Source organism: Pinus tabuliformis, chromosome 2_1 (assembly GCF_031772625.1).
Source record: "Pinus tabuliformis cultivar Carrire ecotype Pingquan chromosome 2_1, CPIR1, whole genome shotgun sequence".
Classification (NCBI taxonomy): domain Eukaryota; kingdom Viridiplantae; phylum Streptophyta; class Pinopsida; order Pinales; family Pinaceae; genus Pinus; species Pinus tabuliformis.
In genome coordinates, this window is record NC_142299.1 from 736,995,409 (window position 1) to 737,247,679 (window position 252,271).

At 39.1% G+C, this 252,271-nt stretch overlaps 1 protein-coding gene and 1 non-coding gene across 6 annotated transcripts; one reads left to right on the forward strand and one right to left on the reverse strand.

Annotated features, from left to right (window-relative positions):
* Positions 1-44,280: 44,280 nt before the first annotated feature.
* Positions 44,281-243,536, reverse strand: LOC149202693 (uncharacterized). 5 transcript variants are annotated; one of them, XM_089403208.1, is made up of 8 exons: positions 243,232-243,511; positions 242,808-242,859; positions 242,465-242,623; positions 242,300-242,386; positions 153,917-155,346; positions 61,117-61,230; positions 60,258-60,407; positions 44,281-44,716 (listed from the first exon to the last, which is right to left on the reverse strand). In XM_089403208.1, exons 4-8 carry the CDS (start codon positions 242,328-242,330, stop codon positions 44,549-44,551), a joined length of 1,893 nt encoding a protein of 630 aa, XP_089259334.1. In that variant the 5' UTR covers positions 242,331-242,386; positions 242,465-242,623; positions 242,808-242,859; positions 243,232-243,511; the 3' UTR covers positions 44,281-44,548. The 5 variants fall into 5 exon arrangements, with proteins under 5 accessions (XP_089259334.1, XP_089259331.1, XP_089259333.1 ...); XM_089403205.1 differs by having other exon boundaries at positions 242,491-242,623; positions 243,232-243,510; XM_089403207.1 differs by having other exon boundaries at positions 242,491-242,623; positions 242,789-242,859; positions 243,232-243,510.
* On the forward strand, positions 107,982-108,089 carry LOC149202694 (U6 spliceosomal RNA). The gene has a single exon (XR_016254048.1). It is a non-coding gene; the product is annotated as a U6 spliceosomal RNA (small nuclear RNA).
* Positions 243,537-252,271: the final 8,735 nt, after the last annotated feature.

The following is a 252,271-nucleotide window of genomic DNA, read 5'->3' on the forward strand; positions in this document are numbered from 1 at the left end:
TTCATCAATGGTGCATATCTCTCCAACAAGTATCTGAATGGGAAAAACATGTGAGTGAGCTCCTTTGTATTGTGATTTCAAGTAGGGTTTGTACTCTTCTAGGTATAGGTTCATGCCTTTGAACCAGTTTTCACCATGGTTTGGTATACTTGTAGCTTGAGAGATGGAATCCACTGAAAACATGAAATTAGTCCCTGCAATGGTGATCTTGTCTTCCTTCAAGGTGAGGGAAAATGTACCTGTGAGATGCTCATGGTAACCTACTTCCTGCACTCTTTGACAAAACCATAAACAATTGACATCTTCAAAGCATTTCATGACAAATGGGGAGGAGGTGATTTCATTGCAATTAGAGGGCTCAAGCCTCAGTATCTTCCCCCCTCAGTATCTTTAGACCAAAATAATTGATGCTATTATAGCTAGGTGCCTTTGGGCTAGGCCTAAATCCACAAATAAGATACTTTTGGTCTATTTAGAGGTGCTTGCGAGACATGAGAAGGATTGAGGGTGGGGTATAAAGGACACATAATGTTTTAGTAAGGATTTAATTGTCAAGAAATTATGGAAAAATTTCCAGGGCAAAGGTATTTGGTAATAAAGAGAAATATCTAAGAAATAGACAGCTTAAGGAATGGATTAAAGAGGCGGCTCCAAAGAAGAAGGTGTCATCTTATATATGGAGAAGCATGATGAGAAACAAATATTGGCTACTGCGAAATCTAAGATGGGAGGTTGGAAGGGGGAATAGGATAGAAATAGGACTAGATGATATCAAAGGAGTGGAGGGAATACATACTCTTTCTATTCGCATCCTTGAGCATTTACATAAGAAAAGGCTTTACTTTATGAACTAAATCTCTTGTGATTGAGGATCTTCTTCTGTTACAAGTTATTGGCTTAATGCATTTGAACTTGGATTTCCAGAGGATCTATTTGTGGAATGGGCACGTTTCACAACACAATTAAGTCTAACAGGTTTAAAACTCACTGAGAAGAAAGAAAAGCTAAAATGGGAAGGTGTTATGTATAATGAGAAGATCTCAGTTAAAGAGATTTATAAACATATTTCTCATGGATGTGGCTTGAATGATAATTATTTTTGGTTTCATAACATGTGGAGATGAGATATACCTCTCAAATTAAAATGTTTTATGTGGTTGGTGGTCCACAATAATATTTTAACTTGGGATAATATCCATAAAAGGGGCTTTCAGGATCTTGGAAGATGCTCTTTATGCAAAGAAGATTTAGAAGACGTGGAACATCTATTTCTAACATGTCCTTTTGCGATCTCGGTATGGAGTGGGGTTCTTCAAACACTTAAAATACATGTAATCTAGAACATGGTTTCCATTTAGAGATGTCTCACTCAATGGTTTGAAGGTTTCAAGACATATCATTCCATGCCTTTCTATATTTTGTGGGGCAATGGAGAAGCAGGAATGAGAAGATTTTTTAACAAACGGAACCAGATACTAGAGACGCTATTTAAAGATCTTTGCATATTTTATGGAGATATGGCTAATGAAGGAGGAACAACCTAGAAGACATTTTCGACTCATGGAGCTATGGTCATACTTATTTTTTTATTTTTTATTTTTTATGTAGCATCCACCAACAGGGTTTGTGGAAGTGGGACACATTTGGTTTTGAATCCAGACAACACCTTCCATTTCAGTTGGTATAGTGGCACAGGGTCAAATAATAGAGTTGAGCTAATCATACTCTGGGGGCTCTTTTATGTGCTAACTGGCTTGCAATTGAATATTTACCTGTGTTTGGAGATTCCAAGATGATCCTAGATTGGGTACAATTGAGAACAAAATTTGGACCACCTTCCCTTACTTTTTGGATGCAATGCATAAGATATTTGATGAATACCTTTCAAAGACTAGCCTCTAATAATGTCTATAGAGAGTAGAATCAAGTGGCAGATCTCCTATCAAAGAAGGGATGCAACTGTGTGCCAAGGAGGATTTTCTACTCAGTTTTCGACAAAGGAATCCTTTTGCAACTCAGGGAGTTTTAACTTATAAAGGGATGCCCTTGAAATTTTTTCCTTCATCTCATTTATTTGTCATCTGTCCATGAAAATTTTCATAGATCATGATATGTTTTTGTCATGTTTGAATCATATATGTTATATTTGTCATCATAAAAAACTTTAAGCTTTTTTTTGTGAAAATTGATATAGTAGACAATTTTCAGAAATAAAAGAACTATAATTTAGAGTAATAAGATACTTAGAAATTTAACCATTTTATTTTAAAATCTAATATATGGCATGCAAAAACATTAACAATGAATTACCAAATTATATATCTACTTTTTATTAATGAAAATCAATAATTTTCTCCTTATTAAAAATAAAAAGAAATTTAACCTATCTAAATTCTTGAATACTTGATTAATCCAAATCTAAAATAAATCTAATAACAATGTTGAATTCCAATTCCAAGTCTACTCGACTAGTGCACAGTACCTCATTCAATAGCGTTGTGAACCATTACATGTAGTTACATAAAACAGTCCCGCCCAATTTTAAAATTAGCTTCATAAAAAACTCTAACTTCAATCCAAACCAGCACAGGGATCCAGTCAAACTTTTCGTAGCTTGGTTAATTAAGACACCAAACATCCAATGCTACTGTGTACCACACTGTCAAAATCGTTAACGGCTGCAATCTGAACTTCATCGTAACTGATAGCCATGTAAGTTAAGAGCCGACATCATCACTTGCATCAAACTCCCATATATTGGATTAGTTAACCACAATGATTTTTCCCTGTTCTAATCCCTCAAGGAGATTTTTGTTTTGATTTGGAATCTCAGTTGCGAGCAACCCAACTTCTTATTATTGGACTTCCAACATCAATCATCAATTTTCTGTATTCACACTTTGGGTTCTGAATACCTGATTTTGTACCCCCACAATAGACATATATATATATATATATATATATATATATATATATATATATATATATATATATATACATATACATATACATATACACATACATATACATATACATATACATATACATATACATATACATATACATATATACATATACATATACATATAGCAGATTAGAGATCTTATTCGATGGAATTTTATGTAATGGGGGTTGATTATGAATCTTTGACAAACACAACTTCAGGATCCATAGCAAGGCTCATCAACACTACCATATTGTATCCCTTAGATACATGTAAGACCAAGTAATAGGCGAAGGTTTTTGTCGAGGGTCGATAGAAATACAGTCCTGTAGCTCCAGCACATATTTTCCTTAGAATTAAACCGAGTTGTTTCTTTTTTTTTGGAATGGGTTTTGCTGAATTCAGTATCTGACACATGTATTTCCTTAGAAATCATCTGGGTTGAGTATTTTGAAATGGGTTTTGTATCTGGTTTCAATTTGGGTCACCAGATCCTTGGGTTAGTGTGCTTAAATTTGGTGGGGTTGATCCTCCTTAGCACACTTGGAACTTGATAACACTCCTATCACACACTCTTATTCATTCATTTCCATGCAATTGAAACTAGTGCTCCCTTGTGTTTCCCTAGCACTCCCTAACATGTGTTGGTGCCACACCCTAGAACCTGGCACATCTTGGCATGTCTTGGCATGCCTAACATGTCTTGGAACTGTCTCACATGTGTTAGCACTTCTTGTCATTCCCTAGCACACCTTGGCACTCCCTAGTTATCATGCCCTTATAGATAGCCTTACTTTTTTGCAATTTGGGAACCCAACCAAGTCATTGAAAAAATAGTGTTGTGCATAGCCCAAAGTCTCCCTTTATCTGAAACTACTTTTTCCCAACCCCTTATTGGAATCGTAGGCTTGCCTCTTGCAAGTCCTATTTTTTCCCAACCTCTTTGAAAGGTCTTTCATTTTCCTTTTCCTTTTCCCTTTTTAATATTTTGTCGTGATTTTTGTTGTTCGTTAAGAAGGTGATATTTTCAACCTGCTGCATTTGAGATTTGTGGTTCTGAAGCTAATCCTCCTTTCGATAAACATTCTTCCATTAGTCTAACCTTAGGCTTGAGAGTGCTGGGGAAATTTGAATGTTTAGGCTTATTCACTACAATTTGAACCTCTTTAGGGAGGCTTGACAATTCAAGGTCAAAGGGGGGGGGGATACGATTAGGAATAGAAGGGGCAAGGACAAGAGAGGGAAGATGGAGAGGAGAATGCAAAATAATAGGGAAATCCATCAAAGTAAAAGAATTTATATGAAGAGATAAAACCAAAGAAGAATATGAAGGGGAATTAATCTTAGCAGAAGGAGGCGTAATGTTTACTTGAACTTCTCGCTAAACCTTAAGGATAGGTTCCAACCTGACATGAACTTTTTGATTATTTGAAAATGTAGGTTTTGGTTCAAACTTGCTTCTAACTTGCTTCCAAATTCTCTTTTTCCTCAAAATGGGAGCCTTCAACTCTAACCATTGGGTCTGAACATGTCCAACTTTGTAATGATTGAAACAATGAAATGAGATTTTCCAATAATCAATCTTATGGGTCTAGAATTTTTCCTTGTAAACTAATTCAATGGCCTTGAATAAACACTCTTTGATATCTACTTTGACTAGAATCCAAACCTAATGCCTATTAATCGAAACATACCAATTAGGGTCCACAGAAATAAATCTACCAAGCTTCTTGCCAATAGTGTGAAGGGCCTCCTCTGTCTAGAAGACAAGGGGAGGGCTCGACAATATAGCCCAAAGTTGTTGCATCAAGATATGTTTGTGAGCGAGATCAAAATCCACCAACCATGTTTCTAGGACTAGGCTTGATGGCCCCCAATCCCATTCTGTCTCCTTCATCTTATTATAGTCCACCCTCAACCAAAATTGAAAGCCTATCCAACTGCGAACAAATCCATGGAAAACTGACATATAACCTAGGGTTGACATCCAATTGTCCAAAACCCATGCCGTGAGAGATTCCTTTTGCACTGTCTTACCATAAAATCTTCCTACCAAAGTAGTTTCTAACAAGTTTGGGATATCCTCGAACCTGATATCCTTACCAATGACCATTGAAAACTTATCTTGTTTCACTCTAACATAGAGCTTTGGCTTAGACAAAGCTCTGGAACCATGGGGGACCAAAAGAGGCTTAAAAAGCTTAAATGAAAGGGAGTTTGGCTGAGACTTAGGGATAGTTACTACCTCAAAGCTAGAATGAGAGCTTAGCTCTTTTGCACTACTATTTTTGCTCAAAATGAAAACAACATTGGACAACTCATGCTCAAATTAAATATCTACCTTGGAACACCATCCATCTTGGAAACACCTCATGATTTGGTTGGAGAGGATTTGTTAAGACAATGAAGTGTCACCTGTAAATTCATACTAGAATTTGAATGCCTCATGTGGACATGATTGGGCTCACAATTAACAATATCAACTTCCATTCGAAACTGTGGCGGGACATAATTAATTATTGACAAGACCCATTGTCCGACAACCAAGATAGTAAAGAGAGTACACACACTTTACTTGTTGTCGGAGAAAAGTGCCTTCAACTCTAACCACTAGGTCTGAACATGTCCAACTTTGTAACAATTGAAATAATGAAATGAGATTTTCCAATAATCAATGTTATGGGTCTAGAATTTTTCCTCGTAAACCAATTCAATGGCCTTGAATAAAATATCTTTGATATCTACTTTGACTAGAATCCAAGCACACCTTGGCACACCTTGGCACTCCCTAATTGTCATTCCCTCATAGATAGCTTTAATATTTTTGCGACTTGGGAACCCAACCAAGTCATTGGCAAAACAGTGTTGTGCCCAACCCAAAGTCTCCCTTTGTCTAAAATTGGTTTGACCAACCCCTTATAATTGTAATCATATGCTTGCCTCCTACAATTCCTATTTTGACCTTATCCTAACACACTTTGTCCTTGATACACTTGGAATTCATTGACACTCCTTGGCACACACACTTATTTGTTCATTTCCATGTATTTTGACCTAGTTCTCCCTTGTGATGCCCTAACACTCCTTAACATTCCTCAACATGCATTGGCAATGTTCTATGTTGAAAATAGCAACAAGAAATGATAAAAAATGAATCCATAAATTCCAATTTAATTTTTCCTTGACTTAAATTGTGAATTAAAATCAAATTTAGTCTTAACAGCTACTTGGAAATAATTAATTAAGTTATTTTGACTTAATTAGTTGGATAAATTCAATTTAGAAGTATTTCTGAAGTCATGCAAGAGTTATCCTTTAAATTAAGGAGATTAGCCTTAAATTAAGGAGATAAGATTGAGTTATATTTGAGTTGTAATTAGTTAACTTAGTTTAATGAGTTAAGTCCAATTAAATTAGTTCCAAATTGTTTGAGGAACTAATAGAGAGTTGATAGTCAGTTGATGCACAAATGCACTCAACTAGTGCACTCCAATTAACTGAAGATTCCCTCATCAGAAAACTCATGCATGCAGAAGGAAAATTCCTGGAGGATTGTGCAGTTCTAATAGTGTGTGAGAGCAGTGTTCCACTTGGTGAGGTGAGAATCATCCACTAGGAACAACGCAAGGAAATCAGAGCTTGGAGGGCAGAGAGGAAGGCTTGTGAGAAGCCAGTATTACCTGTGAGCATCTGTGAGGATTGTACTGAGAGCTGGCTAGATGTGAGAGCTAAGGCTTTGTAAAATCTCTATGTATTTCCACCTTGTATGATAATACAGAAAGTGGGGTTTTTAGCTGACGCTTTCCCCAACGTATTTTCATGTGTATTGTGCATTGATTCTTCTTCTTCTGGTTATATGTGTTTAGCTGGATCTTTAAGCTTCCACAAAGCAAAATTTGATAGTAGAAGTAGGTTATAGTATTTTTCTTTGATGTATATTGCATTATCGAGTTAACCTACAGTCAGATTTTCTACATGGTCTTAGAGTGAGATTTGTAGAGAATTTGCAAAATTTCTACATGGTATCAGAGCCAAGTTTATTGGAGCTGTGAACAATATACTGAGAAGATAATTTTAAGTTTGAAGTTCGGGGTTGCAGGTGCAAATCAAATCCTTATCATACTTCAAGGTTGGCCAATGGCGTTCTATGGCTTGAGACTTGAGTATGCCTTGGAAGGTAGCTTGAATTACATAGCATGGAAATATATAATGGAGGCTGTATTAGAAGAAAATGGCTTGAAGGAATTCATTGATCAAGAAATCCAAAAGCCAACTTCAACTAATGCACAAGATTTGGCTGAGTGGAAGAAGTGTGTGGCGAAGGCAAGACGGATCATCCTTGAGGGATTTCTAGACCATATTGTCTCGAGTCTCCATGGGAAGGATACTCCATTTTCAATGTGGAAGACATTGAAGGACCTCTACCAAAACAATAGAGACCAAAGGAAGTTGGCGCTCAAGGATAAGCTTTGAAGAATCAAGATAGAGAAGGGCGATACTATTTCCACATATCTGAACAAGCTCACCACCTGTAGATATGAGCTTGGCACTGTGGGAATAACTACTTGTCGATGATGATATGGTGAGACTCGCTCTCCGTGTTCTTCCAAATAGTTGGAATAACTACTAGGACTCTATGAATGGAAGGGATAAACTGCCGGATTGGGAACGATTTTGGTCGGATCTAATGTAGGAGGAGATCAGGAGGAGCACACAAGATGGTCCTTCATCAAAGAATGATGATGAAGAAAATTTGGCCTTAGCAAGTAAGGCAAGGAAGGGGAAGGCTTCCCATTCCAAATCAAATTCTTCTCATGGAGGGAAGAAGGGTGACAAGTCTAAAGTGAGATGCTTTAATTGTCACGAGATGGGACATTATGTGACTAATTGCGCATCGAAGAAGTCCAAGAAGGGATCCTTGGAAGGATTAGAAGGTGACGCATTAGCCTCTCAGTTCGAAATGGACTTTACCCTCATCGCATGCATGGTGTCATTGATGATGGGTTGTGTTTGGTATATTGATAGTGGAGCCTCATTCCACATGACCGATTATAAAAGTTTATGTAGTGCCTTGGAGGAGAAAGACCTCAAGATGCGCATAGAGATGGGTGACAATGGAAAGTATAGTGTTTCAAGAGTGGGCATGGTTGATTTTCAGAGGGAGCTTGAACCTCCTCTCACCTTGACAGATGTGAAGTATGTGCCTGGACTGAAGAAGAACTTGGTATTGGTCACGATGTTGGAGGACAAAGGCTACGATGTTGTCTTCAGTAAAGGAAATGTGTTCCTTAGACACATCACCACAAGATAGGTGAAACAGATCGATTCACGAAGTTAAGAACTTGTATTCTCTTGAGGTTCAAGATGCATGCAAAGCCTTGAGGAGCAAGGCAAATGTTAGAGACTTGGTGGTTGAGAGGGAGAGTAAATTACCTCTCAACATGCAGCCCCAGAAGAAGTCTCAGACAATTGTGGAGGAGCCACAATTGGAGAAGCAGAGAGGAGACCGAGTGAAGAGATACACTCATGCAGATACCTCCATTAAGGGGGAATTTCGATCCAAGTGGGCAGAGGGATCACATGCAGCCATACCTCCAGGTGTGAGGTGGGGCGATGTGAAGTGATAGTCCCAAGAAGGCTGAAATTGGGCAGGGTCCATTGAGAGGTTTTATCTCATGGATTGTACCTTGCTACGGGAGCCCAAAGTACATAGTAGCAGGAGGAATCAGTGGGATTGATGCAGTCAGAGATCAAAGTGACAGAGGCTAGAGCAGTCAGATACTGAAGAGCACAGAGAAGGATTGATAATAGTGCAGAAAGGTAGAGTCAGCAGAAGCACAAAGTTTTCAGTTGACAAAGGAAATAGTAGTCAGAGACTTTGATGACAAATATATCATACTGATTCAGGTTGGATGTTTTTTTTTTTTTGTTTCTGGAGTTGCTGGAGCAACAACACTAGCGATAAGTGTTTCATGCATAAAATTCCAAAGGTTCATGATCGGGATCGAGTTGAATTCCTTTCTTGTTGAGAGGGAGTGTTGAAAATAGCAACAAGAAATGATAAAAATAGAATCCAGAAATTCCAATTTAATTTGTCCTTGAATTAAATTGTGAATTAAAATTGAATTTAGTCTTAACAGCTACTTGGAAATAATTAATTAAGTTATTTTGAATTAATTAGTTGGAGAAATTCAAGTTAGAAGTCTTTCTGAAGTCATCCAAGAGTTATCCCTTAAATTAAGGAGATAAGATTGAGTTATATTTGAGTTGTAATTATTTAACTTAGTTTACTTAGTTAAGTCCAATTAAATTAGTTCCAAACTCTTTGAGGAACTAATAGAGAGTTGACTATAAGTTGATGCATGCATGCACTCAACTAGTGTACTCCAGTTAACTGAAGATTCCCTCATCAGAAACTCATGCATGTCTATTCTGAGAAAGACCTAGTGAAGATTAAAGACAAGGACAATGTACTATCAGTTGCATGTGTTTTATTCTTCTTCTGGAGGGCAGAGAGGAAGGCTTGTGAGAAGCCAAGATTTCCTATGAGAATCTGTGAGGATTGTACTGAGAGATGGCTAGCTATGAGAGCTAAGGCTTTGTATAATCTCTATGTATTTCCACCTTGTATGTTAATACAGATAGTGGGGTTTTTAGCTGAGGCTTTCCCCAAAGAATTTTCATGTGTATTGTGCATTGATTTTTCTTCTTCTGGTTATATGTGTTCAACTCGATCTTTAAGCTTCCGCAAAGCAAACTTTGATAGTAGAAATATGTTATAGTATTTTTCTTTGATGTATATTGCATTATCGGGTTAACCTACAGTCAGATTTTCTACATGGTCTTAGAGTGAGATTTGTAGAGAATTTGCAGAATTTCTACATTCTACATGTGTTAGCATGCCTTTTCATTCCTTGGCACGCCCTGACACTCCTTATCTATAATGCCCTCACAACTACCATTACTTTTTTTGGGACTTAGGAACCCAACCAAGTCTTACCTCGACTACAACAACTTGACCAAGTTACAGTTACTACAACTAGACTATGCCTTGTTCACCTGAGAACTGAATATAACTCATCTTAGGCTACTCATGTATAATTTCAACTTATCCAACTTAACAAGCTACAAGTTACCATGTCAGGGCTCACATCCAACTGTAGCCATAAAAAAACTGAGCAACATAGTTTACATCTTGACATGCCATAGAACCTAACACATCTAACAATCCCTTGGCACTATGTGGCATGTGTTAGCACCCTCTACATTCCTTGGTATGCTTTGGCACTCCCTAGCACTCCTTAGCACTCCTTGACATGCCCTGGAAATCTAGCTTGCCTTGGCACTGCCTAGCATATAACCTTGCCACTCCCTCCTTAACATACCTAAAACTCACTAACACTCCCTATCACACATTCTTATTCGTTCATTTCCATGCATTTTGAGCTAGTTCTCCCTTGTGTTTCCATGGCACTCCCTAACATTCCCTGACACTTGGCACATCTTGGCATGTCACCCTTGCACTCTAGCATTCCTTGGCACTACCTAGCATAACTTGTCACTCACTCCTTAACACACCTAGAACTCACTGACACTCCCTGTCACATACTCTTATTCATTCATTTCCATGCATTTTAAACTAGCGCTGCACTCCCTAACACTCCCTGGCATGCATTGGCACACGTCCCTAGGACTTGGCACATCTTAGCATATCGTTTCCCTGGCCTCTAGCATGCCTTAGCACTCTAAAGAATATCTTGTCACTCCCTCAACACTTTCCATGGCACTGTGTAACACTTCCTAGCACGTGTTGGCACACCCTGGCACCTGTCACATCTTGGTTGGATGCTGCCCTCACACTCTAACATGCCTTAACATTGTCTATCGTACCATGTCACTCCCTCTTTAACACACCTAGAACTCGCTACACTCCCTATCACACACTCTTATTCATTCATTTCCATGCATTTTGACCTAGTGTTCCCTTGTGTTAACCTAGCACTCATTAACACTCCTTAGCACACATTGGCACACCTCAGAACTTCGTACATCTTGGTATGCTTCCTTAGCAGTGTAGCATGCCTTGGCACTGTCTAACATACCTTGTGACTCCCTCCTTAGCACACTTAGAACTTGCTAACACTCCCTATCACACACTCTTATTCATTCATTTCCATGAAATTGAAACTAGTGTTCCCTTATATTTCCTGGCACTCCCTAACACTCCCTAGCATGTGTTGGCGCCACACCCTAACACTTGGTGCATCTTGGCATGACTTAGCACTTGGCATATGTTGGCATGGAAATGGGAATAGGGAAGAGAACTTTGGTTCAAGCACAAGGGGTCAACAAGGCTCTATTGTAGTCTAGAACAATGCCGACATTTTCACCTTACTCGGAGAGGGTAAGGACTCTTACTCGAGGTGTGTCATGAATAAAGTGTGAGAGGGTAGAATGAGGCACCAAGTGAACCACAACCCGCAACCGATATTAACTCATAACAATCAAGCACCTACTGTAATTCAACCATACTATTATACTCACATTACCTTAGGAAACCATACAACATATAGGCAAATATTTTAAAATTTTAAAGACCCAGTATAGAACTCAAGAATACATCATAAGTGGAATCTGCCTCTTTCATTATGCTTCATAGGAAGAAATACATAAATAAGTACATAAGGCTCGAAGCTTGATCATCAACAACAAGAATGTCCCAATCCACAGGTTTATCTAGTATAGGAACCCCCCCTTCAAGATGTGGAATCTGATTATCAAATTATTGAAATGATTTTGCATTTATGAATATATCCAAGCGATCAAGTTGCCGCTCAACAACATTGTCAGTTTTGGATGTTTCAAGAAATATTACATCTCTAAATACAACAAAGTTTTTATCGACTTCATCATAGAGACGGTATGCTTTGGAGGTGTTTGAATACCCCAGGAAGATACACTTACGACTTCTTACACCAAGTTTGTTTCTACATACCTTTGGTATCAAGGCATACGAGGGGGAACCAAAGACCCTGAGATGCTTTACCGAAGGAATGTGCCCATACCACATTTCATAGGGAGTCTTGTTTCTGATAGCATTAGATGGAAATCTATTCTTTATATATACAACACATAGAATTACATCAGCTCAAAACATCAATTTTATATTTTTGAAAAACATCATGGAGTGCACCATATTTAAGATTGTCCTATTCATTCTTTCAGCTACACCGTTTTGTTGGGGATTATAAGGCATAGTTGTTTGATGTTTGATCCCATGTTGGCGAAGATAGTTTTCAAATTCATTTGAAGTGTATTATTTTCCATTATCAATGCAAATAGAGCCAATATGAGTTTTTGCATCATTTTCAATCCATGTATGAAAATTATTGAATGTTTGAAAAGCATCAGATTTGTTCTTCAATAAATAAACCCAACACATTCTGGTGTAGTCATAAATAAATGTCATCATATATTTATTTCCATTTGCAGAAGGAACAAGCATTGGACCACATAAATCTGAATGAATGAGTTCAAGTTTTCTATGTGCTCTTGAATGTGAATCATGAAAATATTGTTTGCTATGCTTTCCTAGAATATAAGCATCACATTGCTTAAGTTTCCTAGGAATTGTAGGCAAACTAGTAACACCATTTTTCTTCAATAAGCGGAGGCTATCATAGTTCAGATGTCCAAATCTAGCATGCCATAATAAACTTGATGGAAGTGTACCTTCTTCATAATGAGAATTGTATGAGAAATTTTGTGCACGAGCAGAGGTACCATGCAACTTGAGAAGCCTTTCTTCTTCTATCCCCCTCATGACAAGTGAGTGGTCAGATGCTTTTCTCACCTCAAGCTTGCCATCAAACATATGAATGGAGTGACCTTGCTGGCGGATGTGGACCAAGGACATCAATTTTCTCTTCAACTGTAGGAGATATAGAACATGATGCAGAAGGAAGTCTGGAAGACCAAGAAATTTAAGCCTGATTGTGCCAAGCCCTGATGGCTTGAGTTTTGATTGGTCTGCAAAGTATACTCCTCCATCAACATTGTCAGTAAATTCTTCAAAAAAATCTTTTCTATGAGTCATGTGGCAAGTTGCTCCTGAATCAAGTAACCAATCATTTTTCGAAGAAGCAAGTGAAGCATTAAATAAGTCTTCATTTACTCCAATATTACATTGTGCCACAACATAATGAGCAGATTCAGGTGCTTTACCTTTGTCTGTGTCATTAGTTTTACCTTTGGGTTGGTTTCTTTGCTGCTCAATTTTGTCCCAAGGTAACTTGCATGTGGAGGCATCATGTGATCCATTTCTTTTGTAGTGTGTGCAGTGCAAATTTGACTTTTCTCCTTGAGAGTGTCTGCCCCCCCTGCCTCTGAAATATCTTCCTCTTCCTCTTCGACCACCTCTTCCTCTGGAAGAATCTTGGGCAAGATTCTTTTCTTTATGAGCAAGGCACATAACTTCTTTAGAAGATTCAGGGGCTATCTTCTTTCCAAAAGCTTTTTCTCTTTCAGCAAATCTTTTCACAAGAGAGTCAAAGGTAATATCTTTGAGATTTCCATTTGCTTGTAATGACTCAAGGTAATTGGAGTAAGTAGGATAAAGTGCCTTGAGAAAAGCGATAAGAGGAATATCCAATTCAACCTTAGTGGCTTTGATATCATGCATTATAGATTTTACTTTGGATGCAAGAGCAAGATGATTATTATTTTGTAATTCAAGAGTGAAGAGTTTAATCATGAGTTGAACAACTTCAAGTGTAGAGTGTGAGTCATAGAGTTCTTTCAGCTTTTGCAAGGCTTCGAAAGCATTTGAAAATGGCGAAATATGGCGACTCACCTCTTCACTTACAGATGCTGCAATTAATGCATAGGCTTTGCTGTTCTTATTTTCCCAAATGACAAACTCCTTGTCTGAGGTAGGCTCTTCTGGCTCTTTGTCTCCGTCTCCAACACACACTCCTTTCCACCACTCATTGAAAATGAGGGTGTATTTTATCTTTGGGGACCACTTAGGATAGTTCTCCTTGCCAGTGAGAATTACTCCCACAATAGATATGATTGAATGCATTGTAAAATTTGAGTGTTGCAAAAATACTTCTGCTAATAAAAGTTTAATCCTAAAAAATATTTGATTCTTATATATGGAGACAGAGGTATCACTGTACAAAATGTAATATCATACACTGCAATATCATTCAGCGTAACAACATTCACCATTCACCGACTCTAACATTCAATGCCATACACATATACAATGCAACATCAACACAACATTGCAGCAACAACGATATATCCCACAACGATATATCAATCTTCCCTTATTTTGAACCAAAAATACCATGCGAGAAGGACAATTAAAACGAGAAACTGTGTATTACGAGTAGTAGCCAACCTGATATTCCATATGCCAAGGTTATGACCGTTCCCTCTTCGCGCAGTTTCCGACAGCTATTGGTCTCAGAGTTTCGGAAACCAAGCAACTGTAAGAAGCGGATCAGTAGTCCTGAACTAGATTTTCCGCCATGAATTAGAAGCAGAACAAATCTTGAGAGCTGGAAAATGACTGACTTCTGCTAAATAAAACCAAGGTAAGTCTTGGGAAACCTTATTAAACTACCGGAGGAACCTTAGGAATTTTCAAATTGCAGCACTAGACATCTCTGGTGATAATATTGGACGAGTTTCCATGCTACAGGAAGCAAGGGCGTAAAGGGTTTGTAGAGCCGCCCTCACCAGTGAGTAAGGTAGCAAATGACAGTGCATATGGTGTGAGTGTTGAGAGCAGATAGCAGTGTGTATGGTGTGGAGTATGGAGCGTATTCGAGACTGGATACCAGTGTGTATGGTGTGAGTGTTGAGCGGTATTCGAGTCAAGCATTCCACACAGAAAAAACGGTGATACCACACAAAAAAAATGCAACGTTTATGTAAAGCAGAGAAAAACGCTGGGCAGCAGTAGGAGGAGAAATGCTTTTATGAAAACGCATATGATACCATGTCAGACATAGAAAACGCATATGAAAGTATACTAACAAAGACAAAGGTGTGAGTTTTACAAAATAGGTAGAACATAGGCAGAATAGGGAGTTACAAAGCAGAGGGAAGCCAAAAATGGCGTTGGCTCTGATACCATGTCAGACCAGGAGGTAACTCCTCAAAACAATTCATGATATTCATTCAGGTTGGTCTTTATTATATACATGAGGGAGAGACTGTTCATTTCATCTCTCGGTGACTCTTCATATTTTCTATTATTTATTTACATCAGTTACAATTATTCACCCAATCCTGATTAGGTGTCAACAGAGTTAATGTTTTCCATAATACGGGAGCTACTTGGACTAGAGATATTATGCTATATCATTAGCATTTTTATGGGAATTTATTAGTTATAAAATTTATATCATGATGGTATCATATTTTATTGATGTTATAACAATTAACATGGAGTTTAGATGCATTTCATTGAGTGGAAAACAATTATTTTTTATCATGTATTGATTGGCTTGGTGAGAAATTGCGTTTGTCTAGGCTAATCTCAATTCAGAGGTGTTGGATTTTCAAATTATACAATCCACAATTTTGTTGATATCAAAATTCCTTGTATTGTTGTGTTTTTTGTTTTGAGATGATGTTTGTAGCCAACATTTGGGCTTTGTTGTGACAATTTTTGTGTATAATTTGATATAAGGGTATGCCTTTAAAGTTTAAACTCATTACCTTTGTTGCATTGATTAAAAGAGAAGAATCTGCCTAACCTAAAAATGAACTGTAGTGACATTGAAGTTAAATGTGAAGTTCTGCATGCATTTATTCGTTAACTTGTTAATGTTAGTTTCTACTGTAGGGAATCACTTTGATGTTGGGTTGTTTTGTTATAATTACCATTTCAATGGCTAGAAATGTGTCTTGAATTCATGTAAGTGTTTCCTTGGGGTGTGTTGAAAATCCTTGGAAATAGGCACATGGGGGAGCAGGTAAATGCAGATTTGATCAAGCTTATTCTTAAAGGAATAGAAAGGGATATGGTGAGAAACTAGAGGCCAATCATTTTACTTAATGTTTTGTACAATGTCAAGGTTTGAGAAGGTTTGATCTATCATCATGTTCAAGGTTTGTTCTCAATGTCTATTCTACCCTTATGTGCTATGATGTTGGTCACTTCACTAACACTGTTATTTAGTCTTGCCATAGTCTTCAAGACACCCTTTTATTCACTATTGATATGGACATGTGGATGCTTCTTACAAAAATATTGTTATGAATTGCGATGTTCTCATGTCGATATGGTCTTCAAAATTATCAATAGTCACTAGTGGTTATGACTTATCAAATTATCAGTTATAATACATGGATGGTTGATAGTAACATGCATTAGAATTTTATTTTTTGGTTTTGGTTATAAACTTGTAGTTTTACTCTTGTCATTCCTAAATAGTTTTGATTATTCACTGTTTTTTAAAATTCTCTCTCTTTATATATATTACAAAATAATTTTGTACTTTCTATTTTCCTACTATATCTGGATCATCACTTTTAAATTTTTTGGCAAATTTGTGTCCATATCCCTATTTGTATCCTGCTGAACTTATATTGTAATTTATTTTTACATCATGCCACCATCTTGCCATGCATTCCCAAGCAACTTCCTCCATTTGTTATCAATGGTGGGCTAAGAACTAAGGGTGTTGTTGCATGTTGGATACAAAGATTGAGTCAACTCTTTTCCTATTAGGATTGTGTTCTTTGTGCCATAATCACCCTCATGTTTTGGATGGATTGGGATTCTAAAGGTATCCCTAGTAGGATGAGTAGTGGAGTCTTCAGAACTATGGTTTTCATTATCATGTTCACTTCCATTTCTTCCTATTTCTTCTTGCATATATTTTGCCTTGTGCTATAGCTTTCAATTGCAGCTTGCATGTTAGATTATAATTTGGCTGAGCTTTTAGATAAATATTGAATTTTCCCTAGTATATTTTCTAGGTGTTGTTTCAACTCTTAGTCTATGTATAACCACCACCCCACCAATTTCCATGGGACAATAGTTGCATACCATTTCATCTCCAACTATTTGGCAATGGTTCCATGTAGGATCCTTTTTATGTTTGGGAGCCATTGCATTTTTTCTACCACAAATAATTTGCAAATAAAGCCTTACATTTAATTTCTAGATTTTTTTAACAAACTATCTTAAGAGAAATAGGGTTTGAAGAATATTTGTAAATACCTTTACAAGTTCCAAGTCTTCACTCTGAATTAGTTCCAGGAGCAGATCTAAATCAATTGCAGGAACAAATTGAATCAACATCTGGAATCGGCAAAAGAGTAACCCCAAAAGCCAGTGTTGCAAACATTGTGCCTAGAACGATATTATTTCTGATAAACTGTGCAGTGTTTTCATTCTCGAAAATAACATGACAATATTGTAAATATCTTGATATTATCATGTGATGCATGAAATTATTTTCCCTACTCATCGATGGAGGGGGATAAAGTCAATTATTTGTGTCTTTGAATAATTTTGTATTTTTTAAATTTGCCTATATTTTGTGATATTTTCCTAATGTTGTCAATATTTTCCTTTCTTGATTCTTAGTGATATTTTTGTTGACATGATGTTTACAACATTACCAAAAACACAAGAAGCACCCCAATCAAATCTTCAAATCAATACTCCAAGTCTTAATCCAAATCAGGTTTAGTAATAGATCCAAGAAACTCCCCAATCAAATCTTGAGTGCTCCAAATCATTGGATGAAACTCTCTGAATCAGACTGAATATTGTTGAATCAACGCTCTTTGCTGCTCAAATGATCAATGAGAAGGTTGTGAAGCAAATATAGGGGGAATGATTAAATAGATGGGAAATGAGGTTTATGGCAGTTTTAGGATTTTTTGTAGGTTTATTTTTTCCTTTTTCTGGGGTTGGGGTTGCAATGGTACAAAATTGATCGTTTTTTTCCTTAACTATAAGTTTTGGGAAAAACCGATCAATTCTAGTTTCATGGGTGGGTTCTGACTGGAAATGCTCAAAGCAGTACTAGAATTAGTTGCTTCTAGTTTGGATTGTCCATTTTCAAATTTCAGCAACACTGAGCTGAACATGGATCTAAAGATGTTTACTACAAGTTGATGATAAAATGGTTGACATTATCCTTTTCTATTCTTGCGCCCCCTGCAAAAAAAAAAGAAAAAGAAAATATCATACCCACTGTTCTGGTTTTTTGGGGAGTAAGGAAATGTCCCTTTGTGCGATGGATTTCATTGGGGATGAAGGGACTTGTTGGCCATACTCGAGACATGCCTAGAAAATTTTAGGGATGTTCTTGTATATAATTTCTCTTATATAGGGTAGGTCTTGTATATAATTGCTCTTATCAATTTTTTTTTGCTGCATGCGGAGGAATCTGTACATGTTGTGCAAATTTCTGACTTTTTAGCATATGATTGTTATCCTAGTTTAGTATGTTGCTTCTCACAAATAGTTTGTATTGCCTCGTGAAAATCCTTCTGCTTTCTGAATGAACTTGTGCCTCCTATTTCCAAATATATGAGTCAAAGATGATCATTCTATCATATTTTAGTATGTTATTCCTTGCAATTAGTTTATGGTGCCTTGTCATGATATATGCAAAGAATCCTTATTTTCCACATGCTAAGCATCCCTATTTTCCTTATTTTATTAGCTTGCTTCTTAGTGACTGAAGATACTTTTTTATAAAAAACATCACTATCAATATCGTCTATCCTTTTGGAGCATACCTGTATTTACCATTTAGCCACCTATTCATGAATTTATTTGAGTTGAGTCTCACAACAGTTCAAAATCCGATCAAAAAATCATTAAGGAAATAACCTATAAGACATATAGAAAAGAAGCATGTAATTGTTTTTTCATTCCCTAAGGAGACTTTGTTGTTCCCTTTTTTAAAGTTGAATTTTTGCTTGGACAGTGAAACCCTCATAGCTGAGAGTTGCCACTTGCCAGCATATCCAAAGAGGTTTTCAATACCTTTGGAGATCAAATAGGGCATGTTTATATCACCATATATAAAATTCTATAAAATTTATAGAATTTTATATATGGTGATCTAGACATGCCCTATTTGATCTGCAAAGGTATTGAAAACCTCTTTGCATATTGCATAAAGACAAAAAATTACAAATGGTTGAAACAATTGAGACTAGATGGAGGTTAGAACATAGGAAAACTAGAAGTAGACCATAACCAAGACGAGAAAGTGAGCATATTTTTCATATGACTAACTAGACTAACCGACACAACATATGAAATATCACAGTTAAGAAGATTCTATTTTAATCATTCAACAGAATTTGATGGTCCTCTAACCCACATGTCCCATGGTCAGTAAACCACACTTTAGTCAATAGTTAGGTTTAATGTTTTGAATTTTCAACAAATGAGCTTCCTTCAATGTTGTGGGCCTTGTGACTGAGGCTACATTTGTTACCTATGCAAGGTAGCAACCAATTTCAAATGTATTTACATGGACTTAATCAAAGAACTTCACTGTAAGAGTTTCTCATTGGGATACATTTTGCAATCACTTGCATGATTTGGTGTCTTCAAAACTTGTTCTTGTGTGCATGTGTGTATTATGTTTTTTAAAAATTGCCAGTTCTCTGTTAGTAGTATTTGCTTCTCACATATGTAATAAAATGGTACCACAAAGTATTCCATCTATATCGATAATTATGTTGGTATATGAACATATTTCTACAACTACATTCCTATTGGGTTTGAATGAAAAGTGCATGCGGTAGCCACCACAAAGTGGATACCTCGTGATATCCAAATGAAAAGTAATTGATATTAATGATTGTGCATGTGTTGATTTTATTGAAATATATAATTGTTCTAGTTTTTAAATGGGATCCAACCGAGGGTCTATAAAATATTTTGTTTTCAACTCTCAAAAGTTCCAAATTTTTGGATTTCATTTTTTTTTAGGATTAAGTTTTTTCATGCTGACAACCTATGTCTTTAGGACATAACCTTTTTTCCCCTTAACCATATTAAATTGGTATTTTTTGTGTCAATTTGTATAATTTTAACAAATATAGTTTACTACGTGTAGATTTTAGATATTTTTCTGTAAAGTTTTGCATTAATTATTCATACTCATGATTCTATATTAGAAAAAAATGCAATTTTGATATCAGGTGCAAAGTGAGTTGGGTTGTATAAAAGCCTTGGCTTTCGACATTACAACTTCTTGTAATGGCTTTGTGTTGGGTCTTGTAACAACTACATGTTTCCTAAAAGGTGAGTTGTTGTGTCTATTCTGATTGTTGATAAATCCATTTTTTTTTGTATAATTCATTTACTTATGGTTAGTATTCTTGGAACAATGACAGGTAGTGGATTTAAAAATGTTTTGGTTATTGGAGTAGATGCTCTTTCTAGATATGTTGATTGGACAGACTGGAGCTCTTGCGTTCTTTTTGGGGATGGAGTTGGTGTTGTGTTGTTACAGGTAGACATCATTTTTTAGCCTTGCAAATTAAATTACCTTTACAAAAGTCTCACTACTTTGACTACAATATCTCCCATATTTATTAATCCCTTTCTGTATAAACATGATTTTATACCTTTCTATTTATATGTAAACTAAAAACTTCTTAAGTATTTGACATATCCTTTCAAGTGTTGGTATTTTTACCTTGTTGTCGCTATAATCTTACACACTGGAATACATAATTAGATGTTATATTGATTAGCTCATTGTGGTTGTCACAATAATTGTTAGGGTTGAAACATCAACCATTATGAAATAATGGCTACTTGCATAGCCTGCAAAACTTGCATGATGACAAACTTATAGTTTTCAAAGCTCTTCTCTAAATCTAATTTTTTGAGAAAATTTGTCTTTTTATGTTAGGTACTATAGATTGCTACTGTGCGACATATGCTATGATATAATTGCCTGGATAAATAGACAATAGTGTTGTACAACATAGTCTTTTTTAAATCTAAAGAAACAATATTTCGAAATACAAAGTTTATTAATTAAGAACATCTTTTAGACTTCTTTGCTAAGTTATGATTATATTTCAGTAGGGGATTTTGTGTACGCTGATATTGTGTTGTCTCTTTGGTTTTTGTCAAGTAACAATGGTTAATAAGGAATGTGTTCGTGAGCAGAAAACACACATTTTATTCTACTATCGACAGGAAACTCCATGGTTTTTAGGCATGGCAACAAAAACGCAGATGTCAATGGGATATTCAAAGTCCGTGTTGGATGAATTTAATACTAGTGATGATTTTGATTCCTTTTCAGATAAAGAATGTCACAAGTCAAATTCAAATAAATAGAAGCATCTCAAGCATGAAGGTGAAGCTATTTCTTTCTGTCCAAGTCAATTTCTTTTATTTGTTGGTTGCTATCATGTTTTGAGTGCGGACTTGTGAAATTATAAATTACATGTTGGTTTATGTAAAGGGGATATGTATATGTATATATATATATATATATATATATATTTTTTTTTTTTTTTAATTATCATGTGCCGTTCATGGTTTCCAGAGATCCGTGTTACATTTTCACAGAAATTTAGATATCATTCAGACATCTAAACACCAAACCACAACATTGAGATTTTTCTCACTCAACCTATAACATATTGCATCTGTCTTCATCAATGTTCTTCTTCCATATGTTATCCACTTATGACATTTCCTTTGCAATATTTGGTGCATTTGCTATTTATAGGTCATTTATAGATTATAAATGTCTTCAGAGTTTCACTTCTAATTGAGTATTCAACTGAACATATTGATTCTCTTGTACATAATTATTTTTCCCTCCACCCACTTTTCATAACTTCCATAACCAATAGGTAGGGACCTGCAGCTTCGATGTTGCTTTGCTTGTTTAGTAAAATATTGCCGAGACTTTAATTTATTGAAAGTTGTAAAATTTACAATTTATGAAGTTTCAAGGTGTAATTTTTAAAAGTCTAATTCTTTAAAGGGTGCTAACTCAATGGAAGAGCACCTGCTTTACAAGCAAGAGGTTGGTGGTTCGATTCCATCGTGCCCTGACATCCATATAGAATGATGATGATCAATTTTTGTGACGAAGGCTCTTTTGACCATTACCAATGAGCTTTGGTGACATTTTTCGACCCTCACCAAAATATGAAATGGTGACGGTCAACGAATGTCACCATATATATGCATCAATAGTGACGACCCTAAAAGGTCTGTAACCATAAATCATTGTTGTTGATATGAAATGGTGATGGTCAATGTCCATCATTATAGTCATTATTCGTGACAAACCTTGAATGTCACCACAACACCTATACTTCTGGTAATGCGGCTTTTGGTGACGGTCATCGAATGTCACCATATATATACACCAATAATGATGGCCATGAAAGATCCATCACAATAAATCATTGTTGTTCATATGAAATGGTGACGGTCACTATCTGTCATTATAATCAATATTTGTGACGGACCTTGAATGTCACCATAACACCTATACTTTTGGCGACGCCACCTTTGGTGACATTCAGTTTTTGGTGATGGAGGCTATGTTCCATCACCATTGCTCATATGAAATGGTGATAGTCGCTATCCATCATTATAAATCATTATTGGTGACGAACTTTGAATGTCACTACAACACCTATACTTTTGGTGACGCCATCTTTGGTGACGTTTAGTTTTTGGTGACACCATCTTTGGTGATGTTTAGTTTTTGGTGACGGAGGCTATGGTCTGTCACCATTGCTCATATGCAATGGTGACGGTCACTATCCGTCATTATAAATCATTATTGGTGGCGGACTTTGAATGTCACTACAACACCTATACTTTTGGCGACGCCACCTTTGTTGACGTTTAGTTTTTGGTGACGAAGGCTCTTTTGACCGTCACCAATGAGCTTATGGTGACATTTTTCACCCCTCACCAATATCCTTTTTTCTTGTAGTGATATGAAAATATTTGTTGCACATATATGTACAACTTAAGTATATGCACATATGTGTGCATACATATGGAAGTTGCGCATATACATAAGTCATATCTTGTATATTCACATATAAAAAAACACATATATGTTGTGCATATATGAAAGAAGGCTTCGGTATATATGTTGCGCATATATGGAAGGCATATTTCGTATATGCACCTGTATATGGAAGTTTCACATATATGTGCATATATATATAGAATTTTCACATATACAGAAGCCATATTCCGCATATGCACATATATACACATGTTGCGCATATACTAAATCCATCTTCTTAATATGCACATATATATGAAAGTTGCGCATATATGGAATCCATCTTCCGTATATGCACATAGATGGCTTTCGTATATGTGTGTTGTGCATATACAAATTCCATCTTCTATAAATGCACATATATACGAAAGTTGCACATATATGGAATCCATCTTCCATATAACACATATATATAGAAGATGGTTTTCATATGTGTATTGAACATATACAAAAGCCATATTCCATATATTTACATATGTATAGAAGTTGCACATATACAAAATTTATGTTCTGTATATGCACATAGATGGCTTCACAATATATGTGTTGTGCATACACACAAACCATCTTTTGTATATGCACATATATATGGAAGTTATGCATATATGGATGTCATATTTCGTATAAGCACATATATATGGAAGTTGTGCATATACGGAAACCATATTCCGTATATGTACATATATATGAAATTTGTACATATATGTGCATATATACAAAAGTTGCACATATATGAAAGTCATCTTCCATATATGCACATATATGCAAAAGTTGCACATATACAAAATCTGTTTTCCTGCATATATAGAAAGTCACACATATGCAGAAATGCATTCATAGGATTAAAATTAAACGTTTTTCCTTCTTTGTTTGATATGTGATTAAAAACAAACTATTCTTGTTATTGCATTTGCATCCACAGTCAAATGCCACACACTCACTTGGGCATCATAGGCGAACACACATATGGAAGTCATATTTCGTATATTTATTTACGATTTCGCATATGTGTAACTTTCCTATATACATGCTTTCATATATATGTGCATATATAAAAGTTGCGCATATACGAAAGATGACTTCCATATATGCACAATTTATTTATATGCACATAGATATGGAATTATACATATATAGAAGTCAAGCATACGTGTAAATTCAAGTGAATATAAAAAAGGAGTTTAGGGAAGCTTGGTAGAGAAATTCTTGGAGTTGGAAGTGGTTACAATGGATCTAAGAAGGTGTTGGGTGTTAGGTCCCTATACTACTAGTGTAACCCCTTATTGTTATTAGTGAAACCCCCTTATTATATTGTTGTGCTCATGTAGTCCCCATATTGTTATTGTTGTGCCCCATAAAAGCCCACTATTGTTATTATTATGGCCCATAGAAGCCCACTATTGTTATTATTATGCTCTTACATTATTACTGTTATGTCGGCTATGATTGTATTATGACCCCTTATACTCCTCTATATAGAAAGGAGGTCTTGTCATTTGTATCATCCAAGAATTGTTCATTTGTGTAATGTAAAGGAGGTTGCCCCCTCGAAGAGGCTGATTTCTAAGGCGTTGATATTTCTTTTCTATATTTTTGTGAGCTAGTTTCATAACATTTGGTATCAGAGGTTTGGATTCTAGGGTTTCGCTACTCCAAATAGGTCATCATGGAATTTTCACTATAAATTTTTCGTTACAAAGTTTCTGTAGCTAAAAAAAACCCATTTGAGAAGAAATCAGTCTAAAAATTGGGTCCAAATTTCACATCTTGTTTTGTTGTATTTTCAGATATATGATCTGAGGAAGTTAGGGTTTTTGCAAGCTCCGAAATTTCATCTCAAATAGGTCAACGTAGAATTTTCGCTATAATTGTTTTTATACGAAGGTTTAGACTTGGAAATTAAAACCCATTTGAGCCGAAATTGTGTCGAAGCTCAGGTTCGAATTTTAGATCTTATCTCGCTATATTTTTGGAGATATAATCTGAGGAAGTTAGGGTTTTTGCAGAATCCTGAATCACATTCTAAACAGGTGACCTTGGGAAAATCCTCATACCTTTCGCTCTGAGAATCAGATAGAAATTTCATAAGGATTTACATAAATAGGACGGACTGTACTTTTATGTATATCATTTACAGGTCTGAAGGTTGAAAAAGCGACACGTGGCACTTCGTACAAGTTCTCTCTACTAAAAAAGTATATAATCAGGTCATCTTGGGAGATTAGACATAACTCTTTCTTGGAGAATCAAATTTCGATCAGACTTGTAGCATTGGAAGAAGGACATAGGGGGATATTACAGGTTGAAATTTCATACCTTGGAGATCCGAAATTACAGAGTTATAGTTGTTTCAAGATAGAGCTCCTAAAATCAAGAAAAAGCGATATGAGGAAGTTTGATGGCAAGGATCCGGTTAATTGGATACTACAGATGGAGCAATATTTTGATCTACATGGTGTACCACTGTTACAAAAGGTACATATTGATTCTTTATATTTAGAACCGAATAAATTTTTATGGTATAAATGGCTTTGTTCTCGTAAAGCACTTGTCAGTTGGTCAATCTTCACGGAAGAAATGATATCACATTATGAGGATACAAAGAGTAACACCTTCTTTAGCCAATTGATAAATCTCAAACAAAAGGGTTCAATGACAGAGCACATTGAAGACTTCCAAAAATTGAATTTAACGGTAAATGATATTCCATAGAAGCAAAGGATTGATAACATTCGACATGAGGTTCGTCTTTGGGAACCTGATTCATTGGAGAAGGCATTCAGGTTGGCAAGAAAAATTGAAAGCGGAATTATGGAAACAAGGAATCCTACCACTAACAAATATAAATATGGAAGTGTTTTTTCTCCTAGCCTTCCACAACCTACAAGGTTTACACAACAACAATTGGAAGAAAAAATAGAAAAAGGACTTTGTTATAGTTATGATAGTAAATACACTAAAGGTCATAAGTGTGTTGAGAAGAAAGTATTTTACATATATTGCGAAGAGGAGGAAGAAAACGATCAAGAAACATCAAAAGAAGAGGATATACACCAGGAACAACCCCAGAGAAAGAAGAAATGAATCCGACCATATATTGTAAAGCATTGGCAAGAATTACCACTCCTCAAACTCTCAAGATAGAAGGACATATCAAGAAGAAAAAGGTTCAAGAAGTGAAAGATCACATTGAGAAAGAAGAAATGAATTCGACCATATATTGTAATGCATTGACCGGAATTACCACTCCTCAAACTATCAAGATAGAAGAACATATCAAGAAGAAAAAGGTAATAGTGTTGATTGATTTAGGTGATACCTATAATTTTATTCATTGTAAGATAGCTAAGGAATTGAATTGCTTCCTATATCCAACACCAGGGTGTCAAGTGATGGTTGAAAATGGAATAAAAATAAATTGCTCTGGAAAGTTCCATAATATCAAGCTATCCATGGGAGAATATGTTTTGAATAGCCCAATGCTTTCCATTCCAATGGGTGGTGCTGATGTTGTACTAGGAATCTAATGGCTACAATCTTTGGGTACAATAACTTTTCATGAAATTTTCTTCAGAAGGAAAGGAAGTTGAATTAAGGGGTATCACAGGGAAACCGAGAAAGATAATAATCTCTAACGGCATGGAAAAGCTTCTAAAGGAAGAACAATGGGGCGTAATTGCACAATTATATTCACTAGAGGATCCCACATCGAAATCATCTATTTCTTCAGATCTCCAAAATGTTTTGGACAATCATTCCAAGGTATGTGAGACTCCCAAAGGCCTCCCACCTATTCATGATCATGATCATGCTACTCATTTGATTCCAAGAAGTGTTCCTCCAAACATCAGGTCTTACAGATATCCCTATGCCCAAAAGAGTGAAATTGAACGTATGGTTGCAGAAATGCTAGAGGCTGGTATAATTCAACCTAGTCAAGGTTCTTTCTTTGCTCCAGTAGTATTGATGCACAATAAGGATGGGTCATGGCGCATGTTTCCGGATTATAGAGAGCTCAACAAACTCACTATTAAAGATAAATTTTCCATTCCTGTCGTTGATGAATTATTGGATGAATTGCATGGATTAAATTACTTCACCAAGTTGGATCTTCATTCAGGATATCATCAAATTAGAATGAAGATTGAAGACATTCCGAAAATAATATTATTGAAGAAAGATGCATTTTCATGGACTCCAGAAGCAATGAAGGCCTTTGAACATCTTAAAGAGGCAATGTGTGAAGCAACGGTCTTAGCTACGCCAGACTTCACAAAAACCTTTATTGTGGAATATGATGCCTCGGGAAATGGAATTGATGATGTTTTAACGCAAGAAGAAAGACCCATTGCTTTTGAAAGTTGTCCAATCAAAGGAAAGTATTTACACAAAGCTATTTATGAGAAGGAAACGTTGGCAAGACTACATGCACTTAAGAAATGATGACCTTACCCAATGAGAAGATCCCAGTTCAAACAATATTGCCAAAACTTGATGAGGAAGGAAAAATCATATCGGAACCTGGAGAAGTCACAAAAACAAGAACCCGACAACTACAAAATCGATCGATTTCAGATTATCTCATAAAGTGGAAGAACTTACCTGCTAAAGATTCCACATAGTAGGACAAGAATTTTATATAGAAGCATCCAGAACTACTCAAGCATTGAGGACAACAATTTTTGAAGGAGAGGGGCATGTTAGGTCCCTATACTACTAGTGTAACCCCTTATTGTTATTAGTGCAACCCCCTTATTATATTGTTGTCCCCATGTAATCCCCATATTGTTATTATTGTTCCCCATAGAAGCCAACTATTGTTATTATTATGCCCTTACATTATTATTGTTATGTCCGCTATGATTGTATTATGACCCCTTAGAATCCTATATAGAAATAAGGTCTTGTCTTTTGTATCACCCAAGAATTGTTCATTTGTGTAATGTAAAGGAGGTTTCCCCTTCGAAGAGGCTGATTTCTAAGGTGTTGATCTTTCTTTTCTATCTTTTTGTGAGCTGGCTTCAACATTGGGAATGTGGTGGTTTGAGCACATGGCTTGGACACATTGCTAGACATGGTTTTGGGCTTGGGAATGATGGGCTAGGGAACCTATGGAGATTCCTTGGGACTAGGAATTTGGGTTGGATATTCCTAGTTGGTTGGGGAGGAAATTTATTTGGGTAGTTCATATGAAACACAAGGGATGACATTTACAAATCTCACCATCAACTCATCTCAAGGTAGAAGGTATTTCCTATCTCATTTCCAACTTTGTTCTCATAAATTTGATTAACAATTATGCTGCATTGTTATTTAATTAGCTTACTAGTGACTGCGTTGTTATATATTATTAAGTTACCTGTGTATGTGATACATACAAACAATTTACATTCTACTTTTGAAACAAAGAAATATATAAAACAAAAAATAATCTTGTAGATGCCAAAATGCCAGGAAATCAAACAAACTTTTGATTCAACCAATACCATGTTATACAAAAGAATTGTTTACAACCCCATGTTTTGGAGTCCTGGCATAGGGCCTCACACATACATAAAAATGTGGAATGAAACTATCAACAATGATGATTCACATATCATATTTAGCAACAATACAATATACTTCTCACTCTTTCATCAGAAGAGCCCTAATCAACAATGATGTTGTCAACAATTCAATACATTAGTAATTCATAGTCATGATATATAGTACACAAGTCAGAACAATACTTGTCCTTGTCATAAAAATGCCTCCAACAACAACAATAATTCTCAAACCCTAAAAAATTCAGATGAAAGTAGTAAGGAGTTAATAACTTTTATAAGCACAACAATACACTGAATCAACACTGACAGATAATTGGAACTTCATTATATTCATCATACTCAAATATCAAATTGAAAACAATATATGTTTCATGTACATCAATAAATAAACCAATAAACACATGGCAACAAGCTCTTATTAAAGTAAGAATTGCTCTTGTGATACCATCCCTAACAACCAATTATGGTATGGCTCAATAATCACATGGAAAAAATAAATCTTAGCACTTCTGGTCATGGAGTAGGCACTAAGATAATTATTGGCTTAGTGTCTGTGAAATAACATTCTCCTCTGTATTTGCTAAAAGGGCTCGAAACTTAGTTTTGAGATATTTTTTTATCTTATTCTCAGTTCTCCCACCACTTTCTCTTCTCACCAGTTGCACAAGTACATGAGAAAGTGTTTTTGAATCCCACATATATCTTCCCAACTCTCACACTATGTGGATATTTTTAATCATTAGGTTTCATACTTGAAACAACATGAAATAAGCACTGTTGAGCCTCATAGTTGTTTCCTTTTGACACCTTTTTCACTTATTTCACCTGATTTTGATCACCATAATCACTCCATGGGCATTAGACAACAAGAATAATGGCATGACAAGTATATATTTGTCTTGTCTTTCATAAATTCATAATGTTCCTCATTGTTAATCTAATATTTGTTTCAACTACCGAAACAGGGTGATTCTACAACTAACATCTGATTCTGCAGCTAAGATCATGGTTTGCTAGGTTCTAGAGTGCCAAATGGAGTGAGAAATATATGGGAAGATGGATAAATATGTGTATAAGGATTTCCTCCTATCTACACGAACCAGATCAACAAAGGAAGTTTCCAGTCATGCAATCAAAGGAAAATTCAACTTTGTTAGCTAAATCAAGCGAGCGAGAAACGATATGCTCGCCTCACAATTTGCTTTGTCAAATAGAAAATCGTGAGAAGATCTCGTGATATTATCTTTTATGTTTAATTATAATATTCTATTATGGAAGTTTAAGCTCTGAACATTTATGATACGATCTTATAAAATACCTCGTAGCAGATAATTTATAATGACTTATGCTATGCGCCAACGATAATTAAAGAAATCTGTTTTCAATTCAATTACAAGATATACTTCTTGTTTCAATGCATGTCTGAGTGTTAATTTCGATTCAAACCATCTGTTTGTGGAGGCCCCCCTCAAGTAGTCATGTTTTCCAATTTATTTGTTATTTTCTTCATTAGAATTTCTGCTTAACTCAGTTCGTTAGTTTTTGTTGATTAAGTAGATGCATCTGTTGAAATTTTTTCTTTGTACTGATCTTAGATTTCATAATAGGATTTGAATGATAACTTCGGCATATGGATTGAATCTAGCAGTAGTGAAATTGATAAGATTCTGTACTTAGAATAGGATTCAGTTTTATAAGATAGAGGATTTATTTACAATTTGTATTCATAGTTGATTTTTTTTTTTGCTAAAGCAAGAGTGTTTCCTTCTCATTCAATGGCCAAAAAGTTACAAAACTATGTTACAAGTCCTGGCCCAAAAGTCAACAGGAGTAGCCGGTGACCGCCAAGCCTCAAAAATCAGGCCTCAGTCTCGCAAAACTCTGTGAATGCCTACGACAACTCAAAATGCCTACAAAATGATAAAACCCATGGTTGGGTGTTGAAAACGGCAACTCAAAATGTTTACAAAATGACAAAACCCATGGACATGAAAGCAAATTAAACCCAATTCAAGGGTTCTATCGGGTCCATCCAGGGAGATAAATCCTGTGCTACTTTGACATCCGAAACCCAAGCGCCACCACGATGATCACGATAAGCTCGAAGGATAACACATCCAACTAGATCGATGAACTGTGGCCGTAGATCTTCACCCGCAAAATCCGACGATTGAGGAGAATATCGGGTGAAGAAGAAGCTTGATGAAAACCTGCCCAATATAGGTGGTTTTCTCTCTCTGCCTGCCGCCACGTGGTGATTGATGAATGGCATCGGAGGTAAACCATGAAAAACTGCTTGGGGTCTTGGGAGCGCCCGATAAACCACTAAACCGCTTGACCTCTGTTTTCTTTGAGAAAGGAAACCACTCTTTCTCTGCATCCTTCCGTCCATTAGAAATCTTCCATCGCGCCGATGTTGAGGTCTTCTGCTTGATGAACCCTTGTCCACCATTCACTTAATTGCCCAATTGCTGCGTCTCCTTCATCCTGTGATAATTCTCATTGGCTGTGCACGCCAGACTGTGGCATTCCTCTCGCAAATTTCCTGTGGGTGTTAGCTCCCACCTGTAATTACTGTGATCATTTTTACAGAGCACCCCTTCATTTGCTAGCCGGTCCGCTAATTTGTTGGCATTTCTTTGCACATGTACAAAACTTAGGGTTCTCAGGATTCTTAGATGCGATTAAATACAATGATAGACCTGCAAAAGTTGCTAGTGGTTCAAGACTTTCTCTGGTGCAGAGCCATTAGCTATTTTTTTATTGAATTAATTGTTAATTCATAGTCAGCTTCTATTATGGAGTTCATCATATTGAGATCTCTCAGAATCTCTAAGCATTATTTTATGGCCATTAGTTCCACCATGTTGTTGGTAGCATTCCCTAAATGACTGTGGAAGATGACTATTATATTCCCCTTGTCATCTCTTATAGCTCCTCCATAACCCGCAACCCTTGGGTTTCCTTTCGAGGCTCCATCTGTATTGAATTTCAAGTAGCCAGGGGGGGTGGTTGCCAGTAATCTTGCCTCATTGTAGAGTGTGTTGCAATCCGGATTGTGCCCTGGGGGACCAACTTCTGTAGGCCCAAAAGCAGAAGAATGTGAGCCTCTTGGTGTGATGGAGGATTCTCAGGAGGTTGCTTATGAATGGTATTTATAGTTTCTTTGAGTTGCCTTAGGAGCGGAGCTATTATGTTTTGGGATGGGTTGGATTTATCATTGAAAATCATATTATTGCGTTCTTTCTAGACATTCCAGATTAAAAAGCCTGGTATTAATGTCCAGGCTGTGTTGACTATCTCATTCTCAGAAAGTTTTTCCTCCAATTCTTTAAGGTTTTGGAGATGTCGTTTTCATCCTTGTCAGTTTGCCTGAAGATAGAGGCAACCCAGTTCCATAAGGTTGAGGTGAAGGTATAGAGGCTGAGAAGGTGATCCCTCGTTTCTTCCTGGATACCACATAACTGGCATCTAGATGGTCCCACAAAACCTTTCTTTCTAAGATTTTCCCAAGTCAGAATCTTTTTGTGATGAACCATCCACATAAATAACTTGATTTTCATCTAGTGAGGGTGCTTCCATAGGTCCTTCCAAATTTTATCCAGGTTTGAGAAATTATAACTAGTGGCAATTTCTTTGGCTTCTTTGAGGTTGAAGTTGCCCTCACTGCTTCTTCCCCATCTAAGTTGATCTGTGAAAGTAGAGATTAAAATTTTCCTCTTTTCCAAGATTGTAGCAAGAGCTTCAACCTGGGTCTTCAGAGGAGTCCCTTCACTGTAAACTGGTACTTTCCATGCTCTCCATTTCTCATTGTTCCTTGTCTTATCCCAAAAGCCACTGACCTTTTTTAGTCCTTTGTTGACACTTTCCTCTTTGAGAATATCTAGTCCTTCTCTACTTAAGTTGGGTTCCTGCTGCCAGTTATCCTCCCAAAACCAAGAAATGTTCCAATTTCCAATCTCCCAGAAGCTATGTTTTTGAACTAAAGCTCTGTTCTCCCAAGAATTATTCCAAATATGGGAGCCTTGAATATGTCCGGTCATTCTGATCAGGTCCCATTCTTGCCAGTCCTTTGCATATTTCTATTTCTAGAGCTTGGCCCATGGGTTGCTTGATTCCTTCAGCCATCTCCACCAAAGTTTGGCCCCCAAAACTTTTTTGAGAGTCTCTAGGTCATGGAGACCTAGACCCCCATGAGGTTTAGGTTTGCAAAGTTTGTCCCAATCTACAAGAGCCCATTTATTTTTGTTCAATTTCAGCAGCTCGAATACAGTAACCAGCCGATGCATATCAACGATGTCAGTGAGGAGGAAAGTGCACAAAATTTAGAAGTGAAGGATCTTTGCCTCTTTGTTTTACTCAATTTTAGTTCATCAAAGACAACTTTGATGCAATCAGAAATCAACAGTCATTAAGTTTTGATCTTGACAATAAAGAGGATCATGAAATTCTTGATCAGAGCTCCTTACCCTTGTGTTTCTCCTCATTTGCAAAAATAAGAGAAAACTATAAGCAAGCAAATAAGCGAGTGGCCAACACTATAAATGATAAACCTTCTCCTGAGATGGTTGAGGAAATCATTTACGACGTAGAATCCTCCTTAGCTCTAGATTTAAAGCCATGAGTTCCATTGAATTTCAAATTGCAGTTGAAGGCTTGGAAGTTGAAACATGTTTTAAAGCATTTCAGTTTTTAAAGGAAAATTTTCATAATATCTCTAAAGCAAAGGATGAGCAGCCTATAGAAAGTCATGCAGTCTCATTAGAACCAATGGAGAATAGGTCGCAACAGTCTTTTCAAGTTTTTCATGACCCTATAGTTGAGGTGTTGGATGATATCTGCAATAAAATTCCTTCTCCATTAGCTAATTGTGAGTCCGAAAATAATGTTGATATAAACTTGATCCGACAACCGGTTTCATTGTCTTGTTCAGCAGGAGTCTCATTACAAAGCTCATCTGAACATTTGCAGTCATATCAGGAAAGTAAGGGTAAAGATGAAAGGTCATATTCATGTCATGAAGACTGCCTAGAATATAGCAGTAATGTATTAGATGGGTTGGAAATCAATATGAATTCCTATGAAGATCCTTTTGCAGCATTCTTGAGGTCAGCTGGTGGGCTCATGCTTTGCAATTTCATCAAGATTCAATCTGATTTCAAGTTTTCATGGGAGTTGTCTTTCAGTAGTTCTCTCTTCTTTCTCATAAGCAAGCACTTGCAGAGAATTAAAATAGCAGCCAGAATGCTTACATGGTTGCATTGGTTGTTCCATTTCACTTGATCAAGTGATGAATGGATCAGTTAGAGTAGGTTTTGTTGAATAAGCTCAATTATGAGCATCTTTTTTTAGTTAGTTTTCAGTCAGTTTGTGTCATTTGAGTTCTCAGCGTTTAGTCATGCATTTCAGTTTAAGTTTTTGACCGTATTGGCCCACATGGTTAGGCACTTGGTCTACGGTGTTCTTGACACCTCCAAGGAGCTGCCATCCCCAATAAGGCCGATGTTAGTGTCAGTATTTGCATACTGCCATCAGTGATCAAAATCCTCTTTTCATATCATATTAGGGTCCCATTCTGAAATTTTTGTCATTCCACTAGGTCATCATGCAAAAATTTGGTCACTGAAGGTTGAATTAGGGTTTCCTTTACTCCTTTTAGAAATTTACCCCTTGTTGGCTCATTTCACCTTTTGCTGAAGTATACCATTAGTCATGACTTGTCTTCATCATGACAGTCATTTTCATCATGGTCACAACCACTCAAAGTCTCCATTAGGTCTTAGGGTTTCCAAGGTCCACTAAAACACCATCTCCTGCATAAAAGACCAGCAAGTGAAGGAGTAAGAATAGACAAGATTTCATTAGCAAAATAGTTTGTAATTTGAATATTCAAGCAAAAATGTAATTTTACGGTTTTAATACGTAAAAAATCTCATGGTTCCAAGTGTTGTAAGCTCAAAGTTCCATCAACCAAAAGGAAGAGTTTCAAAGTCATTATGTTTCCAAATCCACCAAGAAGATCAAATAAGAAGATCAAGTTCAAAGGAAATAGTCAAGTGAAAGGGTAAAGTTTCAAAAGTTAAGTGAATGCCAAAGGGAGTTGTCTTTTCCCAAGGGTCCCTGAATCATCATTTTCCACAAGCACTAAACCCTAGTTTTCTCTCCCACTGAGCTAGGGTTGACTCTGGAATCAGAGACATCTAAGTAAAGGAGGCATAAGGGAGGTCATTTCAGCAAGTATGAAGCCATTCCAACTCGTAAACATCATGTCTCCATCATTTTTCAAGACGTCATTCCAAGGGACACATCATTTGCCACACATAGGGCCAGTTTTTTTTCAAACTGTGTTTCTGACCAAACAGAGGAGAATTTGACAATAGTGAGAGAGTTTTTTGTCCATCATACGCCAAGGATGAAAAAACTCCTTCAGTTTTTACACAGGTGTTATGGTTTTGGAGAAATGTAAAACATAAAGGTGCTACAAGAGGTTTTCTGCATTTCTGGAGTGACCTCGGGAAAATATTTCTCCTAGCTTGAGTGTCCAAATGATTTGTTTGATGAGTCAAGTGACAACTAGACTGGAAGAGCTTTCCAATGAGCTATCATGGGCTCAATTTGGAGTTGAGGAAGGCCTCCAAAAGTTTCCTGCAAGATCACACTGCATTTTTGCACCCCCATTCTGCACTTTTTGACCAGTCTTGGAAGAATTGATTTTTGAGGGGCTATACCAAAGTTGCACGAAACGGGGAAACGAGTACGAGTTTCCAAAACGGGAAGCGATACGAAACGTGACCTCCCCAAATTTTGGAAACGGAGAAACACGAATATATATATATATATATATATATATATATATATATATGCAATCATAAAGCATAAATGATACATTATAATTTATTACACTTAAACATTAAGATTTAATTTACATCACATTTACTCATGAATGATCACATAATGAAAATAAAAATATCGGAATATCCAAAAGCAACATTTATTATATATCCAAATCTCAAAATCAGCGTTTATTTATATTAATATATGAGGCTGCAAGTACAATAAAAACTATAAGGCTACAAGAGAGAGATCCAAATCAGGATTTTCCGCATCCACGTCCCATTCTTTAGAAGGACCATTGTTGTATTGGGAGTCTCCTCCTACATAGTCGAACGACCTTAGTGCTCTTGATTAAATACATGTTTCATACCCTAGTACCCTACATGATCTTGATTATTGGGAGTTTCTCATGCATAGAGGGCTTGGTTCTCTTGATTAAATACAAGTTCCATACCCTAGTACATGATAAAATCCAATGGAAACATTGCAATCCCTCCAATCCTGAAAAACAAATAAGTCTGCTGGATTTTGAGTGAGATCTAAAATTCTACTTTCTCCATATGAAATCCAATGAGGGCAAAACCACTCTCAAACATCCTGAGTCATTTCATGGTAATGTTAAAAATTTAAGTAAAAGGATGAAAATGAAAAATAAAGGAGAATATCACTTTTACTTTAAGAATTTAACATTCCCATGAACTGCATATCCCTCAAACTTCCTGATGAGCTGCATATCAACACTAGGGCAAAAATTCACTTTTATAACTTTAGACACGCATCTAGAAGCAACAAGAAGTCACTAACATACCCTAAAAGTAAATTTAAAAAAAAAACAAGTTAATGAGGAAACGTGGGTCGTACGGCCCTGAAACGTGTTTCCGGTCGTATTGGCCATGTTTCCGTTTCGGGAAATGTCGCAGTACAGCCAAAAACACGTTTCACGGCCGTACCAAACGCGTTTCCGCGTTTCGTACCCGTTTCTGTACGAAAACGGGCCTCTATACCACGTTTCCTGGAACATAGGGCTATACTTGATCATTTGCAGTGCTTGATAGGTCCATTGTGTAGCCAAGAGAGATATATTTCCAATGAGATATCATGACCTCAATTTGGACACCAGAAACCCGCTCAAAAGTGGATCTGAAGTTGGTGTTGCACTGAGGAGGGAGGCACTGCGCTTAGAGCAGTGGTCGTTGCCTTTTTTAACACAAGCGTTGCGCTTTTGCTCAGTGAACCCCCAGAGCACCAAAACGCCTCCAAATTCTCTCAAAACTTCAACAAAGTCTTGTTTCCACCTCCTAGCAAGTAAGTAACATCTAATGCCACCTCTTAGCATTCCTAAAGGCAAATTTTAGTGGTGTTTGAATCTTCTATAAAAATTTGGTGTCTTCCTTGCTAAAACCCTAGTTTCATTCCCAATTTCCAAATATACTTCCTAAGACTTTCACTACCCTTCCTACATATCTAAAAAACCTATCCCTACCCTTACACTACCATTCCCTTTGCCCATAGCCCTTTATCCTCTAAACCCTAAGACCTAGGTATCTCAATTCCCTAGGCTCCCAAATCCCACAACATTTCTCCTCCCTGTCACCTCCCTCAATTTGATAATCCCTTCCCCCATCTCCCTAATTTTTTCCATCCCATTCCCCACTCCCTAAACCTACATTTCACTCCCAATTCATCTCCCTAGGGTTTCTAGCCAAGACACTATGGAAGAAGAGAAACATAGATTTCATGGAGGAAGAAGAGAGGGAAGAGAGAAGGCCACATAAGGGAGGAAGGATTAACTAGCATCTTGAGAAGCTCTTGAAGAAGTCAAAGAGGGACAATGACTTACAAAGAAAGATGGCCAAACATTACTTCAAGAAAAATCAAATTGCAAGGTCCAAGCTCCAAAAGGTCAAAACAAGACTTGAAACCATAACCAACCAAAAGAAGGAAGACAAGCTTGAAATCCTTGTTGAGGCTTCACTCATTTCCTAACATACCTCATTAGCCTTCCACAGATCAAATTTTGAAGAAGTTTGAGCAATTTTGGAAAATTTTGGAGTTTTTTTCATTTTTGGCAATTTTTGCACCAGTCACATTGCTAAAAGCGCAACGCCCTAGGCGCTGCGCTTTTCTTAAAGGCCTCCAAATGCAAAATGGCCACCACCATTGGATAAAGAAGACCAAATACAGTAAGGAAAACCACTTTTCTAAGCTTTTTTGGGTCAACTGGGCAGTGAACAAGTCAAAAAACACCCAAAAAATCATGTTCCTGCCATGTTTTGGAGGCTGGCGTTGCGCTTTTGACCAGTCTTGGAAGAATCAACTTTTGGAGTGTCAAAACTTGACCATTTTGGACACTAAAGGTAGATCTGGAAACTAGACAGGGCAGGTTTTCCAATGAGCTATCATGGGCTCAATTTGGACACCAGAAACTCAAAAGTGGAGCTGAAGTTGGCACTGCGCTTTTGACACAAATTTTCTGAGTTTCATCATTCTGTGAATTTTTTCAGTTTTGACAGTTTCACCTTGACAAATCATGTTTTTACCAAGGTAATTGATGGATGTAAATGTAATAATGATATTTTTACTGTTACCTAGGGTAAATATATTAGGTGAATACTCTTTTTGTGATGTAATGAATCAGTTTCCAAAAAGTGAGGGATGAGTCACTTTGACCACCCTACACTCTAGCTATCAGTTTAGTTTTTGGTGGAACTGCTCCTCTCATGGATTCAACCCCTGAGGCTGGGAGGAGTTTGTTTGAGGCCTATATCATGTACTTTTTCAGTCATTCTACAAGTTGGACTCCATTGGATGTTGTACTAGTGTTTCAGACTTTGGCATGGAATATATTGGATGAGTTGCAGTTATTTTGGTGGGATTCTTGTGGCATGGAATTTTGATATTGTTTCTTCTTCAGTTACATGTATGTGAATGTTTTGTATCTTCCATGATCCATTTCACTTTTAAATATGTTTGATTTTCAAGGTTTGATAAGCAAAATTCATCTTCTATGCTTTGTTTTGGGAAAATCATTGTAATTTGTTTCAATTCTTCAATTTAAAAAGAATTCATGATTTTCATGCGCTTTTTAGCACCTCATCAGTCTGATCCATCTCACTCAAGAATCTTAAAGTGTTAAAGTACATGCCTACCTTGCCCCATCAAATGTCTGCATTTCTGATTTTCTTTTGCCTTGACTTAGTTCACTCTCTGACCTAATTCACTCATCCAGTGACTACCCCAATCAAATCAAATCAAAACTCTGAGCTACTATATCTAGCCTAAAACCCTAATCCATCCAGCCCTTTTGGGCTATGATTCTTTCGAGAGAACCCTCTCCGGCTTGGTAGGGCTAGCTACCAAGTCAAAAGATTGGTCTGTAGTTACCTCAACTAGACTCTTCCTCATCCTTGGAGATCTGAAGGAGTGATAACAAGTTACACTCAGTTCAGCAAAATCAGAGTACATGGTTGCTATTCAAGCAGCTTGTGAGGCTATTTGGATTAAGAAGATTCTTGTTGGTTTATTTAGTCAACATCCATCAATACTGTGACAATCAAAGTTGTATCAAACTTTGAGAATCTAGTTTATTATGATCGGTCCAAACATATTGATATCCGGTATCATCATCTTTGAGATTGTGTGCAGAGGAGAATCATGTTGCTGGAGTACATTCCTACAGAGGAGTAGTATGCAGATATTTTGACAAAGGCATTGTCAAGGTGCAAATTCGAGTTTCACAGAGGCAGGATCGGGGTAACAGATAATCTCTTTCTTGTTGTGAGGGAGTGTTAAAAATAGCAACATAAATCCTAATTTAATTTGTCCTTGAATTAAATTAGGAATTAAATCGAAAATCTATTCTCATAGCAATTTGTAATAGTTAACTAGGTTAATTTGACTTAGTTGGGATAGCAAATTCGAGTTGGAAGTCTATCTAGAGTCATGTAGAGTGATTCCTAAATTTTAGGGGTTCAGGTTGAATTCTTTTGAGTTGTAATTAATCAACTCAGTCTAATTGAGTTAAAGTCAGCTAAACTAGTTCAAACAATTGGAGGAACTAGTAGGTCTAGTAGTGGGGACACGCACCAATGTAGCTTCATTGTTCCGCCAGTTAACTGAAGATTCACACATAAATAACTCATGCATGTCAGTTCAGAGGAAGACCCAGTTGAGATTAGAGTTCAGGGACAATGTACTATCAGTGGTATAATTTTCTCAGTTGTACAGATGATGCATGCAATCAGTTGAGGGTCCGTGGATGGATTGCATAGTTATGGAGAGAGACTTTCGCAATTAAATATGGGTTAATTCTCTCAAGAATTGCACAAGGAAGTAGGGGGTTGGCGGGCAACAAAATTGGCTAAGCGTTGGCTTGAGCTGATTTATGAAGCAGAGAGATAGATTGTACTTATGAAGGAATTATTCGAGTTGAACAAGCATTGTATATTATTCTTAGATCTTCTGGTTAATCCAATATAGATAGTCGGGGTTGTCAGCAGTTGTTTTCCCCAGAAAAAATATTGTGTTATGTGTGATTGAAATTCTTCCTTTTCTAATTAATATTTTCATAGATCAATTTTTGTTTCCACAGATGAGTAGAGAAGATTCTTGTAATATGTTTTAACATATTACATAAGTTGTTGAATCTACAAACAAAAATGTACATAAAAGTGGAAAAAGAGGACCCAAATAAGCAATTTATATGGTTTAATATAACATACAACAATGCAACAATCAGGTTGGTTGCTTGTTACTTTGCTCCAAAAAATTCGAATTTCTACAAGAAGGCAAACTTAGATAGTGAAGACCCTTATGCTGCTCTAAAAAAACATTTTTGCCTTCAAGACTCTGGGAGATATAGTTTTGGTTGGTGACTTTAATGCAAGGACAACAAACAATCAATCTATGCAGTTAGGTAGTGATGAGAATAAGGACAACAATCCTCTTTGGCTAAATGAGAGTGAGGATCACACGTGGGAAAGGTCTTCTCAAGATGGAAAAGGGAGTGTTTCACACTTTGGTGCTGAATTGTTAGGCTTATGTAGCCTCTATGACATGGTCATTTGCAATGGCATGAAAGCTTGGCCTAGATCCGGTGACATTACATGTAAAACTTACAATGGTCAAAGTGTGGTGGATTATGTGATTTGCTCCCGAGCTTTATTTCTAATTTGTCAGAGTTCAATATTGGAGCTTGTCCTATTGAGTTGAAATCAGATCATATGCCTCTCTGTATTAAGTTGGGCATGCACACAAGTGGGATGCAGGTAGAGCAAAACCAACATAGACAGAAGAAAGTTCATGCAAATGGTAGAGTCATTATGAATTAGGGAAATCAAGAGCTCTTTGTTGCTGCTTTAGAACATCAATTTCATTTGGAAAAATTCAACTTAGCAAGTGAAGAGGACAATGCAATAATAGAGAACATTGGTAGCAATATGGTGATCCCTTTAATCCACAAGGCCTTAAAGGTGTGCAAAAGATCTCGTCCAATGAAGAGAATTTCAAACACTTTTCCAACCAATCCCTGGTTTGATGAGGAGTGTAAGGCTGCAAAAAGATCACTTAAAGAAAAGGAGGTAAACAATGAAGGCATGGAAAAGTACAAAGATATGATAAAAACAAAAAAGAAAAGTATGTGACTTCAAGAAGGAATGAATTAATTTCTTTGGGAAAAATTAATCCCAAAAGATTTTGGAGGGAATTACAGTAAAAAAAAAAAACAAATGGATAAAATATCTCGGCTACTCAATGGTTAGAGTATGTGAAGCTTCTATACGAGAGAGAACAAGAGAGAAGTAGCCCTCCCATAATCAACACTTCAGCTAAGTTATTTTCATTAGAAGATGTCAAGCGTGGTATAAAAAATTTAGCAAATGGTAAAGCTCAAGACATTGATGGATTGCAAGCAAAATTTTTAAAGTGGGGGGTTGAAACCTTGGCTTTGATTATTAAAAAGATCTTCAACAACGTCACACAAAGCAATTTTCCAACTGAATGGACAACTAGTGTTGCTATCCCCCTGTACAAAAGTGGAGACGTCAATATTCCCTTCAATTATAACATTATTATGGCTAATCCTCCTTTTGGAAATCTATTTGGACGCATGGTGGAGCATAGAATTAGCAGTTGCACATAAATGTTAAAAGAGAAAACGGACAAGTTGGTTTTAGGCCACGACATTCTACCATCGATCATTGTATCACTCGTAGGCATTGCATAGAAAAAGTATGGGACATACAGGGTGAGGAGGCCTTTTGTTGCTTTGTTGATTTCAAGAAATCTTTCGACATTATTCCTAGAGACAAGCTTTGGAGAAGGATGGAAGAGATCGGAATTCCAAACTAATATAGGGCAACTATGCATAAGCTCTATGAGAAAGTTAGAGCTAAAATCAGAACTAAGGAAGGCTTTTCTGAATGCTTTGGTAGTGACATTAGGGTCAAGCAGGGGTGCCCTTTTTCCCCCACATTGTTTTTCTTATATATTGATAAGTTGGAAGAATAGTTAAGCAGTAATAGTGGGGAGAGTATTTAGTTAGCAGGTATGCTAATGACCTTATCCTACTTGTCAAAATCGATTCATGGTCTAAGAGAGCATTTGAAAGCCTTATAGCTCTTTTGTGAAGAGGTTTGCATGAAAGTAAACGTTAGCAAAACCAAGATAATGATCTTCTCCTTGAAGAGGAAAAAGCAGCAAGTTAATTTTATTTTTGAGGGGAAACCCTTCGAAATTGTGGAAGAATACAAGTATCTAGGAATTACTTTTCACAATAGGCTCAGTTGGGAGACATGTAGAGCTAAAAGGATTCAGGGGGGATGGAGAGCATTTTACCTTCTACAGAACAGATGGAGGAAAGCATAATTATGGGACTGGAAGACCAAGAAAACTCTTTTTGGGTTGTTGGTTACACTGGTTGTACTCAATGGATATGAAGTTCGGGGGAGTAGTATGTTAGACCACAAATGGAAGTAATTAGAAAGAATTCAAAAGCACCTAATCACTAATAATTCCAAAGTCAAATCAATGGTTCCTTATGAGATCTTGCTCGCTGAGGCTGGTTTATTTCCAATGGAGGCCGAGGCAGTTTTTCGCTTCTTAAGTTACTTAAAAGATGTTGAAGGCATGGATGAGCATCGTTGGCCTAAAATAGTTGTTGCAGAGGGGTTAACAAGGAATAAAACTTGGGGAAAACAAAATGACAAGTGGATGGGTAATTGGGGCATTAAGTGGCAGGATTGTCCTAACTCTAAAGAGGAAGTTAAAAAATGGGTGCTTGAAAAATTTAGGACTACCATGTGGGAAAAACAAATCAATCAAAAAAAACCTCTATATGTAAGATTTCAATCGGACATGGTCTCGTGATGAGAAAATATATTTGGGTGCCAAAATCACGAGAAATGCTAGATTATTAATAACACAGTTGAGGACCGGATCTCATCATCTCAAATGTGAAATAGGTAGATGGACAATTCCAAAAGAAGAGTGGGAAGAAAGAATCTGCATCTTTTGTAGGAAAGGAGAGGTTGAAACAAAATGGCACTACATCATGGATTGTCCGGCTTATGAGGATATTCGTAATTAGTTTAAAAGCATTTTGAAGGTGGATTGTTTGAACAAGTTGTTCGAGGAAGCGATGCTTATCAAAACTGCGAACTTCTTAGTCAAGATTCATGACAAGAGAGTAGACTTAGAGAAAAGTGTGAAGTTGTGATGAGCTGGAGTCCTAGGTCCCTTAGATCACTTGGTCTCATGGACATCATTAAAGTCTCTTCATTCGTTCATTCAAAAACAACAACAAAATAACAAAGTTCATATTCAAGAGAATTGACCTCCACACGTTCTATGAATTATTTTTTTAAGTAGATTTCTTTCTTCATGTACATAGTACAACATATTTCCAAACATATACGTAGTACAACCTATTTCAAGATAACCAAACATATACGCCCTATGAATGCTAACCTAAAAAAATCTGTTTGCACGTGTGGAACTCAATTCGATATACTAACATTGCATGCGAACTACCGTGGTTATTTAATGAGTACAGTACGTCATGATTTCCATGCAAAAATAAAAAATAAAAAGATCCCTCTGGCAGTACTTTACCATACCCTACCATACCGCTTTGACACGTCCACCTAAAAAATGCACATTACTAAGCTATATGTCAACCAAAATCTAAATGTCCTGGAATTGTTCTACAAAATAAACACCTCTACTTACAGTTCCTGTTAGAAACTCAATCAAGTCTATGCTAGGATTCATCCTTTGAATCTTTGTATTTTACAGCTCTGGCATATTTCCAATTGTTGTAAATGTTTTTTTAACTAAATCGTTTGCAGCAATCATACCTGTTCATACCCTTTCCATTTGCAAATAAGCTTTCTATAAGTTCTATCTCACGGCACTTCGTTATTCATTCCTAGTTTCCTAACAGAGCTGTGCTACAACAAAGAACAACCAATGCCCTAATGGTGGGGCGAGTCTGTCATGAGATATGAAATTAGGGCCAAACATACCTTTGGATCTCACCTTTTTGGGATACACTTCGCCTTACATGACTTTCCAGAAGAGAACGGGACTTCATTATTTTAAAACAGAATCCGGAAGGATATGAAATTTAAGTAGACTGATAATAAAATCTTAGATTCACAATATTCCAGGTATTGCATTCTGTGCAAGTGAAGACAAGAAACTTTAAATAACAGAGCTAAAATTAAATTTAATGTTTATTTGCATTCTAAATGACTAGTTCAGAAAAGAAGACAATTTTTCTCACTTCCAGTTCAATTTGTCACAATATCATATTTCATTAATATTTTTTATACCAACCGTTCAATTACCTTCGATTGTGATCTCTCTATGACGAAAAACATTGGAGCAGAGCTTCCATAATACTCACGAGAGTGTATTTCAAATTAGAAGATGTGCAGCATAAAGAGTTACAATTATTTTCTGAATGTAGGCAACATATATAAAGGTCACTTGAAAAAATGTAAGCACTGATAGTTGCAGAAATAGTCTGCCTGTGGAAAGAGAAAACCAGATATAAAGGACTTTGACACATTGGCATGGTATAATACAGAGTGAAACCATAAGACAATAGCCCCTGTGCTATTCAAGATGGTTGAGATATTAGATTACAAAGCAAATCATCACCAAGATGTCCTCTTCAAGGACATTGGAGCTACTGGCAACAGTGTGTCCTTTAAGCGTGAAATCAATTTAAAGGTCTCCTCAGCCTCAACCTGCTGACGCAAGCCACGTTTCGATGCACGATCTGGATGGAAACGCAATAAAGCTTGCTTATAAGCTGCATTAACCTGCAATTAGACAAGTAACCTGGGAATTGAGTAAAAACCTAGACTATCAAACTGATTCTCATAGACCTCTTGTTATTGTCCAATGTCAACTGCATTTGGAAATTAAATACATGATAGTTAGAAGCAGAAGGCAGGTCCAACCATAAGTCATAAACAAACACAGATCACTCATAAGCCTCCCACGAGATTTACAAAGTCAGGAATCAGTTCCCCAAAACAACTCAACATTTTGAGGATTCGACAAAATGTTCGTTCTGTACCCAGTTTTAGTAATTATGGCACCAGCTTGCTTCTCTATCACTGAAATTTGTTTTCATGGACCATTTTTCGATGTAATTACAAACCTCATTCAACAAACATTTGAAATACTATTTGTAAATATGAAATAAAATTCTAGTCTTTCAGAGATTCAGGCACAACAGTGTTCTCATGAGGAAATGATCGTCTTCAGAATATGAAAGACACCCTAAAAAGCTTGCAACTGGGGCTTGCAGAAATGGTGACTGCTCCTTTGAGCTAGACAGAACCTGATTGTACATATTTTTCACTGAAAATTTAGTTCTCTTGAATCTGAAAAAACTAGACGGTACAATGTGTTTTTCGTTAATTTCTACTTTTGCTGTTTCCTTGCGTTCTTTCTTAAAATCATCAGAATAACTACTATTTTAAAACCTCACTGTTTCTTGAGTTTTGAACTATCGTCTTTGATTACTCTAAGGTATTACATATCAGAGGTTTTGGCTGGCAGCATGTAGGTTATAACTCTTATTATTGAAATTGCTAAATTTCTTGTAACATTTTGCCAGGGACTGAAGCTAATAAACTAAATGAAACTGTGCAGAGGAAATAAATCTGACTGTTTAAGTGTCAACGGTTGTAGTTGACTTAGTGTATAGCAACTTCTAACAAGTAATTTAATTTAAAGTTCAATATATATACATATATATATTTCATAATGTAGAAAATCAAGCTAAGCTTGAGACATAAATAAGTCCCTCGTGCTGACAGTTTTTAACAAGAAAGTTCTGTTGGAAAAGCCCAAGACTGCGTTACTAAAATAGATGAAATGTGTTCCAGTCACAACTGAAGGATATTGCTGAAAGTGCTGGAAATTCTAATAAAATATCATTATGTGCAGAAGTGCATGTGCAGACAGAATTGATGCAGCATGGCAGTAAGAAGAGTTCAGCTTTATGGACACGGCATGCTAACATGGAACAGAGTGTTGGCAAAGCTTTCACTTAGTCAAATTTTATTCTTGACCCTGTCAACTTTGATCATCAGACAGTTGGGTGCTGACCTGAATTTATGGAGCAAACATGGAGGATATGGTCAACTTTGATCCTTGATGTGGTCAGATCTGATCACCCCTCCACTACTGTAAATATGAAAGAGCCTTATACATTTAAGGTTGATCAATGAGTGAATGAGCGGCAAGAGATCAATTGAAGGATTGTCAGCTAGAGTGGTGTAAACCATTGGAGCTGTGAACTCTTGTGTGGGCCAGAAAGCTGTGCAGTACGGATCTGAAGAAGCCAATGTGAATTCTTGTGTTGGTCAGAAAGCCGTACAGTAAATATCAGAAGAAGCAATTGTAATGAACGAAGTTTGTTTATGCATGTCAAATAGTCCAAGATATTTGGAATACAGTAAAGCAATCCATTTTTAGGAATAAGGAATGTATTGTATAAATGAATGAATGAAGGATATGCTGGTTACAAATGAGGGCCCTACGGGCCTTGCTTATATATTAGGCAAGGTGCCCCTTCACGAATAGTCATGTCCTTTGGAACAAGTGTTTACAAAACCAGACCGAACCGGTCTGACTGTTTTGAGGCAAAAACCAGTTTGGACCGGTGACTTGAAATTTTCATTGAACCGGCCGGTTAGGTACCGGTTCAGTAAAGCCGCATAGAATGCAGCAAGTGGGGCCTGTTCAGCTTTTTTTTCTTTTAATTTTTGTCTTGGCTAGGCAATAGCCCACAATAGGTGTATAATATTCAAGCCTATGGCCCTACTATTGCTATGCACTATGCAATTCATGGTAATGTTAAAGTAAATTTTCCTTTTATCTTTCATTTTCATCATTTTAATTTTCCTTTTATCTTTCATTTTCATCATTTTACTTAAATTTTTAACATTACCATGAAATGACTCAGGATGTTTGAGAGTGGTTCTGACCTCATTGGATTTCATATGGAGAAAGTACAATTTTAGCTTTCACTCAAAATCCAACAGAGTTAACAGTTTTTCAGGATTTCAGGTTTGAGGGGATTGAATGTTTCCATTGGATTTTGTCATGTATGAGGGTATCAAACTAGCATTTAATCAAGACCATTAATCCTTCTATGTACCTTGATGTTAGTGGCATTGTTTGTTGAAATCCTCTATCATGATCCTACTAAAAATGTACCCATCACTCAAATAAAATCTTGAATTGACATGCTAAGCATTTTTTATCTTATTTTAATGCTTAGAGGGTAATATTGATGACAAAGATCCCAATATAAGCAAATATTTTGATGATATGTAGGTATTTGTCGTAGCATGATTTTTTTTTATGCTAGAGGTCATCTAAGTTTTGTTTTTTTGACGTATTTTGTGTTCAAATATGGATTGCACTCAATGTTATTTTGGTTATGTGCACCCTTACATGCTCCATAAATGAGAACTTTTTTTTATTTGTGTATAAATGGTTTGGATTCATGTGGATGCACGTGAATATATGTGGTTTTCTTTAAATTTTGAATATTTTATGTGTTTTTGGTTGACCGGTTTTTTGGTCCGATCTTTTTACCGGTTTTCGTCAGGTTCTGACTGGTTCCCAATCCATGGGGTCTACCGGTTCCATGACCGGTTCTGTTCTGATAACATTGGCCTACTAACAATCCAAAGACAACAGAAGAAGAATCTCCACAAATTATGGATACAGAAGAGAAAAAAGTCGCAATGAAGGGGAAGCAAGAACAAGACGCTGCAAAGAAGGAAAGGCAAAAGAAACAAAAAGTTGAATAGGAAGCGAAAAGACAAGCAGAGAAGGAGGCAGCCAAAAGGCAAGCAGAGAAGAAGCGAAAAGGAAAGCAGAGGAGGAAGAAGCGAAAAGGCAAGCAAAGGAAGAGGCAGCCAAAAAGAAAGAAGAAGAGGCAACCAAAAGGCAAGCATAGGAAGAGGCAACCAAAAGGAGAGAAGAAGAAAAGCAAAAGCAAGAGGTAGCAAGAAAGCAAATCTAGAGGCTGCAAGGAAGGAAAGGGAAGAGGAAACAAAGAGAAAATAAGAGGAAATGAAGAAAAAGGAAGAAGAAGAACATGGTTAGGAAACTTGAAGAAAAAAGGATTTCCAAAGAACTAGCAGAAAAGGAAGCATAAGAAGCTAGAATGAATGAGCTAGAACAAGAGGAAATAGAAATCATATCACCTAATCTAGATGTCGCTCCTCCCACACCTATCGTTGGTGGGCATTTCACACTTGAAGAAGAAGACCAAGTATTGGACCTCTCGAGTTTCAAATTTATTAAGTTCAAAAACAAAATATCTCAAGAAAGGCGGAAGTGTCTAGCAAGACAGACAAGCAAGCCAATATCAGTCACTACGGAGAGGCACATAATGATGGACACCACATTAAATCCTATAGAAATAGCTTCTGCAAGATCCTCATTCTCTGTTGCTACCAAGAAGGGTGTGGAAGATTTAGTAAATGAAGTCAAAGAGCCGAAAGAAAGCCTAGCCACTGCACAATAAAAGAATGATAAGTTGAGTGCAGAGACCCAAACTTTGTCAACAAAAAGTTCCCACAAAGGAGACTTCCAAGTCGTTGCTTTGAAGGAGATAGGAGTGGTGGAAAGATCCATGAAAAAGTTTACAAAGAAATGATCATCCTCCATATTGTTGAAAAATGTGTAACTAGGTTCGGTCTTCAACAGTATGAAATGTATTCTTGTAAATATAAAATGAAAAAGAAATTATTATTATTATTATTGGAGCATGGGTTTCATGTTCAAGTTCTTTTATTTTATAGGTCAAGCACCCATTGAGTGCTTCTAGGGTTTGTAACTTTGTCCTAGGTATAAGAGCCATTGTCATAATATGTTGAAGACCCTATGGGCACATTGTAAAGTGTAAAGAAAAAATTATTTTGTCTTTAAAGTGTCAAAATACCTCCAAGATCAAGTCGACGTAATGAGTTGTCAAGTCAGCCTACATGAAGAGCCACATTCAACCTTGAAGAAGCCTACATATAAGAGGAACGCGTCCTCCATTTGGATCACTCACTCACTCATTTCTTATGCGAAGAAGCAGAAGAAGAAGTCGAAGAAGGAAGTACGAAGAAGAGGAAGTCAAAGAAGTCGAAGTGTTATGGGCCTATTCTATTCTTCTGGGAAGATCGAAGTTAGGGTTTCTGGTTGGGATCTCTGGTGGTTCGATTTTGAAGCAGAAGAGAAGGGAAGGCAAGCGAAAGTCTCTTAGGGCATCTTACTAGCCCTAGGACTCGAGTCAAGGCAAGCGAAGTCAAGAGGAAGGCAATTAGAGGGAGATCGAAGTCTCTTAGAGAAGCAACAGCAATTGCAGCAGTTGTTGGGGAACAAAATTTCGAATCTACCGAAAGGTCGAAGAGATTGCAATAGGGGGCCATGGTAGACTTGATCTTGGAGGGTATTTGTCTGAGTCTAGGTCATGGTATTCGTCAACTGAAAGATCTGAAAGATAAAGAAGAGATTTATGAGTTTTCCCCTCAAGAGGAGGGGTTTTGGCCCTAGCTTGCAGCCTATATATTGTGTCACTGTTCTTACTGTTTTGGTAGCTGTTTGATGTATTGCACATTGAAATAATAAAAGAACAAAGCCAATAAGTAAAAGGTAACACAAATAGTTATCAAGTTAAGAGAATTAACATATTCATTGCCCTATTGAATTCTCAACATGGTTTCAGAGCTTTGGTTCTCTAAGAGCATCATGAAGATCTCCTCTACAATGAAGAAGTTCATCAAGAAGATTGCAAGCCATCTCAAGAAAGTTATCAAGAAAGCATGGAGTCTCTTATTCTCTTCAAAGAAGGCATCAATCAATGAAAGGGATGAAGGTCTCTTTTCGGCTCTCTCTGGTACATTCCAAGACAAAGACATCTAGGTAATTGATAGTGGTGCATCAAAGCACATGACTGGTCATTCTAACCAAATGAAGACCTTATCAAAAGGAATATCCACTTACTCTGTGGAACTTGGAGACAAAAAAAGCTATCCGGTGAAGGACATTGGATCAACTTCCATAAAACTCAAAGATGGAAGCAACATCCACCTCAACAACATTTTGTTTGTTCTAGGTTTGCAAAAGAATTTACTTTCTATTTCAAGTTTAGAAGATAAAGGAGATAGAGCAGCCTTCATTGGTGGAAAGGTAGTTGTTTGGGGAAAAGGACTCAAGCATAGATCAAGCTAAAGTTATTGGTATCCGAGAAGAAAGGCTTTACAGATTAATATCTCCTGTAAACCAAGCCCTAGTTCACACTGAGATTAGTCAATGTGAACTTTGGCATTGAAGGTTTGGTCATCTACATTTCAAAATTCTTCTAACTTTAAATTCCATAGTAGATGGAATCCCAAATCTAAAGGAAGATCATGAAGGTCTCTGCAAGGGATGTGCATTGGGTAAGAATACCAAGAGACCATTTGGAAGCAGTGCTTCGCGGTTGAAAGAAATCTTGGATCTTATTAAATCTGATGTATGTGGCCCTATGACTCCAAAATCACTTGGAGGCCATCTATACTATGTCACATTCATAGATGATCATTCAAGAAAGACCTAGGTTTACTTAATGAAAACCAAGGATGAAGTATTTACAAAATTCCAAGAATTCAAAGCTGAAGTGGAGAACCTTACAGAAAGAAGAATCAAGATACTAAGATCTGATAATGGAGGAGAATATACATCTAAAGAGATTATAGCATTCTATAAGGAGTTTGGGATTAACAGGAAGCTGATAGTCCCATACAATCCCGAACAAAATGGTGTCGCAGAAAGAAAGAACAGATCCATTGAAGAAAGTGTAAAAGCAATGTTGCATGATCAAAATCTACCTAAGTTTCTGTGGGGAGAGGCAACCAAAACAACGGTCTATATTCAAAATCGATGTCCTCACAAATCTCTAGATAACAAGACTCCGAAAGAAGTGTTCACTGGGAAGAAGCCATTTGTAGATCATCTCCGAATCTTTGGGTGTCCTATGTATATTCATATACCAAAGGACAAAAGAAAGAAGTTGGATCCTTCTGGTATGAAGGGGACTTTTGTTGGGTATAATAACTCATCAAAGGCCTATAGAATCTATATGAGAGATGGACATCACATTGAAGTTAGTCGTGATGTCATATTTGATGAGAGTATAGCATTCAAGAAGTCAAAAGAACTTTCCATAGATTCTGATGACGAAGAACTTCTGATGTTTGAGGAAGAAGTTGACAAGGAAGGAGAAGGATCACACCATGAAGAAGAAGGGCCAAGTGAACATGTTCAACCCGTGGTCATTCCCAAAACAAGGAAAAGACCTAATTGGTTGAAATCCACACTACTTGATGTAGAAGGTCATGGGGCAGCACAAGGATCATTTAGAGAAAGTAAGAGACCCAGGAAATATTCTGTGTATGCTGCAGATATGACAAAATTAATAGAAGCATAACCATCCACCTTTAAAGAGGTTGTAGAACATCGAAAATGGAAGGATGCCATGAATGAAGAGTGTCAATCTATAATGAAGAATGGAGTTTGGGAGATCGTACCTAGGCCCGAAGACAAATCTATGGTTACTTCCAAGTGGATCTATGAGATCAAGCATGCAGCTGATGGAAGTATAGATAAGTATAAAGCAATATTTGTGTGTAGAGGGTTCTCTTAACTTGAAGGCATCGACTATGAAGAAACATTTGCTCCAACAGCAAGATATACAACAATTCAATCATTAGTCTCTCTGGCAGCATCGATGGGATGGAACATGCACCAAATGGATATCAAGACTGCGTTTCTGAATGACACTATAGATGAAGAAGTCTATATAGAACAACCGTTGGGATTCAAAGTCAAAGATAGGAAGGCATATGTTTGCAGATTGAAGAAAGCATTATATGGTCTCAAGCAAGCACCAAGGGCATGGTATGCTAGAATGGACGCATACCTACAAAGAATAGGCTTCACAAAAAGTTTCGCTGACTCGAACCTTAATATTAAGGTTGTAAACAATGAACCTTAATTATTCTTCTATATGTAGATGATCTTCTCTTGATAGGTGTTGAAGGTCGAATTGAAGAATGTAAGAAGCAACTGGTAGCAGAATTTGTCATGAAGGATCTTGGGCTAATGCATTACTATTTTGGACTAGAAGTCTAGCAAGAACCGAATGAAATCTATTTAGGTCAAGGAAAGTATGTGATTAAGATTCTAAAGAAGTTCGACATGATGGACTACAACCTACGACCACTCCAATGATCACAAAATTGAAGAGGCTGAGGAGTTCCGAATCAAGCCCTGTGGATCCTTCCAGGTATAGAAAACTTGTTGGCTCATTGATGTACTTGGTGAATACTCGACCAGACATATGCTTTGCAGTAAATGTACTCAGTCAATTCCAAGTGGAGTCGAAGCATGATCATTGGATAGTAGCAAAGCATATTCTAAGATATCTGCGAGGAACCATCAACTATTGTCTGAAATATGATCAAAAGAATAATGTCCAATTGATTGGGTATACAGATTCCAACTAGGGAGGCAGTGAACAGGATGGAAGAAGCACTACGGGAGGATGTTTTAGTTTAGGATCCTCCATGGTATCATGGATGGGCAAAAAGCAAGACACCGTTGCTTTGAGTAGCGTTGAGGTTGAATACGTTGCAGCATGTGAAGTAAGCAGGGAAGCAACATTGTTAAGGAAGTTGTTATCTAACTTGTTTGAAGGGCCGATGAACCCTATAGTGATACTTTGTGATAACACTAGTTGTATTTGTTTGTCTGAGGATCCAGTGTTTCATGGAAAGACAAAGCATATCAACAACAAGTATCACTATATTCGAGAGCTAGTACAAAATGGTGTGTTGCTGCTATGATATATCTCCACTAATGAACTAGTAGCTGACATATTGACGAAATCACTTCCAAACAAGAAGCTTGTATACTTAAGGAACATGCTTGGTTTGGTGGATTTGTCCTCCCTAATTAAGAGGGAGAGATGTTGATTTATGGTAGCATCGGATGTGCTCTAAGTCTCAAAATTTGCAAGGAGGTTTAGGCACATGCATTCTCCAATACCCAGAAATCGTTTTGGGAAATTCCACACGGAGATAGTTTTATTAAAATAATTAATTATTTTTAATGGGACCCTAAGTCTAAACTTAGGAAATTAAAATAATTAATGAGTATTAATCTAAACCGTCGGTGAAACTTCTAGAAGAAGACGAAGATCAAGTCGAAAAGATCTTAGCCATTGATTAGCTTCTAATCTGGGCCGTTGAATGTCAATGAGGAGATTATTTAAGGAGGCTTGAGGGTCACTTGGAAAGACACACAGAGTTCAGAAGTTCAATTTTCTGAAGCAAAGCAACTGCCGAGAGAATTTCGATAGTGAGCTGTTGCAGAGAGGGGCAGAGAGAGTTTTGGTTGGAGGATCTTCTCCGAAGCCAAGAATACTTAGCAGAGAGGCAGAAAGACACACAGAGGAGGCAGCGCAAAGGGAAGAGAGGGTGACGTAGAGCCAGGAAGGGCTCACGCAGGCCCCACGCAGAGAAGTGCAGCAGCTTCCAGCGCAAAGGTCCCAATTTGCTGAAGGAGTTGTTGTTTCTGAGCCGAGAGGGCTGGAAAAGCTCTTGAAGGCAGATTGATTCTCAATTGGGCTGACGCAGTGACTTAGACGCTGACGCAAGGCCCACGCAGGGGCAGTGCAGAAGTAGCCGGGGAACTCGCAGTTCATCTGTCGGATTACCCGAGATCAGCAATGTTGAGGTAGTCTCACCAGTCTTTCTTGCCAAGTGATTTTCTCTGTAACCAGATTGCTAGGAGGGCATCCAGAGTTGTATTCAGAATACTTCTGCAAAATAATAAAAACCCTCAGATCTGCGGCACCAGTTTTCTCGCATTGGGTTTTTCCGGGGACATTTGTCCAAAAAATATTGTCACTTGTGTGTATCTTTCTCTATTGTTTTGTTCTTGTTTTGGGCATATTATTTAATTGGTGTAGGCTACAATGTATTAGCTTCGATATTTGTTGTAGGAAGCAGTACATAATTTGTTTCAGTAATTAACAAATAGGAGAAGTTTAATCAGTTGCATCAGTAGTTGATTCAGGTGGGATTCTCGAATTTTCATAAGAGATAAACACTACATTCTTGTCTTCACTTGGGAAGAAAGAATGGAGGATTGGGTAACCAACTGGCATTCGATACTCTTTAAGAATGTGGTAGGGCATTCAAGACGAGTAGTCGTGGACCGATATTCTTTGAGGATTAGCTACCCAAGATAAGAATAGTCCAATGGGAGGTCATATTCTATGACACCCGGGTGGGGTATGTACCTTGGGAGACAATGATGATGGTGTCTATATATATCATTGGTCTTGCCAGCATTGTGCTCTGATCTTGTGGAGAGATAGAGTTGTTAGTCAAGGCCTTGCTATGTGACAATGCTGGTTAATATGATGCTAGACAAATGGGTTACCAATCCGACTCTTCTTATGAGATCTCTTCAGATTGAGAATGACCATGTACCTCTTATGAATACCTCCCTAGTTAAGAGGGAGTGTTGAAAAATGTGTAACTAGGTTCGATCTTCATAAGTATGAAATGTATTCTTGTAAATATAAAATGAAAAAGAAATTATTATTATTATTGGAGCATGGGTTTCATGCTCAAGTTCTTTTATTTTATAGGTCAAGCACCCATTGAGTGCTTCTAGGGTTTGTCCTAGGTATAAGAGTCATTGTCATATATTGAAGACCCTATGGGCACATTGTAAAGTGTAAAGAAAAAATTATTTTGTCTTTAAAGTGTCAAAATACCTCCAAGATCAAGTCGGCCTAATGAGCTGTCAAGTCGGCCTACATGAAGAGCCACGTCCAACCTTGAAGAAGCCTATATATAAGAGGAACTCGTCCTCCATTTGGATCACTCACTCGCTCATCTCTTATGTGAAGAAGCAGAAGAAGAAGTCGAAGAAGGAAGTACGAAGAAGAGAAAGTCAAAGAAGTTGAAGTGTTCTAGGCCTATTCTATTCTTCTGGGAAGATCGAAGTTAGGGTTTTTGCGTTCGGATCTCTGGTGGTTCGATTTTGAAGTAGAAGAGAAGGGAAGGCAAGCGAAGGTCTCTTAGGGCATCTTACTAGCCCTAGGACTCAAGTCAAGGCAAGAGAAGTCAAGAGGAAGGCTATTAGAGGGATATCGAAGTCTCCTAGAGAAGCAACAGTAGTTGCAGCAGTCGTTGGGGAGCAGAATTTCGAATCTACTTGGAGGTCGAAAAGATTGCAACAAGAGGCCGTGGTAGGCTTGATCTTGGAGGGTATTTGTCTGAGTCTAGGTCATGGTATTCGTCAATTGAAAGATCTGAAAGATAAAGAAGAGAGTTTTCCTCTCAAGAGGAGGGGTTTTGGTCCTAGCTTGCAGCCTATATATTGTGTCACTGTTCTTATTGTTTTGGTAACTGTTTGATGTATTGCACATTGAAATAATAAAAGAACAAAACTAATAAGTAAAAGGTAACACAAGCAATTATCAAGTTAAGAGAATTAACATATTCATTGCCCTATTGAATTCTCAACACATATGACAATAGTTTTACTAGCGGGAATTCAAAGAGAACTCAAAAGAAAAGGGGTGTTGGTAGAATAAGACTTAATAAGTTAATAGTAATAGACTGCATATATGGATGGAGCACTAAATACCCTAATGCACTAGCCGACTTGGTAAGAAAATATAGAATGGGCGCAAAACGAGACAAGGCAAAGGTTAGAATGATTTTGCAATCACATGAAAATCTAGGAAGAGATGTGGCTAGAATATTGGGCATATATCAGCCTCTTCATAGCGCATTGGAGTCCCTAGTTAAGTCTTTCAAGATAGCCTCCATCAGTGCACTAGGAGTAATGAGACATGAACAAGAAAATCTAGAAAGGATAAATGCAATGAAACAGGCCACTACATGCCAAGATTTGGAACCCACCAAAGAAGCAATTGCAGATCATATTGTGTAGACAACAAAACTCCATACCATGCTCTTTGTACTTTTAAGTGGAAGACAAACAGATGAAAAGACTATACTGTCGAACAATGTCAAGTGTGAAACCCGATCCGAGAGGATACTATCAAGCAAAGTCTGATCTATAGCCTCCAAGTACAAAGCATGGCACACATACATTTGGCCATCATAAGACTAATACCATGAGAAATTTTTGTCTTTATTTTAGTGTTCATGTAATTTGTAAATGAAGTAATATTAATAAGGTAAATTAGAAATGAAATAGAAAATGAAAAGTCACATAGGAGATGAAAAGTCATGAGGGAATATAAAAGGTCATGGGAGGTGAAGAGTCACCCCATTTTGTATAAATATACCCTCATGGCTAGTTAGAAGGGACTTTAGTTTTTGGACTCCTTGAGCACTTTGTATAGGAAAACTAGTACATTCTTTTGAGAGATCAAGTGACAATTTGGTATTTCCACTATTGGATCTCATGAATGCTTGGTGCAATGGTGTATTGAATATTTCAGCTAATTTTGAGAAGCTCTTTGAGCCACGGCAAGCAAGTTCACTCATGTATTGTTGAGCATCGTAAGACTTATCTTGTGGTGATTGAATGGTATGTGATGTCATTCACGTGTTGACAATTAATAAACTCTTTCGTTGATTTGAGACTCACATCTTTGTTGAGATTGTTTGTTGATTTATGCTTTCATGATTGTTGTTAGTTGAGAACTAATTCATAATTGATAACGTATATTTCCTTTCTATTCATGCATCTTAATTGAAGTTTTCTTACAATCTTTCTTTAAGATTCATGCCATTTTTCTTTGTTTGCTGATATAATTTTTATGTCTTCTTAAAGTATTTCATAACACTGTTCTAACTTGTTTTCTGTCAGAAGTTTTATTGAGTTTCTATACTCTTTCTCATCTCGTCCAAAACTATTTTCGAACAAATAGGATGGCAATTGGGCCCACATACCGGATGGGACTCCTATCTCAAACGGTGTAAGGTCTAATTGGGATTTTTGCACTGGGGAGATCCCCTTAACATTGGCGGTACATTTTGGCCCATCAACAGGAAGCTAGCTCTAGGAAACCCTAATACACTCACTTTATGAAGTCTGGACACTCCAAAGTGTGGTTCCATTCCCATTGTCCTTCTTTCAGATCTACTCTCCACTTTTAAAGTTTTTGTTCTCACACTTTAGCTGAGATCAAGACTTTACTTTCTACATGCGGCTTTTTATGGCAGTCATCTTTGGGTTGCTACTTTGTATGACAACATTGTATTTGGCAGTCCCATTGAACTACTTCAGTGGTCATTAGTTGGACATTAGCAAAGCTATTGTAGCATACCTTATCTGCAATGAACCAAGTCGAGTACAAGACTACTTTGCAGCAAATCTAGGTTGGTACAACAATGATGATTTGGCATGCAATATTGAGCTGATACATAATACTGACATGGAGCACATGGTTGGCAAAGATTTGACTAGGTCAAATTTGATCATTGACCCTACTCCTTAATAAGCCAAGGAATGTATTATTTTAGCTGTTGAAGTCGAAGTTGATCACTTAACCACCCAAAGTATTATTTTAGTTGTTTAAAAGCAAGAGACTAGTGGAAGAATCAACTTTAAATGTTGTAGACCTATATGACCAATTGGCACCATGAATTCTTGTGTGGCCTAGCAAGTCATCGATAAATATCTGAAGGTGCCATTGTGACAATTGTACTTAATAAATTCTACACTGTATCTTGCAGTTTTTTGGTTAACCAAGTAAGCTTTTCTACAATCTCTAGAGCAATTATGTTTTCTTGTGTGCTTGGAATTTTGATTGTTACCATTCATGAAATTAAGTGCTTAAGCGTTTATCAATTAAATCCCTAAATGTGAAATAATGAAAGTTATTTCTTGATAGAATTGAATCATGCAGCTCTATGTTGACCTATCGAAGTCATCTAAAGAAGACTAGCACAAGTTCTACTTTCATTGCTAATCTAAAAAAGAAAGCAAGGTCAACAAGTGCTTGGTTAGATGGTAAAGCAAGAGTGTTTCACCCCACCCCACCTCCCCACCACCAAGTTTCGACCCCCAAAAAGCCATGCTTCGCACCTTGTGGGTCATCTATAATGACCCAACTTAACGACTCCTAACGACACAACCAGTCGCCCTACAGATTGATGACTATAGGTCATGGAAGAAAGGATGATGTTCTGCTTTGTGATATGCTTGATTTGAATGCTTTCTTGGGTCATTTAGGTGCTTGTCTAACTGAAATATTATCTTAGTGTGCCCAGACATTTAGGTCTTGAGTTTTAACAAGTGCAATCTGGTGAATAATTAGGCAAAATTATATGCCAATGATGCATGTTTAGTATTAGGGAATTGTACTTTGTGAAGAAAGATAAATAATAAAAATAAAAAATCACAATAAAACAGCGAGCACATCAATAGCATTACTTCTTCGTGAGAGCCCATGATCATGAAGAAATTCATATTATCTTAACACATGGGTTGGAGACAGAAGTATGACACAACCTTCAACCCTTCACCAGTCGCCTTTCAGATTGATGAATACAGGTCACGGAAGATAGGATGATGTTCTGCTTTATGATATGCTTGATTGCATGTTTTCTTGGGTTATTTAGGTGCTTGTCTAACTGACTGAAATCTTATGTCAGTGTGCCCAGATATTTTAGGTATTAACAAGTGCAATCTGGTGAATAATCTAGGAAAAATTAGGGAATTATACCTTGTGAAAAAGGATAAATAATACACAATAAAAAATTACAATTAAAAAAGATTAATTAATAGGAGAAAAAATAGTTAGAAGTTCTTACACCCCCGCTCAGTAAAGACCATGCATTATATAATATAATAATATAATTAAAAAGGGGAAAGCGGAGCTTGGCAGTGCATTCAATTGTTTTGGAAAAATAGGAGAAGTTAGAGAAGGTTTGCGGAAAATTGTCTACTTTACGTACCAGCAAAGAACAAGTGCTCACACCTGCAATTGCATGAATGTTTGGCATGCTTGTGAATGATGAGAGTCTGCATATGGTGTTGCTGCATGAAATTTGTGATAGTTTCAGGGTTGTTGGCTTGGGGGCCTCAGCTGCTCAAGCTGAGGAATAAGGCTGGGAGGAGAGTCTTTCTGTTCCCTACAGTTGCCCATGTTGGTTCCCAGTCTGCTGGAGCTGCTGGTGGTTGCTGGAAAAACAGGTCTATTCAGTATGCTCTTTGAAATTAACCAGGCTAGCAGGTATTCATCTTTACCTGTTTCTAAACTTCAAGGATTATTCACTGATAAGTCATGAAATTCATTGTCATACTCTTCAGAGGTTAATATTAATTGTTAGTAAATCAAATTGTAGTCGTTACATGGAATAACAACATATATTTAGTGACTTCTCCTGAAATTATAGACACTGGATTAAATGTTTTCTTGAAATTTTCAAACTGTAAAAAGAGGAGTCACTTCCTTTTACTATTCTAGCAGAGATTGGGTGAACAGAACCAACAAAGTCATTATAGAAATTTCTTTCTTTAAAGAATGATGCACACATTACAGTTTCACCCATGCAAGCATGCTGTTTCAAGTGGTTGAGGCCAGGTGCAAGTCCTAGATGAATTTGGAAGAATAGATAAGCCCCAGCTGCGACTTCTTAGCCAATGGAATCTTACTCAAGTATTGTAAGTCAACTACATTGCATTGCAATATTCCCATATTGAGGAAGAGAACACTTGCTGCACAATGACATCAAGAAGCATCTTGTCAAGAAATAAAAAATAAAAAGGAATCACATTATTATATAGTCCACATAAATCTACAGTAGTATTTCGATGTGGTAATCGAAGCGCCTAACACCCCGATAGTCCTTTTGCATGGGAAAATCGTGCGTTCAGGATTGTCCTCCTCAACTACCCTAATTTCTCACAGCAAATCCCAAAAAGGCTGCCTTATTATAGATGACTTCCAACACATTACGTGTTTTGAATTTGGAGGTGTCAGTGGTAATTATTTGTTTCAAATTTAGGTACCATAACATGGGCAATAAATGTTATTTCATGACACTTTAATGCAAGTGCTTACTTCCAGACTCGGAATGATATATAACAAGACCATCAATAGACTGCCACATAACTTTAAGTAAGTAATCTGCTCATATGACAAAACCCGCATCATTCAAGGATTATGTAAAATACTATAGTATATGTCATCATAATGAAAGAAACGAAAAGTATCGAGCTAGTAAAAACAGAAAATAATATATTGTTGCATAAAAGAAAGAAAGAAATAAAACAAAACAAACAGAACACAAAATTCACCTGCTGTGACAGGGGAAAGGCTCCGCCTTCCACAGGTATGCCCAAATGGCGAAGCAATGTTGCCATATCTTTGCATTGAGATGCAACTTGTTCAAGCTCTGCCCTTACTTGTCCACGCAACTGATCTTTCAAATGCATTGTTTCTTCATCCTGCAGCAGAATCCAGACCATGCCATGAAGGAAACATGAAACATATGACACTTATGATGGCTTCAGACAGGCAAATAAATTAAAATTAAAGTTCATATAATTCTATGACCTTCACGCAAACACTGGCAACAAATCCAGTAGTAAAATTTACTAACATTCACTGTATTTTCAACATTTCTTAAATTACATTGTAGAAAGTCTATCAGGCTGTGCTAAAGTGGTAACAGCAGGACACTTACCACAATTAGACCCATGTTCAAAACAGAGCAGGCACTGCAGCCAAATAAGCAGATGAGATTGGGTACAAGTCCAGGGTTATTTTAACAGAAATTAGAATAAATACCCCTCAGGCATGGCTTCTCAGGAAATGGAAATGCTTTAACTCGTGTTGGCTTCTAAGCCTAAGGAAATGTTTCACCTTATGTTGGAGGTTTACTTAAGTTGATGTGCAACTAAAGAAGCAAGGGCTGCCTCCCAAAATAAAAGCTTCCCGGGAAAAAAGAAGACACTTCAGGCACTACATTGCAATTACATTTGCAAAATGTGTACCTTATTCAAGATATTTGTCTCTTTAAAGCATCGCTTAATCATATCATTTCTATGTAAAACGTGTATGCCAAAAAGCTCAGGATGTTCCCAGAAGAAGCAGAGAAGAAATCAAGACAGTTTGGAGCCAAGGAAAGCTTAAAACTATATGTGAAGACAATACCTTTTTTTGGTTTTCTCGCATTTCATCAAGACGTTGCTTTTGCCTTCTCTCCATCTCCCGATTACGAGTAACTTCCTCCCTTTTTCTCTTCCACAATCGCCTTGCCTCTTCCGACTATTTTGAGACCCCCACATTTATTTACATAATATAAACCAGCAAGAACTGTTAAATTGACTGATAACCAATATTGAGCAAGAATTGTTAAATTGACTAACAAACAATATTGAGCAAGAATTGTTAAATTGACTAACCAATATCGAGCAAGAATTGTTAAATTGACTAACCAATCATTCGTAATGTAAAAATCTACCATCAATCCTCACACATGAATACTCTCTATGCAACTGCAAATCAAAGCAAAAAATGAGCATGCATCATAAGTCCAAGGAAAGCACGTTACAAATTTCCTTTAGGGTTGAAGCAAGAAACATCATGAGACTTTATTACTATTTGTCTATCAGGGAATGGTCTCATATCTAGAACGGTACCCTCCCTGGTTGGTATATTGAAGTTACACTTCTTGTCTACTCCCCTTCCTGGTTGATATGGTAACTAGCAGGGGAGAAGTGGACAACAGGTCAAGGTAAAATATAATATCGGAATATTTATGGCTGTCAGCATAATGACAATAGAACTCTATCAAGGCCACACAGCCATCACAAGAAAGTATATACTATATATTTGTAAATAAAAGTTGAGGAAGAAAGATTTGAGGAAAAAAAATAGACAAATGGACCACATTCTGGAGTAAAAAATGAAGAAAAGCCAAGAATAGCATTGCCAGCTTCTGATAGAGATCATCCAACTAACAACCCTAAAATTATAGGATACATTGAAAAGGCCAAGTAATAGTACTTAGAGACAATTGAAACACTCATATTATCAACAAAATAGTGGTAGCAGATATATTCTTCTGTATAACAGTTTGACTAATTGTAATAGATTTTGACTGGACTTGTTTGGTTAAAAATGTGATGATGTCCTGTCAGCAATGGATGATTTCCTGCTCAAAACCAATATGTATTTCATAATGCTTGGGGGAGTTGATATCACATTAAGAATTCAGTGAACAGAAACTTTGAAATTTATCTTCCTCAATTTTAGGCATAGATACATAAGCTTTGAATTGGAAGGCTACCAATACAAACTCCACATGTAGATACTGGATATTGCAAACCTACCTAAGGTCATGCCATAAAATGAAAAAACCATAAGAAAGTGGTATCCAACCATGGTCACACATTGCTTCTTCATGGAAGCACCACCATACAAACATCACTGACGGAAGGAACATATATTCTCTTGCACAAATGCCCCATTGTGTCCCAAGATTTACTACTACACTAACAACTACATGGAATAATGAAAACATGATAGAAATAAAACAAGGGGTTCAATTTCCAAACAACATTGTTATTCACATCTTCACAAAATGGAATAGAATGATTACTTTAGAAATCACCAAAAAGTAGTCTAGTTACACATAATTAAAACACAGATTTGTGCCTTAAGCTAGACTTATGATCCAAATACTACCAGATAAGAATCTGAATTAGGGATATTCCCAAATCCACACTGGGAACCCAGGAAGGTTGTGATGAGTTACAAATAAACCATTTATGTCTTATGTTTATCACTTGGAGATGCATGGCTTATTTCACATTTTCATGGGCATTCTCCTCTCTCACCAATACAACAGAAAATCCTTGACCGCACTTGTAGGTTGTGTTGTCGCTCAGATTGTATAGGCACCGCGACAACCACTCAGGGTGGGGGCTTCACTCTGATCCCCGCCAACTCCATTCTAGTTGTCTCCCAATAGCAGGCTATGGGGGGTAGTCCCTATGGAATGAGGTGAAGGAAAACAAATTGGAAACCAACTTGTTTGGGAGACACAGATGAGTGGTCTAGTTATTTGGTTAAATTTAGCAAGATTAATGATTAGAATAGATTTTAAGTATGAGACCAGTGCCTTAATGGAGTCACAATTCTTGCTTATGGTAAATTGAAACCAAGTGACCAGATGGACACCCGCTACTTGAATGATTAACTAACCTATATGATATGCAAGTCCTAGGACCTATGTGAGGTTGTAGAGCACTATTTTTATTAAATCTACAAATTTGACAAATTAAAGCTAATTATTCAGACAGTGATATTTTAAAACACAATTTACCAATTAAATACACATATACATACCTGGCTTCCGAGTTTGAAGTCGATTCTGTGTTGTTGTAGCCTCAATTTGCTCCCATTACCAAATGACCAAATCCTCCCTGCGAAACTGGAAACAACCTTAGTACCTAGCCCCAAAATAATTCACAATTGAAGCACTCTGGCCCCCATGCCCAAAAGCTCCAAGAACAATTAAGACTCAATGAGATTCCATGATAGAGTGTTGACTTTGGTCCGACTAGAAGGGGTGGAGGTATTACCCACCATTTATCCTCCAAAACCTGGAGTCATGGGAGGATTGTGCGAATCACACTCCTCTAGAGGTGTGATGATGATTGTCAGATGCCTACTAGGTAATCAGGTCGATATAATCGACGCTGACACCCTTGAGGTTTATGAATGACTAGGTCAGTATAACTGACGCCATGGCATATTCCAGTAGAGGATGGATAGGATGGGAACATAAGAGATTAGGAAGGATAGGATGATTATAGAATAGCTTGGGAACTCAGTTGGGGCAGGGTATGATTGTTAACATTATGAAACTATAAATGTTCAAAACACAAATCCTATATAATTATACTTTTCGCTAAATAACTACTGATATACTACATAAACCCAAACTTCGGGACAAAGTTTTCTAAAGGGGGGATGTATGTAATGACCCTCCTACAATTACAAATTAGCATTCATACGAGGCATGCATATGATAGCTACATATGCATACATCGCATGCACTGCACTAGTATACTTGTTAATTAATTATGTAAAGTCTAATGAATAAATTATTGAGAAACTGAGTAAATATCAAAAATCGACAGAATATAATGTATACGTTAGGATGGGTTACTTACTATGTAAACCACCATTAGCATATTATCCTGAATAAAAGTAAATACAAAGTATTATACAAAATAAAAAGTAACCATAACATCATTATGAATTATATTAACTAAATAATAACTATAACATATTATTGTTAATTATTAAGTATAATAATGAAATTATATATGTTGATTTGTGGTAGCATCGAATGTGCTCTAGCCATGAAAATTGGTGGAGAGGCTAAGGCACATAAGATCTCCAAGACCTAGAAATGGTTTGGGGAAATTCCACCCGGTTGGAGAGATATTAAAATAATTAATATTTTTAAAGTCTAGACTTCGGAAAATTAAAATATTAATGGATATTAATATAAAACTAGGTGAGAATGTTCTAAATGACATGGATAAAGCCAAATCTAATCTTAGCCATTGATTAGAGACTTAATCTCGGTCGTTGAATCGTCAACAGGAAAAGTATGAGAGGAGGCTTGAGGGTCAGTTGGAGAAATACTAAATTGATCAGTCAGTTCGATTTTTTGGAGCGGGGTTTTGCTGAGAGAATCGAGCTAGTGATTTGTTGTAGTGAGGGGCGGTTCGGCACGAGGCCGAGAATACATAGCAGAGAGGCAGAGATAGTGCCAAAGAGACAGCGCAGAGCCTAGAGAAGCTAACTCAGAGGCAGCAAGGAGCTACGCAAAGGCTAAAGAGGCTAGCAAGGGTGATGCAGAGGGTTTAAGAGCTAATGCAGAGAGCCAAGGGGCTGACACAGAGGCTTCAGTAGCTGCACAGAGGCTAGCAGAGCTGACGCAGGGCCAAGAGGCAACGGCGGGAGAATTTCCGTGGAGCAGACTAAGTGCTGGTGAGCCGCGAAGGGTGACATGGTCCCTATAGAGTGACACAGAGAAACATAGAAGCTTGGAGCAGCTTTTGTTGTCCAGCTAAGGAGATGCAATTTTTGTTGTGGGATCGTTCATCCAAAGATTGATCAACCAGAATATCTGTCTCTAAGGAGAGGTACTACTGCCAAGGGCATTCTCTGTTGGGTGAGCCATTTTTGGCACCCTAGATGTATTCATAAACTACATAATAATAAAACCCTCATATCTGCTGCAGCGGTTTTCCAGCATTGGGTTTTTCTGGGGACGATTGTCCAAAATAACGATGTCCCTTGTGTGTTTGTCTCAGTTATTTCAGTTGTTGATCTGTATATGAGTTATGGTTGCATTTGTGTTTATTTCAATATTTATATTTATAAATAACTTGTTAATGGAATAAACAAGTAGGAGAAATTAAACCAAATAATGCAGTAGGGATTTCTAACGAGTTAGACTTAGAAATTTCAACATGGTATCAAAGCATTGCAGATCACAGGAGAACTGAAGGCACCAGCAATAATCTGGAAAATTTGCAGCAGTAGTAGTTGTCCAGAGAGATAGCGTTGTTCCAGAGCAGTAGCAGCAGAGAAGAAGTGATGCAAAGGGCCTGCGTCATCATTTCGAGCAAGGAGGGTCAGTGCAGAGGCAGAGAGGGGCAGATCAGACCTACGCAAGGGGGCTTATGGCCTTCTTAATGCTTGCAAAATAGGTCCCAAACACTAGCCCTTTAGGTTGGGTAAGGGCTAGGGCCTTCATAAAAAGGTTTTTCCCCTGATTTGAAAATACGCAATCTGCAAAAATAGCCTTAAAACCCTAGACGTCTAGGGTTTTTGAGGTCTCCAATGCTAATTTCTTCCTTTAGATTTGAAATTTGCTGCAAAATTTTCAATGGCTGACCCTACAATATTTTCTAGAGACTAGATCTTACCCTCAAGGGCTTAGATCTAGCTATTTTTGTACTTGATCCCTTGATCCAACCTGCAAAAATAAAAATAAAACACTAAAACCCCAAATATATACAAAATACTAAAACTCCCCAAAACCCAAGTTAGAAAAAATAATTTACAAGTTAGATCTACAAAATTATTTACAAAATTTACAAATATACAAGGGTTTTGAAAATTTTAAAATTTTGAAAAAATATTTTATGGAGTTTTTTCCTTTGATGAATAGCTAAAAACACTTTAAAAACCCCAATGTATACTATAGCCTTAGCGAAGATTTAAACCACCATATAAATATTTGGAATCCAAGCAACAGTGATTCTTGCCCAAGTTTGTGAACTTGTAGGCCAAGGACTGAAGTACCTACAAACACTATGGGTTTATCTCAAAAAATAATTTGTTAGATCACATGGGGAATCAAACCACATAAGATTAGCCCAAAATTATCAATAGTATGGTTTTATCTCCATCTAATGAAAAAACAAATCTTACCAATATTCAACACAACATAGAGATGTTCGTAGTCAGCACATACCACAAATCAAAAGCGAGAACACCTTGAATTGCACCCCAAAGTCTTTATTATGATTGAAAAAATAGCTCCCAACGGGATAATAGTTACAAAGTTGCTTCAGCAAAAAATTTATAGCTAGAGATCAAGATGCTAGAGATTCAAATGACTCTTTAATTTATAGATTTATCTAGTAGAAAAATAACGGCTAGTTTCTTTGATCCTTGTCAAAATAATCTTGGCCGTTGATAAACACTTCAAGATTTTTTAATCTTGGCCCTTGATTTTTTATTTTTGAGGAATTCCTGAATTTATTATTTAATTCTATTTTTATTAACTCAAAATTAATTATTTTGAGTTAATTTCCTCAAAATTTTGACTGACTTGACCACCAAGGTCCAAGGGTCCAAATTTTCTTGAAATATACAATATTCCCTTGGTGGAGGACCTTTAAAAATGATTTCTTTAGGACCCACGAATTTTTCCACTTGGAAAATTATTTTTCTTAAGACAATTTAATTTTGACTTTATTAATTATTTTTTTTGCTTAAGATTTAATTTTATTTTGCTAGAAAAATTAGTTAATTTACACACGAGGGGATTTAATTATTTTTCCACCCTCTAATACATAAGATTTTACATTTACAACCCTCAAAGGGGGAATACACATTTGGCTTAGACCATCAAGACACATAACCCATCTGCGACACAATATGATCTAGTAGACCAAGTGATTTGTAATAAAATAATTAAGCCAACTAGCTTAAATTATTCTCGAATCACTTTTACATTAGACTCGACTAAAAACACTAGGACTCACCTAAGATTTTGATAATAAATTTCACCCTAGCTTTGGGGGTTTAAGCTGGAGGGGGAAAAACTCTTTTAATTAGCCATGTTTAGAAACACAGATAATCAACGAGGTTAAAAAACCTTCTAGAATGAAAATTGTCGCCAAAATCATAGGCTTACCTAGGTTGTCACATATACTCAAGGTCTTACTAAGATCATTTACATCATAACTTGCGGAGTGGGGTGACCATGACACATGGACTGCTGTTAGGTGATCCGGTCCAGTTGAAAAAAATTTGGTACTTCCGCTTCCTTGGAACTCTGACAATTTGAGTGCAATAGGTTGCAACTTGGAGGCATGTATCACTACTTGGTTGCATCTTTGATGGAGTGTCCAACACACTTATCTAGCCTCACTAAGCAATCTAGATTGAGAGCAACAGTGGAAGAGTTACAACAGTCGCCTCAACAAATATTCCCCTCGATTCTGTGGTTAAATACCATCCCCACAAGGGAGGCCTCCCCAGTAGATCTTACTGATCAGGTAACCCAAATAGACTTAGGATAAACACCCCCTAAGTTTCTCCAACAAGTCTCACCCAAGGTCAAGTATGAAATGGTTAAGGTTTTGGGTGAGATAAGGTATAATTTGAAGAAAGTGAGTTCAAAGGTTCCTATGGCTAAGGGCTTAGTTTAACCAACAGAAGCTCAAATAGGTTCCCAAACTCATGAAATCAAGAAACTACACTTTGTTGATATAAATTAGGGTTTCAATCAGCAATTTACAGCATACAAATATTTTATAACAGCAAAAACAAAACAAACCCAAAATCTAAGATAAACAAATGTAGAATTAGGGCTTATTAATAAGTAAACAAGAGAATAAATTACAACACTTTTCAATGGATGAAAAGACATATAACAACAAAATACATCCTAGAGGTCAGCCCTAATTTATGTCTGAAAAATGCATGTAAAATGGTATTTCACTTTTCCAAATAAATGAATACAAGTTCTAACCCTAGGAAAATTGTTGAAGAAAAGTGTAACTAGGTTTGGTTTTCATCACAAATTGTAATTATAAAAAAGAAACAAATATTTATATTATTCCTTGCATCATGGGTTTCATGAGCAAGATGTGTTTACCATAGGTCAAAAACTTCTTATTGATGCCTTTACGATTTATTAATATAATTACAAAGTCATGTTACACATGTCAAACCCCTACTCCAAGACATTGTCACTGTCTCTCTTATAGTCAGCTCAACAAACACATCTATCTTCATAAGGAAATGTTGGCTCAATTCAAGGACCTCAGGTCGACCTACTGGACATGCATAAGTCACTATAAGTATGAACGTGATCTCACCTCATAATGACAAGAAGGCTCTCGGGTATCTTTGTAATTTACATACAAATCTCAGCGAGGAAGATAAGTTTGAAATACATCCATCACAGTTTCGTATTAAGGTTATCTCTGTCTCATATATATCCATTAAGGTTTCGAATCAAGGCTATCTCAGTCTCATCGTTTGTGTGAAGAACCAATCGTTGTCCTAGGACAGGACTCATACAGCAAGAAGCCATGTTAAGCTTGGGTCCAAGATAGAGAAGAATCAAAGATAGAGGAGCTATCTTGTCATGCGAAGAAGATTATCAGTAGCCCTGGACTGTGGACTGTATTGCAAGGAAGGAGAAAAAGACTCTCCTTAAGGACTGTGTCAAGGTAACGAAAGGAGACTGAGACTCTCCTTACAACAGTGCTACAGCAGTAAGAAAGAAGAAGAATCTCACAGACATGTGAAGAAGGATGACTGTGAATGAATGAGATAGTGACAAGTCTTGAAAGTAAGTTTGAGTCAAGGAATTTTGTCAAGGGTCTTAGTATTCGTCAAATAAATATCTATAAGAAGAGATTGAAGGGTTTTCCTCTCAAGAGGAGAGGTTTTTCCCTGGCTTGGAGCCTACATCTTGTGCACTTGTATTTTGTTGATTTTCTTGTTTTGATAAGTTGTTTGATGATTGAAGAACACACTAACATAAAGAAGTTAATTCTAATAAGAAGACATCACAAGCAGTTATCTCAGAAAGAAGAATCATTAATGTTAAAATTGCCCTAGATTCTTCAACATGGTATTAGAGTTATGGTTCGTACAGGGCATGAAGAAGATCAACTATACCATGAAGAGGCTTGCAAAGAACTGCTCATCATTAGCATTTAAGTGAAACTTATTCAGTTTGAAGGCTATCCTCAGTCTTGGATTCATCTACATTGTTGGTAAAGTATTACCTCAGTCCAGTAACATATACCAACTCGGTGCCACCCTCAGACCTTAACACATGACCAATTCAGGAATTCTGGAGTTGGTCTCATTATACAAAGGATCTCGGATATCTCTGAAATCCTCGATAGTAATCACAGTGAGTAAGTTCAAAAAGATATCGCAATCTCAAAAGGTCTTTGTCCTTCGATGAATAATATAATGAGGATCTCGGAGCAAGCATACTAAACACAATCTCAGCATACTAAATGCACTCTCGGCATCCTAGATGCAATCTCTATCTCGTCTTAACATAACGAAAAAGATAAGGAGCACATCCCATTCTCGACATCCAATCTTGATCTCGGTGATACTCTCTTGGTGTACTTTGTTCTGGCATAACTGAGACCACACAGTAATACACGCTCAGCATACCTTGTCTCGACGTAAATGTGATTCCACAGAACCATACTCTCGATGCACACTCTGTTTCAGCATACTAAACAGGCAGCATTTCCATCATGATGAAGATCTTAATGCAGGAACAAAATCACAGTCTTGGCCTCGGCATTCTGAACGCACAACTGTAATCACGGGCTCACTGTCTCGGCATGTTTGACGAGGATCACACAGAAGTACACACAATCTCGACATACATATTATAAAGAGGATCATATACTCTCGGCATAATTATGATGATAAGGGTAACAGTGATATCCTCTGTCAAGAAATCGTGTAAACACAGTCATGATCTTAATAAAGGCAGATTTACAAATCTCAGTATGGCTCTCATGGATAGATATATATCTCAATATAGATTTTGTTAGTATAATGGTGATCTCAATGACTCCAGTGAAGGTGTAGCAACTCTTAGTGAAGCATGAAGTCCTGGTGTCAACACAATACGCTAAGTGTTGAATACCACTTCGTGCTAGGTCTCAGTCCCATGTCAAGTATATCATAAAGACCGAATAAGGAGTCAAAATACCTTAGGATTTAAGATGATAAAGTAGTTTCGAAAACCATAATAACATACAGTTTGGAGCAGTTTTTGTCATGCTTGGTGCTGGACAGTGCAGGAAGGATACTAGTGATGGGCAGCTCAAGCAAAGGAAGCATCAAGGTGAAGATCTCCTCTTCACATGCCAAGTAAGTATCTTTCATGTTTAACCAATTTTTGGTTTAATGACTTTATTTTGCAAGAAAATAGAAATACTGGAGGAAAGTCATAGTCCTCATGAAAAAGGTCCTTGCATAGAATAAGGAGGATTGTCATAATCCTCATAGAAAAGACAAGTCATTGATGTCTATGGAAAGGTCTCTGAAGGTCAAGCAGTGCTTGAATGCATCAAGAGACTCATAGGATTCATATGAAATCACTCAAAGGTCCTCTCATGCCTATGTAGCAAGAACAGGAGACATAAAGAGATATATGAAATGCTAGAAGATATATTCTCTGAAATTATAGCAAAGAAGGTCACATCACTTAGACCTACACAAAAGCAATGGTATCTAAGAACAAAGGAATATCTTCATGAGATCTCAATTGCGAGATCTAGGAAAGATGATAAGAATAAGGGTACCTCATTCAACAATCTGTGGCCTCTATGCTAGATAGAGAAAGACAATATAAGATTCAATACTACGGAAAGAATGTGAATAGAAGCTCATATCCCCCGAAAGATGGAGGAAGCTGAAGAAAAGGGCCAAAGAAAGAGGGAGCAACAAATCTCTCACAAAAAGGGATCATACCATAAGTTCCTAAATCTTTTGATATAACCATAAGATTAAGATGCATCGTAGCATCATGAAAGTATTAGGAGCAAGAGCTCGTGGCATCACCATGGGAATCATGAAGGACAAAATCCATGGCAGTCAAACATAAAGGATATAGCTCTTGGGAACCTCATTGGACATTGAAGGAAAGAATGAAGTCATCCAGGACAAGGCTCATCATACATCAAGTCAAAAAGGAAACATCTACCAGATGAGGATATGCAAGATCCTCAAGATTCTCTGATGGAATCCTCATCATAGGGTTCACTAATCTAGAGAGGAAGCAAGTGTTTCAACAAGAACTCCAATTTATGGAATCCATGAGATGATGATATGATGACATAAAGCAGATCAAGGGATTGAAGATCTTTCAATCAAGGAAGTTGTTGGAAGAAGCCTCGATGACCTGAAGGTAAAATAAGGTATGTATGCTTGTGTTTAATATTATAATGACATGTCATATGGTTGCAGGTAACATAGATCATTACTTCTATCTTGAGAAGCATGATCAAGAGAAAAAGGATCTCCTCCTCTGAAAGGATGCAAGAAGACATAAGACACACTAGATGAAATCAACATAATGTGTCCTCATATGAAGTATGAGGTGGTTGATCACAACTAAGAAACTCTTATTAAAAGCACCTAGGAATGGAATGTGTAAGGAAGGAAGAGATCGTGAGATATGCAACCCTGATGAAGGCAATCAACATCCAAAAGACCAAGAAGATTTGACTAGGAAATCTCCCGGAAAGATATGAAGACTCTGATGAAAGTCTAAAAAAGATGAAGACCCTTGACAATGGATATCTTTGGGAGATGTGTCAGTATGTGTGCAGGATGTTGATACCTACAAGAAGATGTCATGATGAAGAGCCATCTCATAAGGTATGATTTAATTTAATATCATGGTTTTTTTTCTTGAATAATATCTGGATGAGTTCATGCAGGGCTACTAGAACAAGACTTGTAAGTACAAGTACAACCAGCATTCATGTGGTGTATGGAAACCCCTGAAAGAAGCATGAAGAGAAAAGAAGTAGCCATATGAAGAAGGTTCCAAATATGTACCAAGAAGGCCACTTTCCATGAAGAAAGGAATGACATGATGGAATAAGAAGGAAAGTGATCGATGGTTGTTGCTTTACAAGGAAGAAGCTCAACTGAATTTCATGACATCAAGGAGAGAAGTTGATTAAGCAGTTGAAGGAACCACGAAGAAGAGGTTGTTGATGTGTAGAAGAGTCCCTAGCTAAGAGGGAGCTCTGACAAGTTCCTGATTAAAAGGGAGCTTGGGCAAGTTTCTGATCAGAGGAAACTTGGGCATATCTTCCCCAGTTGAGAGGGAGAGATAGACACAACATTCTTGTATTCACTTGGGAAGAAAGAATGGAGGATTGGGTAATCATCTGGCATCCGATGCTCTTTGAGAATGTGTAGGGCATCCAAGATAAGAGTAGGCAAGAGGACCGATATTATTTGAGGGTTGGGGACCCAAGATAAGAATAGTCCTAGAAGGTCATACTCAATGAACATCTGGGTGAGTATGTACCTTGAGAGACAATGATGAAGGTGTCTATAGTCATTGGTCTCGCCAACATTGTGCTCTGATCTAATGAGAGATAGAGTTGTCAGTCAAGGCCTTGTTGTGGAAACAATGTTGGTTACTATGATGCTATACAGATGGGTTACCAATCCGACTCTTCTTATGAGATCTCTTCAAGATTGAGAATAACCATGTACCATTTATGAAAACCTCCCTAGTTAAGAGGGAGTGTTGAAGAAAAGTGTAACTAGGTTTGGTTTTCATCACAAATTGTAATTATAAAGAAGAAACAAATATTTATATTATTCCTTGCATCATGGGTTTCATGAGCAAGATGTGTTTACCATAGGTCAAAGACTTCTTCTTGATGTCTTTAGGATTTATTAATATAATTACAAAGTCATGTTACACATGTCAAACCCCTACTCCAAGACGTTGTCACTATCTCTCTTACAGTCAGCTCAATGAACACATCTATCTTCATAAGGATATGTCGGCTCAGTTCAAGGACCTCATGTCAGCCTACTGGACACACATAAGTCACTATAAGTATGAACGTGATCTCACCTCATAATGACAAGAAGGCTCTCGGGTATCTTTGTAATTTACATACGAATCTCAGCGAGGAAGATAAGTTTGAAATACATCCATCACAGTTTCGTACTAAGGTTATCTTTGTCTCATATATATCCATCAAGGTTTCGAATCAAGGCTATCTCAATCTCATCGTTTGTGCGAAGAACCAGTCACTGTCCTAGGATAGGACTCATACAGCAAGAAGCCATGTTAAGCTTGGGTCTGAGATAGAGAAGAATCAAAGATAGAGGAGCTATCTTGTCATGCGAAGAAGATTATTAGTAGCCCTGGACTGTGGATTGTATTGCGAGGAAGGAGACAAAGACTCTCCTTAAGGATTGTGTCAAGGTAACGAAAGGAGACCGAGACTCTCCTTACAACAGTGCTATAGTAGTAAGAAAGAAGAAGAATCTTAGAGACATGCGAAGAAGGATGATTGTGAATGAATGAGATAGTGACAAGTCTTGAAAGTAAGTTTGAGTCAAGGAATTTTGTCAAGGGTCTTGGTATTCGTCAAATAGATATCTATAAGAAGAGATTGAAAGGTTTTCCTCTCAAGAGGAGAGGTTTTTCCTTGGCTTGGAGACTACATCTTGTGCACTTGTATTTTTTTGATTTTCTTGTTTTGATACGTTGTTTGATGATTGAAAAAAACACTAACATAAAGAAATTAATTCTAATAAGAAGACATCACAAGTAGTTATCTCAAAAAGAAGAATCATTAATGTTAAAATTGCCCTAGATTCTTCAACAACAATAAGGTCCAAGGCATACATGTTCAGAAAATGATGATTTTGCTATAACATAACCCTAATTTACCCCAGAAAATAGAAACTATAAAAATCTAGGATTTTAATTATTTATTTATGGGATTCGCACAAGAGATAAAACTAGTGTCTTTCTCAATCGAGGGCTACTGAAGTCTAAGAGTAAAATTGTATGGAAGTATAAAGATGGAAGCAAATTCAAAGAGAACGAGGAAAACAAACCTCTGTTCCTCACACCTTAAACCCTAGTGTCCTATCTTCTTTGGATATTTAGAGGGAGGAAGCTAAACCTAGATTCCTCAAAAGAAACTTGATGAAACCTTGTGCGCTAGGATTTAGCGGTTGGTTGTGTGCAGAGAAGAGGAATTGGGTCGTAAGAAATAGGGTTGCTAAGTGCGCAAGGAAATAGGGATTTTCCCTATAAAATAGGAGTTGATCTGCACTAGAGAATAGGGGCTTATGTGCGCTAGGAAATAGGGACCTAGTGCGCAAGGATTAAGGAGCCTCTAGTGCGCAAAGATCAAGTAGAAGAGGGCAGGTTTTGTAGAGCTAGTCAAGGAGGCAGCAGAGGAACAATTTTGTGCTAGAAGGGTCGATATCAAGCAGAATCAATGCCAACAAAGATTAATTGCACAACTAAAATTTGATAGAGAAACAGAACAGTTTCTCAAGGAGACAAATTGCTTTGTAATAGATCCAAGTGTTCAAGAACAATCAATAAAATAGCCACATCAAACAAGCAGGTTTTTCCTGTTTGGTTTCCTGAGAAAATAAGTGTGTCAATTTGTGCATGTGTTTTTATCTTTTTGTTTTTATTTTGTTCCTTATGAATTGTTAAGAAACTTTGTATCTTGGTGAAAGTAAACTAGATTTCAGTTTTCAGATATTCATCTAAGTAGTTGTAGAGTTTCATGCAAATTTAATATAGCATCAGAACATAGATCAGTGTAAAGACCAACACCAAATTGACTAGTTAGTGGATAGCACAAATCAAGCAGAACACTTATGCTATAGTTTGAAGAGCAAAGCAGTTCTTTAGATAGCAGTATGGAATTCCAAGGACTGAGGTCAGATCACAGTTTAGAAGGAGCCTCGAATTTCCATGATCTTGGGTCTAGGTTAGAATCCTAGAATCTTTGGCGCTACCAAACCAAGAATCTCAACAATAACTACTTTGCACAAAGGAAAATATAAAACAGTAAATCACATATACACAAGTATACACAATTTTTAACAAATATTGTACAGTAATGTACAACCCAATCTTCGTTATATTAAAGTTTTAAACCAAATCTGAATAATACAACAATCTATAGTATACAAGATACAATGACAATCTTTGTTGCCGCTTCTATGTCGTATCTTACACTGTCGGTCCTTTGCTTCCGTACTGCTCTCTAGCTACCCCTTAGTCCTTCAAAGGAAAACACATAGAGGCTCCAAGAGGGCTGCCACCTAACATTGCTGCGAGTCACTTCTGTTGTGTGTACACGGACTAATCCAATCTGCTCTTCTAGGCTGGCCAATACTTGAGCTCCAATCTGCCTTTTGGTAGCCTCTTTCATCCATCAAAGAGCTACTCGTAAGGCTCCAAACTTCACCCAATCTTCAGCGCTCTTCGTCACTGCAAGATTGCTAGTCTAGGGCTACTTTGGGTAGCCAACACGCTGCCCTCCACCAGACCAATGGCACCCAATCCTTCACTGTGAAATCTGCTCCTAGGATAGGCTTTCATCCACCAAGATAAGCCCTCCAAATGGCTCCCACAGGCTGCAACTTGTCCACACTAGGACACCACCCAAACTAGCATCAAATCAACACTATCTCATCAACATACCTCTGGTTGTGCATGCTGTTGTAGCTCTTCACTGGTTAGGGCACCCATAGAAATATGTCAGCCCTAAGACTGCTCCGACAATCACCTAGAGGATTGTGGCCTTCCTTCTACAAGACCCTCCTTCCTTCGTTGCTCTAAATGGCACCCTGTTTCAGCATGTTATGGACAGTAGTCCTCACACAAATTGTCTATAGGCCTGCAGCCAAGTCTGCACACAAGGAATAGGGCTACGACATCTTTACACAAGGAAGACAATCCTCAAAACTCCATGCACAGGTGTCCAGATTCTCCTCAAGGCATGCGGCCTTACTTCCTACTCAGATCGGACCCAAAACAGAGATAAATATCACCTTAAATCGTGCCCAGATTTGCCTTTAGCTCCTACAGCAGCTCAGCCTAATCACAAGTGTGTTCTACCCTCAAAACATATCATTTTACCCTATTTCGTCCTTCTTGTGCTCGGCCTGTTTCACAAAGAATTCTATGAATGATGCAATTTTTGGATGAGAGAAATGACTCTCACACACCTCTTATTTATACACATAAGAGGGCTCCATGAATTAGATGAAGAGACATGTCTTTTGGACCAAGCCTACATGACTTGACTGTCCATAAATTAATTGTCAACTTTAAAAATTCATATCTCACGTTCTAGAGCTCTGATTTGAGTGATCTTCGAAGCGTTGGAATCGGCATGTCAAGCTCTATCACCTCAAACTTTCTCATGCTCAAATTCTTCATGGTTTTGGCCCAAATCCCGATGGGTGCAAAACCCTTACCTTGGGTTCCAAGCCCATGTTGGAATTTCTAAGTCTAACCCGTTAGAAACCCTTCATGTACTTTTCTTATTTATTTTTGCCTACTTGTTCTGATTAATTAACAAGTTATTTACCATGTAAATACTGAAAATAAATACAAGTACATGCTCAACACATTACAGATCATCAACTGAAGGAAAAAACAAGCACACAAGTGACACCGTTATTTTTGGACCAATGTCCCCGGAAAAACCCAATGCAGGAAAACCGGTGCAGCTATCTGAGGGTTTTATTATTATGCAGTTTCTGAATACAATATGGGTGCCAAAACCGGCTCACCCAACAGAGAATAATCTCGGCAGTAGTACCTCTCTACTCGGAAGCAGATATTCCGGCTGAAACCCCGGATAAACACTCCAACAACTCCTAGCTCCAATCTGCCCCACGAAAACCCCAGCGTCAGCCTCTAGGGACTGCGTCAACCCTTTCTGGCCCAGCGTCTGCCCAGCATCACCCTAGCTCGCCCTACGTCAGCCTCTGGAGGCACTACGTCAGCCCTTAGAGCCTCTGCGTCACCCATGCTGGCTCTCTAAGGGACTGTGCAACTCTTGGTTGCCTCTGCGTGAACCCTGGTTGCCTCTACGTGAGCCCTGGCTGCCTCTAGTTGATCCCGGATCTCCTTCAATCGACCAAGGAAGATGTCAATCTGTTCTCCCTTCTACATCTGGTGTGACCACAGCTGATTTTCTAGTAGCATCCTTCTTTGCACAGAAGTATGTTTGTACAATTTCTTTAGGGCCTCCCACATCTCATTTGTCGTGTCTGTTTCAGCAATATGTGGTACTACATGGTCCTTGACCCCATCAAGGATGATACTCTTGGCCCTCGCCATTGCCTCCTCGTACTTGTTATCAGCTGGGTCAACTGGGATCATTATCATCCTCAAGGCGAAGTGCTTGACACGATTCCTATCTAGAATGGACAGGATTCTAGCCTTCCAGACTACGAAGTTTGAGGCTCCGTCCAGTCTGTCCTAGTCTCTTACCCCATTCACTGCCATCTCACTGCTCCTCTACTTCCCTTCTGGAAGTTCTCGGTGTGACTCCCTCTGAGCCTCGATTTCCCTCCTGGAAACCCCTCTGCCAATGTCAAGATGCCCCCACTCTGATCCTTAGTGCAACTGCACCACTGATCCGGATTTCTTGGCTAGAAATCCTCGGTAGCAACTCCCTCCTCCTTGGTCTTTCCCTGTTAGGTACTGTTCTGACTACAGTACCCCACCAGCTCCACTTTGCAACTTACCCACAGCCTCCTAAGCCCCAACAAACTGAAGGTTAGAGCTTCTAGGCTCTGCGCAATCCCGACACCAGCAAAATCCACACCTCCTGGCCACGGGCGTCAATCCTTCCTGACTGAGAAAGATGACCGGGCACTGCATAGGTCGAGTTTGCTCCCCTCTGCCACTGCATTGATCCTCTTCCCAGCTCAAATTTGATGACGCAGGCACTCTGTCACCCCTTTCTTGCTGCTTCTCTGCTAGGAACAACTTCTGTCACTCGGGACAACTATTTTCTACTGCTGCTGCTCTGCTCGGTTAATGTCCTCAGTTCTCCTGTGATCTCCAACCATGCTCTGATACCATGTTGGAATTTCTAAGTCTGACCTGTTAGAAACCCTTCATGTACTTTTCTGATTTACTTTTGCCTACTTGTTCTGATTAATTAACAAGTTATTTACCATGTAAATACTAAAAATAAATACAAGTACATGTTGAACACATTACAGATCATCAACTGAAGGAAAAAACAAGCACATAAGTGACACCGTTATTTTTGGACCTATTGACCACTACGTGTCATCTACCCATAGTAGTACACCCCCTTTTTTCGCCAAAGGGATAGCGCGTGATCAATGCGTCCGTGTCGTTCAACTATCATCATCAGCTTAATCATGTTATATTGTAAACCCAATCTGCATGTGTAAATTGTAAATAATCTCAGCAAATCCATGTCATGTATGTAATTGCCTAGGTAAACCTAATTTTCTAGTGATGATCTACATTCCGGAAGGTTTTTTGTCTCACCGATCCACGATCGGCAGAGTTTTCCTTCAGCCTAACCCCAAAGCCGGAATGGATTTTGTCATTAGAATCTTAGGGGAGTCCTAGTGTGCTAGATCGAGTCTATGTAAAAGTGGTTTGGGAGTAATCCTAACTATTTGGTTAGATTATTTTATTACAAATTGTTTGATCTGCTAGATTATACTTGTGTCGCAGAACTGGGTAGTCTATGAGGGTCTATGTCAAATGGGTTTTCTCCCTTGAGATGTAAAAATGTAAAAATCATGATGTAAAATGTCTTGAGGGTTAGAAAAATAATTTATCCCCTCATAAGTCCTAAGTCCTAGGTAATTTTAAATTTTCCCAAGGCTAAGTTCGAGGGTCCTTTAAAAATTTAAATTTTAAGAGGTCCAAGGACTAAGGTTAAATTATTATTTTGCTAAATTTTATGCCCTTGGACCCTAGGGTTAAGTCAAAGTCAAAATTTTGAGGAAATTAATTCAAAAATTAAATTTTTGAATTAATTAAAATGCATTTAAATGGTAATTTCGAATTTCCTCATTATTTTAATTTTGATGGATGAAATTAAAAGATTTTTTGATCCTCATCAAAGATCGAGATTGCTTTGACAAGGATCACTCGAACTAACCACTGGGAAATTTTTCTTTAAATAGGAGGTCAGTTGTCCATTGAGATGATTCAACCTGGGAGTCGTGTGCTGAGTGAAAGCTCTCTTGAAATCGTTTTCATGTGCAAATAAAGAAAGACTTTGGGGCTAATCTCTGCTGGTGTTACTCTTCGGAAAAATGTTGTAAGATGTTTTATTTTCTCGCATAAGATTTATTTTCAGCCATTGATGTTAGCTTATTGAAGATTGATTTAAACACAGGTATCTTGTTTGATCACTAGGGTTTGAATGATAGTTTAATTTCTGAATATAATGGCAGGTATCTCCATTAGATCTGAATTTCACTATTGTTTTCTCTCTCTATGTTAATGGTTGAATTAAGTTGTGCAGGAAATCCTTGATTTTGAGTTTACCGGGCGTTCGGGGAAGTTCTCAGTTGAACCAGCCAACTCCCGGATTGCATTTTCTGAAGAGCCCAGCTGGTTTTGATCCTGGGTTTATCATTAGAATTCCTGTTGCGGATGCATGAAGGGTTTTCTGAAGCACCTCATATTGAACTTAAAATTTTGAAAATATTTCTGTGGCATACTGATAAATCTGGCTATTTAGAGCCTTTAAACTGTGAATATTGTAATTATTTAGCTGGTTTTAGGGTTTTTAGTTTTGTTTCTTGCATATTTTGTTTCTGGGTGTTTGTTTTTGTCATTACAGGTTGCAGATCTGAAGGTGTAGTCTTGTTCCGAAGCCAGATCTAGGCCCTGGAGGGTAAGATCTGGCCTCAGCATCATTTTTGCAGGGATACTCTTCAAAGGATTTTCAAATTTTCTGAAGAAATTCGAGGGTTTGTCCAAGCTATCTGTCTGCTGGGGTTTCATTTTTGCAGAAAAATTTTGAAATTTTTTTTTAAGGTGAGAGCTGTCCAGACCCTCACCTGTGCGCTACAAGCCCTTCCTCCATACACGCACTCTCCTTTCTTCATTCTGCATTTGCCATATCTGCCCTCGTCTTTTTCGCATCCACGCAACCACGTATTGCCCTTCTGCCTTCTCTTTCACCCCGCCACAAATTTATTCCTTGTCCGCGCAGCCTTATTTCATTACTTCTTTCACATCCCTGCGCCCTCCCTCCGCGAGTTTTATTGCCCATCCGCTGCTCATCTCTGAGCTTTGGATCTCCATCTTCGCCCTCACGTCGACTCTCCTCCATGCATTTTTCTTTACACGCTGCCCATCCGTCGATCCCCTCCAATCTTCACGCCATACTTGCAAGCAATGTTTTAAAACTCCAACTCAGTCGAGGGTCGACTCCGACTCGGTATCGACTCGACCGACTCGATTTCAATGACTCGGTCGTTGTAAAAAACACATTAAATATTTATTTTTTATAAAAACACATAAGTTTAAAGATTTTCATTCATGTTTCCAAACACACAGCATTAGAATATAGATAGAAGACAACATACGATCAAAGTAGGCTCATGAATATATCCATTATATCAAAATGACACCCAGTGCACTGTCCAATACATACACGATGATGATATAGAGATCAAAACAAAAACACATAACCAAGGAGGTTATAAATGGCCTCTACAACAGAAGTTTGTGACCAGTACTACTGGCTACTGCTAGAGTTTCCAACATCATCTGGCTCAGTGTTACTTGGGAACGGGAGCGAAAGCGGGGAGCGAGAGTGAAAACGGGAGCGGGAGTGACATTTTCAGAAGCTCCCAGTTTGGGAGCAAATCCTGAAGGAGTTTGACAACCAATGTCACTAACATCAACGTACATAGAGGGATTGGTGCTTTTGATTAAATACGAGTTCCATACCCTAATGCATGACAAAATTCAATGGAAACATTGCAATCCCCCAATCCTGAAATCCTGAAAAACTGATAAGTCTGCTGGATTTTGAATGAAATCTAAAATTCTACTTTCTCCATATGAAATCCAATGAGGTCGGAACCACTCTCAAACATCCTGAGTCATTTCATGGTAATGTTAAAAATTTAAGTAAAAGGATGATGAAAATGAAGATTAAAGAGAATATCACTTTTACTTTAAGAATTTAACATTACCATGAAATTTGAATAGCATATCAATACTAGGAGATGGGAATAGACCCCAAAGACCAAAAAACCAATTAATAAAACCATTTAGAGTCCCCACACTCAGAAAACACATAAAAAAATAAAAAAAAATTGCGTTTTTGGGGGTTCACTGGCCGCTTTCCTCGACTCGGCTCGGTATTAACTCGGCTGGCCAAGTCGGTTCCTAGTCGGCCGGGTTTAAAAACACTGCCTGCAAAACACCTGCGAGGATCTCAATCTTTTCCCTTGAGCTCATCGAATTTCTTCTTGCCATCGCTGCCCTCCTCTATCTAGCTACTGGTCGCCGCCTATCAAACCTCTGCCCACTGCCTCTCTACATGCCTTCCTCCATCTGCGTATCCTTCTCCACCTACAGATCCTCACGCGTCGCTTCCTGTTTCTCCCACACTGTCGTCGACCCTCCACCGTCAAGCTCACAGCAAACCTGCGTGCATAAGAACAATGTATAAGCTCGATTTTCTTAGTATGCGTTAGTTTAGACTTAGGGTTAGCTCTTGTTTTTCTTTTCATTTAAAATTTTAATTAGATTTAGATTTGATTTTATATAGTTTAGAATTTAATTATTTTTGTTAATATTCTGATTTCATTTAGATTTTAATAAATTTTCTTTTAGTTTTAAATTTCATTTCATTTGTATATATTTAGTGTTTGTTTTAAATTTCATTTTCATTTAGTTTAGATTTAGATACTTTTGTTTATTTTGATAAAAACAAACCATAAATACATACATATATATATATATATATATATATATATATATAATTAAAAGAAAATAAAAAATAAAAAAAGGCATAAAAAAAATTTAGAGTTCTTGTTCAAATTTGTTTTCATTTAGATTTAAATTTTTGTTTATTTTGATTAATATATATATATATATATATATATATTTTAATTGTGTCAAAACATTTTTTTGGGATTTTAAATGTGGGATTAATGTTTGTCATTTTTATATAGTCAAATGCGCTTAAATTTTATCTAAAGATTAGCTATATGAAAGTGGTGAATCATTTTATGAAATTAGTGAGCATTTTAAATTTCGTGATTGCTTCAAATATTTAAATCTTTTGAAATTTATTTGCTAAAATATTGTGCATCTTGCATCTGGTGAAATTAATCATTGCTTGGATTATTTAATGTTCTTTACATCTTAGATATTTTGCAATTTTTTCAAGCAATCGTCAATTATTTCATAAGCAGCAGCAGCTAATTGATTACTTTGGATCATTGACTCCTCAAGGCACTGGTATTAAATCATTTAAAATTTTAACTGAGCCTTAATCAAGTAGTTGATTGCCTCGTTGTGTTTCCCGAACCGGCTGATTCCCAGCTGGTTCTCCTTTATCCCATAGGGTCTACCCCCCTTAGCCTGCTTCAGGGCGACAGCTTAAATGGAACAGACCAGGGATCAGGGTGACAGCCCCCAATCTGAGCGTTGTCGCGGTGCCTAGACACTCTGCGCGACAACAAGACCAATGTCCCAGGAAAAACCCAATGCGGGAAAATCGGTGCAGCTATCTGAGGGTTTTACTATTATGGAGTTTCTGAATACAATCTAGGTGCCAAAACCGGCTCACCCAACAGAGAATAATCTCAGCAGTAGTACCTCTCTACTCGGAATCAGATATTCCGGCTAAAACCCCAAATAAACACTCTGAGAGCTCATAGCTCCAATCTTCCCCACAAAAACCCCAACATCAGCCCTTTCTGGCCCAGTGTCACCTTAGCTCGCTCTGCATCAGCCTTTGGAGGCACCGCCTCTGCCCTTAAAGTCTCTGCGTCACCCACGCTGGCTCTTTGAGGCACTGCGCAGCTCCTGGCTACCTCTGTGTGAACCTTTGGCTGGCTCTGTGTCCCTCTCTCCCGGCTTCTACGTTGCTTCTCCTGGTACTATCTCTGCCACTCTGCTTCTATATTCACTACCCCTCAGCTGCAATTCTGATCACTCTTTCGACTTTCTCAGCAAACCCTGCCCCAGAAAATCGAAATCTTGATCAACTCGGTGTGTTCTCCAAGTGACCCTCAAGCCTCCTCTTATACTTTTCTCGTTGACAATTCAACGACCGAGATTAAGTCCCTAATCAACGGCTAAGATTAACTTTGGCTTGATCCATGACTTTTGGACCCTTCTAAGACTGTTTTATATTAATTCACATTAATATTCTATTTTCCCTAAGTTTAGACTTAGGAACTCCATTAAAAGTATTAATTATTTTAATACCTAACAAACTGTTTAGAATCTGCCCAAACCATTTCTGGGTATTGGAGATCTCATGTGCTTTAGCCTCTCCACCAATTTTCGTGGCTAGAGCACAACCGATGCTACCCCAAATCAACAGCCCACAAGTGATTCTTATGGCACTTTGTCCTCCAATCCCCGAACCCTAGGGCTTGGAGTACCTCCCAAGCTACTCAAAAATCAACACTGCTCATGGAAGGAGTGAATCTCAGTGGTGATGGAAGATAATGGAGTGCTCGAGTTTGTGAAGCAACAAATAATGCCACCTCAAGATGCCGAACAGTTGATCCAACATAACAAGAATGACACCAAAGTGAGGAGGATCATTCTAGAGGGGTTCAAAGATCATATTATCCCTCATCTCCATGAGAAGAAGACAACATATGAAATCTTTAAATCCATCTTAGATTTGTATCAAGGTACCAGTGACACCAGGAAGCTTGATCTCAAGGACGAGCTAAGAAATATTTGGATGAGCAAAGAAGAGCCCATCATCACGTATCTTTCAAGGTTCGCCTAGGTTCGAGATGAGCTAGCTAGAGTGGGCGAGAATGCAGTAGATAAAGACCTTGTGAGTCTTGCACTACTGGGACTTCATAAGTCGTGGGAGAATTTCTAAGATGCAGTCAGTGGCAAAGAAAATCTACCAGGATGGGAGAGGCTATGGAGTGACTATGTCCAAGAAGAAATCCAGAGAGGGACGAGAGCTGGGAGATCAGCTACGACAGAGGACGAGTAGAACTTTGTCGTGGCAAGAAAAAGTAGCAAAGCCAAGGGAAAGAAGGGCCAAGGAATGGTCGAGTCTAGTCAGAAGGACGAGAAGAAGAAGAAGGATCTAAGCAAGATCAAGTGCTTCCATAGCCATGAGTTCGGGCACTATGCTACTAAGTGTCCTAATCGGAAGGAGTCTAGTAAGGATCATGTCACTGCATCAACGGAGGTAGATGTGTTTTTTGCGCAATTCGAGAAAGATTTCTCATTGATAGCTTGCATGGCAAGCTCAGTAGACAACAAATTATGGTATATTGATTCAGGAGCATCCTTACACATAACCGGGAACGAGAAGTATTTCAGCTACCTAAAGGAGAAGGACATGCAGTTTTAGATTGAGCTAGGAGATGATGGAAGGTATGCAACTAAGGGAGTTTGTACTATCATTTTTGAGAGGGAGTCAAGTAGCTCTCTCCATCTCAGGGACATCTTATATGTTCCAGGGTTGAAGCAGAACCTTGTTTCAGTAGCAACCCTTGAGGACAAGGGTTATGATGTCATCTTCAACAAAGGTAAGGCTTATCTCAAGCACTTAGCTTTAGGATGTGTGAAGCAGATAGGTGAGAGGATGAAGAATCTCTACAAGTTCCAAGTAGAGCCATGAGTAGTCTTGAGCAGCAAGGCAGGAAGTGCGCAGAGTAGAGAACTGATGGTTGAAGAGAGCAGAGCTCTGAGGGAGTCCTTAGAGCAAGAGCAAGTTAGAGTACCTGAGAAGAAGCTACTTAAGATGAAGCCTTAGCCAGTATCTCAGTTTGAGTCTCAGCTAGTTGGCAGTTGGGCCGACCAACAAGATGATGAGGAGCAGAGCCCAAGGCGAGTGGAGGCAGCCACTCAGTTAATGACTCCCAGTATAGGGAGAGTTCGAGCCAAGTGGGCAGACGAGTTGTTTAGGGAGGACCAAAAGAGAGTTTGACCTCCCAATACCACCTTTAGGTAGAGTAAGCAACCACCGAGATACAGGAGGTACATGGCACTTATGACTGATGTGATAGAATCGCAGACCATGGTTGGAAAGAACAAATCTTCATATCAGATTCTGCATTAAGAAGCAGGGAATTCTTCTAGTTCAAAGGGAGCGGTTGTAGCAACAAATAACGTGGTAGTGTTGGAGACAGATCTAGGTGGAAGAGGTTTTTCCAGAAGTACCTTCCTTTGCTAAGAGGGAGTGTTGAAAATATAGCGAGCAAAGTCTTTTGGCTTGTGCCTTCGCCAGTGAAGGCCTCGAATTGTCCTCAAGATTTAGACTTCAGTTAGGATGAGTTATTTCCAGTTACTAGAATAATCATCAAGTTAGCATGCGTAGAGTTGGAGCTTTAGTTAAGTGGATTCTTCATCAGTGTGACTATAGAACAAGGTGGTAGTTTGAAGTTCAGTGAGAACGAGTTAGTCTTCAGTGTTCATTGAAGGAAGGACATGTTAAGAACTCGAGCGTTGATTGGAGAGAGAAAAAGTGTTACTCTCAGTTAACTCGTCAATTAGAACTCGAGTTCTAAATTTGAACTGGGTCTCCTCGCATCTTGAATTGGGTCTATAAAAGGGAGGACAAAGGTGTAGGAAAATTCATTATTTTGTGCACAAAGGTTTGTGTGACAAGAGAGAGCTCAAGAGTTTGTAAGAAAGCCTTGATTGTGGAAATCACATGAATTGTTTCCTAAGAAATAGGAGGAACAAGTGCACTAGGACTTAGGAGTTGGTTGTGTGCATAGAAGAGGAGTTGGGTCCTAAGAAATAGGGTTGCCAAGTGCACAAGGAAATAGGGATTTTCCCTATAAAATAGGCGGTGATCTGCGCTTGAGAATCGAGGCTCATGTGTGCTAGGAAAAATGGCCCTAATTGTTGAGAAACCAATAGGCTAGAAAATTAGGGTTGATTTCTCTTACTTGATAACTGCTTGTGAACATTTGTTGGCTTCTTATTTCTTTTATTATGTTCTCTTCATCAAACAATTACCAAAACATACAAAACATGAGGATCACAAAAGACAAAGAACACAAAGATGTAGGCTCCAAGCCAGGGAAAAACCCCACAAGGGGGAAACCCAAACAACTTCTCTTCTTATAGAATCAGATCAAAGTGAGATATCCAAGACCCAAAAACCAAGACCAAGACTTGCCACAAGACCCAATCATCCCTCCTTCAAACCTTCCTCAACCAAGTCAAATTCAACAAAGTCAACATTGGTCAATGCTCTTCAAATCTAGTCAAACTCTGAATTTTTGACTCTGCAATATCTCTGAATTTTTTCAGTCCTGCAACAGTCTTGAAATTTCGCATCTGTGACAAAATTAGAGCAGAAAACACAAGAACTTCTCTCCTTTGACCTTCGCTCTCTCTCCTTTGACTTTCGCTCTTCTTCTCTTGATTTTCGTCGATCTACTCTCTTTTCTTGGCACAAAAATCGATGAGATTAATTTGTGAAAATTTCAAGTATGAAATCCTATTGCAACAATTGGAATTAATTCTTCTAATTGTTAATTAATTTAACAATTTATTACCTATGGCAATACCAAATTAATCTCATTGTAATCTTCACAAATAAACTGCGGAAGAAAATAGCGTTGGAAACTGAGAAAATTGCTAGCACACACACATAAAAATTGACACAGTTATTTTTGGACAAATTTCCCAGGGAAACCCCAACTTAGGAAAACCAGTGTAGCAGTTGAGGGTTTTTATTATTATGCAACAGTGAGAAATTCTAAGTACAATCTGGAAGCCCAATACTGGCTATCCTGTATAGTAAACACTGGCAAAAATATCTAGAGGGAAATTACCTTCACTCCGACCAATCCCGACACTCAACAGCCACTAAAAAGCAAGTCGTCCAACTGGACCTGCGTAGGCTCTGCGTCAACCTTAAGTTGCCTACCACACGTGCTGCCTGAATCAACTGCTAATCAAGTCATCCTGCTTGTTGTTGACTGGGAAAATGCTTCTCCGGCACTCTGGGACTCCTTCCCAGCCTCTAGTACTAAAAACATCTTCCCCTCAGCAAAAATCGAATTGTCCTTTGAGGGTTTGCACAGCCTCCTAGAGAAACTTCGGCCTTTCTCTGCAATGAACTTCACCGGATCTGGAAAACTTCCTCCAGCCCACTATCTCTGCCCCTCACTATCTCTACTTCCTTCTGAAGTTCGAACTCTTCCGGCAACTGTTGGCTCTCTGGAAAAATTGAACTCTCCAAGGAAATCGAACTCCATAAGTGTGTTCTCCATCTACACATCGACTTATTCTTATAATCTTCTGTTGGACCTCCAACAACCAAGATTAAAACTTAATCAAGGGCCCAAATTAATTCCTTGTCGATTCGTGTGAGTTTCTAGATGATTCACACCTTATCTCAATTAATATTGATTAATTAACCATATTTCCTAAGTTTAGACTTAGGAAATCTTTAAAAATAGGTTAATAATCTAATTGAGACACTTCTAGGTGGAATTTCCATAAACGATTTCTTGGTTATGGAGATCTCATGTGTTTTAGCCTCTCCACAAAGTTTCGAGACTAGAACACATCTGATGCTACAAAAACTCACAGAATTGGTGCTCCAATGAGGTCGAACTGGTCTTTATATATACACATCCTAGAGATGGAATAGGTACCTTTCTGGGACGACTTGTCTAGGAGATTCGACTTGGTCTTGTGGAGGACAAATTGACTATTTTGAATCAAACAAAAATAATTTTCTTTTTCTTCCAAAAAGTCCAAATGGGACTTTGACTCAAGTACATTTGATTGACTTGTGACAAATTTTCTTTTGACTCAATAAACCCTAAAATATGAAGACCATGCTTTGACTAGAAATAATAATTTGACTTGAGCATGAACCTCGTGCTTAAAAAATAAAAATAAAAATTCTTCTTTTTATTTTTACATGAAATACATATTGATACATATATAATGTTAATTATGAAGACTGAACCTAGTTACATTTTCAACACTCCCTCTTAACTAGGGAGGTATTCATAATGACTCAATAGGATACTAGGTTACTCTCAAATTGAAATATTCTCATAATAAGAGTTCGGATTGATAAGAATCATCATCATCATAACTAGCTATGTTATCATCATCATCATAACCAGCATTGTCAAACATAGCAAGGCCTTGACTAACAAACTCTTCCTTACAGGACTATTCTTATCTTGGATTCCCAGTCCTCAAAGAATATCGGTCCTCAGGACTACTCTTATCTTGGATTCCCTATCCTCAAAGAGTATCGGTCCTCGGGACTACTCCTATCTTGGATATCATTCCTTAAGGAGTATAGGTCCCATATGCTTATCCAATCCTCCATTCTCCCTACCAGTGCCTTCAGTCGGCTTACCGCTATTAGTCCTGGTCATAGTGCATGACACATGGAAAACAAGGTGTCCACTATCATTCCCTCTCAACCAGGAAGATAATCCTCACTCCCTCTCAAACAGGGAGAACAACCACGCCTAAGTTTGTTTCCAAAAATACTCATCAAATGCATCGGCTACATGTTATTTTGTGGAGATTTGTTGTAGCTGTTAGGCTCCTATCTACATCACATGATAACAAGCTTTGACATTCTTGGATTTTTATCAATCTTCACGTAGCTTCAACGGGTCATCAAGTAGTTCCTCAAATGTCATATGGAGCCAAACTTCTTCATAGTTGATTTGCACAAGAATTTTTCTTCAAGCTCTTCCAAGAAATAATGTCAGCTCATCAATAGTATCCTTATCTGCATCAGTATTGTTAGCCCAATCAAAGTGTTCCTGAATCAAACCAATCAGCGACCAGTACCATGATATCAAAGCTCTACAACTTCCTGCCAAACCAATTATAGCTCCCTCTTTCCAATCAAGGTGGGTGGACTTTTGAATCAATATAGAATCCATCATATTGTCAAGTGATCAACAAACTGTCTTATGACTTCTTGTATCATTTCACTTCCTTACTTGCCTTTATAGTGTACATACTTCTAGAAATCATACCATATCCCAAACATTATGAAGATTATTTGCCAAAACAATTCAAGTGACCTCTAGTTAAGATGTAGAATTTTTTATGTCAAGTTCTGCTACTAGCTCCCTCTGAGATCAACAATACTTCCTTCATGTACAAGTTTTGCCAATGATGTGCTTTGTTGCTAAAATAGGGCTAGTGATGTTGTCATAGAAATGTTAATCAACCATAAAAGGTAGTCTTGGCTTTCCTTCCAACTATTTATGTGAGATGTGTCTTGACCAAAGATATTATGTTACGCTATTGACTTTTTGCCCATCTGTAGGCATCATATTTTTCCTTTAACTCATTCTGAAGATATGATTCCTACTTCTAGATGTTTAATGTAGAACCTCTTCTAAGATAGACATACTTCTTTTCATGTTGTCATTCAATTGACTTCTTTATGAACGAACTACCACCATGACCTTCTTTCAAGATGATGTTCATGAATGATGAGATTCCTTCTTCCATGTTGCTTCTAGACTTTCTTCATACTTCTACACTACTTCAATGTTGCTTCCATGTTCTCTTAGTAGAATAGACTTCTACTACAATCTTTTGATTCTTCCATTCAAATGCTAGACTAATACTTTAAGGCAAAATATCATGTTGGAGATGACTTTGATTTTGCTATAGATTTGCTTCTATTGTAAGACTTGTAGTCCTTGATTGCTCCAAAATCTTCATGATGAAACTAATTGCTTCGATGATTGTAGAATGCATGTGACTATGAAATGATGTGTAGACAACTTTAGATGACCCAAACTCTTCTATTTTGGCTAGCTAGATGATGTGATGATTGCTTTCAATTCTTTGTGATGAGATGCAATATGTAGACTTTTCCACTGCTTCTTCTAGATCTTCATAACTACTTTGTGAATCCAAGAATCTTCTAAGTGTAACTGTAACTGCTACATGAAAAACAAACAGCTTGCAAACTTGGTATTCATCAGATTCTTTAATAGTAAAGGTCCTTGTTGTCTTCAACCTTAGGTTTCTTCTTGGCTTCTTCTTCTTCTGCAATGTGGGATCCACTTATTTCTTTCCTCTTGTTGTTCTTATTTTTCTTGGGCTCTTTAGGACAATCTCTCTTAAAATGTCTAAATTCAATGCAACCAAAGCATTGCACTTTGTACATGTCTCAGTCTCCATGTGGTTGATTGTAGTTGTTGTTGTATTTTTGACAAGGTTCAAATCTTCCAAACTTCTTCTTTGATCTAGCAGCAAAAGCTTGAGATTGTTCATTGTTGGGTTCAGTGTCATCCTTGGCTTTCAATCTTGTTTCTTCTAGAACACATAAAGCCCACAGTTCATCGAATGTTGGAGTATCTTTTCTTGAATAGATGTTGGTCACAAAACTACTCCAATTTGAACGTAGAGCATTGAGTACACAAGTAGTTAACTCGAAATCAGATATGACTTCTCCAAACAGTTGATCTTTCAATTTCGAGACTTTCACAAGGTATGAGACCAAATCTTCTTCTTTTGATAACCTTGTTTTGTAAAGTTGACTTTTTAAGGATATTTTTTAACCTGTAGTATTGACAGAATATAATTTACCAACTTGTCATAGACCTCTTTTGATGTGGTCAAATCTACAACAAAGGGAATAAAGTGATCCTTAATGGACTCAATGAGAATTCTTTGAGCCCTTACTTCTCCCTTATTGTACTTGGCCACTTCTTGAGTCTTGTCCTTGTCTAGTTCTAGAACTTTGCCTAGAATGTGATCCATGACTTCATTTTCTATGAGAACCAAATCAATTCTCTTCTTCCAAGCCTTGAAATTAGAGGCTCCATCGAGTTTGTTGCCTTCTTTACAGATAGATTCCATTTGAGTGGAAGTTTTAGGCATGGAGTATAGTAAAGTACTTACTTGCCAAAGGAGTGAAGTGTTTGAATGATGATGATGCTTTCAAGAATGTAGATGATGCTACCAAGAATCTTGATGCCTCCAAAGATATTTTGAAGTGATGTCTTCTATAGAAATGTCTTCAAGCTACTATGATGGCTTCAAAGATGAGTGATGAGCAAGAACTTTTCAATAGAGTCAAAAGAGAGAACGTTTCTACAAAGATGATGGTTTCATAATGATGATGATCCTTGTGCCTTCTTCTTGTCAAATATAGATGCTACAAGTAGTGTCTTCCTTTGTAAATATGTCTTGAAAATGAGATGACTATTATAGATATGCCTTCAACTATGCCAACAAAAGTGATCTTCAAGTTGCCCTTCCTTTACCTTAGCTCTGATACCATGTTGAGAAACCAATAGGCTAGCAAATTAGGGTTGATTTCTCTTACTTGATAATTTCTTGTGAATATTTGTTGGCTTCTTATTTCTTTTATTATGTTCTCTTCATCAAACAATTACCAAAACATATAAAACATGAAGATCACAGGAGAAGAATACAAAGATGTAGGCTCCAAGCCAAGGAAAAACCCCACAAGGGGGAAAACCCAAACAACTTCTCTTCTTATAGAATCAGATCAATGTGAGATATACAAGAACCAAAAGCCAAGACCAAGACTTGTCACAAGACCCAAGTCAACCCTCCTTCAATCCTTCCTCAACCAAGTCAAATTCAACAAAATCAACGCTGGTCAATGCTCTTCAAATCTGGTCAAACTCTAAATTTTCGGCTCTGCAATATCTCTAAATTTTTTCGGTCTTGCAACAATCCTGAAATTTTGCACAAGTGACAAGATAAGGGCAGAAAACACAAGAACTTCTCTCCTTTGACCTTCACTCTCTCCCCTTTGACTTTCGCTCTTCTTCTCTTGATTTTTGCTGGTCTACGTTCTCTTTTCTTGGCACAGAAATCGATGAGATGAATTGGTGCTCCAATGAGGTCGAACTAGTCTCTATATATAAACATCCAAGAGGTCAAATAGGTGCCTTTCTGGGTCAACTTGTCCAAGAGGGCCGACTTGGTCTTATGGAGGACAAATTGACTCTTTTGACTCGAATAAAAATAATTTTCTTTTCTTCCAAAAAGTCCAAATGGGACTTTGACTCAAGTACAATTAATTGAATCATGACAAAAAAATAAATTGACTCAATAAACCCTAGAAGCATGAAGAACATGCTTTGACTAGAAATAATAATTGACTTGAGCATGAAACCCATGCTTAAAAAAATTAAAATTTATTTTTCTTCTTTTTGTTTTCACATGAAATACAATTGATACAACTATAATGATAATTATGAAGACCGAACCTAGTTACATTTTCAACACTAGTGCGCAAGGATTAAGGAGCCTCTAGTGCGCACGGATCAAGCAAAAGAGAGCAGGTTTTGCAGAGCAAGTCAAGGAGGCAACAGAGGAACAATTGTGTGCTAGAAGAGCCAGGATCAAGCAAGATCAAGGCCAACCAAGATCAATTGTATCAGTTGAGATTTGAGAGAGAAGTAGAACGCTTTCTTAAGGAGACAGATTGCTCTGTAATAGATCCAAGTGTTCAAGAACAATCAACAAAATAGCCACATCAAGCAAGAAGGCTTTCCCTATTAGGTTTCCTGAGAAAATAAGTGTGTCAATTTGTGCATGTGTTTATCTCTGTGTTTTTATTTCGCTGCTTGTGAATTGTTAAGAGACTACGTATCTTGGTGAAAGTAAACTAGATTTCATTTTTTATATATTCATTTAAGTAGTTGTAGAGTTTCATGGAAATTTAACAGTTACAAGCTTTCATTGATTCATGATAATCATTACTAACCCCTTAAAGATGAAGTGGTTTGTTCATCGGGGTTGGGATATTCAAAGTTCCTTTTATCTAGATAGCTCATGCATTAGCCCAGGAATTGGGTGAGGGCTAATGAGGGACGAAGAGCTTAGACTAGGATTTTGTCCATGCAATTTCATTTACCCTACCAATGTTTTGTATTTTATCATGATAGCACATGCTTTGTTGATTTTTAATGTACCTTGGACAAGTGGTTTCCCATGTGGGTTAGTCTCTACCTAGGGAAAAGTGTCCAAAATAATTATTTTCCTAAGTGTGAATTTATAAAGTGAAAGTGACTTTATAAGTGGTAAAATCAAATGTTAAATTATAAAGTGAAAAGTGACTTTAGAGATAAAGTACAATGTGGGTACTTTATTTAATGGGTGAGTTAAAAAATAGAAAGTGAGAATTAAAAGTACATTTATCCTCATCCCTTGATCTAAATTAATCTGAGCCTATGTTGCAAGAAATGTTGCCCACAAGTCCGTTTCAACCAAGAAATGAAATGGAAACGCGTATCGTATGGCCTGGAAACGAGTTGTCGATCGTACTGCCACGTTTCATGCTGGGGAAACATAGCCAGTACGGCCGGAAATGAGTTTCCAGGCCTTACGACGGAGTTTCCACTTCATATTGCGATTTTTCTTTTTTTTTGTTTTTGTTTTTTCAGTTCTAATTTTTGATTGGCTGAATACAATATCTTGTCGATGCTTCTAGATGCCTCTCTCAAGTTATAAAAAGACTCTCGCCTCATTCCCTCATCACACAATTGAGCAAGTCTTTTCTCTTGGAGATAGACGATTTTAGCAAAGGAGAAAAGAGGAAGAGAGCAGTGGTCTTTTGTCTTTATAGTTCTTGCAACCTCATAGTCTTTATTGTACTTGCAGCCTCATATATATAATAAAGGCTGATTTTGAGATTTGGATATATAATAAAGGTTGATTTTGGATATTCTGATATTGCTATTTTCATTATGTGATCATTCACAAGTAAATGTGATGTAAAACTAATCATAATGTTTAAACTTTAAATGTAATAAATTATAATGTATCACGTATGCTTTATGATTGCACATAACATTTCTTAAATGTCCTAAATCCTAATATATATATATATATATATATATATATATATATATATATTGCGTTCCCCCGTTTCCAAAATTTGGGGGGGTTACGTTTCATACCCGTGCCCGTTTCAGAAACTCGCACCCGTTTCCATGTTTCGTGCAACTTAAATCTGAGCCATTAGATCTTAGGGTTGCCCAAAAGCCATTTAGGGAAACAAAAGGGGGAAAAGAAAAGAGAAACTATATTCATTCTTCATGAGAGCAGATTGGAGAAAGGAGGCTGAGAGCTGGAGAAAAGTTCTGAAGGAGAAATTTGTTGCAGCGAGCTGAAGGAGTGATTTCTGGGCAAAGTTGGGCACAGAAATTAAGGCATAGAAGATAGCGGAAGGTACAATACGAACAACATTTAATGTTGTGAGTTGCACGCCGTTCGAGAGAAGTTTTTGAGAAAAAAATTGTACAGTCTGTACAGCAATACAAAAATCCATACAGTCCATATGGAATCCGTACAATACAGTTTGTATCCATACAGTACATATTTTCAGCTTCAAGTGGGCATCGAAATCGAAGCAAAGTGGGCACGGTTTTCAAGGAGTTTTGGGCTGAAGAGATAAGTTGTATTTTGCTATTTTATTTTGTCTACAAGTGTATTTTTCCTTAACTTGAAAGATAAATAAATTTGAAGAGCTCTCTAACAGGTTTTCCCTGGAGAAGATTGAAGGGGTTTTGCCTAGGTCTAAGTTGACTAAAAATGTGTGTATTTTTATGTGTGTTGCTGGTCTGTTTATGTCCATATTTATTTTCAGCATGTGTTGACAGTCCCATGTGTTTTAATTTGAAAATTTCCTTTCTAGAATTCTATATGTTGAATGTATGTTTATGGGAAAGGGCATTTAACTGAATGGGAGTGATATTGTGAAATTAAAACCAGGTTGGGATTGCAGGAAACTTTTTAGTCATCAACTTTCAACATGCTTTTCCTTGCTCTTTGTTGCATCAACCTCTTAGGGCAAAGTTTTTAAGCCCCTGCTCAATAATGAGGAAAACAAGGAACCAATACAGGTGACAAATAGCAATCAACCCGAAGATGGAAGGTGTATAGTATGGAAATCACGGAATGCTACCATCATCAAAGCCTCCTATTTGTGCCATGTTGCCTCAAAATCTAGCAAGCCTTGTGAGGGGAGCTCACAAGGTAAGAAACTAGAACAAGGGGCAACAATGAGGAATGGCCCACTGTCACCACAACCACTACCTCCTACTTTTTGTGAACTTTCACCACTAGGGAGGCTTCCTTTTAGTTAGGTCACCTAAAGAATATGCTAAGTTTAAGGAGCAAGGTGACAAAATAGGCTTATAGAGGATAACTCTTTCTAAGAACAAGGCTTAGCAAGTATGATAAGGCTATGAAAATTTCTAAATCTACACATCAAAAATCTTACTGCAATCACTGGTTTATCATCTCCTACTTGTTTTTACATTCAACAAGTTATTTAATTATTTAAATAATGATGAAAACACTATTGCAGACTACACATAAATACAGATCATGAACTAAAATAGAACGAGACAAATACACAAGGGGCACTGTTATTTTTGGACAATCGTCCCCGGAAAAACCCAATGCAGGAAAATCGGTGCAGCATATAGAGGGTTTGTATTATTAAGCAGATTTCTAAATACAACTAGGATGCCAAATCCAGCTCACCCAACAAAGAATAAACCCGGCAGAAGTACCTCTATCCAGAGATAGATGAATAAACCCCACAGGTGATTGCGTTGTTCCCAGTGCTGGGCAGTGATGGCTGCTCCAAGCTCTGCGTTGGAACTGCGTAACCTCCTCTAAGCGTTGCGTTACTGCGACACTGCGTCAGAGCTCTCCCTCTGCGTCACTGCGTCAGATCTCTCCCTCTGCGTCACTACGTCAAAGCTCTCCTAGTGCTTCTCTGCCTCTCTGTTATGTATTCTCGGCCTTGGACTGAAGTCCCTCTGCCGAACTGCCCCTCTCACTGCAACAGATCACTTGTTCGATTTTCTCAGCAAACCTCGCCCCAGAAAAATCGAACTGATTGATCTCTCAAGTGTATCTCCAACTGACTCTCAAGCCTCCTCTTATACTTTTCCTGTGGATGAATCGATGACCGAGATTAAGTCCCTAATCAACGGCTAAGATTAAAACAGACTTGATCCTCGTCACTTAGAAGTTTCTCACCCATATTCTTATTAATACCCATTAATATTTTTATTTTCCTGAGTTTAAACTTAGGAACCCATTAAAAATATTAATTATTTCAATAACTCCTCATCCGAGTGGAATTTCTCCAAACGATTTATAGGTTTTGAAGATCTCATGTGTTCTAGCCCCTCCACAAAATTTTGGAGCTAGAGCACATCCGATGCTACCCAAAATCAACACTCCCTCTTAGCGAGGAATGTGCTCTAGCAATACTTCTCAAATAGAAGTATTACACTGATCCACTGCATTGATCCTTTGCGCTAATGATGCTAGGCCTGCTGCCCTTCATCTACTGCACTGCTGCATCCTGTACTGCTGCCCATGACTATGCCACTGTCACTGCTACATCTGTACTGCAACTCCCTCTCAAAATGTTGCCTCATGCTACCCATAGCACTGCCACTGCTAACTGCTGCACTGCAACTCAATTGCTGAGAAGTAAGCAACTGAAAAACTCACCCAAACACTGACATGTTAGTCAGTATGGATACCTCGTGATGCTGAAGCTACCTTTGTTGCTACAGCGTTGCTGCAAACTGCTTTGTGCCTCTCGCACTACTACAACATCCACTGTGTTGCCTCAGACTTTGGCATTCTAGCTCTGCCACTGTCGCTCCATCACACCTTGCTCCAACCGACACCCGTCATTCTGCTACTGTCATTAAGGGCTCCCGTAGCCGTATGTGATCCAAGAGTTTGAGCACCTCAAGGATCCTACCCAACATGCAGTCCTCTCGACTACAACTCCATGTCGCCCCACCTCTTCTCCAAAGGCGCATGAGCACTCATGGCACAATCATCATCCTCGCCTTCCCTGTCAGCGTTCGCTAGAGCAACCTTCGATTCAGAAGCTTCCTCCTTGCCCTTCTTCCAAGGGCGCTAAGTGGCATAGTGTCCAAATTCCCCACACTTGAAGCATTTTACCATGGAAATATCCTTCTTCTTCTGCTTCTGTTTCCCTCGCTGTCCCGATGATGTGAGAGCTGCATCCTCCTCCTCCTCCTTCTTGACCTGGGCTCCTTTGCCACTACCCCCCACCTTGGTCAACCTCTTGATCTCTTCTTGTTGAAGAGTTTCCCACATCTCCTCCCAACTAGGGAGAGTCGTTCTGCCCAAGATACTTTGGACAAATGTCTCCCAGTCCTCGGTGACTGCATTCAGGGCAGTCCTAACCATGAACTCAAGATCTGGTTTAGACCCCACAAAAGTCAACTGGTCTCTAATCCCTTGCAACCTAAGGAGGAAGGGATCGATCTCTTCTCCCTTCTGCGTCTGGTACTATCTCAACTGATTTTCTAATAGCATCTTCTGTCGGACAGAAGTGCCCTAGTACAAGGTGGTCAGCGCCTCCCACATCTCCCTTGTTGTTTCCTTCTCAGCAATGTGTGGTACTACATGATATTTGACCTGTCTAGGATCATGCACTTGGCCTTCGCCTGGGTCGCCTCGTACTTCTTTAATGGATCAGCGTCGACCGGAACAACAACTACTTTCAAGGCATAGTCCTTGATGCGATGTTTGTCTAAGATTGCCAGGATCCTGGCCTTCCAGATGACAAAATCGGATGCTCCATCCAATCTGTCTTGATCCCTTAATCAATTGACCGCCATCTCTGCTCAAAAATAGGACTGGTTCTCTTCTCCCTCTCCTACTGCTAATCCAGCAAGACTTGGAACTGGATTTCTTTGGCACAAGAAACCCTCTAAGGAACAAGCTCCTCTAAACTCCCTCTGAGTCCTGATTTCCTTCACGGAAATCCTCCGGCCAAATGTCAAATCACTCCTCTCCAATCCTCCTTTGCTACTGCAACCCGGATCTAGATTTCTTTGGCTAGAAATCTGTCAAGACAGTGACTCCCTCTACCTTAGCTCTGTCTCCACAGACACTGTTCTGCACCTACAGCAACAGTGTCCCACCAACTCTTCTTCTTCACACTCATGTAATGAAGGTCGAATACCCTTGAATTATAGACCGAATGATGCTTCTTGTGTTGGTCGAAATGATGAAGAATGATACCCAATATATAGTGGTTGTATGGCGGCTAATTAGCCCTAGTAGAGCCGACTTGTCATACTTGCAATGAGCCAACTTGAGGGCTAGAAATGAGCCGACTTGAGGTGCTAAACAATTGAATTCTCCTTTATATTTTATATGAAAAATGAGGACCATAGCTAGCTCATATTTCAACACTGCCTCTTAGCTAGGGAGGTAGTTTTTCATTCTCTCTTAAGATTCATCTTCCCGACCAATCCATAGGTCTCTCTGCTCATAGCCTAAGGAAGAGGACACAATCCAAGTTTCTCTCTCTCGATCTCAACATAAGGAAAGATACTAGCATCCATCTCAATGCATCTCCCGAACAACAATGTCTCTCGGCACACAGCCTACAGGAGGAATCGTCAACACATCCCTTGGACCACAATGTCTCTCGGCACACAACCTACACGAGGAATCATCAAGATATCTCCCGGACAACAATGTCTCTCAGCACACAACCTACAGGAGGAATCATCAACACATCTCCCGGACAACAATGTCTCTCGGCACACAGCCTACAGGAGGAATCATCAACACATCTCCCGGACAACAATGTCTCTCGACACAACCTACAGGAGGAATCATCAACACATCTCCTGGACAACAATGTCTCTCGGCATACAGCCTATAGGAGGAATCATCAATACATCTCCTGCACAACAATGTCTCTCGGCACACAACCTACAGGAGGAATCAACAATACATCTCTCGGACAACAATGTCTCTCGGCCCACAGCCTACAGGAGGAATCATCACTACATCTCTCAGACAACAATGTCTCTCGGCACATAGCCTACAGGAGGAATCATCAATACATCTCCTAGACAACAATGTCTCTCAGCACAGCCTACAGGAAGAATCATCAATACATCTCCTAAGAAACAATGTCTCTCGACACACAGCCTACAGGAGGAAACATCAATACATCTCTCAGACAACAATGTCTCTCGTCACACAGACTTCAGGAGATGGTCTATCCCTGATACTATGTATTCAGTGTTCCCTCTCACTAAGAGAATGATTCTCATTTATTCCAATTTCTTCACATAAACATCAACAACCAGTTCATCATCAGAAATGTAGCTATGATGGATCCCAACAACATTTAATTATCCATTCATCTTCAGCCAGGACTTCTCTTGGAAGCAAACATTAGCAGCTATTAGCAGACAAAAGTAGACCTTAGTAGTGGCTTCTCACAAAAGCAAGCATCAACAGCCATAGTAGAATCTAGCAGACCATAATCAAATTCATCAGATAAAAATAGGGCTTCAGCAAATGAAACAATCAGTGAATCAACCAAGTCAACATCAGAGTCTTGCAACGTTTTCAAATCATTCATCAGATGTAGTCCATTGTGTCAAAGGTATCACCAGAATCATGCCTCAAAAACAGCGCCCTCTTACACAAAAATTACTGTTAAAAATGTAACTAGGTTCGATCTTCATAAAATGTATTTGTCAAAAGAATTTTTATTATTGTTATAATGACTTATTAAAGCATGGGTTTCATGCTTGGGTCGTCATTCTATTAGTCAAAGTCCCCATTGTGGGCTCCTAGGATTAATAAAGAGTCATTAGAGTCATTGTATATTTTATGAGACCCTTCTTGGGCATTCAGACAATGTAAAAAGAATTATTTGAGTTAAAAATGAATTATGTAACCTCCAAACCAAGTTGGCCTCAAGAAGATCAAGGAAGGCAATTCGACCTCATTGGAAGGCTATATATACAAGCCAGTTCGACTTCATTTGAGCATCTCACTCTCTCACACATAGTTCGATATTTGGAAGCTGGGAAAAAAAGTGAAATTGAAGGAAGAGTCTAAAGGGAGTGCGAGTTTGGTCACGGAGGGAGGGAAGAAGAAAATCGAAGTTTTGGTGTCTCTCTCTCTCTCTCTCTCTCTCTCTCTCTCTCTCTCTCTCTCTCGTGTGGGCTAGTTTGGGAGATTGAAGCCTCCTCTTCAAAGACAGTTGCTATTGATGTCGGAAGCTGCCAAGTTGAAGTTGCTAGGGTCGAAGTTGTTGTTGATGCCAGAAGCTGCCAACTCGAAGTTGCTAGCATCAAATGTATTGATGCCGGAAAATGCCAAGTCGAATTTGTTAGGGTCGAAGTTGTTGTTGATGTCGGAAGTTGCCAAGTCGAAGTTGCTAGGGTCGAAGTGTTACCACTGCTAGGCCGAAGGTTGGATCGAAGAAGGAGAGGTTGGCTTAGTGTGGAGGAGGTTTTTGGCTATGTTGAAGAGTCTCAAGGAAAACTATTGAAAGAAGAATTTTCACTTTATTTTCCCCTAGATAGGGGTTTTTCCCTACCAAAATGCCTACATCTTGTGTCTTGTGTTTTTGTGATCTACATGCACACATAATTTGGTAATTGCTTGATGAAAGATAATATATCAAATAAGTAAAAGAAGCCAACATAATTCACAAGTAATTATCAAGATAGAGAAATCTAACCCTAATCCTACTAGCATTGATTTATCAACATGGTTTCAGTGCTAAGGCCAAAGATAATTGAAGATCACATCATTGCCTTGAAGGAAATGATTTGCTCCCTCTATGATAAGAATGGGATTCAATACTATAGGAGAAAAAATATAGTTTAAGGATCTATTGAAAGTAATCTAAGGAACCTCAAGAAGTCGATTAAAGGATCATATAAGGAGACCTTATAAGGAAAGAAGCTTACTATCTTCAAGGACAATGTCTAACACAATAAAGGAAGAGAACAAATTAGAAGAATCATTCAATTACAATGCTTGGAAGAAGAGGATAGATCTCATCCTCGAAAAGTCTTGGATCTAGTAAAAGGAAAAGTGAAGAAGTCTCCAAGGAAATCAAAGAATTCTAAAGGGCCAAGAAAGAAGGGACAGGGATCAAGCAAACTTTGCCAAAGAAGTTTCACCAAAGAAGAACATGATGGAAGGACCCAAAGTCAAAGACCTATTTGCTAGGAACTCTTAGGGACTCTATCCCTTGCATCCCTCAAGCTTGGAAGGAGCCCTTACCAACTTCCAAAGATAAGTATCTTACTCCTTGTATTGTCTTTTATATTCGGTGTCTCTTACTTATCTAATTTTGTTTATATTAAATACTAATCACATTTCTAGTCATATTTTTGTTTAGAAAAGACTTGTTGAATACTCAAGGAACATGGAAGAAGGCTTCACAAGACAAAGCATTGGAATTACAAGGTTTGTTAAGAAACAAGAGGTATGTTTTGAATTACAAGTTTTTCTCTCTCCATATTCATTCTTGATAAACTATTACTAACATCTTTTTGTCTAGCTCTCTTGAATCTTAAAGATTCTTGATTGGGTGATTCATCATTAGATAAATCTACCCTCCTCATATCTCTGATTTCTCTTGTGGAACCCTAGAAAGGCTCATTGTGAAAAACCCTAACTTAAGGGTATGTCGATGATTATGTGTGAAACCCTAATCTTCTTAGGGTTATCGTTGAAAGAAAATGCCTGATGATTTGATGAGATCTACAGTAACTGATTGATGCTTTGATGATGTCTTGTTTGGTGTTTTGGTATGGTTATGGAAACCCTAACTTGTTAGGGTTGAAGGGTAATATCTGAAATCCTGAACCTTTGAAGTATTGATAAATTAGGATTTGCTATATTTTGTGTTGAAACCCTAAATCATTAGGGTTTGGTAGAATGTATAAGCAAGACCCTTATAATGTCTTAGAAATGATTTCCTTGGGATGTGTGTGTTTGTCTGATCAAACCCTGGTCTGATCAAGTCTGTTATATGTCTAACTCTTATTGATATTTGTATAGTTGGGTTTGACTAACACATGTTGTGATATGCTTGTGCATGATGATGGAATCCTAGATATATGAGTTGACCTAATTGTTGATGGTCATGAGTCCTAGGGTTTGGAACTAAGCCCTAGTCGAAGTTTGTTTCTCTAGGATGATAGTATTTGTGAAATCTAGGGTTTTGGAGTTAAACCTTAGTAGAAGTGAAAATCTCTGATGTATGATGACAATGTGATAATTTGAGATTTGTGTAAGTTTGTTGAAATCTGAGTTTTAGTTGTGATTGATGTTTGACTAAAAAAATCTAGGGTTTGCAAAAAACCCTAGTGGAAGCTAGTCATGTTGTTCACTGAGCTGTGATTGGTTTTGATTGTTAAATCTAATGTATGAAATCTAGGGTTTGTATGAAACCCTAGTGGGAAGTTGAACATATGAATTATAAAAGTTGTTAGATACTTTGTAGATCTATATTTCTTTGAATTATTTCTAGGGTTTGTTATATGTTATAGTAGGGTATGTCATACCTTTGGAAGAAACATTGAAACCCTAAATGTAATGAAAGTTGTTATGATATAAGCCTTGATGAAGTAGTCTAGGGTGTATGATGTGAAAATTCCTACACTAAAAAAACCCCTACTGCAACAGATCTGAATCTACTTCACCTACTTGATTTTTAAATTACATTAATCAAGTTATTCTTCTGAATGCTGAAGCAAATTATTTCTGCAACCTACACTAATTAAATATTTGATCTCATGAAACAGAAAACAAAGCAAAGAACAAGATACATAGGACACTTATTTTTGGACACAATAGTCCCCGGAAAAACCCAATGCGGGAAAATCGATGCAGCAATTTTGAGGGTTTATTATTATGCAGGAGAAATATCTGAATACAAATCTAGGATGCTCATCTAGCAATCCTTTACAGAGAAAATACTGGTGGAAAATCTGAGTGAGTTTTACCTCACTTCACTCGATAGAATTCTCGTTGATCCGACAACAAGACTGGCTAACCTTGGCTACTTCTGCGTTGGCCCTATGTAGGCCCTGCGTCAGCTTTTCAGGCTCTGCGTCAGCCCTACGTCACCTCTCCTGCCCTCTGCGTCGACTATCCTGGTTGTTCCTGCAATTCCGGCTTCTGCATGACAGACAGCTTTCCCCTCTACATTGTCCTTTCTAGATTTGCGTCAAGGCTACATGAGCCCAGACTGGCATAGCGTCATCTCTCCCGGCTACTTCACTGCCTCTCTGTTAGTTTTCTTCAGAAAGTACTTCTCCCGGATTCTCACTACCCCTCTACTGTTGAATGATCACTTAGTTCGAATTTCTCAGCTTCCTAGCCCCAGAAGTAGAACTCTAGATCAGTTCGTTCTCTTCGTGTGTGTTTTCAAATGAACCCCAAGCCTCCATTTTATACTTTTCCTGTTGAGTCATCACTATCAAATCATCATCATCATCATTGAGTCATCATCAATGAGTTCATATCACCAAAGGGTCCACACGAGTAGTACATATCATCTTATATTATCTAGGAATCCATATTAATATCATCATCAAAGAATCTAGTCCAATCCATCATCAACGAGTACATGTCATCAACGAGTTCATGTCATCAATAAGCTTATGTTATCAAAGAGTCCATATTATCATCATCAACATCATTATCATCATTTAGATCAAATAGTAAGGATTTCAATCATGTTATCATAGTCAGCAAAGAGTACTTATCATCATTAATAAGGAGTACACATCACTACACATTATTTATCAATATCCTTAAGGAGTTCATATCATCATCCACATCATCAAAGAGTTTTCATCAGCATCAATCAAGGTGTTCACATCATCAAGGAATCATCATTTATCAACAAGTCAATATCATTATCATCAAAATCAACAATGAGATTACGAATCCAGATCATTACGAATCCGCATCATTATTAACATCATCAATGAGAAGTCAGGGTTTCGAACAAAATTAGTTCTAAGATCTAGGTTCATTTTTCATCTCCAAGACCTACCTAGGGTTTATAAACCATAACAATGTTAGTAATGATAAAAACAATAAAAGAAACATGAGATACTTATCTTTTGAGCTCATGACAGCTCCCTCTTGGTCTTGAGTCCTTATAGGATTCAACCTGCTAATCAGCCTTAACATCAAAATGTTAGATCTTTTATTAATCAATTCATAAGCCCAGCAATATGTCAACACTTGTCATTTTTTAATAGCATCCTCATTATGATAGAATGAGTGTTTTGATTCAGAATCATTTCTCCCATGCCTTCTTTTTGAAGATGGCTCATCTAGATCAGCAACAGATGCATGATGACTTCTACTTCTTTTACGATCATCATCCCTTTCATAGTCATCTCTTCAATTCCTATAAGGACATTGAGTTTGATAATGACCATACACTTGACAATGAAAGCATTGAATATTGCATAGATCTCCTTTATCTCTTCCACCCCTTCTATCTCTTTCATCTCTTCTATCTGGAGAGGGAGGAGGAGATGTTCTACGAGAGGTAGAATCCTTTCTTGAAGCAAATTTAGGACCTTGTCTTTTACCGGCACTTCTTTGGAATTTGCCAAAATTTGGTTTCTGCTTCTTGTTTCCCTTCACATGAGTTACAAATGCTTCTACACTTGATTATTCAATTTCTCCTCTAGAGTAGAGTGTTGACTCTTCTTGAGTGCATGTTGTCCATAACTTGTCAAGGTTGGAGCTTTCTCTCTTGCACTAAACCTGAAGCAAATGAGTCCCAAGATCTAGGGAGACCACCCAAAGAAACAACTACTAATTCCTTATCACAAACTTCTTCATCAGTAACTTTGAGTTGGTCTCTAATTTGAGATATTTTGACAAGATATGATGCTATAGTGTTAGTCTTTGTCATATTGATGTTTCAAAGCTCACCTCTTAGATTGATAGATTGATTCACATTGTTGATTGTATACAATCCAATGATAGCATCATAGATAGCCTTAGCAGACTTGTGTTCAGCAATATAAGGAATCAAGTGATCCCTAACAGAATCCAACAAAATACTTCTTGCCAAAATATCATATTCATGATACTTTTCCTTTCCTGCTTGATCAGATGGTTCAATGACTTTACCTGTGACAATTCCCAAGACCTTGTTCCTTTCAAGAATGATCTCAACTCTTGCCTTCCACGCCCTGTAGTTAGTAGCTCCTTCAAGCTTACTTTTAGTCTTCATGAATGAGGAATTCATGGTGAAAGTGTAGGACAAAACCTCAAAAACTTTCAAATGCTCTTCAAGATGATCTTCAAGTGTGTTTCAAGTGCTCCTTAAGATGATCTCTCTGCTCTTTTCCTTTACAACAACTCTGATACCATGTTGAAATTCTAGTAGAGAGGAGACTAGAATAGCTTTTCACAATCTGATAGCTACTTCTACTGATAATTACTTCTTTCTTCTTTTATCAACAAGTAGATACACATGAAAAACTTCAACCAATGATTCTTCAATAAGAGCAGTAGATAAAAGATCACAATAGACAATGAACAGTAGATAAAAACAAGAGACAAGACACTAAGATTTAGGCTCATAGTCAGGGCAAAACCCACTCAGGGGAAAACCGAAGAACTTTCCTTATGAGAGAGAGATTATGTCCTTCAACAATACATCAAATGTTCCAACAAGGTCATGATAATCAACAACAACATTCTTAATCAAAGTCTGCTCAAAATGAGAGAGAGAATCTGCTTCTGTTTAATCAAACACTCTACATAAGAAGGTCGAAGAACAAGCTTGTAGTCACTGTAAAGGAGGGTCGAAGTTCTTACTGTGGTTGCCAACAAATTAAGGAGAAAATATACCAAAGACACTTCAGTGAACTTCTGAAACGTGTCATCAAGGAGAGTGAGCTTGTCTCTGTTGATTTGGGGTAGCATCGGATGTGCTCTAGCCACGAAATTTGGTGGAGAGGTTGGGGCACATGACATCTCCAATACCCAGAAAGGGTTTGGGCAGATTCTAAACAGTTCAGGAGATATTAAAATAATTAATATTTTTAATGGAGTCCCTAAGTCTAAACTTAGGGAAAATAAAATATTAATGTGTATTAATATGAAATTGTGTTAGAATGGTCCAAAAGACATGGATCAAGCCAGATCTAATCTTAGCCGTTGATTAGGGACTTAATCTCGGCCGTTGATATGTCAACAGAAAAAGTATAAGAAGAGGTTTGAGGGTCACTTGGAGAATACAACAAAGTGATCAGTCATTCTATTCTCTAGAGTGGGGTTAGCTAAGAGATTGGGAGTTGCAGTTGAGGGGCATTGAGTACAGAGAGACAGAGAGGCAGAGATAGTGCCGGGAGAGCAACGCAGTAGCCGAGGAGAGTGACGCAGAGCCAGCCAGAGCTCACGCAGTGCCACGTAGAGGTAGCCGAGAGTTGCGCAGAGCCTCAGAGAGGCTAGCGTTGCTGACGCAGAGGGCCAGAGAGCTGACACAGGGCCTCCTAAGGCTGACGCAGACCCGTTCGGGGTGACGTAGGGCCAACGTTGGGCAAAGAGGGGTTGACGTAGTCCAGAAAGGCAGACGTTGGGGTTTTTGGGGCAGATTGGAGCTGAGGAGCAGCCGGAAGGTGTTTCCAGGGTTTTAGCCTAGATATTTGTCTCAAACTGCGAGGTATTACTGCCAAGGAAATTCTCTGTTGGGTAGGCCGGTTTTGGCACCTAGATTGAACCCTGATATTGCTTAATAAGAAAACCCGCAGATAGTTGCACCGGTTTTCCCACATTGGGTTTTTTCGGGGACATTGGTCCAAAAATAACGGTGTCATGTGGTGTGATTGTTTCTGTTTCCTTCATTTGATGATCTGTAATATGTTGAGCATGCACTAGTATTTATTTTCAGTATTTACATTGTAAATAACTTGTTAAGTAATGGAACAAGTAGGTAGGAATAAATCAGATAAAGTGCATGGAGGGTTTCTAACTAAGTAAACTTAGAAACTTCAACAGTCTCTTCACTTTTTCGGCCCAAAAGATGTGTCAAAACAAAGGTGACAAATGTTCCCTTGTCACTGTAGCACGAGCCTTTTGAAACGAACCAAACAAAGGTCAAAATATGCTTGAAGTCTTCTTCTTCACACTCCTGTAATGAAGGTCGAATACCCTTGAATTGCAAATTGAATGATGCTTTTTGTGTTGGTCGAAATAATGAAGAACGATGCCCAATATATAGTGGTGATATGGGGGCTTATTAGCCCTAGTAGGGACATTTTGTCATACTTGCAATGAGATGACTTGAGGGTCTAATTATGAGCCAACTTGAGGTGCTAAACAATTGAATTCTCCTTTATATTTTAGATGAAAGATGCTGACCATAGCTAGTACATATTTCAACATCAAATGCTATCAGACACCCTTCTTGCATTAATACAATGCCAGCTTTGACACCTAAAGCATCATACTCTACTCCAAAGGGTTTTGAGAAATTTAGAGTAGCCAAGATGGGAGTAGATAAATTAACTTTCTCGTCACTTCAAAAGCACTGTTCGTCTTTTTCATTCCATTGAAAATAATTTTTATTTAAGATGTTTGACTATGGCACTATAAGAAGTCCATAATCTTTTCTCTTCGAAGACATCCGATAAAATTGGAATGATACAGAGAAGTTTAACATGGCCCTTGCACAAGGATGCCACACACAAATCGAGTAATGGTCCAAATTTTAAGCCTCGAGGGTTAGCTTAATAGGTCAAGCTGCCACTGCTAAAGCACCTCGCCAGTGGGAGGTCATGAGGTCAATTTTCCTCAACACCTTCGGGGCTAGGCTCTGTAAGTTTAGTCGATGGGATGTGATCCCTTCAAGTCAATCTACCCAGATTTTCCTCAGTAAGAAAAAAGGTGCATAATTTTTATAAATCTTTTGTAGTATCCACTAAACCTCAAAATTCATCTCAATTTGAATTTTAGACACATTTTGACCATTTTGTAATAACTTTGACTTTATTTGGGTCTACCTTGACTCCTTTTGATATTATGTGCCCTAAGTATTCAACTTCTTCTCTTTCAAATATACATTATAACATCTTAGAAAAAAAAATATTTTCTTCAAGGACAGTTACAACCTGCTCAATGTGTTTGAGGTGTTCCTTCCAAGTTTTTCTAAAATTAAGAATATTGTCAAAAAAATACAAGTACAAACATTCGTATATAGATGAGAAAAGTTAATTCTTGGTAGTTTGAAAAGCTATTTGAGCATTAGTCAAACCAAATGGCATCACCTTAACTCACTACATCCCTCATGAGTTTGGAAGTTGTCTTTGCAATATCTTCCAGTTGTACATGTAAAATCTCCTAATACCAACCCAAAGTTATTTTCTCACAGCAATTATTTATTCCCAACAATTTATTTAATTAACAAAATAATTTTTGAATTACTAAAAAATAAAATCACTTGTATTTTAACCTCTGGAAATATATGCAACAGAAATAAAAACTTCAGAGAGACCAATCACACATTGCAACAGATAAATAATTCAACCACAACAATTCTCCATCATTTATTCATCTGGAAAATCAAGGTTTTCAACCCATAGAGATTTACAAGGAAAAATATAATTGCTAGAACCTGTAACTCGAACCACTAGATGAATTCGACCTGGAGAAATTCAGCCCAATAAATTTGCTAGGAAATCAGCCTTGCGCCTTCCCTACAAGTTGCCACTGTTCCCCAAGAAATTTGGCCTCCAGCAAATTAGCTTCTCCAATTAAATCAACCTCTCTTTCTCTTCAGCAACTTGGCCCTACAATCTCCATAACTCGGCCCCTTGGATATGCCATCAAATCCTCCTATACTTCTCCTCTGCACTTCAATCTATTGAGCCACTCAAACTAGAGAAATTTGCTCTCTTGTTGTGTCTCCTCTCTCTTGTATATTCACCTCTTTGTTAGGCTTCTTTTATAATCTTCCTTAAGCCCAAATCCCTAACCCTAATCTCCCTTCTAGAAGATCTTAGAGATCAATGGTTGAGATTATTTCTAAGTCACTTAAATAATTAAATGATTTAGCCTTAAAAAATGACTTAATAGTCCACAGTAATTAATTGACTTTAATTATTGCACTTTTCCTAAGTTAGACCTAAGTTCCACTGAAACAGATACGGGAACGAGGTTTGAAACGGATACTGCAAATTTTCAAAAAATATGGATACGATACGGCAAGGAAACGATATATATATATATATATATATACACACACACACACACACACACACAACAAAATAAAACTTTCATATCACCATTCATCTTTTAGAATCTAGATTCTATATTTAAAAACACATAATCATCATCATGAAATCCACATAAACAGATTATCATCATCAATTCAGCATAAACATTGTCATCATCATTAGTGATTATCATAACATTCAACATATCATCAAGTTTTTGTTTCCAATTTCAATCATCAACATCATCACCATAATTTATAATGCTATATGCACACTACATAGTGCAAATTACAAAATGAACTATCACTGGCAGTCTACTATCATATGACATATTATGGGATTCAATGTTCACTGTTCAAAAGTTTAAAACATCATCATAAATTACATTTACATATCATCAAATATGTCTTCATCCATGTAATTAAAATTTAAGATCCACATCATCACTTGGATCCTCTCTATGAGAGGGAGCATTGCTGCCATGTCCACTTGAAGATGCAATTATTGGTGCCTCCTCATCAAATAAAGTCATATGAGACATGGTATTCAACCATGTCTCATATCCAAGTCAGGAAACTCTGGAAATGGATCCAAAACCCTTAAAAATGCCCGAAACATTTCAGAAATAGGATTCTGCGTTTCCAAAAAAATGGAAACGTTTTAGAAATAGGATCCTGCATTTCCAAAAACTAAAACGTTTTCGTGTCGTTTCCATGTCGTTTCCGTGTCGTATCGTACCCGTTTCTGTGGTTTTGGAGGGACATTTTCGATAACTTAGAGTTAGACTTAGGAAAGAAGACATAAATTACTTACTCCACCAAGCAAGCACCTAAAGAGGTAATAAATCACCTTCTACATGTTAAGGCACCAAGCCAATGCAGAAGACCTTCCAAAGCTATCACAAGATTCAACAATACATGAATCTATTATTAACCCGATCTTAGCTCTAATTTCAAAAATTATTTGGCTTTGCGTAAGCCATCAAATATTTCATCTATGAACAAGAAATTTATTATTTAGTCTGATTTTGTTTAATCCTCATCAAAAAATACAAGTACAAACTTTCATATATAGATAAGAAAAGTTCATTCTTGGCAGCATGAAAAGTTATTTTAGCATTATTCAAACCAAATGGCATCACCTTAAACTCATAATGTCCCTCATGACTTTGGAAAGTTGTCTTTGTAATATCTTCTAGTTGTACATCAATATATACTAACCTGATCTTAGGTCTAGTTTGAAAAAGAATTTGGTTCCGTGTAATTCATGAAGCGTTCCATCTATGAATGGAATGAGAAATTTATCACTTATTACGATTTTTTTCAACACTCGACAGTTTATACATAACATGAAGGATCCATCCCTTTTTTGAAACTAGAATGATAGGGGCAACATAGGGACTTCAACCTCTTGTGATGACGACTCTACATCTTAGGAGGTCTTGAATCAACATTTCAATTTTTGTATTATGGTGATGTGGATATCGATATGGCTCACTGTTAACTACCATCGAGTCTGGTTTTACTTCTATAACATGTTCAATTCTTCGTTTTTGGTGGCACCTTCATGGGTGGAGCTTAGAGAACTTGTTTATGTTTCTCAAAAATTTCTTGTATCTCTACACTTTTCGAACATATGAGTTCAGCTAGTAGAGTCTTGGACTGATAGGATTCAATGATATCTATCAAGGCCCCATTATAAATCAATTTTCCATTTGATGTGATGAAATAAGTTTGGTGGGAGGTGGTTAGAACCCATACAAATTATATATTTTATTGTGTGAATTGAATTTGATAAATGTTTTTGCGGGTTTGTAACATAAGTACCTAACATTTGCAACAACTCTAGTACCAAATCAACACCTCCTAGAGGTACTGCATAATACCCCTTTTCCAAGTTAACATTTGTATTTGCAATTGAATCTTGTGGCATTTGCCTATGCCTTAAATTTTCCTTTTGTCTCAACCATGACCTTCATATCTAGTGCAGGGTGTACAAAGAGATTTTATCTCTTTGAGACATTGATGTTGATAAAGTTGAGTGCTACCAAAACCTACAAGCACTGTAACATTATCATTATTTGCAAGTCCTTTCAATTTTCAAGTTCCTACTTGTGCAATGCCAATCATAGAAATCACTTGCTAGGGATATTTTTGGCATCTCTTTTGTCTTTTGATGTAGAAATTTTAACTATTGTAGCCCCAACCCAGTTTCACAGTTTTGTATGTAATTTAATGGCAACAACCCACAACGACATATGGCTGACATTTAAATACATACATTGAACTTGAAACATTTAAGGCTACTCTACCAGTTTTTTGAATTTTTAGCTAATACAAGAAAATAAATGCAAGCATTCATCACATGACACATTTATTTTTGGTCCAATTGTTGGAATTTCTAAGTCTGACACGTTAGAAACCCTTCATGCACTTTACTGATTTATTCCTACCTACTTGTTCTGTTAATTAACAAGTTATTTACCATGTAAATACTGGAAATAAATACAATTAAATGCTCAACACATTACAGATCATCAACTGAAGGAAATAGAAACAAGCAAACAAGTGACACTGTTGTTTTTGGACTAATGTCCTCGAAAAACCCAATGTGTGAAAACTAGTGCAGCTATCTGAGGGTTTGATTTATTAAGCAGTTTCAGAATACAATCTGGGTGCCAAATCCGGCTTACCCAACAGAGAAAAATCTCGGCAGTAATACCTCTCTACTCGGAAGAAGATATTCCGGCTGAAACCCCGGATAAACACTCCAACAGCTCCACAACTCCAATCTGCCCCACGAAACCCCAGCGTCAGCCTATAGGGACTGCGTCAGCCTCTCTCTGGCCCAACGTCACTCCGGCTTGGCCTGCATCAGCATCTGGAGGCACTGCGTCAGCCTTTTGGCCCTCTGCGTCACCTACGCTGGCCCTCTGAAGCACTACGCAGCTCCTGGTTGCCTCTGCGTGAGCCCTGGCTGGCTCTGCGTGAACCCTTGGTTGCTTCTGCGTCCCTCTCTCCGACTACTGCGTTGATCCTCCCAGTGCTATCTCTGCCTCTCTGTTTCTGTATTCACTGCCCCTCAGCTATACCTCTGATCACTAATTCTATCTCTCTTAGCAAAACCCCGCTCTAGAGAATAGAATCACTGATCACTCTAGTGTGTTCTCCAAGTGACCCTCAAACCTCCTCTTATACTTTTCTCATTGACAGATCAACGGTCGAGATTAAGTCCCTAATCAACGGCTAAGATTAAATCTGGCTTGATCCATGACTTTTAGACCATTCTAACACAGTTTTATATTAATTCACATTAATATTTTAATTTCCCTAAGTTTAGACTTAGGGACTCCATTAAAAATATTAATTATTTTAATATCTCCCAAACTGTTTAGAATCTGCCCAAACCCTTTCTGGGTATTGGAGATCTCATGTGCATTATCCTCTCCACCAATTTTCGTGGCTAGAGCACATCTGATGCTAACCCAAATCAACACGCCCTCTTAGCGAGGACTGTGCTCTAGTAATACTCCTCATTGAGCATCACTTTGATCATTTGGCATCGGTCCCTGTGCTGATGCTAGGCCTGCTGCGCAACATCCTCTGCATTGTTGCATCCTGTACTGTTACCCATGGCCCTACCACTGCCACTGCTACATCCGTACTGCAACTCCCTCTGTATTTGTGCTGCTACCTATGGCCCTACCACTGCCACTGTTACATCTGCACTACATCCCCTCTCATCATGTTGCATCGTGTTGCCCATAGCACTACCACTGCTAACTGCTGCACTGCAACTCAGTTACTGAGAAGTAAGTAATTGATCTCCCAACTCTAACATCTCCGTCAGGCTAGAAACACTCTTGATGCTGAAGCTCCCTCTATCACTGATAAGTCCTCCCTCTCTGACTTCTGCGCTGCTGCAACAACTCCATGCATCTCGCACCGTTGCACACCTCTCCGTGCCATCCTGCACTGGTGCAACACTCTCGTGCCTCTCGCACTGTTGCAGCCTGCTAGCCTCGCATTGTCCTGGGAATCCTACACTGTAGCTCCCTTTTGTCGCTCCATCCACATCTGTCTCTACCGACATCCGCCAGTCCTGCTACTCATCTTCGGGGCTCCCGTAGCAAGGTCTAATCCAAGAGGCTGGGTACCTCGAGGATCCTGCGCCTTATCGCCTGTAATCCGTCTGACTACAGCTCGATGTCTCCCCACTTTCGCTCAAGTGGTGTGTGTGCATTCATGGCACAATTATCGTCTGTCTCCACTTCCTTCTCTGCCCTTGCTAGCGTTGCCTTGGTCTCGGAGGCCTCTCCCTTACTCTTCTTCCTTGGACATCAAGTCGCATAGTGACCCAGCGCCCCACGGTTGAAGCATTTGACCTTGGAGAGGTCCTTCTTCTTCCGTTTTTCTTGCTTTCCCTTAGATGCTAGGGCAACATCCTCCTCTTCCTCTTTCTTGATTATGATCCCCTTGTCGTTGCTTCCAGTCTTGCTTAGCCTTCTAATCTCTTCTTGGCAAAGAGCAACTCACATTTCCTCCCAATCCAAAAGGGTCGCCCTGCCCAGTATGCTCTAGAAAAACACCTCCCAATATTCTGAGACTGCGTTCAAGGTTGTTCTCGCCATCAATTCTGGATCTGGCGTGGCCCCTATGGAAGTCAGCTGATCTCGGATCTCCTTCAATCGACCGAGGAAGAGTTTGATCTGCTCTCCCTTCTTCATCTAGTATGACTACAACTGATTTTCTAGTAACATCCTTCTCTGCACAGAAGTATGCTAGTACAATTCCTTTAGGGCCTCCCACATCTCATGTGTCGTTTCCTTTTCGGCAATATGTGGTACTACATGGTCCTTGACCCCATCAAGGATGATGCTCTTGGCCCTCGCCATTGCCTCCTCGTACTTTTCGTTATTAGCTGGGTCAACTGGGATAGCTATCGTCCTCAACGATAAGTGCTTGACACGATTTCTATCTAGAACAGATAAGACTCTGGCCTTCCAGACTACGAAGTTTGAGGCTCTGTCCAGCCTGTCCTGGTCTCTTACCCCGTTCACTACCATCTCGTTGCTCCTCTACTTCTCTTCTAGAAGTTTTCGATGTGACTCCCTCTGAGCCTCAATTTCCCTCCTGGAAATCCTTCTGCCAATGTCGAGATGCTCCTTCTCTGATCGTCTGTGCAGCTGCACCACTGATCCGGATTTCTCGGCTAGAAACCCTCGGTGGCAACTCCCTCCTCCTTGGTCTTGCCTTGTTAGGTACTGTTCTGACTAGAGTATCCCACCAACTCCACTGTGTAACTTACCCATAGCCTCTAAACCCTAGCAACCTGAAGGTTAGAGCTCCTAGGCTCTGCACAATCCCGGCACTGGCAAATCAGCCTCCTCAGCCAACTGTGTCAGCCCTCCTGGCCTCTGCATGAGCCTGCCTTTGCCTCCCTCAGCCTCTGCGCTGCCTCTTCCTGGCTCAATCTTGATGACGCAGGCACTGCGTCACCCCTTCCTTGCTGCTACTCTGCTAGGAATAGCTTTTGTCACTCAAGACAGCTGCTTTTTGCTGCTGCTGCTCTGTTCGGCTGATGTCCTCAGTTCTCCTATGATCTACAACCACGCTCTGATACCATGTTGGAATTTCTAAGTCTGACACGTTAGAAACCCTTCATGCACTTTATTGATTTATTCCTACCTACTTGTTCTGTTAATTAACAAGTTATTTACCATGTAAATACTGGAAATAAATACAATTACATGCTCAACACATTACAGATCATCAACTAAAGGAAATAGAAACAAGAACACAAGTGACACCGTTATTTTTGGACTAATGTACCCGGAAAAACCCAATGCGGGAAAACCGTTGCAACTATCTGAGGGTTTGATTCAGAATACAATCTGGGTTCCAAATTCGACTTACCCAACAGAGAAAAATCTCGGCAGTAGTACCTCTCTACTCGAAAGAAAATATTCCGGCTGAAACCCCGGATATACACTCCAACAGCTCCACAGCTCCAATCTGCCCCACGAAACCCTAGCGTCAGCCTCTCTCTGGCCCAACGTTAGCCCAGCGTCACTCTGGCTTGTCTTGCGTCAGCCTCTGGAGGCACTGCGTCAGCCTCTGGAGGCACTGTGTCAGCCTTCTGGCCCTCTGCGTCACCCACGCTGGCCCTCTAAAGCACTGCGCAGCTCCTAGCTGCCTCTGCGTGAGCCCTGGCTGGCTCTGCGTGAACCCTTGGCTGCTTCTGCGTCCCTCTCTCTGGCTACTGCACTGATCCTCCCGGTGCTATCTCTGTCTCTCTGTTTCTGTATTCACTGTCCCTCAGCTGCAACTCTAATCACTGATTTTATCTCTCTTAGCAAACCCCACTCTAGAGAATAGAATGACTGATCACTTTGGTGTATTCTCCAAGTGACCCTCAAGCCTCCTCTTATATTTTTCTCGTTGACAGATCAACGGTCGAGATTAAGTCCCTAATCAACGGCTAAGATTAGATCTTGCTTGATCCATGACTTTTGGACCATTCTAATATAGTTTTATATTAATTCACATTAATATTTTAATTTCCCTAAGTTTAGACTTAGGGACTCCATTAAAAATATTAATTATTTTAATATCTCCCAAAATGTTTAGAATCTGCCCGAACCCTTTCTAGGTATTGGAAATCTCATGTGCCTTAGCCTCTCCACCAATTTTCGTGGCTAGAGCACATCCGATGCTACCCCAAATCAACACCAATGACCCTGGAAAAGCCGACAAGGGGAAAACCAGTTTAAGGAGGATTTAATATTTGATTCGCAGGAAATTAATTACAACTTACAAACACACTTAGGGTACTCTTTCTCTTCCCTTCTGCTTGTGCTTGAAGTCTTCTGGAAAATCTGCCTCAAAATTCGCGCTGCCTAACAGACTTCACCTCAGAAATCAGCAAGACACAGGTAGCTCTATTCCAGCCATTGGACTGCACCTTCAGACAGCCTGATATTCACAAATTTTGTTCTGAATCACCTGCTCCAAACTGTTGCTGGAATGTCTGAAAATTATGTGACTGTTTTGCAGAAATATGACCTGAGATTTAAGCTGTCTGAGACCTTAAAACTTGGGCCAAAAGACAGCGATATTTGCCAGAGGAAACAAGCTGAAACCAGCTCTAAAATAAACCAGAAAATTTGCTGAGAATCCCTCTCTCAGCTCTCCACAAATACTCCACGCAGAAATAGCCTGGAATCTTCGCCTGCCACACTACTCAATTCCTAAATCTGTGTACCAAGAACTCAGCTGCCCAACTTGGATTTGTAGATTCTCTTTGTTGTGTGTTGCCTCCTGCTCAGCCAACGTACACCTCCTTGTTGTGCGCTTCCTCCTGCTCAGCCAGTGTGTGCTTCCTCCTTTCGCTTCTCCAAAATGCACATCAAAGAAAGAATGGAGTCTACCTTGCCTTTTCCCTTTTTGTCTCTCATTAGAGTAGGAAAACCTAACCTTATTGATCAAGGGCTGAGATTTATGAGGTCAATGGATGAGATCAATGTTGGAAACACTGAAAGGGGGGTGAATCAATATTTTACTATTTCTTAGCAATTAGCACTTTACTAATCATTTTCAGAGCATTAGTTAATCTTCAGCGATATTATCACTATTTAGTATCATATAGCAAAACCAGTAAACAATACCATACAACAATACAGAAAGATAGAGACAGTAGACACAAGATTTTTAGGTGGAAAACCCCCTCCAGGTCAAAAACCACCAAACGCTTCTTAGTAATTGTCTTCTCCCTTTTAAAAGAAAATAATTACATCAAGTTTTTAGCTACAACTGAAGGAGAACACAACCCCCTGATTTACAGGCTACAACCTATAGGACACTACTACAACTTAATATCCTGCTGCAACCGGAAGGACGCCTCGACGCCCTGTTGATAGATAGGATCACTATAGTATGCAAGATTACAAAGGATAATAGATGCTATTGTCAAATCTTATTTATGCCAAGTATATATAGAACCAAATCACAAAAAAAGTCAATGGTTGTCTTAGTGCATTTATTCCTTGAAAATACTCAATGATACACAATGAGATTACGGTGAGAATTGTTGTCATATATTGACAACCGTAGATGATCACTATGTCAAGGTTGCATCACATAAAAGCTAACAGTCAATCATGTTATTGTCCTTGTCAATGAAGAATGTCATACGACAACAAAGTTACAGGTTATATGTATTTTTATACTGCTACTTGTACCCAAGACAAATTCTCCTTGGAACCACAAGTTTAGGCCAGAAATGTTTTACCACCTTAGCAATTTATGACGCAGAGAATTAGGACTGATTGTTCTAAATTATTTATGCGAAGAGACAGCCCTTCAAGCTTCAGATAAGATGTACCCTAATGCATAGGTCTGCAACCTTAAGGGAGTTCCCTAATGAAGATTGCATTTGCTTTTCGTTTCTGAAACATTCTGCCCAAGAAGGAACCCTTAATCGCAAGTCTAAGTGCCTTGGAGTAGATACCCTAGCCGCAGAAGTAAACTATAAAACAAAGCTTATTCAAATGCATAAAAAAATCAGGACATACCTTTAGGGGGTCGAGTTATTTAAGAGAATATCTCAAGTCCTTCGCTCTCCCTTATACAATAGAAGGATCTCCAAACTAGTTTCTGTGCTATCTCAGAAAGGCCGAAAAGTTCCTCAGGTAGGCCAAATATTTCAGACAATTTCAGATCATGTTCTAAGAGATTTTGTTGAGTGTTTAGTGACTTAGGTGATTGATAGAGTGTTTCTTTTGTAGTGTATAGGAGGGGTTTCAAATATTAACATTGGAGATGTCTTTAGGCTTAACAAACATCTCAAAAATGTTTATTTGATTCAATAAAAGTTATTACTTGTTTCCTTATGCCCTAAGGTAAGGATCATTTTGACTTTATGATGAGGAATTAGAATTGCATAATATGTTAATTAGTTGGAAGCCCTTCCTAAGCATGATCTCTCCACATAACACAACAAGAAACCCATCATGGCTAATTTTGATGCCCACTATTGTCGCTCAAATTGTATAGGCACGATGCGACGACGACTCAGGGTGGGGGTTGTCACTCTGATCCATGCCCTCTCTGTTTTAGCTGTCTCCCAAAAGCAAGCTATGTGGGGAAGTCCCTATGGAATGTGAGAATGTAAGATTTGTTGGCAACCAACAAATCCAAGAGACGCAACTGAATGGCCTAGCCAGTTGGTTGATTTAGCAAGTTTTAGAGATTAGATTAGATTATTGTGTGAGACCGGTGCCTTATGGAGTCAAATACTTGCTTTATATCAATTATACACCAAATGACCGAATTAACAGTTGCTGCTTGGAGATGCTTTGCTAACCTATATGTTATGCAAGTCCTACAACCTAGGTAAGGTGCAAGATCTTGCTTTATTTTAGTTAAATGCCTAACTAGGTGTATCCCTTAATCCTTAGTTGTTTTGAGGCTAGTCTCTAAAGTAAGTTGTAGAGAGAAGTCAAGGCGAAGCAAGCAATGGCTTGGTTAGCGATACCTCCCCTTGAAATCTAACTACCCAATGCCTTCAGCTCTGCAGAGACTATGGCTCTAACGACTACAAGGTCACTGTGTTAACCACTAGAGAGGGTCTATCCTTCACAAGCTACAAGAAGAAGGGTGGCCCTATCTTTCTATCAACCAAGCTTAGGCTTGGAGGTAAATTTATTAGTGCAAGACTATGCATAAAATGCAAATGCAAAGTGATTGAATGCTCTCTAAGGTGAGATTACTTAATGTTCCTTAAGTACTTAGTTACAAATGATCTTTAGCTATGACAACAGAGTACTTAACAGTAAATGAATGGCAATCTCAACCACAAGAGAAAGTGCTTAAACTCAATGGTGCGAGAAAATGTAACCAATAGACAAATTGCTCAAATGATAAACAAGATAAGATAAATTCTTATTCAAGATTATAACCAACACATTACCAATATGCCAAAGATAAAATTAGATATCTTATCATCCACAATAGATATTCAATTTAACCATGAACAATGGATCCAATGACAATAATGGCAATAAGAGACGGCACTTATCCTCAATGTCACTTAGAACAATTACCCAAGGCACTCAATAGACAATTTCTCAAGAGAAGAACAATTTAAATGATAAATGCTCTTTTAATACCATTAGCAATGCCAATTAGATACTATGTATATCAATTAGATCTCTAATGCTAATGTAAAGAAACAAGTGATTGTGAAATAACAATAAATGTGAAGATGCCCAAATCCAATGTTCCTTTTAAATAACCAATTTAGATCAATCATTCAAAGAACATATTTGACTTTTGAGATTACTTAGATTATTCAAGATGGAACTCAAGTGCTTTTATGAGTGAGTTATTTAGCGCAGAATTATAATCTCTTAGATTATGAAACTCACAAGGAAAACAATGTGTTAATATTCTTATTAGAGAGCAATGCAACAACTTAGCCAATTGTCAAATCACTTCAACAATTAGCAATCCCTTCCTCGATGTGTTATGCTTATCAATGGAGCATTAACCAATGTTAGGAACCTTTATGTAACTTATGCTCAAATTGAGTTTAGGATCTTGTTGTCGCCCGGATTGTACAGGCACCGCCACAATGCTTAGGACAGGGGTTGTCACTCTGATCCCCGCCCACTCCGTTCTAGTTGTCTCCCAACAGCAGACTATGGGGGGTAGTCCCTATGGAATGAGATGAAGCAAAACAAGATGGAAACCAACTTGTTTGGGAGACATGGATGAGTGGCCTAGCCAATTAGTTAAATTCGAGCAAGATTATTGATTAGATTAGATTTTTAAAGTATGAGACGAGTTCCTTAATGGAGTCACAAATTCTTTCTTATAATAAACTGGAACCAAATGACCAGATGGACACCCGCTGCTTAAGATGATTGACTAACCTGAATGATATGCAAAGTTATGACCAGTGTGATGCAGAGATCTTGGTTATTTTTAGTTAAATGCCTAATCTAGATGTAACCTTCCCTTAACTATTTTGAAGCTGGGCTCCAAGGTAGGTTGTGGGAAGGAGGCCAACAGGAAGCAAGCTAGGGCCTGATTAATGATACCATCAGTTGTGCTCCTATCACCCGATTCCTCCGACGCTGCAAAGACTGTGGCTCTAACGACTGCAAGGTCACCGTGTTAACCACCGAAGAGTTGTCAAGCCCCTCAAGCTAAGTGAGATGGGTTGTCTTACCTTTCTATCAAACTAGCTTATGCTAGGAGGTAAATTAATAGTGCAATCTAGACTTAGTATGCTAATGCAAGAGATTATGAGTGAGATTTGTCTTGAGTTAAGATTGTTTGAGTTATTTAAGTACTTAGTGAGATTTGTCTTAATGCAAGAGTACTTAACAATGTTGTGATACAATCTTAAACAAGATGAGTGCTAAGAGATACAAGTGTAAATTTCAAGTAACCAACTAATCCACCAATAATTATTAACACAAGATATTATGCCAATCAACAAGATCAATGCCAGATTCTGAGTGCAAAGATGAGATAAGCCAATTTCACATCTATGACAATTTATATCAGCAGTAGAAATTCAGAAAAAAATTGGACTTTATCAATGTTATAACAGTGGTGAGGAAACCACTTCAAATCATGAAATTTGCCCTACACATAAAACATAAAAATTAGTTTTGGCCAGCAAATGTAAATTAACTTCTTTAGCCCACTTTGTGATGATGTATTCAGTGATACTACAGATCTGATTGTTTAGTTTACAACAGTAAACAACCACAGATTAGCAAGCTAAAGATGCCAAAAATAGATGGTCAATATGCCCAAAAATAGTAAAACTGCTCTAGAACTCGAAAATTTCATTTTTTAGGAAGTGTGATTCAGCGAATTTCAAGAACTGATATATTTATTACAGCAGTGAAACAGTGACAGATCAGCAAGCTAGAAATACTAGAAATAATGACCAAAATACCTAAAAATAGTAAAAACTTTTCGGAAACTGAAAATTCAAATTTTTTGATCCTTATTAAAGTAAATGCTTCAGAAATATTTCAGACTTGAATTTTACAGTTATGCAGTAAATTTCAGCAAGCTAAAAAGTTAGATCTAGGCCAAATTTGAGATGCCCGAGTGGCCAAAACTTGTGAAATTTTAGAATTTACAATTTTAATTGATTTTAACCATTTAAAATGTGATCTTAGGGCTTAAAGATTATTAATTTGATTGATGTAGTAAAACTGAAGCAAAATAAGGGTTTAGAGGTCAAACCCAAGGCCCAAGGCCTTCAAGATCCCGCAGTTGAAATTCGTTGAAATTTTGGGATCTTGCTTCCGCCTGAAAAAATATGAATTTTGAGACCTTAAGTCTGCAAAACTGCCAAGTATTTAGCCTTAAAACTTCAGATTAAGGTTTCAGGTCAATTTAGGGCAAAAGAGGCCAAGAAAATGGAGAACAAGGCTAAGGGAGACAACGTTGCAGGGATAAAAGGGCTAGGATGATAGATTGGGACCCAAGGATGAAGGATAAGGCCTCAAAGAGGCAATGCTATGCCTAATGAGGCTAGCATTGGGGATGAAGAGGGTTTAGAGGCCTAGGGGGTAAAAGCCGCAAAAGGAAGTGTCACAATCTGTTAGAGGGTTGCGGCTTAGGAAAAGAGGGAGAGGAGGCTGAGGAGGGAGGAGGGCATGCGGCAGGCCTAGGAGGGCCAAAGAGGAAGTCGCAAGGCCTTTTGGGCCTACAGCTAGGGTAAGGAAGGGAAGTCGCAGCCCTTAAAGAGTCATGGCTAGCCCTGGGAGGGCTAGAAACCAAGACGTTGGACGCCAAAGAGGGGACGTTCGAGGTTTGGATGAGAAAATCGGGGCTCGGAGCAATGAAAACCTCGAAACCCTTGCTCAAAATAAAATATGCTTCAGCTCCTTGAATTTTCTGAAAATTCTTTCATGGAAACCTTGCAAAAAATTCCAAGAGGTAGATCTTACCCTCAAGGGCTTATATCTAGCTCTTCTTCCACTTGACTCCTTGATCTAACCTGCAAAAATAAAATTTACAACACCCAAACCCCCAATATATACAAAATGAATCTAAAAACCCCAACCCAAGTTAGAAAAATAATTTACAATTAAAATTACAAAATAAACATGGGTTTTAAATAGATTTTGAGAAAATAATTTTTTATGATATTTTTTCCTTGAAAGAATGGCTAAAATGCTTAAGAAAAATTCATGCTCACTATAGCCCTAGAGAAGATTCAATCCACCATATAAAAACCAAGGATCCAAGCAAAGTAACCCTTGCCTACAGTGTGTGAACTTGGAGACCAAAGATTAATTACCTGCAAAAACTGTGTTATCTCAAAATAATAATATAAAGCACCACATGGGAAGCCCGTAGTCTATACATATCACAAACCAACGAACAAGAACGCCTCGAGTTGCACCCCAAAGTCTTTTATTATAGTAGAAAAAATAGTTCCCAGTGGGACAATAGTTTACAAAATGCTTCAGCGGCAATTCTAACTAGAGATCAAGATGACTAGAGACTCAACTGACTCTCTAATTTATAGATAAATCATAAATCCTCCAAATGGAAAAATAATGACTAGTTTCTTTGATCCCTATCAAAATAATCTTGGCCATTCATAAACACTTCAAGATCTTTTAATCTTAGCCCTTGATTTTTTATTTTTGAGGAATTTTCGAATTTATCATTTAATTCCTTTTTAATTAGCTCAAAATTAATTATTTTGAGCTAATTTTCTCAAAAATTTGACTTTGACTTAACCACCAAAGTTCAAGGGTCCAAATTTTCTTGAAATATACAATAGTCCCTTCATGGAGGACCTTTAAAAATTGACTCTTTTAAGACCCAGAATTTTTCCATTTGGAGAAATTATTTTCCTAAGACAATTTAGTTTGACTCTAATTAATTAATTTTTTGGCTTAGGATTTAATTTTATTTTGCCAGAAAAATTAATTAATTTACACGAGGAGATTTAATACATAATATTTTTTATTTTACAAGGCTCAGAGGGAATACACATTTGTCTTAGACACTCAAGACACATAACCCATCTGCGACACAATATGATTTAGTAAGCCAAGTGATTTGTAATAAAATAATTAAGCCAATTAGCTTAAATTATTCCCAAACCACTTTTACATCAAACTCGACTAAAAACACTAGGACTCACCTAATAATTCGACAATAAATTTCACCCTAGCTTTGGGGGTTTAAGCTGGAGGGAAAAAACTCTTCTGATTAGCCATGTCGAAAAACACAGGTAATCAGTGAGGTTAAAAAACCTCCTAGGATGGAATTCGTCATCAAATTATAGGCTTACCTAAGTTGTTACATAGACTCAAGGTTTTACTAAGATCATTTACAATATATAACTTGCAGAATGGGATGACCATGACACACGGACTGTTGATATGTGATCTGATCCTTGTTGAAAAAGTTGGTACTTCCGCTTCCCTAGAACTTTGACAATTTGAGTGCAACAGATCCTTTTCCAATGTCACTGTTATGTATGATCAGACTTTATGATGCTTTCCAAACAGTGTGACAACCATCAAAAGATTATGAAATATGCTAAACAATGATTACCCAATAGATGTAAGTGACTTGTCAATGTGATATGGTGACTTATTAGTTAGTTTGGTGCCACTTTCATGTACTGTAAACAACATTATCAGAAGCTGCTAGTAAAACAGTGAGGAATATAAGGCTTTAGGAGGCAAACCAATGGGCCTTTAGGCCTTTAGGATGGCTAGTTTGCTTACCCAAAGTTCTTCCAATGATTTTGACCTCCTGCAACCACAATTGTTAGCTCAAAAATCTCTGCAACCACAAAGTGGTAGTGACAAAAATCCAATACTCACCAAATTAGAGATAGAGGCGAGGCAAATGAGGGTAAAATGGGGCTAGAAGAGGGAACGCTAGGGCTAGAAGGAGGCCTAGGGGCTTAGGAAAGGGCAACAGCTTGAGGAAGAGGCCTTGTAGGCCTACGCTAGGGCTGAAAAAGGACTGTGGCACCCAAGAAAAGGCCCCAAGGGCCTAGCGACTAAGGGAAAGAGGCCTCTAGGGCCTGTCGCAAGCCCTCCAAGGGCTGCGGCCTAGGGGAAACAAACCCTTCGGGGTTGCGGCTCACTGAAATGAGGTAGCGGGGCCAACAACCAGCCTTGAAAAGGTTGTAACTAGGGTAGGGAAGGGGGCTAAGGCCTCCAAGAGGATGGGTGGCTCCCTTGGAGGGAGGTCGAGGCCTCTAAGAGGGCCTAAAGGAAGACAGCTAGGGCTAAGGAGGAAATGGATACAGCTGGAAGGCCTTAAAAAAATTCGGTACCCTACAAACAAAAATCTCTCCACAAAATCATTGCGAAAATGCTGAATGTTGAGCCTGCAAACTTAATAGAGACTAGATCTTACCCTCAAGGGCCTAGATCTAGCTCAAAACCCCAGCAAAATTTTTCTCAATCACCTTGAAGCTCACCTGCACAAATGAATCAAAGAATTCCCAAAACCCCAAATATATACAAAAATTAAAAACCCTAAAATTAAAACCTCAATAGCTGCAAAACAAAAGTTAGAAATAATTTACAAAATATCTACAAATATACAATGTTTTGCAAATTAAAATTTTGGAGAAATATTTTGAATAATAGTAGTGGATAAATGTATTTTCCGAAAAATTAGAATATTGGCCACAAACCCTTCTGCAAAATTAAAATACCATATAGAAATCCTAGAGCCCAAACATAGTCGTCTCTTCCCCACAGTGTGTGAACTTGGAGCCCAAGGGCTAGTGTACCTGCAAATCTCTATAATTTTTCTCAAGTAGAACTGTTAGATCATATGGTGAATCAGATCACCTAAGATAAAAATAAAATTTTACCAATAGAATGCTCTTATCATCAACAAATGAAATAACAATTCGTTAAAAATTTTAGCACAATATAAGAAAGCACATAACTAGCACATACCACAGATCAATGGAAGATGAACACCATGAACTAAACCCCAAAGTCTTTCTATTATGATATAGAAATGTTCCCAGCAGAGCAATGGCTCAATACTAGCATTACAAAATTTACATTATCCAGAGATATCCAAAGATCAAACTGACTTGAGAAGCAAAATGGTTTCTATTTATGGAGAAATCCTCCGAGTGCAAAATAACGAATAGTTGGCTTGATCCCCATCAAAATAATCTCAATCGTTGATAATAGCTTGATGATCCTTTAATCTCCACCGTCGATTTTTTTATTTTCAAGAAAAAATTGAATTTTTCTTACAACCCATTTTTAATTAATCCAAAAATCAATATTTTGGATTAATTTCCTCAAAAAATTGACTTTGACTTAACCACCAAGGTCCAAGGGCTCAAATTTTCTTAAAATATCCAATTTTGCCTTGGTAGGGGACCTCCAAAATTTGACTTTTTTTGACCCACGAATTTTCCACTTGCAGAAGAATTAATTTCTCTAAAATTATTTTTGACTCAAAATTTATTAATTTTTTGGTTTAGGATTTAATTTTATATTTTGCCAGAACAAACAAAAAAAAATTAATTATTTGACACTAGAGGAGATTAATAAAAAAATTTCACCCTCAAATATTTTAGTCATGGTGTCTGATTGTGAGGGACCATGCACTAAAAAAAAATTACATCGAGATAATACAGTTAATTCAACCCTCAAAGGGAGAATACACTTTTACATATAGACCCTCATGACATTACCAATTCTGCGACACAATATGATCTAGTATAGACCAAATGATCTGTAATAAATTAATTCAGCCAAATAGCTTAAATTATTCCCAAACCACTTTTACAAAGACTTGATATAACACCAAGACTCACCTATGACCTTGTCAATGAATTCCACCCTAGCTTTGGGGTTTAGTTTAATCTAGAGGTAAAACTTTGTCGATTATCCGTGTTTAGAAACACATATAATTCGATGAGGTTAAAAAACCTCCTAGGATGAAATTCGTCGCTAAAATCAAAGGCTTACCTAGGTGTTGTTACAAAATTAAACGGTCATACTAGCATCATTTACATTATGACTTGCAGACATTGGGTTTACAATGATAAAACCTATGCTAGCTAATGAATCTGAATTTTGAAAAAAATTCTTCATGTCCTCACATTCTGCTTCTTTGGACTATTGACAAAAATGTGGTCAACACCCACAACCAATGAAAATGTGCCAAGTCACAACTCCTCAGGGTTTTAGCCTAGATAGTGGGGCCATCAACTTCAAACTCAATTATCTCTCAAACCAGGAGGAACTACGTGGCATACCACATACCACCAGAAAGATCTCGACGAGGAAAATCCAATGATATGAATCTCCAAGTCAAACTCAATTGTTGACATTTCAAAATCCCTCGACAAAGTCGGGGTACATCCTCAGTCCAAGGAACCCAAACCTTAGGAATTGGGTTTTCAACCATCCAACAGTGTAGCCTTCAACTTGATGTAATCCAAACAATTCTAAGAAGCCTTCAATGTTCATTTGACATCAATGACGGGTGTTTCAGTCAAAGTCAAACCCTAGGGTTGACATCAATGACAACACCATCCAAAAATCAAGTCCCCCACTTAACACCCTCTCATGTGGTCCCCCTCAATTAAAGAGTCTCATAGTCACCTTCTAATGCTGTGTACCTTGTGCACTTTTCTCCACGTAAAGTCAACATTAAATTATAAAAGTGATTTTAATAATAAAAGGAACTTTGTACTTTTTCTCCCTATAGTCACATTTAAAACATAAAGTGACTTTATTAAAAAGTACCTAGTACATGTATCACCTCATAAAGTGACTTTACCCCATGACATTAATATAATTCATAATCTCACATGACAAAAAGGACATTAATGTGTTTTCCTAGGCAAAAAGGCTAATGCACTAGAAAACACTTCCTTGGTACCATTTTCTCAACATTTGATTCTAATTTTGCATCTCCACTAATCGTCCTTTCATCATCTTCCTCCACCAAGTTGTTCATGGATATTCTAGATTCCTCTTCTTTTCTGGCTTCATAATTATATAGTTTCTTTGTATTGGCCTTATGTTTAGGGGTGCATTTTTCACTATATTTTTTTTGGAGGAAACATCCAGTCAGATCCAACCGAAGAGATCACATCCCACCGGCTTATTAGTAGATCCTAACCCTCGGGGCGTAGAGGAAAATTTACCTAGTGACCTCCCATTAGCGAGATGCTTTAGCGACAGGAACTCGACCAATTGAGCTAACCCTCGAGGCTGCATTTTTCACTACATTTACTCTCCTATTTTGGTATGCCTAGATTTCATTGCCTATCATTCTCACGTTGGTGTGGTGGTCTAAGTTGCACTGAAACGAATACCAAAATAGATACGAATACGGGGTTTGAAACGGATATGACAAATTTTCAAAAAATTGGATATGACATGGCAAGGAAACGACACACACACACACATATAACAATATAAAAATTTCATATTACCAGTTATCATTTAGAATCTAGATTCTATACCTATAAATACAGAATCATCATAATGAATTCAACATAAACAAATCATCATCATCAATTCAGCATGAACATTGTCAATTTGGCCAACAGTTTTTTTCTCATTTCCCGACTATTACTAATTTTAACCTTGGTAGTATGAAGTGGATGGACCTCTTATAAAAATAACAAATAAGCACATTTCCTTATACTATAGATAAACATAAGAAAACTCTTTACATTAGAAGCTACTACCTTAAATAATTAAGATAGTAAGTAAGCAATAATTCACATGATGCAAAACCCTTACTAATCAATGATAGATTGCAAGGCCTTCCAATATAAAGTTAGAATGAAGGCAATAAGAACATAAACATATAAATTAAAATTATAAACCACAAAACATTAAATCATTAATTAATAAATTAAAGAAATTAAATTATTTCTTCTTTCCATTACGTAGCCCTGGAAGGCTAGATTACACTTTTACTCTAGCAAAGTAAGGGATTTAAATAAATTATTAAGTAATATAATTTTGATAGAAGATACAACATATTATATTGTGACTGGATCATGGGGTGACAAGGCCTTCAAACAAGAAAATTGTGTTGAAGCCCCAACCTTAAGGAAAAAGACCTCACAATTTGCAGGAATACTAAGAAGCTCACGCAGATCAGACTCAGCCTTTTGTATAACAGAAGTGAACTCCTTACCTCTGTGGCTCATCTTGATATAATTTTTTATATTTAATATACCATTACATCTAAGACAATATCATCCTAAATAACACTTACCAAATATATGATTATCGATTCTTTCTTTTGTTTTAATTTTTACCCATGATGGTTATTATAGTAGCTTAGTTCCTTAGTTATTATAATAGCTTAGTTCTTCTTTATATGATTGTTGGATGTATGCCTAGGCCTCCTCCAACTCCAACCAATGACGGTTCATAGGTGGCCTCCTCCAACGGCATTGCCTCCAACTCCAAGTCTTCACGCAACAATCAGTCGTGCGTGCAGTGTACCGTCTCCAACAAAAAGGCACGAATCAAATGTAATTTATTGTTACATAGGTTAAAGGGGGTCGGACCCTCAACACAAACCTTTCTCAATTTTTCTCCGTTGAAAAAAAAGGCGCTTTGTTCCCCACATTTTTCTTTTCTCGAGTGGGTCCGTTTCTGGATTTCCGGAAATGGATCCAAAAAAAATTACATCCTCCAAAACCATTTCCAAAACCGGATCCGAGGTTTCCAAAATGTTGATACGGCTCAGATACGTTTTGCCGACATTTCAAGGCAGATCGTACGTGGATTGTACATGTTTCTACTTCGAAAACGAGGAATAGCGTTTCAGGAAAATTCTCTATCCATCTACAGTAACTTAGGTGGTGGTATATCCTCAAATTTTTCTTCATATGATGAGTGGGAAGCATAATCTTGACTCTCACAAACTCTTCCATTAGGTGTATGGTAGGCTTGGCGTTGATTTGCAATCTTCTTTTTTGCCATTTGTTCCTTAAGTCCCACATTGTCAATATGCTTCATGTTGTGCATCTTCATTTCATTCTTTACATTATCCTTCAAATCAATGACGAAAGTTTGAATTAGTTGATCTGGGGTTTTGTTGAGAAATCAAGAGGGCTACTAAAGAGGTGATTTCTCTTATTCTTGATAATTGCTTGTGATTTCTCTTATTCTTGATAACTGCTTGTGATGTTCTTTTAATTTTTATTGATTATTAGCTTCTTCTTTTATTATTATGTTGTTCTTATCATCAAAAATCTACCAAAAACATGAAGATCAATAGTACACAAGGACACAAGATGTAGACTGCTAGCCAGGACCAAAACCTCTCTTCTTGAGACGAAAACCCACAAATCTCTTCTCTTCTTATAGATTCTTCAAATGACGAATTCCAAGACCTATAGACCAAAGACCAATACCCTTCCAAGACCAAGTCGGACCTTCCTATTGATGTGATTTTTCTATCCAAGTCAAACTAAGTCAAATATCTTCCAATTGCACAACTTCGACCCCCAGCTACAAAATTTCAGCCTGTACTATAGGTCTGAAATTTTCGGCCCTTGCAACAGTTGTTGCTTCCACACGTGTGAGAGAAATTAGGGCTTCCAAGGCTTCCTTGTTCCTTCACTTGGGTTGCTTCCTCTTCTAGGGCTAGTAGGTGACTTAATAGACCTTTCTTCCACCAATTTCAACCTTCTTTCCGCAACTTGAGAACTTCGACCTTGTAGCTACAAAACCCTAGCCTTATCTTTGCATGTGAGAGAAATAACCAAAAAATTTCGACTTCCTTCTTCCTTATTCTGTCACTTGCCTTCTTCTTCGTCTTCTTCGCTTGGTTGATGAGTGAATGTCAGTGTGTCCATAGTAGGTTGAATGCTCTCTTATATATAGGCTTCCATGGAGGATGACATGCCCTAATTAGGCGGACTTCTTAGCTATCACGTTGACATGGTCTTGGAGGGGTATTTTTGACACTTTAACTCCAAAATAATTTTCTTGACTTGCTACAAAATGCCCAATGGGGTCTTTTACATATGACAATGACTCTTTGACTTCTTGACTCAATAATAAAAACCTAGAAGCATTCAGTGGGTGTTTTGACCTAAAATAAAATGACCTTGAGCATCAACCCCATGCTACAAAAATAATAATAATAGATTTCTTTTTCATTTTACAATATACAAGAATCAAGAATACATATGAAGACCGAACCTAGTTACACTTTTCAACGCTCCCTCTTAACTAGGGAGGTATTCATAATGGTACATGGACATTCTCATACTGAAGAGATCTCATAAGAAGAGTCAGATTGGTAAGCTATCTCATAAGCTATTATTTCATCTTATCTCATTGCGTCTCATCATTCCAACCAGCACTGTCATATAGCAAGGCCTTGACTAACAACTCTATCTCTCCACAAAATAGAGCATAATGCTAGGGAGACAATGACTTATAGACACCATCATCATTATCTCTCAAGGTACATACCCCATCTGGATGTTCACAAGGTATGTCCTTCTAGGACCATTCATGTCTTGCATTAACACATCCTCAAGAATTCCCCTCTTCGACTACTCTTACCTATTGGATGCCCTACCTCATCCTCAAAGGGTACCGAAAACCAAATGCTTACCCAATCCACCAACAATCTTATAGTTGTGTATCTAGTTGTAGGTCCAAATGTCTCTTCATAATCAATGCCTTCTTGTTGAGAGAAACCCCTAGCCACAAACCTTGCTTTGTGCTTGTCAATGCTTCCATCTACTGCATGCTTAATTTTGTAGAGCCATTTGGAAGTTACCACAGATTTGTCATTCCACCTAGGGACGATTTCCCAGACTCCATTTTCATTATAGATCGATATTCTTCATTCATAGCATCTTTCCATTCTTGATGATTGACAACTTCTTCGAGGATGATTTTGCTTAAATTAACTTTGTCATATACGCTGCATACCCGAAATACCTTTTAGGCTTCTTGCTTTCCCTGAATGTACCTTTTGTTGCATTATGTCCTTCAGCTTCTTGAAGAGTAGACTTTAACCAATTTAGTCTCTTTCGATTTTCAGGAATTATGACATGCTGCCCAAGTTCAATGGTACCTTCTTCACGATTGGAATCTTCTTCTTCCCTTGGTGATTCTTCAAATATAGGTAGTTTTTCATCATTGGAATCAATTGGGAGATCTTTGGATTTCTGATATGTAATGCTTTCATCAAAGATCACATCTCTGCTAACTTCAATTCGATGCCCTTCTTTTATGTAAATTCTATATGCCTTTGAACGGTTACTATAGCCAACAAATATGCCCTTCAAGCTTGTAGGATCAAATTTCTTCCTTTTATCTTTTGTAATGTGAATGTATACAGGGTAACCAAATATTTAGAGATGATCTACACATGGTCTCGTCCCAATAAACGCTTCTTTAGGAGTCATGTTGTCAAGTGATCTGTGAGGACTTCGATTTTGAATATAGACAGTTGTTTTGGATGCCTCAGCCCATATAAATTTAGGTAGATCTTGATCATGTAACATAGCTCTAACACTTTCTTCAATTGTACGATTCTTTCATTCTGCTACTCCATTTTGGTCTAGATTGTATGGGACTATTAGCTCCCTATTAATTCCAACCTCCTTACAGAAAGTTATAAGTTCCTTTGATGTGTATTCTCCTCCATTATCGGATCTTAGTACCTTGATCTTTCTTTTTGTAAGATTCTCTACTTCTGCTTTGAATTCTTGAAATTTTTCAAATACTTCATCCTTGGACTTAAGTAAATAAATCCAAGTCTTCCTTGAGTGGTCATCAATGAAAGTCACATAGTATAGATGACCTCCAAGAGATTTTGTAGACATATGACCACAAACATCAGAATGAATGAGATCTAGGATTTCTTTAGATCTTGAAGCACTACTTCCAAAAGGTTTCTTTACATTTTTCCCTAATGCACATCCCTTGCAAATTCCTTCATGATCCTCCTTTAATTCAGGGATGCCATTCACCATTGTATTTAGAGTTGGTAAGATTTTGTAATGAAGGTGTCCAAACCTTCTATGCCAAATCTCACATGGACTGACTTCAATGTAAACCAAGGCTTGAGAGAGAGGGGTAAGTAATCTGTAGAGTCTTCCTTCATGAATCCCAATAACTTATGCATTGTTGATGCTAGAGCCCTTATCCCACACCATAATTTTTCCATCTATAAAACCAATTCTATCTCTTTTATCTTCTAAGCATGAAATAGAAAGTAAATTTTTCTTCAAACCTGGAACGAATAGAATGTTCTTGAGATGTGTGTTTCCTCCATCTTCTAGCTCCAATGATGTTGATCCAATTCTTCTTATTGTATAACTCTTTTTGTCTCCATGTTCGACCGAATTAAAAAGATTTTCCTCTTGATAGTGTCTTTAGTTGTTTATGTTCACATGTCATGTGTCTTGATGCTCCACTGTCAATTACCCAAATATTTTTATCTTCAAAAGTACCTCTAAGTGTTGAGAATAATCCTTTGTCCTTGGTAGAGAAGGTCTTTATTGATGATAGGAGATTCTTAAATGCTTTGATGCCTTGCTTGATGTGTCTTGTCATCATAGAAAATGGCTTCAATGAGAACTTCCATAACTTCTTCAAGGATGTAGTGATCTTCATCATGCCCTTTGTCAACCTTAGTTCTGAAACCATGTTGAGAAATCAAGAGGGTTGCTAAAGAGTGATTTCTCTTCTAATTGATAACTGCTTGTAACATTCTTTTACTTTTTATTGATTATTAGCTTCTTCTTTTATTATTATGTTGTTATTATCATCAAACAACTACCAAAAACATTAAGATCGATAGTACGCAAGGACACAAGATGTAGCCTACTAGCCAGGGCCAAAACCTCTCCTCTTGAGACGAAAACCCACAAATCTCTTATCTTCTTATAGATTCTTCAAAAATGATGAATTCCAAGACCTATAGACCAAAACCAATACCCTTCTAAGACCAAGTCGGACCTTCCTAATGATGTGCTTCTTCTATCCAAGTCAAACTAAGTCAAATCTCTTCCTGCTGCAAAACTTCGACCCCCAGCTACAGAATTTTGGCCTCTACTGCAGGTCTGAAATTTTTAGCCCCTACAACAGTGGTTACTTCCACACGTGTGAGAGAAATTAGGGCTTCCAAGGCTTCCTTGCTCCTTCGCCTGGGTTGCTTCCTCTTCTAGGGCTAGTAGGTGACCTAATAGACCTTTCTTCCACCAATTTCGACCTTCTTTCTGCAACTTGAGAACTTCGACCTTGTAGCTACAAAACCCTAGCCTTATCTTTGCATGTGAGAGAGATAGAGAGAGAAATAACCCAAAACTTTTGACTTCCTTCTTCCTTCACTTTCCTTCTTCTTCATCTTCTTCGTTGTGTTGACGAGTGAATGTCAATGTGTCCATAGAAGGTCCAATGCTCTCTTATTTATAGGCTTCCAAGGAGGGCGACATGCCCTAATTAGGTCGACTTCTTCGTTGTCGAGCGACTTGGTCTTGGAGGGGTATTTTTGACACTTTGACTCAAAAATAATTTTCTTTACTTGTTACAAAATACCCAATGGGGTCTTTTACATATGACAATGACTTTGACTTTTTGACTCAATAATAAAAACCTAGAAGCACTCGATGGGTGCTTTGACCGAAAATAAAATGACCTTGAGCATGAAACCCATGCTACAAAAATAATAATAATAATTTTTCTTTTTCATTTTACAATATACAAGAATCAAGAGTACATATGAAGACCGAACCTAGTTACACTTTTCAACAAGTTTAACCCGGCACATGTGTTTTTAGTATCTCCTATTCACATGTATTTTTCTACATCACCCTAAGGTTGAATTTGGACATATATTCCAAAAACATCATTTTCTTCCATGTCCTAGAATCTCCTAGAAAAGTCCATCTTGGATGCCCCCAACTTACAATCAAATTGGTCATCAAGGTTTTTCCACCACATGTGCTATTCATATGTGGCCGCGTTATTGTTCATTGATGGAATCTTAATTTTTTCCATAGTGTTTTGAGTATGATGCAATTCAAAATATTATTCTTTATTTATTCATCTTGTGCTTTTACTCATTTCTTTCTCATCAAATTTTGACATTTCAATGTTTACTTTATGATAGTGAAGACTAATTGTTGGCATTTGACGCTGGTTATAATTAGGTTGAGGAACAATTTTACGTTGCAAAGAAAAAGTTAGTAAAATATTAGATAGCTGAATAAAAGTATAATTCCATGATGGTGTAATACTCAGTGAGTCTCGAGATGATATTGGTTGTGGGATGAGATTGTCTTTCACCTTGGTCAAATTCTCAATTTTGACCTCAAGTTCATCTAATTTCACTCTATATTTATCACTTTTCTTTGTCATTACACCCCATTTATTATTTCATTTATTTCAAATTCTCAATTTTTCTCTCAAGTTCATCTAATTTCACTCTATATTTATCCCTTTTCTTTGTCATTACACCCCATTTATTATTTCATTTATTTCCACCATTAATTTTTCCAGTCAATTATTTAATTCAGCATCAGTAACAATCTTCTTTGGTTTTGAAATTTATGTTTCCAAACAATTTGAATATTTGTGTATTATCAATTTGTTGTTAAATCCATGGATATGATTGATTCGAGGTAGACTGAAAATGGCCGCTAGGTGAAGTAGTTTGGTTGATTAAACCCAGAAAATTAACAGCTACCAGGATCAGATAAATCCAAAAGAAAATCGTAAGTAGAGGAAATAGGGATGCAACAAACAGATTACCAGTGAATGGTTTCTGCTTGAAATTTGTGAATGGCAGTTGTACAAATGACCATCCCTCAAAGTTTGTGAATGGCAGCTCTGATGGAAATTGATGGCTAAAGAAGTGATGTGATTGGCAGCTATGAAGTATTCCCCCAGCAGAGAACCAACTAGACCTCACAACAGCAGCACGTGCCAACGTGGAATATCCTTCACAAGCTTGGGACAACAGAGTAAGCCCGTGAATTTAACCAATGATGGGTTTTGTACCACTATAGCAATAACTTTAGTGTGCTACAAATTATATCATATTGAAATATGAATTGATGCTTCACAAGGGGGGGGCGATGTATGTTTAAATATACATGTGAGGGCCACAAAATGAAGGGACATACCTTTTGGAGTAGGTCATCTATATTTAATTATTAACCATAAAAGGTATCATAGGCCTACACATATTTTCATGTTCATGATAGCCTCTAATCACCATCGCATCCAATAAGAATGATAGAATTGTTCCATCTTTTGGCAACTCCTCCTTCATGGCTGTCCCTTATCAAGCTAGGAAGAATACATGATAATAGGCAATATATATTAAACAAAGGAGCGACATGATACATAAAAAATACAATAAATCCCATCCTTTTCCCAATCATTAGTCTTTGTCACAATGTAATGTTCCTTTTTTTGGTGTTCCTTATGACATGGTTAGGATAGACTTTCAGGGCTGGGGCAGACAGGGCACAAGTACAGGTTCACTGCATCAACAGGACCAAGGGCTTATGGAGGTGTTTCATGGGGTTTTGAGGAGCTTTTGTGAGGTCTGATGGCATTCGCATGGTATATTCCATCATCCGCACAGTTTGCCTTCGTTCCGTTGCATTCCAACAACTTTCAAAAAACTGAGTTATTAATGGGTCTGACTCAAATAATTACGCTTAAGGTGGCATTTCGAGAGGAATACTAGAACACCTTAGTGTAATAGCTCGTTGGAACCGGAATGAGAACATCTACAGGATGGTATGGATAGAAGTGATTTTCAGAGGCTTGAGGAGGCATGGTGGCCAATTTACCATTTTACCCCATTAAAAATAATATTTTAATTTAGGAAAATGTGCCCAATGATTAAAATAATAATAAAATAGGAGCTTCTAGAGGGGTCCATCAGATAAAAAGAAGAGGAGGAGACCATTAGAGGACATTTTGGATTTGATATTTGTTCTTGTATGAGAGGTTGGGAACCCAGTTCTCTACTTCCTTGGTAGCCCCAGAACGGAAACCCTCGGGTGATTTAGTGAGATTGGCGAGTACCCATCTCCCCTTGGTGAATTCATCCAAAATTCAAAGGAGAGCTTAGCAGTGGCAGTTCAATTCAGTTTTGGTGGACGGCCCATGCAGCATTGAAGCAAATCCTTGAGGCCAGTTCTATCTCAGCTATATCAACTATTTTGTTATTTCAATATGTAAAACCCCAGTTTATATATTATAATAAAAGTTGGGATTATTTCTACTCATTGTATGATTGAATTGTATGCATTCTCTTGTTCTATTTTACATGGCAATCTTTTGTAAATTGAATGGTAATTTTATGGAGAAATTTTGGTTGAATTAATTTTATGCAAAATCCGCAAAATATCCTGAAAGGGATATTACACTGGTATCAGAGTTGTGCATCATGCCAGTCTAAGGGGTTAATTTGCAGATCAATTTCGAACCAAATTTTGAAAGGCCAAACTCGAGGTTTTTTTTTTAATGTGCCAAAGACCGAGTTACTATTGTTGATCCAAATTATCTTCAAAAATGAGATTTAATTATTTATGGTTTGGGCCAATCTCAATCTTTTAAAGGTCAAAATTGTATGTATTGGTCGACAACTTGGTTGAGATTTTGCAATAGTCGTCAGTGACCAAATGATCAAATACTGGGGCCGCATTTTGCAATTGTGGGATTAGGATTATTGAGCGAAGATTCTCGAACTATGTCCACATGCATGAGAACAGACTGCCAAAGATCGAATAACTGCAACAGATGATTGCACGTTGGATATCGGGAGCTCACAGACGGAGGCCAAAATCCTTGTCGAGACGGTGATGATTAATCGAACAAATTCGTGGTGGCTAGTCTGAGATGGTGATCGAGGGATGAATTTATTATTGGGCAGTGATAACCCATCATTGCCAAGACAATTGTTGACCGCAAGCGGGGTTCGAATCAATTGGACCCAGTTTCTTCGAACAACAGCACGCAATCTTTTTTTTAATCAAAGTGCTATTCACTAGCACAACAATACATTCGGGACCGAATACAAAGGGTAAGTCAAGGCGTCACTGTGGGGCCACTTCGGCCACAAAGAAGACCAGGATTTCACGTAAAATTTTTCTAAGGGTCCCGCAATTCAAGCGACAGTGTATTCACAAAGGCCTGGGTCAAACGGTGAGTAGAAATCTTGAAAGGGATCGGGAGTCGCTTTGTTGGGAGGGACGAATTATAACAAAGCGAGGGGTGGCATCGTTCCATATAATGCTACGTGGTCGCATGTCTCTTTTTATTAGGTTGGCATCACAGTCGATTGATGCTCAGCCTGAGTTATCTAATAGCAGTCAAGTAAGTTGGTGTTGATGTGGGGTAGCATCGGATGTGCTCTAGCCACGAAATTTCGTGGAGAGGTTGGGGCACATGAGATCTCCAATACCCAGAAACGGTTTGGGCAGATTCTAAACAGATCAAGAGATATTAAAATAATTAATATTTTTAATGGAGTCCCTAAGTCTAAACTTAGGGAAAATAAAATATTAACGTGTATTAATATGAATCTGTGTTAGAGTGGTCCAAAAGACATGGATCAAGCCAAATCTAATCTTAGCCGTTGATTAGGGACTTAATCTCGATCGTTGATATGTCAACAGGAAAAGTATAAGAGAAGGCTTGAGGGTCACTTGGAGAGTACACCAGAGTGATCAGTCATTCTATTCTCTAGAGCGGGGTTTACTAAGAGAGATAGAATCAATGATCGGGAGAGCAGCTGAGGGGCATTGAGTACAGAGAAACAGAGAAGGCAAAGATTGTGTCGGGAGAGCAGCGCAGCAACCAAGGAGAGTAACGCAGGGCCATGCAGAGGCAGCCAAGTGCTGCACAGAGCACCAGAGAGGCCAGCGTGTCTAACGCAGAGGCCCAGAAAGTTGACGCTGGACCTCTTGGGGCTTACGCAAGCCAAGAAAGGCTGACGCAAGGCCAGCGTGAGACAGAGAGGGCCTGATGCAGTCCAGATTGGGCAGACACTGGGGTTGCAGAGCAGTTTTGTGCTGAGGAGTTGCCGGAAGGATTTTCCGAGGTTTCAGCCAGGAGATTTATCTCAAACTATGAGGTATACCTGCTAAGGAAATCCCCTGTTGGGTAGGCCAGTTTTGGCACCCAGATTGTACTCTGATATTGCTTAATAAGAAAACCCTCAGATAGCTGCACCGGTTTTCCCGCATTGGGTTTTTCCGGGGACATTGGTCCAAAAATAATGGTGTCATGTGTTGTGTTTGTTCTTGTTTCTTTTAGTTGCTGATCTGTGATATGTTTTTTTTTTCCAAGGAAAAAAACTAACTTTTTTATAAGAAATAAAAAAGTTACAAAGCATATGAGTTAACATTCTGCGAAAAAGTTGCCTGATAAGGAGCCAAGACTCCTTTGATAAAGATCATCAGCACCCCTAAGAGTACTAACAAAATCTCCTGTACTCGGCCTGAACAGCCACAACCAAGAAAAAGAAGCTGAAGTCCACAATGTCTCCTGGGTCTCCTTTCATGAGGAAAATGTTAAATTTGGACAACTAGGTCCAAACTCCATGTTCTGATGCTCAGATTAAGAGGCTAATATTTTTGTTGGATTCCTCTTTCTGAGAGGTGTAAAATCCATATAAAAATAGTCTTAATCCGATGAGCAGAACTTATATTTTGAATTTATTATTCTTAATAAATTATATGTGCAAAGGTCAGCCAGTTTTGTAATGTAGGCTCACATGCCCAACAGATGTGTCACACACCCTCATTGATGGATATATATATACAGGAAAAGTTGGAGAGAATTTGATCACAAAAAAAAACAACTCACATCTTCCTCTCTCATCCTAAAAAGTACGAGCTACCTGGAGGACGAATTTCAGCCACACGTGGGAAGGACGAAGAGGATTTTTCTGCTGCTAGGGTTTCTGCTGCTAGGGTTTCGCAGAAGTTTGACCAGCGTTGACTTTGGTCAACGCTTGGTCCAAACAAGCTGAAAACTTGTGGGAGGTTCGATTTTTGAAGGCCATACTACCTGGCACAAAAATCGAGGTCAAAGGGTTGACCGTTTTGCTGCTGCGTTGACTTTTAGCTTGCTGCCCCTGCGTTGACTTTTCAGGACAGCGTTGACTTTTGTAGAATTGACTTGGGTTGACTCATCTACTGGTTGGAGGGTTGTTGTGACACATGCTGAGCTGGCTGACCAAAGGAGACTTTGCTGGTTGAAGCATCCTGTTGACTGCCGAAACAAACACATACATTTTTCTTGTTTCTGATTTGTCTTCTGTAAGATCTGCTTATATGTTCTATCTGCATTTTGCTTATCTACTTGTATGATTGCTGTGAGAAAAGTGAAATTGCTCTTAGCATAGAACATCTACAAAACTTTACATGGAATCGGAGCTGAGGTGAAGACAAACTCTATCTATAGCAATCATCATCGAAGGAAATGGATTCCTCTAAGCTTGAATTCAGGGAGAATGATAAGCTGACTGGAAGTGATGACTTCCATGCCTGGAAGATGTTATTAGATCTCAAATTAGAAGATCATGATCTCCTAGATCATGTGACAGGGAAGATTCAAGAACCTCCATCAAATGCCTCTGCTGCTGTTAAACACAAGTATAAGAAGGGAGAAATCAGAGCAAAACTGCTGATCAGGGAATCCATAAATAAGAGTCTGGTTGCCTACATATCTGAACTAGGCACATCCAAGGAGATGTATGACAAACTGATACTTATGTTCCGAGTAAACAATGTGAACCAAGTGCTATTCCTCAAGAACAAGTTGAAGAATATGAAGAAGGGCCGAGACGAGTCTATTCAAACTTTCTTTATGAAGTTGACCAAAACCAGGAACAATCTGCTAGCTATTGGGGAGACAATAGCTGATCGTGAGATGGTTCTCACCGCACTTGGAGGACTTCCATATGAATGGCAAGTATTCACAACTACCATTCTCAACAATAATACCATCCCTAACTTTGATGAGCTTCTGTCTAGATGTATGCAAGAAGAAACAAGGATGAAGGAATTTGATAATGAAAGAAATGCTGCCTATGTTGCTCATTCCCGAAAGAAGAACTCTGGTGGTTCCAAGGACAAAGGAAGGACTAAGACTCAAAAGAAGAAGGGTAAATGTTTCACCTGCCATAGGACTGGACACTATGCTAGAGAATGCCCCTTCCAGAAGAATTCTCCCGATAGTGACGACAACAACAACAACCGAAGGAATGGGAATCAAAGAAATGACAAATCCAAAGGAAAGAGGAAGGCTCACTTTGAAGGAAACCATCCACCTTCTAAAAGGACCAGAAATACCAGGTATGAGGAGTCTAATGTTGTTGATAAAAGAAATGAGTATATTCTAATATCTGCTCTCTCAGCTGCATCTCCGCCCGACACTATGGATGTCTGGCTAATCGATAGTGGTGCCTCAAGACACATCACCGGATTCAAGGAAGCACTTTCTGACATGGTTGAAAGGGATACTAATCTAGAAATTACCCTTGGGGATAATGCCACTTATCCTGTGAAAGGGACCGGGACTGTGACCCTCCACTTGTCTCAAGGACAAGTCCTCCATCTACAAGATGTACTCTATGTACCCAAATTGAAGAAGAACCTTGTGTCTGTATCTGCCATGGAAGACAAAGGATTCAATGTAACTTTCTCTGATGGAAAGGTACTCATGTGGAAGAAGAGCTTCAAGGAAGCTATCTCAATTGGTTTTAGAGTTGGTACACTCTACCAGGTTGGAGGGAGTCCGTTGGGAGCTATGACTTGTGATACTATCCGTCAAACCGAACTATGGCACCGAAGATTTGGACACCTTCATTACAAGGCTCTTCCCGAAGCAAGGAAGGTGGTGACAGGGATGCCTGATTTTGGAAATAATCATAAAGGTGTATGTAAGGGCTGTGCTGAAGGAAAACATACAAGGGGACCTTTCCCCTCAAGTGTCACAAAGACATCTGAGATATTGCAACTGGTCCATTCTGATCTTTCCGGTATGTTGCCTGTAACATCCCTGGGGGGATGTTCTTACTATATGACATTTACTGATGACTTCTCTCGCAAAACCTGGATATACTTCTTGAAGAAGAAGGATGAGGCTTTCATGTGGTTCCGTACCTTCAAAGCCTTGGTGGAAAATATGACCGGAAAGAAGATCAAGATTTTGAGGACTGACAATGGCACTGAATATGAGTCAAATGAGTTCAAAAACTTTTGCAGAGAAGCTGGCATTAAGAGGGAGACTACCACTGCATATACTCCTGAGCAGAATGGTGTTGCTGAACGCAAGAATAGGACTATTGTGGAAGTTGCCCGTGCCATGCTATGTGACCAGGGTCTTCCAAAGTTTCTGTGGGGAGAAGCTGCAAATACTGCTGTGTACATTCAAAACCGATGCCCTCATTCCGCTTTGGACTCCAAAACTCCCGAAGAGGTTTTCTCTGGTAAGAAACCTGATGTCTCACATTTTAGAATTTTTGGATGTCCTGTCTATTTTCATGTGCCGAAAGAAAAGAGAAGTAAGCTGGACGCTACTGGGAAGAAAGGAATGTTTGTGGGCTACAGTGAGACTTCTAAGGCATATAGAGTCTATGTACCTGGTCAAAGGGAAGTAGAGATAAGCCATGATGTCACTTTTGACGAAGATGCTTCCCTGAAGAAAGTAGTAGATCTTCCTAGATCTGAAGAAAACCATGAAGAAAGACCTGGAAATCTGGAAGAACCCCAGGATGAGACTATGCCTGATGTTGAAGAGCCAACGGACCCTATTGATCCTCCCCCTTCTCTAGGAAAGAGGCCATCATGGCTCAGGGACACCCTCGAAGATGCTGAGGGTCATGCTGCCCCAAGGGGAACATTCCGAGAAAGCAAGAAGCCGTGTAGATACCAAGGGTATCTAGCTGCCGTGAGTACTATTATACAATCTGAACCTGGATCTTTTGAAGAAGCCATCAAGCATCAAGTCTGGAAGGATGCTATGCATGAAGAATATGAGGCTATTATGAAGAATGATGTCTGGGATGTGGTCCCGAGACCGAAGGACAAATCTGTTGTCACCGCTAAATGGCTCTACAAGATTAAACATGGATCTGATGGGAGTGCTGAAAAGTTTAAGGCAAGATTTGTTGCCCATGGCTTCTCTCAAAAGGAAGGAATTGACTATGACGATATATTTGCACCTGTGGCTCGATATACCACCATCCGATCCATCATAGCCCTTGCTGCTACGCAAGGATGGAGTCTTCATCAGATGGATGTCAAGACTGCTTTTCTGCATGGTGCAATAAAGGAAAAGGTGTATGTAGAACAACCTCTGGGATTTGAAGTTCAAAATCGAGACACTTATGTCTGCAGGTTGAAGAAAGCCCTCTATGGGTTAAAGCAAGCACCCAGAGCTTGGTATGAGAGGATGGATAGTTACTTGATGAAGCTGGGCTTCACTCGAAGCAATGCTGATCCAAACCTTTACTTTAAGGTTGAGGAAGGAAAGCCTCTCATTCTAGTGCTGTATGTGGACGACCTCTTCCTGACAGGTGATGACCCTCTCATTCATCAATGTAAGAGGGAGCTTGCTGCTGAGGTCGAGATGAAAGACCTAGGACTGATGCACTATTTCCTAGGCCTGGAGGTCTGGCAGAGACCTGGAGAGATTTTCCTTTCTCAAGGAAAGTATATTGTGAAGCTTCTGGAAAGATTTGGGATGGTGGACTGTAAGTCCGTGTCGACACCAATGGAACTCAACTTTAAGAAGTTGAGTGGCAGCGCTGCAGGGCCTATCTTGGCCAATCCTACTGAGTATCGTCAACTCATAGGAGCTTTGATGTTCTTAGTGAACACCCGTCCGGACATATGTTTTGCAGTGAATACTTTGAGTCAACAGATGGTTGAGCCTCATCATTTTCACTGGGTTGGTGCCAAGAATCTTTTGAGATATCTTCGGGGCACGATAAACCATGGGCTGAGATACACTGCTGGGAGTGTGATACTCCGGGGATATACTGATGCCGATTGGGCTGGCAGTGTGGTGGATCGTAAGAGCACATCTGGATGCTGTTTCAATCTTGGTTCTGCTTCGATCTCATTGATGAGCAGGAAGTAGAAGTCGGTGGCTTTGAGCACCGCGGAGGCCGAATACATTGCTGCTAGTATGGCCTGTTGTGAAGCAGTTTGGTTGAGGAAGCTCTTTAGTGAGCTGTTCCAACATGTGCTAGATACCACTGTAATACTCTGTGATAATCAGAGTGGGATTCATATGACTGAGAATACTGTGTTCCACGACCGATCCAAGCATATTGATATCAGGTACCACTTTATCCGGGATATGGTACAGCGAGGCGCCGTAAGGCTCGATCATATAGGAACTGATGAGCAGGTCGTGGATATTCTCACTAAGCCCCTGGGGAAGGTCAAGTTCCTAACCTTCCGTGAGAGTCTTGGTGTCGTGGAAAGACCCTATGATGTGGGTCCTGTTGGACAATGAGCTCTAGGAGCTCTGGGGGGCTTTGGGGATAGCTTCTCGGAGCTATAAGCACTCATAATGCTTCTGCCCCACCCTTGTGATTATTGAGCTGGTTCGCCACTCATTTAATCTGTGCCCCGTATGCATCCTACCCATTGAGTTCAGGGCTCATGAGAAGTACCTCTCATTTGGCCAATGAGGTGTGGAAAAGCTAGAGACTATTAGCAAAGACTGATGGACGCATCAGAGATTGTCGTACTCTCTATCTAGGATGGCATGGTCCAACCACTTGATCTGGGATCAAGATTTGTGAGGTCTGGGACCTCTGGACTGATTATGTCAGTCGGGGAATGATGTCTTTGTGACTGACCCACTTCTGTTCTGAAATAAAGAAGCCAGCAAAGCAAGTTTCGGCGGGATGACTCACGATGTTAATTGCACTAATAGATGGAGTTCTCCCTAGTTGAGAGGGAGTGTTAAATTTGGACAACTAGGTCCAAACTCCATGTTCTGATGCTCAGATTAAGAGGCTAATATTTTTGTTGGATTCCTCTTTCTGAGAGGTGTAAAATCCATATAAAAATAGTCTTAATCCGATGAGCAGAACTTATATTTTGAATTTATTATTCTTAATAAATTATATGTGCAAAGGTCAGCCAGTTTTGTAATGTAGGCTCACATGCCCAACAGATGTGTCACACACCCTCATTGATGGATATATATATACAGGAAAAGTTGGAGAGAATTTGATCACAAAAAAAAACAACTCACATCTTCCTCTCTCATCCTAAAAAGTACGAGCTACCTGGAGGACGAATTTCAGCCACACGTGGGAAGGACGAAGAGGATTTTTCTGCTGCTAGGGTTTCGCAGAAGTTTGACCAGCGTTGACTTTGGTCAACGCTTGGTCCAAACAAGCTGAAAACTTGTGGGAGGTTCGATTTTTGAAGGCCATACTACCTGGCACAAAAATCGAGGTCAAAGGGTTGACCGTTTTGCTGCTGCGTTGACTTTTAGCTTGCTGCCCCTGCGTTGACTTTTCAGGACAGCGTTGACTTTTGTAGAACTGACTTGGGTTGACTCATCTACTGGTTGGAGGGTTGTTGTGACACATGCTGAGCTGGCTGACCAAAGGAGACTTTGCTGGTTGAAGCATCCTGTTGACTGCCGAAACAAACACATACATTTTTCTTGTTTCTGATTTGTCTTCTGTAAGATCTGCTTATATGTTCTATCTGCATTTTGCTTATCTACTTGTATGATTGCTGTGAGAAAAGTGAAATTGCTCTTAGCATAGAACATCTACAAAACTTTACAGAAAACAACCCAGGACAAACCATATAGTAACCAAAACATAATCCGCTCTATCAAACCAGAGCATAACAGTATATAAGAGGAAATAAAAAGACCGTAGTTGACATATGCCACCGATATCATATGAAACACAGATTATCAAGTGCATATAGATGGAAACCAAAAAACATTATATGTTTGGAGGGAGATCCGACACACGGATCTGATCCTGAACCTGTTCTGTTACTCTCCAAGAGCCCACAGCTTGCTGCAGGCCTTCTTTAGATAGTCGATCCGCCTCCTCATTGTACTCCCTGTAGATGTGGTCAATAGAAAAGACATTAAACTGCTGTTTTAACATTTGAATTTCTTCTAGTAAAGGCATCAACATATAGTGCTGGCATCTATGCTTCCCATTAACCCAGTTAACAACATTCATTGAATCTCCAAAAATCTGAACTGTGAGAATATTTTTGTGAAAGAGCCAACAAAGGAGCAGCTTTAAAGCAGTGAGTTCAGCAAAATTGTTTGTTCCCCTCCCTATTCCCACTGAGGCCTTTAGAGAGTGAGAATCGCTAAGATGTATGCACACCCCAGCACCCGTGTAATCGTTTTGAGCTGCCCCGTCAAAGAAAGCCCATGGTATCCCATCTCTGATACGAGGTTCCTTCCGCGGGACAAGATTTGCAGGTTCTTCCTTTACAGGAATGCTTTCAAGGATGGCACTGCTTTGAATGGCAATAGCAGCCACCGGGGTCGACGAGCCTCTAAAAATGCTACGATTCCTTGCAATCCAAATACCCCAGCAAATGATGGGGGGTAAATTCCTCAGATTCCTCTCTTGAAAGTGATTCCACCAATATTCCCAGGTTGTGGCCAAACACTCTCCCTCCCATCTTAATTTTATATTTATGAGCCTTTCCACTTCATTCCAAACCTGTTTTGTAAAGGGGCAAGAAAGGAAAAGATGGGAAATGGATTCGGAGTCAACAAAACACAGGGGGCATCTACCAGGACCCTGTTTAAACCGGCCTTGAAGAATTTCCCAAGTAGGAATCTTACGATTTAAAGCACACCAAAAGAAGATTCTAGCCTTTTTAGGACATTTAAGTTTGAACAATGGCTTTGACCACCAAACAGGAGGGTTCCAGCCTTTATTCTTCATCAGGAAACTGTAGCCAGCCTTTGGAGAATATAGCCCTGTCTCCGCATGAGCCCAAACCAGAGAATCCGGCCTATCCTTTATTCTTACATTGGATCTTCTAAGCTCCTGAATGAATAGCTGCCATTCATTCCTCCAGAAGGGATCTATTCCTAGATCGACTTCAGACTTCCAAGCCTGCCCCCATATAGATGACTGCTCCATATTTGCAATCTGTCTTAAGTTTCTGATTCCAATATCGTCCAGGTGAGTGAGCATTCCAGGAGAAAGAGCAAAATCCTCACTACACCCCACCCACGGGTCCCTACCGATCCTCAAATTTTCACCATTATCTGTGATATGTTGAGCATGCACTGGTGTTTATTTTCAGTATTTACTTTGTAAATAACTTGTTAAAGAAAAAAAATAACAAGTAGGTAGGAATAAATCAAAAAAAGTGCATGAAGGGTTTCTAAACTAAGTAAACTTAGAAACTTCAATAGCTGGTAGAAGCCACGGTAAAGTAGTGAGAGGAGAACTACGTCAAGCAGAGTTTCACGTCATCATCCAAAGTAGCAGCTTCGGACAAGTTTTCGTACTCATCTGTGGAAGTTGACGGAAGGGCCATGCACTGGAATTGATCAAAGGATCCAAGCATACGACTGCGTAGCATGCCAGTACCATCTAAGCCGAGACATCAAAGTGATCGCAATGATAAAAAGGAAGGTCGAGTGTTGTACTCATTCGTGGAAGTGCGCTTACAAGGTTGGTAGCGGCCAGAGTTTGAGACAGCGTGCAATATACTATATGTAGCCGTGATCCCTTGCTGGAAGAGGTCGCTTACCTTTACTGTGATTGCTAGGTGCATTCCAAAAGGGAGGATATACCAAGATCTGCGCAATTATCACCTCCTCTGGTCGTGTGAGTCATTCCAGTGACTAAGGTTAGAAGTTCAGGGGAGAACTAAGTCATTTGAGTAGTTTTGAAAGTATACTCTTAGCTGAGTGTGCTATTGTGGTTTTAATATGGCTGCAAAAAGGTTGGAAAAATAGTGAGATAAGAGGTCAACCGAATCCATCTCTCACCTTTGTCTTAGGAGAAAGGATGAATACTCATTGTGGCATTTGAAGCAGCTGATTTGGGGAAGACCGAGAGGATTTCCAAGTCATTCTGATTGGCAGATATCCATTCTAGGGCAGAGACATACATTTCTGCACGTAATACCAGTCCACGGTCTCACCAATTCCTGAGTTGTGTGAGGATTTAAAAAGCATCTCTTGCTTGCTGGAAAGGTAAATCAGAACAACCACAGGATCCAAATCATTCTTCTCTGCTCTAAGGACAAGTCTGGAGCAAAAGCTTCATTACCAAGTAACCAGGTTCCTATATCACTGTAACTTGTTGCAATTATTTCAGTTCTTGTTCATAAGGGTTATCATTAAAATTGTGCCAACAGTGAGAAGTTTAAAATAAGGTTTGAAGTTTTTTCTTTCATCATTCAATGACCTCTGTATTTATCAATTGAAAATCTATAGCAATTGTCATTCATACTATTTGATGAAATTACTCACTAAAACTCAGAGAGTCATAGTGTGCATTTGGGACAATTCCAAAAGAGGATCTCACAGCATATTTGGCATAGAACTCCAAACTGAAAATTTCTACCCTGTAGTTGAACACTATTAAACCCTGTTCTTAAGCCCTATAATATCCATATGTTGCTATCATGAAGTGAGAAGTTTGTGTAGAGGGTATGTCTTGATTAATATAGTGTTGATATGGCTGAGTAGGTTGCTAGGGGTTGCATGCATTTGTCACAGAACAAGCATGCTTATGTTGTGAGAAGTCTATGTATTGAGTCATCGGTCATCATTGCGTACTTCTTGTTGTACTTGTCATTCTTCTTTGAGCTCAAACATGGATAAAACTTTCATAAACACCCTTCATAAATTAGCAGCAGAAATCCACAGATCATTGTCCAAGGGAATACTTTCTATGATACAACAGGAGCAACCACAGAAAGAACCTAAGTTGGGACACAAAAATTTTAAACTTGGAACAGATTTGAGATGCATGGGGGTTACAACAAAGGCCCTTCTCAAACTAGAAGAACTTGCTTCACTCCTCTCCAAGGTGCATCAGTCAGATGGGAGGAGCTTGATTTGGTCTCTCAAACTAGCCATGCTTGCCTTAGTACAACACAAGTATTTGGAGCACCCTTGCATAGGAGTCAAACTTCCAATTGCCTCTTGTCTTAGTAGTATCATGATGTTGACCACACCTACACCCCTTACAATGAAGATATTATGAGGAGGGTCTTCAGGCTGATAGTGGATACCTTTCAGGATTTGGATAACAATGAGGGCCCTACCTTTGGGAGGAGGCTAGAGATACTAGAAGTCACAACCTTGGTTAGATCTTATGACCTCATGTTTGAACTGGAGTGTGATGAGTTGACCCTGCAAATGTTCCAATGCTTCTTCAGCATCAGGGAACACCATCCTAACACAGTCATAACACACATGCAGTCCATTTTGTCCTCATGTATGGGAGGCCATGATGCCATTTGCAAGAGGTTGCAGTCGAGGTTGTTGGCCATTTGGAGGGAGGAACAATCGGTTTCACCTGCTGCTTATGAACTAGCTGAAAGGTTAGTTGAGCAGAACATTGCGCTGTTCGGGAGGGGGTTGACCCAGGAGGAGTTGCAGTGGATTTATGGTGACCAACCATGCAGCAAGAATGAGCTGAGGAGGAAGGGTCTTTGCTTCATCTACAAGGAACCTTGGGGACCCGACCACTCATGCTTGAGAGATACAGAGGAGATGGCAAAGGTCGAGCAGAAGGATATTCCTTCTGTCTCTCGGGATGAGGAGTCTTCTTTGGATGAGTCCATGGGATCATACGAGGATGCCTCTGTGTGTATGGTGAGCAACCAGTGGACCCTATGGGAGACATTTGGGATGATGGGTCACCAATGATGATTCAGTAGGAGCAACATATGGTGGAGCATGAGTCAGCTCAGGAGGATCATATGCACAGTATGCATGATGAGCCTTTTGGGGAGAGTCAATTGGAGATCCATGTTGAGCCCGTGAGGAGCCTTTTGGGGAGAGTCAGTTGGAGGTTCATGTTGACCCCATGAGGGAGGGGGATGAGCAGCCATCTTTAGGACTACCCATTGATGAGGTGCAAACAGATGTAGTGGCAGCCAACAAAGTTGCAACATTTTCAGGCAGTAGCCCTATCCAGGAGTACATAGGCAATGCTTGCAACACAGCTTGCTCACTTTTTCCCATTAGTGGGAGAGAGGCAGGATTTCTTGGACGAGTTTTGATTGACCGGGTAGGGCATTAGGAGTTGAGCATGGACCAATATCAGTCTAGTATACATATTCCTTGCACAGGTGTCCATACATTAGATTGGCGGGATATCATGAGTTGGTATCCTATTGATGGAGTATCATTCTTAGTTCGGGGCACAATACAACAGGAACCCTTAGACGAGAGGGTTATTGCATGTTCCAGCAGGTAGTGGGTTGTGGATTGACAGTTCATCAGTATTTCAGTAGCACTAGCCTAGCATCAACATAGTAGGGTTGACCTCGATCTATGCCAGAGATTGGATTGGAGAGAGGTAATGAGCTGGTACGTAGTCGGTGGGGCAGCATTCACAACCGAAGTTATAGCCCAGTGGGATCCATGGAGCATTGATGCTTGGTGGCATTGGGATCCAAGAGGGTTTATTGATGACAGGTTCAGGATCTGTACTTGGTGGGTTGACACAGAGGCATAGTGGGATCCAGGCATTGGGCCTCAGCTGCATTGGGCCACCAGACTGATCCACAGGTTTGGATTGCTTGAGGGCAAGCAATCTTGGGGCAGAAGGACTTGTAATGTTCCTTTTTTTGGTGTTCCTTACGACATGGTTAGGATGGACTTTCAGGGCGGGGGAAAACAGGTCACAGGTACAAGTTCACTTCATCAGCGGGACCAGGGGCTTATGGAGGTGTTTCATGGAGTTTTGAGGAGCTTTTATGAGGTCTAATGGCATTCACATGGTATATTCCATCATCTGCACAGTTTGTCTTTCGTTCCATTGCATTCTGACAACTTTCAAAAAACTGAGTTATTAATGGGCTTGACTCAATTAATTACGCTTAAGGTGGCATTTCGGGACGAATACTTGGCAGAACACCTTAGTGTGATTTTCGGAGGCTTGAGGAGGCATGGTGGCCAATTTAACATTTTCCCACATTAAAAAGAATATTTTAATTAAGGGAAATGTGCCTAATGATTAATATAATAATAAAATAGGAGCTTCTAGAGGGGTCCATCAGATCTAGAGAAGGAGGAGGCCATTAGAGGACATCTTGGATTTGATATTTCTTTTTCTATGTTGCACGGGTTCCCGCACCCGGGGGTGGGGTTCTCGAACCCGTCTCGGGTTCCCGCACCTAAGTACCGTATTCAGGTACAGGTTCTTCACAAAAGAACCCAGAAGAACCGGGTTCTTCAAAAAAAAAAATTGGGTTTATTTTCCTTTAATGGGTTCTTGGGTTCTTGGGTTCTTCAGGTTCTTGGATTCTTCAGGTTCTTGGGTTCTTTGGGTTCTTCGGGTTCTTTGGGTTGGGTTCTTTGGGTTCTTCATAAAAAAAACTATATTTTGAAAATACATACTAGGATACGGCATGCATGAATGACATGTTTATGCTACTTATAACTTTATAAGTTATTTCAAAAATTCAAACATAAAATAAGAATTTACATGTAACATTGTAAGATACTAAGATGTGTAATGCCAAAGCAGTGAGTCCAACATTTACTTAAGTAAATGCTAGACTCAGCTATTTTGGTGAAACTTGGGACAGATTTTGTCACACACAGTTTACTGAGATACACTAGCCAAGTTTCCTACAAACTCAAGAGTATGCTCAAAAATCCTAAAGTATTCTGAGTTCTCAAAGACTCAACATTTTAAACTTTATTTGATTGGGCTGCCTTGTGTGTTTGGTGGGACAGCAGTGAAATATATGCTGCCAGCAGCCATAATTTATACTTTAATGTAGCCACAAGCCTAAAAAAAACCACAGAATTTATATGTAATGATTCAAAATATATATAGTATAAAAAACGCTCTCGATCTGGAAGCTTCTAAAAATTGTGTCCCCCACTCTGGCTCCCACTTCCAAGCAGCCTTGGTTCTTATACCTATTAGTTCTTTTTTAATAAAAAGGGATGCAATAATATTGGAGGTCAAATAACTTGTATTTTCCAGTTTTTTGGTCTTTGAGGAAGCCATTGTTCCTTAGGCTTTAGCTATTTAGTATTTTTATTTTAGTATTTTAAAATTTCCTAGTTCATGTTTGAAGATGCCTTAAGGCAAATTTTGAATGTAGTATGACAATGGACATATATCATGATTCATGATTCTTATTAATATGTAAACAATGAACAGTTTTTTGGTGATAAATTTTGAAATTTCAATGTCAATGTTGAATGTTCAATGATGTGCATGTTTAAATGATTAAAGTTTTCTTGTTTAAAGTTGAAAAAATATACAAATTCAAATTTCATATATATTATTAATTATAATTTATAAATTTATAATTTATAAATTATAATTATTAAAATTTAATATTATTATATTACCCGACGAACCCACGCACCTTGTTTCCAAAAATGTCGTCCCTGTCCCCGTCCCCATCCCCGAACCCACGTTTCCTGGCAACATAGTTCTTCTTGTATGAGAGGTTGGGAACCCGGTTCTCTACTTCCTTGGTAGCCCCAGAACGGAAACCCTCGGGTGATTTAGTGAGATTGGGTGAGTACCCATCTCCCCTTGGTGAATTCATCCAGAATTCACAGGAGAGCTTAGCAGTGGCAGTTCAGTTCAGTTTTGGTGGAGGGCCCATGCAGCATTGGAGCAGATCCTTGAGGCCAGTTCTATCTCAGCTATATCAGTTATTTTGTTATTTTAGCATGTAAAACCCCAGTTTATATATTATAATAAAAGCTGAGATTATTTATGCTCATTGTATGATTGAATTGCATGCATTCTCTTGTTCTATTTTACATGGCAATCTTCTGTAAATTGAATGGTAATTTTATGGAGAAATTTTGGTTGAATTAATTTTCTACAAAATCTACAAAATATCCCGAAAGGGATATTACACACAAATGCCCAATAACTAGAAAAGTTCCTAAAGGCTGCAAAATCACGGTCCAACTATTGGTATAAGGGTTGTATGATTGTATCATCTCCTTCACAATGATAAGAGGATGATAGGGATGCTTCTTCTCCCTCTGCCTCTCTTTCTACATGTACTTCCATGTCCAGTTATAATTGACAACAGCCAATGGAACTATGTTTACATCATCCATTGCCAATGCAGGGAGTGCAATAGGTAACTCCATTCTACCTAAAATAAAATATAAAATAACAGAATGCTACCCTAAAGTATCTACAATGAATAAATAGTACAGAAAATCGTCTACCAGCCTTAAGCATATCCATTCACAATGATGGATATTGACATAATTGGATAAAATCTGGTGCATTCTCTCCCTATCTTCACTACCTCTGTAGCCTCAATGAGTTACCTCACAAGCACATGCTATACAATTTAAATATTCTAGTTTTTCCTTTTTAAGTTAATAATACACCCATGGGCTAATTTTCCTTGCTTTTCCCAAAAAAAGATTCACTCATTTCCATTTTTCCTAAAACTGATTTGCTCAAATTCTATAAGATACAATTATTTTACCTTAAAATTGCCAAAATTTTATAGAGACTACATAAAATCCTTTGTAAGTTTGAATATTTTTACAAATATATAACCAAACACTTCATAGCTTGCATATTAAGGATTAGTGATATTCACCAAAGTTTCTACATTTTTAGATAAATTTTCATCCTTAAAACTTTCCCTAATTTTCTCCTGCTTCTTCACATGATTATCTTCATAGTCTCATTGGCTATTTTTGGTAATCCATAAACAATAACATAATTAAAAATTTCAACCTTCCTGTGGGTGTATAGACTGTTTCTTACAGGTCAAACCAGTTACAAAAGAACTTTCAATGTGTCCACTTGAAAATAACCATGCCACAAAAGATATGCTTCAATCCTACATAACAGTTCTATATTCATCCTTCTTTGGTGGGGCTTGACAACACAGGTGTTCTTGCAATGATATCAAACTTTAGCTGTTAAACTGAGATGGCAGATATGGCAGCAGACAAATAAAATTAAAGCAATGCTTCCATACATGACAATGCAACCACTTTTAGTCTATAAATACAAGAAACAAGAAAGAGAGCCTCCTGAATACAGAAGAAGAAACCCAGCTAAACAAGAATGCAAACCTGACGCTGCAGCTCCAAGTGCCTCCGTGCCCATTCCTCTTGTTCAGCATGTTTGAACTCTTCAGTTTTTTTCAGCTTCTCCCGATCTCCTTCCCATCCATTCATTTTTTCCATCATTTCAGAGTCTTTTTTGGCTCCACCAGAAGTTGACTTCAGACTATTTGTTGCCCCCTGATGAGATTTTTGACGAACAAACTCCAAAACTTCTTTCATCTTCACCCCAAAACTGTTCCTTTCACATCCATTTTCTTTTCTCAATGGTTTCACCTCAACTGTATTTATAGATTGACCAAGTGAAACACCATCAGAGGTCTCAACATCAGAATTCGGTATCTCAGACTTATTCATGGTTATAGGGCTGGTCACATCCTCCTGTCCTGATGTATAAATTATGCCACTAGTACTTGCAAGATCGGGGGGATCTGCTGAACAGTGATCCACATAGTGATCTTGTAAATTAGCATGAGGGCTCTCCTTACCTTCTCGCTCAAATTCCCTGCAAAGGCTATTTGGTTCAAGATTGGAACCAGAAGCACTAGCCTCCTCCTCAACCACATATCTTCTAAATTTGACACCCTGAGCAACACGTTTTTTTAATGCTGCTGCTTCCCATTGCTGACGAAATTTTCCACAAGACCCTTCCATGATTTCACAGTCTGAACTATCACCATCTGAACTTGTCGCACTTTCAGATATATCTGTATAATCATCAGCGGGCTCTTTTCCTAATGACTTTTGCCTATGGATTCTTTTCACATTTCTTAATGATGTAAATACGTTACCTGTCCCAAATATTTGACAGTCATCTTTGTTATTGAAATAATTTGTGGGGTCAGAACTAGAAGTTGGATGTGCGTTGCGATTGAGCCTCTGTCCTATGGACTGGGAGGAAATGGATCTTGGATTTTCACTTGAGATAGAATCACTTTCTAAAGTTAAAGCATCATCATGGTTCCCTTTGCTATCTGAAGTCAAATCCTCCACATTCAATTCACTCCCACCATCAGCATTCTCATCATTGTTGTCATCGTCATCCTCGATAATAATAACATCCTGAAAGAGATGTTCACCCTTATGGCTAGGTCTTGAAATTTCTAAATTCTTATCTGGCGCTACTGAAGATATATAACCATCTTCAGCTTTTACATTTTTTGTTATGTCTTCCTCCACTATCCTCGCACCCATAGAACGTCTTTCCAGAGGCCCTCTACTTGACTGCAAATTTTCAGTTTTAAACTCAACCCACGTTGGTCCCTCTTCTTCATTTACCCTGGTACATTTTAAGCGTTTTTTAGCAACTTTTCTCCGCAATTTTGATTCTTGGCCATTACCTTCACAAAAGGTTGAAGCAACTTTCTCTGTGTGGTCTTCCCAGACACTAAACGATGTTGTTTCCTCCCGCATGCCTTGCGCTTGCAAAGATGGAACTTCTGCATGTAGTTGAACAGGAAGAAGATCATTAAATCAAGCACTGGGGATTGTCAATAATTATCAAATAACCTACATGATAGCATGGAGATTCTAATAGAAATTTGAATTGACATGGAACATTTTGTTGCTACCATATCATTTGTGAATAATCACTAGAATTTACAGTGTACAACCATGAGAAACTGTAAAAAAAGCCACTGCATATCCACCGTCTGCCTCATTCAAAGTATTATACACTAAGCTAAATGATTGAACAGTTTGCAGTAAGCATCAAGAGTTCAACATTTTGCAATTTTCCTTTGGCTGAAAGAACTCCGAAGTTTGGACTTGGAGGGCTATATGAAAAAGCAGAAAAGCAGATTTGAAAAATACAGTGATGTAAGCATCAAGAATTCAACATTTCGCAATTTTTCTTTGGCTGAAAGAACTCGCAAGTTTATACTTGGAGGGCTATATGAAAAAGCAGAAAAACAGATTTTGAAGAATCCAGTGATGTTGAAAAACTTAAACACCCATCAAAAGCAAAATTTGTCCCATGTTGGGCAGAGAAACATCAAAGAGAACAATGGAGTGTTGGTATGCTGGTAAAGGAATGGCAGCTACAGTATTTAGAAAACAGACAACCAGCAACAAAATTTAAGATTAGTGGAACGAAAAAATTGATTTCCAAAATGTAAAAATACTTTAAGACAGATGGAGAAAGTAATGCCGACTAAAAATTATTTGGGAGGAAAGACATGGTCAAGGACATGTTTTGATTGAAACATAAGGGCACATGCAGATGTCAAAAGAAGGCATACACATCTTGAATCGGAACATAAAAATGGGGACTTTAAAAGACGAGAATTGGAGATGTACTATTAATTTTCCTAAAACCGCAGAAAGTTGGGCAAATATGAGAAGATTATTGTAGATCAGTGTAGAGTCTATTTTAGGTAAAATAGGCATATTTTGGTATTGTTATGAACAAAGTTCATATATGCAGCTAAATACTCAAAAGATCTGGTATATGTAAATATCCATAATAGGATAGTAATATTTATATAAAAATGTAGAGAAGATATGAGATGATATGATTGTTACAAATGAGGGTACGCTTATATACCTAGGCAGGTGCCTTTCATTGAATAGTCATGTCCTTAGAACATGCTTCTTCATTAACTAAATACTACTTAATTAATAATTAATTATGATTATTATTGTTTACATTAATTTTATTATTTTTATGTAAATTGTATTCATAACATTGTCTTCCTCTTCAAAAAGCTTTGTCCTCAAAGCTTAATGCTTGACAAGGCGTGTCATCTGTTTCTTTGTCTTTTAATCTTTTCGTATCTTTCGGAGTTCTTCGAATTGTCATCTTCATCGATACATGATGATAGGATCCTCTAAGTGATAAACAAAATTGTCGCACTGAGAAGGGATCTGACCATCCTAAATCAATCTTCTGTGGAATTTTTTTATTACGAGAAATTTGTAATGAATTGTTATCATCGCACTGAATTGTGCACACTTTAGTATTCTTCGGAAAATAAGTTTGTTGTTTATGTTCTGAGTGATACAGATACATAGATTGATTGAGTTGTCTACTCTTGTGATTCAGATGTCGATAAAGAATTCTTTTGGTTTGACTTTCCCTTATCAAGTGTGTGGCAATTTTCTGATTTACTTCAGCTACTGATGTTGTTGAATTGGTTACATAATCTTTACTTAAAATTTTCATCGTTTGAACTGCAACATCTGAGTGTGTTTTTTCTTCAACTGGCTTGTCATCTTCTTGAGTTAAGATATTCATTGGATTGGTGTTTACTCCTTTCTCTTCAACTTGAATTTCTACATTTGAAGATTTTGACGCTTCCTTCTCAATAACGTGTTGTACCTTGTTTTCCAATGGCTTATTGTCCTCCTTTATATTTTTAATCAATGTATAGGATTTATAACTTACATTGAAACATGGGATTACTTTTAATTAACTTGGACTTTTAAAAGTTTCCCTTTAAAAATGAGTACTCCTTTCTTACCTTTTTTTTTGCTAAGCCGAGGAAGATTAACCACTTTTATTTAAAAGAATTATATATAGTTCTTCACCTATAAAAACCTTGACTATATGATTTTTTATATTTCACTTTATTGCTAAACCGTTATAGGATATTTTTTTTGTAATTACTAAACTGTCACAATTCCTTCCAAGGGTCGCGGCTTGAAATAGGATGGCGAGTGTATGGACAGGTGTTGAAAAGTGTAACTAGGTTCGGTGTTCATAATGACATGTAAATATGATTTTATGTAATAAGATGTAAATAAAGAAAAATGAAATTATTTTGTTGACTTGCTTCATGGGTTTCATGAGCAAGGATTTTGTTTTTTAGTCAAGACTCCAATTGAAAGTCTTTAGGATTTATTTGTCATTTAGTCATAAAATGCAAGAGTCACTGTCATGTAAATGAAGTCATGTTACACTTTGTAAAAGGTCAATATTATCTATGTAAAGTATCCTCCAAGAACTTGTCACCAAACCTCTTCAAGTCGGCCTACAAACAATGAGGAAGCTGCTAGATCAAGTAGGCCTACAAACGATGAGGACGCTACTATATCAAGTCGACCTAACTCCAGCTATCAAGTCGGCCTAAAGGGCAGCGATGGAGGTGTATATATAGCCTAACTCGTCCTCCATTTGAAGACAAGAACTCGACTCACTTGAGACAAGAAGAAGTGTGAAAGAAAGAAGAGAAGCAGCAGTATGAAGAAGGAAGAGAAGGAGAAGTGCGAAGAAAGAAAGAGGATTCTTCTAGGTAATACGAAATTAGGGTTTCTTCTGGGCCAGCAAAAAGAGTTTCTTCTGGGACAGCGAAATTTCTTCTAGGCAGCAAAATCTTCTGGAGCAGTGCGAACTCTTGGCAACAGAATATTTTGGAGCAGTGTGAACTCTGTGAAACAAAATCTTCTAGGAAGTGCAAAGCTAGGGCAACTAGAGAAAGACCCTTCTGGGAGGTCGAAGTAAAGACCTAGAGACCGAGATTCTCTAGGAAAGCCCAAGAGAAGCAGTAAGAAAGATAGAGACCGATTTTCTCTAGAAGACGCCGATGAAAGCAGTGTGAGAAAGGCAAAATGAAGGAAGAGGCATAGTATCAAGGTTGGTGACAAGGTTCTTGGAAGGATACAAGAGTCAAGGGTCTGTGTCATGGTCTTGGTACTTATCAATTGAAGATCTAAGAAGAAGAATTGTGATCGGGTTTTCCTCTCAAGAGGTGAGAGGTTTTGGCCTTGGCTGGGGAAGCTTATATACTGTGTCACTTGTCTCTTTTACTATTGCATATTGGTAGTTGTCTTGATGAAAGAACACATTAATAAGCTAACGAAGAATTGACTACAAGATTAAGAAGAAAAAGAGCATCACAAGCAATTATCAAGAAGAGAAATTGTTATTTATTGAATGCCCTAGATTTCTCAACATGGTATCAGAGCTTAGGTGCTGAAGACAAGAAAGGGCAGTCAAGGCAAGTGAGCACACAAGAGACAAACTTCAAAGAAGGATCAAAGCAAGTCAAAGTACTCCAAGCAAGAAATCTAGATCTTCATCAATCTGAAACCCTAGATCTACATCTACTATATTGAAGTCATCTTCAAGAAGGAAAACAAGAAGAAAGATCGAAAACCCTAGAAGCTCTTCTGAGATCATCACTCAAAGAAGTCGAAGCTCTTCAAATTGAAGGAAGAATAGAACACTCAAGAAGGATCGTGAATCAAGCTCTCTCTCATCAACCTCACAAGAAGCAGATCCTCTCTCAACATCAAGGAGGAAGCACACAACAAACTCTCAGGTAAGTCTATGACTACATCCGATAATATTAAAATGTCCTTTTGCAAGGAAAGCAATAAATTGGTTGGGGCTGCAAATTACCTTGCATGGAAGAAAAGGACAAACCTGAATCTTATTGAAAATGAGGTCATGAATCACATCAAAGGATCGGTAACAAAACCTGCAAAGGAAGATACTCAAGCACATGCTAAATACATGAAGGGAGAAGTGAGAGCCCAGAGGATTCTTATAGAATCTATAAAAGACTCTCTAATCCCATATGTATCAAAGTTGGAAACAACAAAAGCTATATATGACAAATTGGTAGAGTTGTTTTCGGTAAGTACTGCGGGAGAAGTAATTTCTCTAAGGCAAGAACTCTACAAACTAAAGATATCAAAGGAAGATGGAATAGCCTCATACTTTATGAGGATATCAGAAATTCGGGATCAACTACAAGAATTAGGAGAAGTAATGTCTGATAGTGAGATGACCACAGTGGTGTTGAATGCACTACTGGAAGAATGGGGTAACTTCACTTCAAGTTTATATGGGAAGAAAGACACTACTCCATTTCAAGATCTATGGTCACTCTGTAAGATCGAAGAAACGAGACTAAAGGCAAAGCTTGATGTTGGACCAAGTGAGCAGAATCAAGCATATGCTGCTACAACAAGAAGGAAAGGAAAATTTGGAAGGTTTGGTCCTCAAAAGAAAAGGAGGAACATGGATAAAATAAAATTCTATGGATGTCAAGAACTAGGGCACTATAAAAGAGATTGTCCTAAATGTGGTAAGGACAAGAGAAATAGGGAAGAAGCTCACATCACTGAAGAAGTGAAAGAACCTGAGTCTAAGAAGCTGAAGAATGAAGAAGTAAAAGATCTCTATTATGATTGAGATGATCTTCCTCACAAGAAGGTAATTTTCACTTGTAAATTATAGATAGGATAGAATACATCATCATAGCATCATGATAGAAGTATTAGAAGTAAGAGCTCATGACATGGAAAGAAGAAAGTATGTCTGGGATAAATCTTATTGTTTACAATAGAATAGGAAGCTCTTAGGAAACCTCAGTGATATGTGTAGAAAGAAATAAAGGTCATCATAGAATAGAGTCATCGTACAAAATCTATAAAGAAAACATCTGCCGGGTGAGGATATGAAACATCCTCGGGTCTCTCTGATGGAATTCTCATTAGAGGATTCACTAATCAAGAAAGAAAGCAAAAGGTTTTCAACAGGAATTCCATCTCATGGGATTCAAGGAATGAAGGTATGATGACATCACAAGAATAACAGGATAAATTTCCCTCGTTCAAATGAAGCTACTACAGGAAGTCTGAATGACCGAAAGGAAGATGAGGTATGTATGCTTACACAGGTTATGGTAGAAGTCATATGGTTGCAGATGATATGGATCACTATGAGAAAAGGATCTCCTCCTCCAAAAGTTTGCAACAAAGCATAAGTCACACCAGATGAAATCAACATAATATGTTCTCATATGAATCATGAGGAAGCTGACTACGATCAAGAACTAAGATTGGAAGCTCCTGAGAATAAAGTGTGAAGAGATAGGAAGAGATCATCATGCAACGAAGATAAAAGGCATTCAACATCTGAAGTCCAAGAAGATTTGACTAGAAGATCTCCCAGAAAGATGTGAAGATTCTGATGAAATTCGAAAAAAGATAAGAGAGCCTTGACAATGAACATCAGTGGGAGATGTGTCAATCTGCATGAAGGATGTTGATACTTAAAAGAAGATGTCATGGTAAAGTTAACTTTGATTTGATATGTTCATTGATTATTTTTAATATCTAGATGAGCTTATGTATGTGGACCATATAGAAGGATGTAATGTCTTTCTGAAAATATGGCATGAAAGCAGAATAACATGAAGCAAAGACAGATGGAAGACTTGATGGATCACTTTCTGATGAGTTGAAGACATGACTGACTCATGAATAAAAGTGATGAATGAGTTGTGCCCTATGTAAAAGTCCCCAAAGGTAAAGACTCCTTAACAAAGAAGAAATTCATGACATCAAAGGAAGAAGCTCTTCAAGCAACTGGTTGTTCCAGAATCTCCACAAGATAAGTTGTGGAAAGTCCCTAGTTAAGAGGGAGCATGATAAAGAAGTTTCTTACTTGGAAGAAACTTGGAAATTCCTAAGCAAGAAGCTTAGGTACATTCCTTTGTGATGGAATGAGTTCATTCCTTTAATGGAATATATCCTCCTGCTTTGAAAAGGAGAGATAGACATGGTGTTTTGTTCTTCACCTGGGAAGGCGCGATGGAGGATTGTGTAATCATTTGGCATTTGATACTCTTTGAGGATGAGATAGGCCATCCAACAGTAAGAGTATTCATGGAGGACCAATATTCTTTGAGGACAGGGGAGTCCAAGATAAGAATAGTCCTCATGGAGCATACCCTAAGAGAACCCGAGTGGGGTATGTTCCGGGAGAGACAATGATGAGTATGTCTATAAATCATTGGTCTCGCCAACATTGTGCTCTGATCTTGTGGAGAGATAGAGCTGTTAGTCAAGGCCTTGCTATATGACAATGTTGGTTGGTATGATGCTATAACAAATGAGTTACAAATCCGAGTTCTTCTTAAGAAATTCTTCAGATTGAGAAAGTCCAAGGTACAATTATGAATACCTCCATAGTTAAGAGGGAGTGTTGAAAAGTGTAACAAGGTTCGGTGTTCATAATGACATGTAAATATGATTTTATGTAATAAGATGTAAATAAAGAAAAATGAAATTATTTTATTGACTTGCTTCATGGGTTTCATGAGCAAGGATTTTGTTTTTGAGTCAAGACTCCAATTGAGAGTCTTTAGGATTTATTTGTCATCTAGTCATAAAATGTAAGAGTCATTATCATGTAAATGAAGTCATGTTACACTTTGTAAAAGGTCAATATTATCTATGTAAAGTATCCTCCAAGAACTTGTCACCAAACCTCTTCAAGTCGGCCTACAAACGATGAGGAAGTTGCTAGATCAAGTCGGCCTAACTCCAGCTGTCAAGTCGACCTAAAGGGCAGTGAAGGAGGTGTATATATAGCCTAATTCGTCCTCCATTTGAAGACAAGAACTCGACTCACTTGAGACAAGAAGAAGTGCGAAAGAAGGAAGAGAAGCAGCAGTACGAAGAAGGAAGAGAAGGAGAAGTGCAAAGAAAGAAAGAGGATTCTTTTGGGTAATACGAAATTAGGGTTTCTTCTGGGCTAGCAAAAAAACTTTCTTCTAGGACAAAGAAATTTCTTTTGGGCAGCAGAATCTTCTGGGACAACGAAATTTCTATTGGGCAGCAGAATCTTCTGGAGCAGTGCGAAGTCTGGGCAGTAGAATCTTCTGGGAAGTGCGAAGTTAGGGCAGCTAGAGAAAGACCCTTCTGGGAGGTCGAAGTAAAGACCTAGAGATCGAGATTCTCTAGGAAAGCCCAGGAGAAGCAATAAGAAAGATAGAGACCGATTTTCTCTAGAAGAAGCCAAGGAAAGCAGTGTGAGAAAGGCAAAATGAAGGAAGAGGCAGAGTATCAAGGTTGGTGACAAGGTTCTTGGAAGGATACAAAAGTCAAGGGTCTGTGTCATGGTCTTAATACTTATCAATTGAAGATCTAAGAAAAATTTTGATCAGGTTTTCCTCTCAGGACGTGAGAGGTTTTGGCCCTGGCTGGAGAAGCCTTTATACTATGTCACTTGTCTCTTTTATTATTGCATATTGGTAATTGTCTTGATGAAAGAACACATTAATAAGCTAACGAAGAATTGAATACAAGATTAAGAAGAAAAAGAGCATCACAAGCAATTATCAAGAAGAGAAATTGTTATTTATTGAATGCCCTAGATTTCTCAACAACAAGTAGCAATATGAGCGTGATCATATACAACAAAAGTGACAATGATATGGTTGTTGCAATACAATTTTTTAACTAAAGAAGGGTTCCAAACTAATCCAACTTACAAAAAAAAAAAAAAATCGACTTGATGGGAAGAAGACTGCTTCCTGAATCTATTCTGAACCTAGATGTTTTGTTTCCAAATGTAATTCCCTTATGTGTGTTGTGTATGGCCGAAAATATGGCAGAACATGTAGATTCACATGGGTTGAATCGATTTAGAAGGGTAAAGGTGTAAGGCAGCGTGCAGACAACAATAGTGTGGATGGCAGCGAACTAGTGGTTGTTGCTACAGGGGCGACGACTAGTAGCAATGGAGTTAAGGCGGTCGATACCAAACACATGAACCACTATAGTGTACAATGTATAGGAGTTTGTATCGATAGCAATGGCAGTTGTGGCCTGCAACAACGATGCAGAACCAATGATTGTTTGACTCGTGACAGCTTTCAGAGGTTCTAATGGGTCGGTCAGTGTTGATGGAGGCGGCAACCAATAAACGTGGTGAAGCATTACTAGAGCACATTCCTCGCTAAGAGGGAGTGTTGATTTTTGGTAGCATCAAATGTGCTCTAGCCATGAAAATTTGTGGAGAGGCTAAGGCGGTTGAGATCTCCAAGACCCAGAAATCGTTTGGAGAAATTCCACCCAGATGAAGAGATATTAAAATAATGAAATAATGGGGTTCCTAACTCTAAACTTAGGAAAATTAAAATATTAATGTGTATTAATATAATATGGGTGAGAAAGTTCTAAATAACGAGGATCAAACCAGATCTAATCTTAGTCGTTGATTAGAGACTTAATCTCGGTCGTTGAATCATCAACAGGAAAAGTATAAGAGGAGGCTTGAGGGTCAATTGGAGATACACCAAGAAAGATCAAGAATTCAATTTTCTGGGGTTGGGTTTGCTGAGGAAATAGAGTTAGAGATCAGTTGCAGTGGGGTAGTTCAGCGAGGGATTTTGATCCAAGGCTGAAGAATACATATCAAAGAGGTAGCAAAGTGTCGGAAGAGGCAGCGCAGAGCCTAGGAGGGTTGACGTAGAGGCTAGGAGGCTAGCACAGAGGAAGCAAAAGCCGTAGAGGCAGACGCAAAGTACGCAGAGGCAGACGCAAAAAGCCTTAGAGGCTGATGCAGATAGTGCAGAGGGCTGTAGAGGCTGATATTGAGCTGAAGAGGCTACGCAGAGAAGGTTTTGTGGGGAAGACTGAGAGCAGATCAGCCGAGAGAGGGTGATGCAATTCCAGAGAGGGTGACGCAGTTCCAGAGGAGTGCTTGAAGTAGCTTTCGTTGTCCAACACAAGGAACAGTCAAAGTCACTGTGGGGTTCATCATTTGGTTATTCATTTGCCAGGATATCTGTCTCCAGAGAGAGGTACTACTACCAAGGATATTCTCTTAAGGGTGAGCCATTTATGGCACCATAGTTGTATTCACGAATCTGCTTAATAATACAAACCATCTATATGCTGCACTGGTTTTCCCGCATTGGGTTTTTCTGGGGACGATTGTCCAAAAATAATGGTGTCCCTTGTGTTGTTTCAGTTTATTTCAATGTATGATCTGTATATCTGTGAAGGTTGTATTTGTGTTTACTGCGATATTTATGCAATTAAATAACTTGTTAATGTAAAGAACAAGTAGGAGATAGTAAACCAGAAATTGCAGTGGGGGTTTCTGATGTGTTAGATTCAGAAATTTTCACATGGTATCAGAGCGATTGCAGATCACAGGAGGACTGAAGACGTCAGCAGAAGAAATCTGAAAAATTTGCAGCAGAAGCAGCTGTCCCGAGAGACAGCGTTGTTCCAGCGCTGAAGCGGGAAGAGAAGAGGTGACGCAGTGCTTAGAGGGTGACCCAAAGTCTCACGTAGAGCCTGCGTCAGCATTTCGAGCCAAGGGAAGGGCTAGCGCAAAGACAGAAAGAGGCAAAAGAGGCTCACACAGAGCCACGTCATCTTCTCAGTCAGGTAGGAATGACACAGTTGGCCGGAAGAGCAGATTTAGCCTTCATCGTTATTGCGCAGAGCCTGAAGGGCTCAGATTCTTCAGTTTTTGAGGTTAAGGGAGTTGTGCAGATTGCGATTTGAGGAGTTGGTGGGACATTGTTTCTATCTGTGCAAAACAGTGTCTAAGGAGACGAAACCAAGGTAGAGGAAATCACTACCTCGACGGAATTCTAGCCAAGGAATCCAGATCCGAATTGCAGTCGCAAAGGAGGATTGGAAAGGAGCAGTTCGACAGTTAGCCAGAGGATTTCCAGGAGGGAAATCAAGACTCAGAGGGAGTCCCGAAGAGGAGCAGAGATGGCAGTGAACAGACTAAGGGATCATGACAGATTGGACGGAGCTTCCAAATTTTTCATCTGGAAGGCCAAGATCCTGGCAGTCCTAGATAGACATCGCATCAAGGACTATGCCTTGAAAGTAGTGGCTATCCCAGTTGACCCAGCTAAGAATGAGAAGTATGAGGAAGCTCAAGCGAGGGCGAAGTGCATGATCCTAGATGGGGTCAAAGATCATGTCATAGCACATATTGCTGAGAAGAACACAGCAAAGGAGATATGGGACACCCTAACCACCTTATACCAGGGCTCTTCTGTCCAGCAAAAGATATTATTAGAGAATCAGCTGAGGTCATATCAGATGCAGAAGGGAGAGGAGATAGATCCCTTCCTCATTAGGTTGCAAGAAATTCAGGACCAACTTACTTCCGTGGGGTCTACACCGGATCCAGAGTTTATGGCTAGGACTGCTCTGAATGCAGTCTCCGAGGACTGGGATACATTTTTCCTAAGCATCTTGGGAAGAGCGACTCTCCCCAGTTGGGAGGAGATTTGGGCAGCTCTTCGACAGGAAGAAATCAGGAGGATGACCAAGGCGGGGAGTAGTGGCAAGGGAGTTCGAGTCAAGAAAGAGGAGGAGGAGGATGCAGCTTTAGCATCTGTGGCACAACAAGGGAAGAAGAAGAAGGACATCTCCAAGGTCAAGTGCTTCAACTGTGGGGAGCTAGGACATTATGCATCTCAGTGCCCCAGGAAGAAAGGCAAGGGAGAAGCTTTTGATTCAAATGCAGCTCTAGCTAAGTCGGAGAAGGATGTCGAGACTGATGAGGATTGTGCCATGAGTGCTCATGCGCCTCTAGGAAGAGGTGGGGAGACATCAAGTTGTAGTCAGGAGGACTACATGCTAGGGGCAGGATCCTTAAGGTGCCCAAACTCTTGGATCACATCCGGCTACGAAAGCCCTTAACGACAGTAGCATGATGAGAGGTGTCGGGTGGAGCAAAGTGTGATGGAACAGCAAAGCAGGGCTAGAGTGCAAAAATTTGTGGCAGCGCAGTGGAGGTTGCAGCGGTGCGAGAGGCACAGAGGTGTTTGCAGCAGCACAGAGGGAGCGCAGGATAGCATCAGAGGTAGCTTTAACATCACAAGGCTTCCAAACTGACCAGGATGTCAGTATTTGGGTAAAGTCAGTTACTTACTTCTCAGTAACTGAGTTGCGGTGCAGTAGTTAGCAGTGGCAGTGTTATGGGCAGCATGAGGCAGCATTTTGAGAGGGAGCTATAGTACAAATGTAGCAGTGGCAGTTGCAGTGTCATGGGCAGCAGTACAGGAAACAGCAATGCAATGGATGTGAGGCAGCAGGCCAAGCATCAGCACAAGTACCGATGCGGAAGATCAGTGTGATGTTTCTATGGTGAAGCATGACTAGAGCACATTCCTCGCTAAGAGGGAGTGTTGATTTTTGGTAGCATCAGATGTGCTCTAGCCATGAAAATATGTGGAAAGGCTAAGGCACATGAGATCTCCAAGACCCAGAAATCGTATGGAGAAATTCCACCAGGATGAAGAGATATTAAAATAATTAATATTTTTAATGGGGTTCCTAAGTCTAAACTTAAGAAAATTAAAATATTAATGTGTATTAATATAATATGGGTCAGAAAGTTCTAAATAACGAGGATCCAACCAGATATAATCTTAGTCGTTGATTAGAGACTTAATCTCGGTCATTGAATCGTCAACAGGAAAAGTATAAGAGGAGGCTTGAGGGTCAGTTGGAGATACACCAAGAAAGATCAAGAATTCAATTTTTTGGGGCTAGGTTTGCTAAGGAAATCAAGTTAAAGATCAATTTTAGTGAGGGGCAGTTCAGCAAGGGATTTGGATCCAAGGCTGAAGAATACATATCAAAGAGGCAACAAAGTGTTGGAAGAGGCAGCGCAGAGCCTAGGAGGGATGAAATAGAGACTAAGGAGGCCAACGCAGAAACCGTAGAGGCAGACGCAAAGGACGCAGAAGTCGTAGAGGCAGACACAGAGGACGCAGAAGTCGTAGAGGCAGACACAGAGGACGCAGACAGCGCAGAGGGCTGTAGAGGCTGACGATGGGCTGAAGAGGCTGCACTGAGAAGGTTCTATGGGGCACACTGAGAGCAGATCAGCCAGGAGAGGGTGACGCAGTTCCAGAGAAGGTGACGCAATTGCAGAGGAGTGCTTGGAGTAGCTTTCGTTGTCCAACACAAGGAACAGTCAGATTCACTGTGGGGTTGATCATCCGGTTGTTGATTTGCCAGGATATCTGTCTCCGGAGAGAGGTACTACTGCCAAGAATACTCTCTGAAGGGTGAGCCATTTCTGGCACCCTAGTTGTATTCACGAATATGCTTAATAATACATCGATATTTATGCAATTAAATAACTTGTTAATGTAAAGAACAAGTAAGAGATAGTAAACCAAGAATTGCAGTCGAGGTTTCTGATGTGTTAGATTCAGAAATTTTCACACGCCGAACCTGAACGAATTTGAAATTTTTTTTGGGTTCGCCGAATTTCGAACCTCAATGTTCAAATTCGATGAACCCTGTGACATAGACGGCAGGTAGTAATGGCTTTGTTGATAGACCGTGAAATGTATGCACGACGGTTGTGTTGATGTCAGACAACCGGAAACTCAAGCGGTGGTGGTGATGCAGTAGGCAGTGCGGGTGTTGCATGTGGTGGTTGCCCTCCAAATGTAGGTTGCATGGTCATCGAGCTGATGCTTTTTCTTTTTAATTGATTTTCTTTTTATTTCTTTTTTTAACCTTTTTTTTAATTATTATTATTTTTTAAATATATATTTTGACTTTTTTATTTATGTATTTTTTTTTACTTTTTATTTTCTCTCTCTATATATACCCTTTTTTTATTCTTTTTTTTAAATAAAGAATCCTTTTTTTAATATTGTATTTTCTTTTTCTTTTCTTTTATTTAATAATTTTTTCCAATTTTTTTAACTCTTCTTTCTTAAATTTCCTGTGTATAATTTTTTTCTTCTTCTTCTTTTCTTTAAAATGGCCAAAGGTCTGAATGATAAAACTAGCAAAGGGAAGAAACTACAAAACTTGTGTAGTGAAATGCTTGAATCACGATGGCAACAAAGTTGACGACAGGTTAATGGCCAAAGGCTAGTGATTGGAGAACATGGCTTTGATACCAATGTTATAAACAAAGTTCATATATGCAGCTAAATACTCAGAAGATCTAGTATATGTAAATATCCAAAATAGGATAGTAATATTTATATGAAAATGTAGAGAAGATATGAGATGATATGATTGTTACAAATGAGGACCTGCTTATATACCTAGGCAGGTGCCCTTTCATTGAATGGTCATGTCCTTAGAACGTCTCTTCATTAACTAATTACTAGTTAATTAATCATTATTTATGATTATTACTATTTACATTAATTTTATTATTTTTATAAAAATTATATTCATAGCAGGTATTTATCTAGTTGTCCATAATGTTGGATTTTGATATTTATCTAGTTGTCCATAATGCGAATACAGCTCCCAAGAGAAGGATTTTTTTTGAAGAAAAAGATGCAAGACCCAACAACAATCTTGAGATTTCATGTTTCATGGTCTTTAGATTTCGTCGATTTTACTCTGCAAGCGGTGCATTAACTTGGCCTGCAATAATACTGACCTTACAGCTCATTTGGTGCCCTAGGGACTCATCAAGCAATTTTCCTTCAGATCAACTGGTATCCTTTGGGGCTCATATAGCTATTTGACTTGAATAGTATGATGTCAAATCATAATATCTCTGGTAAGCTGGTAACTCTGTGACACCTGTGCTGGAACTAGTCGAGAAAGATGGCACCATCGAGGAATCAAGTCAAGAATTTGTGCCAGAAGTATATTGCGAGGTAAGCTGCAAAACCTGATACTGTGTTAAACTGATCTGTTGTTGGGAAGGAAAGTTTCATATTAGAAACCATGCTAATTGCTTATTTTATTGATCCAATCCTCCCATAAACTGGGCTCAAGCAATGGCACATGATATATACAAAACGCATGGCCAAGGAATTAAGACCATTGAAACCTATCGAAGGGCTTCTTCTCCTTCATCTTTGAGGTTGCTTTGTCTGTAAGCCAGATCGCCCATGCACCTAAGTTGCAGGAAATGCATATTTGGGGCTCATTTCAGTCCCAAACCATACTGAAATGCCAAAATGGTACGAAATTCTCAGGAAATGGTTTGGGCTATACCATATGATGTTTCATGATTTGAAAATGCCATATGGCACAGCCCAGTCCATTTCGACATGTTTGTACAGCATTTCAGCAGATTTTTTTAATTGTTCAGGCCCACCCAAACACCCACGAGGGGTGTGGGAACCATATACAGCGCAAAAACCATTAATCTATGATTAATGAAGATGCAATAAGATATAATTAGTTTCTAAACTGGCTTATTTAATTCTTACATACATTTGAAAAAGGAAATAGAACTCTCTAGAAACCCTCACAGCCTCTCTTTTCCTATAAGAAACCACTACATTTCACTCATTCCTCACATTTTCATCAACAAGCAAAGCTTCCTCCAGCAGAAGCAAGTATTTTACTTGTATTTTGGAGCATTAAGAATAAGTTTTGATGCATTTCCAGCAAGAGCACAGTTGCAGGCAGAGAGAAGAACATTGTAGGCATCATTTTCATTGGTGAGCAGAATTCTGTCATGTTTGTGTAGCATTCATGGCCTCAGAAAGGTTCATTTCTCATTTCCATGATCCCACTAAACCAACCAGGCAACAAATATAGTATCTTCTTTGGAAGTATGTTACCAAGCTCAAACAAATGCGCAGTGGAGGTTCATGTTAATGGAGGTGTAATTTATGCAAAAATGACAAACTCTACAAGGGCTCTTACACAAGAGCTAAGTTACCATGATTCGGATCCGGATACACATATGGATTTGAATTCGGATATGGATGCGCCAGTTTTTTGAAAAGCCAGGATCCGAATACGACAACTACAAACAATATAAAATATTTTATAATTTTTAAAAATTATATTTATATAAAAGTAAAATAAAAACATATATTAATTTTTTAATATATAATTTTTAGATATAATACTTATAGAAATATTTGATAGATAAATAATATCAGCACTTAATATATTATTGATAAATATTAATTAAATTTATATAAAATAAAAAATGTATAACTTCTATTTAAAATTTTAAATATAAAACTCCTATATAATACTTATAAAATAATTATTAATTTAATAATAATATTAAAATCAATGTATCATAATATTCAAACATTAATTATTATTATTATTATATTTAAATTAAATGACCATTAATTATTATTATATTTAAATTAAATGATCATTAAAGTTACTTTTATTTAAATTAAATAACCATTAAAGTTACTTTATGGAACTTTATGAAACTCACTTTTTTACACTTTAAATAAAAATAAAACTTAATTAGAATATTCGAACAGCCATAAAGTTTATAATATGGTCAACCAAAGAAAAATTTGATGAACTATAGCAGCCAACTTCTTTGTTAATTATTCATTATGCTGGTTTTTCCATTATCACGTGATTTGTAGGCTGAATTGGAATTTTGCGTTGATGTCGAACAGTTTTAGACAGAGACAGATGCTGAGCGGATCTAGGCGGATCTAAATCCAAATTCGTCTTTGATACGAGGATCCGTGGATCCAGCCACTGGAGCTGACAGATCCGGTAACATAGCACAAGAGTGATGGCTCATATTTTAAATGAAGAGGGATCCAGTGTTGATGCTTGTGCACATACCAAAAATCCACAGGTGAAGTCCAAATTTGAGAAAGAGCAAATAATACTCTAAAAGTGAAAGAGCAAAGAAGCAATATTGGTAGCAATATTCACTTGGTTGCTAGCAATGATCCAAGGATTGTCCATGAAGCAAGGAAGAGGAGAGCAGCATAGGTTGAAGAAGAGTCATCAAAAGCTCCTACTACAATTCAAGAAAGCAAATTGGTGAAAATGCTTATATTCAATGGAACAGAGAAGCTGAGACAAGAGTGGCAAGAGTCATCTATGCTTGAGGCATCCTTTTAATGTGGTTCAGTCTCTCTATTGCAGCATTAGGCAAGGGCAATTAACACAGACCTTCCGAGTTTTAGGGGGCCAGCCGCCAAACTAAGCAAATTCCATACAGTTTTGCTCAAAAGAGAGAAGCAGTTTCTTCGAGATGTTTTAAGACCAATACTTAGCTCATGGAATAACTTAGGGTTTTCCATTATCTCAAATGGATGGAGGGATACAAGGCGTAAGCCATCGATCAAAGCCATTGTGGCATCACCAAAAGTAATAATGTCTTTAAGAGCGACATATTGATTAGGTAAGAAAAAATTATAGCAATTCCATTGTTGAAATTTTAGTTGTTGCTATTGAGCAAGTAGGCCCAGCCAATGTGGTGCAAGTTACATATGATGCGCCTCTTTGCAAAGTCACGTGCATGGTTGTTGAGGGTAAGATATAATCACATTTTCTTGGACTCCTTGCATTGCCAATTATTTAAATTTGATTTTAGAAGAGAATGAGGCTCAAACTTGATGGATTAAGGAAATCACAAGGCAATCTAGGGAGATCATAAAATTTATCACCAAACACCATCAATCTCGAGTAATATATCAAGAATACTCAAAATTGGAGTTGCTCAAAGTTGCTAAGTCAAGATATGCCTCAAACTTCATCAACTTGCACCACCTTCCTAAGGTCAAATTTGCATTGGTAAGTATCTTGGTGGGTGTGAATTGGGGTGAGTAGAGCCAAGCCAAGATATGCCTCAAACTTCATCAACTTGCACCACCTTCCTAAGGTCAAATTTGCATTGGTAAGTATCTTGGTGGGTGTGAATTAGGGTGAGTAGAGACAGGCAAATTAGGTGAGGGAAAGCGTGGTTCACGAGTTGTTAACTGATGAGGATTGTTGGAGCAAGATAGATTTCTTGCTCAAACTCACACTACTTGAATTTGAGCTTCTCCAACAAGAAGACAAACAAACCTTCCATTGGAGAGGTTTATGACGGTATGGATACCATTGTTTAGAAAACTGTGGAAATTATTACACAAGAGATTATTGTTACCCACCATTTTGTGGGTGATATCCTTAGGGGAAATTTTTTTTCCAAAATGGTCCTTAGCCAGCAGCGACCAACTAGCTCGTTGTGACATTTCTCCGCCACCTGAGCTAGCCATGTGGTCCCTCACCCATCTGTCATGATCATATGTTTGAATGTGGGCCTCCCAAACCTCAAAGTATGCCTTGTCATTTGGTAATCAAGTATTGTAGTTTACTTATCATGGAGACTTTTGGACATGAATTAATGGGGGGATTTGGCGGAAAGAGTGGGTTAGGTCCGTGCTCTTGTCCCCTAGATCTCTTTGGGATGTTAACCTTGGACCCTAAGCCCGTGGGATCTCTTTTACTAACCTTTGGGCTCTCGAGATGATACTCCATGGGAAACCCCGATTTTGGTTGCGTAGTCCCGCTCTCTCATCCACATACATCACTCCCCCTCCGCTCATTATCAACCCATTCATCATTTCTCCCACCTGGGTCCACATTCTTCCATTGGGTCCACATAAGGTTAGCCTCCCCTTCCCCTTGCCCACACCTTGGGTTGGGCCTGGAATGATGCCCCGAAGGTTGATGCAACTAAAAAGAAAAGTAAAAGCATACTTGGCCAAATCAACAGGAAAATGTACCACAAAACGCAAAAGATGGCAGAGACAAACACATTTAGCACGTGGGCAAAAGCCAATGCATGAGCTCTACAACATTCTCATGGCAATCACCCTGGTTCCTATAGGCCCTAGATGAGCCTCCTTTATCATTCAGGAACCCATGCTTGTCCCAACCCCTAGTGAGCAATGAACCGCCCCACCTCAAAGGGGGTATCCACTGCTATACTTTACGTATCACGCTCTTACTACTTATGCCCAAGCAGGTAACCAAAGAAAAATCATAAAAAGCAAAAGGCAAATGAAGAAGGGTGGAAAAATCAAGGTCGGGATAACTCATGTACCACGATTGCTCCCTCTTATACATTATATACCCAAGTGTGGGATTCCCCTTCATTAGCTACCCTTGTACCTTAGCATGTGACCCAAGATTGCCCCATCCATCCCCTACTCCGTCCCATCAATTTATCACATGCCACTACCATTTGAAGGATGTACCTTGAAGATATCATCCCCTTTAAAAGTAGAAACCACCTAATAGGGTACTAAGTTAACCCCCCTTGAAGCTTGGAGGCATTAGCACATGCCAAAGCCAACTATGGAAGGGCATGCCATTAAGAAGTGCCCACCTGTTATCCATGGTTTGTAAGCTCTTTAACTCGATTTCTTTAAATGACTTGTTGTACTGGAAGGCAAGGGGACACATTGGATCTTATGCTGGATTGCAGATGGTTTCTATTTTGGGTTTGGTCTCCCTATACAGGGTCCTAACTCCCCAAAGGGCTATATTGGCACATGTAGGGTGTGTGTAGAGAGCCATGGGTCTCCACAGCAGTAGACAACATTCCATGGATCTCCAAAGATGTTTAAAGATTGCTCGAGTTTCATCTATTGGACAAGGAAGATGTACTTGGTTCACCATGCCCAGTTGGCCCCACAGTTGTACCATGCACTTGGCAGATGACCCGGGACCTATATGATGATGTGGCATCACTTACATCATAATCTGAGCCCTTGCCGATGATCTACAGGCATGTTCGATCTACTTGGAGACCCATGAGGTTACTTCTGTGCCCCCACACCCATTGGGAACACCACAGGTTTATTATTTGGAGAACAAGGGCCCAACCCCTTGTCCACTACTTTTGGGAATCTTATTTCCTAAGCTGCACAATACGGGGAAACGAGTACGAGTTTCCAAAACAAGAACAGTACGAAACGTGGCCCCCAAATTTTGGAAACGGGGAAATGCATATATATATATATATATATATTACGACATTTAAGAAATATATGCAATCATAAAGCATACATGATACATTCTAATTTATTACATTATGATTAAATTGTCAATTGTCAATGCATAAACTATAAGTGTCTAAATTTAAATCGCATTTACTCTGTTAGGTCCCTATAATACTAGTGATTCCCCCATTACTATTATCATTGTATCATTTACTGTTATTATTGTGCCCCTATTGTCCCCATATTGTTATTAGTATGCCCCATAGAAAACCACTATTTTTATTTTGGTGTCCTTATGTTATTACTGTTATGTCGGCTTGATTATATTGTAATCCCTTAGACTCCTATATATAGAAGGGAGGTTTAGTCATTTGTATCATCCAAGAATTGTTCATTTGTGTAATGTAAAGGAGGTTTCCCCTTTGAAAAGGCTAAATTTTAAGGCGTTGATCTATCTTTTCTATCTTTTTGTGAGCTGGTTTCCTAACATTTGGTATCAGAGCTTTGGATTTTAGGGTTTCGCTGCTCCAAACAGGTCATCATGGCATTTTTGCTATAACTTTTTTTCTACGACGTTTCAGAAGCTACAAAAAAAACCCATTTGAGCCGAAATCGTTCTGAACTTTGGGTCCGAATTTTAGAGCTTGTCTCGCTATATTTGTGGAGATATGATCTGAGGAAGTTAGGGTTTTTGCAGACTCCCGAATTACATTCCAAACAGGTGACCTGGGGAAAATCGTCATAACTTTTGTTTTGAGCATCAGATTGAAATTTCGTAAGAAGTTTCAGAAAGAGGACGGCTTGTAGTTTTCTGTGTATTAGTTTCAGGTACTAAGGTCGAAACAATGACACGTGGCATGTCGTACAAGTTCACTCTACTGAACTAGTCTATAATCAGGTCACCGTGGGAGATTTGGCATAACTCTTCCTTGGAGAATCCAATCTTGATCAGAGGACTCAAAGGGCTACAGCAAGACGAGATTTCATATATTCGAGATCCACAATTACAGAGATACAACAGATTCAATATCGAGCTCTTACAAAGTGAAAAAAAGGTGTGTAGTTTTTTTTAAATTTTGCATAAGATTGATTTGAAAAATTAGTTTGAAGGAATTCAAAGGGAATAGTGAAGAATTATTAGCATTAATTAATGCTCCGAATAAAGAAAATGGAAACACCTAGTAAGCAACCTGAAAGCTCTAGCATGACTCGTGAAAAAGAGGAAGAAATGCAACATGATATATCAAAATTACAAGACCAAGTACAACAAATTTCACTCTCACTAAAGGTAAATGAAGCCAAGATGAATGGCGTGGAAGCTAATATGAATGGCATGCAAGCTAAGATGGATGGCGTGGAAGCTAAGATGAATGGCATGGATGCTAAGATGAATGGCATGGACGATAAGATGGAAGAATTGAAGATAAATTTGAATAAGTTGCTACAAGAAATAGTCACTAATGGTGAAAGGGTAGTAAAGGAAACTCATGATGAGAACAAAAGAAATGTTAATCATGATGTCATAGACTCTAATGTTGGATTGAAGACCCACCATGTTCCAAAAATCGATATGCAGAAGTTTGATGGCAAGGATCCTGGAACATGGATACTACAGATGGAGCAATTTTTCGATCTCCATAATGTGCAAAACACACAAAAGGTACGTATTGCAACTTTATATTTGGAACCAAATCAGTTTGTATGGTATCGATGGCTTTGCTCTCGTAAACAAATTGTCACTATGGCAATTTTTACGGAAGAAATGATAGCACATTATGAGGATACAAAAAGCAACACCTTTTTTAGCCAATTAATAAATCTCAAACAAAAGGGTTCAATGATGGAGCACATTGAGGACTTCCAAAAATTGAACATAAGGGTAAAAGATATTCCAGAGGAGCATAGGATTGATGTGTTCATAGGGACTTTAAAGGATAATATCCAACATGAGGTTCGCCTTTCGGAACCTGATTCATTGGAGAAGGCATTCAGGTTAGCAAGAAAAATGGAAAGCAAAATTATGGCAACCGGGAAGCCTACCACTCACAACTATAAAGATGAAAGTGTTGTTGCCCCTAGCCTTCCACAACCTACAAGGTTGACACCACAACAATTGGAAGAAAAAAGAGCAAAAGGGCTTTGTTACAGTTGTGATAGCAAATACACTAAAGGTCATAACTGTGCTGAGAAGAAATTATTCCACATAGATTGTGAAGAGGAGGAAGGAAAAGAACAAGAAATGTCAAAAGAAGAGGATATACTCCAGGAACAAACCCTAAATAAAGAAGAAATGAATCCGACCATATCTTATAATGCATTGGATGGAATTACCACTCCTCAAACTATCAAGATAGAGGGACATATCAAGAAGAAAAAGGTAATAGTGTTGATTGATTCGGGAAGTACCCATAATTTTATTCATTGTAAGATAGCAAAGGAATTGAATTGCTTCCTATATCCAGCACCAGAGTGTCAAGTGATGGTTGCAAGTCGAGGAATCATAAATTGCTCAGGAAAGTGCCATAATATCAAGCTATCCATGGGAGAATATGTATTGAATAGCCCAATGCTTTCCATTCCAATAGGTGGTGTTGATGTTGTACTAGGAGTCCAATGGCTACAATCCTTGGGTACAATAGCTTTTAATTTTCATGAACTTTTCATGAAATTTTGTGTGGAAGGAAAGGAAGTTGAATTAAGGGGTATTGCAGGGAAATCGAGAAAGATAATCAGCTCTATCGGTATGACAAAGCTTCTAAAGAAAGAACAACAAGGTGTAATTGCACAATTATGTTCGCTAGATGTTCCCACATCGAAATCATCTAATTCTCCAGATCTCCAAAAAGTCTTGGACACTCATTCCAAGGTATTTGAGACTCCCAAAGGTCTCCCACCTATTCGTGATCATGATCATGCTATTCATTTGATTCCAGGAAGTGTTCTTCCAAACATCAGGCCATACAGATATCCCTATGCCCAAAAGAGTGAAATTGAACATATGGTTGCAGAAATGCTAAACGCTGGTATAATTCAACCTAGTCAAAGTTCTTTCTCTGCTCCAGTAGTATTGGTTCACAAGAAGGATGGATCATGGCGCATGTGTCCGGATTATAGGGAGCTCAACAAGCTCATTATTAAAGATAAATTTCTCATTCCTGTCATTGATGAATTATTGGATCAATTGCATAGATCAATTTACTTCACCAAGTTGGATCTTCGTTTAGGATATCATCAAATCAGAATAAAGACTGAAGACATTCCGAAAACAGCATTTAGAACTCATGAGGGTCATTATGAATTTTTGGTCATGCCTTTTGGCCTTACCAATGCACCTTCTACATTTCAAGGTTTGATGAATTCCATTTTCAAACCCTTAGAAAATTTGTGTTAGTATTTTTTGATGATATACTAATCTGCAGCAAGTCTTGGAAGGATCATGTTGAACATGTTGACAAGGTGCTCAAACTATTAGAGGAGAAACAATTATATGCAAAAAGCTCCAAATGTTTCTTTGAAGTACAAAAGGTGGAATATCTGGGTCATATTGTATCTCATGAAGGTGTTAAGGTAGACCCTAGCAAAATTAAATCCATTAAGGAATGGAAAATCCCCACATCCATAAAGCATCTGTGAGGATTTGTCGGGTTGACAGGGTATTATCGCAAGTTTGTTAAGAATTATGGGAGAATAGCAGCACCTCTAACAACATTATTGAAGAAAGATACATTTTAATGGACTCCAGAAGCAACAAAGGCCTTCGAACATCTTAAAGAGGCAATGTGCCAAGCATTGGTCTTAGCTACGCCGAACTTCACAAAAACCTTTATTGTGGAATGTGATGCTTCAGGAAACGGAATTGGTGTTGTTTTAATGCAAGATGAAAGACCCATTGCTTTCAAAAATCGTCCAATCAAGGGAAAATATTTACACAAAACTATTTATGAGAAGGAAATGTTGGCAATACTACATGCACTTAAGAAATGGCGATCCTACCTAATGGGAAGACACTTCATGTTAAAAACGGATCATGATAGTCTTAAATACCTTTTAGAACAAAGATTATCCTCTGAAGAGCAACAAAAATGGGTCACAAAGATGTTGGATTATGACTTTGAAATCATCTACAAAAAAGGGAAGCAAAATGTTGTGGCAGATGCACTCTCAAGAAAGGATGAGAATGTGGAAGCATTGTTGTCTGCTATTTCTATTATCCAACCAGATTGGATAAACAAAGCAAGGGAGGAATGGAAGAATGACGAAGAAGTGTGGGCACTCATTCGAAAGTTACAACAAGATCCCAATACATCTTATACATTTAGCTGGAAAAATGGTTCGTTATGGTACAAAGATCGTTTATACCTATGTAAGAATTCCCAACTCAAACAAAAGATTCTTATAGAATTGCATACTTCTCCCTTAGGAGAGCACTCAGGATTTTTAAAAACTTACCACATGGTTAAGAAGGAATTTTTTGGGATGGCATTAAATCAGATATTCAAAAGTTTGTGGCGGAATGTTTGGTTTGCCAACAAAATAAAGTTGAAACAATTAAGACTCCGGGTCTATTACAACTTTTATCCATTCCAAGCCAACGTTGGGAGGAGGTTTCAATGGATTTTATCACAGGTTTACCCAAGTCCGAAGGAAAGAGTGTCATCATGGCGGTAGTTGACAGACTTACCAAGTAGGCACACTTTTGTGCATTATCACATCCATTTAAAGCCAGTATAGTTTCTACTGCATTTATGGAAACAATTCAAAAGCTACATGGAAACCCAAAGATTATTGTAAGCAACAGAGATCCCATTTTCACTGGAAATTTTTGGACAGAATTATTTTCTTGTCTCGGTACTCAGTTAGCTCATAGCTCATCTTATCATCCTCAATCTGATGGGCAAACTGAGATTGTAAACAAATGTTTGGAAGGATATCTTCGTTGCTTTGTATCTGATAAACAGACACAATGGGTCAAATGGTTGCCTCTCGCTGAATGGTGGTATAACACTTCCTTCCATACTGCAGCAAAAATGACCCATTTATGGCACTTAATGGATATCATCCACCATCCATCACATCATATTTAAGAGAAAATTCTAAGGTTCAAGCAGTGGAACATCACATCGAGCATCAATAAGTTCTCCAACTCTTAAAGGATAACCTCACGTTGGCACAGAATAGAATGAAACAACAGGCATATCAACATCGCAGCGAAAGAAGTTTTGATGTAGGTGACTGGATATTCTTACAGCTACAACCGTATAAACAAATGTCCCTCAAGCAAGCTAAGAAGGATAATAGATTATCACCAAAGTATTATGGTTCATACAAAGTGTTGCAAAATATTGGTACAAATTACAATGGCATACGAATTGGAGCTTCCTGTAGCTTCCCGAGTGCACCTAGCTTTCCATGCTTCATGTTTAAAGAAGGTTATAGGTGACAAGCTCCCAATTCAAACAATATTGCCAAAACTTGACGAGGAAGGAAAAATCATATGAAACCGGAAGCAGTCACAGAAACAAGAACTCGACAGCTACGAAATCGATCAATTTCGGAGTATCTCATCAAGTGGAAGAACTTATCCGTTGAAGATTCCACATGGGAGGATGAGGATTTTATACAGAAGCATCCAGAACTACTCAAGCGTTGAAGACAACGCTTTTCAGAAGGAGAAGGGCATGTAGGCCCTTATAATACTAGTGATTCCCCCATTACCATTGTCATTGTATCCCTTACTATTATTATTGTGCCCCTATTATTCTCATATTGTTATTAGTATGCCCCATAGAAACCCACTATTGTTATTTTTGTGCCCTTATGTTATTACTGTTATGTCGGCTTGATTATATTGTGATCCCTTAGACTCCTATATATAGAAGGGAGGTTTAGTCATTTGTATCATCCAAGAATTGTTCATTTGTGCAAAGTAAAGGAGGTTGCCCCTCAAAGAGACTGAATTCTAAGGCGTTGATCTATCTTTTCTATATTTTTGTGAGCTGTTTTCCTAACATACTCATGAATGATCACATAATGAAAATAGCAATATCCAAAATCAGCCATGAGAAATTTCTAATTTCTTGTCTCGTGCTTGATTGGGAGTCTCCTCCTACATAGTCGAACGACCTTAGTGCTCTTAATTAAATACAAGTTCCATACCCTAGTACCCTAGGTGCTCTTGATTATTGGGAGTCTCCCCTTCATAGAGGGCTTGGTTCTCTTGATTAAATAAAAGTTCCATACCCTAGTACACGACAAATTCCAATGGAAACATTGCAATCCCTCCAATCCTGAAATCATGAAAAACAGATAAGTTTGTTGGATTTTGAGTGAGATCTAAAATTCTACTTTCTCCATATGAAATCCAATGAGGGTGAAACCACTCTAAAACATCCTGAGTCATTTCATGGTAATGTTAAAAATTTAAGTAAAAGGATGAAAATGAAAGATAAAAGAGAATGTCACTTTTACTTTAAGAATTTAACATTACCATGAACTGCATATCAACACTAGGGCCATAGGCTTGAACATTAGGCTGCCCCACTTTAAAAAATCCTCTTTTTTATAACTTGAGAGAGGCATCTAGAAGCATCCAGAAGATATTTTAGTCACCCAATAAAAAATTAGAAGCGAAAAAAAATTTTAAAAAAAAAAAAAAAACGTAAAGTGTTAACTGGAAACTCTGTCGTATGGCCTAGAAACTCGTTTCCGACCGTACTAGCCACGTTTCCCAACGTGAAACGGGCCAGTACGGCCGGAAATGAGTTTCCAGGCCTACAATACGAGTTTCCTCGTTTGCGTTTCGTTTCCAGCTGGAAACAGACCCTTGGGCAACGTTTCCTACAACTTAGCTTATTTATCATTATGGAACCTATGGACTTCATCAGGGTTCTTAGAAGGCCCAACAACATGTACTATTGATTATTTGACCTCTTAGGAGGCTTATTCTTTTGTTTATGAGCTAGTTTGGTGGGCTTATCACCAAAAGTTAGTTATTTTGCACATTATTTTATTCTAGGGGCTAATGTAGGACTAATTAGCTAAATCAAACTCATTAGAAGTGTATAAACACAAGTGATATGAATCCATTTTAGCATCATCACTTGGATTTGAAACTCGTATCTCTTTAGAGATTTTCGCCATCCTTCTTGGAGGAAGAATTTTTGGAGCATGGAATGAATTTTGATGTTTGGATAATTTTCATGTGTCTTGGAACTTCTTGATGACAAGTTTTTGGATGGTTGAATATATTCTTATACATGCAAGTACATTTAATGCTATTTTTTCTTTCTAATTTTGTCACATACATTGTTGTTGGCTTACTTGTTGCATCTCTTATGCAAAGTTGTGGAAATTTTGTTTCTAGATAGTGAATGCTTCATGTATGAGCCATGTATAATGAATGAATGTTCCTAAGGATGTTTCATTACTGAAATTCATCTTGACAATCCATCTATCTTGCAAAAAGAAGTATAAAGTCTTCGAATCTACTTTTGTTGTTGCCCTAGTGCCAAGCAAAGTTGCCTTTGAGGCCTTCTTGACTTAGAAAATTCAAAGATCCATAGTCATAATTCTACCTGACTCCAATCTCCTTAAAGGATTAGGCACTAATCCACCAAAAGGTGATCACCTTAAACCTTTCTCATCCAACTCCCTCTCCTTTTCTAGACCTAGCCCATTAGGTCTCCTAGGGCATCATCTATCTTGCAAACCACCCATCAAAAAAAAATCGATCTCTTGGCCCCTACTACACTGGTGTGTCTCCTAGGCACCCTCCAATTTTGAAGAAATTCTGACCGTGGGATTTTGAGATATCTCAAGCCCTAGCCTCGAGATTGAATCTTGCCCTTAGTTTCCTTAGGCTAGAAGCCTCATTGGGACCCTCACATTGTCTTGGATTAAAAATTCTTTCTTTGGTCCCTTTCTCCCTCCGAAATAGGTTAAGCATATCGTTGGTTGCTAAACCCTACCCCCTTGACCTACCCCCGGGTCCACTTGGTCCCGTGTGGTCTCATACACGATTAAAGGTAATTCTTCAAGGATCACTGAGAATCCAAGCTTTCACAAGAATTTCAAGGTCTAGGAACCCCCATTATAAGATACATACCCTAAACCTAAACCTTGAAGTTCCCCTTGAGCCCTTCCTTGGAGCTTTAAACCTTGCCTCCAAAGCAAGAAAACCACATATTTGAGCCTCTCTTATGAATAGGCTTCTAGGATCACCCCTCACTCTATCATTGGTCTATCCATTCAGTGATCTGCATCATAACGGGTCTCCTCCCATCGATGAAAGTCCGTAAAGAGCAAAGAGCTTTAGCCAAAGTGACAGTGGGCTATTGCTCCATTTGTTGCCCTTAGCCTAGTAGTAGCCCTTCAAGGATCCCCTTTTAGGGCCCCTACTAATTTGAGCGGTAACATTTCTAGCGCCGTTGCTGGGGACACAAGAAGTGTGTATTGTTTCCCATACGACATACTGACATATCATTATTGGCGACTCCATTGGAAGAACGAAACCTTAGTTCTTCATTGAACTTTAAGGTCGATGCTTGTAGGGTGAAGCAAGCATTCTTTTAGGCATATTTAAAATTCACCATGGCAACTCCTACATAATTTACATGTATATATCGAATAGGTTGTCTTTCTTTAATGATTTTCCCACTTTGGACATCGCTAGCATCCCTGACCACCCTAATCATGTCACAAGAAGGATAGTACATGAGGTGCTCGTGTTTGATGGTGATCCACTCTCCGCAATTGACCATGTAGAAAGATTTAATGCACACGCTTCAAAAGAGAAAGTGGTTCATCAAGATGTCCTTATGTTGTTGTTCATGGGATCTCTCGATGGTCATAACTCATGATTGCATGAACATGAACCTGAGAACATCTCATCTATTGAGGAGTTCGTTGATGACTTTCTTAGACACTTTCAAGTATACCCTGCATTAAGCATCCAAGAGGAAGTAATGAGCAAGAAGACGAGTCATTGTTGGGTCCGCACAATGAAAAAGATGATTCTAACAACATGTGTGTAGGAAAGAATGAGTCTATGGAAAGTGAAGTTGAGACTAACCTTACCTTTCTCAAGGATAGTACTCTTGATGATTCTCCTTTTGAGAACCTTGAGGAAGGTGATCTCATTAGCCCCTTGGAAAATGACATTGGAGATTATTTCCATATTGAAAAGGAGAAATGGGAAATTGTTGGTCCTCAATTTGACTGTGCTCCCATTTATGACACCGACAAGGAGGATGAGGTTGAGAGTGGTCCTCACTTTTTCTCAGGCATTGTTTATGATGACATATCCATCGATACCCTTGAGAAGGAGAATTATCATTTTCCCTTACACGAAAGGGAGCAATTGGAGATGATTGATCCTCCTTTCTGGAAAGCCCCTATCTTTAATACCAACAATGATAGGATTGATGAGGTCCTTGCTCATACCTACCTTCCTTATGATTTCAGGAGTATATTCAAATCACTTGAGCCTCTAGAGTTGGATTTTCAAGAAAAGGATCTTGTTGAGACTTCACCTTCCCCTTTGCCCTTTTCTATTGTTCATCATCTCGTGTCTTTATCAAGTGATTCCCTCACCCCTTGTCATGTGATCTCAAGTGACCATGAACCCTTTCCCCCTTCCGAGTGTAGTGTTGAGGAAGAGCCCCTCATTGATTATACTTTACCTCCTTGGACACACCCGTAAGGTTTTGATCACTCCATGACCTCCCCTCTCCAATGTGACCATCACCTTGAGCAACCTATTTGTTGCGCTCTTGTCTTCCCTCACCCTTCATTCCCCTCTCATCACAACCTTGGGGCAACTACAGCACAATATTATGAGTAATGATTGTGATAAGAAGTTCTTAAGGATAATCATTCATTCCACCATTGTGCAATTAGAGGGAACGCTTCGCATTTCTAGATTGAGTCGTGTTCCTTCTCTTAGGGATTCTTCTTACCTCACATGGAAACCATATTTTCCCACCTTCCGCCCGCAGCATCCTCCATGTGTTTGGGTTTGCATTCACGTTGGGATTTGTTTCATGAGTAATCATACTGGCAGGCATGTGTATGTTGATATGATGATGTGTTGGTTGCGCTGGCTTTATGATTACACTTAGTATTAGTTTTGTGCCATGTGCATGTTAGAGTAGGATGCATTACATACTAGTTTTCGCATTAGAGCTAATGTCATATGATATTTCTCCTGATATATTAGCTGCATTTAGATTTAAAATTGCATCTCAAAGTTTATTTTTATGAGTCAGTTTTCTGGGTCTAATCCAAGCATGTGCGATCATGACACGTCGTGAAAGCATGTTGCCTAGTGTTTTTCATCTATTTTATGTGCAGGTAACAGGTTTGTGGTGTACCAAGAGATTGTTGGTGTTCTCGTGACCTCCCATTCGAGTAGATTCGCCCATTGTTCTATAGATCATGTCCCAATTGGAGCCAGATGTTACCCACCATTTTGTGGGTGATATCCATAGGGGAAATTTTTTCTCCAAGATGGTCCTCAGCCGGCAGCCCCTTGCAGCCACCAACTAGCTCATTGTGTTGCTTCTCCGCCACCTAATCCAGCGATGTGGTCCCTCAGCCATTTGTCATGATCATATGTTTGAATGTGGGCCTCCCAAACCTAAAAGTATGCTTTGTCATTTGGTAATCGAGTATTGTAGTTTACTTATCATGGAGACTTTTGGACATGAATTAATGGGGAGATTCGGAGGAAAGAGTGGGCTAGGTCTATGCTCTTGTCCCCTAAACCTCTTTGGGATGTTACCCTTGGACCCTAGGCCCGTGGGATCTCTTTTACTAACCTTTGGGCTCTCGTGATGATACTTCCCATTTGCGTGGTCTCGCTCTCTCATCCACATACATCACTCCCCCTCCGCTCATTATCAATCCATTCATCATTTCTCCCACCTGGGTCCACATTCCTCCATTGGGTCCACATAGGGTTAGCCTCCCCTTTCCCACACCTTGGGTCGGGCCTGGAACGATGCCCCGAGGTTGATGCAGTTGAAAAGAAAAGTAAAAGCATAATTGGCCACATTCAACAGAAAAATGTACCACAAAATGCAAAATATGGCCAAGACAAACACATTTAGCACGTGGGCAAAAGCCAATGCATGAGCTCTACCCATTCTCATGGCCATCACCCTGGTTTCTATAGACCCTAGATAAGCCTCCTTTATCATTCAGGAACTCATAATTGTCCCAACCTCTGGTGGGCAATGAACCACCCCACCTCAAAGGGGGTATCCACTACTATACTTTACATATCATGCTCTTACTCCTTGAGCCCTAAGCAGTTAACCAAAGAAAAATCATAAAAGGCATATGAAAAAAGGTGGAAAAATCAAGGTCGGGGTAACTAATGTACCATGATTGCTCCCTCCTATACGTTATATACCCAAGTGTGGGCTCCCCCTTTATTAGCTACCTTTGTACCTTGGCATGTGACCCAAGATTGCCCCCTCCATCCCTTACTCCGTCCCATCACTTTATCACATGCCACCACCATTTGAAGGATGTACCTTGGAGTTGGACATATCATCCCATTTAAAAGTAGAAACCACCTATTAGGGTACTTGGTTAACCCCCCTTAAAGCTTGGAGAGATTAGCACATACCAAAGCCCACAATGGAAGGATATGCCATTATGAAGTGCCCACCTATTATCCATGGTTTGTAAGTTATTTAACTCGATTACTTTAAATGACTTGTTGTACTGGACGACAAGGGGACGCATTGGATCGTATATAGGATTGCAAATGGTCTCCATTTTGGGTTTGGTCTCCCTATACGGGGTCCTAACTCCCCAGAAGGCTATATTGGCACATGTAGGGTGTGTGTAGAGAGCCATGGGCCTCCACAGCAATAGACAACATTCCATGGATCCCCAAAGATGTTCAGAGATTGCTCGAGTTTTATCTATTGGACGAGGTATATGCACCTGGTTCACCATGCCTAGCCAGCCCCATAGTTGTACCATGCACTTGGCAGATGACCTAGGACCTATAAGATGATGTGGCATCACTTACATCATAATCCGAGCCCTTACAAATGATCTACAAGCATCTTCAATCTACTTGGAGACCCATTGGGAGCACCACAGGTTTATTATTTGGAGAACAAGGGCCCAACCCCTTGTCCACTACTTTTGGGAGTCCTGTTTCTCATTATGGCACCTATGGAGTTCATCAAGCTTCTTAGAAGGCCCAACGACATGTACTATTGATTATTCAACCTCTTGAGAGGCCTATTCTTTTGTTTATGAGCTAGTTTGGTGGGCTTGTCCCCAAAAGTTAGTTATTTTGCACATTATTTTATTCTAGGGACTAATGTAGGCCTAATTAGCTAAATCGAACTCATTAGAAATGTATAAATACAAATGATGTGAATTCATTTTAGCATCATCACTTGATTTGAAACTTGTATCTCTTTAGAGATTTTCGCCATCCTTCTTTGGAGGACGAATTTTTGAAGCATGGAATGAATTTTGATGTTTGGATAATTTTCATATGTCTTGGAGCTTCTTGATGGCAAGTTTTTGGATGGTTGGATATATTCTTAGACATGTAAGTACATTTTAATGTTATTTTTTCTTTCTAATTTTATCACATACATTGTTGTTGGGATTTTGCTATACTAGGGCTTATTTGTTACATCTCTTATGCGAAGTTGTGGAAATTTTGTTTCTGGATAATGAATGCTTCAAGTATGGGCCATGTGTAATGAATGAATGTTCCTAGGGATGTTTCATTACTGAAATTCATCTTGATAAGCCATCTATCTTGCAAAATGAAATATAAAGTCTTTGAAGCTACTTTTGTTGCTACTCTAATGCCAAGCGAAGTTGTCTTTGAGGCCTCCTTGACCTAGAAAATTCAAAGGTCCATAGTCATAATTCTACCTGACTCCAATCTCCCTAAAGGATTAGGCACTGGTCCACCAAAAGGTGATCACCTTAAACCTTTCTCATCCAACTCCCTCTCCTTTTCTAGGCCTAGCCCATTAGTCTCCTAGGGCATCATCTGCAAACCACCCATCAAAAAAATTTGATCTCTTGGCCCCTACTGCGTTGGTGTGTCTCCTAGGTGCCCTCCAATTTTGAAGAAATTCTGACGGTGGGATTTTGAGATATCTCAAGCCCTTGCCTCGAGATTGAATCTTGCCCTTGGTCTCCTTAGGCTAGAAGCCTCATTGGGACCCTCACATGTCTTGCATTAAAAATTATTTCCTTGGTCCCTTTCTCCCTCCGAAATAGGTCAAGCATATCATTGGTTGCTAAACCCTACCCCCTTGACCTACCCCCGAGTCCACTTGGTCTCGTGTGGTCCCATACACTATTAAGGGTAATTCTTCAAGGATCACTGGGAATCCAAGCTTTCACAAGAATTTCAAGGTCTAAGAACCCCCATTACAAGATACATACCCTAAACGTAAACCTTGAAGTTCCCCTTAAGCCCTTTCTTAGGAGCTTTAAACCTTGCCTCCAAAACAAGCAAGCCACATATTTGAGCCTCTCTTGTGAATATGCTTCTAGGATCACCCCACTTTATCACTGGTCTATCCATTTAGTGATCCTCATCATAACGAGTCTCCTCCCATCGGTGAAAGTTCGTAAAGAGCAAGGAACGTTAGCTAAAGTGACAGTGGGCTATTGTTCCATTTGTTGCCCTTAGCCTAGTAGTAGCCCTTCAAGGATCCCTTTTTAGGGCCCCTACAAGTTTGAACGGTAACAGCTACCACTCCTCTTTTTGTTGATGTTGATTTTTAGAGCTAGAGGTCCATCATTGTTCAAAAGAGGAATGCTTTTAACACTCCATTGCAGACTTCGGCACATGTTTTAAATCCAAAATATGATGAAGACCTCATTGCTCAAAGCAATGGAGAGAGGAAAGCCCCACATAAGGACAAAGAGGTGACTAATAGAGTGAATAAAGCCTTCCATAGGTTGTTTCTAGACTCCAAACAAATTGAGGTGAGGAAAGAATTTGCTTGTTTTGTTGTTGTATTGGAAGAGTTTTCAGACATGTCATCTTCGGATGAGAGGAGGAACATGGACCCGATTACATGGTGGCCTTGCCACAGGGAAAATGGTGTATATTTGCAAAACCTTGCCTCTAGTAATCTCTCACAAGTGGCAAGCTTCTCATCAACGAAAAAAATTGGAGCACCTATGGTTTTTGTTCATTCCATGAAGCACAACAAGTTGGGATCATAGAACATTAAAAACCTTGTCTATGTGCATTCAAACCTACACCGTATGTATCATAGGTGTGAAGAATATACACGTAGGCCTCATAAACACTGGGATGTGAATCTTGATTGCTCAAACTTCGAAGTCTCTCTTGCTCCTCTTGATATCAATGGTGATGCAGGTGTAAGTAGAGCTCCCCCTCCTTTTTTCCACCCTCCAATTTTGCTAGACAGACATCTTATTTTTTTTATTTGATGATGAAGATGGTGAAATGTTTTTAGCTTCGAAAAGTCTTCTACATAGGCTTGGTGTGTTAGCATGTAGAAGATATTTGATTTCCTCTTTAGATGCTTGCATCGTGGAGTTAGTGATATTATGATTTCTTTCCTAAGATTAACTTAGGAAAAGTACAATAGTTAATCTATTTAATTATTGTGGACTATTCAGCGAAAGTTCTAGGATAAATAATAAAATTATTTAAGTGACTTGGATATAATCTCAACCATTGATCTCGAGTGAGGCTTAGGATTTAATCCTAGCCATTGATCCCTTAGGAGATTGGGGTTAGGGATTTTGGCTTAATGAAATTATAAGATAAGCTTAATGGAGAGGTGAAGACACACACAATTGTCGAGAAAGTGATTTTCTCTAGAGCTAGAGGCTCGACTAGACTAAAGAGAAGTGAGAAGAAGTACAACAGGGAATTTCGGGAGAAATTCAACGAGGCCATGTCCAGGAAAGATAGAGGTCGAGTTGTTCGAGAAGAGGGTCGAATTGTGGAGAAGGCTGAATTATCCAGGGAGGTCGACTTCTCTAGTGCGTAAGGGTCGTACGTGTTATTTTTTGTAGCATCGGATGGTGCTCTAGTCTCGACAGTTGTCAGAGAGGTTAAGAAACACTAGGGCTCCAAAACCCATAAAAAGTTTCAGGAAAATCCAAATAGAAATGCCTTAATTAAGTTAATTAATCAATAATTAAATTTTTCCTAAGTCTTATGAAAAATTATTAATTAACAACAATTAATTGAGGAAGGTGAGATTTCTCTAGAAACTCACACGGATCAACTCAGAAATGATCTCAACCATCGATAAGGAATTAATCGTGGTCATTGGTGACCCAACTGGAGATTATAAGAGGAGTTCGATGGGATTGGAGCAAGATACTCAATGATCAAGGTAGATCGAATTTCTCAGAGAGCAGAGTTCAGCTAGAGAAGAATTTGAGCCAGTGATCGAGTGGCAGCCACTAAGGGAGCAGCAGAGTCATTTCCAGCAGAGATTCTCAGTAGCAAAGCAGTTGTAGCTGGGAGGGCAAATTACTTTGCAGGGAAGTTGTCCAGGAAGAGCGAGTAAGCCAGAAACCCTAGCGAGAGTGTTAGAAGAGGGTCGTTTCAATTGTCGGAGGCCAGAAGATCACCCGGAAGGCAAAGCGACTTATTTTCAGTAATAGAGGGAGGCTAGACAGCCCAATTGGAGTTCCATAGGCCGTACGTCTTGCCTAGAGCCCGCAGTGCGAGCAGGCCAGAAGGAGGTTGATCTATTGATGTAGAGGAAGGAAATTCCTCCAATTAATTTTGGCAATATATTTTGTTGGAGGATAGCTAGATTGGCATCCAGATTTGTACTCAAAATTTTTGTTGTTGCATATAATAATAAAATCCTCATCTACTGCACCGGTTTTCCCACATTGGGTTTTTTGGGGCCAGTTGTCCAAAAATAATTGTCATTTTTATGTGTGTGTGCTAGCATTTTCTCAGTTTCAGGCATTTTATTTCCCGCAGTATTTTTTATGGTGAAAATTTGCAGTGTGATTTATTCGTTATTTGTGGTAGCAAATAAACTGCTTAATAATTAACCAGTTAGAAGAGTAATTTCTAGTCGCTGCAATTAGACTTGTAAAATTTCACATGGTATCAGAGCACAGTTGACACAGAGGAAGCTCAGAGAGAAAGAAGGAGAAATTTGTAGCTCAGATGGAGCAGTAGTATGATTTCTTCAGGGGTTGCGTAGTGCCTAGCCAGGCAGTGCGAATTGCTAGACAGGAGGTCGAATTTTCAGTTGCAGATTGTAGGAAGGGTCGATTTTTCCGGGAAGTGATTCTAGCAAGAAGAGGTGAGCAGCTCAGTATTTTTTCACAGAGCAGATTCCTTGTTTGGGTGCAGTTGGTTTTTCCAGCAGTTTGCAGTAGCAGAATCAACACTAGGTAGAAGAGAAAGAAGGGTTTCCTCAAAGGTTTTCTTGTTCTAGGAAATTCGTAATTTCCAGTTGCAGAGGCATAACCAGCTAGCAGAACTGCGCATTTCTAAAAGGGAGTGTGAACTACAGAACAGGTAGCCGAACAGGAGAGGAGGAGATTCCTATTTATTTTCCCAGTTGTGAGTTTTGCAGAGATGGCCTCAGCAGGACTCCGTGATCAGGATAGATTGAAGTTGAAGGCTTCTGGTATTTAGGGTTTCTAAACCCTAGATTAATCTAACCCTAGGAATGAAAAACCTAATTGGTTGTTCCCTCTAAGGAAACCCTACCTCTTGACACCTGGGGTTTATAGATCTAATTTTGGAAGAATAATCTAGGGTGTGTGGTAGAAACCTAGCAAGGGTTGAATTGGATAAACCCTATGGCTTAAAATCAAAACACTGGGTTGATATTTCTGCTAAAACCTTAATAAGGGTTAAAGAAATATAGGGTTTGTAACTAGAACCCTAGAAATATACCCTTCTGAGAAACCATGGGAACCCTAGATTGACAAAATTGACATCATGCTTTTGTCTTTGTATATTTTGCTTGGTTGTACTTGTCGGTAAAAAGTGCAGGTACATAATAAAGGAAGCAAGATGAGAAGGATGGAAGAACAAAGTTGAGCATGATGGAAAGAGGGAACTGTAAAGACCCTAATGAACATAATGTTGAAGCTTCTAGCCGATGAATTCAATGAAGCAAAATCTTGTTGCAATATGAAGATTAAGTGTGCAAAGAAATGTTGATTTTCAGAGGAAGCATATAGCAGAATTTGACACCTTGTCCAAGAAGTTGTTATAATTTGACAACTCTGATATTGATGATCTGCTTGGGATATGACTTGGATCCCTAGTAGGTCATATTGCAAAAGCACATGAAAAGGCTAGAAGGAGAACTCGTTTGATCGACATCAGATATGGTCTCCTGAAGAAAGAAAGAAAGTTGACAATAACAACTCCAAGGAAGAAGATATTGTAGCTTGATAATCAAGTTCGATCCATGGGCACCTTGATTAAAATGAATGCATGGAAAAAGATTCTTACACAATATGGAGATGAATCATGCAAAAGGATGTTGATCTCAAAGGATTCAAGTAAGAAAATACTTCGATGAAAGGGGCCATCATGATAAGGTAAGTCTAATATTAATTTTTTATATTGTTTAGCTGGTTGACATATTGTTTTGCTACCTGAAAGATGTTGCAGAAATACATAATGACAGTTAAGGAAAATTCAATTGTTGGTATTGAACTCATTTCAAAGAACATATGGATTGAGTGAATGGTTTTTCCTAAAGGACTATGTAGTCAAAGTGTTTACATCATTATCACTTTGGGATTGAAAGGTAGCAGTATAAGAGGATAACCTAAAGTTCATGAAGATCACTTTCATGTTTAAAAGGAAATAGGATAAGGCTCAATATAATGCCTTTATTGACGATAACTAAAGGAAAGTGATACAAAAGATTGATGGCCTTAATCATGTCACAAGATTGAAGGAAAAAGATGGCTCCATAACATCCAGGAAGAAAGAAGTTCAATATGATGAGATACAAAAGAAAGGAGCCATGCAGCTACTATCTCCACGAAGACCTGGAAGTTGATACCCTTATGAAGACAAGCTAGAGAGCTTGTGGTTATGACTTCCCAACAAAAAGGAAGTGAAAGAATTTCCTCTATGTTTTAGGGGGCGTAAGAAGTCTCCTTAAATAAGAGCAAGGATCTAATTCCCTGATCAAGTGGGAATGAGGATATCCTCCCTGGTTGAGAGGGAGTGATGATGGACATTGTATTCTCTTCTATCATGTGTCATGCACTAGGCCAGGACTAACCGTCTTATGTCTAAGTGAAGACCATGGTAGGGAGAATGGAGGATTGGATAAGAATATGTGATCTCCTTGAGAATAGAGAATCCAAAATAGAAGGTATTCGTGTTGACCAACACTCTTTGAGGATTGGACAGGTATCCAAGATAAGAGTGGTCGAAGAAGACCAATATTCTTTGATGATTGGGAATCCATGATAAGAATAGTCCTAAAAGGACATACCTAGTGAACATTTGGATGGGGTATGTACCTTGAAAAGCTAGTGTGGTATCTCATGTAAATCCTCCCATCATTATGCCCTGATCAATGTTACTTGGGAGCGGGAGCGGAAGCGGGGAGCGGGAGCGGGAGCGACCATTTTCAGAAGCTCCCGGTTTGGGAGCAAATCCCGGAGCGATTTTTTAAAAATATATATATTTTTTATATTTTTTAATTTTTGATACATATATGTCAACAAAAACATGTAGAATGATGAAATAGACATAAAAAACATAAAAAAACATAAATTGATCATTGAACCATATCACATCAATCATCTAGAAATTATAATCGTCATCAACCTTAGTAAAATTAAAATACATATTACAACTGCAACATATTGAGTCTTATAAATCATGATTCATCAAATTCAATAACATTTATCATCATTGATCACCAAAGTAACAAGTTGTACTTGTAAGCCAAGTTTAACCATTACAAGAAGTAATATCGAAGATATTTCTAAGTCCTAACTTCTAACTGTTAACATGATATGAAATGTTAAAAATTTATAAAATGAAACATGAATAATGAGATGAAATGAAACAACTTTAGTCTTTCACAAAGCATCATATTCATAATTCACAATCATTACCAATGAGTTATAATTGCCAAGGCCCAACTTCAAACTTCAAATTTTCATTGTCACAGTGATATAATGTTTACAAAAAATATCATAATGTCATAATGATATGAAAGAGTCAAGAGTCAAGAGTCAAGGACTCAAAACTCAACACTGAACAGTTATGAAAACTAAAGTGACAAGTCTAATAGAAACTAAAAAAGACAAGTAAACTGTAAATCTACAAGTGGCCCTTGCCACGAGAGTCTCCAGGAGTATAAGTAGGTCGTGGTGGTCTTCTAGGAGTCTCCCGCCCAGACCGACGACCAGAACTAGAGCCTCCACGCGAGGGTGTCGATGGAGGTGGCGACAGCAATGGAACAAGACTCGGGCCCCGAGAACTGTTACTGGATGGTGGAGGTGGAGGTGGCATGGCTGCTGCAGCTGCTTCAGCTTCATCCCGTACAAGCTCCTCTTCTAGTTCTTCCATATGTACAATGCCATCCTCCAAATTGTCGTCCTCAGGGTGATTGTCCCAAATTTTATATGTGGGATCTTCATTAGCCCGATCACAGTAATGGCTCAACAACCTCAAGTTGTAGTGCACATAAACCAAGCTTTCTGCTCGGTTTTCGTTGAGCCTGTTTCTTTTCACATTATGTATATAACTGTAGGTGCTCCAACACCTCTCTGCAGAAGAAGAATTTACAACCTGTGAAAGAACTTTTATTGCCAATTTTCGCAAAAGTCCGTGGCCGCCATATGTTTCCCACCATGTGAGAGAATCAAATTTATCTTTGTCATCCATTGCATGGAAGTTACCATACAAACCACTGCCAGTGAAGTATCTGCCTATTTCAAGGCGCACAGCTGCACATTCCTCCCTGTCAGGCACCAACTTTTCTAATGCTTCCAGATATCCTCTAGTTACCTCTCGATCTAAATGGGGTTTGGTCCTAACACCACCCCCTGCTGCAGGTTTGCCCAACCAAGAATCTGAGTAGTATTTTGGCGTAAGGATATACGCCAAGCAATGTAGTGGAAGGTTAAGCCTATTCCACCGTTCACACACACAATCGTGAATCAGTTTGTACAGGTCGGGATCTTTGTTATGAACAATGTCTTTTATTTCCCCAACATGGTATCCATTTGCTCATTAACCTCGCCAATCACTGGTTTGTCTGTATCTGCAAACCGAATCATGTTATAAATTGGATTGGTGAAATCCAATACCTGTCTCACAGTTGTCCAAAACTGCCCATCAAGAGCGGCCTCCTCCACTGTTTCAAAACCTGCAATGTCAGCTACATTTGTAGCCCTTTCCTTTAACACCTGCCAATATGGACTTGATACCATGCTAGCTAATGCCTCTCTTACCTTCAAAAGGCGCCTGAAGGTGAGGTAATAGCTACCAAATCTAGTCCTCGCAATCTTCAGCAACTCCAATCTCGAGTAATTGCGGAAAAGGCCATGGGTATTGCTATGATTTGTAATAAATTTTATCATTTTTTTCCTTTCTTGTACAAATCACCAATCCATTGGTATTGTTCATTTTTGTTTTTGACAATATCATGCAACAGAAGGTTCAATGTGTGAACCAAACATCCAGACCAAAATATGTTCGGGTATTTATCCTCAATAATTGCTCCCGCTGCCTTACAATTAGGAGCATTATCAGTGATGACTTGGATGACATTGTATGGGCCAATACGCTCAATTGTTTCAAGCAATGCTTCTGCAATGTTGATAGCGGTCTTGAACTTGTCTGAGTAATCATGTGCAGCTAGAAAGATGGGACCACTAACAGACACGGCAAGAACACTTATCAATGGCTTGCCTTTTACATTTGTCCATCCATCAGATACAATGGACACCCCATTGTCAGTCCAAGAACTTGTCATTTTATTCAAAGAATGTGATATTTTTGCTTTTTCATGATCAAGGCCAACAGTTTTTGCCTTGTCATACCCAGGGCTCTTATATCCTTTAGGGGCATCATTTATGGCAGAAACCATTTCGTGCCAATAAGGTGAGCGTAGAACATTGAATGGTATCCCACATGCATAGAGGAACCTGTAAACTTTTGAATCCACATCATTCCTACACCCCTCATCAAGGAAATCTGATATGGTTCTACGGCGTAAAGATGATGACCCTGTGCCTCCATGTCCATATCCACTGCCTTGGGAGGATGCTGAAGGAGTTCTTTGTGAGCTTGGTTCAAAGAAACCCCTTGATCTTTTTGCTCTGTATTGGGCGTCCTCCTCTTCCTTTATGTATTTGGCTCTATCTGCTGTTGACACCTTGTCACAAGTTTTGATTCCTATTTGTTTCTCTCCATCCCATGGCCTTTTCCCGCAGAGGTGTCTTCTAGCACGGGTGTATGAGCCTGTGTAGTCAGTGTTGCAATGGGGGCAATGAAATTTAGTGGTTCCACCCCCTCTCCCTGTTTCAGCCCTGTGAACATATTTCCACAATGGAGTTTGGTCTTGTTTAGTTTTTTGACCCTCATGTTCACCCTCCTCCACATCCTCCTCACTGGGGTTTTCACCCATTTGACTTCCTCCGGCTTCTTCATCCACCTCTTCAGTTTCAGGCCCCCTCCGTTTCCTACTCTCCACCACCATAATAACCAGAAAGGGGACCAGGAAGAGGAAAATGCCAATAAAAATCCTCAGGTCCATCGTGTTTGATGTTTGTAGGGTTTGAGTCTTGAATCTGCAAATTAATTTAGTTTATTGGGATTAATTCATTTAATTTATTAATTTAATTTAAATTAATGATCTTTAAACTCAAACAGGTAAATGAAACTAACCAAATTAACTACCTAACCAGCTAAACTAACTAAATGATTAAGTTACTTACCTCTGCAAGTTTCCTCCTCGCTCCTTGGCACTTGCTCCTCGCTCCTCAGCTCTGGCTCCTTGCTCCTTGCTCCTTTGCTCTTCCTCAGCTCTCAAGCTCAAGCTCAATCTCATTGAAATGATTTTTTTTTGGCCCATTGGGCTTATAAACCAAAAAAAATTAGTTAAATTTTTTTGTTTTTTCGGGTCCGGCGGAATTTTTTTCCGCCGAACCGCTCCCGGTTCTTTAAAATTCGCTCCCGGAGCGTTTTTTAATGCCCGGGAGCGATCAGGGAGCGATCGCTCCCGCGCATTAAAAAGCGCTCCCTCACAGACCAGGGAGCGCAAATTTTTTTACGGGAGCGCGCTCCCGAAAATCGCTCCCGTCCGGGAGCGATTTGGGGAGCGCGCTTCGAGAGCGGGTTCGAGGGGGGGGGGGGGGGGGGGCGCTCCCCCGCAACACTGGCCCTGATATTAGAAGAGCTTGTCAAGTTAAGGCCTTACTATGTTGACAATGTAGGTCATAATGTTGATGCTTAAAGATAGCTTACAAATTCGACTCTTCTTATGAGAACTCTTCAGTTTGAAAATATCCTTATAACAGGTGTAAAATTATGAATACCTCCCTAGTTAGGAGGGAGTGTTGGAGAATGTAACTAGTTTCAGTCTTCATAATTTGTACCATTATGTATTTGATGTAAAAAGCAAAAGAAAAGAAAAGAAAAATATTATTATTTTCTAGGCAAGCATGTTCTTCATGCTTCTAGGTTTTTGGGTCAAAGTCCTATTTGGACATATTGTAAAGAAAAAAGAAAAAGAATTATTAAATATGTAATTTTGGGTCAGAAACCCCTTTAGGTGCCAAGTCGGCCTTGCACCAATGAATGTGTCTATTCGCACCCCCTCTAAACTGCATAAATAGAGGGAAGATGGAGCTCATTTGGACACACTCACTTGATGGATTGAAGTCTGAAATATCGCAGAAAGAGCAAAAGAGAGTGGAGGACGAAGTCTTAAAGCAAGGATGTTTCCCAGATGTAGAATTTATGGAAGACCTGTTTTGGCACATCTCTTGTTGTTGATCTCTTGTTGATGAATCTGCTCGAAAGAAGGAAGGTTCGACTTGGCATCTACAAGTGGAAGTTTCTTAGGTTATGCATCTTGGATATCTCATTTGATATGATTCTATAAGAAAAGAATTTTTTGGGCTTTTCCCTTGGAGAGGTTTTGCCCTGGCTTGGAGCCTATATCTTGTGTCCATTGTTTTTCTGTGATCTTCATGTTTGTATTTTGGTAATTGTTTCATGAAACAAACAAAATAAAATTAATAAGACGCCAACAATATTCACAAGCAATTACTAATGAAATGGAAATCTACTGATAAGCTAAAAACCTCTCGATTTCTGACAGTCCTCTAGGGTAGCAACAGAAACAAGGTTCTTCTTAAGGCCTGGAACATAAAGGACATCCCCGAGATGGAGAGAGCTACTAGACTCCCTCTCAAAATTGGCAGTACCTACTCCCCTAGTCAAGTACTTGCCATCATCTCTTAGCTCAATGTGAAGTTGCATATCCTTCTCCTTCAGCTGGCTAAAATATGTTAGTTTTTGTGGCATCGGAGGTGTTCTAGTCTCGAAACTTTGTGGAGAGGCTAAAACACATGAGCTCTCCATAACCCAGAAATTGTTTCTGGAAATTCCACCTAGAGTTACCTCAATTAGATTATTAGCCTATTTTTAATTATTTCCTAAGTCTAAACTTAGGAAAAAGGATTAATTATTCAGAATTAATTGACATAAGGTGTGAATCATCTAGCAACTCACACGGATTGTGACTCTGATATGATCTTAGCCCTTGATTAAAATTTAATCTTGGCCGTTGGAGTCCTGACAGAAGATTATAAGAAGAATTTGATGGATAGAAGGAGAACACACTTGTGAGAACCACGGAGAGTTCGATTTCCTTGGAGAGTTCAATTTTCCAAAGAGCTAGTAGTGCTGGAAGAGTTCGAACTTCAGTAGGGAAGCAGAGACGGAGAGGGCCAAAGGGAGAGATGCCGAAGGAAGTTTTCCAAATCTGGTGAAGTGCATTGCAGAGAAAGGCCAAAATTTCTCCAAGAAGTTGTGCAGAGGCTTCATTGGGCAATTCAATTTGCTGAGGAAGGAAGACGTTTTCAGTTCCAGAGGTCGGGCAGAGGTTCCAAAGAGATAGAGAAATGTTTTCCCAGACAGCAGCAAGCAGGACAGCTTGATTAGCAGTCGTTTCAGGTAGCAAGTGTGGCAGGCAGCTTCAGATTGAAAAAGAGCTTGCGCAAACCCAGTTGGACAGCTTGCTTTTCAGTGGCATTCAAGTGTCGGGATTGCTCGGAGTGAGGGAAATCTCCCTCTAGATATTTTTGCCAATGTTTTTCTCTATAGGATAGCCAAATTTGGCATCCAGCTGTACTCAGAATTTCTCACTACTGCATAACAATGTAAAATCCTCAGTTGTTGTAGCAGTTTTCTCAAGTTGGGTTTTTCCGAGGACATTTATCCAAAAATAACTGTGTCAATCTTTATGTGTGTGTGCTAGCATTTCTTAGTTTCTAGTGCTATTATTTTCCATAGTTTTATTTGTGAAGGTTGAAGTGTGAATTATTTGGTATTTGTCGTAGTAGATAAATTGTTAAATTAATTAACAATTAGAAAAATAATTTCCAGTCGTTGCAATAGGATTTCAGTGGAGAAATTTTCACATGTTATCAGAGTGCAATTGCTCAGTGGGGAAGCTCAAAAGCAGAAGAAGAGAATTTTGTTGTTCAGAGGGAGCAGCGAGCCGAAATTTTCTGGTGTTGCGCAGTACCTAGACAAGGAGTTCGAATTGCTAGGAAAGGGTTCAATTTTCAGTTGCAGGTTGGCAAAAAATTTGAGTTGCCCAAAATAGTGATTCCAGGAGGCAAAGGGAGCAGCAACAGCTCATATTTTCGCTGAGCAAATTCATTGGTTGGGCGCAAGGGATTTTGCTACAATTTGCAGAAGTAGAACCAGCACAAGGTGTAAAGAGAAATAGCACACACTGAGGGAAAATTTCTCTTAGGAGATCTCGAGTCTTAGAGATCTAAATTTTTCCAGTTGCAGATTGGCAGTGGTTGTGAGGAGAGTTTCTCACTCCAAAAGGGAGTGCATGTAACAAACCCAACAGCCAAGCAAAGGGAAAGAGGGAGATTTTTTACCAGATTTCAGAGATGGCCACAATAGGGCTTAGAGAGCAGGATAGATTGGAGGGAGCCTCCAACTATGTCATCTGTGTGAAAATTCCAACATTGAAATCCTAAATGCAATTGGAAAATATTCTTCTAATTGTTAATTAATTTTAACAATTTATTTGCTACGGAAAAAACTAAATAAATCACATTGCAACCTTCACAAATAAATTGCGGAAAATAATAGCGCTAGAAACTAAGAAAATACTAGCACACAATAAAAATGACGCTGTTATTTTTGGACAATTGTCCCCGGAAAAACCCAACTTGGGAAAACCGGTGCAGCAGATAAGGTTTTTTTATTATAAAGCAGCAGTGAAATCTGAGTACAATAATCTGGATGCTGAAATCTAGCAATCATGCAAAGAAAAAAAAAATGGCAAAAATTCTAGACAAAAATTACCCTCACTCCGGGCAATTCCAACATTGAACTACTTCTAAAAAGAAATCGTCCAATTGAGCCTGCGCAAGCTCTGCGTCAACCTGATGCTGCCTGCTGCAACTACTGTCCGAACTAACTGCTAATCCAGTCGTCCTGCCTGTTGTTGTCTGTGAAAACGTCTCTCTGACACTCTGGGACTCCTCGGTCTCTGGAACTAAAAACATCTACCCTCTTCTGCAATTCGAACTACCTTCTTAAGGCTTTGCGCAGCCTCTCGGAGAAATCTCGGCCTCTCTGCAAATGTACTCGTTGGATCTATAAAACTTCCACCAGCCTCACTGTTCTTGCCCCTCGTTGTCTCTGCTTCCTCACTGAAGCTCGAACTCTTCAACAACTAATTGTTGCTACTCTAGAAAATCGAATTCTCCAAGTGACTCTGGTGTATTCTCCATCACCACATCGATCCCTTCTTATATCTTCTTGTTGGGACTCCAACGACCAAGATTAAATCTTAATCGATGGCTCAGATCATTTCTGGATCGATCCGTGTGAGTTTCTAGAGAATTCTCACCTTGACTTAATTAATTCTGATTAATTAACCAGTTTTCCTAAGTTTAGACTTAGGAAACATTAAAAAAATTGGTTAATAATCTAATTAAGTCATCTCTAGGTGGAATTTCCAGAAACGATTTCTGGGTTTTGGAGATCTCATGTATTCTAGCCTCTCCACCAAATTTTGTGGCTAGAACACATCTGATGCTACAGAAACTAACAATATAGAAGGCTAGGATGTCCTTCCTTGTAGATGAAGATGGCCTGAAAACCTATGTGGAGAATGCAGTAGCAATACCCCAAGATGTCGATCAGCTCAAGGAGTATAGAAAGGAAATTATTATTATTATCCAATTTTAAGGTCACAGCCAAGCCAGACACCAATTTGAATTTTGGTGTATGAGACCCCATTGTTTGTGGGAGAAGGGACCCACCTCCGCGGTGATTTGACCACTAAGTCTACAAAGGCATACATACTCTACCCCCCTCTGGTTTTGAAACTATGACCTCTTAGGAGGAAACACATACTCTTAACCATTAGGCCTACTCAAACTATATGATTTTGGCGAAGGCAAAGAGGATGATTTTGGATGGATTCTGAGATCATCTACTCTCACATGTGGTAGACAAAGGTACGGCCAAGGAGATGTGGGATACTCTCTCCAAGTTATTTCAGAGTTCTTCCGAGCAGCAGAAGATGTTTCTCCAGGAAAAGCTGAGGAGCATAAGGATGCAGAAGGGCAAAAGCATAGATGGCTTCCTCACCAGGATCCAGGAAGTCTGAGATCAACTATCAGTCGATGGGGAGGCACCCTATCCCACAGAGCTTGTCCAGTTGGCACTAAACAATGTCTCAGATGACTGGCAGGTGTTTGTCCAAAGTATCTTGGGCAGAGACACATTCCCTAAATGGGACAGGATGTGGTCCAATCTACAGCAAGAGGAGTTGAGGCAGGCTCTAGTAAAGAGTTCCATCAGCGACAGCAGCAGCAAGGGCATGAAGGATGAGAAGGAAGAAAAAATTGTGGCCTTAGCATCTAAGGGTCCTAGTCAGGGGCAAGGGGAAAAGAAGAAGAAGGACTTGTCAAAGGTCAAGTGCTTCAGATGTCGTGAGTTCAATCACTACAGTACGCAGCGTCCTCTCAGGAAGAAGGACAAGCAAGAGAAGCAGGACTAGACTGCAGTGTTCACTAAGATCGACAAATTGCCCTCCAAGCTAGAGGAATATTTCGTTATGTTTGCAGTCATACCTCCAGGAGAGAGGTGGGGCGATTTAGAGTTGTAGTCCCAGAGGCGCAGACATGGGCAAGGTTCATGAGGTCTCCTCCTCATGGATCATTACCTTGCTACAGGGCCCACAGTATTCAGTTGCAGGATGGATCAGTGTCAGTTGGTGCAGTCAAATTCCAGAGTGACAGATGCAGAGGCTAGTAGCAGCCATATGTTGAGGAGCGCAATGCAATGTTGGTAGCAATGCAGAGTGGCATAGTGTAGAGTCAGCAGCAACACAGATTCTTCAATGGACAGTGCAGTAGCTAGTGTTAGTTTTTGTAGCATCGGATGTGTTCAAGCCACGAAATTTGGTGGAGAGGCTAGAATACATGTATTCTCAAAAACCCATAAATCATTTTTGGAAATTCCACCTAGAGACGACTTAATTAAAATAATTAATCATTTTTAATGGTGCCTATGTCTAAACTTAGGAAAATTGATTAATTAAAGGGTATTAATTAAGTCATGGTGAAAATCTTCTAGAAGAAGACATGGATCGAGTTCTAGTTAATCTTAGCCATCGATTATGTTTTAATCTTGGTCGTTGATGTCTCAACGAGAGATTATAAGAAGAAACTCGATGGGGCTTGGAGAACACACACCAGTGCAAATACTCAGTTGCCTAAGCAAATCGATTTTCTCAGTGGCTGAAATTCAGCAAGAGAAGATAGAGCCAAAGGGTGAGTTGCAGGTGAGAGAGAGAGAGGGCATCAGCAGTAGTCCAAGAGTGCAGGATAAATTCTGGAAGGGCCAGCATCAGAGAGGACACAGTTCATCAGGGCATTGCGCAGTCACTATGTAGTGGATGACGCAGTGAGACCAGAGGGTCCGTTTTGAGGTTAGAGAATCGTTGTGGAGAGTGAGGAATTCATTGCTAAATTTCTCTTAGTGTTTCTTTCTCTATTTTTGTTGTTCGATATCTTGTACATGAATTACTGTTGAAGATTAATAAAGAAACCCTCATCTGCTGAATCGGTTTTTCCACATTAGGTTTTTCTGGGGATGATTATCCAAAAATAACTGTGTTAATGTGCTTATATGTGCGCTAGCATTTCTATAATTTTCCTTGCATTTATTTTTCCGTAGTATTTAACTTGTGAAGGTTGCAGTGTATTTATTTTGATATTTGTCATAAGAAACTGCAAATAATTTATTTAACAAATAGAAGAGATAATATTAGTCGTTGCAGTAAGATTCCAGACTTCGGAATTTTCACATGGTATCAGAGCACAGATAGGAGCATGGAAATCTCAGCAGCAGGTAAGAAGAAAGAGCTTCGTGTTGATTTTGGATAGCATCGGATGTGTTCTAACCACGAAATTTGGTGGAGAGGCTAAGGCACATGAGATCTCCAAGATCCAAAAATCGTTTGGAGAAATTCCACCCAGATGAAGAGATATTAAAATAATTAATATTTTTAATGAGTTCTTAAGTCTAAACTTAGGAAAATTAAATATTAATATGTATTAATATAATATGGGTGAGAAAGTTCTAAGTGATGAGAATCAAGCTAGTTCTAATCATAGCCGTTGATTAGGGACTTAATCTCGGCCGTTGAATCGTCAACAGGAAAAGTATAAGAGGAGGCTTAAGGGGGAGTTGGAAATACACCAAGAGAGATCAAGAATTCGATTTCCTGGGGTTGGGTTTGCTGAGGAAATCGAGTTAGTGATCAGTGGCAGTGAGGGGCAGTTCAGTAAGGGATTTCCATCCAAGGCTGAAGAATACATAACAAAGAGGCAGTGAAGTACCGAGAGAGACAGCGCAAGCCCAAGAAGGGTTGACACAGAGGACGCAAAAGGTCGTAGAGGTTGACGAAGAGGTCGTAGAGGTTGACGAAGAGGCCACAGAGCCTGACGCAGAGGACGCAGAGGGCCTTAGAGCCAACGCTGGGAGATTCTATGGGGTAGACTGGGAGTTGATCAGCAGATCCTGAGCGGGAGAGGGTGACACAGTTCCAGCGCAATGCTTGGAGCATCTTTCGCTGTCCAGCACAAGGAACAGTCAGAGTCATTCTGGGGTTCATCATCCAGTTGCTGATTTGCCGAAATATCTATCTCCTGAGAGAGGTACTACTGCCAAGGATATCCTCTGAAGGGTGAGCAATTTCTGGCACCCTAGTTATATTCACAAATCTGCTTAATAATACAAACCCTCCATATGCTACACCGGTTTTCCCGCATTGGGTTTTTCCGAGGACGATTGTCCAAAAATAACGGTGTCCCTTGTGTTATTGTTTCTGTTTACTTCAGTGCATGATCTGTATATCTGTGAAGGTTGCATTTGTGTTTACTTCGATGTTTATGTAACTAAATAATTTGTTAATGTAAAGAACAAGTAGGAGATAGTAAACCAGAAATTGCAGTAGGGGTTTCTGATGTGTTAGATTTAGAAATTTTCACATGGTATCAAAGGGATTGCAAATCAGAGGCGACTGAAGACACCAGCTGAGAAAATCTGAGAATTTGTAGCAGAGAAGTAGTTGTCCCAAGAGACAGTGTTGTTCCAGAGCCAGAGACGCAGAAGGAGGAGTGACGCAGTGCAGAGAAGGTGATATAGAGGCTCACACAGTGCCTGCGTCAGCACTCTGAGCTAGGTGAAGGTGACACAGTAGCTGGGAGGAGCCCACGCAGTAGCTACGTCAGCTATCTAGGCCAGCGCAGAGGTAGAGGAGGGGCAGATCAGGCCTACGCAGTGCCAAGTCATCTTTCTCAGCCAGGAAGGATTGACGCAGTGGCCAGGAGGAGTTGATCCAGCTCTCACTGTGATTGTGCAGAGCCAGAAGGGCTCAGATTCTTCAGTTGTCGGGGCTAAGGGAGCTGAGCAGATTTTGATTTGTGGAGTTGGTGGGACACTGTTTCTGTGAGTGCAGAACAGTGTCTAAGGAGACTGAACCAAGGTAGAGGGAAGCACTACCTCGACAGATTTCTAGCCAAGAAATCTAGATCCGGGTTGCAGCAGCAAAGGAGGATTGGAGAGGAGTGATTCGACAGTTGGTTGGAGGATTTCCAAGAGGGAAATCAGGACTCAGAGGGAGTCTAGAGAAGAGGAGCAGAGATGGCAATAAACAGATTGAGGGATTAGGACAGATTGGACAGGGTTTCCAATTTTGTCATCTGGAAGGCCAGGATCCTAGCAATCCTGGATAAACATCGCATCAAGGACTATGCCTTGAAAACCATCGTTGTCCCAATTAACCCGAATGCAAATGAGAAGTATGAGAGGTCGAGGCGAAGGCGAAATGCATGATTCTAGACGGGGTCAAGGATCATGCCATACCACATATTGCTGAGAAGAACACAGCAAGGGAAATGTGGCAAACGTTGACCACCTTATACCAGGGCTCTTCCGTGTAGTGGAAGATGTTATTGGAAAATCAGCTGAGGTCATATCAAATGCAGAAAGGAGAGGAGATAGATTCGTTCCTTCTCCAGTTGCAAGGAATTTGCGACTAGCTTACTTCCGTGGGGTCTACACCGGATCCATAGTTCATGGTCAGGACTGCTCTGAATGTAGTCTCCGAGTACTGGGAGACGTTTGTCCAAAAGCATTTTGGGCAGAGCAACTCTCCCTAGTTGGGAGATGTGGGCAGCTCTTCGACAAGAAGAGCTCAGAAGATTGACCAAGTCGGGGAGTAGTGGTAAGGGAATTCGAATCACGAAAGAGGAGTATGCAACTCTAGCATCTGCGGGACAGTAGAGGGATCAGAAGAGAAAGAAGAAAGATATCTCCAAGGTCAAGTGCTTCAACTGTGGGGAGTTGGGACATTATGCCTCTTAGTGCCCCAGGAAGAAAGGCAAGGGAGAAGCTTCCGACTCAAAGGCTGCTCCAGCAAAGGCGGAGAAGGATGTCAAGACTGATGATGATTTTGCCATGAGTGCTCATGCACCTCTAGAGAAGAGATGGGGAGACATAGAGTTGTAGTCGAGAGGACTAAATGCTAGGGCAGGATCCTTGAGGTGCCCAAACCCTTGGATCACATACGATTACGTGAGCCCTTAACGATAGTAGCATGATGGCAGGTGTCGGGTGGAGCAAGGTGTGATGGAGCGGCAAGGCAGTGCTAGAGTGCTGAAATCTGAGGCAGAGCAGTGGAAGTTGCAGCAGTGCGAGAGGCACAGAGGTGCTTGCAACAGCGCAGTGGCAGCAGAGGGAACACAGGATAGTAGCTGAGGTAGCTTTAGCATCACGAGGCTTCCAGACTTACCGAGATTTTAGTTTTTGGGAGAAGTCAGTTACTTACTTCTCGGTAACTGAGTTGCAGTGCAGCAGTTAGCAATGGCAGTGCTATAGGCAAATGATGCAGCATGTTGAGGAGTTGCAGTACAAATGTAGCAGTGGCAGTGGCAGTGTCATGGGCAGCAGTACAGGAAGCAGCAGTGCAGTGGATGTGGAGCAGTTGGCCAAGCATCAACACAGAGGACCGATGTGGAAGATCAGTGATGCTTTTATGGTGAAGCATTACTAGAGCACATTCCTCACTAAGAGGGAGTGTTGATTTTGGGTAGCATTAGATGTGCTCTAGCCATGAAATTTGGTGAAGAGGCTAAGGCACATGAGATCTCCAAGACCCAGAAATCGTTTGGAGAAATTCCACCCAGATGAAGAGATATTAAAATAATGAATATTTTTAATGAGTTCTGATGTCTAAACTTAGGAAAATTAAAATATTAAAGTGTATTAATATAATATGGGTGAGAAAGTTCTAAGTGATGAGGATCAAGTCAGTTCTAATCTTAGTCGTTGATTAGGGACTTAATCTCGGTCGTTGAATCGTCAACAGGAAAAGTATAAGAGGAGGCTTGAGGGTCAGTTGGAGATACACTAAGAGAGATCAAGAATTCGATTATCTGGGGCTGAGTTTGCTGAGGAAATCAAGTTAGTGATCAATTGCAGTGAGGGGCAGTTCAGCAAGGGATTTCCATCCAAGGCTGAAGAATACATAACAGAGAGGCAATTAAGTACCAAGAGAGACAGCGCAGGCCCAAGAAGGGTTGATGCAGAGGCCTAAGGAGCGAGTGTAGAGGACGCAGAGGGTCGTAGAGGCTGACACAGAAGCCGTAAAGGCTGACACAGAAACCATAGAGGCTGACGCAGAGGATTCAAAGGTCCTCAGAGCCAGCGCTAGGAGATTCTGTGAGGCAAACTGGGAGCTGATCAGCAAATCCTGAGCCGGGAGAGGGTGACACAGTTCTAGAGAGGGTGACGCAGTTCCAAAGCAGTGCTTGGAGCAGCTTTCGTTGTCCAACACAAGGAACAGTCAGAGTCACTGTGGGGTTGATCATCCGGTTGCTGATTTGCCGGAATATTTGTCTCCGGAGAGAGGTACTACTGCCAAGGATATTCTCTGAAGGGTGAGCCATTTCTGGCACCCTAGTTGTATTCACGAATCTGCTTAATAATACAAACCCTCTATATGTTGCACCGGTTTTCCCGCATTGGGTTTTTCCGGGGACGATTGTCCAAAAATAACGGTGTCCCTTGTGTTATTGTTTCTGTTTACTTCAGTGCATGATCTGTATATCTATGAAGGTTGCATTTGTGTTTACTTCGATGTTTATGTAATTAAATAACTTGTTAATGTAAAGAATAAGTAGGAGATAGTAAACCAAAAATTGCAGTAGGGGTTTCTGATGTGTTAGATTCAGAAATTTTCACACTTCGAAGCACTGCGTTGGCAGCAACTCGAAACCCCAGGAGTTAAGCAGTCCACTTAGCCAGAAAGCCAATTTTTGTGGAGAAATTTCCTTGTCTTAGGAAGTCAACAGAGAAGGTAACATCACTCAATCGAAAATTGTCAGAGGCAGAGGGAGCAGCAATAATTCTTTTGCAGGGCAGATTTCTAGCTAGGACGCAGCATTTTGCAGCAACAAAATCAACTTTGAAAAGGGAAGGAGAAATAGCACAAAAAAGTCATGGATAGAATCAATAGCCATGAAGCCTCAGAATTGTCTTCCAGATTGGAAGATGAATTTTCATAATTGTCAAGTTCAGCATCATCTGGTGTCAGGTATATTGATAGTGGAGCTTCAACTCATATGACGAGAGTTAGAAAATATTTCTCTAGCTATCAGGAGGAGAAGATGGACTTCTAGATCACTATGGGGAACAGAACTAAATGTACTCCGGTAGGGAGAGGCACCATAGAGTTTCAAACTGAAACAGGAACCAGCACCAGTGCTACTAATGTACTGCATGTGCTAGGATTGGGTATGAACCTAATTTCAGTGTCCCAGTTGCAGGACAAGGGGTACGATGTACACTTTGTGGGGAAGAAAGTGTATGTCAAACACTCTAGCTGGAAGAAGGTGAGACAGATTGGAGCTAGAAGCAACAGGTTATACAGGTTGCAGATTGATTCTCCAATGGCACTGATAGGCAAGGACAATAGCAGTGGGAAGGAGCTGAACGAACTATGGCACAGGAGGATGGGACATTTACACCATGGAGCACTTAGGATGCTCAGAGAAACTGTAACAGGTGTTCCAGTTCTCAGTACTGAGCACGATGACGTTTGTAGAGGTTGCGTACTTGGGAAGTATGCTAAGGAAACATTTCCTAGAAGTGATAGCAGAGCAAAAGGCGTGTTGGGATTGATTTACTCAGATATTTGCGACCCTATGTCCACCAAATCTCTTAGTGGAAGTGAATATTTCGTCACTTTTATTGATGACCATTCCAAGAAGACCTGGATCTATTTTCTAAAGACTAAAGATGAGGTCTTTGATCGGTTCAAAGAGTTCAAGGCACTCGTAGAGAACGCGATATGGAAAAATATCGAGGTGTTGCGTTTAGATAACGATGGAGAATACACTGATAAAGACTTCACAGTTTTTTGTGCATAGGAGGGCATCAAAAGAGAATGGACAGCTCCATACAACCCTCAGCAGAACGGAGTAGAGGAGCAGAAGAACAAAACAATAGTTGGAGTTGCAGAGGCTATGTTATATGACCACGATTTGCCTAGACTTCTATGGGCTGAGGCATGTAACACAGCAGTGTACATTCAAACAGAACACCTCATAGAGCAATGGGGAAGAAAACGCCAGAAGGATTTTTCACAGGGAAGAAGCCTGAAGTAAGTCATTTGAGGATCTTTGGGAGCGTGTAATGTCCCTTCCTAAATTAATTTGGAACAGAATTAATCACTACATTTTGGGGCCAATTTTGGAGGTGATGGGGCTCATTCGATTATATTAAGAGGCTTAGACTTAGTAGAAATTAATTTAGTGTGGTTAAGTTATACGTGGGGGCCACCCACACTAGGAGAATACGCAGTCCCTAGTTTGCATGAGAGGGGAAGTTGATGGTTAAGTGAAGGGCCCACGATGGAGGGAAAAGTGCTCCACGAAATCTATAAAAGGAAGGCAACTCTCCTCATTTCATTATCTTTGGCATATCGAATTTCTCTTTGGTTGCTCGAGCTGCTTAGCCGAGTCACTTGTTGTTTAGCAAGAGTTCTTCAAGCGAAGAGCTCACCCTTTCTTCGGGGGACTTCGAGTGCCACCCTAGAGAGGTTCATCTACATTCTTTTGGAGGAGGATTTCATTGTGATTTCCAGCAGTTACATCCATCATCTCCAAGTGATGCGTATTTCTGGAGGATGCAGTGAAGGGAGGTCGAGTTGTGATTGTGATATCTTCCAAAGGAGCTTTGGCCGAGAGAAATTTCGGAAAGGAGGCATAGGTGTTTGGTTGCCATTTTGGTGAGTTTTGGAGCTGGAGGAGAGAGTTCCTATTCAGTATGACTTTCGCACTTCCTGGGCCAGTGAAAGGCAGCATATTGTGCACACGTGGGAGGGGAAGTCTTGGCTTTTGAAGCTAAACTTTGTCACGAGAGTTAAGGGAAGCACTTGTGGAGGAGATTGCTACTTTTCCGGAGCCTTGGAGGAGGATTTTGTTGGTATCTTTGAAGGTCGTGTTCTGGAGCAGTTTTGGAGGGCATAGGGCCTCTTGGAGGTCGATTTTGGGAGGTTGGATTCAGACCAACCTTTTGTGGGTTTTTGTGGGTTTTGGTCAAGAAGCTTGGAGTTAATTTTGCAGCATTTTTTGAGAACCGGAGGTGGGGTTTCTAGCAGTTCCTTTCCAGCCAACGGTGCATTTTTCTGGGTAGCGCATAGCATTAGAGGAGCAGTCATTATCAAAATTTGATATCATTGTTTTATCACTTGGTTTTTGTCACGCTTGCCATTGAGGCAAGCCCAGGTGCATTTCTCCATACTTGTTGCTTTGGATTAATAAAATCTCTCAGCTGGTTCTTACTTCTGGAATTTTTATGAGTATTTGTTGAATGTTTAAAATTTATGTGTTGTAAATCGATTTTGCTTTATATATCATTGTTTATCCAAGTTTGGAACATTACAGTGGTATCAGAGCTCAAATCCTGGCTCAGCCGTGGGGATTTTCCTATGAGTGAGGAGGACTGACAAAATATTACTTACAGGAGGCAAAGGTACCGGAGCAGGGAGAGGGAGTTGGAGATCACTCCAGACACAGAGGACCGTGGGAAGGCAGTGGTAACAGAAGACATGGGGGAGCCCAAGAGCAAAGAAGAGATTGCCTTTGACAGTCTCTTGAAGGCTCTAAGCGATTTAGAAAAGGGGTAGAAGGAGATGTTGGATGAGATCAAAATGCAGAACCAGGAGTGGAGCACTCACCAGGAGTTTCTATTTGGAGAGACTTCGAGGGCCTCTCAATGACTTGATCATCTTTCACCCACTACGCACCCTCCATCATCGAGTGGGCCAACTCAAGCCACTCTATCGTCTTTCTTACCTTTGGCACAAGGTGAACCAGGTGGACTTGAGGATCAATCACCTATGGATGAGCATTTCAGGGAGTGGCAGTCCATGGGAGCAGACTTCAAGGAGGCATTATCTTTCAAAGACTTTTTCCAGCTCAAACAGAATGAGAAGGGAAAGGGCTATGGAGCCCATGGTACGCAGAACTATGAGTTGCAACACACCATTGGGAAGATGTACTTTCCCACCTATGATGACACTACCAAGTGCACAGCACGTGCTTGGCTGGAGAAGTTGGACACATATTTCCAACTCAATAGGATGACGGAAGTAGAGGCCATTAAAATGGCCACATTGCATTTGGAGGGGGAGGCACACGACTGGTGGTTTCATGGCTTGTCCACTCTGGGGCATGCCAACATGACCTCCTATGACAACTTCACACGGAGAGTAGTCGAGCGTTTTGATCGGAGGGATCCAGAGGCTCACTTCAGGGAGTTGACCCAGCTCAAGCAGAGAGGACATCCCGAGCATTATATTTTAGAGTTCTTGAGGGTCTCAATCATGGTGCCAAATTTGTCAGATGCTAGGAGAATATACACATTCGTGGAGGGGTTGACAGAGCCACTACAGGGACTGGTGAAGTCACGCAGACCATCTACTCTTCTAGAGGCAATGACTTGTACAAGAGATTTGCAGGGGGCCATCCCGAAGACCCAGGCACCCTTTACTCCACACACTCCCTACCCTCAGAAGGGAAGTGACACTAGAGCACCCATAGCGCAGAGAGCAGCCCAAGGGCGGGGACAGTTGGATGATGAGACCAGGAGAGACCTTAGGAGGAAGTTGTGTTTTACATGTCGAGAGCCTTGGGCACCAGGCCATCGATGCACAGTAGACAAGGCTCATTACATCCAGGTCATCTTGGATAACGATCAGGAGGATGAGGAGGAGCCGAAGCTTAGTGGGCGAGACAGCAAGGATCCAGCAGAGAAGGGACCACCAGCACCACCTCATGGGAGAGCATCTTTTGCACCAGCTGAGGGAGTCCTAGCTTCTTTGTGCAGGATTCCCAAATTTTTTACCATGAGGATCAGAGGTACAGTGGGGCCACCCACAATTTTATTGATGCTCAGATGGTCCAGAGGAGGGGCATCACCATTGCTGAGTTTGAGGGGTTTTCAGTTCTAGTACAAGGAGACAGGACTATGCAGTGCACTCGATATAATCTCGCTCTGACAGTGACCATGGGGAACTATTCAATGACAGAACACTTCTTCGTGGTGGATGTATCGGACACCAATGTGGTGATGGGTGTCCAATTGTTGTATTCCCTTAGCCGAGTTACCACCGATTGGAAGCAGCTAGTGATGGAGTTTACTGGGCCAGATGGTAAGCAGGTGGTTCTTCGGGGCATGCATTTGTATCCTCCACAAACAGTTTCAGCCCACATGATGGAGGCCGATTTGAGGCATGGAGACATAGCATGGGCAACGGAGATGAGGATTTCAAAGGTTGGGGGGAAGGCCAAGCCACCACATCCAAACATAAAGGCGATACTTGATAGATATCCAATAGTTTATGGAGACATACCACCAGGACAACCACCTGACAGGGGGTTCGAGCACACTATAGAGTCGGAGCCTGGTGTGCAGGCAATCATTACTACACCCTATAGGCATCCCAAAGCCTATAAGGATGAGATTGAGAGGACCATCAGGGAGTTATTGGAATTGGGCCACATCAGACCGAGTTCTAGTCCATTCGCTTCTTCAGTTGTGCTGGTGAAGAAGGATGGGACTCTCCGCATGTGCATTGACTACAGGGCCCTCAACAAGAAGACATTGAAGAACTAGTATCCTATTCCGCGTATTGATGAGTTGATGGACGAACTTAGAGGGTCCAAGTACTTCTCTAAGATAGATTTGCAGTCTGGGTATCATTAGATTTGGGTGAGGGGGCAGGATATTCCGAAGACAGCCTTTAGGTGTCATTATGGGCATTTCGAGTTCTTGGTCATGCCTTTTGGGTTGACCAACGCACCTGCTACCTTTCAGTCATGCATGAACCATGTGTTCAGAGGTCAGCTGAGGAGATTTGTACTAGTGTTCTTTGATGACATCTTGATCTACAGCAGGACGTGGGAGGAGCACCTGCAGCATCTAGAGACAGTGTTGTGTATCTTGGAGGAGCAGCAGTTCTATGCCAAGATGTCCAAGTGCGAGTTTGGGCTGACAGAGATGCTCTACTTGGGGCACATCATAGGCGCAGATGGGGTCAAGGTGCACGAGGAGAAGATCAGGGCCATTCGGGATTGGCCAGAGCCTAGAGATGTGACAGCGCTGAGAGGATTCTTGGGCATCTGTACTTATTATCGGAAGTTCATTAAGGGCTTCTCACAGTTAGCAGCACCCCTTACTGATCTGACTAAGAAGGGGGCTTTTGCATGGACAGATGGGGCTCAGGCAACATTCGACCGCCTCAAGGAGGTGATGAGTTGTTGCCCAGTATTAGCACTCTCGGATTTCACACAGCCTTTCACATTGGAGTGCGATGCATCGGGTGAGGGGATTGGGGCAGTCTTGTCCCAAGGAGGGCACCCCATTGCTTTTGAGAGTCGAAAGCTCCTACCACATGAGAGGTCGTATTCCATATACAACAAGGAGATGTTGGTTATAATGCATGGATTGGCCAAGTTTAAACGGTACTTGGTGGGCGACCAGTTTCGAGTGAAGACGAATCACAACAATCTTTGCCATTTCATGGGGCAATGGGGCCTCAATGATAGACAACAGGGATGGGTCAGGAAGGTGCAGGCCTATGATTTCGATATTGAGTATGTGCGGGGAAAGCACAATGTGGTGGCAGATGCACTATCCAGAAGACCCGCAAGACTTTCCCTCATGAGCATTTGCCATGATTAAAGGCACAGCTATTGGTAGAGTACTCCAAGAATCGTCGGGCATGTGAGATCTTGGAGGGCAATTATGCAGATGAGCGCTACAAGGTGATGGATGAGCTTATATACTACAAAGGGCGCATATTCTTGGTTTCGGGGTCCCAGTTGAGGGAGCGCATCCTTCGTGTAGCTCATGATTCTCCTTTGTCTGGACACCAAGGTTCAGGAAGACCTATATGGCAGTGAGAGAGCACTTCACCTAGAAGGGCCTCAAAGGGGACGTGTTGAGGCATGTGCAGGAGTGCGAGGCTTGTCAAAGGAACAAAGGGGAGTTGACCCATCCAACATGACTATTGTAGCCTCTTCCCATCCCTGAGGGGAAATTGGAGAGTATCTCTATGGACTTCGTCACCGGACTTCCCTCGATACAAGGGAAGGATTGTATTTTTGTGGCGGTCGACCAGCTGACCAAGTTTGCACATTTCTTTGCCATTCTAACACGATATTCAGCTTCACAAGTGGCAAACTTGTTCTTTACAGAGGTCTTTCGCCTCCACAGACTCCCTAAAACTATAGTCAGTGATCGAGATAGCCGATTCATGGGGGGATTTTGGCAGGAGATTTTCAAGCTAGTTGGCACTGAGCTCACCCCGAGCACCAGTTATCATCCACAGACTGACGGCCAGACAGAGAGGGTGAACCAGTGGTTAGAGGGCTATCTCAGGAACTGTGACAAGGCAGTAAAAGGCTTGGATTCAGTGGCTGCATTTGGGAGAGTATTGTTGCAACACAAACATCATATGTCCATTGGTATGACTCCTTTTCATGCTTTATATGGTTATGATGCTTTGTCTTTTGCTGACATTGTTTTTGGAGATAGTCGGGCCCCAAAGGCCAAAGATTGGATCCTAGAGAGCCAAGATATCCTCAAGGCTCTTAAGGATAACTTGCAGACAGCTCAAAATCAGCAGAAGATGTATGTTGACAGGCATGGAGAGGCATTTCGAGGAAGGGGACTTGGTGTACCTTTGATTGCAGCCATACCGGCAATCCACTCTGAAGCAGAAGGGGGCCGAGAAGCTGCAGCCGAGATTCTTTAGGCCTTACAGGGTGATTAGGAGGGTTGGAGAGGTGGCTTACGAGTTGGAGCTACCACTAGGGAGCAGGATCCACAATATTTTCCATGTTTCATGCCTCAAGAGGGTGTTGGGGCAACAGGTTACAGCAGTTGTGGAGTTGCCTCCACTTGATGATGAGGGGCACCTAGTTTTAGAACCGGAGGCCATCTTGGAGACCAGGGAAAGGAAGCTCAGAAGCAGGATAATCAGAGAATACTTGGTGCGTTGGAAGAGCTTACCGAATGAGGATGCTACTTGGGAGGGTGAGCACATACTTGAGCATCCAGCATTGAAGTTGCTTGGGGACAAGCAACATTTGGGAGGGGAGGACTATAATGTCCCTTCCTAAATTAATTTGGAACATAATTAATCACTACATTTTGGGGCCAATTTTGGAGGTGATGGGGCCCATTCGATTATATTAGGAGGCTTAGACTTAGTAGAAGTTATTTTGGTGTGGTTAAGTTATACGTGGGGGCCACCCACACTAGGAGAATACGCACTCCCTAGTTCAAATTGCATGAGAGGGGAAGTCGATGGTTAAGTGAGGGGCCCACGATGGAGGGAACATGGAGGTAAAAGTGCTCCACGAAATCTATAAAAGGTAGCTCTCCTCATTTCATTATCTATGGCATATCGAATTTCTCTTTGGTTTCTCAAGCTACTTAGCCGAGTCACTTGTTGTTTAGTAAGAGTTCTTCAAGCGGAGAGCTCACCCTTTCTTCAGGGGACTTCAAGTGCCACCCTAGAGAGGTTCATCTACATTCTTTCGGAGGAGGATTTCATTGTGATTTCCAACAATTGCATTCATCATCTCCATGTGGTGCATATTTCTGGAGGACGCAGTGAAGGGAGGCCGAGTTGTGATTGTGATATCTTCCAAAGGAACTTTGGCCGGGAGAAATTCCGAAAGGAGGCAGAGGTGTTTGGCTACCATTTTGGTGAATTTTGGAGCTGGAAGAGAGAGTTCCTATTCAGTGTGACTTTCGCACTTCCTGGGCCAACGCAGAGGCAACATGTTGTGCACACGTGGGATGGGCTTTTGAGGTTGATATTTGCCAGGAAAGTTAAGGCAAGCACTTGTGGAGGAGATTACTACTTTTCCGGAGCCTTGGAGGAGGATTTTGTCGGTATCTTTGCAGGTCGTGTTCTTGAGCAGTCTTGGAGGACGTAAGGCCTCTTAGAGATCTATTTTGGGAGGTTGGATTCAGACCAAACCTTTTCTTGGTTTTTGTGGGTTTTGGTCAAGGAGCTTGGGGATAATTTTGCAACATCTTTTGAGCATTGGAGGTGGCGCTTCTAGCAATTCCTTTCCAGCCAGCAGTGTAGTTTTCTGGGCAACGCAGAGCATTAGAGGAGCAGTCATTATCAACATTTGATATCATTGTTTTATCACCTGGGTTCTGTCACACTTGCCATTGAGGCAAGCCTAGGTGCATTTCTCCATAATATTGTACTTGTTCCTTTGGATTAATAAAATGGCTCAGTTGATTTTTACTTCTGGAGATTTTACGAGTATTCGTTAAATGTTTAAAATTTTTGTGTTGTAAATCGATTTTGCTTTATATATCAATGTTTATCCAAGTTTGGAACATTACAAAGCGTGGCTTACTATCACATCCCAGATGAAAAACAGAGTAAGTTAGATCATACTGCAGAGAAGGGGTTCCTCGTAGGATATAGCGAGACCTCAAAGGCATACAGGATCTACATTCCTAGCAGTAGGGAGATTGTAGTAAGGCGAGATGCAAAGTTCATGGAAGGCAAAGCTTTCAAGAAATCTCGAGAGAAGCCAATAGGAGATCAATCAGCAGAATTTTCGTTAGTCCAACAGCAGGAACAACAAGTTGGACAAGCAGGAGGACAGTGACAGGGATCAAGTACAGTAACCAGTACCAACATCTCCTCAGGAGTAGGAGTAGGAGATCCAGGAAGTTCTCAGCAGACAGAGCAGCAGGAATAGGAGGAGGAATTGACTGAACCTCCCACCACTAGTGGTAGACCCAGTAGAGAAGTACGCCAGACCTTGAGAGATGCAGAGGAGTTTGTCAGAGCTCCCAGGACAGACAAGAGACAGCACAGGCAACCTAACAGATATCAAGCCTTGGTAGCTCAAGTTGCAGAACCTTCCAGTTTTCAAGAAGCCGCACAGCATCAGGTGTGGGTGGATGCCATGGTAGAAGAATACAACTCTATCATGACAAATGATGTTTGGGAGGTAGTGCCTCGTCTAGAAGACAGATCAGTTGTAGGTTCCAGATGGATCGACAAGATCAAGTATGCTGCAAATGGCAGTGTGGAGAAGTACAAGGCTAGATTTGTGGCAAAGGGGTATGCACAGAAGGAAAGAATACACTATGAGGAGACCTTTGCCCCAATTGCCAGATATACTTCTATTAGATCTGTCATATCCCTAACAACACAGATGGGATGGGAAATTCACCAGATGGACGTCAAAACAGCATTCTTGAACGCGGTGATAGAAGAAGAGGTTTACATAAAGCAGCCTGAAGGCTTCAAAACTCATGAGAAGCGCACTCATGTATGCAGATTCAAGAAAGCTCTATATGGGCTCAAGCAGGCACCCAGGGCGCGGTAAGGTCGAATTGACAGTTACTTGCAACAGTTAGGATTTATAATGGTGGAGAATGAGCCTCTTATTCTGGTTTTATGTGTAGATGATATGTTTTTGACAGGATCGTTGGGGCTCATAAAGGTCTGCAAAAGGAAACTTGCAACAAAATTCGACATGAAGGATATGGGGTTGATGCACTATTTTCTAGGATTGGAAGTATGGCAAAAGAATGGAGAGATCTTCCTTGGGCAAGGGAGATATGCTACAGAAATTCTGAAGAGATTCAGAATGCAGGATTGCAGACCCATGGTAACACCAATGATTACCAACTGGAAAAAGATAGATGCATCAGGGGACAAGGAAGTCGACCCCACCTTGTACAGACAGCTAATTGGGTCACTCATGTATCTGGTCAACACTAGGCCAGACATTTGCTTCGTTGTCAATACCCTTAGTCAGTTCATGGTGGAACCGAAAAGGGTACATTGGGCAGCAGCTAGGCACATTCTCAGGTATGTGCGTGGAACAGTTGAGCTCGGGTTGAAATATACTCGAGGAGATGACGTCAAATTGAGCGAATTCACAGATGCAGATTGGGAAGGTAGTTCAATGGACAGAAAAAGTACCTTCGGGTACTGCTTTAGCATTGGATCAAGGATGGCCTCTTGGTGCAGCAGGAAGCAGAAGTCAGTAGCACTGAGCTCAGCAGAAGCAAAATATATGGCGGCCAGCACGGCTACATGCGAAGCCATATGGCTTAAGAAACTACTAGTGAGTTTGTTCAGGAAGAAAATGGGAGCAACCACTGTTTACTATGATAATCAGAGTTGTATAAAACTCTCTGAAAATCTAGTATTTCATGATAGGTCGAAGCACATTGATATCAGATGCCATTTCATCAAAGATTGTGTTCAACGTGGGGCAGTTCAGCTGCAGTATGTTCCCACAAGTGATCAAGTAGCACATACTCACGAAAGCTCTAGGGAGAGCTAAGTTCATCCACTTCAGGAAACAGATAGGTATGGTGGAGAACCTGTTTCAATAGCAGAAACAAATGGATTCTCAATTGCAGCAGCAGCAAATGAGAGGGAGTTGCAGTGCAGATGCAGTAGTTGACATCAATTCAGCAGGGTCAGCAACAACACAGATGCAGCTCACATCAGAGTTGTATGGGCAGAGCAGCCAGATATCAGCAACATGATAAGAGGTGGTGCAAAGACAGAATGTTGCTTCAGTGGGTTGTAGCGCTAGACACATTTCTCACTAAGAGGGAGAGTTAGTTTTTGTAGCATCGGATGTGTTCTAGCCACGAAATTTGGTGGAGAGGCTAGAATACATGTATTCTCAAAAACCTAGAAATCGTTTTTGGAAATTCCACCTAGAGATGACTTAATTAAAATAATTAGTCATTTTTTAATGGTGTCTAAGTCTAAACTTAGGAAAATTGATTAATTAAAGGGTATTAATTAAGTCATGGTGAGAATCTTCTAGAAGAAGACATGGATCGAGTTCTAGTTAATCTTAGCCATCGATTATGTTTTAATCTTGGTTGTTGATGTCTCAACGAGAGATTATAAGAAGAAACTCGATGGGGCTTGGAGAACACACACCAGTGCAGATACTCAGTTGCCCAGGCAAATCGATTTTCTCAGTGGTTGAAGTTCAGCAAGAGAAGATAGAGCCAGAGGGTGAGTTGCAGGTGAGAGAGAGAGGGCATCAATAGTAGTCCGAGAGTGTAGGATAAATTCTGGAAGGGCCAGCATGAGAGAGGACACAGTTCATCAGGGCACTGCGCAGTCACTACGTAGAGGATGACGCAGTGAGACCAGCGTAAGGGCAGAGGGTCCGTTTTGGGGTCAGAGAATCACTGTGGAGAGTGAGAAATTTATTGCTAAATTTCTCTTAGTGTTTCTTTCTCTATTTTTGTTGTCCGATATCTTGTACATGAATTACTGTTGAAGATTAATAAAGAAACCCTCATCTGTTGCACTGGTTTTCCCGCATTGGGTTTTTCCGGGGACGATTGTCCAAAAATAACTGTGTTAATGTGCTTATATGTGTGCTAGCATTTCTATAATTTTCCTTGCATTTATTTTTCCACAGTATTTAACTTGTGAAGGTTGCAGTGTATTTATTTCGATTTAGTGTTTCTTTCTCTATTTTTGTTGGTCGATATCTTGTACATGAATTACTATTGAAGATTAATATGGAAACCCTCATCTATTGCACTAGTTTTCCCGCATTGGGTTTTTCCGAGGACAATTGTCCAAAAATAACTGTGTTAATGTGCTTATATGTGTGCTAGCATTTCTATAATTTTCCTTGCATTTATTTTTCCACAGTAATTAACTTGTGAAGGTTGCAGTGTATTTATTTCGATATTTGTTGTAAGAAACTGCAAATAATTGTTTAATTTATTTAACAAATAGAAGAGATAACATCAGTTGCTGCAGTATGATTCCAGACTTTAAAATTTTCGCAGCTAGTAGCAGTCAGAACTCGGGAGACAGATGCATCATACTAAACACAATTGATTCAGTATTTAGGATGCTTCTCAGTTTCAGTGGTTGCAGTTGCAGCAACAACAGTTGAGAGGGAGTTGCAATGCAGATGCAGGGTTGGCAGCAATATGGCAGTGTCAGCAGTAGCACAGATGCAGCATCAGAGTTGTGCAATGGTTGGTGGGCAGTAGCCAGACATCAGCAGTGTGACAAAGGGTGGTACAGAGACACACTGTTGTGGCAAAGTGTGCATCACTAGAGAGAACACCTTCCTTGCTAAGAGGGAGTGTTAGTTTATGTAGCATCAGAGGTGTTCTAATCTCGAAACTTTGTGGAAAGGCTAAAACAGGAGCTCTCCATAACCCAAAAATCGATTCTGGAAATTCCACCTAGAAGTACCTCAATTAGATTATTAGCCTAATTTTAACTATTTCCTAAGTCTAAACTTACGAAAAGGGCTTAGTTAATCAGAATTAATTGAGATAAGGTGTGAATCTTCTATAAACTCACACAGATCGACTATGATATGATCTTAGCCCTTGATTAAGATTTAATCTTGGTCGTTGGAGTCCCAAAATACGATTTTAAGAAGAATTCAATGGACAGATGGAGGACACACTTGTGAGAACCACAAAGAGTTCGATTTCCTTGGAGAGTTTGATTTTCCAGAGAACCAGCAGTGCTGGAAGAGTTCGAGCTTCAGTAGGGAAGCAGAGACAATGAGGTTGGAGGAAGTTTTCCAAATCTGGTGAAGTGCATTACACAAAAGGCCAAAAAATCTCCAAGAAGTTGCGCAGAGGCTTCATTGGGCAATTCGATTTGCCAAGGAAGGAAGACGTTTTCAGTTCCAGATGCCGGGCAGAGCTTCCAGAGTGTCAGAGAAGTATTTTCCTAGTCAGCAGCAGGTAGGACAGCTTGATTAGCAGTCGTTTCGGGCAACACATGTGGCAGGCAGCTTCAGGTTGACGCAGACCCAGCTAGACGACTTGCTTTTCAATGGCAGTCAAGTGTTGGAATTGCTCGGAGTGAGGGAAATTTCCCTCTAGATATTTTTGCCAGTATTTTTCTCTGTAGGCTAGCCAAATTCGGCATCCAGTTGTACTCAGAATTTCTCACTACTGCATAATAATATAAAACCCTTAGTTGTTGCACTAGTTTTCCCAAGTTGGGTTTTTCCAGGGACATTTGTCCAAAAATAACCAAGTCAATCTTTATGTGTGTGTGCTAGCATTTCTCAGTTTCCAACGCTATTATTTTCCGCAGTTTTATTTGTTAAGGTTGCAATGTGAATTATTTGGTATTTGTCGTTGCAGATAAATTGCTAAATTAATTAACAATTAGAAAAATAATTTCTAGTTGCTGCAATAGGATTTCAGTGGTGAAATTTTCAAAAACATTCCTTGTTCCCAGTCATGTGGAAGGATGCTCCAAAATCAATGTACCATACGTTATTGCCTACTAAGCTTGCCATGCAAGCTATCAATGAGAAATCTTTCTTGAACTAAGAAGAAAACGCATCTACCTCAACTGATGCAGCCACATGGTCCTTACTAGACCCCTTCTTCCGATTAGGACACTTAGTGGCATAGTGCCCAAACTGGTGGCAATGGAAGCATTTGATCTTGCTCAAATCTTTCTTCTTCTTCTCGCCCTTTTGACTGGACTCGACCTTTCCTTGGCCCTTCTTGCCCTTGGCTTTGCTACCTTTGCCTGCCAAGGCAAAGTTCTCCTCGTCCTCTGTCTTCACTGATCTACCAACTCTCGTCCCCCTCCAGATTTCTTCTTGGATGCAATCTGACCACAACCTTTCCCAGTTGGGAAGGTTCTCTCTACCACTAACTGCATCCTAGAAATTTTCCCAAGACTTATGAAGTCCTAGTAGCGCAAGACTCACAGTCATTGTCTGCTACAGTCTCGCACACTTTATTAGCTAGCTCATCCCGAACCTGAATGAACTTGGAAAGGTGCATAACGATGGGATCTCCTTTGCTCATCCAAATATTTCTTAACTTGTCCTTCAGAGCAAGCTTGGTGGCATCATTGGAACCCTGATATAGATCTAAGATGGCTTTCCACATCTCGTATGTTGTCTTCTTCCCATGGAGATGAGGTATAATATGGTCTTTGACCCCCTCAAGAATGATCCTCCTGGCCTTGGTGTCATTCTCATTATGCTGGATCAACTACTGGGCATCTTGAGGTGGGGCTATTTAATTCTTCAAAAATTCTAACACCCCATTATCTTCCAACGCCACTGAGATCTGCTCCTTCCATGAGAAGAAGTTCGAGGCCCCCTCTAAATAATGATCTGCCCTTCGTCCTTGGAACGCCATATTGCTATCCAAAAAATGACCTTCAAAAATTCTAGCGCAAGCCTTCTGCCTGATCTACTCTCCTCATTGGCTAATCAATTTGGTGTTGGTATTTATGAAAAACTCTACTCTGATACCATGTTAAATTTCTCTTGAAACTCTACAACTATTTATATGAATTACTGAAAACAAGGCAACTGAAAACTGAAACCAAATTTACTTTCACCAAGATATAGGGTTTCTTAACAAACTATAAGCAGTGGAAAAAACACCAGAGATCTAAAACACATGTACACAAATTGACATGCTTGATTTACCCAGGAAATCCAAAAGGGAAAACCTGTTTTTTTGTGGTGGTATTTTATTGATTGTTCTTGAGCAATTAGATCTATTACAATTCACGCTGCTTTCTGCAACCAGCAATCTATCTCTGAGAAAGTGTCAGGCTTCTCATTGATCTCAAATCTTGATCTCTGCTAAAGATAGTCTTGACCTGCCCAAAGAATTATGATCCCTTCTCCACAATCCTTGCGCAATTGATCCCCCTATTTCCTTGTGCATAATTCCTCCTAAATGCTTGCGCACAATTATTGCTCAATTATGCGCACTCCTGTTATGAAACCAGCTCACAAAAAATAGAAAAATAGATCAACGCCTTAGAATTCAGCCTCTTCGAGGGGGCAACCTCCTTTACATTACACAAATGAATGATTCTTTGATGATTCAAATGACAAAACCTCATTTCTATATATAGGAGTCTAAGGATTCACAATATAACCCAGCCGACCTAACAATAATAATATAAAGGCACAAAAATAACAATAGAGGGATTCTATGGGGCACAGTAATAACAATATGAGGACAATAGGGGCACAACAATATTAATAAGGGATACAACTACAATAGTAATGGGGTAATCACTAGTATTATAGGGACCTAACATGCCCCTCTCCTTCAAAAAAGTGTTGTCCTCAACGCTTGAGTAGTTCTGGATGCTTCTGTATAAAATTCTCATCCTCCCATGTGGAATCTTCAGCGGATAAGTTCTTCCACTTGATGAGATACTCTGAAATTGATCGATTTCGTAGCTGTCGAGTTCTTGTTTCTGTGACTGCTTCCGGTTCCAATATAATTTTTCCTTCCTTGTCAAGTTCTGGCAATATTGTTTGAACTGGGAGCTTGTCGCCTATAACCTTCTTTAAACATGAAACATGGAAAACTGGGTGCACTCGAGAAGCTGCAGGAAGCTCCAATTTGTATGCCATAGTACCAATTTTTGCAACACCTTGTACGGACCATAATACTTTGGTGATAATTTATTATCCTTCTTAGCTTGCTTGAGGGACATTTGTTTATATGGTTGTAGTCGTAGGAATACCCAATCACCTACATCAAAACTTCTTTCGCTGCGATGTTGATCTGCCTGTTGTTTCATTCTATTCTGCGCCAACATAAGGTTCTCCTTTAAGAGTTGGAGGACTTGTTGTTGATGCTTGATGTGATGTTCCACTGCTTGAACATTCGAATTTTCTCTTAAATATGATGTGATGGATGGTGGTTGATATCCATAAAGTGCCATAAATGGGGTTATTTTTGTTGCTGTATGGAAGGAAGTGTTATACCACCATTCAGCCAGAGGCAACCATTTGACCCATTGTGTCTGTTTATCAGATACAAAGCAACGAAGATATCCCTCCAAACATTTGTTTACTATCTCAATTTTTCCCATCAGATTGAGGATGATAAGATGAGCTATAAGCTAACTGAGTACCGAGACAAGAAAATAATTCTGTCCAAAAATTTCCAGTGAAAATGGGATCTCTGTCACTTAAAATAATCTTTGGGTTTCAATGTAGCTTTTGAATTGTTTCCATAAATGCAGTAGAAACTGTACTAGCTTTAAATGGATGTGATAATGCACAAAAGTGTGCATACTTGGTAAGTCTGTCAACTACCACCATTATGACACTCTTTCCCTCAGACTTGGGTAAACCTGTGATAAAATCCATTGAACCTCCTCCCAATGTTGACTTGGAATGGATAAAGGTTGTAATAGACCCGGAGTCTTAATTGTTTCAACTTTATTTTGTTGGCAAACCAAACATTCCGCCACAAACTTTTGAATGTCCGATTTAAGGCCATCCCAAAAAAATTCTTTCTTAACCCTGTGGTAAGTTTTTAAAATCCAGAGTGCCCTCCTAAGGGAGAAGTGTGCAATTCCATAAGAATATTTTGTTTGAGTTGGGAATTCTTACAGAGGTATAAGCGATCTTTGTACCATAACGAATCATTTTTCCAGCTAAATGTATCAGATGTACTGGAATCTTGTTGTAACTTTTGAATAAGTGCCCACACTTCTTCATCATTCTCCCATTCCTCCCTTGCTTCGTTTATCCAATCTGGTTGGATAATAGAAATGGCGCACAACAATGCTTCCACATCCTCATCCTTTCTTGAGAGTGCATCTGCCACCACATTTTGCTTTCCTTTTTTGTAGATGATTTCACAGTCATAACCCAACATCTTGGTGACCCACTTTTGTTGCTCTTCAGAGGATAATCTTTGTTCTAAAAACTATTTAAGGCTATCATGATCCGTTTTTACCTTGAAGTGTCTTCCCATTAGGTAGGGTCGCCATTTCTTAAGTGCATGTAGTATTGCCAACATTTCCTTCTCATAAATAGCTTTGTGTAAAAACTTTCCCTTGATTGGACGACTTTCAAAAGCAATGGGTCTTTCATCTTGCATTAAAACAACACCAATTCCATTTCCTGAAGCATCACATTCCACAATAAAGGTTTTTGTGAAGTTCGGTGTAGCTAAGACCGGTGCTTGGCACATTGCCTCTTTAAGATGTTCGAAGGCCTTTGTTGCTTCTGGAGTCCATGAAAATGCATCTTTCTTCAATAATGTTGTTAGAGGTGCTGCTATTCTCCCATAATTCTTAACAAACTTGCGATAATACCCTGTCAACCCGAGAAATCCTCGCAGATGCTTTATGGATGTGGGGATTTTCCATTCCTTAATGGCTTTAATTTTGCTAGGGTCTACCTTAACTCCTTCATGAGATACAATATGACCCAGATATTCCACCTCTTGTACTCCAAAGAAACATTTGGATCTTTTTGCATATAATTGTTTCTCCTCCAATAGTTGTAGCACCCTGTCAACATGTTCAACATGATCCTTCCAAGACTTGCTGTAGATTAGTATATCATCAAAAAATACTAACACAAATTTTCTAAGGAAAGGTTTGAAAATGGAATTCATCAAACCTTGAAATGTAGAAGGTGCATTGGTAAGGCCAAAAGGCATGACCAAAAATTCATAATGACCCTCATGAGTTCTAAACGCTATTTTCGAAATGTCTTCAGTCTTCATTCTGATTTGATGATATCCTGAATGAAGATCCAACTTGGTGAAGTAAATTGATCCATGCAATTCATCCAGTAATTCATCAATGACAGGAATGGGAAACTTATCTTTAATAGTGAGCTTGTTGAGCTCCCTATAATCCGGACACATGCGCCATGATCCATCCTTCTTGTGCACCAATACTACTGGAGCAAAGAAAGAACTTTGACTAGGTTGAATTATACCAGCCTCTAGCATTTCTGCAACCATACGTTCAATTTCACTCTTTTGGGCATAGGGATATCTGTACGGCCTGATGTTTGGAGGAACACTTCCTGGAATCAGATGAATAGCATGATCATGATCACGAATAGGTGGGAGACCTTTGGGAGTCTCAAATACCTTGGAATGATTGTCCAGGACTTTTTGGAGATCTGGAGAAATAGATGATTTCGATGTGGAAACATCTAGTGAACATAATTGTGCAATTACACCTCTTTGCTCCTTTTTTAGAAGCTTTGTCATACCATTAGAGCTGATTATCTTTCCTGGTTTCCCTGCAATACCCCTTAATTCAACTTCCTTTCCTTCTACAAAAAAATTCATGAAAAGTTTTTGAAAATTAAAAGCTATTGTACCCAAGGATTGTAGCCATTGGACTCCTAGTACAACATCAGCACCTCCCATTGGAATGGAAAGCATTGGGCTAGTCAATACATATTCTCCAATGGATAACTTGATATTATGGCACTTTCCAGAGCAATTTATCATTCCTCCATTTGCAACCATCACTTGACACTCTGGTGCTGGATATAGGAAGCAATTCAATTCTTTTGCTACCTTACAATGAATAAAATTGTGGGTACTTCCTGAATCAATCAACACTATTACCTTTTTCTTCTTGATTTGTCCTTCTATCTTGATGGTTTGAGGAGTGGTAATTCTAGCCAATGCATTACAAGATATGGTCGGATTCATTTCTTCTTTATCTAGGCTTTGTTCCTGAAGTATATCCTCTTCTTTTGACCTTTCTTGCTCCTTTTCTTCTTCCTCTTCACAATCTATGTAGAATAATTTATTCTCAGCACACTTATGACCTTTAGTGTATTTGCTATCACAACTGTAACAAAGCCCTTTTGCTCTTTTTTCTTCCAATTGTTGTGGTGTCAACCTTATAGGTTGTGGAAGACTAGGGGCAACAACGCTTCCATCTTTATAGTTGTGAGTGGTATGCTTCCTGGTTGCCATAATTTTGCTTTCCATTTTTCTTGCTAACCTGAATGCCTTTTCTAATGAATCAGGTTCCCAAAGGCGAACATCATGTTGGATATTATCCTTTAAAGTCCCTATGAACACATCAATCCTATGCTCCTCTAGAATATTTTTTACCCTTATGTTCAATTTTTGGAACTCCTCAATGTGCTCCATTATTGAACCCTTTTGTTTGAGACTTATCAATTGGCTAAAAAAAGTGTTGCTTTTTGTATCCTCATAATGTGTTGTCAATTCTTCCGTAAAAATTGCCCAAGTGATAATTTGTTTACGAGAGCAAAGCCATTGATACCATACAAACTGATTTGGTTCCAAATATAAAGTTGCAATACGTACCTTTTGTGTGTTTTGCACATTATTGAGATCGAAAAATTGCTCCATCTGTAATATCCATGTTGCGGGATCCTTGCCATCAAACTTCCTCATATCAATTTTTGGAATATGGTGGGTCTTCGATCCAACATTAGAGTCTATGAAATCATGATTAACATTTCTTTTGTTCGCATCATGAGTTTCCTTTACTACCCTTTCACCATTAGTAAGTATTTCTTGTAGAAAATTTGTCAAATCTGTCTTCAAATCTGTCATGCCTGTCTTCAAATCTATCTTCAAATCGTCCATCTTAGCTTCCACACCATTCATCTTAGCTTCCACGCCATTTATCTTAGCTTCTGTTAGCTTTTGTGAGAGTGACATTTGTTGCACTTGGTCTTGTAATTTTGATATATCATGTAGCATTTCTTCCTCTTCTTCATGAGTCATGCTAGAGCTTTCAGGTTGCTTACTAGGTGTTTGCATTTTCTTTCCTCAGGGCATCAATTACCGATAATAATGCTCTACTATGCCCTTTGAATTCCTTCAAAATAATTTTTCAAACCAAGCTTAAGCAAAAATTTAAAAAAAATCTACACACCTTTTTTTCACTTTGTAGGAGCTCGATATTGCCTCTGATGTATCTCTGTAATTTTAGATCATCCAGTTCTGAAATTGCGACCTGCAGTAGCCCTCTGTGTCCTCTTTCCAATGCCACCAGTCTGATCCAAATTGGATTCTCCAAGGAATAGTTATGCCAAATCTCCCACAGTGACCTGATTATAGACTAGTTCAGTAGAGCGAACTTGTACGACATGCCACGTGTCCCTGTTTCGACCTTTGGCTCTGAAAAATATATACAAGAAACTACAGTCCGTCCTCTTTCTGTACCTTCTTACGAAATTTCAATCCGATGCTCAAAGAGAGTTATGACGATTTTTGCCAGGTCACTTGTTCGAATATAATTCAGGAGTCTGCAAAAAGACCAACTTCCTCAGATCATATCTCCGCAAATATAGTGCGAAAAGCTCTGAAATTTGGACCCGAGGTTCAGTGCGATTTCGTCTCAAATGTTTTTCGCTTCTGAAATGTCGCAAAAAAAAAAAAAAAAGTTATAGCGAAAATGCCACGATGACCTATTTGGAGCAGCGAAACCCTAGAATCCAAAGCTCTAATACCAAATGTTATGAAACCAGCTCACAAAAAGATAGAAAAGATAGATCAACACCTTAGAATTCAGCCTCTTCGAGGGGGCAACCTCCTTTACATTACACAAATGAATGATTCCTTGATGATTCAAATGACAAAACCTCCTTTCTATATATAGGAGTCTAAGGATTCACAATATAACCCAGCCGACCTAACAATAATAATATAAAGGCACAAAAATAACAGTAGAGGGATTCTATGGGGCACAGTAATAACAATATGGGGACAATAGGGGCACAACAATATTAATAAGGGATACACCTACAATAGTAATGGGGTAATCACTAGTATTATAGGGACCTAACAACAGTACAACTCCACACACAAAGAATGATCTCACAGAAATGTTGATCTTGTGCCTTCATCCTCCTCTTTATAGATAGAATTTGAGCTTGCAAGAAGGTCTAGCTCAATTTAGAAGTTCGAGTTGTGATTGCGAGTTAACTAAAAGCTCTACTCATTCTCTCTCCAATCAACACTGAAGACTTAACTCGTTCTAACTAAACTTGTAATTGCCACCTCATCCTGTAGTCAAACTAAAGAAGACTCCATGTAATTGAAGCTTCAACACTACGCATGTAATCTTGATGACCATTCCAATAAACTAGAAATAAACTCATAGAAACTAACTTCTATCTCATGAAATCGCACTCATGCTAGAGAAAGACAAATTTGTGGTCTTCACTGGTTAAGGCACAAGCCTGAAGACCTTCTATCACTACATATTCAACAGACCAGAGCTAGAGTGCAACGAAAATTTCAACAATTCTTAAAGATCAAACCTCCTAGGCCAACACCGTGGATTGTCTTCATACTCTTTCCTTAGCTTCAAGCTCAAATAACCAATGGGCCGAGATGCAATGTTATTAGCAAAGCCAGGCCGCTATCTATCTAGCTCCCTAACCAAAATTAGACTTGCTTCAACAAGAAGAAAATTTTCAAGTTCTTAAGTATCCCTTTTTCCTTTGGAGCCCCCTCCAAGGACCTTCAGGAAGTTGTATTCCAACAAGTTAAAAAGCAATTTGACAAATGGATCACTAAGCCATTGGCACTAGCTGCCAAATTCCAAATCTACACAAAAATCCTAGTAGCCACTCATGTACTACTCCTCTCTAGAGTGCCATCACTTGTATTCTCATCTAGGAAAATCCCTTCACTCCTTGGCTACGATAGATCAAAGCAAGGGATTTCATCAAGTTAACTAGGAGTTGTGTTGTACCCCAAGGGAATGTGGGGCCTGAGCATTATGAAAAATTGGCTCCAAGCCCATGTCTTGTGTGCTAAATGAATCATTAGATTTATTGATGAAAATGAGACTTGCAAGTTCCTTCTCAAATTTCAGGTTGGTTGAGGAGCCCCCTATGGGAAAGCTTCCTAGAAAGTGCTTCCCTTGGAGAATTTTCTAGTCATTCTTCCTTTGGTCAAAACCCAAAGTTCTTTTGAGATTCAAAGCATTTGGAAGGCCTAGGAAACCATTAAGCTCTTTTTGGCATGGCAAGAGCCAACTTTTCAAATAGGCTTTTCATTCATCTCTCACTAATTTTGGTGCTCTACTTATATATGCAAATGGAAAAGCCTCAACCCAATCTCCTTGGTTCTTGGCTCATAGGCTATATAGAAAAGGAATCTACATGGTGAAAGATTTAGTGGGTACTCAAAGTCGAACCTAAATTCCCTAGGCTAATTTGATGCTCAAGTTCCACCAGCCAACTCATATAAGATTGTTTTGGAGTGTATATGAAGTTTGATTCTTGAACATTGTTCTTTGAAACTTGGCTTCCCTACACCGAGAGTTTGGTGGACGAATTGGAAGTGGGGCAAGGCCATGAATTTCATGAAATATAAGCCAACCATCAGATATAAGTGGCTCCACTCAAAGTCATCCACAAAGGGTTGACTAAATAAGCTCTAGATATTGACATATAGATAGAAAACCTAGCTTTTCAAGCTTCACAATATCTAGAAGCCTATTTTAGAACCTAAAAAAGCATGCTTTACCCAGTGTCTTGCCATGTGGGGGTTCCTTTTAAATAAAAGATTAACTTACCTATAATTTCACAATCAGCAATGTCCTCATTTCAAATCGCCTAAACCCTAAAGCATGTGTTTTGGTTTTGCCCACAAGACAAATTTGCCTGGGCATAGATGGAGCCTCTATGCCAACAATACCTCCCTACCTATTTGTCTTGGCAAAATACCTTGCTTGGAAATCGACTATCATGGGCTCTAGATTTCTATTCTACTTAGTTGCTTATTAGGGTTGAAGTTTTATTTTGGCTATGGAAAAGAGAGTTCTATTGATATGATGGTGTGTCTAATTATGTCATCACATCAGGGTTCTATTGATACAAGGTTCTATTGATATGATAGCAGTTTGATCTACGCCAACATGTCTTTGTAGATTGATGTGCAATCATGAAAAGTGTGCTTGGAAATGGAGCACCTACAACAACTTTCGGACGATTGACATAGGGCTCCTTGCACTACAATTTGTGTGCCTTGTTGCCCAAAGCCTCACCTTCTTGTCCTACTTCCACAAGTTCTTCAACAGGAAAAACCTTAACACTCACCTGATAAACTGATCGGGGAATATCATGTGTGTGCATCATCTCCACTGCCCTGCCTCAATGTATGGACAAAGCTTTCTCAACCCTAACTCTTCCAATTTCATTGGGGAATAGACCCTAGGAGGATATTAATGAAATGGACAATGGTGCAGCCCATAGATGTTGCCTACAACTCACTAGATGGTGCCCATCCCAGATGATCGTGACCAATCCCCTCAGTAGCTGGGGTTAAAGTTCAATGTTGTTGTTTTATGATGTTACAGTTTCTCTTTTGCAGAGGATGTGCACTTCAATACTCTAGGTGTTTTGGCATAATCCAACGTGTCTTTTACTCTTAACACATGGGTGTTTTGGCAATCACCAACCCTTGATTACGATGTATTTTTCTCTGCTCGCGGAAGGCTACTTTAGCTGTCCACTCCCTTCTTTTTCTTTTTCTTCTAAATACTGATATCATTAATAGTCAAAGGAAGCTTTTTTTTAAATAATAATAATATGCATATACATAGTGTACATTTGTATCAAGTAATTATAACATGATAGTGACTTGAATCTTGACATGACATCGTCACCAACATGTAATTACATAACCATTAATGTAATTAATCGTCACATGGTTTAACCATCATAACTGCATGAAGGTGCTATAAATGATCTAATTAGAGATGATAAAAGGTGAAAAAGTGTAGTAATAAGTTTACATGGGCAGTCTGTCTCATGCTCACCATGTGTGGTATTATTGCTGCAACAACAAGAAAATATAGCGTTTCGTAGTCTCTCCACTATCATGTTTCCTTTCTATGTCTGTGCATTCTGAATAGTAAGAAACAATCAAGGGGAGTGAGGAATTCAATGCCAAACCTTATTTCATATTTGGAAGAAGTCAAGTGTGTCAGGTTAAACTTTCAAGTTGCAATTAGCCTTCAGTTGCATCTAGTCCAATTATACTTTCCTCACTTCATACCAAAGGGGAGGTAGAGGAAGCTTATGAATTTGCATATAGGCTAGCCTTCGAAATATTTTCCATCCAATGAAACTGTGATCTTGAGTCCAAAGGAACTTGGATTATATATATTTGTCTTGATAAGCTGCTTAGCATTGCCAATATTTATGACCATATTCTTCCGCAAGATCAATCGAACTTTAGAATGGCCAACTAACAATATCTGCTGCTGTCATTGGCCTTTCTGTGCTGAATTTAACATGATTGACAACCAAAAAGATGTTGAAGTTTCTAAGTCTACCAGTTAGAAACCCTCCATGCACTTTACTGATTTATTCCTACTTACTTGGATTATATATATTTGTCTTGATAAGCTGCTCAGCATTGCCAATATTTATGACCATATTCTTCTGCAAGATCAATCGAACTTTAAAATGGCCAACTAACAATATCTATTGCTGTCATTGGCCTTTCTGTGGTGAATTTAACAAGATTGACAACCAAAAAGATGTTGAAGTTTCTAAGTCTACCAGTTAGAAACCCTCCATGCACTTTACTGATTTATTCCTACCTACTTGTTCCGTTACTTAACAAGTTATTTACAATGTAAATACTGAAAATAAACACTAGTGCATGCTCAACATATTACAGATCATCAACTAAAGGAAACAGATACAAGCACACAAAATGACACCGTTATTTTTGAACCAATGTCCCCGGAAAAACCCAATGCAGGAAAATCGGTGCAGCTATCTGAGGGTTTTCTTATTAAGCAGTTTCAGAGTACAATCTGGGTGCCAAATCCGGCGTACCCAACAGAGAATGCCCTTGGCAATAGTACCTCTCAATCTGAGACAGATGTCTCGGCTGAAACCCTGGATAAACCCTTCGGCAGCTCCTCAGCTCCAATCTGCCCTAGAAACCCCAGCGTCTGCCTCTCTGGACTACGTCAGCCTCTCTCTGCCCAACGTTGGCCCTGCGTCACCCTGAATAGGCCTGTGTCAGCCTCAGGAGGCCCTACGTCAGCCTTCTAGCCCTCTACGTCAGCTACGCTGGCCTCTCTGAAGCACTGCGCAACTCCTGGCTGCCTCTGCGTGAGCCCTGGCTGCTACTGCATCACTCTCTCTGGCTCTTCCGCTGATCTCCCGGCACTATCTTTGCCTCTCTGTCTCTCTGTACTCACTGCCCCTCAGCTGCAACTCTGATCACTAATTCTATCTCTCTTAGCAAACCCCGCTCTAGAGAATAGAATGACTGATCAATTGGTGTACTCTCCAAGTGACCCTCAAGCCTCCTTTAATACTTTTCTCGTTGACATATCAACGGCCGAGATTAAGTCCCTAATCAACGGCTAAGATTAGATCTGGCTTGATCCATGGCTTTTGGACCATTCTAACACAGTTTTATATTAATCCACATTAATATTTTAATTTCCCTAAGTTTAGACTTAGGAACTCCATTAAAAATATTAATTATTTTAATATTTCTCAAACTGTTTAGAATTTGCCCAAACCCTTTCTGGGTATTAGAGATCTCATGTGCCCCAACCTCTCCACCAAATTTTGCGGCTAGAGCACATCCGATGCTACCCCAAATCAACACTTCCTCTTAGCGAGGACTGTGCTCTAGCAATACTACTCACTGAGTATCACCCTGATCATCCGGATTCGGTCCCTATGCTAATGCTAAGCCTGCTGCCCAACATCCTTTGCATTGTTGCATCCTATACTGCTACCCATGGCCCTGCCACTGCCACTGCTGCATTCGTACTGCAACTCCCTCTGCATCCGTGCTGTTGTTGGTCCTTTCTCCCAACACTGCATTCGCACTGCAATTCCTCTCATCACGCTGCATCGTGCTGCCCACTGTTGCACTGCAACTCAGTTACTGAGAAGTAAGTAACTGATCTCCCAACTCTGACCTCTCTGTTGGGCTAGAGACACCCGCTGATGTTGAAGCTCCCTCTGCCGCTGACAAGTGCTCCCTCTCCGACCTCTGCACTGCTGCAACAACTCCCTGCATTTCGCACTGTTGCACACTTCTCTGTGCCATCCTGCACTGGTGCAACACTCCCGTGCCTCTCGCAGCCTGCTAGCCTTGCGCTGTCCTAGGAATCCTGCACTGTAGCTCTCTCTGTCGCTTCATCCGCATCTGTCTCTACCCACATCCGCCAATCCTGCTACTCCTCTTTGGGGCTCTCGTAGCAAGGTCTAATCCAAGAGGCTGGGTACCTCGAGGATCCTGCCCCTCATCGCCTGTAATCCGCCTAACTATAGCTCGATGTCTCCCCACTTCCGCTCAAGTGGTGCGTGTGCACTCATGGCACAGTCATCGTCTATCTCCACTTCCTTCTCTGCCCTTGCTGGCGCTGCCTTAGTCTCGAAAGACTCTCCCTTACTCTTCTTCCTAGGACACTGAGTCGCATAATGACCCAGCTCCCCACAGTGGAAGCACGTGATCTTAGAGAGATCCTTCTTCTTTCGTTTTTCTTGCTTTCCCTCAGATGCTAGGGCAACATCTTCCTCCTCCTCCTTATTGACTCTGATCCCCTTACTGTTGCTTCCCACCTTTGTCTATCGTCTAATCTCTTCTTGGCAAACTGTCGCCCACTTCTCCTCCCAAGGTGGAAGGGTCCCTCTGCCCAGCATACTCTGGACAAATACCTCCCAGTCTTCTGAGACTGCATTCAAGGTTGTTCTCACCATCAATTCCTGATCCGGCGTGGCCCCTATGGAATTCAACTGATCTCGGATCTCATTCAGTCCAACGAGGAAGGTGTCGACTGGTTCTCCCTTCTTCATCTGATATGACGTCATCTAATTCTCTAGTAACATTCTTCTCTGCACAGAAGTATGTTGGTACAATTTCTTTAGGGCCTCCCACATCTCATATGTCGTTTCCTTCTCGACTATGTGTGGTACTACATGGTCCTTGACCCTGTCAAGGATGATGCTCTTAGCCCTCGCCATTGCCTCTGCGTACTTGTCATTAGCAGTTGGGTCAACTGGGATAGCTATCGTCCTCAAGGCGAAGTGCTTGACACGATTTCTGTCAAGTACAAATAAGATTTTGGCCTTCCAGACTGTGAAGTTTGAGGCTCTGTCCAGTCTGTCCTAGTCTCTTACTCCGTGTAGTGCCATGCTGCTCTTCTACTTCCCTCCTAGAAGTTCTCGATGTGACTCCCTCTGAGTCTCGATTTCCCTCCTGGAAATCCTTTTGTCGACGTCGAGATGCCCCCTAGTCTGATCGTCTGTGCAACCGCACCACTGAACCGGATTTCTCGGCTAGAAACCCTCGGTAGCAACTCCCTCTTCCTCGGCCTTGCCCTGTCAAGTACTGTTCTGACTATAGTACCCCACCAGCTCCACTCTGCAACTTTCGCACAGCCTCCTAAACCCCAACAACCTGAAGGTGAGATCTCCTAGGCTCTACGCAATCCCGGCACCAGCAACTCGGCCTCCTCAGCCAACTGCGTCACAGCCCTCTGCGTGGCTCTACGTGAGCCTCCCTTTGCCTCCCTTGGCCTCTGTGCTGCCTCTTCCTGGCTCACACTTGATGATGCAGGCACTGCGTCACCCTTCCCTTGTTGTTGTTTCTGCTAATAACAGCTTCTATCACTCAGGACAACGATTTTCTGCTGCTATTGCTCCACTCGGCTGATGTCCTCAATTCTCCTGTGATCTACAACCATGCTCTGATACCATGTTGAAGTTTCTAAATCTACTAGTTAGAAACCCTCCATGCACTTTACTGATTTATTCCTACCTACTTGTTCTGTTACTTAACAAGTTATTTACAATGTAAATATTGAAAATAAACACTAGTGCATGCTCAACATATTACAGATCATCAACTAAAGGAAACAGATACAAGCACACAAAATGACACCATTATTTTTGGACCAATGTCCCCGGAAAAACCCAATGCGGGAAAACCGGTGCAGCTATCTGAGGGTTTTCTTATTAAGAAGTTTCAGAGTACAATCTGGGTGCCAAATCCGACTTACCCAACAGAGAATGCCCTTGGCAGTAGTACCTCTCAGTCTGAGACAGATGTCTCGGCTGAAACCCCGGATAAACCCTCCGGCAGCTCCTTAGCTCCAATCTGCCCCAGAAACCCCAGCATCTGCCTCTCTGGACTACGTCAGCCTCTCTCTGCGCAGCGTTGGCCCTGCATCACCCTGAATAGGCATGTTCAGCCTCAGGAGGCCATGCGTCAGCCTTCTAGCCCTCTACGTCAACTACGCTGGCCTCTCTGAAGCACAACGCAGAGCTTGGCTACCTCTGTGTGGCCCTACGTGAGCCCTGGCTACTACTGCGTCACTCTCTCTGGCTCCTGCGCTGATCTCCCTGCACTATCTCTGCCTCTCTGTCTCTCTGTACTCCCTGCCCCTCAGCTGCAACTCCGATCATTGATTCTATCTCTCTTAGCAAACCCCGCTCTAAAGAATAGAATGATTGATCATCTGGTGTACTCTCCAAGTGACCCTCAAGCCTCCTTTTATACTTTTCTCGTTGACATATCAACGACCGAGATTAAGTCCCTAATCAACGGCTAAAAGATCTGGCTTGATCCATGTCTTTTGGACCATTCTAACACAGTTTTATATTAATCCACATTAATATTTTAATTTCCCTAAGTTTAGACTTAGGGACTCCATTAAAAATATTAATTATTTTAATATTTCTCAAACTGTTTAGAATCTACACAAACCTTTCTGGTATTGGAGATCTCATGTGCCCCAACCTCTCCACTAAATTTCGTGGCTAGAGCACATCCGATGCTACCCCAAATCAACAAAAGACACGTGAAGGGGTGTGCCTTTTAGGTGGTACCACCTTGAAAAGTTGCGTGGTTCAAAAATTGAAATTTAATCTTTTTGACCCTAACCACAATAACGAGGATGAGAAAAGGACAAATCATAAGGAGAAATGAGGTCCCTTGCCCACCCAAGGATATAGTTTGATGGTGCAGCTAAATGTAACCTAGGGAAAGAAGTAGGGGCATAATCAAAGATTATAATGGCAGATTATTTGCCATATACCCCGCGTCTCTGGATTCATATACCAATAATCAGTCAAAAAAGGAAGCCTTGATGGGAGGCATCAGACTAAGCCTAACTCTGGGCTGCAAATGTCACATTTTTTAAGGTCATTTAACTGTAATTAATAAATTATACACTTCTTATATGATGTAAACAAGGATCCTTCATGGCACCTTAAAGGACAAGTGATAAAATGTAAAATAAGCAATTAAAAAATTTGATGAAGTTTGCTTTCAACATGCATAAAGAACAACAACCAGATAGCAGAATGGCTAGTTAAAAGGGCACTTTTGGAAGGAGAAAAAACTCAAAAGTCAAGTTTCCCTATGAGAGCCGTGAGCAGGGAAATTAAAACAAGGAATGAAAGAAATTCTTTACTGATACCCTTTAAAGTTGGAAATATCCCCAGACAAACCTTGGAGTGTTTTACCTTTTAGTTTTCTTTAAAAAGTCATCATTAAAGTTGACTAGACTTGTAAAGACAGATATCCAAAAGGGACAGCCATGCCACCTTTTCACATCAAGGTAGTCAAGAATTTGCCATCATTTCAAATGGTGACAAAGATGATTGAGGAGTAATGGTGAATCCTAACAAGCTCAAAGCAATGAAGGCATTGTCATTTCAGGAAAGGATAGACAGGATTGGTTCAATATATTTTGCATGACCCGGACAAAACATTTTTGCTTTGCCAACAAAACTAAAATGGGAGGTCCATGAAACTCTCACCAGCATAGGAGAAAGCCAAAAGAAAGAGACTAATTATTGGAAAAAGTATAGGAAGATTTGTCAGAAGAGATTGAAATTTTAACACAGCATATTTGGCAGTTAAAGAAGGCTGAGGCAGAAGGAAAGAAGGGCAGGATTAGGTTGTCGAAAGCCATTGGATTTCCTGCCCAGATAATGTAGAAATGCGCCGAGGTTCTGTCAAAGTCTCTCATGAATTTGGAATTGGGGATTACCACCAATTAGAATATCCTGCTTGTAGAGTATTATATGAAGTCGGTCTGCATTGAATAAGACATCCCAGTAACCTAGAGTAACCAACCAAGCAGCTCCAAATAAACAGCATGATGCCCTCCATCCTGTTTTTAGATATTGTTTGTGGTCTTCAGTTAAGTCAATTTACTATTTTTCTTGTTATGTGTCCAGTCAGCGTAGCAGGGCATTAAAGGCCATTGGAAGTTTGATATTAGTATTCTCGAAGCCATGATTCCAACAGTAAGTGACTTCTAACTCCAATTTTGGGTCCAGATTGTTGTAAAGGCTCTGTCCCGATCTTGATAAAAGTCTCAAGAAATAGAAAGACAGATCGGTTATCAGAGTATTGTCATATCGGAGTGCTGTCAAAGCAAAAAGTCTCAAAGCTCTTAATGCAGTTTGTAAATCATGTAATACTTCAATTTTATTAAAACAAACTCTTCTTTTCCAACAAAAGAGAAGGGATGAGAAATTGAAGAAGTGGTCTAATGGTCAAATTTTTGATAGGGGGAGACAGAGATGTTAAAAGAATAGACATAGCTCTTCTTTCCACTGGTAAATTTAGATTTCAAGAAGATAATGCCCTGCCAGTGAAAGTTCTGGACCAGTATCTTATTTGTGTTTGCCTTCGTTGAGGGGAGGGCTCAGTAGCTTATAGCTGAAATCCAAGCTAAGCTTATTTTTAATTACTCACATCTTAAAATCCCTTGCTTTATTGAGAGAATTAGGAGTATTTGGATGCATTTTTTGGTGGGAGAATGCCAACGCCCAAACCATCAAATGCATCAAGCGATATGGCTCGCAGGTAGTTGAATTAGAAATATGAGAGAGAAACATTATGGGGAAAGACTACTCAAAGTTAAACTGACCTTGGAATCCGTATTGAAGATCTCTAAAGCTAAGAAAGCTAAAGGTGCAAAAACTTGAGCAAGGCTCAACTTGGTTAAGGAGGGGTATAAAGGCACTAAATTATTCTTTCAACCCCTAAAGCAGAAGCATATGGCTGCAAATGGTTTTCCTTTCAAAATTGACAAAAGCTAGCTCACAAGACACCAACAGATATTAGATGAATTTGTTGCCCATTATAGGCAAGTTTTCCTTGTGAACTGGCCTCTGAATGCACAATGGTTTGCCTTGAATGAAAGCCTTCCAGTTGTTCTAGCCAAGCTTTCACCTAAATATAGGAATGCCTGTGAATTCAATCTCTCTTTCAAAGAGCTTGAGCTTAATTTGGATGGTAGGGTTAAGGCAAAGCCGCGAACCTTAAGGAGCTGCCTTATGAATTTTATAAATTAACCTGGGATTTCACTGGCCCTGGCTTGATCCCCACTGAAGGTGTATGACAAAGCCCTTTAAGTTAATACCTTAGGCACTCTAATCAATCAGGGAAACACCAAGTTGATCCCCCAAAATTAGGGATCCTAAGCCAAAGATCCAACTGGAATTCCTTCACCCTTTGACACTTGCTTATTAGATTTTAACTAAAGCTTTTGAACAATCTACCCAAGCCAGGGTAGATATCGCTTGGACAATCTCTTAGTGATCTGGGAAGGGATGCAGAGGACCAGAAATCTGGCTACTAAATACTTTTCATTAAAATTGATTTTGAGAAAGCCTGTGACAGACTTGTGTGGTCTCCACACTCTTCCCAAATTCCTCAGCTAGAATTACTTTGATGTTTGAATAGATGAATCTTAGAGATTGCCTTTGGGCTTTAAATGTCAATTAGGCAAGGCTGCCCTTGTGCACAATCTCTATGTCTTAGTTGGCAAGGTTGCCTTGTGCATCCACTCTCTATGATTTAGTCATTGGTGCTTTAGGTTACCATGTGGTGCTTAAAACCAACAGAGGTCTTATATTAGGGATTTATCTTTCCCACTCTAAAAGAATAATTGATGAATGGCCATTTTGCACATGCTTCTTTCCTCACAATCCAAATGATGGGGAAATTCTAAACAGTGAAAAACACGAAGTATACTTGCTCCTATTACCACGCCCAGACCACACAAGACCTCCCACCCCTGATCACTCAGAATCAGTGTTCTTGTATGAAGACAAGAAATTTTCAGATTCCATAGCGTCCTCTCTGGTTTCTAGGCCACTCTTATTGTTATGTAGATTTTTGTCCTGGCTATGAAACGGAATTGGATTATTGGCAACCCAATAAGTGTGTGACCCTTGCTGCTAGAATCCAAGTTTGCACAAAGATTCTAATCAGGATATTTCCAATTTATTAATCCTCTTGCCTGTGCCCTTCCAAGAGGGTTTACAGTTAGTTGACCCCTATCTCAAGAACCTTTTCATGATCATCACGAGAAGGCAAGAAAGGCATTGTCAGAGTTAACTGGGACATCCGTTGTGCTAGCAAAGAAGGGTGCCAGAGATCTATTGACATTGCTGAGCAGGGTGTCACACCCTAAATAACGTACATTGTTAGAGCCATCCAAGGCAACAAAAGCAGGAAAATGCTAGTAAGACACAATCTTACATCCTGCTCTCCAAGCCTCTCATCATGAATGTAGTCACTTTGCCAACACACATTAGAGTGGTAGGTATTGCACTTTTTCAAAGCGTATTGGTTGTCCAAGAAAAGCACAAGCCCTTTCTCAATTGGAGAGGCTGAGAGTCCATCAAAGGCTACTCAGCGAGTCAGTTGTCAATTCAGTGGGCCAAGAATTTTGCCCACAATAATAGTTGTCTGGTAGATTATCGCTGATTCAAAGCCAAACAGTTTTAATAAAAAAGGCCTTGGTCTTGTCTCAGACCTATATGATAAACAAAAACACAACTTAAGAGCTTAGAAAATCTTAAGCAAAAATTAGTCTCGAACCTCTTCACAAATTCAGCTTTCAAAGAGTTTGTGAGCTTCTACCTTAAGACATCTTTTCAAAAATTGCAATCAAGGATTATGTCAATTGGTGGAGCAACTTGGCTAGGAAATTCTCCAAGCCCCTCTATCCAAATCTGCCTGGACATGGGTCTCCACCGTTTCCAAGCCCTCCTCTAAGAGCAGCTAACCTGGTCAGCAGCATTGTTAAGCGGCAGGCATCCTTGTTAAAAGGCACCAAACTCTGGTCTATGACTTTCCATCCTCCCTAGAAACTTTTAAAGGTGGAAATTGTTTATTATATTAGAATTTAAGACACGTCATAACAACTAACAGTGTTATTTTGAATTGTGCGTGGAGCAGGAATCTTTGTTAAAAGGCACCAAACTCTGGTCTATGAATTTCCATCCTCGCTAGCAACTTTTAAAGGTGGAAATTGTTTATTATATTAGAATATAGGACACATCATAACAACTAACAGTGTTATTTTGAATGATGCCTCTCCACAGCTGAGTTTTAATTAATTTTTCAGAGTGATGTGATCCAGTTTTGCAAATCTGTATGTATATCAACAATGTGCAGCTCAAGCTCAACCATTTGGTGGAGCTCCCGGAACATTTGGGATCAGTACCATGTGCTGCAAGTAGAGAGCCCCCACCCCAAAAGCAACAACCTCTGCACAGAGATTTTGACAAACAAGCCAGAGAGATCAGATCCAGAAAGAGGTTCTCCAAGCAGGCAATCGACGGCAGGGATGCATGAAGTGCAGATTTCTGATGGTTGGCCCATGTCATCCCCATGGGAAGGAGATCTTGGCAATGACACAGGGTGTCGTGTGGATATGGGTAGCAGGTTTTTCAGAGGGATGTGATCTACTCTATCCTTGAGTAAAATCTGTATGTAGTCCAACAAAGTGCAGCTCAAATTTAACCATTTGGTGGAGCTCTTGGCACATTTGGGATCAGTGCCCTGTACTGCAAATAGAGAGCCCCCACCCGAGAAGCAATAACGATCGGATGGAAAAGATTTTGACAGACAAGCCAGAGAGTACAGATCCAGAAAGAGGTTCTTCAAGCAGGCAATCAGCAGCAGGAATGCATGAAGTACAGAATGCTGATGGTTGGCCTATATAACCTACAACGGTAGTAAATCCAGGGGGGTAACACAAGGTGGGGTGTGGATATCGGTGGAGAGATGGTGGTCTAGTGATCCGCCTTCTAGAAAAGCTATGAACCACTATGATAAATTGCTGATTCAAAGCCAGTGGGTTAGCTCAGTGATTGAGTGGTTTGAACCTTATGCAGGAGGTCTTTGGATCAATCCCCCAGGCTGGCTGCCTCTGTTGAATGCATCACTCAACGTCCCTATTGGGTTAGGCGACATAACCAGTGCCAATGGGTTTACGCAGGGTACCAACCGTGAAATGAAGGGAAGAGCCCAGGGATTTCCCTGTGAGATTTTCCCTGGGAACAAAAATAATTGCATTTCACAGCTGGCTACAGTTAGGGGCTTAATTAGGATTTATGATTCTGGACACTTAGACATTGGACTTCAGTCCGGATTCTGGTTAATTTAAATAATTTGCTATTATATGACTTTCGTAAGATCGATTTTGTTTTCTTTTTTAACTTTGCAGACCGGTGGTTTAGGATATTAAATTTTCAAGTATAAGGTCGACCTTTGGCTTGTCCTTTACACAGGTGTGCCCCCAAAATCCATCCGTATTTGGGGGTATGGTGGTGTCGTTAAATCATATTAACTTTTCAAAACAATCGAACTATCATTTTAAAAGTTAATTTTTCCTTCTCTCAGAGATTCAGCATAACAAAGGAGTCTATAATTTTTTTAATTTCAACAAGAAGTTAATAATAAAACCAAAATAAGTACTTCTTATCCTATATCTGAGCGGAAAATGATAATCTAAAATTTTACCATAAACAGAAGGCTCTGGCACAGCACCCATTGCGACGTAATCAAAATTCCCCTATAACTTCGATTTTCTCACTCTCTAACATGTCCCTGAAATCATAACCTGTAAAATTAGCTAACATAACCAAGCGTGTCGGTTCAAAAATTTGCATCAAAAAGTCCACATACGAGAAGTAGTGAATGGCCACTGGCACCTATAAAAACAATAATACTGGCGAAGTATCGTGAGCTGAATCCGTTCCGAGTGATTTCTAAGCTGTTCCAAGCAAAATGCCTCAATCGCTGAGTCAATTGGCCTATAAAGCGCCAAACACAACAAAGAAAACACTGCACATGGAAAGGGACAAGAACTGCCAATCAGTTTGAATGCTTCGCTAAATAAAATTCAAGAAACCCAAATAACGATTCCATGAAAACAGCAATAAACAGGCAAAATTTGGTTGCCCGAGAGCATCAACTTCAGACGGGTTTGTTGTTAAAACCACTCGTGACATCAGAATTGAATCGTTACCCTCGTTGAGACGACATTCCATGTTCGATTCTAGTGATCACTCGAATGCAATCTGTCAATGTTTTAAAAGGTTCCTCTAAGTCCAGGATTGATAGAAACGACATATTTATTTGCCAAAACATATTTTGCAGATATTCCCTAATGGAAAATCATCAAGGGTTTCTCAATGCACAGGTTGCGGGTTCGAGACTGCTGGACTAAACGATCGAACTACAAACAAAATTAGACAGAATGTTCGTGTCATTAACGCTAGGAGGCATTCTCAATGCTATGATTTCTGTGAAACGCAGAAGATAAGCTTGAGCTGACATAATTTATAATAGGAAGAGGGGTAAAGAAACAGAGAGCTTAAGTGTGACGTTTGTATGTGAATCGGAATCGAAACTGGGTGTTTGAATTTGGCATAAACTGCATTTTGTGCTACCTTTCATGCAATGTTACTGGAGGTTAACACAGTCAGCGGACATGTTCGGTTCCTTCAAAATCAATATCCAGCTCCAATCCACTTCCATCTTTAGCAACCCTCGCCTCCTCCTCGTTTCTTTGATTCACCTTCGAAGAGATTTGTCTGAAATTGTCCCAAGTTTTGGCAGAAATAATTGGAGGAACAGTGTCCGGTGGAAACAATATTTAAATGGACCTCCTATGAGGTGTAGAGATCAAATGTCAACTAGTTTAGATGATACCTCGTGGCAGTTGATTGGTGAAAGAGATTTTTCTCCTTATTTTTTCTAAACTCTATGGAATTGTAAGACCTGATACGGTATCGTACATAAAGTATTTCAGAGTGGCTCTAATAGTGTAATACAATATCATATGTATATGAGATTTGATGGTTGAATTTTGAAGGGGATAAGGAAGAAGAACGAAATAATTTTAACTTCCTACAGAGAGTCTCGTCATCTGATTTTGTATTCAATTTTTGTACTGTACAACATGGTAATGAACCTTCTCAATTTTTCAAGAGTCCTTTCAATGAATAATTTATTTCAAGAGTTATTTGTCTATGAATAATTTATCTCAAAAGTTCGTATAACATGATAACGAACCTTCTCAATTTTTCAAGAGTTATTTTAATGAATAATTTATTTCTAAGAGTTATTTTTGAATGAATAATTTATCTGAAAAGTTTGTTTTAATATATTTACATAATTTTCTCTATTGTTTTTGAAAGTTTTACATTTTAAAATGAATTGTTTTTATTTTTTAGGAAGTATAAAGTATATACATTTTTTCTCCTTAAATTTTTTTTGTTTTTTCCAATGTTATGTTTCACAATAGAGTGGATGAAAGTTAGTTATTAGCAATAAGAAGTTTGGCTGTCCATGAGATATTGGCCCTATGTATCTTTTTTTATAATGATTACAAGTGTGATTAAACTCTTCAACATAGTAATTTCTCTTTCTCCCTAGCTCTTTATCCCAAATACCCTTGTGGCACTTAATCATAGCAAAAGCTTTTATCTCTTTACTATTTGTGTGGCATATGTTCAAGTAAATGCCCATTTACTAAACCATTTGCCATTTTTTCACGTCCAAGTCTTCTTTCTTTTGCACAATATGTCATTGAAGAAACCTTAGGTCATCTTCCCTCTTATATTTGCTCAATTATTTTTAAATATTTTATGAGACACTCCATAGCAATTGTGCATCCCCCATTTCACTTAGCAAGATATCATAAGGAACTAAACTTTTAATTTTGAACTTGTTTACTCAAGTGTTTCTGAATTTTCTCAATTTGCTTCCAATGTAAGTCAAATGTGTTGTTGGCCCACAGTTCATAACTATAAAGAACCATTAGAATCACTAAAAGCCCAAAAAGAGTTTGAGTTGTCTACCAATCTCATAGCTCTGCCTTTCTACACCTATTTTGAAAAGCATACAATGTTTTCCAACCTCCCAAAGTTCTTATCTTTCTGCAACCTTACCAGCTTAGATTTCTGTTGAAGTCAATTATGAAGTATTTGTAATCTACAACTTCTTCAAGAGTGTTGCTTTCAAAGCAGAACTTATATTGGCTATGTTTTATTTTTTAAAGAAAACCAACACTTTCGTCATGCTAATATTAACTTGCATCTTCACTCTTTTACAAAAATACACCAAAAAAAGAAAAAAGAAAAAGTATTCTTACCATATTGTGTAGAAATAAATAAATTTTTCATCTTACATGGTTTTATAAATTTAATTTTACATTTAGTTATGTTATAACTTTATAACTGACATTTTTATTAATTAATTTTTTTGTTTATGTTAATTAAAATTGAAAAACATATCGATCATTTTTCAATATAGTATAGCAATCATAAATAATTTAGTAAATATACTTTATATAGTAAAGTGATCATAAATAATTTTAAATTTTATATTATAAAAATATAGTTTTTAATGGTTAAACTCGTCTATAATAAAATTATTTAATAAATGATATAGGAATATCTTTAGTTACGACATTATTTTAGATTCATTCTAAGTTCACAAATAAAATAGATTATATATCTATGTTATTTGCATGGGGTGGAGTTATAACTATGAGCGAGTATTGGTTTGTTCTTTTGGGTTGACGATAGGTTTTTTCTTTTTATAGGAGTGAGATATTAATAATTTTAATTATTTTGAAGAGGAGTTCTAGAAGTTAGAAGTTTGTGTGGTAGTTAGGGTTTTGTTTTTAGCCATTTAATATTTGTTTTGCTTTGTTTATGTGGAATTTTGAAGATTGTTCAATAGTGAATTTTTGTGATTTCGCAAAAAAGTTTGTTCTTTTGCAGGTATGGCTACTAGTCTAGCTAGTTCTTCTTCAGTTTCGTACAACACTATGTTGAAATTTGGTTTTGGTCTCCCAGTGGTTTAATAAATTTCTTGCCTCAATGTTCCTGTGGTTGAGCAAACTTTCCGTTGTGAAAAATATTTTTCAAAGAATGGCTTGGTTTGCAGGTTTAATGGGTATTGGTTACGACTAGTAGATCTACTAAATGGATGTTTGAGACATGGAAGCCCTTTTTGATAGACAAGTTGAATATTTACCCTATGGCTCAGGGTTTCTTCATTGTGGTTTTTGATAATACTGAGGACAAGAAGGCCATTTGTGAAGTTGGGTTGTGGTTTTGGGGAGTGTTGGCCTCTTCATGCAGCCATGGACTCCCACTTTGACCTGGTAACGACATCAATCTCCACAGCCCCAGTTTGGGTAAGGCTTCTGAACCTTCCCTTACATTTTTGAAATCACACATCACTTTCCTCCATTGGGAATGTGATGGGAAAATTTTATCGTCGTTGTCCTAAAACAGAAAAAAAAAATTACAAGACTACTTATGCCTGCATTTGTGTGGAGATGGACTTCGATAAGGGTTTTCCTACAAAGATTAATTTGATGATATTAAATTGTCATCATCATTCACTCTAAATGAGTAGGAATTATGAAGTTAAAAACATGAGGCTTTCTTCCCAATAAGGTCTAGATTGATACAAAGTTGTCATAATCATTTATTTCAAGTGAGTAGGAATTATATATAATGATGAAGGTCAAGGTGTCCAATTATTTTATAAATGGAGGAGGTTGTAGCAATCACTTTATTTTCCATGTTTTCCATTACTATTATCCAAGATTTATTGAGCAATCATTTACAATATAGGATATTATCTAATTCTCAATATTATTCAAAAAATTCTTTTATTGAATCCTAAGTTTTTGGGTCCTATATCCATGTCGTGTCTCAAAGTGTTTTTAAGAATTAATAACAATCAAGAAAATATTAAGGTGGACATGGCCTAATAGCGACATGGAGAATAAAGATAGAGGAATTGATTTAGCATCAAGAAATAAAATCAATTTGGAGGTTGTGAAGTGGTTTTCAACCATATTAAGACAGCCTAAATTGTTTTGTTCTAATAAAGAACAACTAAACCAATTGAACTTCTTCATTTTGCAATAGAATGTGTTGCTTGTGATTGTAAATTGAGTTTAGCTTGGGTGTTCAAGAGGAATTATTGTTATCTTCCCTACCCAAGTTGAGTTCCCATAAATGGTTTTGAACCCTATTGTAATTGACCTTGTTCCTTGAAGATTTCTAAAATTTAGCTTAACTACAATCCTCAAAATGAAGAGAAAATGTTTAGAAGTTTTCTCTTTGTAGAAATTAAAGTGTAGACTCTAAACTGCTCATGAAATTTTCTAAATCACATGACCAAAAGCTACTCTACTGATCTGTGGAAGTAAATTCACGATCGAGAACACAAATCATTAACATGCATCAAGATTTAACTCACATACACTGTTATGAAACGAGCTCACAAAAAGATAGAAAAGATAGATCAACGACTTAGAAATTAGCCTCTTCGAGGGGGCGACCTCCTTTTCATTACACATATGAACAATTCTTGGATGATACAAATGACAAGACCTCCTTTCTATATATAGGATTCTAAGGGGTCCCAATACAATCAGAGCCTACATAACAATAATATTGTAGGGGCACAACAATAACAATAGTGGGCTTCTATGGGGCATAATAATAACAACATGGGGACTATATTGGCACAATAATACAATAAGGGGGTTGCACTAATGACAATAAGAGGTTACACTAGTAGTATAGGGACCTAACATGCCCCTCCTTCAAAAAGTGTTGTCCTCAACGCTTGAGTAGTCCTGGATGCTTCTGTATAAAATTCTCATCCTCCCATGTGGAATGTTCAACGGTCAGTTCTTCCACTTGATGAGATACTCTGAAATTGATCGATTTCGTAGCTATCGATTTCTTGTTTTTGTGACTACTTCAGGTTCCAATATGATTTTTCCTTCCTCGTCAAGTTTTGGAAATATTGTTTGAACTATGATCTTCTCACCTATAACCTTCTTTAAGCATGAAACATGGAAAACTAGGTGCACTCGAGAAGATGCAGGAAGCTCCAATTTGTATGCCATAGTACCAATCTTTTGTAACACCTTGTACGGACCATAATACTTTGGTGATAATTTATTATCCTTCTTAGCTTGCTTGAGGGACATTTTTTTGTATGGTTGTAGTCGTAGAAATACCCAATCACCTACATCAAAACTTATTTCGCTGCGATGTTGATATGCATGTTGTTTCATTCTATTCTGCGCCAAAGTGAGGTTATCCTTTAAGAGTTTGAGAACTTGTTGTTGATGCTCGATGTGATCTTCCACTGCTTGACCCTTAGAATTTTCTTTAAAGATGATGTGATGGACGGTGGATGATAAGATGAGCTATGAGCTAACTGAGTACCCAAATATTCCACCTCTTGTACTCCAAAGAAACATTTGGAGCTTTTTGCATATAATTGTTTCTCCTCCAATAGTTTGAGCACCTTGTCAACATGTTGAACATGATACTTCCAAGACTTGTTGTAGATTAGTATATCATCAAAAAATACTAAGAAAAATTTTCTAATGAAGGGTTTGAAAATGGAATTCATCAAACCTTGAAATGTAGAAGGTGCATTGGTAAGGCCAAAAGGCATGACCAAAAATTTGTAATGACCCTCATGAGTTCTAAATGTTGTTTTTGGAATGCCTTCAGTCTTCATTCTGATTTGATGATATCCTTAATGAAGATCCAACTTGGCGAAGTAAATTGCTCCATGTAATTCATCTAATAATTCATCAATGATAGGAATGGGAAATTTATCTTTAATAGTAAGCTTGTTGAGCTCCCTATAATCCGGACACATACGCCATGATCCATCCTTCTTGTGTACCAATACCATTGGAGTAGAGAAAGAACTTTGACTAGGTTGAATTATACCAACCTCTAGCATTTCTGCAACCATACGTTCAATTTCACTCTTTTGGGCATATGGATATCTGTAAGGCCTGATGTTTGGGGGAACACTTCCTGGAATCAAATGAATAACATGATCATAATCACAAATAGGTGGGAGGCCTTTGGGAGTCTCAAATACCTTGGAATGATTGTCCAAAACATTTTGGAGATCTGTTGAAATAGATGATTTCGATGTGGGAACCTCTAGTGAACATAATTGTGCAATTACACCCCGTTGTTCTTTCTTTAGAAGCTTTGTCATGCTGTTAGAGCTGATTATCTTTCTTGGTTTCCCTTCGATACCCCTTAATTCAACTTCCTTTCCTTCCCAAAAAAATTCAGAAAAGTTCTTGAAAATTAAAAGCTATCGTACCCAAAGATTGTAGCCATTGGACTCCTAGTACAACATCTACACCAACCATTGGAATGGAAAGCATTGGACTATTCAAGACATATTCTCCCATGGATAGCTTGATATTATGGCACTTTCCAGAGCAATTTATGGTTCCTCCATTTGCAACCATTACTTGACACTCTAGTGTTGGATATAGGAAGCAATTCAATTCCTTGGCTATTTTACAATGAATAAAATTATGGGTACTACCCGAATCAATCAACATTATTACTTTTTTCTTCTTGATATGCCCTTATATCTTGAGAGTTTGAGGAGTGGTAATTCTTGTCAATGCATTACAATATATGGTCATATTCATTTCTTCTTTCTTTGGGATTGGTTCCTAGTGTATATCCTCTTCTTTTGACATTTCTTGTTCCTTTTCTTGCTCCTCTTCCCCATCTATGTAAATTAATTTATTCTCAGCACACTTATGACCTTTAGTGTATTTTCTATCACAATTGTAACAAAGCCCTTTTTCTTTTTTTTCTTCCAATTGTTGTGGTGTCAACCTTGTAGGTGGTGAAAGGCTAGGAGAAACAACACTTCCATCTTTATAGTTGTGAGTGGTAGGCTTCCTTGTTGCCATAATTTTGCTTTCCAACCTGAATGCCTTCTCCAATGAATCAAGTTCCCAAAGGTGAACCTCATGTTGGATGTTATCCTTTAAAGTCCCTATGAACACATCAATTCTATGCTCCTCTGGAATATCTTTTACCCTTATATTTAATTTTTGGAAGTCCTCAATATGCTCCATCATTGAACCCTTTTGTTTGAGATTTATCAATTGGCTAAAAAAGGTGTTTCTCTTTGTATCCTCATAATGTGCTATCATTTCCTCCGTGAAAATTGACCAGGTGACAAGTGGTTTACGAGAACAAATCCCTTTATACCATAAAAATTGATTCGGTTCTAAATATAAAGATGCAATACATACCTTTTGTAATAGTTGCACATCATGTAGATCAAAATATTTCTCCATCTGTAGTATCCATGTTATGGGATCCTTGCCATCAAACTTCCTCATATCAATCTTTGGAATATGGTGGGTCTTCAATCCAATGTTATATTCTATGAAATCATGATTAACATTTATTTTTTTTCTCATAATGAGTTTCCTCTACTACCTTTTCGTCATTAGGAGGCCTTTCTTGTAGCAGTTTTGTCCCACCTTCCTTCAAACCTTCCATGTCTTTCTTCAAATCTTCCATGCCTTTCTTCAAATCTGCTTCCATGGCACATATAAAACTATTTATCTTAGCTTCGATCGCATTCTTCAAATCATCCATCCAATTTTTCTTACTAGGTGTTTCTATTTTCTTGATTCGAGTCATTCTTTTTCTTGCTTTTAGCAGCTCGATCTTGAATCTATTGTATCTCTAAAATTTCAGATCTCCAAGGTCTGAAATTGTGACTTGTGGTAGCCCTCTACATCCTCTTTCCAATGCCACCAATCTAATCAAATTGGATTCTCCAAGAAAGAGTTATGCCCAATCTCCCAAGATGACCTGATTATATACTTTTTCAGTAGAGATAAATTGTACGAAGTGCCACGTGTCACTATTTTGATCTTCAAACCTAAAAACAATAAACAGAAAATTACTTCGTCCTCTTTCTATGACTTCTTACGAAATTTCAATCTGATGCTCAAAGAGAAAGTTATGACGATTTTCCCAATGTCGCTTGTTTGGGATGTATTTCGAGAGCCTGCAAAAATCCTAAATGTCTTGGACAGTATCTCCGAAAATATAGCAAAAGAAGATCTGAAATTCAGGCCTGAGCTTCATCAAGGTTTCGGCTCAAATGGGTTTTAATTTCAAAGTCGAAACCTTCGTAGAAAAAAAATTATAGAGAAAATTCTAGGATGGCCTGTTTTAGATGGAATTTTGGAGCTTGCAAAAACCCTAACTTCCTCAAATCATAACTCTGAAAATATTGCGAGACAAGATCCGAAATTTAGACCCGAGGTTCAAAACGATTTCGGCTCAAATGGGCTTTTTTTAGCTTCTAAAACTTCGTAGCAAAAAAGTTATAGTGAAAATTCCACGATGACCTGTTTGGAGCAGCGAAACTCTAGAATCCAAACCTCTGATACCAAATGTTATGAAACTAGCTCACAAAAAGATAGAACAGATAGATCAACGACTTAGAAATCAGCGTCTTCGGGGGGGAAACCTCCTTTGCATTACACAAATGAACAATTATTGGATGATACAAATGACAATACCTTCTTTCTATATATAGGAGTCTAAGGGGTCCCAATACAATCAGAGCCTACATAACAATAAAATTGTAGGGGCACAACAATAACAATAGTGGGCTTCTATGGGGCATATAATAACAACATGGGGACTATATTGGCATAATGATACAATAATGGGGTTGCACTAATAACAATAAGGGGTTACACTAGTAGTATAGGGACCTAACATACACAAAGATTTATCTAGGGGAAATCAACAGCTCAAAACCCCTTGATATTTGTATTGCATTAATCAAAGAATTGGATGAATACAATATGTTATGCTTAAGCTCGAGCTTAACTTGCATTTGTATCTTCTATCCTTTTCCTAACTGACTGACCTTGGCCAATACTTAGCCAAATTTTCGAGCCTCCAAGCTCCTATTTCCTTGCATTGTTCCTCAAGGAATTAGCCCCCTATTATTTAGGAAATTCCTCAATTTGGATTGCGCAATTCCTATAGGTCCTTCTCTGACTGCATGCATGACTTGTACAACTTGGAATAGTTTACAACTGATAGTACATTGCCCTTGAACTCCAATCTCAACTGGGTAACTCAAATTCTCTGCATGCAACAATTATTTTGGGTTGATTGATTAGTTAACTGGATGATCACTCAGTGTGAAAAAAAGTTACACACCCTTAACTTGACCTCCACTAGTTCTACTAATAGTGAGAACTAGTTACACTGACAATAACTCAAATTAACTGAAATAGATTGCTACAAATTAGCAATCAATCATGTATAACTAAACTCAAGTGTCTCCAACTCGAATTTATTGAGTTAACTGAGTGACAAGAGCCATGTCACTTAGTTAATTACGTCCAAATATTATACTGAAATTGAAATTCGAATTTCACCTAATTTAATAAAGGGGAAAAATAATTAGGACTTTCTTGTTGTATTTTCAACTCTTTAACAATGTAACTAGAAGGGGTTATCTTTTGCCCCAACAAATAAAGGGATATTCAATTTGTCTGGGATCTAGGGGTTTCTTGAAATAACATGACAAATATTTAGCTCTATGGCAAGGTTTGGATTTGGC

Bases quoted from the DNA above. Each gene is read 5' to 3' on its own strand.
- LOC149202693 (XM_089403208.1), bottom strand. From the start codon at position 242,330: ATGGGTGCTGTGCCAGAGCCTTCTGTTTATG. The intron at 155,347-242,299 runs GTAAAATTTTAG...AACTACATGCAG, and splicing joins GCCAGAGCCTTCTGTTTATG to AAGTTCCATCTTTGCAAGCG. The intron at 44,717-60,257 runs GTGAATTTTGTG...GTCTAATTGCAG, and splicing joins CCTTTCCCCTGTCACAGCAG to GTTAATGCAGCTTATAAGCA.